A 243,793-nucleotide genomic window follows, 5' to 3' on the forward strand; every position below is an offset into this window, starting at 1 on the left:
TGTTCTCAAACAGAGGAGGGTGTCTCTTGAGAGCATGAGTGGTTCCTAATAGGGGAGAACAGACAAGTATGTCAAGCTCTCAGCATTGTTGCAAGTATCTATGAATCTTGCCCTTCAAGCAGTGAAGCCTGGTGGTTGCTGTGGGCTCCAAGGGGAGGGGGAGGGACGAATAGAATAGATGAAAGAGGGGGTAGTTTGGGGGCAATGGAAGTGTTCTCCATGATATTGCAATGATGCATACAGGCAATGTTCAGTTTCACAAAAAAATTATGAAAATGTATGGGCTAAAATGTAAACCATAATGTAAACTACTGACCATGGTTAGTAGCTATGTTTCAATATTGGTACATCAGTTGTAACAAATGTACCATCCACATGTAAAAAGATCTTTAATAGGGGAAGGGGTAAAGGGGGAGAAGATTGGGTATATGGGAGTCCCCTATATTCTGTACGTGACTTTACTGTGACCTAAAATTTCTTTGAAGATACAATGAGGGAAAAAAAAGTATGACACTGAGGAAGAAATGAAAGATATTGCCACTGTACATACAGGACAACAGTTATTATCATGATGAAAGGCAAAACGTCAAAAAAATTTTTAATATTTTTCATTTTTTAATACCCCATTTTTTTACTTTATTTTAGTGCTTCTAAATTATGTGTTTTATTTCCTATGTTTAAACCTATTGTTACTATCTCATTTTCCTATTAATTGAATTTGGCAATATATTTGGCTTCATTTTTTGAAGAAGTTTTGGATCATAGAGAGGTTCAACTGTGGCAAGGGGGGAGCACTGTTTTGGGGTATCATTGATGGGGGATGAATGGAAGGGAATTCACCTGGGCATGTATATAGGGTATATAGATATGTTTGGATGTTCGTTGGGTATTACCACAGTGGGTAGGGATTTACGTGACCACTGAGGGAGTGCTGTGTTCCTATCCTGGGGAGCTCTGCTGCATTCTCTAATGAAACACAGTGTAGGGGCAATGACCAGTGAAGAAAGATGGTCCATTGATGGGCCCTTGATACTGACAACTATGCTTATGAGCCTTTTGCACTTGATATTTCAAATTGACCTAGTATTGCAGGGTGCCTAGGAGTTACCTTCTAAGAGCCTCCATGTTGCTCAAATGTGGCCACTCTCTAAGCCAAACACAGCATATAAGTGCATTACCTTTCCCCCCAGAGTGGGACATGACTCCCAGGGATAAGCCTTCCTGGCACCAAAGGATTACTAACAAGCACTGGCTGGTGATGCAACTGGATAAAGACCTTGAATAAAAGGGGAAGTGTTAAGGACATGGTAAAGACAAATGAATTTATATGGCTAAGAGACTTCAAAATGAGTTGGGAGGTCATCAGCAGGGTAGCATTTATGCATGTCTCAGCAGGATCTCATATACACCAAAGTAGATACTACCCCAGGTAGTGAGGCTCCTGAGGGCTATAGAGACAACCAGGTGGCTCCAGAGTTTGGTGCCTTGCCAGTGAGTCCTACTTTGGAATTTGTACTTTTGAATGTGACTGAGTTGGACTCAGATGTGACTTCTCTACACCTGCCTCTTCTGTCCCTTTAATTAAACCTATGGTTGGTGCTGGGATTGGTGGGTATATGTCCAGGAGACTTGAATTTCTGGGCTGTTCATGTGCCAGCTGGGCCCTGAGCCTCAGCAGAATTGCAACACCTACTCTCCAGTTCATTGGACTCACCCAGGACAGCTAACAAGGAAGTGAGGATGGGCAGCTACACCAAGAAACCAAGAGAGTCTACAACTACAAGCAGGAGAGCCCCATCCATCAGCCATGTGGGATCGAAGCCCCCTCTCAATTAAGAGGTGGAGTGGACATCGCCATCCCAGAGTCCTCAGGATTGGGGAATAACATAGGACTACAGAGGACTTACTGGTATTCTACGATAGACTTATTGTGACTCTAGCAATGGAAGAAATTATATCATTGATATGGAGAGAGTGGCAACTAGAGTTGCTGAAGGCAAGGAGAGAGAAAAGAGGTATAATGTGGAGGCATTTTTGAGACTTGGAGTTGTCCAGAATGACATTGCAGGGACAGATGTAGGACATTATATATCCTGCCAGCACCTGCCAAATGTACTGGGAGAGAATATAAACTACAATGTAAACTATAATCCATACTGTGTAGCAGTGCTCCAAAATGTGTTCATCAATTGCAATGGATGTACCACACTAATCAAAGAAGTTGTTGATATGGGAAAAGTGGAGGGTGTGGAGAGTGGGGCATATAGGAATCCCTTCTCTTTTTTTTTTTTAAGATTTATTTTATTCATTTCTCTCCCCTTCCCCCCTGTTGTCTGTTCTCTCCGTCCATTTACTGTGTGTTCTTCTGTGTCCGCTTGCATTATCTGGCAGCATTGGGAAACTGTGTCTCTTTTTGTTGTGTCATCTTGCTGCATCAGCTCTCCGTGTATGCAGTGCCACTCCTGGGTGGGCTGTGCTTTTTTCATGTGGGGCGGCTCTCCTTGTGGGGTGCACTCCTTGCGCATAGGGCATCCCTACATGGGGCACCGCTGCATAGCATGGCACCCCTTGCACATGGCAGCACTGTGTGGGGGCCAGCTTACCACATGGGTCAGGAGGCCCTGGGGATCAAACCCTTGACCTTCCATATATGGTAGATGGACAGTCTATCAGTTGAGCCATATCTGCTTCCCCCTATATTTTTTAATGTAACATTTTGTGTGATCTATGTATCTTTTAAAAATAAATAAAAAAATATATTTTTTAATAAACCTTCCAGCAAGAAAAGTCCAGGAACACATGGCTTCACAGATGAAGTTTACCAAACATTCCAAGAATTAACACCAATGCTGCTAAAACTCTTCCAAAAGACTGAAGAGGAGGTAACACTCCCTAATTTATTCTAAAAGGTCAACTTCACACTCATACCAAAGCCAGATAAAGATGCCACAAGAAAAAGAAAACTATATATTAATAAGCCTTATGAATATAGGTGCAAAAATCCTCAACACAATCCTAGCAAACCAAATCCAACAGCACATTAAAAGAATTATACACCATGATCAAATGGGATTTATCCCAGACATGCAAAAGTGGCTTAATGTAAGAAAATCAAGTAATGTAATACACCATCATAATAGAATAAAGGGGGAAAAAAAACCAATTTGATGCAGAAAAGGCTTTTGAAAAAATCCAGCACCTCTTCTTGATTTAAAAAAAAAAAACTTTAAAAATTAAGAATAAAAGGAAATTTCCTCAACATGATAAAGGGCATGTATGAAAAATCCACAGTTAACATCATACTCAATGGTGAAAGATTGAAAGCTTTCCACCTAAGATCAGGACAAGTTAAGGATGGCCACCATCCCTGCCATCATTCAGCGCTCTACTGGAAGTTCTAGCCAGGGCAGTTAGTCAAGAAAAAGTAATAAAAGGCATCCAAGTTGGAAAGGAAGAAGTAAACTTTCCATATTTTCAGATGATATGATCTTATATATAAAAAATCCACAACAAAGCTACTAAAGCTAATAAACAAATTCACTAAAATGATGGGTTACTGTATCAGTCAGCCAAAGGGGTGCTGATGCAAAATACCAGAAATCTGTTGGCTTTTATAAAGGGTATTTATTTGGGGTAGAAGCTTACAGTTACCAGGCCATAAAGCGTAAGTTACTTCCCTCACCAAAGTCTGCTGCCACATGTTGGAGCAAGATGGCTGCTGATGTTCAGCCTTCCTTTTCCTCTTAAGGCTTCGTGGCCCAGCTTCTTCCAATATCAGCTGTAAGCCATCAGGCTCTCTAGGCTTTGACTCTTTCCCTGGGGCTTGCTTCTCTCCAGGCTCAGGCTTGCTTCTCTCTGCAAGGTCAGCTGTAGACTATCAGGTGAACAGCTCACACTCTTGCTGGGGCCTCTGGTGTGTCTGGAGCTGTCTCTATTCTTCTGTGTGCTTACTTCCTGGGTTCCAGCTTAAAACCCCAACCTTCCTTCTCTGCACTGTGCTTTCTCTGTGAGTCCCCTTTTCCCTTGGTGAAAGAAGTTGATGTGGAAAAAGTGGGGCGTGTAGGGAGTCAGGCATACGGGAATCTCCTATATTTTTTAATGTAACATTTTATGTGATCTATGTATCTTTTAAAAATAAATAAAAAGTATATTTTTAAAAAAAGGACTTATATTTAGACTTTGCACCAAAAGAAAAATTAGATAAATGGGACATTATCAAATGTATTAATCAGCCAAAGGGGTGCTGATGCACAATACCAGAAATTGGTTGGCTTTTATAAAGGGTATTTATGTGGGGTAGAAGCTTACGGTTACCAGGCCATAAAGCATAAGTTACTTCCCTCACCAAAGTCTTTTGCTATGTGTTGGAGCAAGATGGCTGCCAATGTCTGCCAAGGTTCAGGCTTCCTAGGTTCTTCTCTTCCTGGGGCATGCTTCTCTTTCCTTACAACCAAGCTCCTCTGTGTGCTTACGTCCCAGGGCTTCAGCTCAAAACTCCAGCATCAAAACTCCAGCATCAAAACTCCAACATCAAAACTCCAACTCTCTTCTTTTTGCCATGTCTTTTATCTAAGGGGTGGGGACTCAATGCCCTACTGACATGGCCCCATCAAAGCACTAATCATAATTTAATTAAATAAATGTGGAACTTTAGACAGACCCGTTTATAAACACAATCCAATATCTATTTTTAGAATTCATAATTCTGTCAAATGGCTACACCAAAATTCAAAACATTTGTGCATCAAAGGACTTTATCATGAAGTGAAAAGACAGCTTACTCAATGGGGGAAAGTATTTGGAAACCACATATCTAATAAGGTTTTAATACCCAGAATATGTAAAGAAATACATAAAGAACTTACAACTCAACAATCAAAAGAGAAACAACCCAATTTAAAATTGGCAAAAGGCTTGAATAGGCATTTCTCCAAAGAAAATATATAAATGGCCAAAAGCATATGAAAGATGCTTAACATTATTAGCCATTAGGGAAATGCTAATTAAAAGCACAATAAGATGCTATTCACACTCACTAAGCAGCTTCTATTAAAACAACAACAAAAAAGAAACAAAAATAAGTGTTGAAGAGGATGTAGAGAAATAGAAACTCTCATTCATTGTTAATGGAAATGTAAATTGGTGAATCGCTATCAGAATGAGATTGGCATTTCCGCAAAAAGTTAAGAATAGAATTACCATATAGCCTGGTAATCAACCTTCTAAGTATATACTCCAAAGAATTTAAAGCAGGGACTTGAATAGATACAGGACATGAATATTCATACCTGCGTTATTCACAGTTGCCAAAAGATGGAAATATATCAAGTATCCATCAATGGATGAATAAATTAACTGAATGTGGAATATATATACAATGGAATATATTCAGCTGTAAAAAGGAATGAAGTTTGGATAGATGTGACAACATGGATGAAACTTATATTGAGTAAAAAAAACCCAGACACAAAAGGACAAATGTCTGATCTCACTGATATGAGGTAATTAGAATAAGCAAATTCATTGAGTCAGAAACTAGAATACAGACTACCAAGGGCCAAGGTGGGGGTAGGGAATGGGGAGTTCATGCTTAATTAGAACAGAATTTCTGTTTGGGGTGATAGAGAAGTTTTGTAAATGGATGGTGTTTTAGTTTGCTAAAAGCTGCTAGGAGCAATATACCAGAAATGGGTTGGCTTTTATAATGGGAATTTATTAGGTTAAAAGCTTACAAGTTCTGAGGCTGTGAAAATGTCCAAATCAAGGCATCATCAGACGTGCTGTCTCACCTAAGGTTGGCTGCTGGCAATCCTGGACTCGTGCCATATGGCAAGATTCACTGGCAGCTCTGCCAAGTCTCTGCCTTCTCTGAGCATGCCTTCTCCCTGAGCGCGCCTTCTCCCTGAGCTCACCTGTGGGTGATCAGGCACATGGCTCATTTCTTCCTTCTCCTCTGGGCCTTGCCTCTTACAGCCTCTCGGGAGCCTCTTTCTACACATCCGTGTCCAGTAAATTCTGGACTCTAGGACCTCTCTCTCAGACTCATGGGGTTTCTTTGTCTCTGCTGATTTTCTGTGTGTCTGCTGCTTTCATTCCTCCATTTATAGAGGACTCCATCAAAACCCACCCTGGGTCAGGCTCACTGAACAATCCAATCACCGTCCCCGCAGTTGAATCTAATCCAATCAATGGGTCCCACACCCACAGGAATGGATTAGCTCCAAAAACATGATCTTCTCTGGGGATCCACAAAAAGCTTCAAACTGTCACGGATGGTGGTGATGGTAGCACAGCATTATGAATGTAATTAACACCACTGAATTATATATTTTTATGTGGTTAAAAGGGTAAATTTTACCAAGCTAACACACTAATGGGAACTCTGCATCTTCTGCATGATTTTCCTGTAAACCTACAAATTAGCTAACCCAAAAAATGTATATATAAAATATTTAACCAGGAAACTTGTGTAAAATTATAAAGTAAATGAAACCTATTTGAAAGGAAAATATTATCAACAGGAACCCTGCAAAAGAAATGGGACCTTATTTTACTGGTTTCCATCCTAGTTTTAATTTACACAGACTAGCAGAATTTGTCATTTTCCAGGGAGCTGGGACAACACAAAACAAAATTTCTTTGTTCCAAAATTCTTCTTCCACCAGATTTCATAATCAAGGTTGATAGCCAGCAATTTTTATATCCTCACATATCATCTTTCATAAATGCCAACCATTCTTAATTTCATGTTTCAACTTCCTTAAAATTGACCCATATCATAACATCATTCTTATTGTGATTGTGTTCAGTCCTGAGCTACAATATAATATAATGTTTAATAGCTAGGGATTTAAATCGTGGCTCTGCCCTTAGCAGTTATACTTTTGGAAGTTATTTCAGTTTTCTGTTCCTCTGTTTCCTTATTTTTAAAGTAACATTATAATAGTACCTATTCATTTTTATTTTTTAGTTTTGGAAGTTCATGAACCAATGTATATAAAGTGTTTAGAATAGTCTCTGGCATATAGAAAGTGCTCACATGTCAAATAGTATTATTACCAATTGTTTTCACCTATTATACATTCTTATCATTCTTACAATGACCCTGTAAAAAGTATATTTTACAGATAATGAAAATACAGTTCATAAAGTTTAAGAGATTTGTCTAAAACCACACAAGTAAAAGGAACAGAGTCAGGATCAAACCCATGTGTCTCTCTAGCTCATTTTACTTTGGCACAATGTTTCCTTTTGTTTTAAAGATCATCCCCTCAATATAAACCATTAATTCCCAATGAATTGTAACAAATGTACCACACTAATGAGGGATGTTGTTGATGTGGGAAAGTGTGGGGGGGGACAGATTAGGGCATATGGGAATTCCTTCTATTTTTTATGTAACATTTATGTAATCTAAAGCTTCTTTAAAAAAAAAAGACTAATTAAAAAAATTCCCAATGAACATTCTCTATAATATAATTGCTAAGCAAGTATACATAGTTCACATATTCTTTGATTTACTTCTAACATTGTCTGCAAATCCTCTCAGTTAGGTTTCTTTTATTAATTTTTTATTTCTTTCTCTCCCCTTCTCCTCCCTTGCCCCCCCCCCCCCCCCCCCATTGTCTGCTCTCTTGTGTCCATTCACTGTGTGCTCTTCTGTGTCCACTTGCATTCTCAGTGGCACCGGGAATTTGTGTCTCTTTTTTGTTGCATCATCTTGCTGCGTCAGCTCTCCATGTGTGCAGTGCCACTCCTGGGCAGGCTGTGCTTTTTGCATGGGGCTGCTCTCCTTACAGGATGCACTCCTTGCACATGGGGCATCCCTACAAGGAGCCATCCCTGCGTGGCACAGCACTCCTTGTGCACGGCAGCACTGTGTGTGGGCCAGTTCACCACTTGGGCCAGGAGGCCCTAGGTTTGAACCCTGAACCTCCTATATGGTAGGTGGAAGCTCTATCAGTTGAGCCATATCAACTTCCTGGTTTCTTTTAAATAGATATATGAGTGCAGTTAAGTGCAGTCTTCTGAAGTTACCTAGAAAGTGATCCCCCATAAAACTTGCTTGCCCCATAGATACTATATCCAGGAGTCATGCAAGCCAGAGTGGGTCCCCTAGCAGTCTTCAGCACACATTTCAGAGGTTTGTCCTGGTAAAAACTTAACTTAGGAATGCAAATGTCAAGTCTGTTCTATTACACAAATCTACCTGGTGTTCTGCCTTCTATGTTGGGGTTTGAGAAGCAAGCATATGTCTTATTGTCATCAAAATGATTTCATCACTTGAATCTAGTGATTCAAAAAAATTGGGTTTCAAGCCAATTAAAATATCTGGCTCCAGGGCAGTATTCTGTCTTTTCTTTCCCCTTACTGTTCCATGCCTTTTCTCCTGTCTTCTACAACCTCAACTTGATCCCTATGAGGCCCAGTGAACACTATATATATACTTCTTCTTCTTCCACCATGGAAAGGAAAGAGGAAAATCTGTACAAAAAGCATAGACATAGGAGAGATTTGGAAGGTGGGGTATAGGAACAATAAAGACTTTGAAATCTATTGGACAAGTCAGAGTTCAAGCGTTAGTCTCACTCTCTTTGAATTTCCATGATTTCCATAACCTTTGTCCAGTAATGCCCAGAGAAGCCTTTTACAAATTTAATTATTCCCATCCATAATCATTTTTAGGAAGATGGCTCTTTTCTCAGGTTCTTCTTCATGTCAACAAAGTGCCCAGTCTTGTTATTGTCGAAAACAACATTCTTGCTTAGAGAAAACTTGCTCTACCCTGAATCTCCACACAAGTTGTATGTCACTGAAACACACCACCAGTGAAATAGACACAAAGTAGATAGTTCATCAAGCTTTTAATCATCTTTCATTTTTCAGTTGAGATTTTGGAATTTTAATCAGAGAAAATAACATCTGAGAGGCATAAGACCATACAAAATTAAATCTTATAAATAAAACAGAGAATTAGAGATAAAGAAATAAGACTTCAAGCTACAGACCTAAGAGAGGCAAAATATGGAGGCTCCTATGGTTTTACCAACATCCAACACACTGGACCTGTTACCACCTTGCTTCTTTTGTGTTTATGATGGGTAGGCACCTAGGATGAAAAAGAGTATCAGCCCCAAGAGAAAAACAAGTGCTCCAGTGGTTGAAGGCAAGACAGTTTGAACAATCTGGGATGTCATTCAGAGCTCTTAATAGTCATTTATACGTGGATACTTCCTCCCTGTAAGGAAAAAGAAAAAAGAAAAAATTATGATATGCAGGAGTTTTGTGTTACAGGCAAACCTTACATGCAGCTTTAGTGCATTTCCTAAAGTCACAAAGGAAAGAACAGAGTTGTGAAAAAGGAGTTCTCTTTTTTATCCCCTAAGAACAGAAGCCCTTAAATAACTTGTAATATTCTCTTTTGCCACTACACAACTCTCTTCATTTGTAAGACAAAATTCTGATTTATTTGTTTGTTAATTCAGCAACTATTTATTGGGAAAATTAGATAAAGGGAAAAAAGGGAAGCAAATGGGATGACATTTCCTATTAACTTTCAAAGAGAGACAGGAAACAGAATCAAATTATAGCCAAGGCCTTAGAACAGCACTCTTGGATCTGTTAGGCTTATAGGGCTGACACTTGTGTAAGAGAAGCTGACATCATCAGGTCAGAGACTCCCACTCCATTCCAGTAGGCTCTGGAAGAAAATCCTCCTAGGCCAAAGGAAAACAGCAAAGTCTGCTCGGAAGCTTGTGAGCCCATGGGGGAGAAGAGAGGATGGTTTTCCTGATGCACCCTGAGAAAAAGACTAAAGAGGCCGTGCATTTCCATTTCAAAGTTCTAAATTATTTTGCATCTCTGGGGCCATGATGATGAGACTCAGGAGTCAAGAGCTAACACACATTCCAAGAGCCTACTATGCGCCAGGAGCCAGAAAGGAGAGACGAGAACACAGTCCTTGCTTGTGAGGGACTCACAGTCTTGTCAGGAAAGGAATAATAATTTCAGCATTACAAATGCTGTTCAAAACTGTCCAATGGCTTCCATTTCTTCCCATGGTAAGAGAAAAAGACAAAGCCCTTCGGAAGACGTTCCACACACCACAGAATTCAGCCTCGTTTCTGATCTCACTCCTACCACTCTCCCACACACTCAATCCAGTCCAATCACTGGCCTCTTTACTGTTTCTCAAATGCTCCAGCCCTTGCCCACCTCAAGGCCTGGGTCCGCCACTTCCTTCAGATCTTTGTTTAAATGTAATCTTCTCAATGAAATGTGCCCTGGCCAGCCTGTTTTTAAATTACTATCGTCCTTAACCCCACTTCCCTCTTTTCTCAGTCTGCCTTCCCGCCTTGTTTAACTCTGTGCACTAATTACCATCTATTCACTTACATATGTATGTTTTAGTTTTTACTGAAGCATAATATACAAAAAGAAAAGTATACATAAATGTCCAGCTCAATTAATTGTCACAAACTGACTTTCACAATATGCAGCACCTGAATTAAGAAACAATATTACCACCACCCCAGGAGTCTCCTCAAGCTCGCTCCCCATCTCTATCCCTTCATTTTCCAAGAGAAACTACTGTCCTAACTTCTAACAGCATTGATTAGTTTTCCTGTTTGGTTTTTTTAATTCATAAAAAAATCATACAGTAGCATACTGTAAGTTTTAGTTATCTGTTTTTTTTACAGCCCATTTCTCCCCACAGCTAACATATAAGATCCATGGGGAAAGGAATTTGTTTTGCTCATTGCTTCCCAATTCCCCAATGCCTGAAAGAGCATCTGGCACATAGTAGGAGCCCAATAAATGTTTGATGAATGGATGAACTACTGAATGAATGGAAATGGGAGTCGAAGAGTTGAGAAGGCCTTAAAGTCTGACCATTATCTTGAAGGATGAGCAAGAGTCCGTAAGGCAGACCAAGAGGAAAAAGGCAATCTAGACAGGGAGAGTTTGCAGAGTTGGCAGTATGAAAGAACAAGCACAACCTAGAAACCACAAAGAACTGAAAAAGCCCAGAGCAAGGCCAAAGCTGTGTGAGATGTGACATTGGAAAAATAGGCAGATGCCAGATCTCAAAAGGCCTTACACCAATAAGTGGAGAAAAGTAAAATATAGGGACCTTTCAGTTGTTTCCTGGACACTTTTTTGGTGTCAAAATTCGAGGGCATATAACACAGGAGTTTCCTCAAAGTAAGCTTATTAAGAATACCTTTTCCTTGTGTTCTCAGAAGAGAGACTAAGGATTGATATAATGTTCAAAGATCTTTAACCACTCCTGAATAAGTGGGAAAGGCCAAATAGTCTGGGGAGTAAGTGACCCCTACTTTCCTTTCCTATGAAGGAAAGGACAACCTCAAAATGGGAAATTTAAATCCATGAGTCAGTCTGATTGATCTTGTTTCACTGGACCTGCAAGGAGCCAAGAACTCTGATTTCCTTACGTGATGGTCATGGCTTTGAGGAGATGGCAGCCCATCCCCACAAGGAGGAACAGTCCAGATACGTATTGGGTATTTTCACCAATCCCAAGGGCTGATGCCTTACACTAGTGGTCTCAAACTAGAACCAGGAATCACCTGGAGGACTTGTTAAAACACAAATTACTAGGCTTACTCCCAGAGTTTTTGATTCAGTAAGTCTTGGGTGAGGCCTGAGAACTTGCATTTCCAACAAACTTTCAGGTGGTGCCCATGCTGCTGGTCTGCAGACCACAGCCTGAGAACCACTGCCTTATGCAATGATAACTTCCTAAATCAAGTAAGGAGGTTCTTGCTGCCCCCATTTTCTTTCCATCATAGTTCTCCACACTCTGAGGTGGTCATTCATTTAATGTTATCTGCCCCACTAAACTGTATGCTCCATGAGGTTAGGAACTATGCCTATCTTGTTTATCTTCATATACAGTGCCAATGCCCGGCACCAAATGGATATGCTACCAGTATCTGTTGAGTTAGTAAGTGAATGACTCTAACTGGCTTTCCAAAAGGCACAGAACAGTTGGAGAAGACCAGCCCCCCCTCTCTTCTAATTATACTGTCATTCTTTTATTTGTTCTTTCAGAGAGGTTTGAATGTACTCTGCTTCACCATCTCTGAGCCTCTATCTCCTCTTATATTTAGGGTCGCCAAATAAACTATAGCACACTGAGTTAAATTTGAATTTCAGAAAAATACTGAATAATTTTTAGTCTATGACCCAATATTCATTGTTTACCTGAAACTTAAATTTAACTGGGTATCCTGTATTTTTATTTGCTAAATCTGGCAACTATTATAGGGGATAATATTTCTTATCTCACAGGTTTTCCATGAAAATTAAATGAGTAAATATATGCAAGCCTTACAATAGCAACTGAAATCAAGGAAGAACTCTACTTACATATTTGGTATTATTTTTATCTTAATCATATAATACACCCACATGCACACACACAATCCTGGCTAGGATTCAATAATCTTCTTTGGTAACCTATTTTCAGTATTGAGAAAACTTTTCATGGTCTTTTGAAATCATTTTTTAATTTAATGTGATTCCATTTTATTTTTTCATCCACAAATCTCAAGAACAACTACTCAGCAACTAATTTATAAAGGTCTTTTAACTACTTAAGGGCAAAATAAAATACTCTCTTAATGTTTTCTTCTCAGGCTAAATTTCCAATTATTTTATCATTTACTAGGATTGTATTTTACTTTTTAATTTTTTAAGTATACCTCTAAATAAAGAAAAGATATCCCCTGTTCATGGACCAAAAGACTTAATATAGTTAAAATGGCAATATTCCTCACAGCAGTAAAAAGATTCAATACAATCCCAACCAAAATCCCTACTTGCTTTTTTCATAAAAACAGGCTGATCATAAAATTCATATGAAAATGTAAGGGACCTAGAGAGCCAAAAAGATTTTGAAAAAGGACAAAGTTGTAAACTCACACTTCCCATTTTCAAAACATATGGTGGAATGAAATGCAAAGTCAGTAACAGAAAGAAATTTGGGAAAGACATAAATACATGGAAATCAAATAACACTCCCTAAATAATCAATAGGTAAGAAAATAAATCTCAAATATAATTAGAAAATACTTAGAGGTGAATGCAATTGAAAAACACTGTACTGAAAGTTATGGAATGCAGCTAAATCAGTACCGAGAGGGAAATGTACAGCTGTAAATGTCTATGTTAAAAAAGATCTCAAAGTAATAGCCCAACTTTCCATCTTAAACTAGAAAAAAGAAAATCAAACTAAACTTAAAGCAAGAGAAAGAAGGAAATAATAAATAAATACTACAGCAGAAACTAATGAAATAGAAAATAGAAAAACAATAGAGAAAAGGCAACAAAACCAAGAGTTAGTTCTTTGAAAAGATCAACAAAATTGACAAACCTATAGCTAGATAGACCAAGAAAAAAAGAGAAGACAAATTGCTAAAGTCAGGAATGAAAGAGGGGACATTACTAATGATCTTACTAAAAAAAAAAAGGGGGGAATACTATGAACAACCATGTGCCAACAAATTAAATAACTCAGATGACATGGAGAAATTCCTTGAAAGACACAAAATACCAAAGTCAATTTAAGAAGAAATAGAAAATCTGAATAAATATATCAAAAGTAAAGAGATTGGGACAATCTGCAAAATGGCAACAGAGTAAGGAGCTCCTAGAGTCAGCTCCTGCTACAGGGCACTTAGTAGTCACCCAGAACTATCCAAAGCACCTGTCTGGGGGGTCCAGGAGACCAGAAGAGCATCCTGCAACATCCTTGAAAGAATGGAAGGAGGAGGCTGCCCATCTGCAGAGAATTGTAAGTAGAGCACTCCACACCATGGAGGCCTGTTCTCATCCTCCGCTGGTGGCACAAGCTGCCTTGGGAGCTTACCATGGCTGGAATTGGAAGTTCTGTTTCCCAAAAATGGGGAGGAAGAGACAGTTGGGCACCAACTTCAGCTATTGATTAGTAAATTTGGCTGGCCAATATAACCCTAAGAACAGCTGAAGTTTGAACCTGTCCAAGTCAGAATGAGGCTGGTAACTGCCATTTTCACTCTGTCCCCAGCACAAGGGAAACCCAGCTTCCTTTCACCCAGATCACCTGCAGTCCTAGCCTAGGCTTCAGCCTCACCTCTGGCAAGAAGGAAGCTGGCGGGACCTGCACCTGCCTCTCTGGTTAACTGCAGGTACATTCAGCTGGCACAGACAGTATAGTCAGAAATCTACAGGGCAAACTGCAGTCATTTTGGACCTGCATGGCATAGATTGCTGCCCACACCTGCAGCTCCATCCCTGCCATAGGCAGGGGTGAAAAGGCATGCCTTCATCAGTCTCTCAGGCAAATACAGTCTAGGCCTGCACAACTTGGATTATGACACAGGGCTGTGGCTCTGTCTCTACCCCCAGAGAACGGGAAAGATGGGAGAAGCTTCATTGTCCTTGGGGCAATGCAGGCAGTTTGAGGCTCCACAGTTTACAACACCAACTACATCTTCAGCTCCTACTACACAACCAGCAAGAGAGAAAGGGCAAGAAAACCCTAAACTAAAGAGAGAAACTGCACCCAGAATAAATATATCTAGTAAGCCACATGCCAAGACACCAATGAGAAACTACAATCCATATCAAGAAACAGGAAGAAATGGCCAGTTAAAAGGAAAAAGATAAGCCTCCAGATGACATAAAGTTGACATAAAGGAGTTGAGACAACTAATCATACATGTTCAAACAAATCTCCTTAATGAATTAATGAGATAGCGAAAGAGATTAAGGATATTAAGATGATATTGGATGAGCACAAAGAATTTGAAAGCATATGTAGAAAAATAGCAGATCTCATAGGAATGAAAGGTGTAAGAAATGAAATTTAAAATACACCAGATGGGAAGTAGCTGTAGCTCAAGCAATTGAACTCCTTTTTTACCATATGGAGGACCCAGGTTCAATCCCCAGGACCTCCTGGTAAAAAAAGAAAGAAAAAAGGTGTCCCAGACCAGCACAGAGAGATGCAGTCCCCTGCACAGCATGGAGAGGTGCAGGCCCCTGAGTGCAGAGAGGCACAGGCCTCCACTCAGAGAACTGATGCACCAAAAAGATGATGATACAACCAGATAGAAAAAAACAGACAAACAATGGAGTTATATAACAGCAGATTTGAGGAGGCAGAAGAAAGAATTGGTGGGCTTGACGACATGGTCTCTGAAAGCGAACATACAAAAGAACAGATGAAGAAAAGAATGGAACTTTTAAGGGAACTAAATGACAGCAAGAGATGTGCAAACATATGTGTCATGGGTGTCCCAGAAGAAGAGAAGGGAAAAGGGACAGAAGGAATATTGAAGAAATAATGGTAAAAAAATTTCCCAACCCTATTGAAGGACATAGACATGTGTCCAAGAAGCACAACATACTCCTATCCAAATAAATCTGAATAGACCAACTCCAAGACACATACTAATCAGAATGTCAAATGCCAAAAACAAAGAGAGAATTCCAAAAGCAGCAAGAGAAAAGCAATACATAACATACAAGGGATACCCAATAAGATTAAGTACCAAGTTCTCATCAGAACCATGGTGGCAAGAAGACAGTGTTATATTTGAGATACTGTGAGAGAAAAACTGCCAGCCAAGAATCTTATATCTGGAAAGATTGTCTTTCAAATATGAAGGCAAGTTTAGAATATTCACAGATAAAGAAAGTGAGAGAGTTTATAACAAAGAGACCAATCTTGCAGGACATACAAAAGGGTGTGCTACAGTCTGAAAAGAAAAGACAGGAGAGAGAGGCTTGGGAGAGAGTCTACAAATGAAGATTATATATGTAAAGGTAACTAGAAGTCTCAAAAGAGTGGTGAAAATAAAATATGACAGATAAAACCCAAAGGTCAAAATGGGTGAAATAAGAACTGCCTTCACAGTAATAACATTGAATGTTAATGGATTAAACTACCCAATCTAAAGACTGGCAGAATGCATAGGAAAATATGAGCCACCTATATGCTGTCTGCATGAGACTCACCTTAGACCCAAGGATACCAATAGATTGAAAGAGAAAGGCTGGAAAAAGATATTCTATGCATGCCGTAACAACAACAACAACAACAACAACAATGCCAGGGTAGTTAGAGTTGAAATAGACTTTAAAAGACACTAGTAATATGCAATCAGAAGAGGCAGTCAGGGAAAAAATTCCATTCACAATATTGACTAAAATAATCAAATATTTAGGAATAAACTTATCCAAGGATGTAAAGCAATTGTATTCAGAAAACTACAATACATTGTTAAAAGAAATCAAAAAAGACCTAAATAATTGGAAGAACATTCCATACCTATGGATTGGAAGACTAAATATCATAAGGATGTCAATTCTACCCAAATTACTATACAGATTCAATGCAATCCCAATAAAAAATTCCACCAGCATTTAAAAATAAATGGAAATCACAATTATCAAATTTATTTGGAAGGGTAAGTGGTCCCAAATAGCCAGAAACATTTTAAAAAGGAAAAGGGAAGTTGGAGGATTCTCACTTCCAGACTTTAAATCATATTACCTAGCCACAGTGGTAAAAACAGCATGGTACTGGCATAAAGACAGACAGTTAGACCAATGGAACCAAACTGATGGTTCAGAAATAGACCCTCACATCTATGGTCAAGTTATTTTTGACAAGCCTGTCACACCCACCCAGCTCAGGCAGCACTATCCATTCAACAAATGGTGCTGGGAGAACTGGATACCCATAGCCAAAAAAAGGAAAGAGAACCCCTATCTCATGCCTTATACAAAAATTAACCCAAAATTGATCCAAGACCTAAATATAAAAGAACATAAAGCTTCTAGAAGAAAATGAAGGAAAACATCTTCAAGACCTGGCAGTAGGTGGTAGATTCTTAAAGGAGGTAAGAGGAGGGCTGAGATGGACTACTGATGCTTAAAGTATGTACAAGTTTTAATTAACTTTACTGAAAAAGTGTGGAAATGTATAGAGTTGATGATCACACATTATAGTGAGTAACAACTGGTTTATAAATGGGAACGTGACTGGAAGGGGTAGTGTAGGGATGTAAATGTCAATTGAAAGAAAGCTAGAGTATAATCTAGGGACTGAACTGAATAACACAATAAACCCAGAGGTGGATGAAATTGTGGTTGATGGTACAGATGCATGAGTGTCCTTTGTGAGGTAGAGCAGATGTACGTCACTATTGCAGGGTGGTGGGAATGTGGAGAAGCATGGGAAAAATACAACTGGAGTGACTGTGGTTAACAGCAATACTGTAATATTCATGCATCTATGTCAAAAATGTACTGTGTTGATAATGGGGAGTATGGAAAAGTATGCCAAATGTATGCTATGGACCATGGTTAATGGTAACAGTTTGATGATATTATCTCACAATCTGTAACAAATGTTCCACCACAGTGTGGTGTGTTGATGGAGGGGTGTTGTTTGGTGTCTGCACATAAGCATGATTGCTTTGTAAGTTCACAACTTCTGTAATAAAAATATATTTTAAAAAATAATAATAGGGTCAGTTGGGGGAAAAATACACCAAATATAAGATATGGACTATAATTAGTAGTAAGATTTTGACAATATTCTTTCATAATTTGTAACAAATGTCTCACAACAATGCAAGGTGTTGGTAGTGAGTTGATGTAGGGGACCCCTGTATGATGTTATGCATGTTTGCTGTGTAAGTTTACAATTTTTACTATACACTTATTGTTTATGTATGTTCATGCATGAATGATATAAAATAATAATAATAATATAATAATAATAGGATGGGTTGGGAAAATACACCAAATGTAAGATACTTCGGTAGCAGTAATATTTTGAGGATGCTCTTTCATCATTTGTCAAAAATGTTTCACAACAGTGCAAGGTATTGGTTATGGGGTGAGGTATGAGAGCCTGTATGATATTATGCATGTTTGTTTTGTAAGTTCACAACTTTTACTATACATATTGTACATGTAAGTTTATGTATGAGTGATATACTTCAATAAATTTTTAAAGAAAAAACAAAGTAAAGAGACTGAATTAGCAATAACATCTTCCCCAAAAGAAAAGCCCAAGCTCAGATGATTTCACTGGTGAATTTGACCAAATATTTCCATATATTTAAAGAAGAATCAACACCAATCCTTCACAAAATCTTTCATAAAACAGAAGAGAAGGGAACATATTTCAATGCATTCTCTGTGGCCACTGTAATCCTGATACCAAAACCAGACAAAGATATCACAAGAAAAGAAAACTACAGACTTCATCTCAAAATAAACAACAAAATCCTCAACAAAATACTACTGTAGCTATTTGATATTGCTTATGAATTGCAAACCTAGGTATTGGATTATGTTTGCGATACGGTCTGTTCTTCTGGGCGTATTAGATTGGATTGGATTCAGAGGTTTTACTTTTACTTGATTAAATAATGATTAAGGCTTTGATTGGGCCATGTCAGTAGGATGTAGAGTCTCCACCCCCTTGGTGGGTGACAACTCACAGAAGACGACATGGCAGAGAAGAAAATTAGTGTTTTGAACCTGGAGCCCAGGAAGTAAGCACGCAGAGAAGCAGATTCATGAGAAAGCTCCGTTAGACGTGGCAGAAGCCCTGGAAAGAGAGACAAGCTATTCACCTGATAGTCTACAGCTGACCTTGTAGACAGACCAGAGCTGCTGAACCCGGAGAAGAATGAGCACCAGAAGAAAGATAAGATTTATCCAAGCCTACAACTGAGATTGAAAGAAGCTGGGACCATGGAGCCTAAAGAGGAAGAGGGAGGCCGAACCCTTACAGGCATCAGCAGCCATCTTGCTCCAACACATGGCAACAGACTTTGGTGAGGGAAGTAACTTACACTTTATGGCCTGGTAACTGTAAGTTTCTACCCCAAATAAATACCTTTTATAAATGTCAACAGATTTCTGGTATTTTGTATCAGCACCCCTTTGGCTGACTAATACAACTACCAAACAAAATCCATACAAAAGGGGATTGTATGCCTCTTCTATTCAACATTGTACTAGAGGTTCTAGCCAGGACAATTAGGCAAGAAAGTCCATATTGGAAAGGAAAAGGTAAAACAATTTCTCTTTATAGGTGACATGATCTTGTGTGTAGAAAATCAAATCCTAGGAGTCCACAAAAGACTAGTAGAACTAATAAATGAATTCAATAGGATTTCAAGATCCTAGATCAATAAACCAAAATCAATTCTATTTCTTTACAGTAGCAATGAACATTCCAAAAATGAAATTAAGAAAACAATTCCATTTATAAAGCATCAGAAAGAATAAAATATTAGGAATAAATTTAACAGAAATTTAAGACATACATTGAGGGAAGCAGATTTGGCTCAACTGATAGAGCATCTGCCTACCACATGGGAAGTCCAGGGTTCAAACCCAGGGCCTCCTGACCCGTGTGATGAGCTGGCCAATGTGCAGTGCTGATGTGCACAAGGAGTGCTGTGCCAAGCAGGGGTGTCCCCCATGTAGAGGAGCCCCACGCATAAGGAGTGCGCCCCATAAGGAGAGCTGCCTCACGCAAAAAAAAATGCAACCTGCCCAGGAGTGGCACTGCACACACGGAGAGCTGACACAGCAAGATGATGCAACAAAACGACACAGATTCCTGGTGCCGCTGACAAGAATACAAGTGGACACAGAAGAACACAAAGCAAATGAACACAGAGAGCAGACAACTGAGGGGGGAAGGGGAGAGAAATATCAATCAATCAATCAATCTTTTTTTTTAAAAAAGATATACAGTGAAAACTCCAAATGTCATTTAAAGAATTTAAAGACCTAAATAAATGGAAAGGCATCCCATGTTCTGGGATCAGAATTTATATTGTCAAGATGGCAATACTCCCAAAATTGATCTATAGATAACACATTTATTATCAAAATCCCAAGTAACTTCTTTGCAGAAGTGGACAACTGGAAATGTCAAAGCAAGAATAGCCAAAATAAAGTTGGAAGAGTCACATTTTGAATTTCAAAACTTACTAGAAAGCTATAGTACTCAAGGGTATGTGGCACTGGCATAAAGAGAGACATACAGATCACTATAATAGAACTGAGAAATAAAAAATAAACCCTTACCCTGTGGTCAGTTGATTTTTAACAAGAACACCACGACAAATAGGGAAAAAAAACAATCTTTTCAACAAATAGTGCTGGGACAACTGAATACACACATGCAAAAGAATGAAGATCTACTCCTGTCTCAAACCACATATAAAAATTAACTCAAGGGAAATGGACTTGGCCCAATGGATAGGGCGTCCACCTACCACATGGGAGGTCTGCGGTTCAAACCCTCCTTGACCCGTGTGGAGTTGGCCCATGTGCAGTGCTGCCACACAGGGGTGTCCCCCACGTGGGGACCCCAAGCACAAAGTGTGTGCCCCGTGTGGAGAGCCACCCAGTGTGAAAGAAAGTACAACCTACCCAAGAATGGCGCTGCACACACAGAGGGCTGACACAAAAAGATGACACAACAAAAAGAAAACAGATTCCCCGTGCTGCTGATAAGGATAGAAGCTGTCACAGAAGAACACACAGCAAATGGACATAGAGAGCAGACAACTTGGGGCGGGGGGAGGAAGGGAAGGAGAGAGAAATAAATAAAAAATAAATCTTAAAAAAAAAAAAATTAACCCAAGAGAGCATGGACCTTAATGTAAGAGCTAAAACCATTTAAAAAATTAGGATAAAACAGGTGTAAATCTTCATGACTTTGGATTAGGCAGTGATTTCTTAGACTTGACACCAGAGGCACAAATGACAAAAGAAAAAACACAAAAATTGGACTTCATTAAAATCAGAAACTTGTCTGCTTCAAAGGAAATTATCAATAAAGTTAAAAGACAATCCACAGAAGAGGAGAAAATATTTGCAAATAATATATCTGATGGGTGATTCATAGTCAGAATATGTAAAGCACACTTACAAATCAATAATTAAAAGATAAATAATACAATTTTAATGGACATAGGATCTGAATAAATATTTCTCCAAAGAAGATACAGAAATGACTGATAAACACATGAACAGATGCTCACCATCATTGGCTATCAGGAAAACACAAATCAAAATTACAGTGAGATACCACTCCACACCTACTAAGATGGTTATAAACAAAAAGACAGATCAGAGCAAGTACTGTGAAGATGTTGACCAGCCAGAAATTACTTATAAATTACTGGTGGTAATGTAAAATGGTGCAGGTACTTTGGAAAACAGTCTGGCAGTTTCTCAAAAGATTAAAAAATAGAGTTACCATATTACCCAGAAATTCCACTCTTAGGTGGAATTAATGCCCAAGAGAAATAAAAACATGTCCACATAAAAACTTGTACATGAATGTTCATAGCAGCATTTTTCATAATAGCCAGAAGTCTATCAAAGAAAGAATCAATGAATAAAATGTGGTATAGACATACACTGGAATATAATTTGACAATAAAAAGGAATGCTTAACCAATACATACTATAACATGACTAAACCTTGAAAACAGTATGCAAGTGAAAGAAGTCAGTCACAAAAGGCCATATATATTAGAAGATTCCATTTATATGAATGGTCCAAAACAGACAAACAGTAGATTAGTGGTTGTCTTGGGTTAGGATAAATGGTAGGAGGAATGGAGAGTGACTGCTATTGGGTACAGAGTTTCATTTTGGAGTGATGAACTTGTTCTAAACTTAGACTGTGGCGATGGTTGCACAACTCTGAATGTACTAAAATAATTAAATTGCACACTTCCAATGGGTGAATTTTATGGCATGTGGATTATATTTCAATTAAAATGTTAGAAAAATATTTTTAAAGTATCATACATATATATCATAAAATGTTGTATGAAACAGACAAGTACAAAGAAGAAAATTAAAATTGCCTATAATCCCTCCATGTAGAGGTAACCAGTAATTATTGTTAATAATTGTGATTTTAGTAATAATTCCTATATTTTTAATCTGTATATATTTAAATAACTTGAGCTCACACTACACATACAAGCTTACATCTTATTTTTTAAATTTAATGTTATGTTATGAGCCTTTCCTCATGTCAGTAAAAATTCAAATAGGTGATTTAACAGTTGTATACTATTCCACTAAATGGCTGTAGCACAATTCACTTAATATTTAAGGGTTTTTTTTCTGAAATTTTCTCTATATGGTGTCACAATGAAGATCCTTTCATGAGAGTCTTTGACAGTGTCTGATTATTTCCATAGATGAGCATCCTTAAAATGGAATAACTAGTTAAAGGATATGTACCTACCAAGGCTTTTGGTTTTTGTTGCCAAATTCCTCTCCAGAAAGGTTGTAGAGAGTTCCTACCTTGCCCCACCAACATGAACATACTTTTTACAAAATATTTTCCAAAGCAGAAGACAATTGTAATCGTCACCACATGTTGAGCATGTTCTACGTGCCAGGCTCTGTGCTGAATGCTTTACATATATTATCCTCTAAGCAACTTTTTTTTTTTTAACTTTTATTTATTTTTTATTTCTCTCATCTTCCCCGCCCCGGTTGTCTGTTCCTCGCAGCAACTTTTAGAACAAAACCTATCGTTGTTAGTTTATAGAGACTGAGACCCAGAGAAGTTAAATAACTTGCCCAAGGTTACACAGCTGGTTACTAGGAGATCCAGGATTGCAATAGTAGCTTAAATATTGTGATTAATTGTCAGGATCATGTAGACTAGACCCAAGAGGTGACCATCCAGCCCTTGGAGGATGTACGACCCTTAATACTTTTTGCATCGTGGCTATACGACCGGACAATTCTCTCTACTCTCTGGACTTCTGTTTCCTCACCCCTACACGAGATGGTTGGTGGAAGATGATAACTAATGTCTCTGCTGGACATTAGGAAGACTAGGTATGGATCTAAATCATGAATGCAGGGAAGAAGGAATTAGCTTAGAGTGCAAGTTTGTTCATCACCGTCACATTCCTCCTTGATGAAGGACAGAGTGGGTTGCACGTGGTAGCACAGATAGTCGAATCTGCCTGAGCCTATGATGCTTTAACTCAGGCTTTTTTTTTTTTTTGGTACTGGCACCAGAGTTTGAAACCCTGACCTCGTATGTGGGAAGCTGGCACTCAACCACTGAGCCACACTGGCTGCAAAGAGTTGTTTTTTTATTGTTGCTTTTCTCTTGTCGCTTGTGTTTTTGTTTTTAGGAGGTACCAGGGACCAAACCTGTGTCCTCCCATCTGGAAGTGGGCACTCTATCACTTGAGCCATGTCTGTTCCCCAAGGACTCAGGCTTTTGTTAGCAGTTAGCCCTGGGTTCGAATCCTAGGTTCTAACACTTAACTGCTCTGTAGCCTTAGATAATTAATTTACCTTACTCAACCTCAGATTCCTCCTCTGCTAAATGGGGTAATATTAGTTTCACCTCATCTGTCACTGTGGGGTTAAATGTGGCTTGTGAAAGTACAGCACATAGTAGGTGTTTAATAGACACATTTTCCTTTTCGTGCACTCTTTTTCAAGTCTCTGAATCCTTTTTCGAGGGCTGCTGGGATGAAGTTTAGAAGTAATAGTGTGGTCACACACGCAAACTTATCCATCAGACTTTCTCTCAAGGACTCTACCAAGGGACTGCAGGGTTCCACAGAATGCATTAGCGGGCCTTTGAGATGGCAACGTTAAGATTCATGAGTGGGAGCAGTGACTTCATTTCTGGTCTCAGTTCTGATCCCACAGGCACTCCCTTCGTCCAGACTTAGATCCATGGCATCAATTCAGTACAGCGTAAGGAACCTACAGTCCACGGACTTCAGATTCAGAAAGACATGAGTTTGGATCTTGACCTTGTGCTTATTTGCTGGGTGCTTAGTCAAATGATTTAACTTCTTGGTTTCCTCATAGATAAAGGTCATAACAATTACCTTGCAGGGTTGAGGTAAGAATTTAAAAACACATTTAAAGGGGCCTGCACACATGGTGAGAGGCTGATAAATGGCAGCTATTACTACTCAGCCTGTCAAACCGTAAAGCTAATGGCCTCAGCCAGGAACAGAAGCCTCATCAACAGTAACAGCCTCATCCGTCAGGGTGAGTCAGTCCCCGAAGCAGGCCTTTTTCCAAACCCAGAGAGACTCCATCTCACCACCTTCTCTTGCCCCAGGCTATAAGCTTAGGTTCCTGATGTTTCTTTAAATCCCAAAGTGCCTAAGATTGCCTCATACATTTGGCACTCCGTAAATATTAATCAATAATGACTTCTTTGTGGTGAAAGACGCCCTACTTTCACTCTTCCTTTTGCATTTCCACTTACTTGGGAACTTGCGAATGACTCTGAAGGGTTGGTGGTTCACATCTGTCTCTGTTATGCTGCAGACATATTTCTCATTTAACTTGACAGGGTATTTCAGGACAGAGAACACTCTGTAGAGGCCGTTCATCTGCTCCTCCAGGACTTCCACGGTACTGTGGTTGCTCAAGTCCCTCTCTGCCCGATCCAGCCAGGTCACATTGGGGGCGAGGTACCAGCCCTTGGAGATGCAAGTGGCCACATGCTCATCATCAATCCTATCAAACTGCACCTGGGGCATTTCAGAGTCTGGTTGGAAAAAATAACAAAACAATTAGTCCTCTTTTAATTTCATCCCCTGGAGGCTCAGGCTAGCAGAAGTCTTGCCCTGGGTTTTTACTTTAACCCTTATGGAGGTAACATATCTTAATGTTCACTGCAGTTAAAATTTTGAGCCAAGCATAGTGAGAGAAAAACAGGATACATATGTGTTTCTGCTCTCTAGCTCTCACCTACCACTGCTGTCTTTATTTTCGGAATCCTCCCCCTCTTTGGGGGTTTCATTCCAGAATCTCCGCTGACGAGAAATGCCCTACTGAGAAGCACAGAAAATAATGAATGATTCTCATCACCACTTTCCTATCTCTTCCAAGTCTTATCCTGGAGGAATTGTGCCATGGCTCCATCCACCTGCATCAAGTCTCTGGTGGGAAGAGAACAGCTCCTTTGAAATTCTGTGAAGGGTGAGGACCCCAAGGGCACTATGGAGAACCACTGATCCAGGCCAATCCTTCATTTTAATAGTGAGAATTAGAAAGTGAGAAGAAAAGCTAAGTGGTTGCCCAGAACCACTCAGAATTAGAATATGGACCTCCTGACTCCCAATCCAGGGCTCTTTCATTAAGCTATACCTTGTATCTCAGAGTTTTCAGGTAGGACTATTATGCTATATCACGTTTTGATTTTTCAGAATTATAATTTGTTTGGAGAGCTTGGGATAAGGCCAGTGTGTGTGCTTGATTGAAGGATATATGCAAGGGCAGATACAGTACCTTTTGTTCAGAGCAATATTTTAGCTAAAATGAACTGACATTCCACACACCTGATTCTCAACGTGGGAATAAAAAGAACTTACAGTTTTTTTGAGTAGAAGAGAAAAAGTAAGAACACCAGAAAAGAACCTTTGAAAACGTACCCTTTTGGAGAGAGACAGAACTTAAAACCGAGTTCATCCAGCGAATCGCCTTACCTTCTACTATTAGCTTAATTGTGCTTTCACCTCTTCCATTTGGTGTGATGGCTGAGCACTTGTAGATAGCTTCATCCTGGAAATCCACATTTCTTAGTAAAAGTGATAAACTCCCCTCAGAAATTTCATCCTGATCCACAGAGACTCTTCCCTCATACAAGGAGTTTTGTTCCTCTAATTGCTCTGTGTTATTGCGAAACTGGTACACCAATTTTGAGAAAACATCAAAAAAATCATAGTGCCTGAAAAAGTTGTAATATTCCTTATCATCCTCTACCTCATATTCCTCTGTGATGTCTTCTCTTTCCCAAGAAAACTCAAGATTTTCTGTGCCTTTTACAAATGTGAAATTGCAGGAGAGGGTAACATCAGTGAAAGGGTGGGCCCGTAACTCTTCTGTAGACACTGAGAATGTCAAAGAAGAAATGAAGTTTGTAAAGCACATTAAAGACTGGCTAACAACGCATTGGGTAGGGTTTAATAACAGAGAAAAAAAATTGTTCTAGCTATTTTAAACAGAAAGGGATTTAATACAGAGAAACTAGGTGTTTACAAAGTCTTTGGAAGGGCTAGGAGAATGAACCCTAAGCAGGGCAAGTGAGACTTAGAATACGTGTGTCCTGTTCTTCCCCACATTACACTAGGCTGGGAACAACACTGCAGAGCTGGTCTGCCAGCAGAGCTGCTGCCTCTGTCACAGCAGGAAGCTGGTAAATCAAGAAGTCATCACTGTAGCTGTTGGCTCCAGAGCTGAACTGCGCTGCTGGATTTACACTGGCAAAAGGGAGGACGGCTCATGTGCTATCAGCTCTCTCTCCGAGTAAATCAGATGCCAATTTAATCCCTGAACAAGTACATCTGATCTGAAGAGCCTAAATCATACCCACAACTGAGACTGCAAGGAAATGTTAGAAATACAGCTTTTTGCTTTCAGCCTAAGCTGTCCCGGTAGGTACATCAGAAAGGCAGAAACAGATGTTCGGGAAGTAAATCTATTCCATCTACTACAAACACTAGCCTAGACATAGTTAGCAACAATAGAGACTGAGAGCTGTGGGGTATGCAGCCACACACTAAGTACTATTTATAGACTCATGATATAGAATAGAATCCTGACATGTGATGGCTAGAAGACAGCTCAGAGATGATCTGGTTCAATATTTTTAAACTATATTCTCCAGAGCCCACCCCAGGGGCTGCCATTGATGGCCAAGTGAAGACCAAATTAATGGGACCTCCACCCACTTCCCACTTTAATCAGAACAGCCCCTCTCTTATTTAGTTTATGTAATGGACTTCCAAATAAGAATTCTTTTGTAAAATGTCTGTGCTACTAAAAAGCAAAACAAAACAAAAAAAAAAAAACAGGAAGCAAAGTTGCTCAGGGTCACACAGTAAGATAGTAGCAGAACTGTGGAAAGAAACCTGACCTCTCAGAGCTAAAAAAAATTTTAAAAACTTAAAAAGTAATTTAGGGCTATAGTTACCAAATTTTGGAAACTAAAAGCTTAATTAAATTCCCAAGGGAAGTAAAACAGAATAATGAGACCTAAGCATTGTGAAAGTAGGCACTCCAATAAGAAGACAATTGTTTTTTCTGCCCAGAGACACTGTGCAGGTAACAAGCAGCAAAAAAAAGGAAGAGTTGGTCAATGTGAGCCTAAGAATGGATACTTTTTGGTATACCAGGATTAGATGAAATAAAAGAAGAAAAAGAAATAGGTGAAGCACCAAAGCAAATCCTAATGGCAAAGGTTAGCAGGCAAGGAAGCTTCCAAGCCATCAGCCCAGCAAAGAGCAGCTGGGGAGCCATCCAGTAAAGAACTCAGCTGAATGATAGATGTAATCTACTCATTCCAGCTATTGGTAGGGTTGGGCATAGGACTGTTCGCTTAGGGCAGAGACCATATCTTAACAATCATTGTGGGAAGTGGGTGTGGCTCAAGTGATTGAGCTTCCGCCTACCACACAGGAGGTCCCAGGTTTGGTTCCCGATGCCTCCTGGAGAAGACAAGCAAGACAGCAAGCTGGCACAATGGGCTGGCACCACGAGCTGACACAACAAGGAGACACGAAGAGGAAACACAGAGAGACAACAAAGCAGGGAGCTGAGGTGGCTTAAGCAATTGCGCCCCTCTCTCCCACATGTGAGGTCCCAGGTTCGGTTCCCAGTGCCTCCTAAAGAGAAAACAAGCAGACACAGACAGCACACAGCGAATGGACACAGAGAGCAGACATCAAGTGCAAACAATGGTGGGGGACGGGGAATAAATAAATTAATTAATTAATTTTTAAAGAACAATCTTTGTTTCACCAGTGCCTAGCACTGGACTTAACAAAGTAATAAAAATGACAGGTAACATTTACAATGAGGTAGACATATTCTAAGAGCTTTCCCTGCCTCATTTCATTTAATCTACATGATAATACCGAAGTAGGTATTATTATTATCCCCAATTTACTACTAAGAAAATCAAGACACAGCAAACTTGAGTAAGTTGCTCTGGGACACAGAGCTAGTGAGTAATAGAGCTATGATTCAACCCCAGGCAGTCTGCCTCCAGAGCCCTCCTTCTGAAACGTGCCCTGTCATCTTTTAACCGTAGGCACTCATTATACATTGAATAAGTGGATCAATAATTAATTGAATGAATGACCGAGTGAATATAGGAGGACAGATGAGCATGGGAAGAAGGAGGCAGGGAGAAATACCTTATATAACCTTTAGAAGGATGGATTTGCATATAAAAAACTAAAGGCTTTCATGCTCAAAATTTCCTTATTTGTCTGATGTAGTTATAATCAAGAAGCAGCATATTATAGTTTAAAAAGATGCCTAGTCCAAAGAATTGTAAATCCACGATCTAGTCACTTAATCTTTCTGAGAAATAGTTTTCTCTGTATCATTAGGCTTAATAACATTTGCCCCAGGGTTGTTTCGAAATACTTTGGGATTCTAGGTGCTGTTTTTATGTGACATGACTCAGTCATTTTCCAGAGGGTCATAAGGAGTGGGCCAGATGGATGGCTCCTTTAGTAAGCTGTGCTCCCCATCCCTCTTCTAAGAATATGCAGCTAGCTTATTCATGAGAAGCCCTCATTCCTAGCTTCTTGGGTTAGACCCAGAAGGTTTTGCTACAGTTGTACACTTTTCAGCCCCAAGAGAAAGGATCTCAGAGTCAGGAACCTAAAAGCTCTAGCCAATGAATCATGAAATATGATCTACTAATGATGTAACTGATAATATTAAAGCCAACTTCTGATGGATGTATCTGCAGCTGGTCTTACTTGCATCTGGACAACTTGTTTATTTCCACCTGAGTTATGTCTAGCCCATTGTGTCTTGTTTTTTAAGATTTATTTTTTATTTACTTTATTTTTCTTTATTTATTGCCCCCTTCTCCCAGGTGGTTCGCTGGTCTGTCTTCTCACTGTTTGCTCACCTTCTCCAGAAGGCACCAGGAGCCAAACCCAGGACTTCCCACATGAGAGGCAAATGCCCAACAGACTGCTCCCCATAGCCCATTGTGTCTTTTTTAAAAAGATTTATTTATTTATTTCTCTCTCCTCCCCTCCCCAGTTGTCTGCTCTCTGTGTCCATTTGCTGTGTATTCTTCTGTGACAGCTTCTATCCTTATCAGCAGCACTTGGAATCTGTGTTTCTTTTTGTTGTGTCAGCTCTCAGTGTGCAGCGCCATTCTTGGGCAGGCTGCACTTTCTTTCACGCTGGGCGGCTCTCCTTACAGGGCGCACTCCTTGCATGTGGGGCTCCCCTACGCAGGGGACACCCTGATTGGCACGGCACTCCTTGCGCGCATCAGCACTGCACATGGGCCAGCTCCACATGGGTCAAGGAGGCCCGGGGTTTGAACCACGGACCTCCCATGTGGTAGGTGGACGCCCTATCCATTGGGCCAAGTCCACTTCCCCCATTGTGTCTTTCACTCCTCAAAGCCTAATCTCTGAGAGGAGAATGAAGTAAAAAGGTAACGGTGGAAAAGCACTTGGAAGACTGTAGAAAGATACCACGTGTAAAGCATCTGCTATGTAGCACTTAGTGCATATAGTCCATAGTGTTAGGTTCTAAATATTGCTATGAAATTTAAGATATTATAACTATTGGGCATACTTTCTCCTTCTCACCCACATACATGCCCATCCCTTTAGTTGGTTGGGTTATTTCTATGTGTGAATTACCCTGCCCTGCGGCTCCCTTCACATATACACACATGCACACACGCACGCATGCACATATGTACACACACAACACTACAATCAAGCATCAAGAGAAAAGAGCCAGTAAATGTGACCTAGGTGGACTTGGCCTTGTGCTTACTCCTGAAGTGATTTCTGGAGCCTCCTGTCAAGCTGCTGTCATATTCAAGAGTCTGGGAGAACTGCTATAGAGATTGCATAGTAGAGTCTCTCGGAGGAGACTCTTTGCAGAGACTGGCAAATATGCTGAGAAATGGCATATGCTCATGGACTATATTTGAGTTTGCTCACTTTCTGGAGTAGTTATATTACGGGTTTTGGATACAGGTTTTGGTTGGCATTTTTTCAGAAACTTTTGCATATCTACTTTTGGTTAATGGAATTACATAAACATTTTAACATGTGTATACTCTTTGTCCCCCAAATTTTTGAAAAGTTAAGTACAAAGAATTACATAAGCCTTGTGTTGACTGCCAATCCAGATTTTTCAGGACAGACCTGATTTCAAATATTACATCATACTATGCAATAAATTGGCACTTGTCAAAGTCATTTAAGGGAGAATGGTCTAGATATTTTGGGAGATTTACACTATAGGTATCAGTAAGTGTAGGCATCCAGATATGGTCTCAAACAGACAAACCCAGTAAGGATGCAGTAGGGGAAAGTCTTTCCTCATTAAAAACAAAGAGAGAAGAAAATAGAATAATGATGCTTTACAATTTATGTCTGTTATATTTTCCCATATGCTCTTCACCATTTCCTGTGAACAAATTCAGAAGATATCTGTTATTCCCATTCAACGAAAGAAATCATTGAGGTTCAGAGATAGTAAGTCATTTGCTTGGTTTATATCTGAATCACTGTTTTCCTCACTAACCCCAAAGCTGCTTCAAAAATACCCACAAAATCTCTTGAATGTGACTCACCTGCACTATGAACAAATAGAAGTATGTTAACGGCCATCAGAATGGAAGACATTCTGTAAGGAACAAAAAGAAAGGCAGAACATTTGCTTCAGCCAAGAAAGAATTTGTCAACACAGCCCCAGCAATCACCTCCAGGCAACACCTACCGGCAGATCACTCAGCAGGAGGCTTCCAACACGTCAGCCCTTCAAAAGGGAAAGCCCACTGTGCTGCGCTCACTGAGGCTAATCCTGCGCAAAGCTTTCTTTGATTTACTCTATGACTCTCGAACTCTCTCTCTATAATATGCAAATCTGTCATTCTAGGTGAGTCACAGTTGAATTCATTTGGAACCAGAGTTAGCCCTGAGGTGATATTTGAGGGGCCAGGCAGGGCTTCCCAAGCAAGGTTTGCTGGCCTCTTTGAAGTAGCTGGAGGGAAGTCTGGTGAAGGAGGCATAACTGGTGCATATACGGGTGCATCTGGGTAGTTATGGAGCAGTGTTTCCCAAAAACAGAAGAAATAACCAGGAAACAGTACTAAAGACTTTGCCCAGGCAAGGCTACACTTTAATGGGAGTGGTGTCAGGGAGCCTAAGACAGCTCTGGGACGGACAGGAGAGAGGGTTCAGGGAACTCTCCACCCCTGAGAAGCTCTGACACAAACACTCATCTGCATTCCAAAGAGGTGCTTGTACTCCAGCCTCCTTTTCTGGTCTCATCTCTCAGTGCTCTCCTACTTCAAGTTCCGCCAGTACCATACCAAATTCACGGTTCTGCCCAAACCCTCTGTGCCTGGTGTGTCCCCATCACCACCTCCCCCAACAGCTGCTTCCTGCTCACTTATCATTCAAAACTTTGTCCAAGTAGCACTTCTTCTGAAAGTCTAATATCCCATATCCAGTTCATCATTCCCTCTTCTGCATCTTGTACATACTTTTATCATTATGTGAACCACATTATATGGCAATTACTTCTTTAAAGGTTCTCTTGCCTCCTACTATTTAAAAGAAGGAAAGGTATATTTTTTACCTCAACTGTTTTCCTCTTTTTTATTATGTAGGAAAAAAATCCACAACCTTCCAGGTCTATGATACATCATGATAACAACCATATACCAAATGCTTGCAAATGCCGAATTTAATCTTAGCAGTAAAGCTTATGAAGTAGGTACTATTATTATCTCTGTTTTGTAGGTGAGGAAAATGAGGCATGGGGAGAATAAATAATTCATCCAGGATCACACAGAGGCAAGACTCTCACCCAGGGTAGCTGAAGCCTGAGCATTTCATTCAAACTCTGCTTCAACAAACCTCTGTAACTTCATCCACACAACGTGGAAACCCCCTCGTCCAGGGCATCCATCAAGAGAAGAGGAGCAGGAAATTCATGGGCTGATGAAGCATATGGCTTGTGGAATATTACAGCAAGCCTCTCTCCCAGAAGCCTATAGACCCTGGAGAATATGGGCTCTGAGGGTCGAATATTAACAGAAGTCTTCAGAAGAACTGGAGGATAAAGGCCTCTCAAGCAGCCCTTGTCAGCAAGTGATTAAATAAAGCACTTCTGGAATCAGCGGGACAAGTGGAAAGATTCTTTGCCAAGTCTATATATATTACATTAACCACTGATTTAGAAAATCTCTCTCCATGGTAGATGTAGTAACAAGTTTTAAAGATGTATTTAAAATTATAAAGGTAATATGCCAGATAGCAGCTATTAGAGCTAGAGCTAGTTAATATAGAGAAAGACTATAATCAAGTGTAATGGGGAAAAACCTGTAGAATATAATATGACTTTCAACTCAATAAAATTTCATTATCTATTTCTGAGATATGAAATTTTTTATAATTATGAAAGACATAAATCCTAGAGGTTTCCTGATCTCCCCACTCCAGTTAGATATAATCTCTGCTTTTCTGTACTTTTGCTGCTTTTTGCACTTACGCAGAGCACTCTCACTCATTTAATAAAGTGCTTGTACTGAATCTATAGTAGCACAGATTCATCGTAAAATAATTTTTTTGAAAAAGTAGAAAAGAATAAAGAAGAATATTCAATCATTTTTAATCCATCACCAAGACAACCACTGTTACTATTTTGGAATATTCCTTTTTACATGTGTACTTTTTAAGAAAACTCAATTTATATATACATTTTGTGTCCAGTTTAATTTCCTCATGACAATATTTTGTGAACATTTCTTCATCACTAAGAAGGTCTTGTAACCTTGTCTTATAATTATCTGTATGCATATCTTATCACCCCTATATATCTAGACTATAAATTCCCTAAGGGCAGAGCAAAGTGCTCATTGTCTTTCACATGTCCATTATGGTGTCCCATATATCATAAGTGTTTATTGAAGTAACTAAATTTAATTTAAGTTTGTAAAATGATGATGGATAACACCCATCCCAGAAAACAGAGAGTATCGATAACTGCAAGCAAGACACTTCCATCCATCTGCCCCTTGGGATCTAAGCCCCCTCTCAATTGGAAGCAGAGTGGGCATCACCATCCCAAAATCCTCAAGGCTGAGGAATAAGCAAACATAAGGGGGAGTGTAACTATGGACCAAAGTAGACTTACCATTATTCTAGTAATGGAAGAACTTGTAACGTTAATATAAAGATAGTGGTCACCAGAGATTCTGAGGGAAGGGAGAGGGAAGAAAAGGTATAACATGGGGCATTTTTGAGGCATTGGAATTGTTCTGCACGCTATTGCAATGATGGATACAGGTCATTATACATTTTATCAAAACCTATAAAAGCATACAGCCCAAAGTGTAAACCATAATGTAAATTATAGACCATGATAGTAGCTATTCTTCAATTGTAGCAAATGTACTACCCTAATGAAAGATGTTGTTAATGGGGGAAAGTGTGAGAGGGGTAGGGCTTGGGGTATACGGGATTTCCCTATATTTTCAATGTAGCATTTATGTAATCTAAAACTTCTTTTAAAATAAAGAAAAAAAATTTAATTTTGTGCAAGTTTCTAACAAAGTTTCAGTATGTAACAGAAAAAAGAAATTCATACAATACTAAAGACAAGCATACACTTTATAAAAATAGAAAGTTCTAGCTATTGCCTCCAGAGCTTATACCCTTTTCACTTCTTCTTTACAGAAAAATCATGAAGAGTCCAGGAACTAGCTCTATGTAGAGACCTAGATAGAGTTGGAATAGATACAATTTGCATTTCAGTCACATTATCAGGTATTCAGCTCTTCAGTTCATAATCATGGCCAACAATTTCTACCAAATAAATAATCCATCTATTGAAAGAGCTTACCTGTACCACAGGTGGTGCCTCTGATCAGCCAGGTGAAAAGCAACTGAGGTGGAGTCAGCATGCTTTGAAGGGACGGTATTGTGACAGTCCCCAGGGAGAAAGCTCCGTGACATTGTTATTACCAAGCTATTGCAGCAAAACCTCAGTGAAGAGCTCTGTGAGACTTAATATTTCTAAGAGCTGTATCTGTTGACTAAAAAAATATGCTTGCAAGGCATTATAGTGGAAGAGAAGAATAATTCCAAGATGTAATTCATGATTCCAATTTGGAACAATTATGCTGCACCCATTTTTTTAAAAGTCACATTTTTTAAAAATAATCAAATGACATGGGAAAATGCTTACCATACAATTTTTGTGAAAAAAAAATCACAATGTAAAACTTAATATATGTATACCCATATGTATGATTAGAACTTAAAAAAAAACATGTCTATTAAAAAAAGGAAAGAAATTCACCAAAATCTTAACAGTAGTTATTTCTGGATGGTGAGATTATGGATGATTTTCATTGTTTTCATTACATATTTCTGAATTTTCTATAGCAACCCTTTATGTTAACATTATAATAAATACTTTATACTGGAAAAATAAATTAATGCTACTTAAAAAGGAGTTTTTAATCCATACAGAGAGAGAGTTTACAATCAGAATGGGTTAGAAGACTTCCAGGAAGATGGCATTGAAGTAGGTAGGCAGGGCTCAACTCTTTCACATAAACAATGGAGGAAGGAAAAAGTCTATATGAGGGAGCTGTTTTGGGGATCTGCAGACCAGGAGAGTGCTGCATATCATCCAGGAGGGAGAGGGAAAGAGACAAAGAGGCCAAATGAAAACCATGAGTTACTCATTCCTGTGGCTGGGGACGGCATATATACCCCATCCTTGAGGCAAATAGTTTCAGTCAAACCCCATATACCCCACCCTTGAGGCAAATAGTTTCAGTCAAACCCCTGACTCACTGCAGCCAACTGAGTGGGAAAGAAGCTTCTACCTGGGAGGAAAAGGGATCTGGCAGAGGGAGGAGAGTGGGTTCTCTTCAGTGAATTTGGCCAGCTGAGTCCCCTTTGAATCTCAATAAAGACCCCAGTCAGCACTGAGGCAGCCTGAGGGAGGGGGAAAGGGAGATTGGACCCTGCAGGCTGTCACACTCAAATGCCCTGGGAGAGGTACTAGGTCAGCTCAGGAGTAGGCAGAGGCAGGTGCCTAACCAGCCCAGGAGAGAAGGAAAACAGGAGATACAGCCTGCAAACTGTTAGCAGCCCAGCTGCCTGAGGGAAAGGGTGCAGGGAGAGCCAGATAAGCTTTCAGAAGCCTACTAACCTGTGGAGTTGGTGTAACTCAGTGTAGGAAAGCCTGCCTCACATATATTAGGTCCCTTGTTTGATTCCCGGTATCTCTTAAGAGAAAGATTTCAGAGAGTGAGCCACCAGGTAGTTAGGCACCCAGCTGACACCTTATGACAGGGAATTTACAGACTAAGATTTTTTGTTTGTTTGTTTAGGTTCTTTGATCTGTTACTTTTTATCTTTTATGTTTCTATATTTTATTTGCTAAAACCAGGTGGAGGGCAGGCTACAGGGTGATTGATCGATGGGCAACAGCACCCTGAGATGGTTCCTAGGGACCTCAGAGGGAAGCCTGTTTTTCCTGAGTTGTTTTTTCATTTGTTGTTTGTTGTTTTTTCTCTTTCTTTGTTTCCTTTTTTTCTCCTTAGTTCTTTATTTTTTTTTTCTTTCATTTCCCCCTCTTCTTCTGCTTTTCTTTTATTCTACCTTTTCTTGTTTGGTCTTCTTATTTTTTTCTTTTCTTTCTCTTTCCCCTCTTCTCATCTTTCAGGTCTTTTACTTTATTCTATTTTTTCTCATTTAGTTTTTTAATTTCCAACCTCTTTATTCTTATTCCTTTGTAGTTTTTTATGATTTTTCACCTTTATTAATTATTTTTTCCTGGCTTTTTTATAGTTCCTTTTCTACCTTTTTTTACTATTCCCATTATACTTTTTCTCTTCTTCTCTCTTTCCTTTTCTATGGTCTTAATATTTTTTCAAGGGAACACAGATCACTACAAGGATATAGAATAAGCAGACCCAAGTGTCAAAAAGGAACCTTAAAACAAAACAAAATAAAACACTAGACTAGAAAAAGAAGCTAACCATCTGAATAACCCCATCAAGATAAACAGATACCTAAACAACAACAAAAAACTGCAATCGATAGTAAGAAACAGGAAGACATGGGCCAATCTAATGAACAAGCAAAAAAACAGTAGATGCAGAATGTGGAACAACTAATCAGAGATGCCTGAACAAATACCATGAATCAACTTAATGAAATGAAGGGATAGATAAAAGACATTATACTGGGGGAACATACTGAAGAAATTGTAAACATACATAAAAAGATAACAGATCTGATGGTGATGAATGGCACAATGCAAGAAATCCAAAATATGCTGGAAGCATAAAACAGCAGATTTGAACAGGCAGAGGAAAAAATTAGTGACTTTGAAGATACTACATCTGAAATCTATCTGTTAGTAGAACAGATAGATTTAAAAAAATAGAAAAATTCAGCATGGACTCAGGAAATTGAATGACAACACAAAATGCACAACTATAAATATTATAGGTATTCCAGAGGGAGAAGAGAAAGGAAAGGGGCAAAAGGAGTGTTGGAGGAAATAATGACTGAAAATTTTCCAACTCTATTGAGGGACATGGATGTACGTGTCCAGGAAGTGCAAAACACTCCAAACAATATAAATCCTAACAGGCCTACCCCAAGACATATGCTTATCAAATTGTCAAATGCTCAAGACAAAGAGAGATTTTTGAAAGCAGCAAGGGAAGCTCAATAAGATTAAGCATTAATTTCTCATCTGAAACCATGGAAATGAGAAGGGAGTGGTATGACATAGTTAAAGTCCTATGAGAAAACAACCAAGAATTCTGTATCCAGCAAATATGGTGTTCAAAAATGAGGGAGAGTTCAAAATATTTACAGATAAACAGTAACAGTTTGTCAACAAGAAACCTGCCCTTCATGAAATATTAAAGGAAGTTCTGCAGGCTGAAAGGAAAAAACAGGAGAGAGAATTTTGTAGGAGAGTGTAAAAAGGAAGATTATTAGTAAGAATAACTAAAAGGATAAAAATAGAAATAAAAATTAAATATGACATATGTAAACCTAAAGGAAATGTGGCTAATGTAAATATTGCATTGACAGTAATAACACTGAATGTTAATGAATTAAGTTTTCCAATTGAAAGACACAGATTGGCAGAATGGATAAGGAAATATTATGCATCTATATCCTGTACAAGAAACTCACTTTAAATCCAGGGATGCAAGAAGGTGGCAAGTGAGTGGTTGGAAAATAATTTTACACGCAAAAAATAACAAAAAAAGGACAGGAGTAGCTATATAATAGTGGCCAAATTAGACTTTAAATATAAAACTATCATAAGAGACAAAGAAGGACACTATATATTAATAAAAGGGATAATCTATCAAGAAGAAAGAACAGTCATAAATATTTATGCACCTAACCAGGGTGCCCCAAAATACCTGAAGCAAACATTGGAAAAACTAAGTGGAGAAATAGATGCCTCTACAATTATAGTGGGGGATTTAATACAATACTATCACCATTAGACAGAACATCTTGACAGAGTCAATAAAAAAACAGAGATTTTGAATAATATGCTAGAGGATCTAGACCTAATAGATAAATACAGAGCATTATATATATATATAATATATATATAATGAAGTGAAATATAAATACAGCAGGACATATGTTCTTCTCAAGCGCACATGAATTGTTCTCCAGGATAGACCACAAGCTAGGTCACAGAACAACTCTAAACGAATTAAGAAAGATTGAAATTATACAAAGTAATTTCTCTGACCACAATGGACTGAAACGGGTAATCAATAAGGGGCAGAGAATCAGAAAAGCCACAAAGATATGGAAGTTAAACAACACACTCTTAGACAATCAGTGGGTCAAGGAGGAAATTGCAAAAGAAATCAATAACTACCTTGAAATGAATGAAAATGAGAACACAACATATCAAAACCTATGGGATATAGTGAACACAGTGCTGAAAGAGGAATTTATAGGCATAAATGCCTATATTAAAAAAGAAAGAGCTAAAATCAACAACCTAACTGTACACCTAGAGGAACTAGAAAAAAACAACAAATTAATCCCAAAGCAAGTAGAAACAAGGAAATAACAAAGGTTAGAGCAGAACTAAATGAAATTGAGAATGAAAAAAAACAACAACACTAGAAAACATTAACAAAACCAAAAGCTGATTCTTTGAGATTAATAAAATTGGCAGCTTCTTAGCTAGATTAACAAATTAAAAAAGAGAGAAGATGCAAACACATAAAATCTGAAGGAAGGGTTATCACTACTGATCCCACAGAAATAGAGAGTATCTTAAGAGGATAGTTTGAAAAAGTGTATGCCAACAAGATGGATAACTTAGATGAAATGGACAAATTTTTAGAAACACATAAGCAGCTAACAATGATGAAAGAAGACATTGATTAACTCAACAGACCAATCAGAAGTAACAAGATTGAATTAGTCACCAAAAACTTTCCAAACAAGAAGAGCCCAGGGCCAGATGTCTTCACAGGTGAATTCTACCAATCATTTTGGAAAGAACTAACACAGTCCAGCTTAAACTCATCCAAAAAATAGGAATAGAGGGAATATTGCCAAACTCATTCTATGATGTCAACATCACCCTAACACTAAAGCCACATAAAGATGCCACAAGAAAGGAAAACTACAGACCAATCTCTTTAATGAAACTGGATGCCAAAATCCTCAACAAAATACCTGCTAATTGTATTCAGCAACACATCAAATGAATAATACACTATGACCAAGTGAGTTTCATACCTGGTATGCAAGGATGGTTCAGCATAAGAAAATCAATGTAATACACTGCATTAAGAGATTGAAAGAAAAAAATCACACGATCATCTCTACTGATGCAGAAAATGTATTTGACAAAATACAGTATCCTTTCTTGATAAAAACACTTCAAAAGATAGGAATAGAAAGAAACTTCCTCAACATGGTATAAGGTATATATGAAAAACCTACAAATAACATCATATTCAATGGTGAAATGCTAAAGGCTTTCCTATTAAGATCTGGAATAAGACAAGAATGCCCACTCATTGCTCTTATTTAACGTTGTGTTAGAAGTACTTGCTCGAGCACTTAGGTGAGAAGAAGATATAAACAGCATCCAAATTGGAAACGAAGAAGTAAAATTTTCACTATTTGTAGATTACTTGATCCTAGACAAAGAAAGCCCTGAGAAATCTGCAACAAAGTTTCTAGAGCTGATAATGAGTTCAGTAAAGTGGCAGGATATAAGATCAATGCACAAAACACCAATAATGAATAATCTGAGGAGGAAATCAAGGGGAAAAATTCCATTTAAATAGCAATTAAAAGAATCAAATATCTAGTAATAAACTTAAATAAAGATGTAGAAGACTTGTACACAGAAAACTACACACAAATGTTACAGGAAATTAAAAAAACCCTAAACAAATGGAAGAATATTCTATGTTAATGGACTGGATGACTAATCATCATTAAGATGTCTGTCCTACTGAAATTGATTTACAGATTTCATGAAATCCCACTAAAAATTACAACAGCATTTTTTACTGAATTGTAAAATTAATTATGAAGTTTATTTGGATGGGCAAGGGGCCCCATATAGCAAAAAACATTGAAAAACAAAATTGGAGGAATCATGCTACCTGACTTTAAAGCATACTACAATGCTACAGTGGTCAAAACTGCATGGTATTGGCACAAGGAAAGACATACTGAAGAATGGAACTGAACTGAGAATTCTGATATAAATCTTCACATATGCAGTTAACTGATATTCAACAAGAGAATGGCCTCTTCAACAAATGGTACTGGGAGAATTGGATATCCATATCCAAAAGAATGAGAAAGTATCACCATCTCATGTGCTATACAAAAATCAAAGACCTAAATGTAAGAGCCAAGACCATAAAGCTCCTCGAAGACAATGCAGGGAAGCATCTATGAAATCTTGTAGTAGGAAATGTTTTCATAAACTTTACACCTGAAGTACAAGCAACAAAGGATAAAATACATTAATGGGACATCCTCAAAATTAAAAACTTTTGTGCTTCAAAGGAGTTTGTCAAGAAAATGAAAAGGCAGCCTACTCAATGGGAGAAAATATTTGGTAACCCTTTATCTGATAAGGGCCTAATACCTAGCATGTATAAAGAAATCCTACATCTCGAAAATAAAAAGACAACCCATTTTAAAAATGGGCAGATGATTTGAATAGACACTTTTCCAAAGAAGAAATGCAAATGGCTAAAAAGCACATGAAAAGATGCCTAACATCACGAGCTATTAGGGAAATGCAAATTAAAACCACAATGAGAAAGTATCTTACACCTACTAGACTAGCGGTTATTTAAAAAACAGAGGACTACAAGTGTTGCAGAGAATGAGGAGGAAGGGAACACTCATTCACTGCTGGTGGGAATGTAGAATGGTGCAGCCATTGTGGAGGACAGTTTGGCAGTCCCTCAGCAAGCTAACTATAGATCTTCCATATGATCCAGTATTCCACTTCTGGGTATATACCCAGAAGAACTGAAAGCAGGGACACAGAAATATGCACACCAATGTTCAGAGTAGCATTATTCACTATTGCCAAAAGTTTGAAGCAACCCTAGTGTCCATCAACAGATGAAATGAATAAGCAAATTGTGGTATACACATACATACTCAGCTGTAAAAAAGAATGCCATATTAACATGTGGGACAATGTGGATGAACCTTGAAGACCTTATGTTTAGCGAAGTAAGCCAATCACTAAAAGGCAAATATTACATGTCCTCACTGATATGACTGAAGCTAATTGAACAGACTTGCAGAGTTAGAGTCTGGAAGATAGGTTATCAGGAGACAGAGAGGGAGCAAAGGGTGGTGAGCTGATGCTCAATATGGGCAAAATCAATGTAAGGTGGAAGGAGTGGTTGGGCAGTGAATGGGAGTGATGGTGCAGTGACATGATTGGGTTCGACGGTTTGCTGGAATGTGAAGGAGAGTAGGGTGGGGGGACTAGGTTGGACTATGCATGGAACTGGGGGGAGGAGAGGAGGGAGGAACAGGTGAACTCCAGGGATTTGTAGGTCTATGGTTAAAACTACAATGGTGGAAATGTTCTTTTGGCAAATATGGCAGGGGAGGGTTACTGGTGCAGGGCATCAGGGGTAGGGGGGTATGTGGGATAGGGTGCACCTAGGGCATGCTTCTGTGGAAAATGAAAGTGTTCATCTTGATATAGTGTGCTATCTCAGTGGGTGGAGACCCACACAATAAACAAGAAAATATTAATTTCCCATGCTGGGATGTCTTGCTATATTCTCAATTAAAGGTGCAAGAATCTAACGAGAATATAGACAGTGCCTGATAAAAGAAAACAGACCAATATGTCAAGCCCTCAATATTATTGCATGTAACTATGAACCTTATTCTTCAAAAATTGAAACTTAGTGGTTACCATAGGTTCCACTAAGGGGAGGAGGAGAGCATTTTTAGGGTATTGGAATGTTCTGTATGATCTTGCAATAATGGATATAGGCCATTTTAAATTTTGTCTAAATCTGTAAAAGTATACGGTGCAAAATGTAATCTATAATGTAAACCATTGACCATGGATAGTAGAAATACTTCGACATTTGTACATCAATTGTAATGAAAGTACCATACACATGTAAAATATTACTAATAAAGAAAAGAGGGAGAGGGGGAGGTAGTTGGGTATAAGGGGATTCCTTGTATTTCTAATGTGACTCTTCTGTAACCTAAAGCTTCTCTGAAGATAAAGCATCTCCGTATGGGGGAATATAAAGAAGAAATTGTCACTGTACATAAAAGACAATAGCTCTTACAGTGATGGAAGACACACAAAAATTTTTATTTTATTTTTTATTTTTGTATTTATTTGTTATTTTTATTATTATTACTACTATTTTTATATGGAGATTTTTTTTGGCTTTGTTTTGGGGGATGTTTTGGATCACAGAAAGTTCACAGCTGTGGCAGGGGAGAATCACTGGAGTGGGATATCAGTGAAGGGGAGACGTGGGGAGGGGTGCACTTGGGGCATGCCTCTATGGCATATGAATATGTTCAAGTGGTCCTGTGGCATTTTTTCAGGTGGGGAGAGACCCACACAATAACTGAAAGAATATTGAATTCCTATTCTGAGAAGTCCTGCTACAGTCTCTAAAAGAGTGGAAAGAATCCACTGAGTTCCTATATGCTGAGCTTGGCCGAGAGAGAGGCCACATTTGAGTAACAAGGAGGCTTTCAAGAGGTAAGTCTTAGGCAATATATAATACTAGGCTAAGATTCAATTTCACAAGAACAGGATTCATGAGCCCAACCATCAACATCAAGGGCCTGGCATAATGGTCTGTCTTCCTTTGCTAGGCACTGCCCATATACTTGGGGGATTCTTGCTCTATTAGAGAATGCAGCAGGACTTCTCAGGATGGAAATTCAATATTCTTCTGGTTATTGGGTCAGTCTCCGCACACTAGGACAATACCCCACGACCACTTCAACATATTCATATACCATAGAGGCATGCCCCAGGGGCACCCATGCCACAGAGTTAGATTCATTTATAATTTCCCTAAACATTGCTTTTCTGACCCTTTTATTTGAACCTATGATTAGTACTATACTCACCAAATATATGTCCCAGACACATCTTTGTTCTGTTCATATGCCAGTTGAGCCCTAAATCTCAGCAGATTTGCAGCACCTACTCTCTAGTTAATTGGACACACCCAGGACAACTAACAAAATAATGATAATGGACAACACCCATCCTAAAGAACAGAGAATATCTATAACTGCAAGCACCATTGTTCCATCCATCTGCCCCATGGGAATCTAAGCTCTCTCTCAATCAGAAACTGAGTGAGCCTCATCATTCCCAAATTCTGAAGACTGAGGAATGAACAAACGTAAGCTGGGAATGCAACTATGGACTAAACTAGCTTTACTATTCTAGAAATGGAAGAACTTATATCATTGATATAAAGGCAGAGGCCACCATAGGTTTTGCAGGGATGAAGAGGAAAGAATAGGTATAACATAGGGCATTTTTGGGACATTGTATCTGTCCTGTGTGACTTTGCAATGACAGATACAGGCCATTATACATTTTGTCAAAACCTATAAAATTGTGTGGTGCAAAGTGTAAACTATCTATATAATGTAAAATATAGATGGTTAGTAATATACTAACCATAGTATACTATGTATAGTTAGTATACTATAGTCAGTATACCAACATAACAGCTACTAAACATAGATGGTTAGTAGCAATATTTCAACATGCATTCATCAATTGTAGCAAATGTACCACACTAATAAAGAATGTTGTTAATATGGGAAAGTGTGGGAGGGGGAGAGAGTATGGCATATGGGAATCCCCTATATTTTTGATGTAACACTCATGTAATCTAAATCTTCTTTAAAAATAAAAAATTTAACAAAAAACAGAAAAAAAGAACAGGTACAGAGAGTGAGAGTATAGGAAGGTGAGAGAAAACAAGATTTCTTCTTTATGCTCTGCCTCTTAGGGATTCAAATGGTTTGCATCTCCTGCCAAAGTGTTTCCATTAAATTTTTTTTTAATTAGAGAAATTTTAGTTTTACATGAAACACATGCAGGAAATACAGAGTTCCCATGAACTCCCTGTGGTGGTTTGGAGCTGTATGTACCCCCAGAAACACATGTTCTTAAACCTCCTATGCATATGAACCCATTGTAAGTATGACTTTTTTATTAACTTACTTCAGTTAAGGTGTGACCCACCTCAATCAGGATAGGTCTTAATTCTATTGCTGAATCCTTTATAAGCAGAATGAAATTCAGACAGACAGAGAGAGACGTAGTGGAAGAAGCCAGAAGCTGAATATCAACAGAACCTGGAAGAGAAAAGAGACCAGAACACCAGTCTTGAAGCAGAAAGCTTTGCATTGATAATTCATTGATTTGGAGCTTCTTTTACCCTCAAAACCTTGGGGGTAATAAACTGCCATTATTTAACCCAACCCATTTCATGGTATTTGCTGAGCGGACCAGAAAGCTGAAACATCCCTGCCCCTTTAAACTCAGTTATTCTCTATCATTAACACTCCGAATTAATGTAATACCTGGTAAAACTGATGAAATAATACTAATTATTCCATTAACTATAGTCCATAGTGTATGTCTTAGTTTGTCACAGGGCTGACAATGCAAAATATCAGAAATGGGTTGACTTTTATAATGGGAATTTTATTTAGGGTAAAAGCTTACAGTTCTGAGGCCATGAAATGTTCAAATCAAGGCATGAACAGAGATGCCTTCTCATCAAAGTCAGCTGCTAGTGATCCTGCGGTCCTGCCACATGGGGAAGCAAGATGGCAGCCAATCTCTGCTGAGGTCCCTGCCTTCCCTTCACGACTCACAGTCTCCCAGAGCCCAGCAGTGGGCAACCAGGCATAGGACTTGTCTCTTCCAGGGCTCCTCTCTCAATCTTGGCTGCTCCCTTTTCTTTCTGAATTCAGCTGTGGGCTATAAGGTATAGGGCTGTCCCTTCAGCCTTGAGCTGCTCCATGGGCCCAGCCTCTTGGAGGCTTTGTGCTTCAGCTTTGGCTGCTAGTGATTCTTGAGTTCTCTCTCACACATTACCAGGTCACAATGGCAACTTCCTTTCTCTGTGTGCTCTTTCTCTCTGTGTTCCATTTATATAAGACCCAGCAAAAGGATGGAGGCCCAACCTGTATCATGCCTCATCGATGTAGTCCATCAAAAGCAATCAAATCAGGAAGCAGCTGTGGCTCAATTAGTTGGGCTCCCATCTACCATATGGGAGGCCCTGGGTTTGTGTCCCGGGACCTCCTTGTGAAGGCAGGGTTGCCTGCACACTGCAGAGAGCTGCCGGCCCACAAGCACTGCCGAACGCCACCAGCCAGCAAGTGCTGTGGAGAGCTGACTCAGTAAGGTGACATAACAAAAAGGGAGATGAGTAAAAACACAGAAGAGCTTGCAGCGAATGGACAGAGAGCAGACAACAAGCAAGCCACAAGGGGGGGATAAATAAAAAAATAAAATACAGACACACAGAAGAGCACACAGCAAATGTACACAGAGAGCAGACAGCAAGCAAGCCGCAAGGAGACAGGGATAAAAAAAAATCTAATCAAGTGAGCTAAAGTGAATCTCATGCAATCAAAGGTTGCCACACCCACAGGAATAGAATACTTTAAAAACATAATTTTTTGAGATTCAAAAAATAACTTCAAACTGGCACAATATACATTAGGGTTAACTGTGTTATATCGTCTTAGGTTTGTTTTGTTTTTTAAATTTTTGTTCTAGTAATAATTACACAACTTAAAATTTTCTTTTAACCACATTCAAGTATATAATTTAGTGGTGCTAATTATATTCACAATGTTGTGCTACCAACACGACCATCCATACAAAAATATTTCCATCCCCACAAACAGAAGCTCTGTACCAATTAAGCATTAACTCCCCTTTCTCTGTAGCCACCCAGCTCCTGGTAATCTATATTCTAGTTTCTGACTATATGATTTGATTATTCTAATAATTTCATATTAGTGAGATAATATTTGTCCTTTTGGCAGAGAAGTCAAATAGCCCAAGTAACCACTAGAAGAACTAAAGCCGATACTTTTTCCTTTTGTATCTGCTATCCAGATACAAGATGTCTTCAAGATTATCCATGTTGCTGCATGTATCAGAACTTCATTCCTTTTTTACACCTGAATAATATTCCACTGTTTATGTATATACCATGGACATTTCATGTGCTTTCATCTTTTGGCAATTGTGAAAGTGCCACTGTGAACATTGGTGTGTATATATATATTTGAATCCCTGCTTTCAAATGCTTCGAATATATACCTAGAAGTGTGATTGCCATTGATGTTAGTGATGGGTTTTTCAAAGGTGCCCTTTATTGTGCTGAGGAAATTTCCTTCTATTCCTAGTTTTCTACGTGACTTTATCCAAAAGGTGTACTGGCTTTTGTCAAATGCATTTTCTGCATCATTTGAGATGATTTTTTTTCCTTCATTCTGTTTATGTGGTATATTACATTACTTGATTTTCTTAGTTGAACCACTCTTGCTTACATCAGATAAATCTCATTTGATCATGGTGTGTAATTCCTTTAATGTTCTGTTGGACTTGATTTGCTAGTATGTTTTAAATTTTCTTTTTTTCATTAGAGAAGTTATAGGTTTACTGTTTGCTTGTATCATGTTGAGGATTTTTGCCTCTATATTCAAAAAGGATATTGGTCTGTACTTTTTTAAAAAAAAGGGTTATTAATTTATTTATTTCCCCCCCTTCCCCTCCTCCCACCCTGCTGTTTTTGCTGTCTGTGTTGTCTCTTCTTCTCATTTTCTCTCCTCTAGGGTTTACCAGGATTTGATCCTGGGGACCTCCAATGGGGAGAGAAGTTCCCTGTCAATTGTACCACCTCAGTTCCTGGTTTCTGCTGCACTTCACCTTTACTCTCCCCATGTCTCTCTTTTGATACATCATCAACTTGCTGCGTGACTCACCTGCATGGGGCACTGGCTCACCAGGGGGGAATTGGGCAGGTACTGGCTTGCCATGCAGGTACACTTTCTCTTCTTCTTTTTCACCAGGAGGCCCCAGGGATTGAACCCAGGACTTCCCATATGGTAGGCAGAAGCTCTATCACTTGAGTCTTATCCACTTCCCAAGTACTTTTCTTTTCTAGTGGTACCTTTTGTATGGGGGTGATGTTGACTTCATAGAAGGACTTTCCACACTTTGAATTTTTTGGAAGAGTTTGAGCAGGATTAACGCTAATTCTTCTTGGAATGTTTGGCAAATTTCACCAGTGAAGTCATCTGGCCCAGAACTTTCTTTTTTAGAAAGTTAAGTGCCTTTGAATTTAAGGTGGGTCTCTTATAAATAGCAAATAGTTGGGTCTTTTTTTTTTTTAATGCATTCTGCTTATCTCTGTCTTTTGATTGGAGCATTTAACCCATTTATATTTGAGGAACTGCTGATAATGCAGGACTTTCTTCTGCCATTTTGCTATTTGGTCTTTGTAAGTCATACACTTCTTTTTTCCCCTCATCTTCCAAAAATGCCTATATTCATATTTATTGGATTTTTTTTTTTTTTTTTTTTTTGGTATAGTACCATTGAGTTCCTTCAAATTCCTTTTAGTATACATTTTTCAGATATTTTCTTTATGGTAACCATGGGGTATAAATTTGACATCTTAAATCTATAACCATGACATTTGACTTGATACTGATTTGATACAGGGTTCTTTAGGGAAACAAAAAGGAGATATCTGTAAATATTATAAGATTGTCTCACCCACTGTGGGGATGCACAAATCCAAAATGGTTGCTGATGCAAAGTACCAGAAATGGTTTGGCTTTTATAAAGGGGATTTATTAGGGATAAAAGCTTACAGTTCCAAGGCTGTGCAAAGCCCAGCTCAAGGCATCATAAGCAGTGCTTTCTCGCCCAAGTCAGCTGCCATGTATTGAAGCAAAATGGCAGGTGATCTCTGCCTGGTCTCTGCTTCCCCGACCAGGCTGTACTGTCTCCCAGAGCTCAGGTGAGACAACCTAGGTATAGGGCTTGTCTCTTACTGGATCTGTTTTCTCAGGCTCAGCTGCTCTGCTTTCTTCCTGATTTCAGCTGCAAGCTATCAGGCAAATGGTTCCTCTCTCTCCAGGGCCTCAGCTGCTTGAGACTCCCCTTTCTGTCACAAGGAAAGATCAAAAATGACAGAGTGTGTCATTTTTCTGGTGTGTCTTTGTTTTTTATCAGACCCAGCAAGAGGGCGGACGCAACCTGAGTCACACCAATTGAAAAAAGGTCTCACGACCACAGGAGTGGACCAGCCCACAAACACAGTCTTTCTCTTTTGGGGATTCATAAAATGATTTCAAACTTCCACAGTCCCTACCCTAAACCATGTTTTCCTGAAGTTTGTATCCAACTGGTGATGTGACAGAGATTTCCTTGGGTGCCAGAAGCTAACAAACAAATAAAAAACAGAAAACAGCCTTTACATTACAGTCTTTGAAATTGACTCTACTTTGCCTGATTGTCTGCTTCAGAGTTTATCCCTCATATCAGAAAGACCAGCCCATGGTGAATGAGAAGTGCAGGGTCCTCTCCTTTTCTGAGCCTGAGTCTTGTCCTGGGCTTGTGCTTCTACGTTGCCTTGGGAATTGCCCCATTTACAGAAATTCAAATGCCCCCTCCACACCCTATAAAATTGACTTTCTCCCACTCCTGGGTGCTGTATTGTATGACAGTGCAGGCAATCCTTTGTCCCAGGCTGCTTTGACTTAATTGTTTCTTACATTGTCCATAAGCTGCTTCTGCTGTCAGGTCAAGTTCTGGGAGGGCAGACAAGTTTACATGTTCAGTCTTTCAGGCTGCCACCTGAGAGACTGGCCCCAACATAGAGGCACCTCAGTATGTGCTACTTGTTCAAAGATTCTTTGGGGGAACTGTGCCCCTAGAGCATCTTACACAGTCATTTTGGTCTTTTCATCAATTCTCCATGCATTTTGGCCCAGGATTTTTTTTTTTTAATGTATCTAATTATGGTGATGATGATGATGGCACTTTTTCTTCTACAAATCCTACAATACACAGCTTACTGCCTGCATCTGAGCTGGGCTGACCTAGTCCTGACATTCAGCACATAGTCCAGGTGAATTATAGATGAGGGCTTGAAGAAACACTTCTGGGAAACAGACTATTAAGGGAGGGCAAATAAAATAAAGACAATATCCTGATGCTTCCTGCTGGGAATCCCTGCAAGAGGTAGCTTTGTCCTGGATCCCTCATCCCACATGACTGTGAAAGAAGCAGTTAGTTCCTCTTTTTGAGTCTTGAGAACCTCTCAGTTCCTCTAATCACTTTTTAGTGCTGAGTGAAGGAAATATCCAACTAGTTGTAAAAGTACATCCACAAATACTGTTGGGTGATGATGTCTTTTTTTTTCCTTAGCTCCCACTGCATATAAAAGACTTTTTACATAATAGGCTCTCAATTAAAAAAAAAAAAAAGCCCTGCAGAATGAAATATAATGGAATGAAACCATTGTGATCAGTTCAGATCTATTCTTTAATCCAGGCTACAGGGCCTGAGGCTTGACCTACATTTGACTGACACCCTAAGGCTGAGAAGGAACATCCTGATGCTACCACAGCATTGAGCAACCATGAAGAATACTTTGTACTCAGATACAAGAATATTTTGAAGGATGCCACATTCCACAGACTCTCCCAAGCCTTCCAGTATTTTCTTGTGGTGTTTACACGTATTAATAAGGAAATGATGTGGGAGGAGTGGGGTGAGGGGGGTGGGGGGGTATATGGGGACCTCATATTTTTTTAATGTAACATTTAAAAAAAGAGAGAGGAAAAATAAATTAAAAAATAAAAGTATACAACTAAAAAGAGTTTGATAAGGCATTCAATTTATATATTTAAGAAGTACTATTAAATTTACCTCTTAGATTAAAGAAGTACTATTAAATTAGTACTATTAAATTTAGTTCTAATGCCATATCAGATTTAATTATATTTCCTGAATGCAATAAAAAATATATTGATCAGAAACAAGTTTACCCACTGTATCAAAGCATTAAACATTGGGGAATTTGAAAAAAAAAAAATAATAAGGAAATGTGATTTAGAACTTCCAATAGGGAAAGAATCAGAACAGATCTCCTCATGTGGTATTCACACTTATTTCTCCATAGTCTAGACCAACTTATTTCAAAATTTACTCTTTCTTCATTACACCATATCATAACAGTAACCTTAGATTATTGGAGAAAGTTATAATTTTAAGTATTTTCTCCCATTATGCACCAAAGCTTGCAATATTTGGCATGCAGCAACCAGCACCAAGAGCCAAAGCTATTCCCTCACCATTTCCCAGACACAGGCTGTAATTTCCTTTTTTTTTTTTTTTTTTTTTTTTACCATTCTTTTTCAAGAAATACCTTTCTTCTTCTTTCCTCCAATTTCTTATGTCTCATCCTATCTTGTTTTAGATTCCCAGGCTGCTCCAGCAAATACCATGAAATGGGTCAGGTTAAACTATGGGAATTTATTAGCTCATAGTTTTGAGGCAGGAAAATGTCCAAATCAAGGCATCATCAAGGCGATGATTTCTCCCCAAAAGACGGGAGTCCTGGGGCTGGCTGCTGGTGATCCTTGGTGCTTGGCTTTTCTGTCACATGGCAACATATGTGGCAGCATCTTCTGGTCTCTCCATTCTTTTCCAGTTTCTGTTGAATTTCAGTTTCTGCCAGTTCCCTGTGGTTTTCTCTCTGTATGAATTTACTTCTTCTTAAAAGGACTCTAGTAATAGGATTAAGACCCATCCTGATTGGGCAGGGTCACACCTTATCTGAACTAGCCTTATCAAAAGGTCCTACTTACTAAGTTCACACCCATAGAAATGGATTAGATTTAAGGACCTGTTTTTCTGTGGTACATGCAACTTCAAACCACCACACACCTCTACCAAAATCTCACCATCTCCAAAATCTTCCCTAACTGTGACAGTATGAAACCGTTTCTTTCCTCTAATATATGACAGTTATCAAATGGTACTCAATATTTTACTTTGCCTCCATTTTTTAAAATAACAGTTTTATTGAGATATAATTCACAAACCATAGAATTCCCCCACTTAAAGTGTAGAATTCAATGGTTTTTCATATAGTCACAGAGTTGTGCAACCATAGAGAACATGTTCATCTCCCTACCACCACCAAAAAAAAGCCTCTCATCCCATTAGTATTGACTTCCAATTTCTCCCCAACTCATCCAACTCTAGGCAACCGCTGGTCCACTTTTTCTCTATATAGACTCATCTATTCTGAACATTTCATGGTAAGACTGACTGCTATTCATATAATATGTGATCCTTTGTTTCTGGCTTCTTTCACTTAGCATAATGTTTTCAAGGTTCATGCACATATTAGAACTTCAAATCCTTTTAATTGCCAAATAATATTCCATTGTATGGAAATACCACATTTTATTTATATTCATTAGTTGATAGACATTTGGATTATTTCCGTATTTTGGTAATTATGAATAATGCTGCTATGAACATTGTGTACAAGTTTTTGTGTGTTCATATGTTTTGTTTCTCAGGTGTATACCTAGGAGGGGACTTACTGGATCATATGGTAACTCTATATCTAACCTTTTAAGGAACTGCCAGACCATTTTTCCAAAGTGCCTGCACCATTTTACATCCTACCAGCAAGGTATGAGGGTTCCAATTTCTCCACATTCTCACGAGCACTCGTTATTGTCTGTCTTTTATTGTAGCCATCCTAGTGGGTGCTAAGTGATAGCTCGTTGTGATTTTTATTTGCATTTTTCTAATAACTAATGATGTTGAGAATCTTTTCATGTGCTTATTGACCACTTGTATATCTTCTTTGGAGAAATGTCTATTCAGATCCTTTACCCATTTTTAAATTGGGTTATTTTTCAGTTTAGGGGTTTCCATTTAATCTCTATTATAATTCTGTAAATTCTTTGAAGACAGTGATTATATTTGGACAAAATTATAAAAGTTGGAGTCATATTCCAGTACGTTGTTATCCAACTGCATCACAACTATGGGACTTGATCAAGTTACTTGATTTTCCCAGGCCTCAGTTTTCTTGTCTATAAAATGAGGATGATACCTAACTCACAGAATGGACGTAATGATTAAATGACAATGACTTCAGTGACTGGAAATTTGAAGACAACCAATTAATATTAGCTATTATTTTTAGTTATATTTACACCTCCACAATGTATAGTTCAGTCTCTTATACAGTATGTTATACAGTAGTTCTCAATTAGTATTTGTGAATGAACAAATTAGAGACTAAAATTATTTTAGTGCATTTATAGTTGTAGTTATAACTAGCTACCTATGAAGAGGTTAAACAACCCAATTATGCAGCATAAGCTAAGCAAATGGGTAAAATTTTAAAAATAGAAAAACACTGGAAATTTCCGAAATAATCACCAAGGAAAATAAGTGAATTCAATGAGAGTAGCCATCAGCATGCTTTTACAGTTCTAACAAATGCTTAGCCAAAGACACCCAGATCCAAAAACACCATGTCATTATTTGAATCTTCAAAATAAAGAGAGTCCAAAACTTTAATACAGAATCCTAGTTTGAGGAAAGATATTTAGGAAGGCATCTTAAACTGTCAATTCTACAGTAATAACAGACAGAAAAAGAAACTGCTAATGTAACCCAAACCGACAGAACTTAGCTGACAAGACTGGCTGCTGACTTACTCTAGGTCCCTGCAAATACAGAGGCTGACTCCTATGATGGTTTGAAAGACAACAGCTTTATTTAACAAAGGGTAGCAAAGTGTTCTTGTTTTGTTTTTTGAGATTTGCACTACATTTTGTATGACGATGGCAGAATTTTAAATCACCACAGACCAAGCTGGATAAGCCAAACTGGGAAGGATTCAGCAGTGGAAATAATTCAAAACCTGCATGACAGGCTAAGCAATTGGCTTTTTAAAAATAAGCAATGAGGAGACTAGGAGTCAAGGGAGGAGAAAAGATGGAATGAAATAATAAAACAGTGCTTTTGAAAGGCTAATCAAAATTGGAAGTAGCTGGAATGAAAGCAGGAGTCAGCTCAGGAGGCATGAGGCCTTGATATAACTTGGATATAGACAGTGTCATAGCCTAAGTCTTGAGTGTCAAAACTCAGGAGAAGACTAACCTCTCAAATCCTAATCCCCAAGACATGGAATGACCGGAAGAGCAAATATCAATTTATGGTAGAAACTGCGACATCTTAAGGAAAGATTGTTCTCAACTTTGTCTTCATCACAATATCGATCTAATAGATGGCAGAGAGATTTAGTCACAACAATACTTACCATTTCTACTACTGCTAATAATAGTTATCACTACTGATTGAGCATTTACTTTGTGCTAAATACTATGCTAAACACTTTACTTAGGTTTAAGCCTTATAACAACCCTATGAAATGGATAATTCATAATATAGATGATGAAATCAAGGTTTAATGAGATTAACAAAATCAAGATTAAATCACAGAAATCTGATTTCCAGAGATAGGATATGAAACCTTTATCTGATAAAAGCCAAAGTCCATGCTTTTAACCACCAACTAGCATGTGTTTTAGTTTGCTAAAGGCTACCAAGGCAGTATACCAGAAATGGGGTGGCTCTTACAACAGAATTTCTTAGGTTGCAAGCTTACAGTTCTGAGACCATGGAAGTTTCCAAATCAAGGCATCATCAGGTGATGCTTTCTCCCCAAGCTGCAACTGTGGGTGAGAAGGCCCATAGTGGCACCTGCCAGTCTCTGCCTTCTCCTCCGGGTTCCATTGCCTTCAGCTTCTGGCTGCTCCTCTGTAGCTTCCTCTCTCCCAGGTTCCTTTGCTTTCAGCTTCTTGCTGTTATGGCTTTCTCTCCCAGCATCTGTGGGTCCCTCTCTCTGAGCTTCTGGATCTTTTCTCTTTGCTCTGACTCTCCATATCCAGGACCTTTTTATAAAGGACGCTGGTAGGAGGATTAAGACCCACTCTGGGTCATGCCTTACTGGAGTAATTCTGATCAAAGGCCCTTAACTGAATTAATTTAATCAGAAGTTCCCACCTACAGTAGGTTCACACCCATGGGAATGGATCAGCTCTAAGGACATCATCTTCTGGGGTCCACCCAGTTTGAAACAGTCACATATGGTTCATGAAAGGATTCTTCATTCAGCTCATTTCTTGATTTTTCTGCAGTTAATAGCTCGATGGGGCCCATTAATTCAGGTTTGCCAAAAATTAGTCATTCATACCTTTCATTCCCTGACTCTTTACTGAGTGTCTACTATGTCTCAGGCATTCTGCCAGGGACAGGGGATGCCACGGTAAACAGACACTGTCCCTGTTCTCAGGAAGGCTAGGTAGGGTAGCTAAGAAAGAGTTGTTAATTTGGTTTCCTTTCCTTTTTCAATGACATTCTTATCAGAATTATCCTGAAATGTCTTCAATTTGACCCAAGTGGCTTAATAGTGAATTTTAAATAAGTAGACAAACATTTCATGTATTTTGTCAATTTTCTCTGATATATATCCCTAGGTAATGCATTACGTTGTCTCCTTTTCCCTTCTAGCTCTCCAGTGCTCTCTGGTATCTCCTTATCTGGCATCTCCTTCTTCTAGCCACAAGACAGAATCCATCACTGCCAGGGCCCACAAGCCACCAAAGGTCTTTAACTTGCAAGAGGGTTTTCAGAACTCTCCAGGGTTGACTGGATGGTTTCAAGAACCACTGTATGGTTGGGGAATGCTGTTTAATTTAGACCCATCTGGCTGCAAGGAGGAGAGATACATCCATGGGGACTCAGACAGAGAAAGGCTTTAGTAAGCAATAAGGGGATTCTCACATTAATCCAGTGCTTAACAGAGTTGGCCTCACTGAAGCTGCATCTAGAGCACCAGTCTGGATTTAAGGCCCAACCTAGACCTCGGCATTTTATGAATCTTTGCGCTTATGTTCCAAAATTGATGAAATTTAGCAGTATTCCACATGTCTGCTTCTTTCTCATCTCTACCAACTGCTAATATCCACTGGGTTCCTTGGATTAAAAGAAAAAGAAAAAAAAAATCTGACTTTGTTTCTCTCTGATTGGGCAGTGACTCACAAGTGATAGGTTGTCATGAGCTTATCCCTGGGTTCACCTTGGTCAGCCATGGTCAGGAGGAAGGGTTATGCGGTACAAGCATGGCACCAAGGCTTGGTCTGGAGTCCACCCTTTCAAAAGCAAAGTAGGGTGGCCTACTCTGTGTATTGTCTGTTTCAGGTACCTCTCTGTGTCTGAGGCCCACAGAACTCCCAACCCCCAAGGTAAGTGTCCTACAGTGCTAACAACCGAAGGTTTTGAAGTTCCATACATGGGCACATGCCATTTGTAATACTATGGGCCATTGCAAGATCATTTATAAAAGAGACTAAACTAGTTTCAATAGAGGCAGTGTGGTATAATGGAAAGACCATGGACTTCAGAGTCACACTGACCTGAGGCTGAATTTCTACTTTGCCTTTCACTCTCTATGTGATAACAAAGAACTTATTGTTGCTGAGCTTGAGTTTGCTCATCTCCAAAATAGGGATAAAAATTCCTTTTCATAAAGTTGCTGTGAGAAGCAAATAAAGTCACATATAACATTCTTGACAAATGTAGGTGCCTGATACATATAAATTTCTCTTCAACTAAAGCATGGTATTCACAAATATTTTCTTTTTTATTCAGTCATTCAATAGACGCAGTGCTTACTATGAACCAGGCACTGTGTTAGGGTCTAACACATAAATGAGACAGGATGTTCCTCTCCTCATAGATCTTACAAGCCAATCTAATTATTAAAAAAAAAAAAAAGTTAACTAAGATATGCCAAACCAATCAATCCTAATTTTCCATAAGAAATCATGCCAGGCAGTGGATGTAGTGGTAGGGGAGAGTATGATATATATAAAAATGAATAAAGATAGCCATTCTGTAAAAACAGAGTCTAGGATAATCGTAAGATAAGCATTCTGCACTGAAATGTATTGTTTCCTTGCCAATAGCTGCAAAAAGCCAGAAATGCAATTTCCAACTTTTATAAGACAGTTTTTCATGTATCTTAACTGCCCAAAGATTTGGTTACATTTATCTCAAATTCAACAACTAAATAGTTCAAAGATCTTTATTAAATTAAAAAATTAAAAAGGTTCTAACTACAGGCGTTTGCAAGTAATTGGCTTTCAAAATTTTCTATTTTACTTCTTTGCCATCATCACTTGTGTTTTTTCTATTTCCTTTCTTCATTCTATATGAAGGAAATTTCAATCCTCATCAAGTATTTCTTCAAAGCTTTCTGTCTAGTAGCTTCATTCTTTAAGATCAAGGCTCTTTCCATCCTTTTCTTCTCTTAATTTCAATGATTTGTAATCTTTTTTTTTTTTTTTAAGATTTTAAAAATTTATTCCTCTCCCCTTCCACCCTGTTGTCTGAACTCTGTGTCTATTAGCTGCGTGTTCTATGTCTGCTTGCATTTTTTGGTCAGATGGCACTGGGAATCTGTGTCTCTTTTTTGTTGTGTCATCTCTCCATGTATGCGTCACCATTCCTGGAAGGGCTACATTTTTGTGCAGAGTGGCGCTCCTTGTGAGGAGCACTCCTTGCGCATGGGGTTCCCCTATGCAGAGGGCACTCCTGCATGGCACAGCACTCCTTATGTTCGACAGCACTGCGCATGGGCCAGGTCACCACACTGGCCAGGAGGCCCTGGGTATCCAATCCTGGATCCCCTACATGGTAGGCGGTCACTCTACCAGTTAAGCCACATCCGCTTCCCTGATTTGTAATCTTTACTCTATATCTGAGTCATAGCCCAGGTTTTTCTCCTCTTCATTTACATCACATACCTGTCACTTTGTTTTTACCACAGACACATACCCATTTTTATTTTTAGCATAAAACTATTATTTTAAATATTTGTGATGTTCATATAAAAGAGCTCCTGTTAGAATGTCATCTTGATCCAAAACAAGGTTTAATGTTAAGGATTCTTCAAAACAGGTGGGTACAGACTTCATCAGCCTTAAAAACATTCCATCCCTGATTTAAACTGACAAAATATATCCTCCCAAGACTATAACTCCACCAACAATTAAATGTTTGCTACAGATAAGAGGAATAAAGTTTCTCAGACAAATGGCAAGAAAAAAAGTTACTTTCCTTCCCTTTTCAGGAAAAAGCAATTTAATGTATTAAAACCAATTAATTATAGGTATCTTTTACCCTTTCTATGCATAAGCTTTATTAAAAATCTAAATATTTTTCTCATTTTTATTTGACTGTACAAAATTATAAAAATTTCAGAAGAGATTGAGAAAATATGTACTCATTAGAAGCACTGCAGTAAAGCCAGAGTTAAGATTTCCCCAGTTAAATTGTAGCTTTAACCTGCATTAAAATAAGGTCAATATCAAAGCTTTTTGAGTTCTTAAACTGATCAATTAATTTGTGCTATCTAATCTCACAGAACCCTCACCCCCATGACTCCCAAATTCATTCCTAGCCATTACAACAGAGGAAAAAAACACAGAACTGCTTCTGTAATAAATGGACGTGATATGCATTTTTTAAAAATCATGCTTTAAAAGTACACAACAATCCTGTAGGGCAAGTGTTATCCGTATTTCACGAATGGGGAAACTGAAAGCAAATTCCTTGTCTACGGAAACTGGCCTATTTAACAGCGGAACCCAATGAGCTAAGTAGTCCAGCTCAACAGGCTGCCTTCAGGCTTTCAAGTCGGTTTTGATTGTTAATCCCCGGACTTTAATTCCTGGGGCTCAATTACTACCGAATTCCTCTGTTTGCACAGAATGTTGCATACCAGGGGCCCCACTTCTGCGCTGGGATCCAAGTGGGGCAATGCACTGTGACGCTCTAACTCTCAAGGCCAGATAACCAAACAGTCCTCGGACTGTTTACCGAAGTTGTTCTGGACCCCGGGTATACGTCAGTCGACTCTACGGATTACAAAACTGAGTTGCCCAAACCCAGCGGGTACAAACGGCAAACTCGCAGGCACTCGGCCACCGCCCTGACCCCGGCGCAGCCCACGTGCCCCTCTCCCCAGCCCCTCCGCGCCGCGCGCCACGTGAGGCGGAGCACGGCCCCGGAGTGGCGCGCGCAGCTCGCCGCCTCCCGTAGCGTGACTCGGCCCCTGCGCGCCCGCTCGCGCCACTTCCGACGCAGCTCTCTTTTCAGGTTCCGGGACACCGCGAAGTTGCAGGCCTGGGGCTCGCGCGCGGTGTTCTTCAGATTCCCGGGCCACGCGCCCTGTGGCGGCCAGGATGGAGGAGGCCGGAGCGGCGGTGGTCACAGCCGGGGATGCCGAACTGAACCTGTCCCGCCTCAGCGTGTCCCCGCAGTCGCTGGAGACGGAGCTGGAGGCACGCGGCGAGGAACGGCGCGGTGCGCGGGAGGCGCTGCTGAGGCTTCTGCTGCCTCACAACCGTCTGGTGTCGCTGCCGCGGGCGCTGGGCAGCGGCTTCCCGCACCTCCAGCTGCTGGACGTGAGCGGCAACGCGCTGACCGCGCTCGGACCCGAGCTGCTAGCGCTGAGTGGCCTGCGCACGCTGCTGGCCAAGAACAACCGGCTCGGCGGGCCCGGCGCTCTGCCCAAGGGCCTGGCCCAGTCGCCGCTCTGCCGTAGCCTCCAGGTGCTCAACCTCAGCGGCAACTGCTTCCAGGAGGTTCCCGCCTCTCTGCTGGAGCTGCGCGCGCTGCAGACCCTCAGCCTGGGTGGTAACCAGCTTCAGAACATCCCGGCGGAGATCGAGAACTTGCGGGGGTGAGGCGGGGCCCGGCCGGGCCCGGGGTGGCGGGTCAGGCTTCGGCGCTGGTCGTTTGTCACTAACTCCTCATCCAGGCGCCCTCTATAACTGTTGGGTAGTGAGTTCTGTCCAGCCAGGTCAGTGAGCGTGACAGTGTTTGATAGGGTGTGTTTGCCCTCTGCAGATTTCTCTCTTTTTTTTTTTTTGGTCTAGGAGAGCGATCCCCGCTGAGTTGTTACTAAAAGGTTTTTCTGCCTGTAGATCAAAGTCCATGCTTTCTAGCATACATACAAGCCCCTTTATCGGACCCTTGCTTTTCACTTCATTCCCAGCTTTCTCTTCCCTGCAGCAATACCTACAATCGTTATTTGTGGAATTTTCTGAGCCATGTACTTTCCCAGCACCTCATAGTCGCTGCCCACGAAGGACACCCATATGTTGAGTGGGTGCGTTTCCTCTACACGTGTGCTATTTGTTCCCTTTGCTGGGAATATTTCCTTCACCTGGCAAATACCGTTCATCTTTAAAAACTATTTTTAGGGTCACCTCTGTGTTTTCTTCCTTTACTGCTCCCAGGACAACAACTAATTTTTGCCTAAACTGTTCTTCCTTATTACCACATTCATCCCACCATTGCATTTACCTTAATGATTACAATTCCTTTTTTCCAGGCCTGCCTGACTAAATTAGTCAATGTATGTTGAGTTAAGTGGAAGGAGGATGTGGAGAAGCAGGATAGTGAAAGTTCCCTAAAGGTGACCTGCAGGTCAGAGTGAGAACTAAAGTGAGAGCAAGTGTATTTTGCAAGGGTGGAAAATGTATTTTCGATCTGTAAAATATTTTCACATCCTTTATTAAATATTCTGAGATAGCAGAATGTTTGGAAAAGATCTCAAAGCCAAGTGTAGTGAAAAGAACATTGGCCTGGAAATAAGAACTCTGTGTCCCAGCCTTAGGCAAATCACTTAACATATCCTAACCACTGTTTTTTAATCTGTAAAATGAGACCTTTAGGCAAGATGTCCCTTCATTTTACTCATTCCACAGATATTTATTGAGTACCTACTGTGGCACTGTTTTAGGTGCTGGGGATAGATTGATGAACATGCTCCCTGCCCTCATAGAGGCAGCATGCTAGGGTCAGGTATTAAACAACTGACTGTAAACCTCATGATTTAATTACAATTGTTATAAGTTCTGTGAAGACATAGAGTGCCTTCAGACAGAGTAACGGGGATCTGAATTAGTCTGATTCTTGAGCAAGTGACGGTTGAATTGACCCTTTGAAGGAAGAGTTAAGTAAACTAGGAGAGGATGATGTGGGGATCAGTCCAGGTAGAAGAAGCAGCATATGTGAAAGCCCAGAGATAAGAGAGAAACTGTTGAAATTATGAAAGAAGGACATATAGTGAGGAAGTGAGCAGGAGGGAAAGTGGCAAATAGGAATTCGGACCAGATTCCAGACCATGTTAAGTCTTATAAACCATGGTAAAGTTGGATTTTAAGTGCCCATCAGAGGATTTTAAGCACATCTGCCCTGTAACTGTACGAATGGAGCATGGAGAGGGCAGAGAGATGAGAGATCTTGGCAGCTGGTAAGAGGAGGACATTGTAGTGGGATGAGAGATGGTAGCTCATGCCGGGGTGATGCCAGTAGAGATGGTGAAAAATAGGATTAGAGAGATTAAGAGGGAAAATGGACAGGCTCTAGATCCTTCTAATTTTGATATATAATTCTGATCTTTTCAATATGTTAATCTAGGGCAAGTATTATTTTTTCATCACAGGAAAAAGGTAGGCAAAAAAAAAAAGAATCCCCATTTATTGAATACTTACAATGCAGTAGGACCTGTTGTAGGGCTCTAAACATGCTTTGTAATTCTTGCAGTGACTCTATGAGATGAAAACATATTCCCTTTTTTCAGAAGAGGAAACTGAGGTTCAGAGAGGTTAATTCACAAGATCACAAAACTAGTAAATGGTAGAACTGGATTTGACCTTTGGGGTCTCTGGTTCCAAATTCTCCACAGTGGCAGAGTAGGACTAGAATCTAATTCATCTGACTTCTGTTCCGTTGCATATTTGCTCAGGATTGGTCAGAGCTCTTTCCCTGGTTGACCAGATTTTTTGGGCCAACTCCTGGGCTCTTAGTTTTTCGGTCACTGTGCCTTTGGGTCAAGAGTGTATGGGATCTGTGATGTATTCTTTATAATTGTTTTCTTTTAATGCTGCTTTTTAAACCAGGGCTAGTAATTTTGGACATTTGGCAACTATTTACCCTCTTTATGAGCAATTTAAAAAATAATGTAGAATGTATAATCTATTCTCTTTCCCCCCAACTCTTCAGCATTCCAGGAAGGAGACTTTGTCTCTAAATAACATATCAAAACTATTGGCTTAATTAGTGTCATTGACTTTTTCAGATTTCACAATATATCTTCATATATGTGTTTTCTGTGCTCTGTTGATCCTTATTACTAGTGGCAAAATCTTTAAAAATAGTTTCTGAAAAATCACTTTTGAAGTATAATAAATAAGTTGATGCAAAAAATCTTAATTTAGTTCTCCTGGGCTAAATGAGGCTATCTGTTTAAACCATAAGGCTGTGGATATAGGTTCTTTTCATCAAAATGTGAGGTTGTTATTCAACAAGTATAACTGTTTGGCTACTATGTGGGCAAACTTGTTTTTATAATGTGGCAAAAGTAGATTTAATTTGTAATTTAGTCTTTCTTCTTCTGAATTCCTACCCCTTATTCCTTTTATTATCTTAGATATTAGTTGAGGAAAAGCATAATAACCACCCAGTGGTTGTTAGTTTATTTCAGTAAATGAAAGCTTCAGAATTGTTTGGCATCCAAGATGCTAGATATTTGGAGAGTAGACTTGTGCACAAGTAGGTTTCATTGGTACCCCTCCCCACAATCTTTTCTTCTCAAGTGTTGACCCTTTTCTGTGTATGACCCCTCTCTCACTTCCTGCTTGAGTTGGTTTTAGAAAATGAATATATGAGGATTGTGACAAAAACAAAGCTAAAACATATGTCCTGGAATATTTTGAAGCTAATCTACAATAGGTTGATATTTTAGGAAAGGTAAATGGCTGGCTTAGATGATAAATAGAATGCAATAAGGTACAAATAAAAACACTGTTCCCCATTTTAGACTCTTATGCTTGCTCTCAATTTCTTCCTTCTAAATTCTTTCTTTTATTGCCTTAGTTTGGAACAAATACCAAGAGATGATCCCTCCATTTTTACTTCTACCTCTGAATATACAATGTCATTTAATAGCTTGTTATATGAGTGATAGCATATGGGGATGTTACTGCAAGAAAACAACTTTCTTTGTTCACATATGAATGGCTTTTATCTTTCTGCCTTTCTCTTTCTGTTTTCTGCTTCTTTGTATAACATCCCTGTCTTATTTTAATTTCATCTCCCTTTAACCAACCATAATGTAGAACTAATGTATATTTTTATTTTATTTTATGTCATTTTTTTTTGGGTGGCGAAGCAAAACATTTTTTCTTTACTGCTGCAGTTAAAGTTGCTTGGGATTAAGGGGGGTTTAGTATATTATTTTCAGCAGGTACTTGGCCCTTGTTAGAGAAAAGACACACCACCACTCTCTTATACTTCAGTATTGTTAAGGGTTGGAGAAATGAGCTACTTTTCAAAAAACAAGTTTAAGTTTGGCCTCTTAATGGGAAACAGAAAAGAACAAAAAAGTTCCTTCTATAAATTTAGTGAATGATTTCCCTTGTCCAACACTGAAAAGAATAGAATTGCTCCAAGCCTGATTAACAGAGGTACAATGTTGACAAATATAGTCTTTTAAACACAACAGTTTTCTTTCAAATTTAACAACAGTTTCCTCTTTTCCTTACAGAAAATTGTATTTGGAAACAGTAGAGTGCATTTTAAAAATTTAATTCCCATAAATCATTGAAAGGTTTCAAGTCCTTAGAAGTTTGAAAATAGAGTTTCAGAGTGAGAGTGTAAAAGTATAATACACTGGTTATGTAATCTGATTACCCATCTGATACCCATCAGTTGCAAAAGTGAATTTATATTATTGTGAAATCATGGGCTTGGTTGTATTCTAGAATGTTGGATCTTTCTCTGCCAACATCACAGTAAATTTTAAGATTTGGCATCCTTTCTGTGGATGTACCTTCCCGCTCACCTCCAAAAGCACAGTAGCCAAAGTGATTCTTTTGAAGTGTTAATTGAATTACATGACTGATTTTGCTTAAAACTTACCATATTGAGAGCAGATGTGGCTCAAGCAGTTGAGCTCCTGCTTCCCTCATGGGAGTCCCCAGGTTTGGTCCCTGGTGCCTCCTACAAACAAACAAAAAAACAACAACAAGCAAATAAACAAAACAACTCAGGAGACGCTGATGTGGCTCGGTGGTTGAGTGCCAGCTTCCACATACAAGGTCCTGAGCTCATTCCCTGGACCCCAGTAACATTTTTTTAAAAACATAACTAGGATAAAATTCAATATCCTTAAGATTGCTGGTGATGGTTTCCTGAAAGGCCAGTTCTCTGTGACCTGGCCTTCTCGGTCTGCCTCTTGGACTATACTCTGCCTTCTCAATCACTTTGATCTATCCACACTGGCTTTATTGCTCTTCCACAACACACCAAGCACGTTTGCATCTTAGAATTTGTACTCATTCAGTCATTTTATTCAGATCTCAGACCAAATGTCATCTAAGAGAAACCTTTCCTGACCGCTGTGTCTAAAATACCACCTCTATCACTATCTTATTGCCTACCTTTTATTATACAGCACCTAAAACTATCTGACATTATATATACCTATTTATTGAATAATTGTCTGAATCTCTCACTAGAATGTAAGCTTCTTCAAGTCAAGGTCTTGGTCTTATTTCCTCTATATTCCTTAGAATGGTACATGGCACATGGCACATAATACATACTTAGTTCATATTTGTTGTTTAGGCACTTTATATTTCCATTTTAAAGAAGAGGAAACTGGAGCACACAGCAAGGTTAAGTAACTTACCAAGTTCTTATAGTGGTAAGTGGTGGAGCTGTTATTAAATGAAATAAATACAAAAATAAAGCTGGTAAGCAGTATTTATAATCAAAGGAAATAGATTTCCAGGCAAAATGGTTAAGAAGGAACAAAGAGAAGCATTTCATATGAACTAAGGAGCAATTCACCAAGAGTTTTAACAGTCCTGAACTTGAATGTCTCTGCAGTATAGTCTCTATATATGAAAGGAGAGACAGAGAGAGCAAAAATTGTTGGAGCAGGGAGTGAGTGGGTGTGGCCTACTTCCCATTTACCAGGTCCTAGGTCCCCCATACCTCTTTAACAAAAAATTTTTTTTAATTTTTGATGGTGCTGTGTGAAGGGGTGGGAAAAGAAAAAATCAGGGTTCTGATTGTTGTAAGAAGGAAAATGCCTTCTGAAAGAAAATAAGGATTACCTGATTGTGGAGAAGAAAAGAATTTATTCTCAATCTTGCAAGAAGGGGCACACAACCAGAAAACATAGCTGGCACCCCAAATAAAGAAAAATGACACAATTTATACCCCTAAGCCTAGCATACAAGCCCTTCCTCTGTTTCTCCATAGATTGTTGAGAGGTTCCAGCCTATCTGAGAAGTCTAACTTTCCCGTGCAAGTTTCCCAGCCATTTTAGCTTTTACCTGCTCCTTTTGCCAAATAAAGTATGGAATTTAGTGCTGAATTGGTATTGACTTGGCTCTTTTTTGTGCATCCTTTTTACTGGCCATAGGACTGGCCTAAGCTGGTTTCCTTTGTTCCTGCTTAACCAGGAAGTGGGAGACTGAGGCAGTAGGCTGCCAGATTACATTAATTAATATTTTCTTCCTTTATATGAAAACTAAATTAATCTCCATGATCACCAGAACAGGAGGTAGAATAATAGAGAGAGGCCATAAAAATTTTGAATTGCACTGCTAACAAGCTTGCTCTTAATAGCTACACATTTCTTTTTACACTTAATGAAACATTAACAAAAATAGACCATGCTCTAAGGCCACAAAGGAAAAAGATTATAGGTAGTATATATTTAACAATAACCAAAAAGAGCTTCACCAAAATAATAAAAAGCCATATAACCCATGAGAAGAATGGGTAAAGGATGGGAGTAGGCAATTCTCTAACAATATATGAATTGCCAGAAACATAAAAATATGCTAAACTTCACTAGTGATTCAGGAACTGAAGGTTGAAAGAATAGTATGATACCATTTTCACACCATCAGTAAAAAAAAGTTAAAGCAAGTGGCAATTACAGGGGAAGAAGTGCTCTTAAATGCTAATTGTAATTTGACCTTATCTGTTAAAATTTAACTTTTCTCCTAAAATTTGCCTCTACCCCAGGCAAATTCTGGAACTCTGATTTAATGAATCTGAATGGGGCCTAGAATTTGTATTTTCCAAAGTATCCCAGGTGATTTTGCTAGAAGCTTGAAAAACAATTTAGTAGGCTTTTTTCTCCCACATTTAAAGATGTTTTGAAAGAATTTTAGTATCTGAATGAGTAGATTTAACAGGAAGACAAAAGTATAACTTAGTGGTGGCGATGATCTGTGTGTGTGTATGTGTGTGTTACACATTTCATTTATATTTGTATATATTGCAAGAGATATTTTGATACTGTTGCCAAAAATCTTTTGGAGGGAACCTTTATACAGAGAGTAGTGTTATCACTTGATAACACTTGACTATGCTGCAGAAATGAATTTCAAGAGCATGTCAGCTGAGTTAGGCCAGTAATTTATTCCGGTAGGGAGGGATAAGAAATGGGAGAAAATAACAGACCATGGGTCCCAGATGAAGGGGAAGGGGCTGAAAAGTGATAAAGAGGGCTGATTTACAGACTACAATTCTCCATTATAGATTATAAATGCACAGGTTTGCTTGCATAGTGATCCAGGGGTGGGGGAGGGGGTGGTAGGCAGCCAGAGTTGGGGTCCAGAGGTGAGAGAAAGCAAATTCAGGCCTTGCACCTGCTTTTTGAAATGTTAATTATTCTACCCCTTTTCTAATGGGAGGGGAGGAGTTCCAGCTGTTTGCTGTTTTGATTGATTACCCCAGCCATTAAGTCCCTGTGAGGGCCCAATGATAAAGTCCTTGGGGAATATCCAGGGCTTCTCCTGGCTTCCAGAGGAAGTCTTTGTTCTGGATGGGAGGGTCTTGGGAGGGTCTTCCAGCAGCCATCTTGGGGGTTATTGATGTCCACGTGGACTCTGCCAGGTTCCACTCCACATCTACATATTGATTCCCTATCTTACTAGCCAGCTTCAGTAGCATTACATTTTGATGTGATACATACTGTGTTGCTAACTTATTGTTGGAAAACGGAATAACTACCTGGAATTTTAATTTTAAGATAGTGGTCAATTTTATGTAATTCATTCAAACAGCTTCCAAAGAAAGCATTTGCTATTATAAGAGCAAAAAAGAAATTTAGAGACTTAAGACATCTTTTTCCATTTTTTAAAAATCAAAAGGTCTTATGGTTTTCCCCATTGCCTAGTGCTGCATCAGATCCAGGCATACCAACATGGAATTCACAGTTCTGGGCTCTCCAGTCTTTTCTCAAGGTTTTTCAACATAAATTCTGTTCTTCCGTTTTTCAGCATAAATTCTGTTCTTCTGTTAGAAGATGTACTCATTGGTGGCCGTAGGATTCTGCCCTTCAAGATGGCCGCCAGTCTCTGCTGAGGTCCCAGCCTTCCCCTTTGGGCCCACCATCTCACCAGCTCCTGGAGCTTAGCTGTGAGCAACCAGGCGTAGAGCTTGTCTCTTTCTGGGCCTCCGCTATGAGTCTTGACTCTTCCATGGCCTAGGCTCCTGGGGGCTTCGTGCTTAAGCAATCCTCTAGTCTTTTCTCACATGGCAGAATCAGAAATGGCGGCTTCCTTTTTCCTTTGTCTGTGTCTGTCTGTGTTTCTGGTTTTTATCAGACCCAGCAAAAGGGTGGAAACTCAACCTGAGTTATGCCTCATTCAAGTAGTGCAATCAAAAGCCCTAAAATCAGTCTTAACAAGTAATCTAATCAAAGGCCCCTGAACTGGTATCACACCCACAGAACTAGATTAGTGTAAAAACATAACGTTTTTGGGGGTGGGGGGGAAGGTGATTCATAAAATAATTTCAAACTGCCCCAACTACGATATTCTCTGTCATTGGTATATCTTGCTTTCTTACCTATAGTAAAAGCTCCTAGAAGGTTGTGTTATTTCTCTAGCACCTGTATAGCACATAGCAAACCCTAAGTAAAAAGTTTGTTGAATGAAAAGACAAAATTTATTCATTTAGTAGATACAATGATGTGTCTTCTCTAACTTTTTATTTACTTGTTTTTTTGTGGGTTTTTTGGGTTTTTTGTTTTGTTTTGTTTTGTTTTTTGCAGTTTAGAGTGTTTATATCTCGGAGGAAATTTCATCAAAGAAATCCCACCAGAATTAGCGAATCTCCCTTCTCTAACTTACTTGGTATTATGTGACAACAAAATCCAAAGTGTGCCTCCTCAGCTTTCACAGTGAGTAGTTTTGGCCATTTTATGTATACACAGAAATTCACACTTAGGAATTGGTGTTCTCAAAGTAAATGATGCCTGGGAATTACAGTTGTAAAGTTTTCCATGAAATAAGATTGCTTATTTTTAATATTACTTTTAAATGCCTTGGTTTATTCCCAGATTATCTGTTCAGACTGTTTTCTGTACTCAAAATACAGCATACATTTTTCCAAGGTTTTATTGTATTTTTAGTGACTTTATATTTATACTATGTACTCTTGTCCTAAATATGCTTTATAATATGAAGGATCTTTATTTCTGTTTCATTTGAAATCTTTGCTTTTTTAGGTATATGAATGATATAGCATGCCCCAAAAAACCCCTCTAAATCCAGCATTTATATAAGCTAGCACATCAGAATGCTTTAATTTAGCTCTTTCTGAGAGTCCATGGGCAAAAAAGTCCATTACATTTACAAATCTATACTCTTTAATTTTATTTCCATTGACCTTAATCTTGGTTGTTAATTCTTATGGAGAAATCAAGCTTGTTATATGAATGAATGTATAAAGATTTCTAAAGAAATACTTAAATTCTTGGTAATTTTTTTGCCGACTGCCATTACTTTTTGTATTGGATTCATTCTAGGTTGCATTCACTTCGTTCCCTTAGTCTTCACAATAATTTGCTGACATATCTGCCTCGAGAGATTCTCAGTCTTATTCATTTGGAAGAGTTGAGTTTGCGAGGAAATCCATTAGTTGTTCGATTTGTTCGAGATTTAACCTATGACCCTCCAACTCTCCTGGAATTGGCTGCACGAACCATTAAAACCCGAAACATTTCCTACACTCCCTATGATCTTCCTGGGAATCTTCTTAGATACTTGGATTTAGCAAGCAATTGCCCAAACCCAAAGTGTGGAGGTAGGTTAATTAAGTGTTTATGTTTCCTACTCATTTAGCAATTTTTAAAATTTGATGATCTGTGTTTTAATTAGCCACCTCTTCTCTCAGAGAAAAACGACTAGTCTCTGTTTCTGTTTACCTCATCCATTCACCCTTTTACAACAAAAGTAAGACATTTCACCTCTGTGGATCATTCCTTCCCTCCTTCCTCCCTCCCTCCCTCCCCCCCCCCTTCCTCCCCTTCCCCTTCCTTTCCTTTCCTCCTCCTCTCTCTTTCTCTCTTTCTCTCTCTCTTCCTTTCCCTCTCCCTTTCCCTCTCCCTTTCCCTCCCTTTCCCCTCCCCTTCCCTTCCCCAAGCAAGACTACCCAGAAAGTCCCATTTTGTTATGGAACTGTCATAAGATAGTAAAGTACAAAATGGCAAAAATATAGTAAAGTGTGAGGGAACAGCACAAAGGAAGCATAAGTAGTCGTAGTTGTCTAAAAAAGAGTCTCTAAAATGTTTGGACACCTTTCGTATTAACTTGAAACACATCTTCTTAGACTTACCTCTTCAAGCTTTTATCTAAAAGCTCAAAGTACTGTTTATCTTAGGAACAAAAGTTTAAAATTTGAGATAGTATATAAAATGAACCATTGGATATGTTTCCCCTCTGAGTCATTATTTAAACTGTAAGTTAAATAAAAGTAGTTGTATATTCTATATGCAATTTGACTTTAAATTACATTTCATTCAATTAATATACTGTGACACTTTGGTGTGTCTTGATGTCCTGGGTTTTCTATGTTTTCCCGCTGCCATTACCGTATTTTTGCCATACTCCAGGAGCCATCAAGAGCAGAAGGAGGGGATCCCATCCTAAAAGAGTGAAGTACTTCACACATTTAAATGGAAAATGGTCCGGAGATTCCCAGTGCACAGAAATTTTTTTCATTATGAGAAATTCTTTTGGTGGATTGATTTGTTCAGTGCAAACTGGATATATATTTAAAATATATATCCCAAGCCCCACCCTATTCTCCATCTTCCATCTCCAAGAGTTCCAGGCAAATTGCTCAAGTTTCCTGTTTTATAGGCCTGTAATAGACTGAGAAATACTGAGCTAAAGAAGGCAGACCATGCAGGAGTGCTGAATTAGGAATCAATAGAGCCCAGTACTAGTGCCAGTCTACCTATCATTATATAATTGTTTGAGGATAAGTGGGATCATTTGTGGGAAAAGGTTGGCTCTTTTGTAGATGTAACGTGGCATTTTGTGTCTTTTAATTTTGGGTTCCCAGTAGGTAAGAACAGGGGTACAAAAGCCATCTCATTTCTGCAAACTTGGTGTGTATAACAACTAGTTCTTGGTTAAGATTATTGTTAAAGGATTTTTTAAAGCCTCTTGACTTACAAGGTGGTACCTTCAGGTGAGTTGAGGGGACGGAGGGTGGGGCACTTCAGGCATCCTATAACCTCCATCAGCCACTTTCACCTAGAGAAAATAAGCTAGGTAAACAGTGTGCCTTCTCTGTCACCCTTTAAGACAAATATGGTCTCCTTTTTGCAGCCAAATTGCCAATCTTAAAACTTTACAAAATTTCAGTAGACATCTACAGAAGCAACTACTACTTTAGCTTAAGACTCACAAAAGAGCAGAATTTATATGACATTTCTTCAGAATGTTGGAAGAAAAGTTGAAAAAGAAACTGATTCTTGGCTTTGTAATGATTACTTTGTATTTTTCTCCTCTCCAGGAGTCTACTTTGACTGCTGTGTCAGACAAATTAAATTTGTGGACTTCTGTGGGAAGTACCGCCTCCCGCTGATGCACTACTTGTGTTCACCAGAATGCTCGTCCCCTTGCAGTTCTGCTTCTCACAGCTCCACATCCCAGAGTGAATCTGACTCAGAAGATGAAGCGAGTGTTGCTGCTCACAGAATGCAGAAAGTTCTTCTTGGCTGAACAGAATGCAGGGTGGTGTGGAACACTAAGACTGAGCAAAGGTTCTTAGAAAAGTTTGATGTTCACTAGAAACTTCATTTTCACCTTGAATGTCCATGAATGTATCAGAGATGATGGTAAAAGATTTTGTATTTCATCTTCTCATTCAGCAGGAATGAATCCAATTCCATGTTTGGAATCTTTGAACCTAACGTCCTCTGAACAGCATTTTCAAATTTGGTTTATTTTGCAAGTTTCCACTCAAGTTTTGCATGACTCACACAGCAGAATGGTACATTCTGCAGAGCAGTGCTGTATAATAAGCCATAAGGAGTATAATGTGGCCGTTGATGAAGAAAGGAAAAACCATGAGAGCTCTATTACCAGAGTTGTTCCTGGGTTTAGTAGGTTGAACATGGTGCCATAAACAGGTTTAGTTAGACCTTCCTTCTTATATTGCCCATATGTCTAGATTATAGAACTATTCAGGTGAATTCACAGATGGTTACATAGGACCTACAACTTCTTGACCCATGAACTTTGGTAAAGTAAGGGATATAATTTTTATGTGGATGTTAAAACTCTTTTCAGTTCTGCCTCTTTGTTCTACATTGTTGTTGTTATCCTTATGTAATCCAGAAATAGCTGTTGGTATAGTGCCTTCATCCTAACAAGGATATAACACTTTATTCAAGAAATACTGCCAGAGCAGCCTATAATCTGACATACTATGCAGAACAATAAAATATGTTTTCACGGAACTAAAAAAAACAACTAGATCTGATGTCTGAACTCCTGGGTTCAGGGTCACTTTAGCTTCATTTTTTAAAAACAGAATTATCCCCTGTAATGATCTGTAAGCAAATCACTTTTACACTTAATAGGGGACCCACAGTTTTGATTATTCATGATAAGATAGAATACTAGTTCAACTGAAAAAGATCTAAAAAAGATGTATCTTTTTATGTCTTGCATTAAATGAGAGGGAAAATGAATTTAAATTTTTTAACAATCAAGTGTGACTCTTGCCTGTGTCATATACTGTACTATAACTCTCCTGCATTTTAAAGAAAAACTAATACAAATAGAAAAGCATTACAAATACTCAAATAAAATTGGGGGCAGTAGCCATTATATTTATATATAATAAAACACAGTTTCCAAACTATTTTAACCATGGGATACTTTTTGAAAAAAATGTATTGATAAAGTAGCAAAAATTCATTACATTTATTTTATTAATGTATAACAGGTATATAGTTTGGCAAATTAATTGCTGTAAGAAATGACCAAATTGTTATTAATGTATTTAATATGCACTAAAAATGCACTAAAACTATAAGTTAATAGCAAGTAAAATACACAACACAGACTAGCAATCACTAGACAGTAATAACGATGGTTGTTAGTAATGCCTGTATAGTAGCTCAGACATACTTTAGTACATCAGGTAATCTGACTTTTGGCATTCATGACTGGGGCACACCATTTCTTAAAAGCAGATTGTTGTATAATGATGTCTATAAATCCTTTAACAATGATGTGTGTTAGTTTATTCCAAATATATAATTTTTATTTTAGAAAAAATAGTGTAGAATAGTTTGGGGTTTATTTGTATGTTAATTCATGAAACATCATGAAAGTTTCATGAACTGCAGTTGTGCAATGCTGCTATGGGGTGGTTCCCTTCACCCTTGTTATATAACATGTAAGATTCTTTTTTCCTTTCAATTCAGAAATTTTCTGACACTGTTTCTATGAAAGTAGTTTGGTATATTGCTTATGCCAACCAAAGTAGTACATGGATGATTCCATCATAAAATGGGAGTAATAAAAAGTAAATCTACTCAGTTTACTTTTCTGTTTGAGCCACAGCAAGCCACAAACTACAAAATTACAAAAAGTAAAGATGACTTGAGTGCCTAATGATAAGCCTAAATGTTTTGGTAGTGGCTGACTAAGATACATAACATATTTTCAAATAGAATATAAATAATGTATTTGTAGTAAAAGCTCAGATTGACAGGACCAAATTTTTCTGGTTTAATGCCTCTGCTTACTTCCTAATTTGGCTACCAACTTGACCTAAGTGATACCTTTGGTCATTGTCTAAGAGTTAAGTCTTTGTAAAATATATGGGTAGGTAAGTAAATGTAGTACTTAATATTGCTACCCCTTTCCAGCTTCCTGGAAAGAAAGTCTATTAATTGAACTTACACAGATGTAGATGGGTCCAACCAGAAACAGTCTCTAGCCTTTGCTGTATAATATAGATTATACCATAGTGTTCTTTCAACAAAATGTGTGTTGCAGTTCTCTATATGTACAATTGAAAATCTGCCATTAGTTTGCCACTGTTTTTGCTGACTTCTAATGAAATTAACATTTTAGCTGTTAGTTTATCATGTTTTAAAACCTTAGCTAACCTTTTCATAATAGCAGCTAATAATTTCTAAGATTTTCCCTGTTTCTTTTCTCTGCCTTCCATCTTTTCCTAACTGATATTCATAGAAATTAAGTAGAGGTAAGATAAAAGGGACCTGATTATCTAGAAACCAGATAATCAGCTTCCAAATCTCATATAGCTAACTGTATTTAAAATGATGTGGTATCTTCAGTTGATAAGCTCATATAGTTGTGTTTAAACTACAATTAATAAACTTTAACTGGCTTCTTTTAGAGATTTATGGAAACCATAAAATCTAATTTTCATAATGAAATAAGTTCTGGAAATAGTTCCACTTGGATGATTTTAGTGATCACTCTGGATAAAACTTCTGTGGACCAAAGCATTAATATTTTTAGAATGAAACTTTCAGTACTAATACTTGAAATTGGAGTGGGTAGTTTGCATCTTTGCTCGTAGAATCCACTTCTCTCAGTGTCACCAAACTGTTGATGAAATAGTCCTAGGATTTTAAGAAATAGGAAGATTAGCTAATAAAATATTTTGCTTCCATGGTGCCAAGGATTTGGCTGGCTGAAGGACAAGCTAGTCAGGGCTCTTAGTGTTGTCTGTGTTTGAGTAGTAGGGGTAGATTTGAGGGTGACTTGTTCATATTTTCTAAATGTGTGCCAGAGGTGTCTCTTGTTCTAAAATTCTTGATATTTGCAACATTAACTCTAACAAATTTAAAAGCAGAGACTTTCGTTGTAAATTGTACCTCAAATTGTAGAAAATTTTGTGTTGCTGTAAATTAAAAGTCGATTCATACTAGTTCATAATAGTAGTGCAGACCAGTTCTACCAGCACTGTAAATGTCAATGTTAAACAAAAGGAAACAAGGCAAAGGCTGCTTGCTGGAGAATTAAATGAAAGAAATCTTTTAAAGGTAACAAAGGGCAAAGACAGAGAAGTCACCAGGCACCCAGGAGATCCCAGAGCCAGGAAAGCCCTCTAAAAGAATAGTGAATTGTTTTCACATTAAGCTATTAAGTAGCACACTAAGACCTTCTGCTATTGGGAGATTGTTCACATCCTTCCATAATGAAAAGTCAGTAAATAATAAGATCTTATAGTAAACTATGTTCTTCCCAAAGGGAGAAAGTCATACCTCATTAATCTGGAATTCATGGTACAGCATGCAGCCTTGGGTTATTGTTTACTTTTTCACTACATAATCACTAAACCAAAATTAGTGCAAAAAAAGTCTAACCTTTTAAAGCATTTTAGCAGTAGCCATTTATATAAAAAGGTAATGGTTTTTATATAAATTTTCACAAGATCTCTTACAGAAAAGCCATCAGTTACTGCATATATGTATGTATATATATGGTTAAGCTACATTTACTTAGAAATACCTAATTTTTACCTAAATGACTCCCTTCTCATCTAAAGTATAGATTTTATTATGTCAGTATAAATATTGCTTCCCAATTAATCCAAAATAGCTTTTAAGTTGTGCTGGGCATTTAGCTACAGTGAAGACCCCCTTATAGATTTTTAGGCACTACCTGTAACATAGTTCTCATCCCTCTGCATAGAAAAGAAGTATTTGACCTTCACTGTGTCTGTATAAAGCACTATGCCTTGTATAGCATTTATCTAATGAATTTAATAGCATCTATTTTTGTATTTTCATTTTAATCATGATCTCTTTAAAGGTAGAAGTGCCCTCAGTTGTGATCATAAAGTATTTGCCTTAAATCCTTCACTTTAGACCCAAAGTGTGGGAAACTGTGTCATTTAATAAGTTGTTTGCATTTGACTTGAGGAAGAAATACTGTGATCTTAAGAGCCTCCTTCCCTTGAAACAGGGCCTAATGTGTAGTTCAGGGTCTCTGACTTGGGAACCCCATTATGCATATTGTCACAGAAGGTCAAAGCCACAAGGATCAGGGTCTCCTGAAATAAAATCAGTGGAAAGGTATATTCTCTTTCATATTTTATAAGAAAATTTATCTGGTACCACTAAGGGATTATAGCAGCTTGTAATCAACTTTATATTTATAGCACAATGTGAAGATACGGCCCAGCGTTATTTTTCCATTGATTTTTTTTTGTAATATTAGGTCAAAAGGAGAATACTTTTTACTATTTTTGCATGTAAATATTTCCATGCTTTTTCTATCCTTAGTCCATCTTTACTAAGAATTGATGTAGAAAAGAATAAATAACACGTAATATTGATTTAGGTGCTATTAAACTTTTACCTAGCATTGGTCAGTCTCAATAATTATAAGGGGACTATATTTAATCTAGTAAACAATAATATCTATTAGTTTAATGACGGTTACTTATATACTGTCATACCAGAAAGCCATGGTGAAGAAACTAACTGCCTTTTTAGAAAATACTTCCTTCCTTTGGCTGTGATTAAATTGGATATGGCTCTTTCATTCTAAATTCCAGTAAGGGAAAGAAACTGGGATAAGGTTGACATTGCTGTCACTCATACTGCAGAAACATTACTAAATTAGTTAATTGTTCTTTGTATACTGATGTTTAGGAGAATCTGTTCACTAACTGAAATGGTTAATACTAATGTTATTGAAAGAGAATATTAACCACAACAATCATGTAGAGACTTGTGTGCCTGCAACTGAAGTTTTTTGTATTTCTGAACCCACTTTTTATTCATGACAAACAAAAATTTTTTAAATGACTAGTATTTTAACTTTTATAAAGTTTGGGACTTCAAGTTATCAACAAAATATATTTCCATTTACTTTGGTAAAATTGCTTTTTATTACATAATTTCTTAATTTTCTGTATATGAAATCTTGTGAATTGGGAATATCCAAATCTAAAGACATACTTAAAAATCAATGGAAATAAATTAATTCAGTGACATTCAATTTTATTTTCAGGGCAAGTATGTTTATTGTGTCAAATTATATATAATCTTGTAATGATAAATGCTCTAAAAAGAATATTTACACTACTTCAATTCTAGTACCTTCATCTTTTTCCCCAGGGCATAGAAAAGAATTAGATCTTTTATTAATTAACCAACCCTCCGTGTGAATTTTGCCTTATGAAATATTGTGCCTTATTTTATTAAAAATGCTTTGTTGGTATCTGGCTCTTTATTCTGGAAAACTAGCAGTATTTTAATTTCAGTTGACAAGCATTTACTTTAAAAAAATCCGTATAATGTTCATACTTGATTATTTGCTATACCATTACTCATCTGTTTATTAAATTTAGTATATGAAGACATACGTTAAGCATATATTAGCATTTATTCTGCACTCAATTCAAGGGATAAAAGATGAGTTAGACTGTATCCCTATCTACTAGAGTTCTTCTGTTTCCACAATCTCAACAGACTTATGGATACATGCTGTAATAAGAAATTGATGAGATTATCTTGCTGATCGTGATTAGTTACTGGCATTAAGTTTGGACTCACATGATCCAGCCCAGGGTTTTATAGTACGAACCAAGCGCACTCTGGGCAGTAGGATATTACAGCACTTTAGCGACCTTAGAATACCTGACCGTATTCCCATTTCCAGAATTGGGGAGAATACTGTGGCTATGTATTGGGCTGAATGGAGTGGGTAGGAAAGGCCAATTCTTTACAAAACATGTAATGTTTCTAATTTGTTGAAATAGAAAAAGCTTGGCACTTTCTTAGTATCTAATGAAGGCTTCTTGGAGAGTGTAGTCCCAGAAATGTGAGAGGAAGAGAAAAAACTAGATGTAATTCTGATCTCTTCCTTTCCTCGGGATAAAACTTCCCTACCCTGCCTATTTGGGGATGTTCTTAGAATTCAAGTGTAAGAAGAAAATTTTCTTCTATAATAGCTTGTCTTTCTCTCTATACATGCTGAGTAGGAAGCCAAAACATTTCAGAGGACATGTCACTCACTTGTTTAAGAAATGAAAAACTTCAAGCCCAGAGAGACTTGTCCAAAGCTCTACACAGCAGGATGTTTCTTTATTTAATATTCTATGACTGGAAATCAGTAGCAGCATTAGTACTGTAACTGGCTACCAGCATGGCTGTGATGCTGTTTGCAATACACTTCATTAGTATATTCAGAATTTAGATCTGGTGGGGGGCCTTAGATAAAAGTAAACATCTGGGTAGCTCTTTCCATAACACATTTGGGGGCCTGTCTTCATTAATTCTCACAGTACTCTGAGGCAGGTAATACCGTATTTGCTGAAGTTTGTTGGTGTGGCTTATTATACCCTTCCCTCTATTTGAAAATTATTTGCAAAACTTAGACCTTAGGGAAACGGACTTTGGCCCAGTGGTTAGGGCGTCCGTCTACCATATGGGAGGTCCGCGGTTCAAACCGCGGGCCTCCTTGACCCGTGTGGAGCTGGCCATGCGCAGTGCTGATGCGCGCAAGGAGTACCGTGCCACACAAGGGTGTCCCCCGCGTGGGGGAGCCCCACGCGCAAGGAGTGCGCCCGTGAGGAAAGCCGCCCAGCGTGAAAAGAAAGAGCAGCCTGCCCAGGAATGGCGCCGCCCACACTTCCCGTGCCGCTGACGGCAACAGAAGCGGGTGCCGCTGACGACAACAGAAGCGGACAAAGAAACAAGACGCAGCAAACAGACACCAAGAACAGACAACCAGGGGAGGGGGGGAAATTAAATAAAAGAAATAAATCTTTAAAAAAAAAAAAAAAAAAAAAAAAACTTGGACCTTAGATAGGGATCTAAATATAAGCTTTTGTCAAATCAAAATTAGCTTCCTTACATTCTTCCCCCTAAATAAAATGTAACCACCCCAAGCCACAGGCTTCTCCTGTGGGGGCTGAGTCTTCCCGCAGATAGCTTACCACAATGGCCAACCAAAAAACCATTTTGGGCAGGCAGATACAAAAGAAGGATAGGTCAATCTCGAACCCCTTAGTGCTACCCAGTAGAGAAATCTGGACCAGACTTCGGCCATCTCACCAAACATTCATCTTTCTCCTAAGGAGAGGCAAATATGCTGAAAAGGTATCTTCTTGGCCAGCTGTTCTTACACCTAGCTGCACATTAAAGTCACGAGGGGAGATTTTAAGATATACAGATGCCTGGACTTCATCCTCAGACCAACCGAAACCTTATCGATTCTGGGCATCTGAAATTGTAGAAGCTCCCCTAACTGGCTCAGTTGCCTAGTTAGGGTAATAATCAGTGCTTTAGTGGAAGTCTCAGTAATCTGAGATCAAGGTCTACCGTTTTTTTTTTTTAGATAGAAATAAGCCTGAAGTGATGAAGTGACTTGCCCAAGTTCTCTTAGAGTAATAGTGACAGAGCTGGGGCTAAAATCCTTTTAATTTCTCCAAACCGAATTTTTAATTGAAGGCTTACTTTGGACCAGGCACCACCGATTGCTGCTTTGTTTCTCTCTGTTAGTCGCTTTTCTTCTGAGCTGAAAGTAGGTTTTGAGGTTGTAAGATGGTATATTCAAGTGGGTTGGCCAACTTTCAACTAAGGCAGAATGTCTGCAAAACCGGGGCGGGGCGGTGAGAGGAAGGCAAACATCGATTTGACCAGAAACATTCATGACAGGATGGCTTCGTCAAATATTTCAGGTACCTATTGGTTATAACCACGCCAAGAAACAGCCTTTCCTTTTGTGATAACACTGTCAAGTCATGACCACAGTTAAAAAAGCATGACCAACACTATAAACAGCAATGATGGATAGGATGAGGTCAGAAAAAGTAAACATCAATCTAGAAAAAAAACACCATAGTTAATCTATGATAGGGAACCGTAAAAAACACAAGTACACATGTTTATAAGCACTGTGCATAATTTCTACCCCTGTTTCTTTTAGATGTTGCTCTGAGGCTCCATGGTTATTTTTGTACTTAAATCTGAAAAATACTTCAGTCTTAAGATCTCTGTAAATAAATGGAAGGTTTAACTGGGAAAAAAAAGTGTTCATGATGCCATAGAAACTCTATGAAAAATAAAATATTCTTAAAATGTTATGTCTGAATTTAAAATGTTAGTTTCAGTGTTTTAAAGCCTGAACTAAAAGATGTGAAATAAGTTTAACTTCTTGGAAATTAAGCATTATGCTCTATCTAGAAAGCTTCTACAATTTTAGTATTTTTCTAAACTCTTGTTAATTGCCTCCCAAGTACTTCTGACTTTAAGAGTCTACAATTATCTGTTCTCAAAAACTCATTTCTATTTTTGTAGCTCTCAAATATGGTAAATTCTTTTATCACTCACTGCACTTTTTTTAGTCATCTCTACCAGGGTCTTTTAAGCTATCCTAAGCCAAAGCACAAGCTGCCAAGGGCAGAGTTAGTGGGGTAATGAGAACTTTAGCCTGGAATCTGCAATAAAAATTCCACCCTTTATATACCTTCCAAGGGTTTGTTGTAGTGGATGACAGATGTCAATGGGCAACTTTGAAACAAATAATTTTAGTTCTTCACTTCTGCTGAGGCCAGCATCTCATAAAAGAAAGGCATGTGTGTAATTGACCAATGGATAAGAATGAATCAGACGATTACTAGATGCTGATGGCTTAGGCGGCGATGCAGCAGGGTAATTATAATTGCATTTTTAAACTTGGCCTGCTACAAAAATTTCTTTCTAGTTTTAAGCAATCATAATAATCAAGGGTTCAGCAGTGAGAGCTTGAGAAGTCAACATCATACCACTTTGATGCAAGAGGACAATTCAACAATCAAGTCAAGGATCTATTTTACTAATAAATACCTCAGAGGAGATTTTATTTTTTTAGTAATTCTGAAATTTAACAATTGTCACTGGAGGCAACATTTCCCAAAGTTCTTATGATTTGTGCTAGCCAAATTAGAATGTAGGCAGCTTTTAAATAATTTATGCTAGCAGAGAGGCACATGACACTAGTAAGAAAAAATGTGTATTGTGTGTGTGAGCATGCATGTGTGCACTTCCAATTATATTGTTTTTGTACCTTTGCCTGACTCCAAAATGTTCCTCCCTTAACTTTCCACAACCCAAAATGCCTCTCACCATTGTAGATGTCAATGCACACAGGTGCCACCCTTCCAACAGTTCCTACCTTATAAGTATTTCTGCAACACCTATTAGGATAGCAAAATGAGAGAGTAACAGGATCACAGCTCTATGCAGTTAAGACATAAGTGCAATAATATGAGAACTGAACATTGGACTGTGAGAAGTTGAAAAAAGAGAATTCTTGACAGTGAAATCTTAGCCTTGACTAAGAATTAACTAGACTAGTGTATATACAGGAGCTGACATATACAGAAGGAGGAAAGAACAATCTTGTTCTTCTTTCCTAGCCACTCCCTAGTCACTCTTGGCTGAATGTTTCATGGAGGTCCCAGTGAGGGAGGTTGGTGATTGATATATGAATCATAATGAAGTTATATATGCATACAATTTGTAAATGCCACATAAATATACATATATGTTAATTATTATAAATTATAATAACTTATCCCATAGAGGAGATTCACTTTTTTACTTATGATATCCTTACAAACTCCCAGGTAATATAAATATAACCTCTTCAGGGTACTATTAAGTAGAAAACTTGAATTGGGTCAAGTTAATATTTTCATTCATTTTCCCGATGCAGTCCTAAACACTTGCTCTCTCGCTCTCTCTCTCTCTCTCACGCACACACACACACACACACACACACACAGGTACCCCTATACAAATATACACATACACACACCCAAAGATTGAAGTTTGATCACTGGGCATAGAGAACAGAATGTACCTGCCATGTTCACCTAACCACATGGCCCAAAAAGGAGTCTGTGTGCAGTTCTGGGCCCGTTAGGATTGATTTTTCCTCCTTTGAGTGATTTGGGGTCAAAGCCATTTTAACTCATAGCCAAAGTAGTTCATCTAATATGAAGCAGATGTCTCTTTTCCCAAATCAAAATTTGGAGGGTATGGTGGTTTGGAACTGTAGTTACCTCAGAAAACCATGTTCTTAAAGTTAATGCATTCCTGCAGGTATAAACCAATTGTAAATAAGACTTTTTGGTGAGGTTATTTCAGGTAAGGTGTAGCTCAGGATGGGCCTTACTCCTCTTACTGGAGTCCTTTACAAACAGAATGAATACAGAGGGAGAAAGCCATGGAAACAAGAAGCTGAAAGCAACAAAACCCAGAAGAGAAGGGAGAGGCTGGCAGATGCCACCATGTGCCTTGCCATGTGACAGAGGAGTCCCAGACTGCTGGCAGCGAGTCTTCAAGAAGAAAGCATCATCCTGATGGTGCCTGGATTTGGACATTTTTATGGCCCCAAAACTGTATGCTTGTAAGCTAATAAATTCCCTTTGTTAAAAGCCAACCCATTTTATGGTATCTGCTTTGAGCAGCTTTGCAGACTAAAATAGAGGAGGATATTTAAACTATTAACACCTGTTTATCACTAATGGACCTATTACAGTGATGAGGTGAATTTCCTATATATGTTCTTTACCTCCCAGCATCTAATCTGTTCTTATGCAACCTTGGGCACCAAGACAAGACCAGCCAACCACTCATATACTAACAGATCCAGAAATACAGGCCCCGTGGGGTGCACACCCTTATAAAATTAGGCAGTTAGGAAGTTGAGAAGGTTATGCTAGGTGCAGGTGCTGATTTAAGAAAATCCTTTGGTGCTAAGAACGAGTCTTCAAAGTACAGCAACATCACTGAAAATTATTGGCACTGTCACCTTGCTCTCCTTTTTCCTCCTCATTTTCTTAATCATCTTCTCTCCTTCCTCTTCTTTCTCTTTCTTCTTGTCCTCCTTCTTCATTCTGATAGGGATGTATAGGTCACAGAATTAGACATGGAGGACATAAAAGGTCATCTTGCATTTTGAGGACTTAATAAGATGTTGAGAACCAGAAAGCTAAGAAGATGGCAACTTGAGTACAACTTGAGTTGCCTTCCCATCCACTACTCCAGGCTTTAGTCAAAAGGTAGTTAAGGCCTTTAGGTGTCTTGAGTAAAAACAAGGCCATGGGCTCTGTATGAGTCCTGGAGGAACTTTGGTGGATCCCCCACCAAAGACTACAAGAGAGGCCATCATCCCCAGGAGTAAGAAAAATTTGGCTTTCACAGACTGTGGAGCCTAAAAGTAAAGGTTGTTTCAGCCCCACCTGAATATGTGGGTTCTCTCTAGCCCCAAAAAGACAAGAAGAAATGGAATGGTGGACAGTTTCCTCCCTTCCTCTGAGAAAAAGAAAATTTTAAAAGACCACAGAGCATGGTGTCTTCCTCTCTGCCTTAGTCGAGGACTTGTGGACTGCTTCCACACAGGAAGGACAAGTTGCCTTATTATAAAAAATCTAATTCATGAGAGAACATTCTTATGTTTGTACTATTAACCGCAGTCATCATCCACAACAAGGTTTACTATGTTGTACAGTCCCATTTTTCATCCTCTTGCTACCTGGCTAGTTTTGGTGCCATAGTTTTCTTGCTATTGCCAGCAGGTGTCAATGGAAGGTTTCTGACAAGTTCACACAGGCACAGAAAAGGGCAATGGTAGCTTTGTCATGACTGAGGCCTGGCTGACCGAAATTGTTAACCATATTCTAACTTCAGAGATACCAAAATGTGAAAATTTATGCATTACATCATCAGTGAAGTATAGAAGTACTGAAACAGAAAACTATAACCTATTAATAATATCACATATGGAATACTAGTACAAATATATAGGTCAGTTATTAGTGATCAGAACCTTGCAGGGTATCAAAAAAGTAATGACCAAATACTAGACCTTCAATTCTGAGGAGACATTGGACATTTAATAGGAAGAGATATTGAGTGAAGATAATCAAACCACAGCAAGAAAAGTGCTGGTGTCACTTTTATAGGAAAATAGTATTTGACCAGGGGCCTGGAGACCTGAGTTATGATGCTAGTTTAGTAATTTACTATCATGTGACCTTAAATCACTCCCTAGGCCTAAGGTTCTCAAGTAAAAGGAGGGTGCCCCAGGTCCTTTTCAGCTTTGATATTTTAGGAGCCCAAGTCTGGGACAGTGCCCCATCCACTGAGAATCCAGCTCAGGTTTTACATAGAACTTGGTGCATGTCCTTGGTTACTCAAGGTAGAGAACCAGTCACACTGCTCAGTAAATCCTCCTACTCTTTAATTTTACACAACAATGTGGAGTCTAATATAACTCAAATGGAAATTTTAAAAATTACTAGGTTCCCCTCCCCAACTTATTCCACACAATATGCATCTCATCACTCCTTTTTGAACCTTCCATAAAAGCCTCAGTCGGCCTCCTACACAATTGTCTTCAGTGAGAGTCACAGGACAAGACACTGAACTTATTTTACAGCCACCTCAGAACTTTCTCATGTACCCAGACATCTCTCTTCCTGCAGCTCCCTCATTCTTCCTTTAATATTTCCTTTATTTAAATTGAACAGGTATTTATTTACTCTGCCTTTTTAAAAATTACAGCATGCCCTTAGGAACAAATTTAATCAGCTCCTAAAGGAGTAAAATGAAAAGTGAAAATCTCTCAGTTCTTTCCAAAGGAAACCACTCTTAAGTTTCTTGTGGATCTCTCCAGGAACATATTTAATGTATACATCAATATATGCATGTATATTTTTAATATATTTACAAGCAGGGCTTTTTGTTTTTAATCATGCTTGTGTCTAAAGTTTATTAAAACAAAAAGACGCAAAGCAATACCAGCAAAGGGAAAAGGAGAATGGGGCAAATAGTCAAGAAGAAACCAAGCGCAAGCTTCCAAGAGTTCTCTCTAAGGGGAATTGCCCAGGATGTACTTAATTCCTCTAGCAATGAGTGTGACATGTGTGAAGTATATACAAGCATTTTCTTCTTTTAAAGATTTATATATATTTTGCTGTCCCTCACTTTCTTCACTTAATAAAATATCTTGGAGCTCTGTCTGTGTCAGCACATATAGATCTATTTCATTCTTTTTGTTGTTTTTTTTTTAATTTAAAAAAATTTATTTATTTATTTCTCTCTCCTCTCCCCCCAACCCCAGTTGTCTGTTCTCTGTGTCTATTTGCTATGTCTTCTTTGTCCGCTTCTGTTGTTGCCAGCGGCACGGGAATCTGTGTTTCTTTCTGTTTCGTTATCTTGTTGAGTCAGCTCTCCATGTGTGCAGCACCATTCCTGGGCAGGCTGCACTTTCTTTCGCACTGGGGGGCTCTCCTTTCGGGGTGCACTCCTTGCGCAGGGGACACCCGTGCGTGGCATGGCACTCCTTGCGCACATCAGCACTGCACATGGGCCAGCTCCACACGGGTCAAAGAGGCCCAGGGCTTGAACCGCGGACTTCTCTTGTGGTAGGCAGCCGCCCTATCCATTGGGCCAAACCCACTTTCCAGCCAATATCCTATTGACGACATTATGTTGTTTCCAGTTTTTTGTTGCTATTGTTTTTTCTTGTTACCTTTGTTATTACAAATAATGCTGCAATAAACATCCATGTAGATATGTTTTGTCATACATTAGCTGCTATGTCCATAGTCTCATTTCCTAACTGTGGAATTACAAGATCAACGAGGATATGCATGTAACTGGTTTGTTCCAAAGACTCTTCTTGGGAGAGGTTTTCTTTTTTTCTGTCACCGCCTTCAACCATGTAATGTTGAGTCTCCTTCTGGGCTCTTAAGGGCATCTTAGCAGATTTCCTAGCTTTCTAGTCTGTTTAGAACTTCATTCTCATATGTGATTCAAAACTCCCCTTTCCTCAGAGTGGGCTGGACTCTGGCTTTAAGCAAGTTGAAGGGGCTCCTTCAGTGATGGGGACAGGCAGGAGGAATGGAAGTGGGGAAAGATTTTCAACATCTCTTTGATGGATGTGTCTGAATCTCTGACTTAGTGGAGGCAGATTGTAGATGGTTTCTCTGTGTAGCAGCCATCAATATTTTGAGTTCTTTAGAGGGTCTTGTGAGACTGCCTCTGTTGCACAAGCCCCGATGTATGCAATTTGGCTCCAGTTCAAGCCTTGTCCATCCCACCTTAGCTTCCACCTCTGGGATCACTTCACAGCTGTTTTTCCCCAAATGGGTGAAATTCTTAGAAAGAGTACTGTCAAGAAAATCAACCCCAGATACTTTCTGTAGAGTCCTCTCAACCCATGTCCTTACAACACCAAATGGTGAAAGGCAGTTTGTTTTGCCCCTTCCCCAAGTCTTTCTTCCCTGGTCAGGTAGGCAGGGAGGAAGATAAACCTGTCTACACATAAACAGACTGCCATTAGGGAAGGAAATATCTATCTTCCTTTCTTGTCAGCATCACTAATCTTTGTAATGATTTCCTTTGAGTCCCCTTTCACTTGGATCAGGGAGGGAAAGCATTCTTCCTCCCTTCCCCAAAGAAGAAGGGAAAAGCACTGCGTGTGGGCCAGCTCCACACAGGTCAAGGAGGCCCAGGATTTGAACTGCAGACCTCCCATGTGGTAGACAGATACCCTAACCACTGGGCCAAGTCCGTTTCCCTAGAGCCATTTAGGTTTATTACTCCAACATCTATTGTCTTGAGATTGGGGACTACCCGAAGGCAGTGGATCTATGAATGCTGGGCTTGGAGCCATAGAGGTGAAACCAATGCCTGTGGAGGCCAATGGTGAATAGTTTTGGGAGAACCTTCAAGGGCAGGGGGAAATCTCCAGGACTTAAGGTCCAGTTACCCCTTCCTTTAACACTACTTCTGGGAAGCAGCCTTGGACCAATGAATAAGGCGTCCGCCTTCCACATGGGAGGTCCTCGGTTCAAATCCCAGGCCTCCTCGACCCTTGTGGAGCTGGCCCACACACAGTGCTGATGTGGGCAAGGATTGCCCTGCCACGCAGGGGTGTCCCCCGCGTAGGGGAGCCCCACGCGTAAGGAGTGCGCCCCATAAGGATAGCCACCCAGCACAAAAGAAGTGCAGCCTGCCCAAGAATGGCACCACACACACAGAGGGCTGACACAACAAGATGACACAACAAAAAGAAACAGATTCCCGGTACCGCTGATAAGGATAGAAGCGATCACAGAAGAACACACAGCAAAATGTACACAGAGAGCAGACAACTGAGGGGAGGGGGGCAGTGGGGAGGTGAGAAGGAGAGAAATAAATAAAAAATAAATCTTTAAAAAAGATTTTTAAAAAAGAGTCTACCTCTGTGAAATAAGAAATTGAGATATTTAGTTTCCATCCATGCCCATCAATGAAGAACCAAACAGCAATCAACTGTTCACCTGGAATGTCCTTCCCCCTCTCTGATTGGAAGACTTGGACCATTGGGCTGTAATAGCAGAGAAGAGAATAGTAGGTTCACCAAGGACCATAGGTTATTCAAATTTGTGTCCCTCTCTGAGAACCTACAGCAGTGCTTCCCTTTGGTAGATTCTGTATGTAAATAAAATAATAAAACAAAGTAAAATATAATATCAAATATAATGTAAAGTAAAATAATAATAATTTAATGAAACTCAGAAAGGTCCATATAAGATGGCCAAAGGGCTTGAGAATCGTCCATCTTGTGAATTAAAAATGAATGCAACATAAACAGTATAGACAGTGGGCAATGGACTGAGAGAACCTATTACTCAATGAAAGTGCAAGCTGAAAATATCAAAGGGTTTAGAGGATACTCAGAATAGATTCTTTCCTAAGGAAAACTAAAAATTTAGGAGATTTATAACTTTCTAAGGTTAGGTGGCAGAGCCAGGCATTCACAAAATATGTGGCTAGTATTTACTCCAGAAGTAGAGACCTCAGCTGAATGGATAATGGAGCTAAGTCTCATCTCCTAAAAAGAGGGGACCCAGTTATATTCAGTCCTGGCTTAGGCTGTCTGAGATTCTCTAGGGCTCACTCGGTCATGTTTAGACACTTTGTCCTACACTCAGATGACAGTTTACAAACCCCTGAAAGAGATCATTTCAGTCCTTGCTATTGGGTCCCTGAAAACTTCCATTTTTACAGGTGCTCTTGCATATACTGTGGCAGGAAGTAGCGCTGGACAAGCTTTTGGAGGGCAATTTGTTATTTCTTATGAAAAACTTTAAACATGTGCGTTAACAATCTAAATACCTAACAAAAAGGATTGTGCAATTAAATTTTGGTGGACCTATAAAATATAATACTAGGCAGATATTAAAAATGAAAATGGATGTTACATTTGTTACAACTGTTGCACAAAGAAATTGCCACTGTACATATAAGACAATACCTATTACAGTGATGAAAAACAAAACATCAAAAATATTTTATAATATTTTTCATTTTTTAAATATCCCAGTCTTTTTTACTTTATTTTAGTTCTTCTAAATTATTATGTATTTTCTTTTTTATGTTTAAACCTATCATTACTAGTTCATTTTCCTATTAATTGAATTTGGCAATATATTTGGTCTCATTTTTTGAAGAAGTTTTGGATCACGGAAGGGTTCAATATGGCAAGGGAGGAGCATTGGTGAGGGGTGTCATTGATGGGGGATGTACGGGAGGGAGTTCGCCTGGGCACACATATAGGGTATATAGATATGTTCGGATGTTCATTGAGTATTGACACAGTGGGTAGAGATACACATGACAACTGAGGAGTGCTGAGTTCCCATTCTGGAGAGCTCTGCTGCATTCTCTAACAAAACAGCAACAATCCCCCAAGTGCAGGGGCAATGACCAGTAAAGAAAGATGGTCCAATGATGGGCCCTTGATACCGATGACTATGCTTACCAGTCTTTTGTGCTTGAAATTTCAACTTGGCCTAGTGTTGCAGGGTGCCTGAGAGTTACCTCCTTAGAACTTCCATGTTGCTCAAAAGTGGCCATTCTCCAAGCGAAAAACAGCATATAAATGTATTACCTTCCCCCAGCATGGGACATGACTCCCAGGGATAAGTCTCTCTGGTACTGAAGGATTACTACCAAGCACCGGTTGGTGATGCCACTGGAAAAAGACCTTGAATAAGGGTGGGGAATGATAAAGACAAATTGTTGAGACTTCGAAGTGAGTCGGAAAGTTATCGGAGGGGTAGTACTTATGCACGTGTCAGTAGGATCTCATAGTAGATACTTTCCCAGGAAGCGGTGCTCCTGGACGGGTATGGAGAACCAGGTCCTATGGTTATGGCAGATGGCTCCGGAGTTTGATGGCTTGCCAGTGGGCTCTACTTTGGAATTTGTACTTCTGAGTGTGACAGAGTTGTACTCAGATGTGACTTCTCCACACATGCCTTTTCTGTCCCTTTTATTGAACCTGTGGTTGGTGCTGGGTTGGTGTATGCCCAGAACACTTGAATCTTTGGGCTGTCCATGTGCCAGCTGGGCCCTGAGCCTCAGCAGAGTTGCAACACCTACTCTCCAGTTCATTGGACTTACCCAGGTCAGCTAATGGGGAGGTGAGGATGAACAACCACCAAACCAAGGAACTGAGAAAGTCTACAACTGCAAGCAGAAGAGTCGCATCCATCAGCCATGTGGGATCAAAGCCCCCTCTCAATTAAGAGGTGGAGTGGATATCCCCATCAGGATTGGGGAATAAAATTGGACTAGAGTAGACTTATTCTGCTATATATAGTTATTGTAGTTCTAGCAATGGAAAAAATTATATCATTGATATGGAGACAGTGGCCATTGGAGTTGCTGAAGGCAGGGAGAGGGAAAAAGAGGTGTAATATGGGGGCATTTTCAGGACTTGGAGTTGTCCTGAATGATATTGCAGGGACAGATGCAGGACATTATATATCCTGTCATAATCCACCGAATGAACTGGGAGAGAGTGTAAACTACAATGTGAACTGTAGTCCATGCTGTGTAGCAATGCTTCAAAATATATTCATCAAATACAATGAATGTACCACACTAATGAAAGAAGTTGATGAGGGAAAAGTGCGGGGTGTGGGGAGCGGGGCATAAGGGACTCTCCTGTATTTTTTAATGTAACATTTTGTGTGATCTATGTATCTTTTAAAAATAAATTTTAGAAATATTAAAATAAAAAATTATAATGGAGGTAAATGAAAATATGATTATTATAGGTGATTCAAAGTAGCATGCACTCTATACTTACATTCAGGTAAAAAGTATGCAGAGTTACCGCCACTTTATCAGTGGTTACCTCTGGCTGATTTTCTTGCCTATCTTTATTTTTTAATGAATGATGACCACATATTACTTCTATAATAAGAAAAAAATAAACATTATTGTTTTTAATGTGTATGCTCCTTAAATGAGCAATTCTATATCTAGGAACTCATCTTAAGGATAAAATTTTAAGCATGTATAAGAAGATTTAGCTACAGTGACTTTTACTGCTAAGTTGTTTATAATAGCTAAAATTTGGAAATAACTATTTCTAGTATTAGGGGATTGGAACAATTCTAATACAATCATAGAATGTAATACTAGACAGTAAAATCAAATATTAATGACCTGGAAAAAGGTTCCTAATATATTAATAGGGTAAAAAATTAAAAAAAAACAGGTTACATAAGAGTGTATTTCCAAACTCTTTGACCCAGTAATTCCACTTCTAGGAAATACTTGTACAAAGAAACAAGTGTAAATATCTTGATTATGTCACTACAGTGAATAATTAGAAGCTACACAAATTTTATCAATTGGAGAATGCTAAAACAAATAGTGGCACATTCATGTCATGGACTACTAAGCAACTATTCAAAAAAGGAATAAATTCTATGAGTTAATAAAAATGCCATAATATATTCTTAAGGGAATATATACATGTGTGGACATTCTAAACTTTACATTTCTATAGTTTTGAATAGTTTTACTACATTAGTTTTACTATTGTTTTTAATAGTTTTACTACAATAAGTTTTATAATCTTAAAAATGATTTTTAAAAATATATGTAATATAATACATATATATGTATGTCTGTCTATATGTATAAGATATATAGAAATGAGTGATTACCTCAAGCTGGTTTTTATTTTACTATTTTTGTGACTCTGCATTCTTTGAGATTTTTTTCTATAAATATATCACTTTTATAAAAAGAAAATTAGAGCTGCTTTAAATTTTCTAAAAGTTTAGTTTTCATGCCTGGATTCCTTAGAAATGCAACTTTTTGTAGGCAGAGGCAACTTACAAGCAAAAAAAGGTATTTGCTTAAGAGGCATTAAGGTCTCAACTTCCATCTCCAAGAAGTGCTGGACCAAGTTAACAGCAAGCTTCTCCACCTCAGCAGACTGGCCGTTTTCACCAGCTGAGTTGGGTTCCTGATAACTACTTTCAGGGAGTCTGGTGCTCTTGTTAAAACTCTCCCTCTGGCTGCATGGGACCACAGTTCATAAAACATTTGGTGACGAAAGTGGGTTGGCGAATGTCATTTTATTAATTTAATTATTCTTAATATAATCTCTACTTCTTTTTCCCACAGGTGCTCCCCTCTGCTCCTTGTTCCTGCCTGCCCTGGGGAACTCACAGTCTGACAAGCCAGGCCTGGGAGGTAGGAGCTCCTCACCAAGATTCATAGTGGCAGCCCTTCTCAGGCCTCTCACCCATCCCAGCAAGCACCAACAAAAGATGTCTCCTGCTTAGTTAAAGACTTGGAAGGGGTTGACAAGTTAAAGTAAGAGTCATTTAGGTGTATGGCTCCAACATGCAAAAAGAACAACAACCTAACAATAATCTGCTAATTACTGGTGACTCAGTCCCTCTGGTTCACACAAGACCAGTATCTATACAGGTAGAGACCAGAAATCTGCCCACTCGCTTTACAAGAAATATTTAATTCGTGTTCCTGAAACAGTTTTCACTTATCGTGCTATTGAAATTCTGGTGGGGCATTTGCCCTTCTGGTGCAGCTAGGATCCTGTTGATTTTACCTCTTCGTATGGATCTCTCACATTGACATCATCTTTTAAGTTTTTTAGGTATACATCTCATGTCTATATGAATATTTACTGTACCTCTTTAAGCTTGTTTCTTCATCAGCAAAATGAAAAGTTTGAGCTAGAAAATCTCTAAGATCTCTGCCAGTTTTGATATTCTTTGATTCTTTACCAAGTAGATTATGGATGAAATGTTTAAGGGAAATTTTTCTTCCTCTCAAGGAATTTAGACTCAATTGGGACCCCTCTTTTCTATGGAGGGTCACTGACACTTAACCACCAGGTTCCACTGCCTCTGAGTGGACCAACAGAAAAGAAACTACCTAATTGAGTTCCAGCCTGCCTTTAGTCACGTCCCATTACTCTCCTACAAGTCCTTTCTGGTTCCATCAAAATGGGCTGTTTTCCTTGAGCATCCTTTACTTTGACTCCATGTTCATGTTATTTACTCTACCTGGAATACCTTCTCCCATCTCTGCCCTTAGAAACCCTACCTTCTTAGGCCAGGTCAAGTGCCCTTTTCTCTACTAAGGTTTTTCTATAAGGTCTTGAGAGCATAAACCAATAGCATATCTCTGCATCCTCAGCATCTGTCACAAATCCTTAAACCAGAAATTGATTCCAAAATATTTGAAGATAATACCACATTTGAATTGCCATTATTTGTGTAAATATCTTATCTCCCCTCCAGAATTACAAATTTCTGAGGGCAGGGATCATGTACATCAATTCTTTGAATTTCCCATAGCTCCCAGCTATAGCTTGCACAAAGAGGACCCTTAGTAACTGGGATATGAGAGTGAAAATCATATCCCTCTTGCCTCTGAATCCTGAAACATGAATCCAGGAATCATACAGTGATCCAAATATCAGATTTTTTATGATAATGCTTAGATTAGAGAACACAACTTGGATCAGAGGTCAAAATGAGTTTCTTACTCCTTCTCCCAAAACTGAAGTTACCCACCCAAACATAGGCATAACAGTTGTACAATCATAGGCCATTCACAGACCAGTGTCTGCTTCAGCTAGTTTACTATACAGAGAAGAGCAAAATGAATTTTAAAATAATCTTTTTTTCCTTTTTTTTTGTCTTTATTTTTTTAATGTTACATTCAAAAAATATGAGGTCTCCATATACTCCCCACCCCCTCACCCCACTCCTTCCCCCATAACAACAACCTCCCCCATCATCATGAGACATTCATTGCACTTGGTGAGTGCACCTCATGAACCTCATGCACCTCATGGTCAATGGTCCACACAGCCCACACTCTCCCACAGTCCACCCAGTGGGCCATAAGAGGACATACAATGTCTGGTAACTGTCCCTGCAGCACCACCCAGGACAGCTGCAACCCCCAAAAATGCCCCCACATCACATCTATTCCTCCTACTCCCTACCCCCAGCAGCCACCATGGCCACTTTCTCCACAGCAATGCCATATTTTCTTCGATTACTAATCACAATAGTTCATGAATAGAATATCAGTAAGTCCACTCTAATCCATACTCTATTCCTTCATCCTGTGGACCTTAGAATGGTTGTGTCCACTCCACATCTATATCAAGAGGGGGCTTAGATTCCACATGGATGCTGGATGCAATTCTCCTGCTTTCAGCTGTAGGCACTCTTGGCTCCCTGGTGTGGTGGTTGACCTTCTTCACCTCCATGTTAGCTGAGTAGGGTAAGTCCAATAAACCAGAGTGCAGGGGTTGCAAGTCAGTTGAGGCCCAGGGCCTGGCTATCACATGGTCAATCCAGAGATTCAGGTCCCCTGGGTATACATTAAACCCCAGCACCAACTACAGTTCCAGTAAATGTAACGGGAGAGGCTTGTGGACAAAGATCACATCTGAGTTCAGCTCCATCACACAGAAGCACAAACTCCAAAGTAGGGCCAACTGACATGGCACTGAACTCCATCTGCCATGACCACACTACCCCCCATAAGAAAATAGCAAATGGCTGGTGAAATGAAGCTTTCTCCCCAACAATTCTGAAAAGGCAGAACTATGTTTTGGACCAAGGAAGAAAACACAAAAAGGAAGAAGTCGGTATACCCTCCATCTAGTAAATATTTGTTGGAAAAATAATAACAAAAGAATGAGTGCCGTTCTGACAGTCACCCATTCTTAGAATGTATTATTTGAAAACTAGCAACAGCCCTCTAGGTATCCAGTGCAACTTGGGGCTAGCCTACGGAAGGTTAGGCAGGTTGCATATCAGGAACCTGAGGTAGATGCTGAGTTTTAGTGCCTGAAGCCTCCACATGGTTGAAGAAAGTGAGGCCTGGAGATTCTTGTAACTTTCAGATAATGTTCAAGGCAAAAATTATGGAACCTCGTTTTCAATTCCAAGTTGGACAAAATGAAGGGGATATTCAAAATGAGAAGCCAAGAGGATGGAGAATAGAAGTCATCTTTTCATGAGAAGGGTTAGCATAGATGACAGAGGAGGGGATAGCTGTGAGACTTAACCTGCTCAGAGTTTACATGTTTGTTCACAGACCATTGATTCAGAGTTCTAAGTGTCAGATAAAAGCATAAGAGACATGTACAGCAAAAACAGTGCTTCTCCTAAAACATCACCCATGTGAGCTTTCTTTCTTATCTACCTAGAGTTCCCCCCTCTCCATTTAAGTAGAATAATTAGTGGTGCAAACAACGAAGGCAGGAATTTTATCTTCAGAAATTTTCTGTTAAAATGTGCATAGAATTAGGGGAGAAATGAACTCAGTGAAGTAATATATCCCCCAGAAAATTCTTCCCTTAAAATCAACTATTTGCTTGGATCTCTGAAGTAAAATACAGACTGGAGAAGGACTCTACAAATGCTGAACCGAAGAAAGAGAAACACCAAAATGAGGTAGGAAATTTTTGTCCCAGACCTGCCAGGTCAGAACCATCCCCTCGCTCCATACTGGGCACCTTGGGAGTCACACGGAGGCAGCATGGCCTGGGTACCTACTGCCATGGAGGCAATCCATACAGCCACTCACAGCAGTGAATTAGAACCCATGCATATCCAAGTCCACAGAGACACAAGTGACTAAGGCATACCACCTATAAACGTGATCTCAGGAAAAAAAGAAAGTGCAGCAGAACTGTTGGCAACAGGGGTTCACACTCAATCCAATCTCTATTTGCTGGCCCACCTAAACATAAAACAGACCTTTCTGGATTGACCCCAACTGGTTCCTCAGGAAAAGGGGAGGGTACCCTAACAGGGCAGAAAATAGAGGGAGAAAATGCTCATGGGGGGAAAAAAAAGTGGGGATGGTAGAGAACTGAACTGCTGTTAAGACAAGACAGGACTTAGAACAGAAATGTGTGTTGAAAAGGAGACAATGAATGAAGGCAAGAATTTAAACAAACCATAGGAGCTGGGGGAAAAAATTCTGCACACACATACAAAATAGAACAGATCAAAATTCCCAGAGGATGAACAGAGGAAAGGAAACTTTCTCCTGGAGGTGAAATAATTGCACATAAAAAGGACAATCTTAAATACCGTACCACATATCTAGGGCAAGAATCAAATGTAGAAGAGATGAGACAATCTGAGCAGTTTAACTTGGGCTCCACTAAAGGCTCAGAATAAGTTGGATCAAGTGTCAAAGAAGAGCCTTAATAGAAAGACAATCAGTAATAAAACCCTAGACAAGATGGAGAAACTGACCTTCAGAGCTAACTTATCAAGAAAATCTGATGCCCAGACATTAGCAAAAAATTACAACCCATATTAAGAAACATGAAGATATGGCTCAGACAAGGGAACAAATTAAAACTTCAGAGGAGACATAGAGTTTGGGACAACTAATCTAAGAAGTTCAAACAAATCTCCTAAATTGATTCAAGGAGATGAAGGAAAATATGGGTAGAAATAAACTAATGGGGGAAATAGAGATAAAAGATATTAAGAGGACAGTATGTGATCATAAAGAATAATTTGAAAGTTTAAAAAGAAGCATAGCAGAAATTATGGGGATGAAAGGCAAAATAATGGAGATTAAAAATGCACGAAGGCATACAACAGCAGAAGCGAACAGGCAGAAGAAAGAATGAGCAAACTAGAAGAGAGGACAATTGAAATCATACAATCAGAAGAACAGATAGAGAAAAGAATAGAAAAATTGAACAGTTTCTCAGGTATTTGAGTGACAGCACAAAGTGTACAAACATATGCATCATGGTTATCCCAGAAAAAGAAGAGAAGGAAAAAGTGGCAGAAAGAATATTTGAAGAAATAATGACCACAAGTTACCCAATTCTTATGAAAGATGTAAACATTCATGCCCAAGAAGCACAACAAGAGATCCTAAATAAGACTGAGTGCCAATTTCTCATCAAATCATGGAGAGAGAAGGCAGTGATGTGATATATTTAAGGTACTGAAAGAGAAAAATTGCCAACTGAAAACTCTTTATCTGGCAAAACTGTCCTTTAAAAATGAGGGAGAGTTTAAGATATTTACAGATAAATAGAAACTGAAAGAATTCATATACAAAAGACCTGCCCTCCAAGAGTTACTAAAGGGAGTTCTGCAGGTTGAAAAGAAAAGACAGGAGAGAGTGGCTTGGAGCAGTATGAAGAGGTAAAGATCTTCTTTAAAGATAACTAAAAGGGAAAAGGGAAAAACTCAGTAGTACTGTATCCTCACTATATAAGAGACAGATTACAATTGAACAAGAAAAAGTCATATTTCCTGATAATGGACCCATAAAACATAAAGAGATAATGTGGCAAAACAATATATATATAGGGGGAATGGAAGAATATGGAGGCAGAGATCATGTATGCTATTGGAGCTAAGTTAGTATCGTTTCAAATTAGTAGGCTATAGGTGTAGGTTGTGTAATAAAAACCCCAGGGTAACCACAAAGAAATATTTTTAAAATATACGGAAATGAGAAAAGGATCCAAAAGATATATTACAGAAGATCAACTATACAGAAAAGGGGGATGCAACAAAGGAAAAGAGATGCAAAAAAGATTTGGTATATAAAAACCAATAGACAATGGCTATAAGTACTGCCTGCATAGTAATAACATTGAATGTTAATGGATTAAACTTAGCAATCAAGACACAGATTGATGGAATAGATTTTTTTAAAAGCACAATACAACTATACATTGTATACAAGAGAATCACCTTAGATCACAAGGCACAAATAGGTTGAAAGTAAAAGGATGTAAAGTATAATCCATGCAAATAATAACCCAAAAGCAGCTGGGGTGGCTATACTAATATTGGACAAAATAGACTTTAAGTCAAAAATCTTTTACCAGAGACAAAGAAGAACACATTAATAAAAGTGTCAATTCAGCAAGAAGAAATAATAATCATAAATATTTATGCATCTAACTGTGGTTTAATATTCAGAATATATAAAGAAATCTTTCAACTCAATAATAAAAAGACTAACAATGCAACTAAAAAAAATATGGGCAAAAGACTTGAATAGATGTTTCCCCAAAGAGGATATATAACTGGCTAAAAAGCAAATGAAAAGATGCTCAGCTTTATTAGCTATTAGGGAAGTGCCGATCAAAACCACTATGCCAATCAAAACCACTAGAATGGCTACTATCAAAAAAATAAAACAGAAAATTTCAAGTGTTGGATAGTATGTGGAGAAATAAGAATACTCATTCATTGCTGGTGGCAATGTAAAATGGTACAACTGCTGTGGAAGACAGTTGGTGATTCCTCAGAAAGCAAAAGGTAGAACTACCATATGACCCAGCAATCCCACTTTCTAGGTATATACTCAAAAGAATTGAAAGCAGGGAGTCAAACATATATCCACACCAATGGTCATAGTCTCATTATTCACAATTGCCAAAAGATGGAAGCAACCCAAGTGTCCATCAACCAATGAACGGATAAACAAAGTGTGGAATATACATACAAGGGAACATTATTCACATTAAAAAGGAATGACGTTCTGATTCATGCAACAAAATGGATGAACCTTGAAGATATCATGTCGAGTAGAATAAGCCAGAAACTAAAGGACAAATATTGTCTGATCTCACTGATGTGAAATAATTAGAATAAATAAACTCATAGAGGCAGAATCTAGGATATCAATTACCAGGGATTGCATTCGAATAGGGAATGGGAAATTAATACTTAAATCATACAGAATTTCTATTGGGGTTGATTGTAAAGTTTTGGTAATAGATGGTGGTGATGATAGCACAACATTGTGAATGTAATTAACAGCACTGAATTAGCTATGAGAATGTAGTTAAAGAGGAAATTTTAGGTCATATATATGTTACTAGGAAAAAAATTAAAAGAAAAATCATAGGACTCTATGACACAATGAACCCTAATGTAAATGATGGACTATAGTGAATAGTACAATTATTAAAATGTTCTTTCATAAATTATAACAAATCTTTTTCACTAATGCAAGGTGTTAATAATAAGGCAGCATATGGAAACTCTTTTATATATTTTATGCATGATATATCTATAAACCGCAACTTCTCTAACAAAAAGTATTATTTGAAAAACTTTGCATGAATGTGTTCTCTAGCTTTCTTTGAGTTGTCTAGTAATCTTCAATTCATAAATCAGTGATATCCTGAGTAATTCCAAGTTTTGAGATACTTCACAAGTTACTGTCAATTAATGGCCCAGAGAAGTGTCGAGACAACTTTTAAAACTCCCTAAAACCTTGTGAACCAAGAGCTCAGTTTATATCCATTCAATTCAGTATTCACTGTTGGAATAAAAATATGATTAAATATAAGCAAATTACTCAATTAAAAGAAACATCAATTATTCTAAACATGGAGACCATTAAGCCATTTCCATTGAAATCAGGCAGAGAGGATTATCTGGCAAGATGGCAGAGTAGCGACTCCAGGATTCAGTCTTTCCACCAAAGCAACTATTAAACAGGCAGGAACTGTCTGAAACAACTATTTGGAAACTCCAGATATCAGAAGAACCCTGTATAGCATCCAGGGATGAGTGGGATGAAGAGGCTGATATATTATGGCAAGGAGCAGTGAATTGCTTTTGCCATATGGCAGCTTTTGGAGCCCACCCCCCACTCTTGCAGCAGGCTGTCATGGGGCCCAGCTTGCTGGAGACAGAAAGAGACATTAAAATCCTCTCTCCTAAAAACAGGGCAGGCATGGCCAATCATGGATAATGGCTTTTGAAAAGTGAATTCAGATTGCAGGGGGCCTGGCTCTGAGGGCAGTCATTGTTTCAGCCCTCCCCAGACAGGGGCAGTGGCAGCCATTGTTTCAACCCACCCAGACGAAGATGAAGGCAACCATTGTTTTAATCTGCCCTGGAAAGTGGTAGGCAGTGGTGGAAACTTCAGGACCTGGCAATTCCTCAAGGCTGTAGGAGACAGCTAAGAGAAGGGTTGCATTTGCTGGGTGGGTCAGGAAAACTCAAATTTGGGGAGACATTGGTGAGGCTTTTGGAAACCTTCCTGATCCCATCCCCAACGCACTTTGGAGCTGGTACATGCTCCCTTTGTGAGTCCATGGCCCTATTTCAAATGGGAAAAATTAGCTTGGGAAAGTCCTTTCCTGTTTGTCTTTCCTCCCAGAATTTGCCTTACAGGCAAAAGCAGCTCAAGACAACTAAAGGAGTATAAGAAACTACAGAGATGAACTGTCTTGGGAAAAGATCTGCCAGCTTCAAACATCTGGGAGTGGGAGGTCTGTTTTGGGAAACATAGGGGACAACCAAAATCCTGTAAACAGAGGTACTCCAAGACAACTAACAAGCAAAAGTCCAGGATCAGACAGAGGTATAGAAAAGAAAGGGGTGGGAGGGGAACCCTGCATAGTGCATTTTTCTTGGGCAGACCTTCCTGACAGGAGGGCTGGAGCTCAAGAAAATCCTTGTTTAGCACTAGTCAGTTACAAAACTAAGAAAGAGACATCTCAGGAAATAAATCCCAGAGTTAACATTTAAAAATATTAAAATGTAAAGTTTGTAACAACAAAATACAAGATAAAGAAATAGGAAATGATGGCCTATCCAAAGGAAGAGGAGAAAAATATGGAAATAATGAAGATGAGAATGTGAACATACATAACAAAGCCTTTAAAAAATGACCTTAAAAGTGTTCAGAAAACAGCAACAATCCCTCAACTGCAATGGCAAAGACCAAAAAAGAAGGAAGGTCCAACAATGAGCCCTTGATACTAATGACTATGCTTGTAAGCCTGTGCACCTGAAATAAGAACAAGGTCTAGAGCTGCAGGGTGCCTAAGAGTTACCTCCTGAGAGCCTCTGTGTTGCTCAAATGTGGCCAGTCTCAAAGCCAAACTCAGCATGTAAATGTGTTGCCTTCCCCCAGCATGGGACATGACTCCCTGGGATGAGCCTCCCTGGTGCCGAGGGATTACTACCAAGTACCAGCTGATGATGTAACTAGAAAATGACCTTGAATAAAAGGGTCAACTCGGACCAGCAGAATATCTCAGTCTACATATAATACCAGGAGTTAAAAATGTTTTTTGACCTGAATAAAAGGGGGAAATGGAAAGGACAAATGAGTTTATATGGCTATGAGTCTCCAAAAAGAGCCAGGAGGTTATCAGAGGGGTTGCCCTTATGCACACCTGAGCAGAGTCCCAGAGACAGATAAAAATAGATGCAACCCCAGGTATGGGTTCTTCTGAGGGCTGCAGAGATCCACAGGTTCTATGGTCATGGCAGATGGAGTTCAGTGCCATGTCAGTTGGCCCTACTTTGGAGTTTGTGCTTCTGTGTGATGGAGCTGGACTCAGATGTGATCTTTGTCCACAAGACTCTTCTGTTACTTTTACCAGAACTGTAGTTGGTGCTGGGGTTTAATGTATACCCAGGGGACCTGAATCTCTGGACTGACCATGTGATAGCCAGGTCCTGAGCCTCAACAGACTTGCAGCTCCTACACTCTGGTTTATTGGACTTACCCCACTCAGCTAACATAAACATGAAGAAGTGCGGTCACCCCTCAGGCTGAAGTGTGGTTTGCTGGCCTGGCGAGGGGCGGCGGCCGCGGTAGGCCTATTCCAAACCGCTGCCCCCATAATAGGGTGGTTGGTCGGACTCACTGCCACTCCTGAAGGGAGCTCAGCATGGGCACAGAGTGCCCTCAGGTCTCCCCTTCTCGGCAGCCATGCTTCCGCGGCCGCCCCTCCTCCCGGATGGTGCCACACGATGCCTTGTGGGGTGGCACCCTTCTTCTTTTTTCTCCCTGCGCAGGCGCAGGGCGGAGAATTCCAGTCTGCCCTTTTTCCCTCCCCCGACAGCAGCAACAGCCAGGCGTGGGCGGGAAAATCCAGTCTGCCCTTTTCCCTTCCCCCGACAGCAGCAACAGCCAGGCGTGGGCGGGAAACTCAAGTCTGCCCTCCACCCCAGCAACAGCAGCCACCAATCCCTAAACCCTGCCCCTTCCCCCAGCAACAGTGACAGCCAATCCCTAACCACCACCCCTCCCCCGTCCAGTACCGCCCACTGACCTTTCACCGGCAACCAATCAGAACAGGGCGTGGCTTCGACCAATCAGCCTTCCCCAGCCCCTATAAAACTGTTGCCTCTCCCTCAATAAAGTGGACTTGCGTGTTTACCTTGTCTCCGCAGTAGTTCTTCTGCCGTGCGCCCTCCAGTCCTGAGAGCCCCCGACAAGGGCCTGGCCTCCCTTGTCCCCAGTTCGTCGCCTGCTTCTCCGGGCGACCCCTTCGTCGCCGGCTTCGCTGGGCAACCCCGTCAGCCAAACCATGCAACCCCTTGTGAGACCGATCCCTCGTCTGCTGCCAGACCGACCCCTCGTCCCAAGCGGGACCGACCCCTCGTCCAGAGCTGGACCGACCCCTGTCCGCAGCCAGACCCCACCTCTACCGACCGAGCAAGCCGTCGCAGTTGGCGCCCAACGTGGGGCAAGGCAACTCCACCACAGCCTCACTCCATAACCTGGCGGCCCCCCCCCTCCTCCCTTCTCACCGTGGGGCTTCTCTCGTGCAACATTGCTGCTACCTGAGCCTTGGCTACCTCATATGATCCACGGCGGTCTAGGAGAATTGCTGGATGGCTTTCTCCTTCCATGTTGGGGGCTTATACTGACCCGCTATGATTAAGAGGAGCCTTGGATTTCTCGGGAGCGCGTGCTTACACATCTGAAGTAACCCTCCCACAGCCCTACGCCCTCCTCTCTTCTCACCCCTATCTTTTCGCTCTGCATTGCTGCTCCTGAACCTTGGTGACCTCATACGATCCACGGCGGTCTGGGAGAATCGCTGGATGGCTTTCTCCTTCCATGTCGGGGGCTTATACCGACCCGCTATGATTAAGAGGAGCCTTGGATTTCTCGGGAGTACACGCTTGCACGTCTGAAGTAACCCTCCCACAGCCCTACGCCCTCCTCTCTTCTCACCCCTACCTTTTCGCTCTGCATTGCTGCTCCTGAACCTTGGCGACCTCATATGATACACAGCGGTCTGGGAGAATCGCTGGATGGCTTTCTCCTTCCATGTCGGGGGCTTATACCGACCCGCTATGATTAAGAGGCACCAATAAAACTCTCAGGAGCGCGTACCTGAGCACCTCCACCCCTGCCTTCACCTCTGCCTCCTCCCCTCCCCACTTGCTCCTCTTTGCCTTGCTCCACTGCTCGTCGTTCCGCCCTCCCCTCGTCGGGGCCTCCTCTTGGCCCGCGACCACCGTCGGAGTCCCATCGGCTCCGACCCCTCGTCTCACCGTGCACCTCGGCTCCCATCGCCACGCTCTCAAGGTAAGGGCCCCTTTTCTTATCGGCTCCAAAAGGCCATTAGCAATGGGTAACATCCTATCTGCAAAGCAAGCCCCACAAGTTCGGACCCTCGCCGGTCTCCTAGACACTCACCGGTGTAAGATCTCTTTGAAACAGCTCCAAGTATATTGGGACCTTCTTCTCCCCTTTAATCCATGGCTTACCACGTGTCAGCTTTGGGACCCGGACACCTATACTCGCCTTATAGATAGGGTCACTTCTGCTGTGGAGCAGGAAGGTAAAAGATTCCCTCCTGGCTTATTACAGGCAACATGAAGTCCAGAAGAAATCTTGAAGGGTATAATCTATGATATGCTATATAAAAAAGGATTTAAAAGCAGCTATACCAAGAAAGTAAGAATTATGAGTCAACTGTAAATAAATTATATATTTCTGTTAATGTGTTGTAATTGTTCTGTGTTTGTCTGTCTGTTCGTTCAGTGTCAACGTATATTGTGATACCTCTGGATGGTAAATATAAATTACTAGAAATCTTTAAAAGAGCTCTATTCAAATGACCAAAAATTAAATAAGTGCTTATATTAATACTTAAGTTTATTATATTAATACATAAGTTTAAATGTTAATAAGATATCTACAATTTAAAAAAATTGTAAGTCTTAATTAACAAAATTAACTGTACGTCTTCATAAAAAGTTGTTCTTGCCTAGATTAAAATGAATAACTTATTTTTCTTCACAGGATAATATAAAGAATGTAAAACTTATATGAATATTAAAAAAGGTTAAAAGTTTGTAAAAATGCTAACTGAAATGTAATAAGTTTTGCAAAAAGACGTATTTTGTCCTAAAGTAGGATGGCTAATTTTCCATAAACTCTTGAAACTTAATTTGCATGCAGCAAGTGTAAAAGGTATTGTGATAACTTTACGTAAGGGAATGTGTTCTGTAAAGATAAAATTTATCTTCAATAGTCTATATGGTTATAAATAATAATAAAAGGTTTAATAAAGCATTGTTTACATTAAGGTATTAAATGGCTAATTCCAAAAGGTCATTCTTAAATATATATATATAAAACTGAATTGATGATAATAATAATAAAAGGTAATTTTATAACAGGAAAGATTAACAGCAACCAAGCTCCCTGCCAACTTGCTTTTAGGAAACGGTTTCTAATATTGCATGCTACTAAGTATTTAAAGAAAAGTTATTCTTAAGGAAACAGAAGATGATTTTGTCTTTGCAGCCATTGTCTATTTAGCAACATCCCTTGCTATCGGCCTAGCCACTGTTGCGCCAGATGATTGGAACCTTAAACAAAGACTCCTCCTCACTGTCATCTTCCTATCTATCGTTACTATATTTACTGCCCTCATTCTCCTTCTTTATAAAGCAGTCTCCTACAAACCACAAATCTTCTGTCTTAAACATACCATTCTCAACCCTATCCTCTAAATGATCTTCTCACTTCCCCCACAGCCTTTAATACTTTATTTCTTCCTCATAACCTTTGCTTTCTTGATAATATTTTCCGCCATCTGTCTAGCCGCTACCGCCCCAGAAGATTGGAACCTCGGCCAACGAATTCTACTCTCCATCGCCTTTCTGTTTATTATCCTCTTTTATGCTTTACTCCTTATCTTCCTCCCATAATGACTTCACCAAGCCTCCTCTTGTCCAAAACCGTCACCCTTCTTTTCCTCACACTCCCCATTGCACTCACCAATCCCAGCCATCAGCCTTTTAATTGGACAGTAAGCCTCTGGCAGGAAAAAGTAATCCTCTCCTACAATGTCTTCGCTGCCAAGGAGAGATTAACTACCTGCAACGCGCTGTCATCCTGGACTTTTAACAACAGATGGATCTTATAGCCACCGAGATCAACAAGAATTGGACATTGGCCACCCTTGCTTGCAACGGCAAGATACCGCCCCCTAAATTGTACATTTATATCCCCATCATACTCACCTCCCTCTTCAGCCCCGCTTCCCTCATTGCTTGCTGCCTCTTGGGCCTTGGCTACTTGCTACTGCTGCCATCCTGGCCTTTATTTGAAAAGAAGGGGGAAATGCGGTCACCCCTCAGGCTGAAGTGTGGTTTGCTGGCCTGGCGAGGGGCGGCGGCCGCGGTAGGCCTATTCCAAACCGCTGCCCCCATAATAGGGTGGTTGGTCGGACTCACCGCCACTCCTGAAGGGAGCTCGGCATGGGCGCAGAGTGCCCTCGGGTCTCCCCTTCTCGGCAGCCATGCTTCCGCGGCCGCCCCTCCTCCCGGATGGCGCCACATGATGCCTTGTGGGGTGGCACCCTTCTTCTTTTTTCTCCCTGCGCAGGCGCAGGGCGGAGAATTCCAGTCTGCCCTTTTCCCCTCCCCCGACAGCAGCAACAGCCAGGCGTGGGCGGGAAAATCCAGTCTGCCCTTTTCCCTTCCCCCGACAGCAGCAACAGCCAGGCGTGGGCGGGAAACTCAAGTCTGCCCTCCACCCCAGCAACAGCAGCCACCAATCCCTAAACCCTGCCCCTTCTTCCAGCAACAGCGACAGCCAATCCCTGACCACCACCCCTCCCCTGTCCAGTACCGCCCACTGACCTTTCACCGGCAACCAATCAGAACAGGGCGTGGCTTCTACCAATCAGCCTTCCCCAGCCCCTATAAAACTGTTGCCTCTCCCTCAATAAAGTGGACTTGCGTGTTTACCTTGTCTCCGCAGTAGTTCTTCTGCCGTGCGCCCTCCAGTCCTGAGAGCCCCCGACAAGAGCCTGGCCTCCCTTGTCCCCAGTTCGTCGCCTGCTTCTCCGGGCGACCCCTTCGTCGCCTGTTTCTCCGGGTGACCCCTTCGTCGCCGGCTTCGCCGGGTGACCCCGTCAGCCAAACCGCGCAACCCCTTGTGAGACCGATCCCTTGTCTGCTGCTGGACCGACCCCTCGTCCCAAGCGGGACCGACCCCTCGTCCAGAGCTGGACCGACCTTTCGTCCGCAGCCAGACCCCACCTCTACCGACCGAGCAAGCCGCCGCAAAGAAGGTCAACCACCACACCAGGGAGCCAAGAGTGCCTACAGCTGAAAGCAGGAGAATTGCATCCAGCATCCATGTGGAATCTAAGCCCCTCTTGATATAGATGTGGAGTGGACACGACCATTTTAGGGTCCACAGGGTGGAGGAATAGAGAATGGATTACAGTGGACTTACTCTTATTCTATTTATGAACTATAGTGATTAGTAATCGAGGAAGATGTGACATTGGTGTGGAGAAAGTGGCCATGGTGGCTGCTGGGGGTAGGGAGTGGGAGGAAGAGATGTGATGTGGGGGTGTTTTTGGGGGTTGGAGTTGTCCTGGATTGTGCTCCAGGGACAGTTACTGGACATTGTATGTCCTCTCATGGCCCACTGGGTGGACTGTGGGAGAGAGAATGTGGGCTATGGTGTGAACCATTGACCATGAGGTGCAGCGGTGCTCAGAGATGTATTCACCAAAAGCAATGAATGTCTCATGATGATGGAGGAGGCTGTTGTTATGGACGGAGGAGTGGGGTGAGGGGAGTGGGGGTATATGGGAACCTCACTTTTTTTAATGTAACATTAAATAAATAAGTAAAGAGAAAAAAAGTGTTCAAAAAGATGAAGGAAAATACAGAATAAGAAAAAAAGAATATCAAGAAAACAATGAATGAACAATATGAGAGAATTTTAGTAAAGAGATAGAAATTTTAAAAATGAATGAAAGAAAACTACTGGAATTGAAGAGCACAATAACTGAAATGAATTATTCTGGGGAGAGTTTTAAGAACAAATTGGAGAAGGTTGTAGAAAGAATCAGTGAACTGGAGTACAAGACATTTGAAATGAATCAGATTGAGGAGTAGAAAGAAAAAGTGAGTATTAAAAGGAAAAATAGCTTTTGGAACACCATCAGACATACCAATTTATGCATTATGGGAATCCCAGGAGATGAAAGAGAGAAAAGAGCAGAAGGAATATTAAAAGAAATAATGATAGAGAATTTCCCAAACTTACCAAAAGTTATGACATGAATATGCACACCCAAGAAACCCAGGAGACACCAAACAGACTTATCATTAAAAAAAAAAAAAAAAATACACCCTGTCATATATTAATCACACAAAGAAAAGGAGAGAGTTTTGAAAACTGCAGGAGAAAAGAGATGTGTTATATTAAAGGGAGTCCCAATTAGACTGAGAGCCAATTTCTCATCAGAAACCATGGAGGCAAGAAGGCAGTGGGTTGAAATACTTAAATTGCTGAAAGAAAAACAACTGCCAGTCAAGAATTTTATATCTGGTGAGACTGTCTTTCAAAATTGAGGGACAGATTAAGACATTCTTAGATAAACAAAAGGTGAAGCAGTTCATCATCAACAGACCTACCCTTTAAGCAATGCTAAAGGGAATTCTTCAGACTGAAAGGAAAGGACACCAGACAGCATTCAAAGCATCATAAAGAAACAAAAGCTATGGGTAGCCAAATGCCAGTATTATTGCAGCATATTTCTTGGTATGTAATTCCACTTCTTACTTCCTATAGGTGCTAAAATACTAACGCATAAAAAGTAATGATAAATCTATGGTTTTGGAATGCAATGTACAAAGATAGAAGTGCTAATAATTACCAAAAAAGGTGGGGGCAGAGGGGTATAGGAAAAGTATATGTGCATGATATTAAAGGTAAAAGTTGGTATCAAGCCAAATATGATTGTTATATATTTGGGATGTTAAATTTTAGCCCCATTGTGTTAGTCAGCCAAAGGGGTACTGATGCAAAATACTAGAAACAGGTTGGTTTCTATAAAAGGTATTCATTTAGGGTAGGAGCTTACAGATACCAGACTAGAAAGTGTAAGTCACCAAAGTCTATTTCTACATGTTGGAGCAAGATGTCTGCTGATGTCTGCCAGGGTTCAGGCTTCCTGGGTTCCTCTCTTCCCAGGTCTTGCTTCTCTCTGGGCTCAGGTCTTCTGTTTTCTCCACAAGGTCAACTGTAGACTATGAGGCTGTCTATGCTTTGTCTCTTTCCACAAGATCAGCTGTAGACTATTAGGCAAATGGTTCTGTTTCTCTCTCCAGGGTTTCTGCTGCATCTAGGGAGCCATCTCTATTCCTCTGTGTTCTTTTCCTGGCTCAGGTCCTCTCTTCCCAGGGCTTGCTTCTCTTTCCTCTATGTGCTTACTTCCCAGGGCTCCAGCTCAAGACCCCAGCATCAAACTCCAAATCAAAACTCCAACACCAAAAGCTTCAAATCTTCGTTTGCCATGTCTTTTATCTGTGAGTCCTGCCCCTTGGTGGGACTCAACACCATACTGACATGGCCCATTCAAAGCCCTAATTGTAATTTAATCATGCCCGGGTACAGACCAGTTTATAAACATAACCTAATGTCTATTTTTGGAATTAAAAACTATATCTAACTTCTATACCCATGGTAACCACAAGGAAAATAAATTTAAAATATATCCAGATAGAAATGAGATCATGCTTAATATACTGTGGCACAAAAAGTAAAAAAATATAAAAATAGGTATTAATGGAAGTGAGAGACAAAGGGTTTAAGACTTACAGAGGCTAAATAGCAAAATGGCAGAAGAAAGTCCTAGATTATCAGTAAGGGCTTTAAATGTAAATGGTTAAATACTCTACTCAAAAGACAAAGATTGGCAGAATGGATAAAAAAGCATAACCCAACTATATGCTGTAGGCAAGAGACTCACCTTAAATTCAAAGATACAAGTAGGCTGAAAGTGAAAGGATGGGAAAAATATACCATGCAAGTAATAACCAAAAGAGAGCTGAGGTAGCTATTCTAAAACAGATAAAATAAACTGTATGTCAAAATTTGTAACAAGGGACAAAGATGGTCATTATATACTGATAAAGAAGACAATTCAACAAGAAGATATAATAAATAAAAATACAAATGCACATAACAGCAGAGCCCCAAAATAAATGAAACAAATACTGACAGACTTAAAGGGAGAAATTGAAAGTTCTACTTTAATAGTAGGAGACTTTAATACATGACTTTCAATAAGGGGTAGAACATCTAGTGAGAAGATCAATAAGGAAACACAAGACTTGAATGGTACTCTAAACCAACTAGACCTAACCGACTCATTTCACCCAACAAACATGGAATACACATTTTTCTCAAGGACTCATGGATTAATGTCAAGGATAGACCATGTTAGGTCACAAGACAAGTCTCAATAAATCTAAAAAATATTGAAATCATATGATATATATATTCTGACCACAATAGCATAAAGCTAGAAATCAATAACAGAGGGAGAAATGGAAAATTCACAAATATATGGAAATTAAGCAACATCCTCTTCAACAGCCAATGGGTTAAAGAGGAAATCAGAGGCAAAACTGAGGCAAATGAAAATGAAAACACAACATGTCAAAGCTTAGGGGATGCATGATGCCAGTGCCAAGAGGTAAATTTATAGCTCTAAATGCTTACATTTAAAAAGAAGAAGACTTCAAGTCAGGGACCCAACCTCAGAACTGGGAAAACAGGGAAAAGAAGAATAAACTATACCAGTGCAAACAGAAGGAAGGAAATAAGATTAGAGTGGAATTAAATGAATCAGGGGAAAACGGACTTGGCCCAGTGGTTAGGGCGTCTGTCTACCACATGGGAGGTCCGCTGTTCAAACCCCGGGCCTCCTTGACCCATGTGGAGCTGGCCCATGTGCAGTGCTGATGCACGCAAGGAGTGCCGCGCCATGCAGGGGTGTCCCCCGCATAGGGGAACCCCACGCGCAGGGAGTGCACCCCGTAAGGAGAGCCGCCCAGCGCGAAAGAAAGTGCAGCCTGCCCAGGAATGGTGCCGCCCACACTTCCCATGCCGCTGACGACAACAGAAGTGGACAAAGAAACAAGACGCAGCAAATAGACACAGAGAACAGACAACGGGGGGGGGGGGGGGTGCGATTAAATCTTAAAAAAAAAAAGAATCAGGGAAAACAAACAATAGAGAGAATGCAAAAAGCCAAAAATTAATTCTTTGAAAAAATCGATAAAATTGGAAAATTTTGAGCAAGTCTGACAAAGAAAAAAAAAGAGTATACAAATAACTAAAATCAGAAATAAAAAGGGGGACATTACTACTGACCCCACTGAAATAAAATGGTCATAAGAGGACACTATAAACAACTGTATGCCAATAAATTAGATAATTAAGATGAAGTGAACAAATTCTTAGAAGCATATAGAGTACATACATTGTCTCAAGAAAAAATACAAAGTCCCAAAAATCAATTCCTAGTGAAGAGATTGAATTCATCATTAAAAACTTCCCAACAAAGAAAAGCCCAGGACCACATGGCTTCACAGGGGAATTCTACCACACACTCCAAAAAGACCTAATTCCATTATGCTCAAACTATTCCAAAAAAAGTTGAAGAAGAGGGAACATTCCCTAATTTATCTATGAGTACATCACCCTCAAACCAAAACCAGATAAAAATAACACAAGGAAAGAAGACTACAGGCTAATATCTTTTATGAATATAGATAAAAGATTCTCAACAAAATACCTAATCCAACATTAAAATAATTACACACCATGAACAAGTGGGGTTTATCCCTGGTATGCAACATTGGTTCAACATAAGAAAATCAGGGAGGTGGAAATGGCTCAGCTGATAGAGCATCCGCCCAACATATGGGAGGTCCAGGGTTCGAACCCAGGGTCTCCTGGACTGTGTGCTGAGCTGGCCCACACACAGCACTGCCACATGCAAGGAGTGCTCTGCCATGCAGGGGTGTCCCCTGCATAGGGGAGCCCCACGCGCAAGGAGTGTGCCCCACATTGAGCCACCCTGCGTGGAAGAAAAGCACAGCCCACCCAGAAGTGGCACCACACACACGGAGAGCTGTCACAGCAAGATGACACAACAAAAAGAGACACAGATTCCTGGTGCCGCCAAGAATGTAAACAGACACAGAAAAACACGCAGTAAATGGACACAAAGAGCAGTCAACAGGAGGGAGCGGAGGGAGAGAAATAAATAAAATAAATCTTTTAAAGAAACATAAGAAAATCAACTAATGTAATTTACCATATTAATACAATGAAGGGAAAAATCATATGATCATCTCAACTAATATAGAAAAGGCATTTGACAAAATCTGGAAGCCCCTTCTTGATAAAACAGAACACCAGGAATAGAAGAAATTTTCCTGAACATGACAAAGGGCATCTATGAAAAGTCAACAACTAATATCCTACTTAATGATGAAAGACTGAAAACTTTCCCTCTAAGATAAGGAGCAAAACAAGGATGACCACTGTCACCACTACTCAACATTGTGCTGGAATTCTTGCTAGAGCAATTAGGCAAGAAATAGTAATAAAAAGGCATCCAGATTGGATAAGATGAATTAAAAATTTCCCTATTTGCAGACTATATGCTCCTATATACAGAAAATCCCGAAAAAATTCACAGCTAAGCAACTAGAGCTAATAAATGAATTCAACAAAGTAGCTGGTATAAGATCAACATCCACAAATCCATTGTGTTTTTATACGCAAGCAATAAACAACTGGAAGAATAAATCAATAAGAGAATTTAATTCACAATAGGAGCTAAAAAAATCAAATATCTAGGAACAAATCTAATCAAGTATGTCAGGACTTGTACACAAATGATACACAGAAAACTACAAAACATTGCTAAAAAAAAATCAAAGAAGACTTAAATTAATGGAAGGATAGTTTGTGTTCATAGATTGGAAGACAGTGTTGTTAAGATGTTAATCCTACCAGAGCAATTTATAGAGTCAATGCAATCTCAATCAAAATTCCAACAACCTTACTTGCAACAATGGAAAAGCAAGCTATCAAATTTATATGGCATGGAGCTGATGTGGCTCAAGCAACTGAACATCTGCCTCTCACACGGGTGGTCCTGGGTTTTGTTCCCAGTGGCTCGTAAAGAAGACAAACAATGAGCAGTTAACAAGCAGACATTGAACAAAAACAATGAGCAGACAACAAGCAAAAACAAATGAGAAGAGAGCAGATGTGGCTCAAGCAGTTGAACGACTCCCTTCCACATGGGAGATCCTGGGTTTGGTTCCCAGTGCCTCCTTTTTTTTTTCTCTCTCTCTCTCTTCATTTATTTTTTTAATGTTACATTAAAAAAATATGAGGTCCCCATATACCCCCACCCCCTTCACCCCACTCCTCCGCCCATAACAACCACCTCCTCCATCATCATGAGACATTCATTGCATTTGGTGAATACATCTCTGAGCACCGCTGCACCTCATGGTCAATGGTCCACACCATAGCCCACACTCTCCCACAGTCCACCCAGTGGGCCATGGGAGGACATACAATGTCTGGTAACTGTCCCCAGAGCATGACCCAGGACAACTCCAACCCCCGAAAACGCTCCCACATCACATCTCTTTGTCCCACTCCCTACCCCCAGCAGCCACCATGGCCACTTTCTCCACACCAATGCCACATTTTCTTCAGTTACTAATCACAATAATTCATGAATAGACTATCAGGGTGGCTGACTTGGCCCAGTGGTTAGGGCTTCTGTCTACCACATGGACGGTCCACGGTTCAAACCCCGGGCCTCCTTGACCCGTGTGGAGCTGGCCCATGTGCAGTGCTGATGTGCGCAAGGAGTGCCCTGCCACGCAGGGGTGTCCCCGCGTAGGGGAGCCCCACGCTCAAGGAGTGCACCCTATAAGGAGAGTTTCCAGTGCAAAAGAAAGTTCAGCCTGCCCAGGAATGGCGCCGCACACACAGAGAAGTGGCACAACAAGATGATGCAACAAAAAAGAAACACAGATTCCCACGCCACTGACCACAACAGAAGCAGACAAAGAAGACGCAGCAAATGGACACAGAGAACAGACAACCGGGGGTAGGAGGGGAGCGGGGGAAAGGGGAAATAAATAAATAAATAAATAAATAAATAAACCTTAAAAAAAAGAGAGAGAATATCAGTAAGTCCACTCTAGTCCATTCTCTATTCCTCCATCCTGTGGACCCTAGAATGGCCGTGTCCACTCCACATCTATATCAAGATGGGGCTTAGATTCCACATGGATGCTGGATTAAAGGAAAAAACAGACAATGAGCAAAAACAAAAGAAAACAAAACCCAATGAGCAAACAGACAAGGGAGCCATCTTGGGGGTAGTGGGGAATGGGAAAAAAAATTTATATGGAAAGGTAAGGGGCCCAAATAGTAATAGCTAAAGTCATCTTTAAAAAGAAGAATGAAATTGAGAGATTCACACTTTCTCATCTTAAAACTTAGTACAGGGAAGTGGACTTGGCCCAATGGATAGGGTGTCCACCTACCACATGGGAAGTCCATGGTTCAAACCCCGGGCCTCCTTGACCTGTGTGGAGCTGGCCCATATGCAGTGCTGATGTGCGCAAGGAGTGCCCTGCCACTCAGGGGTGTCCCCCATGTAGGGGAGCCCCACACGCAAGGAGTGCACCCTGCAAGGAGAGCCGCCCAGCGCAAAAAAAAATGCAGCCTGCCCAAGAATGGTGCCCCACACACGGAGAGCTGACACAAAAAGATGACGCAACAAAAAGAAACACAGATTCCTGGTGCCGCTGATAAGGATAGAAGCGGTCACAGAAGAACACACAGTGAAAGGACATAGAGAGCAGACAACTGGAGCGGGGGGGGGGCGGGGAGAGCAATAAATAAATAAATAAATAAATCTTAAAAAAAAAAAACTTAGTACAAAGCCACAGTATTCAAAACAGTGTTTCCTGTTTGGTTTTTTCAAACAAACCAGGACCTCATACATGGGAAGCAGGTGCTCAACCACTGAGCTCATAAGCTCCCCAATAAGAGTTTGTTTTTCCCTTGATTTGTTTGTTTGTTTTGTTTTTAGGAAGTACAAGGGATCAAACCAGGGACCTTGTACATATGAACAGGTGTTCAACCTCTTGAGCTACATCCTTGCCCCAAAACAGTGTGTTTTTTTTTTTTGGGTGGGGGGGGCAGGTAGGGAACAGCACAATGACAGACAGATACACCATTGTAATCAAAATGAGAGCTCAAAAATCAACATTCACATTTATTGCCAACTGATTTTTGACAAGGGGCAAAAAGCATTCAATCAGGAAAGAATAGGGAAGTGGAAGTGGCTCAACTGATAGAGCTCCCGCCTACCATATATGGAGGGTCCAGGGTTTGATATCCAGGACCTCCTGACCTGTGTGGTGAGCTGGCCTACATGCAGTGCTGTTGTGTGCAAGGAGTGCTGTGCCACGCAGGGGCGCCCCCGCATAAGAATGTCCCACGCGCAAGGAGTGCATCCCGCCAGGAGAGCTGCCCCGGGTGAAAAAAAAGTGCAACCTGCTCAGGAGTGGTGCCGCACACATGGAGACCTGACGCAGCAAGATGACACAACAAAAAGAGACAATTTCCCAGTCCTGCCTGACAATGCAAGTGGATGCAAAAGAACACACAGCAAATGGACACAGAGCAGACAACAGGGGGGAAGAGGAGAGAAATAAATAAAAATAAATATTTTTAAAAAAGCAAAAACAACAACAAAAAAGGAAAGAATAGTTTCTTCAACAAATGGTGCTGGGAAAACTGGATCTCCACTTGAAAAAAAAGGAGGATCCCTACTTCACACCTTATACAAAAATCACCCAAAAGTGGACCAAAGACCTAAATATAAGAGCTAGAACTATCAAACTTCTAGAAGAAAATGTAGGGAAGCATCTTCAAATCCTTGTGTTAGGCATAGGTTTGTTAGATTTTATGCCCAAAAACAAGCAAAAACAACAGAAAAATAAATAAATGGGACCACATCAAAATTAGAAACTTTTGTGCATCAAAGGAGTTTACCATGAAAGTAAAAGGACACCTACAAAATGGAGAAAATATTTGGAAACCACATAGCTGATAAAGGTTTGATTTTCAGAATATATAAAGAAATCCTACAACTCAACAACAAAAGACAAATAATACAATTAAAAATGGGCGAAATAGTTGAATAGATATCTCCTCAAAGAAAATACACAAATGGCCAGAAGACACATGAAAAGATACTCAACATCATCAAGAATTAGGGAAATGCAAATCAAAACCACAATGAGATACCATTTTGCCCCCACTAGAATGACTGCTATTAAGAAAATGGAAACTAACAGTTGTTGAAGAGGATGTGGAGAAATAGGAAATTCATTTATTGCTGGTGGCAATGTAAAATGGTGCAGCCTCTGTGGAAGACAGTTTGGTGATTCCTCAGAATCCTAAGGATAGAACTACCACATGATCTGGCAATCCCACTACTAGGTCCATACCTCAAAGAATTGAAAACAGGGGCTCAAAAGATATTTGCACACAAATGTTCATGGTGGCCTTATTCACAATTGCGAAAAGATGGAGTAACTCAAGTGCCCATGAACTGATGAAAGGCTAAAGAAAATGTGGAATACTATTCAGCTGTAAGAAGGAGTGATGTCTGATGCATGCAACAGTGTGGATGAACCTTGAAGACAACATGTGAGTAAAATAAGCCAGATACAAAAGGACTAACATGAACTCATTATAATGAGCAAACTCATGGAGTTAAAATCTAAAATATAGATGACCAGGAGATAGAATGAGGGTAGAGAATGGGGAGCTAATATTTAATTTGTGCAGAATTTTTAATAAGGTTTATTGTGAATGAAATGAATGGAGGTGATGGTAGCATGTTATCATGAGTGTAATTTACAGCACTAAACTGTGTGTATGATTGTGGCTGAAAGGGGAATCGTATATGTCACTGAAAGGAAAGCTAGAGCATGAAACATAGGACTGTATAACTGGGACAATACTAGTTACAAATATTAGAATAATATTCCATGAACAAGACCAAATGTACATCAATATTACAAGGTGCTAGCAACAGGGTAGTATGTGGGGAAAATACAGCTAATGCAAACTGTGAACTATGGTTAACAGAAATATTGTAATATTCTTTCACCAATTGTAACAAAGGTACTATACTAATGCTAGGTGTCAATAGTAGGAAGGATATGGAATATAGGATTTTTCTTTTTGGAGCAATGGAAATGTTCTAAAATTGATTGTGGTGATGAATGTAAACTCTGTGGTTATACTGACAGCCATTGATTGTATTCTCTGGAATTGTATGATGTGTGAATAAAACTGTTTTTTAAAAAAGATCTCAAACCAATAACCTAATGTCCCACCTTAAGAAATTAGAAAAAGAATAGCAAACTAAATCCAAAGCACATAGGAGGAAGGAAATAATAATGACTAGTGTATAAATTAATAAAATAGAAAAACAATATAAAATATCAATGAAAACAAAAGTTGGTTCTTTGAGAAGATCAATAAATTGATGCCTCTTTAGCCAGAGTGAATAAGAAAATAGGAGAGAAGACTGAAACTACTAAAACCAGGAATGAAAAGAAGATAATATTATTAACTTTACAGAAAGGTATGGAGCTGAAAAGAAGAAAGTTAAATATCATGTTCAAGGACATAAAACAATATCTTTTATATGGAAAGGCACATTGTGTTCTTAGATAAGAAAACTTAAAAATGATAAAATTAATGATTCTAACCAAATTAATATATACATCTTATGCCATTCCAATTAGAATTCCAAAAAATTAGATGAATTTTCTTAAGTTCATACAGAAAAGTAATAGGATAGGAATATCCAAGATTTTGTGAAAAATTTCATAAATTTACCTTACCAAATATTAAACTATTCTAAAAAGCCACTATAAGTAAAATGAATGGCCTATACAAATATAGTCAACTGAGCTTTGATTAAGAAATGATAAAGCAATTCAGTGGATAAAGGACAGTCTTTTCAACACATAATGCTGGAATAACTGGACATCTGTATGTAAAAAGCATGAATATAGACATAGAACTTAAATCTTTCACAAAAATATCTCAAAAAGGATATGCAAAAGCATAAAACTTCTGAAAGGTAACATAGAGGAAAATCTAGATGACCTTGGGTTTGGCAATGATTTCTTAGATACAACCCCCCATAAAACTTATATATTGGCCTTCATTAAAATTGAAAACTTCTGCTCTGTAAAGTATACTATTAAGAGAATAAAAAGATAAATCACAGAATGGGAGAAAATATACGCAAAACACATATCTGATAAAGGTGTTGTATCCAAAATATACAAATAAATCTTAAAACTCAATGAAAAGAGAAAAATCTAAGAAATGGACAAAAGAGCTAAATAGACTCCTCACCAAAGAAAATATACAGATAGCAAATAATTATATGAAAATGTGCTCAGTATCATATATGATTAGGGAATTGCCAATTAAAACAATGATGAGCTACCACTACACATCCATTAGAATAGCTAAAAACCAAAAACACTGAAAACACCAAATGCTAACAAGGATGGAGAATAACAGGAACCCTCATTTGTTGCAAATGGAAATGCAAAATAGTATAGCCACTTTGGAAGAGAGTTTGACAATTCTTAACAATGCTAAACCTACATTTGGCATATGATCCGGCAATTGTGCTCCTACATATTTACCCAAGGGATCTGAAAACATATGTGCACTCAAAACCTGCACATAAATATTTAGAGCAACTTTTTTATAATTGCCAAAAATCAGAAACAATCAAGACATCTTTCAATAGGTGAACAGATAAATTTTGTTATATTCATAGAATAGAATATCAAAGAAATTAGCTATCAAGCCACAAAAAGACATGGAGAAACGTAAATTCCTATTGCTAAGTGAAGGAAGCCAGTCTATAAAGGATATATGATTCTAACTAAATGTCATTCTGGGAAAGGCCAAACTTTGTAGATAGTATAAGGATCTGTGGTTATCATGGATTCAGGAGTAGTAAAGAGTTGAATAGGTGGAGCACAGGGCATTTTAGGGTGATGTGGGTTAATAGTGACTATGGGATTAAGAAATAGGAAGATGCATCATATTCTGGAATAAGTAGTAAAGCACTGAAACAGAAAATTGATTTCCCCAAAGAAGCTTGAAACTGCAAAATCTATTTCAGTTTGTTAAAAAGCAGTATTGATTCTAGTTATGACAGATGTGAAATTAAGTTGATGTTTACCTAAATAAGTTTAGTTTCTCCCTTTTCCCTTCCCCCCTCCCCCCACCTTTCCCCACTATTTTTGCTGTGTGAGTCCATTCACTGTGGGATCTTCTGTATCTATTTCTCTTTTTGTTTTCTCTTCTTGTCTTTCTCCTCTAGGATTCACCAGGATTTGATCCTGTGGAACTCTGATGTGGCAAGAGGTTCCCTGTCAATTGTGCCACCTCAGGTCCTGGTCTCTGCTGTGCTTCAACTTAATGCTCTCCTTTGTCTCTCTTTTGTTGCATAATCATCTTGCTTCGTGACTCACTCGCGTGGGTTCTGGCTGACTGCACGGGCACTGGCTCGCCATGCAGGCACACTTTCTCTTTTATACCAGGAAGCCCCTGGGATCAAACCCAGGTCCTCCCATATGGTAGGCAGAAGTCCTATCACTTGAGCCACACCCACTTTCCCTAAAGAAGTTTTAATTAGTTAAAAAATACCAAAGATAAAAGATAAATAATAGATTAAATAAAAGTACTTGGAACACATGCAACATACAAAAGTTAATATATCTATAATATATATAAATTCTTATACTTTAAAATGAAAAAGATCAGCAACTCAAAAGAAAAATGGGCTAAATAAATGAATAAGTGATTCAGAAAACAGAAAATCCAAAGGAAAAAAAGGAAAATATCTGCAATCTCACTAGTACTCAGTGAAATGTAAGCTAAAGGAAAAATGAACTATTACTATTCACTTATCAGAATGGCTAAAATTATGCAGAACAAATTGTTACAGCTTAGTAGAGGGCAATCTGGCATATATTAACATTTTAAATAGACCATTGCCACTTCTGGGAATCAATCCCTCAGAAATTAAAGCCAGAACATCTGGATACACATATAAGGATGTTTATTGCAACATTTGTAGAAGTAACAGATTTTTTTTTTAATGAGGAAGTTGAATGTCATGATAGGGGAACTTCCAAATAAATGTTGGTACATCTACACTGTAGAACATTATGCAGTCTTTAAAATAAAAGAATGAATTAAAGCTATACTAGTTGAATTGGGAGGATTTTATGACATATTGCTTAATGAGAAAAGCAAGAAGCAGAGAAATATAAGTACTATGACTTCCCAATTTGAAAAACAAATAAGAACCAAAAAAACCTCATATATAAAAAATGATATTAGCATGGAAAATTAAGGAAGGCTATCCATTTATTAACTTGGCTACTTTGAGAGTGGAGAAGACTGGTGAAGGAGAGAGTCAGGAAAGAAAATAAAAGATCAGAAAAGAGGGTTCCAAAAGAAAATACAGCATGCATGAAATGATTACACATGTGCACATATGCATGGATATGTTCATAATGAGATGCATGAAAATAGGATCACCAAAATGTTAAAAGTAGCTATTTCTGAGTGTGAAGATTTATTTTCTTCCTTACATTTAAAAATATATTTTTTAAATTTATTTTTAAAAGATAATTAGATTACATAAAATGTTATATAAAAATATATAAGGGATTCCCATATGCCCCACTCCCCACACTTTCCAACCTTCCCCACATTAACAACTTCTGTTGTTAGTGTGGTACATTCATTGCAATCGATGAATACATTTTGGAACATTACCCACTAATCATGGATTACAGTTTACATTGTAGTTTACACTCTCTCCCACTCAATTCTGTAGGTTATGGCTGAATAGATAATGACTCATATCTGTTGTTGCAATGTCATTCAGGACAATTCCAAGTCCTGAAATTACCTCTTTATTACACCTCTTTGTTCCTCTCCCTGACTTCAGCACCTCCAGTGGCCACTGTCTCCACATCAATGATATAATTTCTTCCATTGCTAGAATCACAATAAGTCTATAGTGGAACACCAGTAAGTTCATTCTAGTCCATATCCTCACAGTTTTATTATTTGAAATTTTACAATAAGCACACAGTTTATATACAGTCAGAAAAAGAATGGTTGTTTATTGTAATTGTGGCCAATTGCTGTGGGTGATGAAGGGAAGTGAGAAACATACTCTGCCTTACAGGCACTGACAGGTAGTGGGTAGATCAGAGGACACATCCTGTTGTAACACACAGCAGACCTTAGTAAGAGCCATAACAGAGGTACAGGGTCCTGGAAGGAGATATTAATTCTGACTGGGAAGATCTGGAAGACTTTCATCAAGGAAAAGGCATTTGAATTGCATCTTGAAACTCAGGAGGAATTCAACAGGTAAAGATGGGGATAAAAAGCAATCCAGGAAAAGGGAAGAGAGTGAGCAAAATAAATGAGCCAATAGGTATATTTTCTAGATAGATACCTCTATCTAGTAGCTAAGAAAATATTAAACTCTCTTCCTAAGGAAGTCCTGCTACTTTCTCAAATAAGATAGCCAAAAGCTCTTGAATATTTAAACCTTGCCTAATAAAAGTAAACAGGCTAATGAGTCAAGCTCTCAATCTTAATGCTTGTGCTTATGAACCTTATTCCTGTAATAATGAAACTAAGCCTAATTATAATTAATGCCTGAGTTGCCTCCTAAAAACCTATTTTTTACTTGTGTGCCTCTCTCTAAGTCACATCCCTGCAAATAAACTCATTACCTCCCCCCTCCCTGCCAAGTGGGACATGATTCCCAGGAATAAGCCTCTCTGGCACTGAGGGATTATTACCAAGTGTTAATTAGCGACACATTTGGAGAAAGACCTAGACCCAAAGGGGGAAATACTATATAAAATAGAGTTTTTACTGCTAAGAGATTTCGAAGTGAGTCAGGAGGTCATTGTGGAAGGAAAGCTTATGCAGATCTAAAGGAGACTTTACAAACTGCCACAGTAAGCAAAGTCTCAAATAAAAGGGCTCTTGAGGGCCCAAGGGATGCACAGACACCATAGGCAAGCCACACAACCTTGTGAAATCACCTCCTCAGCAGGCCCTAACTGGGATTATATGAAAAGCTGTTTCCCCAATATAACATAGTTATACTAACTATAAATCCTTTAATCATGATTCTTATGCTTCTTTTATTTTAACCTATAATTTTCAATTTACCTAAGTATATTTCTCAGAGACTTAAAATCTTCAGATTTTTCCTATGTAGATTGAGTCCTAAAACCCAGCAGGTATGTGCCCAACTCCTACTCTCCAGTTCTTCAGGCCTGCCCTGAACAACTAACAAAACGATGATGATGGACCAGCTCCAGCCCAAAAGCTAGGAGTATCTTCAACTGCAAGTAAAACAATTCCATTCCTCTGCCCCTTAATATCTATATTCCTTCTCAGTCTGAAGCAGAATAGATATTGTCCCAAATCCCTCAATATCAAGTTAATGAACAAAAATAATGGGGCAGTATAACCATTTACTAGAGCAGATTTATTGCTATTATAATTATTATCTTGTGTTAACTGAGTAACTTGTAACATTGATTTTTTTTTTTTTAGTTTTTAATTAAAAAAAAATTTGTAAAAAATGAGCCAATAGGAATCCAGGGTGTAGTCAAAGAATGGCAATTGGCCCAGCCTAGTATAACTGGAACTTTGGCATCTTTTTCATGCCAGGCTGCTAAGACAAAAAAACACACAACGGATTGACTTAAACAACAAGTATTTATTGGCTCATGGTTTTGAGGCTAGAAGTCCAAAATCAAGATATCAGCAAAGCTCACTTCCTCCCCAAAGACTGTAATGTTCTGGTGCCAGCCATCATTGGGGTTCCTTGGCTTTCCGTCACACGATGATGTTCTCTCCTTTCTTCTTTCTTTCATTTCCAGGTTCTCTTTACAAGGCCTCCAGTAATCTGGATTAGGACCCGCTGTCATTCTGTTGGGCCACCTCTTAACTAAAAATAACATCTTCAGGAGGTCCTATTTACAGTAGATTTATGCTCACAGATGTTTGATGAGGTACATAATTCAACCTACCACAATAGGTGTTGAAGAGACAAAAGGATGGAAAGATAAACCAATTCCCAGTTGTGAAAGTGCCTTGCTAAGGCACTTTCCAACAGCAGAGTTGGGGGGGGGGGCAGGGGTGTTATTTGCTTGTTTTGTCATAAGAGTGACATTCTCAGGTCTGAATTGGGGGTGGGCAGAGACAGTAGGCAAGAAAACCAGTTAGGAATCTAGTAAAATGGTTCATCCCAAGGTAATCAAAGTTTAAAGAAACAAGTGAATACAGAGGAGGGGACAGATTCCAGAACCTTTTCTGGGATAAATATGGCAGGCCTAGATGAAAATAAAAATATTTTGTGCCCTGGCACCTGAGGGTTTGGGATTACTACAATCTGAGAAAGAGGTAGAGGGGGGACCAAGTTGGGTGAAGCATGCCACCATCCAAGTTGGGTGAAGCATGCCACCATCTCACAGAATATGAGGGGTGAGGAGAATAGCCCTCTAAGAGTCTGGAGGAATTCGGAGATAAAATAAAAGTCCCACCGAGATCAGAAGCCCCACCTAGAATTACAGAGCTCAGGCCCTCAAGATCTGTGTTTGGAGAAGTGGACGTGGCTCCAGCAGTTGAGCGTCTGCTTCCCTCATGGAAGGGCCAGGATTCCATTCCCGGTGCCTCCTAAAGACAGAAAAAACGAGAGAGAGAAATAAAAATTAACGTTTGCGTGGACTCCTTCCAGTCTGTTCCTGACACTTGCTTGAGAGACCCCCTGAGGCCGTGGGGGCGTGGGGGGCCGTGGCCTGCTGCGTGTGCAGCCGCTGGCCGAAGGCCCGCCCAGGCGCGCCCTAGAGAAGGCGCCCATTGAGGGAGGGTCTTTTAGGAAGGCGGCCGGAGGAGGGGCTGCCAGGGCGTCCCTGCGGCCGAAGAAGTGGAAAGACAAGACGAGTTGGCAGGGCTGGGTGGCGCGTCGGGTCTGTGGTCCACGGGTCCCGGAGACATCCCGGACCTGCCCCGGGCCAACGCGGGGTCCGGGCGCGCCGGGGGCGGGGCGGCGCCGGGGCGGGGCGCCGGGGCGGACGGGCGGGCGGGGCCGGCAGTGCCCCGCGGCCAGAGGCTGGCGCTCCTGCGCCCCGCGCCGCGCTGGCCCCGCAGGGCACCGCGCGCCCGGCGCTGGGAGCACACCTGTCCCGCCGCGCGGCCACCTCCACGCCCGGCTTCCGGCGCGGCGATGGGCGTGGGTCCCTGCCCCTGCCCTGCCCCCGCCGCTCCCCGTCCCTTCGAGCCCCACGAACCCACGAGAGACCTGGGGACCGTGGGCGTCCCCCGCACAGCCGCGGGCGTGACGCTTCTCGGCGGTCGGGGACCCGGTGAGGTGAGCAGAGCGCCCCTGAGGAGCCCCAATTCGGGATTTTGTAGGCCCTCTCTATGGACACTATTATATCCACAAGACGTCAAACACTTAATTATAAGGTTAATGGGGGGAGGGGAGGGCTGTCTCTCCTCGGCAGAATCTGGGCAGTTTCTTGGGAAACAGTAAAGAAACTATCTTAGAAACATAAAAAAAAAAAAAGAGCACGAGATGAATCATGAGGGACTCGACTGGCGATTTCCTGAGAAGAGAGGGGAGAGTACTGGAATTTGGTGTGAAGATGGTTGCTCTGTTTTGTTGAATAAGCTACAGAATCGTTAGTGTTGAAATTGTGAGATCCCGGGACAGTTTTCCACAGCATGTAGACTGCCCAGATTTTCCACACCGAACTTGTTCCCAAATCTGCCTTGCAGGGGCACGTTCACCCTCACGGTGCAGGTTGAGAGGCGGGGTGGGCTCCTCCGTGGGGATTTAGAATTGAAAAGAGAAGGGCCAGCCAAGCTGACCGTTTTATTACACTACGCTCTGTCCAACAGCTTTGCTTCTGGGTAGAGCGAAAGTTTCCTGGGAGCCTCAGCATCCTTGTATCCTTTGGCAAACACCGTTTCCAAGTCTGTTCCATGAGAAATTAGAGGCCGTTTGTTAAAATGCGTGTTCAAATGGTGAATATATCGGTATAAATGCACTACTGCAGAATATGAATCCTAAGTTCTTTAAAATCAAGTTTCCTTGTTAACGTTTCAGAATCCGTGGGGAGAGAAGTCATGGCATGCTCTTACACTCCCCTCTGTTGTTTTTCTAGGTACATGCATGCATGAATAATAGTCAAATTATGCCCTACCTTATAATGAAAGGTCTTTCTTTGTGTGGTCCCTGCGTGAAAGGAAAAGATTTTCAGGTGACGGTTAAAAGCTGGAAAAATTGTTGATGTAGTTGTATTAGGCAGCAAGGCCTGTAAAGAAAAAAAAAAAACGAGTTTTCCTCCACTAATGGCTTGATTCAGCAGAGAGGCATCCCTTCAGGCTGGATAACAGAAAAGCTTATAAAATAACAGTTCTTTGGTTGCTTGCCTGTGGAGCAAATGGGCATGGATATATGCAAGAAAGCATTTGCATAAAGTGTAAGGCAATTTGAGTCTGGGGAATAAAATGCCTAAGCGGGCTTTGCTTGAGTTATGAGTCTCATGGGTGGAGTGGATCTCTGACCCCATTTTGCCAGCCTAATTTTACTTCAGGGCCACCACTGTCTCGGGAGTGCTCCCTCTATTTTCTCTTCCACTTCTAGTGTTTAGCTTTTCCCTGTTCCCCAGTAAAGCCTAGAGTGAGGCCTGCTCCAAGGCAGAGTTACCATAGCCTGGGGTCAGAGACCCTCAGTCTACTGAAGATAGAAATGTGACTCAGGGGATCTCCAGGAGGGTGGGATGACTTCCAAGCGAGAAGGCTCTCAAGAGAGTGGACGAATGAAAATTGAGGAAAAGGGATTCTCTAGAGAGAACAGGCCCTTAGCATTTTCAGTTTCCAGGTGAAGATTTTAGTATTTCCTTTTTTTGTTTGACCATAAGGGCATTTCCAGATAGGTTGAAGGATGATGAGGTGGAAAAGAATTCTCTGCAAAGTGCCCCAAGAACTTGCATTTTGTTCCTCTACCTTATTGGTTTTTGGGGAGTAAATGGGCCAGTGGGAGAGAGGAAAGAAAGTATTGAGGCTCTGACATGCCACAAAGACAATGGTACCTGAACTGACTAGGGCAGAGAAGTTAGATTTGAGAGTTGAAAGGAATGTTCTACATTTAGTTAGAAATGAGAGCCTTTATTCTGCAGAAAGATGTGAGAACCACAATATTCAGCATTTAGTTGTTGATGAATTTTGCCTGATAAAGGATGCAATTACCTACTTCTCTATTTTCTCTCTTTTATTATGAAAAAATTTCAAACATGCACAAAAGTTGCCTACTTCTCTTTTTATAAACCTGTAAATATTTAGAAATCCAGAGTTTGGAATATAGAAGTGTGAGCTGGCCCTGAAAAGAATTTGAGTAAGAAAGTGGTTAGGAAATAGATGTGTGGATGTTAAAATTTTGAGACAGAAGTATGGATCTTATTCTTCTGACTCTTCTGTATCTTATGCAAATCTTTCACTTGCCTTCATTTTCCCATCCTTATATCGTCTGTCATATATAACACTCCTTTGCTTTCCCTCACATTTCAAATAAAGTTCAACTCTACCAGGGTTTTCCAAAGTCCTCCATGATCTGCCCCGGAACATGTCATGTTCTATTACTCTCCCCTCACTTTTCTCTGTCTGGAAAATTCTTCCCTCAGGTCCTTTCCTCAATTCATTCAGTTCTGTGTTCAAATGTGACCTCCTCGATGAGGCTGTCCCTGACTACCTAATCTAAAACAGCCCTTTGTCACTTACTATCCTCAGACCCTGCTTTATCTTTCTTCATGGCATTTATCACTACCTGACATTATATAGTTTATCTGTTTCTTTGTTCATTGTCCATGCTCCCGCACCCACTTGAATGTAAGCTTCATAAGGACAAGGAATTTTTTCCTGTTTTATTCACAGCTATGTTCCTTGCTTAGCATATTGTAAGCAATTAATAAATTATTGTTGAATTACTTAGATAACTAAATGATACAAACAAGGCATTGACTCTCATAAGGGATGTGAAACGCTTGGCAAAATATTAGAAGTCCTTTTAGGTAATTGAGGTTAATCAATATTTTATAGTAAACAGTGATCCTGGAGACAGTGACCTCTTTTATCCTCACAGCCGTTCTAAACTGAATCCTGTGCTAAAAACTGGGCCAGTTTTGCTAAACTCACATTCCAAATAAGATATAGACAATTTCAATCCCAGAAATTTCCCACATCCCCCTTTCTAGTCACTCTCACCACCCAGAAGTAACCTTGTTATGATTTCTTCTATGTTACGTTAGGTCTGCTGATTCCTAGAATTTGATATAAATGGACTATCACAGTGTGGACTCTTGAGTCTGGCTTTTCTTTTGCCCAACATAATGTCTATGAGATTCATTCATATTCTTGAATATGTCACTAGTTCATTTCTTTTTATTCCAAAGCAATATTCTATTGTTTGAATATCTGTGTTTATATCTTATCTTATTGATGGGCATTTGCATTGTTTCTAGTTGGTTTTTTTTTTTTTTTTTTACTATGTTGAATAAAGCTGTGATGAACATTCTTATAGGGTCTACCTGCCTCATTTTGAGCTCAATACTTTATTTCAAAAACTTCCTGTGTGACCAGTGCTGAGAGAAGTGTGGCGAGGTTCTGGAGCTGTGACTGATGAGCAGCCTGCCTGCAGCCCTGCCAGGGTCTCCCTAGACACCAGGAGTGTGTGAAGCTCCTGTTGGGAGCTGACCTACAGCCCATTCTAGACGGAGAGCACTTGGAAAATGAGCACTTAGGCAAAACTATACCTGAAGTGTATTAGATCATTAAAAGAGACTCTGCAGAATGCCTGCTGCCTTTGCTGTTGTATTTCCCTCCTCACCAGCTTTCCCATCCAGTGTGAACTGACTCTAATCAGCCACTGAGCATTATGCTACCAAGGAATTTAAGTATTTATGAGCAAGAGTCTGGTTCAGAACCTGATGAAATATTTATGTGTTTCCATGGAGCATTGGTTTCCATCTAGACTTCTCCAGGCGTTTTTCTGAGACACTTGTCATAATTGTGAGGTGCTCAAACAGAGATAGATGGTGCACCCCTTGTTACTGAATCCCACCTTGCAGAGCAGTCTGTGTACCTAGGCATGGGGGAGAATGAGACACACAGAACAACAGGCATTACTAGTGTCCAGATTAGGAAAAAGACCATATATACTGATGAAAATGGCCTGAGAAAGGAAGGGCCCACTGATATAGTACCCATAAAGGTGTGAATCTGGGGGGAATAGTGCAAAGAACTTGTTAGAGTGAGGAGGGATTGGTTTAAGCCCATGCCTTCTTTCCAAATGGAAGAATGAAGCAACCAGTATGGTGGAAGACACAGTTCCTTTGACACTGTGGAGGACACTGTGGATGACACTGTACAAGGCAGACTATCCTGAGTGCTGTAATCCAGTTACGACAGCCTGCTGTGTGAGTGCAAGGAGGAATGGAGGCTAGCCAGGGTACAGAGATAAGCAAGGGAGAAGTGGCATTTGAGGTGGATTCTGAAGGAAGCATGCCTCTTTGGTTGCTGTGATGTGGAAGTCCATTTCCAGAGAGACAAAATAACTTGAGCAGATATTCAAGTCAGGGTCGAACTGGTGGTGGTTTGAGTAAGATAAGGATGGGGAGTGGGGAGATCAGGGCAGCTTTGCAGTAAGAGATAAACAGAGACCTAAAAGCCAGCTTGTCAAGGGCAAAGGAGTGTGGACTTTGTTTGTTTGTTGTAGGGAACCACATCACTTTTGGCCAGAGATTGGGACAGATTTTGAACAAGTGTGGGGAGGTGCATTCAGCCCAGGCAAAGCCTTGAGGTCAGTTTCTGTCCAAGGCACTTCCAGAACATTCTGCCGTATCCAGTCCAGTCTAGAGCTCTTGTGCAGTGTGCTGTAAGGTAGATAAACAGGAGGAGATCAGATTCATTCAGTATACCCCTGGGGCTCCCTCCCCCCAAGACATATACACTCAGAATACTCTTGTGTCAACTGCACTCATAGGCTGCATACTGCATCCTCCAGTCTCCTTCATGATCACGTTGTCTCAAAGGGGGAAGCTGAGAGGATCCAAGTACTCTTGGATTACCTGAACCTAAATCGACGTTACTAAACCTTGGACATGGGTTGCCGGGCAACAGAGGACTAAGCATTGAGCCTGGCAGACCATCCCTACAGAATCCTGAATGGTCCTCTCCTTTGACCAGGCAGTGACTAGAGAGGCAGCTGGCGTGGGGGGGAGGGGGAACGGAAGGGGGAAGGGGCTGAGGTCACGTAGATTGACAGACACTCCATAGGCTGAACTGCCCCATCGCCCTCCCTGTCCCTTCAGGTTGCAAGTTCCTATTTAAAGGCGCCCCAGGATATTTCTTGTTTAAGCTGTAATGAAAATAGGGAGGTATATCTTAAAGTGGACTATTTAAGAAGATTATCCAATACACCTAAATATTCAGAAGAAAATGGTGTTTATGATCAAGAAGAACTAATTGTGGAAGTGAGACGGCTCTGGGAAAGTCGGTCTTTGGTGTGCAGCTTTGCAAAAGTGTAAGTTAGCTGAAGAGCTCTGGAGGACTGATGGGAAGAAGGGGTTCCTTGGGATGAGGACAGGAAAGAATAAGGGAAGGCCTCACAAAGAAAGTCATGAGAGGACCAGGACCTTGCTGATTGGAATTGCTCCTCTGCTACCTTGGGTCCCATTCTAGAAGGATCTCAGGAACACCCAGGAAGTGTGCTCTGGGCCTTCCCCTTGTGGTCTTCTATGTTGGGATGTCATACTTTCAGTCCACACTGCCAGCTTTCCAGGTGGGGAGACCTTGAGAGAGAAGAGAATGTCTTTATTAGGGAGACAGATGCTAAAGGCCTGAAGGTGTGGTCTGGGCTTGCAGGCAAGGACCCCAACCCCTACCACAGGGCCTCTCTTGCTCTAATCTAAGATATTCCTGATTTTCTGTGTGAGACTGAGTCTCTTAGGACCTCTTTAGCTGTAGTAGTTCCCCTGAAGAAGCAAACAAGGTGCTTACTTAATTGAGTGCCTTTTCTGGAATGAACATTTCAATGATTCTGTGATTGTGCCCTAGCCAGTGATGGCTGCGCTGGTAAACCCAGAACAAATTAAGGGGGGAAAGGGAAAAGGTAATGGCAGATGACAGGAAAGAGAAAAGAGGAGTGACTGGCTGGGGTTGTAGTTACCCAATTATCTGCAAATGAAAACAGGAGGAAAGAAGATCAAGTAGCTACCCAGGGAATCTTACATGCAAATATTGCTGACTTCCAAAGCTGTGAGGAGAATGGAGGAAGGAGACAGGAAAGCTGGTGTCACAGTCAGTCTGAAGAACAGTAACGCAGTGTTGACATATCAAAACACAGAGCCAGACCCCAGCAGTGCAGATCCCTGCAATAATTCTCTGTCCAGCCCCTCATTCATACTTCCACACATTCTCTCATATTCATTTATAATAGATATCTACATGAGACATTCATCTGCACTTGCGAGGCTACACAAATGCAGACCCACTTAAAGGAGTAAGCATAAAAATAAGAAGAAACTATGACAAATATTAATAGTGAAGGGATTATAGATGCCTATTTTTCTCTTTTAAACTACTCTGTATTTTCCAGGATTGCTATAATATGCATAGATTTCTACAATAATCAGGAAACCATTAAGCAAAAATCTATTAAAGAGGTTAAGTAGGGAGATAGAGGAGGAAGCATGTGTGGAGAAGAGAAAGAATATTGAAGAGAAAAAAATGTGTTGGCAAATGAGAGTGAATTATCAAAAAAAGTTCACTTCATGAAGCCAGACTACTATACTGGCGTCTGCATATTTTTCCTTTATTATTGAACATCACATGTCTATTGTTTCCAGAAGATCTGGAAGCTTCTATTAGCATGAAACCAAATTGCAAATACTGAGCCAGGTATCGCATCTCCAAGGCCTTAATGCTGTCCTGTAGGTGACAATTGGAAGAGCCATAAGTGGCTTCCAGTGGTGCTCAGAGACTCTTCTGACACAGGAACACTTCAAATCTGGGCAGAAGCATTTTTCCTATAGAGTTTAATATTTATTCCTTCAGTGGCTGGGCCAGCCTTGTGTATCTCCTGAAACAGGAGCCAACAAATATTGTCAGTAGTTAGAAGAGTGAGATTTTCTCAGACAAATGCCTGTGCTCTTCTCATCCTGGCCTCTGCTGTCTATTCATGGCCCAGCAGGTTTCCTTTGGAAGCTCTGAGGCTGAGGGTTTGGACTGAAAGATGCAGTTTTCACTTCATAAATACCAGCCTTCTTCCAGAGGACTGCTGAGTCTGCTTTAATGGGCTTCTGATGAGTGACACAGGTGAACCCTTTCTCCAGGAGCAGAAGTTGCCACAGGATCATTATAAAGCAAAGCCAGAGAACCACATATCCCACTGAACTTTGGGGTCTGGCATTACTTGTAATCATAGTCTCAGTAGATCCTTTCTTTATTGCATTTTTAAAATTTAAAAGTAATACACACTCATTGTAAGATGTCTAGTAAGACAGCATGTATTAAAAAAATGTTATTTCTTTCTACGTTCTCTCCCCTCCTTTTCCTGAGGTAACCAGTGTTAAATATGCTCAGTGTGAATTCCTTCATTTCTTTTCTATGCTCAAACAAACATATGTAGAATTATTTTCTGTTTCATATATAAATAGGATCATATAATACCAATTACTCTGTTGTTGTTTTTTTACTTTTTATTTACTATATTATGTACATTATTCTAGGTTAATATATGTTGGCCCAATTTGTAATTTTTAAGAGCTACCTAATATTCTTTTGTAGGAAGTTACATGATTTTTCCCATATTTCCCCTATTTGATAGGTATTCAGGGTTTTCCTCCAGATTTTTTCCCACAACAAATTATGCTACATTTGTCCTTATACTTTGTTTTTTATTTCTGTAGGAAAGATTCTGAAAATTGGCAATTCTGGGTCAAAGAAAGTACACAATTTTAATTCTCACTGTGGGGTGCCTCTGCGGCAGTTGTTTCCCTCCCAAATGTCTTTCTCTCCCCTCTTCCCGACCCCTTTCCCCAGGAGGGCCTGCATAGTTAGGGAAAGAGCCCTGCCATGAGAACTTGTCTGTGCCAAGTGTGGATTATATCAGCTCCGTGGAGAGGGGTCAGCTGTATCTTGGTTGCATTGTGTCTGTGTTGCTTTTGGTTGGTCGACTGTTTACAATTCCCCCTGCTCATGTACTCCATGCTGTAGAATTATACACGGTCTTCATCTGTGGCAGGAGCAGCCCGTTCAGTGGGGAGAGAAACTTCCATGGAGAATAGACTCGGTTATAATACTTTCTCACAGCTTTATGTCTGGTAGGTTTTTTAGTGCTCTCTCTTTAATAGTTGGATTGAGAAAGATTATTTGAATCCCATCCCAGTCTTCTCCCTCCATTTTGAGGGACGTGGGGTTTGGGGAGTTTTATGAGTTTACAGTCAATCAACTGTAACTGATTATTTGACATGAAGATAATTAGTTGGGAAGGTAGGGGTCTTGGAATTTAAGGATCAGTGCCAAGCAACAGAAAGGAACATTTTTAAACAAATGATTTTTAACAAATCTGGTATTAGGAATGAGCTTCCCAAAACTGCTTGGCTTTTATTTTGAGTTTTGCTCTTGTTGAGATATAAAACTTCAGCTAGTCTGCCAGACTAGAGAGGAGTGGGATTTCCCACCATACCATGGTTGGGGGCAGATCTCAGAGAAGCATTTAGGGAAACTGATAAGTATAAACAAGCAAGAAGTAAGTGATGTTTTAAAATTCTCAGCTCAAATCCATTATGTGACCTGTGCATCTGTGAGCTAGCAGATTTATGGAAATCTGTGGTCTCTAATCCATATTAGAAACTGCAATTTTATGTGTGTGTTCAGAATGCAAATAGTAGCTAAGCAGAAGGAAAGAAATTATGAAGTCCCGTTGGCAGATATTTTGCTATTGACCTCTGTAACTCATGCTGCAATTTTTACTCACTAACTTTGAAATAGATTTTTGTGTCTTATATTGAAAACTAAAGAAAAAAGGAAAATTCAAAAATTATTACAGGGAGTCAGATGTGGCTCTAGTGATAAGGCCTCCAACTACCATATGGGAGGACCCGGGTTCAATCCCTGGGGCCTCCTGGTGAAAAAGAAGAAGAGAAAGCAGCAAGCCCATGCCTGCATGGTGAGCTGAGTGCCTGCGCAGTGAGCCAAGTACCCACACAGTGAGTCGAGTGCCCACGTTGCAAGCTGAGTGCCCATGTGGGTGCCTGTGTGTCAAGCTGAGTGCCTGTGCGGTGAGCCAAATGCCCATGTGAGTGCCTGAGTGGTAAGCCAGTGCTCACACAGTGAGCCAGTGCCCGTGCAAGTAAGTCGTGCAGCAAGATAATGACACAACAAAAGCGAGACAAAGGGAAGTGTCAAGGTGAAGCTCCGCAGAGACCAGGAACTGAGGTGGTGCAATTGACAGGGAACCTCTTTCCACATCAGAGGTCCCCAGTACCGAATCCTGGTGAATCCTAGAGGAGAAAGATGAGAAGACAAAAAAGAGAAATAGATACAGAAGGTCACACAGTGAACGGACACAGACAGCAAAAACAGCAGTGTGGGGAAGGGGAGGGGAAGGAAAAAAATTGTTTTAAATATTAATTTCTAAGGAGAAATTTTAACTTTACACATGTATAAGTGTAAATAAGCATTACCTTTTGTATTTTTTTTTTCTCCCCTTTCCCCCCCCCCCCCCGTTGTCTGTTCTCTGTGTCCATTTTGCTGCGTGTTCTTCTTTTTGTCTGCTTCTATTGTTGTCAGCAGCACGGGAATCTGTGTTTCTTTTTTTGTTACGTCATCTTGCTGCGTGAGCTCTCCGTGTATGTGGTGCCATTCCTGGGCAGGCTGAATTTTCTTTCGTGCTGGGCGGCTCTCCTTATGGGGCACACTCCCTGCACGTGGGGCTCCCCTGCGTGGGGGACACCCCTACGTGGCACAGCACTCCTTGCGCACATCAGCACTGCACGTGGGCCAGCTCCACACAGGTCAAGGAGGCCCAGGGTTTGAACCGCAGACCTCCCATGTGATAGATGGACGCCCTAACCACTCGGCCAAGTCTGCTTCCCTCTACCTTTTGTATTAATACATACTTTTACATAACTTAATTTTCAAATATGCACTGACTAGTAATAATGATAGCAAAGCCAATCCCTATAATAGCTCATTTATAATTTAAGGATTCTATATTATTAATACCCTAGTCTCATAGATAGTAGTAAAGATAGGTATATCTTATTTTATATTACATAGTTTACACTGTCATTTTTGTCATTACAGTAAAGATTATTTTTAAAATGTTTTGTCTTGTCAGTAAAAAAATGTAAGGTTAAGCATGTTACAAGAGTTTAAGCATCTGCTATTGGTTATAATGGACTATCTCATAGTGGACCGTTGCCTTCATAGGGGACAACTAGAGAAAATGAATATAAAAATTCTACCCGGGGGAAGCATATTTGGCCCAACAGATGGGGCATCCGCCTACCACATGGGAGGTCCAGGATTCAAACCCAGGGCCTCCTGACCTGTGTGGTATGCTGGCTCACGCACAGTGCTGATGCCTGCAAGGAGTGCCATGCCATGCAGGGGTGTCTCCCATGTGGGGGAGCCCCACGCGCAAGGAGTGCACTCCATTAGAAGAGCCACCCAGTGCGAAGAAAGGGCAGCCTGCCCAGGAGTGGCACCACACTCACGGAGAGCTGACGCAGCAAGATGACGCTACAGAGGGAGACATAGATTCCGGGTACCACTGACAAGAGTACAAGCAGACACAGAAGAACACACAGCGAGTGGACATAGAGAGCAGACAAGTGGGGGTGGGGGGTGGGGGGAGGGCAGGGGAAGGGGAGAGAAAGAAATAAAAAAATAAATCTTTAAAAAAAAAAAGTAAAAATTCTACCTGAAGGTATGAAAGAGTTACCAAGGCAGCCAAGACTTGAGGAGCTAAGACCTCAGAAGGAAGAGGAACTCATTGAGTGCCCCATATTCTAGGCTGCTTTTTGGCTGCTTGAGAAATTTTCCATCTATTATGTGGCATGAGAGGAGGCTAATCACCCAAGCAAAAAGTAGTTGCTGAGAGTCAGAGAAGCTGAGCATTCTGCAGTCTGACAAGACTGGGAAGAAAAACAAATAAACAAACAAAGAGAGGCCATGATCATAGAAAGGAAAAGAGCACAGAGAAGTCCATCAGTAGTTTTAGCCAATTTTCCTTCCAAGTCATTCATTGAATTATAAGTAGCACAAACCACAAAGGAAAAAAAATCCATAAAAAGCAGATGCTAAAAGGCTGAGAAGCTAAGCAGAGTAGTTGCAGTCTTCCTGTGCTGGGAAGATAAATATTGAAGTATATGGTTCACCAAGATGGAATGGCTTGAAAAATGCCCTAGCCTTTCAATTGGTACCTCTGAAGGACTATGCATGAGAAGTTAGGGGAAAGGAGAAACAGACCTGGTCTTATAAAAAATTGAAATAGTCCCCAGTCAGCTCAGTCACTGATTGGATTAATGTGATCTGTCTCTATTCTAACATCCTAGTACAAGCTAAAGAACATCTTTGGAGAAGAGAAAAATAGGTTTAAGTGTATATATATATATATAGCAATATCCAGATGATGCAGAGTCTTTGTACTTGTAGTACATAGTTTTTGATATTCAATTAAACAAAACAAAACAAAATTGGCATACCAAGATACAGGACAAAGAGAAAGAAGACAATAGAAACAGAACCACAGATGTGGACTTTAAAGTAACTATTGTTAATATGTTTAATAAAAACATGCCAAGGTTAATAATATCACCAGATAACTGGAATCTATTTTTAAAAATGAATCTATTGGAGACTACAATAACTGAAATTAAGAGTTGAGATTAATATTTAAGACTAATGGTAGATTTAAACATATCTGAAGAGAAGGTTAGTTGGAAGAGAGTTCAATAGGAAATATCAGGGGAGGCAGCTGTGGCTCAATCGACTGGGCTCCCGTCTACCATATGGGAGGCCTTGGGTATGCGTCCTAGGGCTTCCTTGTGAAGCTGGCCCATGCCTGCAGAGAGCTGATAGCCTGTGCCCACGCAGAGCTGGCACAGCAAGATGATGCAACAAAGGGAGACAAGCAGACACAGAAGAATGCACAGCGAATGGACACAGAGAGCAGACAGTACACAAGCCACAGGAGGGGATAAATTAAAAATAAATAAATAAAACTTTAAAAAAACCAGGAAATTTCAAAATGAAGCATGGAGAAAATAAAGGATGAAAAATACAGATAAGAGACATATGGGATACAGTGACAAGGTCCAACACATGTAATTGAAGTGTCTGAGTTGGGTAGAGAAGAGAGAAAATGAAGTAGAATACAGGATAACAGCCAGGAATTTTCCACAACTATGGAGAAATATCAAACTACAGATCCAAGAAGACTGCAAACCCCAAGAAGGACAAATACAGAGCAATACCTAAGCACATCATGATAAGTTTGTTGAAAACAAAAGAAAAGACCTTAAAAGAAGCCAGCATAAGGCTGACAATAAGGCTGACAGTTGACTTCTCAAGAAAAATAATGAAAGTTAGAAGAAAACAAAATGGCATTTCTAAAGTAATACTACTACTACTAATAACTTCTTTTGTCCCTATAGATGGAATGTACAGAATTCTATAATCAGGGAAAATATTCTGGAAAAATGGTGAAAAATTAAGAGACTTTCCCAACAAATAAAACCTGAGCTAAATCATCACTAGCAGACCCATACAAAAAGAAATACTAAAAGGAATTCTTCAGGTTGAATAAAAATGATCCCAATAAGAATTATGGCTATGCAAAAGAGAGTAAAGGACATTGAAAATGATAAATATGTGGGGAAATATAAAGTAATGCTGGCTATGTAAAACAACAGTAAAGCCTTCAACCAGATTAGCCAGATTGATCAGAAAAAAGAGAACAGCCACAATTTGCCAATTTAAGGAATGAGAGATATGACATCACTACAATTTCTGGAGATATTTAAGATGACAACATTATGAACAACTTTATCCCAATAATTTCATCAACTTAAATTAAATCAACAAATTTCTTGATGATATAAACTACCAAATCACACTCATTAAGTATTAGAGAACTTGAAGTCCTAGCTTTATTAGAGAAGTTGAGTTGTAGTTATAAATCTTCCCACAAAGAAAACTCCAGGCACAGATGGAAGAAACTGTGCCATTTATACACAAACTCTCCCAGAAAAGTAAAGATAAGGAAATACTTCCTAACTCATTCTGCAAAGCCAACATATATGCTGATACTCAAACCAGGCAAATATAATTCAAGAAAAGAAAACTACAGAGCATTACATCTCATGAACATAGATTGAAAATTCATAAGCAAAATTTTAGTAAATCAGATCAAGCATTATATAAAAAGTCATACTTCATAACTAAGTGGGGATTATTGTGGGAATTCAAGGTTGGTTTGACATTGAAAAATTAATCAATATACCACATTAACAAACTAAAAAGAAAAACCACATGATTCTCAATAGAATTTTAAAAAGCATTTTAAAAGTGCTACATTCATTCCTGACAAAAAAATATCTCAACAAGCTAGGCATAGCCTGTGTATTAGTCAGCCAAAAGGGGTGCTGATGCAAAATACCAGAAATCTGCTGGACATTATAAAGGATATTTATTTGGGGTAGGAACTTGCAGATACTAGGCCGTGAAGCATTAGTTACTTGCCTCACCAAAGTCTATTTGGAGCAAGATGGCTGTGGACGTCTGCGAGGGTTCAGGTTTCCTGGGTTCCTACATTCCTGGGGCTTGCTTTTCTCTGGGTTCAAGATTCCTTCCTTCCTGGGGCTGGTTTCTCTTTCCTCTGCATGCTGACTTCCTGGGACACCACCTTAAGTCTTCAACATAAATCTCCAACATCAAAACTTCAACTTCAGAAAACCCTCAACTCTGTTCTTCATCATGCCTTTATCTGTCAGTCCCCACCCATCGAGGGGTGGGGACTCAATGCCCTAATCATAACTCAATTATGCCCAGGTACATATCAGATTACAAGCATAAGCCAATATTTCTTTTTGGAATTCATCAATTATATAAAACTGCTACAGACTGATAAAGAATATCTACAAAAAACCTACATGTAATATCATATTTAATAGTAAAGATCAAAATAGTTTCACCCTAAGATCAGGAACAAGAAAAAATGCCACTCTCACCAACATTCTATTCAACAATGTCCTGATGGGGCCCCCCACTGCCCACACAGTGCAGCCCCCCAGGTTAGCGGGGGGCTGCTGGTGGGCGAAGCTGTACCTGGAAGAAGCCATGGTGAGGTCCAGGGGCTGCCTATACCTCTGGATGTATTTGGCCGGGGCCCTGGCATCTTTCCTGGCGGGATTTATGATGGGCTGGTTTATTAAGCCTCTCAAAGAAACAGCCACTTCACCTCGCTATCATGAAAGTATACAGTGGAAACTTAACAGAAATGAAAGCGGAAAACATTAGAGCGTTTCTTCGTTCATTTACAAAGCTCCCTCATCTGGCAGGAGCAGAACAAAATTTACTGCTTGCCAAGAAAATCCAAACCCAATGGAAGGAATCTGGAATAGATTCAGCCAAGCTGGTTCATTATGATGTTCTCCTATCTTATCCTAATGAGACAAATGCTAACTATATGTCAATCGTGGATGAACATGGAATTGAGATTTTCAAAACAACATACCTTGAGCTGCCACCAAATGGATATGAGAATGTTACAAATATTGTACCACCATATAATGCTTTCTCAGCCCAAGGCATACCAGAGGGAGAACTTATATATGTGAACTATGCTCGCACTGAAGACTTTTTCAAACTAGAAAGAGATATGTACATAAACTGCACTGGAAAGATTGCTATCGCTAGATATGGGAAAATTTTCAGAAGAAATTAAGTTAAAAATGCCCTGTTAGCAGGAGCTGTAGGAATCATCTTGTACTCAGACCCGGCTGATTACTTTGCCCCTAGGTACAGCCATATCCCAAAGGATGGAACCTTCCTGGAACTGCTGCCCAGAGAGGGAATGTGTAAAATTTGAATGGTGCAGGGGACCCACTCACCCCAGGCTATCCAGCAAAAGGTAATGGATGAGTCCGTCATGATCCACCCATTTTACAAAAATACCATTCACCCTTGGCGTGGCTATAAAAGTAAGAATCTACAAACACAATTAAAATTAAAACTGTATAGCACTTTGGATTACTACTGCTTGGAATTAAAAAGCCTTTCCTTTGTATTCTTTTACTTATAAATTTTCATGAGGTGGAGTGCAGGAAGGGGATGTTCTGCTGATACTCTCCCTCTACCCTTCAGTAGAGGTTCAGAAACCTCTTTCCTTCAGTTCAAACTAGTACTGCTCCTACTGAATTAGAATTAGAAGTTAGGTTTTCTGAATTATTGCCTAGTGAATTTATGCTTCTCTAGATCACACATTTGTATTTTAGAATGTGAAATTTGATAGGTTTTAATTTGGGAAACTATCTCCACAATCAAGATAATGAACATATCCATCACAGCAAAAATGTTTCCTCTCATCTCTTTGTAATCCCTTCCTGCCAACTCTTTCTGCCCTCTCCCAACAGTTCCCAGGCAACCACTGATTAGATTTTGGTCAGCATAATTATTTTGACATCCATCCATGTTGTCATGTATGTCAATAGTTCATTCCTTTTTTTTTTTTTTTGCTAAGTAATATTCCATTGTGTATTATACCACAATTTGTTCATTCATTTGTTGATGGTTATTTGGGTGTTTTGAGCTTTATACACAAAACTGCTATGAATATTTGTGTATAAATTGTTTTTGAACATATACTTTTATTTCTCTTGGGCAAATAGGAGTGGAATGGCTGGATAATATGATAGGTGTATGTTTAACTCTTCAACAAACTTCCAAATTGGTTTCCAAAGTTGTACCATTTTAGATTCCCACCAGCAGTGTGGGATGATTCCAGTTGCTACATCCCCACCATCACTTAACATAGTCAACCTTTTTAGCTTTATACTCTAGTAGATATATATGGTTATCTTAGTGTAGTTTTTTTTATTTTTTATTTTTAAATTTTTTAATGTAGTTTTAATTTGCATTTTTCTTATGACTAATGATGTTAAGCATAATTTCATATGATTATTTGCCTTCCAAATATCTTCTCTGGTGAAGTGTCTGTTTAGATATTTTGTCCATTTCTTAAAATTAGGTTATTTTCTTATTACTGGGGTTTTTTTCCTTTATTTTTAAAGAAGTTTATATACTGAGTTTTGAGAGTACCTTATATAATTTGGTTTCCAGTCTTCTATCACAGATTTGATTTGTAAATATATTCTTCCATTCTTTTCATTTTTGTGCCCTCTCTTTCAAAGAACAGAAGCTCTTCATTGAGATGAAGCCCAATTTATCCATTTTTTTCTTTAATGGATCCACTTTCCATGTTCTAAGAAATATTTATCTAGGTCACAAAGATTTTCTCCTATGTTTTCTTCTGAAAGTTGTATAGTTTTAGGTCTTATATTTAGGTTCATGATCCACTGTAGATTTATTTTTATCTGAAGGAGACCAGAACAGTCCATGGGCTGTTTGCTTGCAATGGCAGAGTAGACACACACCCCCAGCTAGGCTGGAGGCAAGGGGCTTGGTTAGCTGGTGGAGGGCAGGAAAGTCAATTAATCTCAAATTTGCCTCTTGTCAAGGTGTTTTTTGTTTGTTTGTTTTAAGCTTTTACATAGGCTTGAAACAAAGAGAATTAATCATAGACATGATTTAAAAGAAAAACAGTTAATCATATACCTGATGTCCTTGTGAAGGGTTGTAGAAGCTTTTCTAGTTTTCCTGCTCTGGTTAATGTTTAAGATCCATATTGTACCTTGTGCCTCTAAGTTTCATGTGGTAAGAACAGGGAATGAGTGAAGCATTTCAAGAATAAGCCAGGCATTTTCTTTACAAAGAAAGTGAAGTAAAAGGTCTGGTTAGTATTAAACTCGACAGGGCTATGTGCTTTCTATAGAAAATCTATGCCTATTATAAGGTGCTTGCTAGGTTACAAGTGCAATTTGGTTTTTGTTTGTTAATTTGTTTTTGGTTTGTTTGCTTTCTTGGTCTATTTTTATTCAGAAATTCATGAAAACTAATAACATACTACGATGATGTATTTCTGCATAAAATATTTTTAATCAAGTCAATATTAATTATTGATATTAATATTAATATTAATAAAGCATTCATTCCATCCAACATACAATCAATGATATTTGGCTTAATCACATAGTTGTGCATTCATCATTTCAGTCATATTAGGGCATTTTCATTATTTCAATAATAATAAACAAAATAGACAAACAAAATTCATCACCTCTCCATCTATATGCTTCCCCTGCCATACATAGTTGCTATTTCTGGCTATTCTTGCTTATTTATTTATTTATTTATTTAAAAACAGTTTTATTGAGATCTATTCACATACCATACAATCTACCCAAAGTGTTTAATCAATGACTTTTAGTATAATCATGTGTACATTCATCACCACAAAAATTTTTAGAATAATTTCCTTACTCTAAAAAGAAAAACTCCACTCCCTTTAGCAGTCACCTCTCAATCCCTCTATCCTTTCCAGCCCTACATAACCAATAATCTAATTTCATCTTTATAAATTGATTTATATTTACATGTTGTATAAATGGAACCATATAATATGTAGTACTTTGTGTCTGGTTTCTTTCACTTAGCATAATGATTTTTTGGTCTGATATTAGTATCTTGTAACATTGGCATGCATTTGTTCAGTTTCAAAGAAAAACAGTCTTATATATGTACTATTACCCATATTTGTATTTCACATATGGTTTTAATATGCTGTACAGACCCATGTTACATTTTTTAGCTTTCCTTTTAGTAAGTTACATGACCTTAGCCTTTCTCTTTCAGCCACTATCTTACCCGTGTAATAGTACTGTTAGTTACAAACATTATGTTGGGCTTTCACCTTTTCTGTTCATTTCCAAAGAATAACACACATCTTTTTTACCCATTCTGCACATTCGGCTTTTCCTTCTCTAACCGTATTCTACTTTCTAGTGACCCATATTCAAGTTATTAACTCCATGAGATTACACAATATATTTAGCTCATAATAGCGCAGTCATACAGTATTTGTCCTTATGTGTCTGGCTTGCTTCACTCAACATAATGTCCTCCAGGTTCATCCATCTTATGTTTCACAACTTCATTTCTTCTTACAGCTGCATAATATTCTATTGTGTGTATACACCACAGTTTATCCATTCACTGGTTGATGGACACCTGGGAGTACAATTTGTTTTGTTCATTCTACTGTTCATTCTATGGTTATATGGCAAAAAGTGTGGATCGAAGTTACTTTTATTTTGTTTTTGTTTTTTTAAAGATTTATTTTTATTTTATTTCTCCCTCTCCCCACAATCACCGTGGGGGGGGGGGGGCGGGACACGGACAAGGTGTTGTGTACCTTCTGTGTCCATTCACTGTTCTTTTGTGTCTGCTTGTATTCTCATTAGGCAGCTCTGGGAACCAATCCTGGAACCTTCTGGAGTGGGAGAGAGGTGATTACTCTCTTGCGCCACCTCATCTCCCTGTTCTGCTACATCTTCTTATTTTCTCTCCTCTGTGTCTCTTCTTGTGTCATCTTGCTGTGTCAGCTCTCTGCATTGGCTGGCACTCCTGCACGAGGTGGCTTTCCTACACGGGGCAGTATTCCCATGTCGGACGGCACTCTGCATGGACCAGCTCATCACACGGGCCCGCTTGCCCTCACCCAGAGGCCCTGGGTATCGAACCCTGGACCTCCTACATGGTAGACAGGAGACCAATTGGTTGAGCCACATCCGTTTCCCTGAAGTTAGGTTTTTTGCATATGGTTATTCATAGCACTTCTTATCAAAAAGTATTCTTTGTCAACTAATTTATTTTGCAACGTTGTTAAAAACCAATATACCATATGTATTTGTGTCTACTTCTGAACTCCCTATTCTGTTCCTTTAATCTACCTAATTTATGTCAATACTTCACTGCTTTGATTATAGTAGCTTTATAAAATATTCTTGATGTCAAAGTTGACTTTGCCTATCTATATGCATTTTAGAATCACCTTGTTAATTTCCCCTAAACAGCCTTCTGGGATTTTGATTAGGATTGTGCTAAATCTATAGATCAGTCTGGTGAGAGCTGACATCTTATCAGTATTGAATTTTTTGATCCTTGCAAATGGAACTCTCCTTTTATTTAGGTATTCTTTAATTTCTCTCAGCAGTGTTTTCAAGTTTTCACTTCATTGTTCATTGACCTTATATCCTGCAACTTTGTTAAACTAAATAATTCTAGTAAATTTTTGGAAATTCCCTCAGCTTTTTACATGTCATCTTGGAATAAAGACAGTTTTATTTCTTTGTTTCCAATCTATATGCCTTTTGTTTCTTTTTCTGCAAATGTTTTGCTGGCTAGAACCTCTAGTACAACAGTGAATAGGAATTGTTAGAGCAGACATTTTTGCCTTCTCCCTACTCTGAGGGGGACACTTCCAGTCTTTCTCTGTTAAGTTTGATGTTAGCTGTAGGGTTTTTTGTGTTTTTGTTTTTGTTTTTGTTTTGGTACAGGTTCCACTGAGAAAATATGCTTCTATTTCTAATGTGCTGAGAGTTTGTTTTTTTTTTTAAATCAGGCATGTATTTTAGATTTTGTCAGTTTTTTTCCCCTGCATAACTAAAATGTTTATGTTTTTTTGTTTTGTTTTTAAAATTTTGTTAAATTACACTGCTGTTTGAATGTTAAACCAATCCTGTATCCTGAGATAAACTTCACTTGGTCACAATATATTATCCTTTGATATATTGTTTGGTTGATGCCAATGAGAGTTTTAATTCTTTTCAGTTTTTCTTTGAAGAGAAAATTATATTGTTGTTTGAATAAAGTCTTTATCATTTATTTCCAAGAAAACAAAAAAAAAAAAACAATGTCCTGAGGGCCCAGCCAATGAAATAAGGTAAGAAAAAAAAATAAAATGCTTCCAGTTTGGGAAGGAAGAAGTAAAACTGTTTTTATTAAAATGGTGTAGTTGTTGGCACAGTTTGTCATAACTTTCTTCATCTAGTGCACATGCTTTATTGTGGGTAGTCACAGTATTTGCATTTATGGGAACAATATAAATAATACTTTAATTTTTTTATCACTGACTTCAGCTGAATTGTGACCTGGAATGACGCTCTTCACTTGGAGTAATTGGACTTTGAAGGGGATTCTTTTGTGGTCTGTGATTCCGCCCTTGAACTGTATGTAAAATAGTGCACATTTCATATGCATTTTTCTGAAGACAGTCCAAAACTTTCACATATGAGAATCTCATGACCAAAAAAAAGGTTTAAGAACCATGGCTTCCCTCTTGATATAGGTGTGGAGTGGACCCAACCATTCTAAGGTCCACAGGATGGAGGAATAGAGTATGGATTAGAGTGGACTTACTGATATTCTATTCATAAACTATTGTGATTAGTAATTGAAGAAAATGTGGCATTGATGTGGAGAAAGTGGCTATGGTGGCTGCTGGGGGTAGGGAGTGGGAGGAAGAGATGTGATGTGGGGGCATTTTCGGGACTTGGAGTTGTCCTGGGTGGTGCTGCAGGGACAGTTACCGGACATTGTATGTCCTCCTATGGCCCACTGGGTGGACTGTGGCAGAGTGTGGGCTATGATGTGGACCAATGACCATGAGGTGCAGCGGTGCTCAGATGTATTCACCAAATGCAATGAATGTCTCATGATGATGGAGGAGGTTGTTGTTATGGGGGGAGGAGTGGGGTGAGGGGGGTAGGGGGTATATGAGGACCTCATATTTTTTTTATGTAACATTAAAAAAATAAAGACAAAAAAAAGAACCATGGCTTGATGATTGAAAGGATTGAGTGCTGTTTCAATTATCTAATTTCTCTATGGTACTTCCCTGAAATTTATTTCTATTTTCTTAATTTTTAAGTTCAAATGACTTGATCTATATATGTGAGCCTGAGTCTCATCATAGTAACCTGGAGTAATAAGTTAAGGTTATTTCAAGGGTTTGGGTGGTTCAAGCTCTCCCAAAAGCCCTGTATTTCTTTAAGTTAGATTAGGATTCTCATAGAATGACCCCCAGATCTGCAGCAACAGCAGCAGCACCTGGGAACTCTTTAGAAAGGCAAATTCTCAGCCCCTACCCTAAACCTACTGAATTAGGAACTCTGTAGGTGGGACCAGTGATCATTGTTTTGTTTTTAAAGATTTATTTTTATTTATTTATTTCTCTACACCCTACCCCCACCCCCGCATTGCTTGTGCTCACTGTCTGCTCTCTGTTTGTTGTGTGCTCATCTTTTTTAAGGAGGCACTGGGAACTGAACCTGGGACATCTCATGTGAGAGGGAGGCACCTAATCTCTTGAACCACCTCCACTTCCTGCTTGTTGTGTCTCTCATTGTGTTTTCTTTGTTGTGTCTCTTCAATGCATCATTTTGTGTCTGCTTGCTGCACCAGTCTCTTGCATCAGCTTGCTGTCTTGTTTGTCTTCTTTGGGAGGCACTGGGAACCAAACCTGGGACCTCTGTATGGTAGGTGGGTGCCCAACCACTTGACTCTGATATGTGCTAAAGTTTAATAACCACTGGGTTAGATTATTCTTAGAAAAGCCTATTCTCCACAACTTGCTTCTAGGTCAAGTTAAGGAGAATTTATTAAGGAATTGACTGTGGAATGAACTGTCTAATGTTGATAGCTTATGTTTTTCATCTTTTGATCCTTAAAAAACCCACATGACCCTCACACAAATATTTTGGGTTGCATAGCAAAATTGAATAACAATTTAGCAAAATCCAGTGTCTAGAAGAAACTGGAATTTATAGACATGGCAAGTAAGTTCACACATAAAAATTCTGACCAGGAGACTTTTCAGGGATGAGCTCCAGTAATAGCAAGGACCTTGGTTCTTAGCCTCTGAATGGCAGACCATTCAGTTTCCTGAACAGACTGGACATCAGGAAGGAGGCCTTATTTATCCTCTTCCAGTTGTGCGGCATCCTCACAAATGTCCTTTAATAGAGTGCTCAGTATTACCATGGCTCCGCTTGCAAGATAGATGAATGAACGCCTGAAGCTTGATTTGTCATGATGCCTTACTGTTTCACTGATGAGAAATATCACAGAATATTTCACAGCAGCTCTCATTAAAGGAGGGCAGCCAAGTAGAATTCACTCTTGGTCCTTAATAGTTTTCAAGTGAGAATTTACTGTATATTAGTAAGCACTAATTGTCATCTGTGACAGATTTTTATGGAAATAATGCACATATCATTTATATAATGGTACCTAAGTGCTTTTAGGTAACAACACAATTTTGGAAAGTTGGTGAAAGTTTTTGTATGTTGCCACATTGCTGGGGTTTTTGTGTTTTTTTGAGTTTCCAAACTCCAGCCCCTGGCAGTAGTGTGGAATAATAACAGGACTCTTAGGATCTGTCTATAAGCAATTGTGCCTTACTGCCTAGTTTGTATGGTTGTGCCAGCTTGTACCTGAGAGTGCAGAGAGAGTTACCAAAACACATCAGGGCACCTCGACTGCAGGAGACGGTTCCGTGGTAGTCAGAGGGGATGTCCAGTCCTCCCTCTACCTTCCTAAGTCAACCCTTCTGCTTCCCTGAGTCATAGGAGTATCTAGATCAGGGCTTCTTATCCTTTTTTGTTCCACGGCCTCATTTGCCAGTCAGGTGAAAAATATGGATCCCTTACTAAGTTCACACTATACTGTGTATTATTTAATAAATATACCACACCCTCACCAATATGTCCCCATAAGAATAATGTTTTTTTGAATTTCAATTCAAATTCATGGACCCCTTGTTAAGAACCCCTGATCTAGATGGTCCCAAGTGTTCCTAGAAGTCTAGGACTTACTGTTTAATGCTTTCTAAACATCTCTGTGTTCAATTCAACAAATTTGTATTGATCACCTACTGTGTGCCAGATGCTGTGCTAGGTACTAGAGCAAGACCATGTTGGCTGGTTTCCTCCTGCATCCCTACCTCGTAGCATAGTGACTAGCATATAAAAGTGGATTGATCAATGTTTATTGAATGGACATGATCTCTGTCCTTGGGGATCTATAATTCATTATTCTTACAAAATCTAATTCTAAATACCATATAAAGATCATTGTTCTGCATTGTTCTTCAAGCTAGAACAGACAGTATTTCAGAACTTGAGGTTCTATTAGGAAATAAGATGGATAACTTCAATTATTTGCCCCATGTCTTCTGTATAGATGACCCTTCTATATTGTGGAAAAGAGGCCAATATTGAAGACCTAGTACATTTTAGTTGCTCTTGAAAATATCCTATTCATCATATGACTTAATTATCACCAAAACCTAGAAAGTATAGATAACATTATCCCCATTTCATTGAGGGTGCAGCTGAGAATTAGAGGAGTTAATGACTAATCATAAGGTATCACAGATAGAAAATGAGGGTGCTAAGATTTAAACTCGGCCTAGGTTTTGTCTACTGCTATGCCATTCATTATACTGGAATGGTCCTAGAATATATCAAGTGAAGCCAAACTCCTAAGCACTGTGATGGAGGGGTGCATTGGCCCAGAGGGGCCCTGAGATATGTCCTGTATTTAGTCAACCTACTAGTTATAGTAAACCTACTGTTTTTAACACTGTGTCCTGAATCCTGTGGAGGACCCAATGCAATAGCCAGTTTGGTTCACTGTAATTCTACCAAGCAGCCAGAAAAGTTTAAGCACTATATAGCGAAGAAAGAAATCAAAGTTAATAGAAGAAAAGTTACAAGTAATATGAAAGTGAAAGCTTGGGCACAGTGTTCTAAAATGTTGGGCATATATGTTCTCCAGATAGGGAAATATCACTAACTGTGGGCTGAGAAGTATAGGAAGGAAGAGGCTTTCAAACGTTTGAATGAAGAAAGAGTGGTGGTGTTGTGTTCAAGAATTCATACAAAGTTCAAGAATTCCAAAGTTTTATTTTCTCTGAGATGCACACTGCTTAGGTAAAGAGAGTGAATCTGGTCTACAATCCTTTCCCCCACCCAACCCCATGTCCCACTCTCTGCCAAGGCTGCACACAGTGATTCCATTCTGCTTGTAAAATTCCTTAAGGCAGATGTGTTTGGAGTAGCCATCTCTCCCCATTGCTGCCCTTTCCTCTGGTGAATAGAATTCCTTATATGAACCCTATTCCAGAGTCTTTGGAATGATTATTAAGAAACCATGAAAGTATGTGGGGGAAAAAACACATAATTATCTCAATTGGTGCAGAAAAGGCATTTGACAAAATCCAACATCTTTCGTGATTAAAATAAGAATATAAGGGAGCTTTCTCAACAAAATGAAGGTCATTTATGAAAAACACACAGCTAACATCATACTCAATGGTGAAAGACTGAAAGCTTTCCCCTAAGATCAGGAATAAAACAAGAATGTCAGATTTCACTACTGCTATTCAATATTGTACTGGCATTTCTGGCCAGAGCATTTAACCAAGAAAAAGAAACAAAAGGCATCCAGATTGGAAGGAAAGATGTGACACTATCTCTATTCTCAGATGACACAGTCCTTTATGTAGAAATTTTCAAAGTACCTACAAGAAATCTATTAGAACTAATAAATTCAGTAAAGTCAGAGCACAAGATAAACATGCACACAAACAGTTGTGTTTCTATATATAATTAAAGAAAAAATTCAAAATGGAAATTAAGAAAAGAATTTCATTTACAAGAGCATCTAATACTAGCTAGGAAAATTTTAACCAGGGATGTAAAATCCTTGTATCCTGAATACTACAAAACACTGCTGAAAGAAATTAAAGAAGATCTAAATAAATGGAAGACATCCCATGTTCATGGATCAGAATACTTAATAATATTGTTAAGATGGTTTACTACCCAAAATGATCTACAGATTCAATACAATCCCTAAAAAAATTCTAACATCCTTTTTTGGCAGAAATGGAAAAGCCGAGTTTCACATTCTTCAAAGTGTTCTATTTGTAATGGGTTCACATCCACAGGAATGGGTTAAGATTAAGCACATATTTTTGTTTTTCTGGGGTAAATAATTCAACTACCACACTCCCTCTTTCCAGTTACTCTGCCCCACAAATTCTAGCTGTCTCAGCTTCCCTAAACTCCTGTCTATCTCCTTACCTCAGCAAGACTGCTAGGCTCTGTTTGAGTTTCCTTTCCTCTGCTGTGGCCTAGAGTCTGCCTCCAAGCAGTACACTAGAGTCAGTTTTAGAGTTCAAATCATTTGTTTTCCATTTCTTAGGAATCTCATTCCTAAGATATCTGTTGTCCAAAACCCGAAACAGTTGTTTCATGTTATTTTTCCTGGTTTTAAGTTTTTTATAGTAGAAAGTTAAAGTCTTCATTGGTAGAAGCAGAAATTACATGAACTGCAAAACAACTTTTTAAAAGATAGTAGTTGTATAACTAGTTTGTTTTTTTTTAAAGATCTATTTATTTATTTATTTCTCTTCCCCCCCGCCCCCTGCCCCGGTTGTCTGTTCTCTGTGTCTATTTGCTGTGTCGTCTTCTTTGTCCGCTTCTGTCACTGTCAGCAGCATGGGAATCTGTGTTTCCTTCTGTTGCGTCATCTTGTGTCAGCTCTCCGTGTGGGTGGTGCCATTCTTAGGCAGGCTGCACTTTCTTTCGCCCTGGGGGGCTCTCCTTATGGGGCGCACTCCTTGCGCGTGGGGGACACCCTTGCGTGGCAGGGCACTCCTTGCGCACATCAGCACTGTGCATGGGTCAGCTCCATATGGGTCAAGGAGGCCTGGGGTTTGAACCGCAGACCTGCCATGTGGTAGACGGACGCCCTAACCACTGGGCCAAGTCCGCTTCCCATGACTAGTTTTTAATGGCCAGGAATAACATATAGAAGAATAAGAGAAAGCACCATATCTGTGGAAAAATATGGTGCTGTTAAGAGTCAAGAGCCTATAAAAAGCCATCTTGCACTTGGAAACAGTGTAGCTGATGTAATGTCTGTTTTCCTTATTCTAATAACTGGGAAGAATTCTTCGAACTATGTCACATAAATTGCAAGTCCTACCATGCATGGCCTTGGATCTGCTCCTCTCTGTGGCCTGGATGGTTAGCCCCTGGAGACTTTGTGGGCAGTGGAGAGGAGGAGGAGGGGTTAGGTATTTGATTGCTCTAGGAGAAGCCTGGCAGACCTTTCTCTTATCTAGTGTTTTGTTTTTTTTTTAAGATTTATTTTTTTTATTTGTTTCTCTCCCCTTCCCCCCCACCCCAGTTGTCTGTTCTCTGTGTCCATTTGCTGCGTGTTCTTTTGTCTGCTTCTTTGTCATCTGTGGCGTGGGAATCTGTGTTTCTTTTTGTTGCATCATCTTGTTGTGTCAGCTCTCCGTGTGTGCGGCACCATTCCTGGGCAGGCTGCACTTTCTTTCGTGCTGGGCAGCTCTCCTTATGGGATGCACTCTTGTGCGTGGAGTTCCCCTACACGGGGACACCCCTGTGTGGCAGGGCACTCCTTGCACACATCAGCACTGAGCATGGGCCAGCTCCACATGGGTCAAGGAGGCCCAGGGTTTGAACCATGGACCTCCCATGTGGTAGACGGACGCCCTAACCACTGGGCCAAGTCCACTTCCCTGTATATAGTTTGTGGTCAGATGCCTCACCATTAACCTCTCTGACACACTACTCCCCACTCACCTTCCCAATCACTCAACACTTTATAACCATTCAACTCTTTCCTCTCAATAACTGAATCATTCACTGTCTCACCAGCTCCTCCTGTGGGAATCTGTCAATTTGTACAGCTTTGGAGGTGAATATATACCTTCTGGAAGGAGCCCTGAGTCCTGGTATATAAAGTTCATACGGTCAATATCCATGGACTGAATGAGGTCCCAGAACTCAAAATTCCATGCTAATGAGTTTAGTCTATCCATGGGAACCTTTGGAAATACACTTAGAAATTCATCACAAATCAGAGTTGCTTCCCTCGGGACTTTATGTTTCAAATGGGTGACCCTATCATAAGTCTTTCATAGCTGATTTGGGCTTAGGATTGTCAGTCCTGGAATCTGTAGTGTAGACCAAGGTTCCCTAACCTTGGCACTATTGACATTTGGGGCCAGATAATTCTTGTTTTTTTGTGATGTCCTGTGCATTGTAGGATATATAGCAGCATCCCTGAGCTCCACCTAAGAGTTGTCAGTGGCACCCTCTCCCAGTTGTGACAACCACAAATGACTATACACATTGCAAAATGTCCCCTGGAGTGCAAAATTGCTCCCAGTTGAGAACCACTGGTATAGATGCACAGTTGTGTGCCACACTTGAGTCCTTCCTCTCCCCCCTCCCCCCAAAGTGAAACTCTGGAGCTAAACCTGGAGAAAACCAAGCCATTAAGTGTCTCTTTGTGAGAGGTCAGTCCAAAATGTTTGTCCCATCTAGGATGTATAGTGGGAGGACATTGACCCTGGAATGTAAACTTCTGGATTCCTGTCCAGCCTTTGCAGATTTGGGGCAATGTTCTTCACTTCTCTGGCTCCTAGTGTCCTTATTAGAAAATAAGTAATGGTATTATTTATGTCACACAGCAGTTGTGGTGAGAACTAAATGAGGTTTTATATATATGTATGTGTATGTATATATAAATGGACATGCATGTATATATCTATTTTTGCGTGTATATATACATATACACACAAGTATACAAACTCATGTATATTTCCATTTACTGTAAAGATACATAAACATTACTTAATGATTAAAATGTAAGTGTACTTGTATACCAGTATGATTGAAAGGGCCATATAGGGAAAAAACATCCTATTTCTAATATGTAGTCTTCCCTGCAATTTGTGATAGTGCCTCTATGCTAGAAGGCACAACAGGGGATGCCTAACTAAAAATAAAGTTGTCTTTTACATAATTAAAATCAACTAAATCAGGATGTAAATAGGTTTTTATATTTACTTAAGTTTTTGCATTCGGTAATCTGACCAGGCTGCATAAGAATTTAAATGTCTTGACAGGAGGTAGTTGGCTTTTAGTTCTCTTGGGATCTCATTGTAATGAACCTGGTGAATAATTCAGGATCACAGGAGAGACCAGTGAATGGGCAGCACCTGGTGCTATATTGTTCATGCCTAAGCACACAGAATGCAGAGGTGGCATTCGACACCTGTCACTCTCCTGGCTTAAACATGGGTTCTGTGTTCAGTGGCTGTTGAAATAATAGTAATTGATTTTTTCGTCCTCTTCCAGTTTTTCTTCACTCTCAAAGAAAACTGTGCTAAGCTGTTTCTAAAACACAAAGAAGTGACATCCTTTTTAAAATTTCCATTGGTAAAATTTCAAATCTATTTTCTCTATTAAGGGACAGATTGCTTAAAGAATTAGGCACATTTCTGTCTTTTCTACTGGTGCACTTGAGCCTTTCTGCCTTTCTACCTTTGTTCTGTGAAGTTGAGCCTCTTTTTAGATCACAGTATTTATGTCACAAGCATCTGCTGAGAGAAATAGTGCGAGCCTCCGGCCACTCACTCGCTCTGTGTGCTCTCCTAGAGCTCCCCAGTTTCTCTCCCCATCACCTGCATAGCCTTCTCCCCTTCTATTGGTCTAAAAGCTTAAAAACCAACAAGCAAAGTCCTTAACAAAGGGCTTGGTTATCCTTCTGTTATCCCAGCTACCTGGACATAGACTGTTCCACCACTCTTTGAAAGCAAAAAAAATTGGAGGGACCAAAAGATTAGGTTTGCAGACAACAAGGGGTACCTGAGCCCATCCTCATGCAGGTTCAGTCAGAGCTTAAGCCATGAGTTGTGTGAAAAGATCTTGGGAAGGCAGGGGATTTCCCAGAGCAGGGACAAAAGGAAGATGTGCTTCACAAGTCAAAAACTAGTTTTACCATGCTGGGCCATAAAAAGAACCTGAGGAGAGATCGTGGAGTTTTATACCTATAAATTAATAGATGTGCTTTGTCTTTGTTTTGAAGGTATTGCTTATTCTAGAGGTTTAAAGTCTCTGTAATATATATAATAAAGAATATAACTTTATAATAAAATATAACTGTATAATGAAAATATATAAAATATTTTAAGCATCTGTAATAAACCATTTATATGGTAATAAGAATGCATTTTCATATATGCACATACATATATGCATTCATGTAGATATAAATTTGTTAACAGGTTTAATTGCTTTCCTTTCCTTCTGGGACCAGTGTGACTGCTTGGAGCAGTGACTGCCACCTGGTGGCAAGCCAGAATCATCACTGCGTGTCACCTAACGGTCACTAGGATGCTCAGTCTTGACTCACTTGGTGTGCAATGGCAGCAGAGGACCCGAAGACCCTGGAGAGTGTCGGATGAAGGAGCCTAGTGAAACAACCCTTGGCTTCCACATGAATGGGCTGTTCTTCCTGGATTCTGAGCTAGGAGTCAGCTGCAACATGGGGCACCTGAAGAAGAGTTGCTCTTGTGTTTTCATCAAAGATCTGCATCTCCACCAACGGGTAACCAAGACTGAATAATTGCTCATCAAGAAGGGCATGTGATGACATGGAGCCTGAAATAAACTGCTCTGAATTGTGTGACAGTTTTCCTGGCCAGGAACTGGAACTGGATCGGAGACCCCTTCAGGATCTTTGTAGGACAACAGTTGTAAGTGAGCAGCGGTGTCAGGGTGGTGGCAGTGGTGGTGGTGACAAGGAGGAGGAGGAGGAAGAGGGGTCCTGTTCTTCTAGGACATGCATTTCCCAGCTTTGGTAATGATGGGATAGTTCATGTGTGATCTCTAAGAGATTGTTTATTCCTAATAGTGCCACCTTTTTCTCTTCTCAGACCTCTTCCCACAGCAGTAAGACCATCTCTTCATTGTCTCCTGTGCTCTTGGGTGTGGTTTGGACTTTTCTCAGCTGTGGACTTCTTCTGATGCTCTTCTTTCTTGCCTTCACAATTCGCTGCAGGAAGAACAGGTAAGTAGCCCCAAGCCATTTCTTAACCTCCCATGGTCTGAACTGTGAAACCCTGAAGGCCAATATCATTGCTTTTATTTATTTATTATAAATGCACACCCTTACACACACACACATACATGCACAGATGGTTCTCTCATCTGTCTGCTCATTGTTTGCTCACCTTCTCCAGAAGGCATGGGAACCAAACCCGGGACCTCCCACATGGTAGGCAAGTATGCAACGACCTGAGCCACATCTGCTCCCCGTGGGCTTCAGCATCTGCTGGCTTGTGGCATCTGCTCTTTTAGGCATCTGCTCATTGCAGTGGTGCAGCGTCTGCTTATCTTCTTTAGGGGGCACCAGGACCTGTACCTGGGAACTCCCATGTGGAACGCAGGTGCCCAACTATTTGAGCCACATCTGCTTCCCCTGATATCATTTTGACACCACATTCTGCTAGCATGTATCAGCAGAGCTTGTCTCTAACTATGAATTACTCCTGACCTTGCAGTACAATTCTATAGTTCTTAAATTTTTATTTTTTCATTCTTATAGAAGTTGTGGGTTTTCAGAAAAATCATGCATAAAATACAGTGTTCCTATACATTACCTATTATTAACACCTTATATTGCATTAGTGGTACATTTATTACAATTCACGAAAGAACATTTTAATAATTGTACTATTAACTATAGTCCATCCTTTACAACAGGGGTCACTCTTTGTGTCATACAGTCCTGTTGTGTTTTTTTATTTTTATTCTAGTTATCTATATACAACCTAATATTTTTCCTTTTAACCACGTTCACATATATAATTCAGTGCTATTAATTATATTCACAATGTTGTACTACTGTCACCACCACCCATAACCAAAATTTTACCATCAACCCAAATAGAAACTTAAGCATTAAATCCCTATTCCTTATCCACTATCCTGGCCCCTGGTAACCTATTTTAGTTCCTGACTCTATAAGTTTGCATATTCTAATTATTTCTTATCAATGAAATCAGACAATATTTGTCCTTTTGTGTCTGGCCTCTTTTACTCAACGTGATGTCTTCCAGGGTTCATTCAAGTTGTCACAAGTATCAGGACTTCATTCCTATTTACAGCTGAAAATATTCCTTTGCATTTGTATCCCACATTTGCTTATTCATTCATTGGTTGATGCACACTTGGGTTGCTTCCATCTTTTGGCAGTTGTGAATAATGCTACTTACAAACATCAGTGTGCATATATCTGCTCGAGTCGTGCTTTCAGTTATTTTGGGTATAAAACTAGAAGTGGGATTGCCAAGTCATCTGGTAAATCCATACTTAACTTTCTAAGGAACCACAAACTGTCTTCCCCAATGGCTGCACCATTTTACATTCCTGCTAGCAATGAAGGAGTGTTCCTATTTCTTTACATCCTTTCCAATATTTGTAATTTTCCAGTTTTTAAATAGTAGCCTTTCTAGTGGGTATGAAATGGTATCTTATTGTGGTAATGATGTTGAGCATGTTTTCAAGTTCCTTTTGGCCATTTGTATATCCTCTTTGGAGAAATGTCTATTCAAATCTTTGGCCCACTTTTTACGTTTGTTGTTTGTCTTTTTGTTGTTGAATTGTAAGATTCCTTTATATATTCTGGTTATTAAACCCTTATAGGATATGTGGTGTCCAAACATTTTCTCCCATTGAATAGTCCTTTGCACAAAAAGTTTTCATTTTGATGAGGCCCCATTTATCTCTTTTTTCTTTTATTACTTGTGCTTTGGGTTTAAAGTCTAAGAAACCTTTGGCTATCACAAGAGCCTGAAGATGCTTCCCTATAATTTATTCTAGAAGTTTTATTGTCCCGATTTTTATATTTAGGTCTTGATCCATTTTGAGTTAATTTTTTTGTATGTGAGATAGTGGCCCCCCAGGCATTTTTTTGCATATGGATATCCATTTCTCCCAGAATCATTTGTTAAAGAGACTATTCTTTCCCAATTGAGTGGACTTGGCAGCTTTGTCAAAATCATTGGGCTCTAGGTGTGAGGGAATATTTCTCAACTCTTAATTTGAGTCCCTTGGTCTTTTATCTGTCCTTATGCTAGTACCATGCTGTTTGACCCTTGTAGCTTGTAATAAGTTTCCTTTCCTTTTTTTTTAAGATTAATTTTATTTCTTTCTCCCCGCTTCCCCCCGTTGTCTGCTCTCTGTGTCCATTCGCTGTGTGTTCTTCTATATCCCCCTGCATTCTTTTCACATGGCACTGGGAAACTGTGTCATTTTTTGGCTGCGTCAGCTCTCTGTGTGTGGTGCCACTCCTGGGTGGGCTATGCTTTTTTGCACATGGGGTGGCTCTCCTTGCAGGATGCACTCCTTGCATGTGGGACACCTCTACACGGGGTCACCCCTCCCTTCATCATCACCTTGTTAGTTGTCCTGGGTGGGTCCAATGAACTGAAGAGTAGTGTCGCAACTTTGCTGAGATTCAGGGCTTAACTGGCATATGGACAGCCCAAAATTTAAGTCCCTTGGACATAGACCTATCAAGTATAGTACTAAGTATAGGTTTAAATAGAAGGGGCAGAAGAGCCATCTGTAGGGAAACAACAAATGAGTCCAACTCTGTCACACTGGGGAGCATAAATTCCAAGATAAGATCCACTGGCAGGGCACCAAACTCCTGAGCTGCCTGCCTTGCTTATAGTATCTGGGTGTCTATAGAGCCCTCAAAACCCCCACTATTTGAGGCAATATTTACTGTGGCAGTCAATGAGATCCTGAATAAGTGTAACCTCTAGAATGACCCCCTGACTCTTTTCGAAATTTCTTAGGCATAAAAACTCATTTGTATTTATCCTTTCTGCCTTTCGGTCAAGATCTTTTTACAGGTGCATTGCTAGTTGGTGCTATCCAGTTTTAGTATATGTGCTGCCAAAATGAGCAGTTATTTCTTTTTCTTGCCTAATTGCTCTGGCTAGAACTTCCAGTACAGTGTTGAATAACATTGGTAACAATGGGCATCCTTGTCTTGTTCCTTATCTTAGAGGGAAAGCTTTCAGTTTTTCATCATTGAATATGATGTTACTGATAGGTTTTTAATATATGCCCTTTATCATATTCAGGAATTTTCTTTTATTCTTATTTTCTTCCTAACAAGTGTGTCTGATACTGTCTTATTTATTGATTTTCCTATTTATTGTCTGTATTTCCCACCAGAATGGAAGGTGCGTGAAAACAGGAACCTTGCCTTGTCTGTTGTACTTTCCACTGTTGCTAGTATTTAGAATAGACTCTAAAATAATAGGAGCTTGGTAAACATTTGTTCAATGATTCTGGTAGGAAGGAGATTTAAATCCTTCCTGTGGCTGCTGCCAAGAAAAATGACTAAGAAAATCATGCATTTCAAGATTAGAGAACTATTGAGTACAGTCTATTCAGCTGCAACAAGATTCTGTAGTGCAAATCAATACCTGATTGGTAAATGAGAAATGATGTCATTATAAGATTATAAAATGACATCATTAGTTCATATGTGATTTTCTTCCCCTAGCAAACCAATGTTTTGAACATTCAAGGGAAAGTTTTATCTCAGTTAAAGAAGGAAATCTTTTCTATATACAAGGACCTTTAGAAATACACTAAACATATTAAAGCAGCGCCTTCCCTTAGTGGTGCTGCTGGGTCCCATGGCAAATATATATTCCACATCCTTAGGAATTGCCAGTCTTCCACAGTGACTGTACCATTCTACATTCCCACCAACAGTGAATAAGTGTTTCTATCTCTCTACATGCTCTCCAACACTTGTAGTTTTCTGTCTTTTTAATAGTGATCATTGTAATAGGTATAAAATTATATCTCACTGTAGCTTTAATTTGCATTTCCCTAATCGCTAGTGAGGTTGAACATTTTTTCATGTGTTTTTTCATCATTTGTATGTCTTCTTTGGTCAAGTGTCTATTCAAGTCTTTTGCCCATTTTTTAATCAGGTTGTTTGTCTTTTTATTGTTATGTTGTAGAATCTCTTTATATATCATGGATACTAAACCCTAATCGGATATGTGAATTGCAAATATATTCTTCCGTTGAGTTGGCTGCCTTTTCACTCTATTGACAAAGTCCTTTGAGGTGCAAAAGTATTTAATTTTGAGGCAGTCCAATTTATCTATTTTTTTATTTTGTTGCTCGAGCTTTGTGTGTAAGGTTTAAGAGACCCACACCTAACACAAGATCTTGAAGATGTTTCCCTACCTTATCTTCTTCTTTATTTAAAAAAAATCAATTTTATTGATATCTATTAATAAAGCATACAATTCATCTAAAGTATACAATCAATGATATTTGGTATAATCACATAGTTGTGCATTCATCACTTCAATCATTATTAGAGTATTTTCATTATTTCAATAATAATAATAAAAAATAAGAAAATTCCTCACTTCTCAATCTCTGTTTCCTCTGCTGTACATAGCTGCTATTTCTAGTATTCTTGTACAATTATTTGCTTATTGAGCAGTTTTATTGAGATATATTCACATACCATATGATGTATCCAAAGTGTATTATCAATGCTTATAGTATAATCACAAAGTTGTACATTCATCATCTCAAAAATTTTAGAACAATGTCATTACTCTAAAGAGAAAGACTCCACACCCTTTAGCATTCCTTCCCCAGCCCTACATAACCACTATTCTAATTTCATCTTTATAAATTGATTTATACTTACATTTTATATAAATGGAATCATACAATATGTAGTACTCTGTGTCTGGTCTCCTTCACTTAATGTCTTGGTTTTTTTTTTTTTTTTTTTTTAAAGATTTATTATTTATTTATTTAATTCCCCTCCCCTCCCCCAGTTGTCTGTTTTCTGTGTCTTTTTGCTGCGTCTTGTTTCTTTGTCCGCTTCTGTTGTCGTCAGCGGCACGGGAAGTGTAGGCGGCGCCATTCCTCGGCAGGCTGCTCCCTCCTTCGCGCTGGGCGGCTCTCCTTATGGGTGCACTCCTTGCGCGTGGGGCTCCCCTACGCGGGGGACACCCCTGTGTAGCACAGCACTCCTTGCGCGCATCAGCACTGCACGTGGGCCAGCTCCACACGGGTCAAGGAGGCCCGGGGCTTGAACCGCCGACCTCCCATATGGTAGACGGACACCCTAACCACTGGGCCAAAGTCCGCTTCCTGTCTTGGTTTTTGTTTGTCTGATAATGACATTTTGTGGTATTAACCTACATTTGTTCAGCTTCAAAAAAAATTCATATTTCACATAATATATTAGTTCACAATAGCACAGTCCTACAGAATTTGTCCTTTTGTGTCTGGCTTGCTTCACTCAGCATAATGTCCTCCAGGTTCATTCATATTGCCATGTTTCACAACTTCAGATGAGATTAGGCACATTCAGGGTGGTATGGCCATAGACTGTTTCACAACTGCATTTTTTCTTAACCGCTGCATAATATTCCATCGTGTAATACTCCACAATTTGTTTTTCCATTCATTAGTTAATTGACACCTCGGTTGTTTCCAACTTTTGGCTATCGTGAATAGTGCTGCTATGAACACCGGTGTGCAGATATCTATTCATGTCACTGTTCTCAGATATTCTGGGTATATGCCTAGCAATGCTATTGCCAGGCCCCATGGCAAGTCTATATTCGACTTCCTTAGGAACTGCCAAACAATCCTCCACAGTGGCTATACTATTCTACATTCCCTAAAACAGTGAATTAGCATTCCTATCTCTCCACATCCTCTCCAACCTTTGCAGTTGTCTTTTCAAGTCTTTTGCCCATTTTTAATAGGATAGTTTGTCTTTTTATTGTCAAGTTATATGATCTCTTTATATGTCAATGATATTAAACCTTTATTGGATATGTGATTTGCAGATATTTTCTCCTGTTGAGTTGGCTGCTTTTCACCCTTTTGACAAAGTCCTTTGAGGTGCAAAAGTGTTGAATTTTGAGGAGGTCCTATTTATCTATTTTTTTCTTTCATTGTTCGTGCTTTGGGTATAAGGTTTAAGAAACTACCACCCACCACAAGATCTTGAAGATGTTTTCCTAATTTTCTTCTAGGAATTTTATGGTTGTCACATTTATATTTAGGTCCTTGATCCATTTTGAGTTGATTCTTGTGTAAGGAGTGAGATGTGGAGCCTCTTCATTCTTTTAGTTATGGATAGCCAGTTCTCCCAGCACCATTTGTTGAAGATACTGTTTTGTCCCAGTACAGTGGACTTGGTAGGCATGTCAAAAACCAGTTGGCCATAGAGGTGAGGGTTTATTTCTGGACTCTCAATTCTATTCCATTAACAATGTGTCTGTCTTTATGTCAATACCATGTTGCTTTGACCACTGTAGCCTTGTAATGTTTCAAGATCATGCAGTGAGAGTCCTCCAACTCCACTCTTCTTTTTTTAAGATGATTTGACTATTTGGGTCCCATTTCCTTCCAAATAAATTTAGTAATTGCCTTTACTATTTCTGTAAAGTAGGCTATTGGAATTTTGATTAGTATTGCATTGAATGTATAAATCAATTTGGGTAGGACTGACATCTTCACGATGTTTAGGCTTCCAAACCATGAACACAGAATGTCATTCCATTTGTTTAGGTTTTCTTTGATTTCTTTTGGCAGTGTTTTGCAGTTTTCTGGATAGAGGTCCTTTACATCTTCGGTTAAACTGATTCCTAGACATTTGAGTTTTTCTGTTGCTATCATAAATGGAATTTTTAAAATTTCCTCTTCAAATTGTTCAACACTCGTGTATAGAAACACTACTGATTTTTGTGTGTTGATCTTGTATCCTGCCACTTTCCTGAGCTCATTTATTAGCTCAAAGAGTTTTGTCATAGATATTTCAGAAATTTCTACATGTAGGATCATGTCATCTGTGACTATTGAGCATTTATTTCCTCTTTTCCTACTTGGATGAGTTGTTTTTTGTTTTTTTGTTTTTTTGTTTTTGTTTTCTTATCTAAATGCTCTAGCTAGAACTTCTAGTACAATGTTGAATAACAGCAGTAAAAGTGGGAATCCTTGTCTTCTTCCTGATCTTAAAGGGAAAGCTTTCAACCTTTCCCCATTAAGTACAGTATTGGCTGTGGGTTTTTCATACATGCCCTTTATCTTATTGAAAGTGTTTCCTGCTATTCCTATCTTTCAACATGCTTTTATCAAGAAAGGATGCTGGATTTTGTCAAATGCCATCTCTGCATTGATTGAGATGATCATAGGTTTTTTCCTGTCAATTTGTTAATATGGTGTATTACATTAATTGATTTTCTTGCGTTGAACAACCCTTGCATGTCAGGAATAAAACCCAGTTGACTGTGGTATATAATTCTTCTAATATGGTGTTGGAGTCTATTTGCAAGTGTTTTTTTCTCACATCATACCAAATTTGTTTTATTTTTTTAAAAAATGCTTTAATCAGAAAGTATGATTAAATTCAATATTAATTCAAGCTCTTAAAAACCTTTTAGGAACCAATGTATATGAGGTGCAGAGGTGCCCAAAGATGTACTTACCAAATCCGATGGATGTGTCATGATGATGGGAACGAGTGTTGTTGGGGGGGGAAAGGGGGGGTGGGGGGGTGGGGTTGAATGGGACCTCACATATATATTTTTAATGTAATATTATTACAAAGTCAATAAAAAATAAAAAAATTAAAAAAAAAAAAAAACCTTTTAGGAAAATCAACAGGTTCAAAGAGAAAAGCAACAAGTACTGGCAATTCTTTGGTGGAAAAATAAGTTGCATACTTATACAAGGTACCCTCATGATTATCAAGCCCAACTCTGTATCAGTTTTGTTTTTCAAAAACAGGTTTCAAGATACACCAAAGAAACCATATAGATATGCAGTAGTAGTAAAAAATTTAACAATGAACTTTAAAGGTATAGCAAAAACCAAATATGACAACACACATGAATAATTTATAACATAAGCCTTTTCAATCCCAGAAAACTAATATGGGGAAATCTCACTAAATGATACACACATAAAAACGACAGCTAGTAACAAATAGAAACCTAAATATTTTCCCAGCGACTAACTCACAATACTTACTTGTAATACTATTAGCATGTGGTTTTTCTTCTTTCCCATCCAATTATTCTGTTTAGATAAATCTGGCTATCAAAGAATACATGTATAAATCTGGCCATTTTTTTTTCTTACTCAATTGCTATCATTTCTTTCTGTTTACCACTTGCTTCATTTCCTTTGGTAACATTTTTCCTTTGGTTTGACCAGTTGAACTAAACAGGTTTGGAACCTAAAGTATCAACTCTTGTTGGAATATCATTTCAGTAATGCAATCCTAGAAAAGATAAATTTTAACAATCAAAGTGACCTGCCAAAGTGAAGCATCCATTGACAATGTGACAATGCGCCATGTTACTCGCTAGGTGAATAGCTTCTCTTGGGTCCTATGGCTGAGCAGGATGCTGGAATGCTCCTGGGTGGAGGTACTGAGTGAAAGCTATGTGTGCCAACACCCACCTATTTAAACTTCAATAAATACAAAGTACCATTTTTTTCTCTCTCCCCTCCCCCCCCCCAGTTGTCTGCTCTCTGCATCCACTCGCTGTGTGTTCCTCTGTGACCACCTCTATCCACATCAGCTGCACGGAGAATCTGTGTTTCTTTTTGTTGCATCATCTTGCCACGTCAGCTCTCCGTGTGCGCAGCTCCACTCCTGGGCAGGCGGCACTTCCCTTCGTGCTGGGCGGCTCTCCTTACAGTGTGCACTCCCTGTACATGGGGCTCCCCCACGCAGGGGACACCCTTGAGTGTCACGCCACTCCCTATGCGCATCAGCACCGCGCATGGGTCAGCTCCACATGGGTCAAGGAGGCCCAGGGTTTGAATTGCGGACCTCTCATGTGGTAGGCAGACTCCCCATCCATTGGACCAAGTCTGCTTCCCCAAAGTACCATTTTAAACCACTTCAGAAGCATACAAAAATATTGCATTTCTGTAGGCCTGTTTTGCTACTTGAACTAGATCAGAAGACTGTTCATAAAAGAGAAGAAAAAAAATTGGTAGCTGCTCCAAGCTCTTTAGACTTTAGCACTTCCTGCTCTTTGAGCCTCAGCAGTTTTTTGCAGCAATAATGGTGTTCTTCATGAGCATTGCACTGTTATGGGACTGATGTCCCCAGGGACTGGAGTGATATAACCTGCTTTCTTCCTGACTTTTCCAAAATCCACAACTCCAACCAACTTGGGCTTAGTAGTTATGGGATCTTCAACTCTATTTATACCCACATCAATGGCTACTGCTCCTTCCTTTTTTGTATCTGCTGTGATCAGATTTGGAATGCCTGCAGCAGGCAACACAATATCTGCAAGAATTGTATGTTTCTTCAGCTGTTCTTTGAGAGTATAGCAATGAGATATTGTAACAGTGGCATCACCTCCAGGAAGTTCACGGGCCCCATCTGTGTTTAGTAACATCGCAATGGGCATTCCAACATGCTTTGACCTTCCAGCCTCAATCACTTTCTTCCCTAGGGTTGGAATTCCAGTTCACTTAATTTTTTCCCACACACCCCATGGGGCGGCGGGGGGCATCGAACACTGATCCAAACACACCTGCCCTACATTAATTATATGAAAGCTGTCAACATCCTTGTCTGAAGAGAGACCTTGCAGATCTTTCTTTCATCAATGTGCTCTGGAAGAGGCAGCTAAACAAGGAGGCCATCTACATTGTTATGATTATTTAACTTATTGATCAAGTTCAACAACTCCTCCTCTGAAATTGAAGCAGGCTTCAAAATCATTTCACTGATGAGTCCCACATCCGTGGTCACCCAGGTCTTGTTGAGGAAGTCAGAGTGGCTCGCAGGGTTCTCACCCACCAGAACTACGCTCAGTGCAGCCACTTGTGGCCCAAAGCCACCTACCCTTCCACTTCCTGTCATACTCCTGCATGGTCTGCTGGGCAAGTTTCTTTCCAGAAATGATAACAGCTTCATTTTGAACTTCCAAGGGGTAGAATGGGAGATGGCAGGGGCAGCAGTGCTGCCTTGTCTGGAGTAGCCCAATGGCCAGCCTGGACTCAAGAGAGTAGCAGCCATGCCTGTACTGTGCCTGCATCGGGAGTTGCAAGTATTTTTTGAAATTTTTGCATCTATGTTCATTAGAGAGATTGGTCTATAATTTCCCTGTAGTGATGTTATCTGACTTTGGTATTGGGGTCCTGTTGGCTTCATAAAATGTGTTGAGTAATTTTCTTACCTCTTCAATTTTTTGAAGGGTTTAAACACGATTGGTGTTAATTCTTCTCAAAGTGCTTGGTAGAATTCACCTGGCAAGCCAGATCTGGTCCCGGGCTTTTTTTTTTGGGGGGGGGGGAGGTTTTTGATGACTGATTCAATCTCTTTCAATGTGATTGGTTTGTTGAGTTCCTGTATTTCTTATAGAGTCAGAGTAGGTTATATATATATATATATAGAGAGAGAGAGAGTAGGTTGTATGTTTCTAGGAATTTCTCTATTTTATCTAGATTGTCTAATTTATTGGCATACAGTTTTTCATAATAATTTTTGTTTCTGTTGGGCAAGTCATAATGTCCCCATTTGGATTTCTGATTTTATTTATTTGCATCTTCTCTCTTTTTTTCTTTGTTAGTCTAGCTAAGGGTTTGCCAGTTTTATCGATCTTCTCACAGAACCAGCTTTTGTGGTTTTTTTTCTATTGTTTTGTTGTTGTTCTTCTCAATTTCATTAATTTCTGCTGTAATCTTTACTATTTCTTTCCTTCTGCTTGCTTTGGGATTGGTTTGCTGTTCTTTTTCTACTTCATCCAGATGTTCAGTTACGTCTTTGATTTTAGCTCTTTCTTCTTTTTTAATATAGGCATTTATGGCTCTAAATTTTCCTCTTAGCACTGCCTTTGCTGTATTCCATAAACTTTGATAAGTTGTGCTCTCATTTTCATTCATCTGAAGATATCAATAATTTCTCTTACAATTCTTCCTTCATCTACTGATTGTTTAGGAGTATGTTGTTTACCCTCCATACGTTTGTGAATTTTCCCCATTCCTACCTATTACTGATTTCCAGCTTCGTTCCATTATGATCTGAGAAAGTGCTTTGTATAATTTCAATCTTTTTGTATTTATTGATACCTGCTTTGTGACTCAACATGTAACCTATCCTGGAGAAAATCCATGAGCACTTGAGAAGAGTGTATAACTTGCTGATTTGGGATACAATGTTCTGTATATGTCTGTTAGGTTTAGCTCATTTGCTATTGGGCAAGTTCTCTCTTTCCTTATTGATCTTCTGTCTAGTTGTTCTATCTATTGATGTTAGTGGTGTGTTGAACTCTCCAACTATTATTGTAGAGATGTCTATTTGTCTCCAGTTTTGACAGAGTTTGCCTCATGTATTTTGGGGCACCCTGATTAGGTGCATATATATTTATCACTGTTACTCCTTCCTTGTGTATTGTCCTTTTTATTAACATATAATGGCCTTCTGCATCTCATTACTCTTTTGCATTTAAAGTCTGTTTAGTCCAATATTAGTATAGCTCTCCCTGCTCTTTTTTTGGTTGCTGCTTGCATGGAGTATCTTTTTCTAGTCTTTCAATTTCAGCTGCTTTGTATCCCTGGATCTAAGACAAGTTTCTTATAGACAGCATATTGGTGGTTCCTCTATTTTTATCCATTCTGTCAGGCTATATCGTTTGATTGAGGGGTTTAATCCATTCAGATTCAATGATATTGCTGTAAATTCATTATTTACTTCCACTATTTTATTCTTTAGCTTTCATATGTCATATCTTATTTTCATCTGTCATTTTACCCTTTTGGTCCTTTTCTGATGGTCTTCCCTTCTATACCCTCCTCCAATCCTCTCTCTCCTCTCTTTTCCTTTTAGGCTCTAGGGCTCCCTTTAGAGATTCCTGCACAGCTGGATTCCTTTTTATGAATTCTCTTAGATTTTATTTATTTGTGAATGTTTTCAACTCGCCTTCATATATGAAGGGCAGTTTTGTTGGATAAAGAATTCTTGCTGGCAATTTTTCTTTTTCAGTATCCTAATTATATTATACTACTGTCTTCTTGCCTACATGGTTTCTGGTGAGAAATCTGCACTAAGTCTTCCTGGGTGTCCCTTGTATGTAATGGGATGTATCTCACTTGCTAATTTCAGAATTTTCTCTTTATCTATAGCATTTGACTTTCTGAGTAGTATGTGTCATGGAGTAGGTATATTTTGGATTTATTCTGATTGGGGTATGCTGCACTTCTTGGAGATGTAAATTCATTTCTTTCATGAAAGTTGGGAAATTTACAGCCATCATTTCCTCAAATACTCTTTCTACCCTTTTTTCATTCTCTTCTCTTTCTGGAACTCCCATGACACATATGCTCTTGCAATTTGTGTTAGCATTCAGCTCCCTTAGCCCCTGCTCATTTTTTTTCATTTCTTTCTCTCTCTGTTCTTCTCTCTCTTCAATTTCAGCCATTCTGCCTTCTACATCACTTATTTTTTCTTCTATCAATTCAAGTCTACTGTTATATGCCTCTAATGTGTTTTTAATCTCACTTATTGTGTCTTTATTCTCATAAGCGCTGTTATTTTTTTATTCAGGTTTTCCAATTCTTCTTTGTGCTTGCCCATGACATCTTCTTGATGTCCTTTATCTCTTTGGCCACACTGTCTTTCAACTCACTGATTTCAATATAGGAGATTTGTATGAACCTTGTTGATTAGTTGTCTCAAATCCTGTGTCTCATCGGGGCTTTGCTATTTTCCTTTGCTTGAGCCATAGCTTCCTTTTTCTTAGTATGGCTTGTAATTTTTTGCTGATGTCTAGGCATCTAATTATGATGGTGAGTTTACTCTGAAGCTCTTCTTACATAGGGATTTAGTGGCAGGAGCCTTTGTGTTACTGCTCTTCTTTGGTTCTTGGTTCAACCTGTTCTAGCTTGTTAGAATTGTCTCTGTTTAGCTGCTCAAATATGGATCATGGATCCAGTAATGGAATGCAGACCAGCTTCCAAGGGACTTGGGGAGGGAGGCTGTAAAGGCCTGAAAAAGCATCTTTTATTTATTCACTTCTATTTTTATTGCTTGCAGTTCCTTGGTCTGCCAGCAGCAGTGCTGTTTGGCAGACCTCTCAGTTCAACCCTGGTCAGAATGTGTTCACTGTAACTCTGACCAGAACAATGTGACTGAGGATCCTGCTCTAGAGCTACTCAGCTTCACAAATCAAACTTCCTCAGAAGCTGTTATCCCTTTGCCCACAGCCCTCTCCCTTTTCCTGGATAGGAAATAATTCCACTCCCTCTGCCCTCTCAACCACCATTCCAGTCAGTAGGGAGGCTTGGATCTCTTTAATCCCCTGCAGGCTCCCAGGGCAAGCTATATTGCAGCCCCACCTAGCTTTGAAGGACCTGTGGGACACAGCAGACCAAATTTGTTGGCTAAAAGCAGAATCAGTCTTAGGCTGTGTCCCTCTCTCTCCCCTTTCCTGGGGAAATGGACCCCTGTGACTCCTCTGTCTCTGGCCACCTGCCAGAGGCCAGAGGACTCAAAGCTGTCTGCTCTGAGGGTAGGGGAAAGGGTGCCAGCAACTGCAACTGCAGCTTTTACTCATAGATTTTTCCCATGGAGTCTTTTTCTTCTTTGCCCCTTTCTCTTCTGGGTGGTGTCCAGCCTTCTCCTGGTGTCCTGAGCCCTACAACATCTTTCCAGGAAGTTTCTGCCTGGGCTTTAGCTATTTTTCTGGTAGAGAAGTGAGTCCTACGTCTCTCTAATCCTGAATATTGTTTTATAATCTGTCTTTCACACTTGTCATTGAAAATTGGAATGTGGATGAGAGAGCTGAAGTTACTGAGACAGGATAAGGGTTAAATGCATAGGAATAGTTTCTACACAGTCCCCTAATGCTGTTTTCCACCTTGATAGACCTAACTCAGTATCACCCCCAGAAGAAGTGGTTACCACCTCTGTGATAGATTTTGTTATGTACCCAATTTAGACATACTCTTAATCTTAATTCACATTCCTGTGGATGTGACTTCAGGAAATAGGACTTCTTAAAGATGTTTTCAACTTAAGGGTCAGTCCAACTGAATGAAGGTGGACCTTAATCTGTACTGGAGGCCTTGTAAAGAGAAAGCCACAGGAAGAGCAAAAGCAGGAAGTCAGTGGGAATCCAGAAGAGAAAGGAAAAGATATTGCCATGTGATGGGAAATTCAAGGTATCCAAGGATTTCCACTCTGTACCAGAATGCCACAGTCTTCAGGGAGAAATCATGGCCTTGCTGATGCCTTGATTTTGCACTTAAAGCTTTGGAACCTGAGCCAATAAATTCCCATTGTTTAAGCCGACCCATTGTGCAGTGTTTTGATAACAGCTCTGGCAAACAAATATACCCTCCTTTGTACACCCATTGTTATAGATGCACAAGTTTGTCATTGTCCCATCATCCTCGATGACATTTATTGGATTAGGGGTGGGGAGTCCTTTTCCCTTCCTGAGTAACGAGCTCCTAGAGACTACGACCACGTTTTATTCATCTTTGTTTCTTCATTGTGCCTAGACAGCCCTCTGCGTGTCCTGAATGAACAAATTAAATGGCCTGGAATATAACAGAATATGGTGATGAAGGTCAGTTCTTAAAAGGCAGACACTCCCATTCTTTAACTTATTTTTTACATGATCAAGTCCACATTAAATTTTGACATATATAAGTTGCTGATTTCCAGTATTCACCCCTTTCCATCCTGGTGGTTTCTCCCTCTTGGAGTCCAAGGCATGACATCCAGAGCCCAAGATTTCTAGCCCTCCTGGTTGTTGCCTTTTATTCTAGAACTATTCTTTCAGTCTTGTCATACCATTAAACTTGTTTGTTCTTGTTGTCCTGTTCACCACAGAACTCTGTACTTTTAGAAGGCTTTCTAAGGGTTAGGTTCTTACAAATGTGCCTATTGTGGAAGTTCTTTCACTATTTCAACAAATGTTTACTGAATTGATCAACTGTGTATCAGATACTGTTCTAGGTGCTTAGGTTATATAAAAGAACAGAGCAGCAAAAATCCCTCCCCTCATGGACCTTGCTTTCTTGGAGGGGTGAACAGGCAATATATAAGATACATTGTAAAATATATGGAATGTTAGTGGTAAGTGCACAAGTAAGTTAGTGGTAAGTAAGGAAAGAAAAATAAAACAGGGATAGTGAATGGAGAATGTCAGGGCAGTAGCTGTAGTTGTAGATGGTTTGACCAGGGAAGGCCTCACTGAGAAGGTAATGTTTAGGTATAGACTTGAAAGATATAAGTAACTGATCATTAGGAGAAAAGCATTCAAGACAGAGGGAACAGAAAATGCAAAGGCCCAACATAAGAACATAACCTAGCATTCAGAAAAAAGCAAGGAGCCCAGTGACTTGAGCAGAGAAAATGAGGTTAAGAGCAGGATGAGATGTGGTCAGAGAAGTATTGGGAGCAAGATTATGTAGGGTCTTGTAGGTTGATTTAATGACTTTGGCTTTTGCTCTGAGTGTTATGGGGAGCCATCGTAGGATTTGGAACTGAGGAATAATATGACTTGACTTACATTTAACAGGAAAATTGGCTGTTGTGTTGAGAATAGGCATTTAAAAGGAGTACATATAATACCTCCTTAAATAAAGTTGTGTTTGTGGGGGTGCCTTAATTCAAGAACATAAATGGCTAAAAGAAGAATTTAAGAACTCCTGGAAGAGTTTGAGGGGAGTCACCTTTGTTTCCCTTCTGATCATGCCTGGTAGGCAAGCACCAGCTTCATCTCTTCCTTGGTGGGTTCCCTGGCAGAGCAGTCTGCATATGGATCCTTCCTGTGCTCTGTGTCTTTGTCACAGGAACTTCCCAAAGTTGGCAGTGCACAGAAGAGGCTACCTCAAGGGGAAGTGCCTTTCTCTGTCTGGAGCCAAGAGAAATTTTTAGTTCTGAAAGTAATAAATAATTACTTCCAAGAGCACTCCCTGTGCATACTTGAAAAGGGGTTAGACCAAATAATAAAGATTGGCGCTAAAAAAAAAAAAGTAGGGGCAGTCTGTAATGTATTACTAAATAGAGATTGGAAAGGAAGAAATAATAAAACTTATTATTTGCAGATAATATGATTGCATAGGTAAAGAGAATCCAAAAGAGTATTCATATAAATCATTAGAATTAAGTGAGGAGAAATTCTGGGAACATGGCACTGTTAGTGGCAACATAGGTTTTAGAGGTTCTTAAATCTCCACACAAAGACACACAAAGCAACTAGATAGGAAAAAAAATCTAGACAACATTTACCACAAAACTGGATGATAAGGTATTCCCATGAACTTCAAAATATAACCACTTGGGTGGTTGGGTATAGACCACCAACAGTTAAAAGAACTAAGTAATACTGGAGTCTATTTAGTAGAAGTAAGAGAGAAGTAGTAGCTGTTTGACAAACCTGAGAACAGGGAACCCCAAATAGCCTACAGTTACTCACTGGAAAATATCAGTGGGGCAATTTGAGATCAGCAGCTGAAATCCAATAAGAGGTGAGTGAAAGGGATCCACTTTTGAAAGATCAAAAGGGGCTATAGTAGTATAGTTGCTATGAACTTATTAAATTGACCTTCCAGAGCTCTCTTCCAGGATAAGATCCTATAGAGAAGAGAAACTGCTGGAATAGAATTAAAATAGAGCAGATAAAAACAATACAACAAAAAAGGACAAGATCCAGATAAAAGTGAGGGAGCATATAAGTACCAGGAAATCTTAGAAAGCAGGTCATGATATTTTGTTCATGAAAGAACATTTTTATATTTGTCCTATTAACTTAGTCCCATCATTTTCAACAGGGTTCATTGTGTTGTACACTCCTATGTTTTTTCTTCTAATTTTTATTCTAGTAAAATATACATGAACTAAAACTTCCCCTTTTACCCACATTCATATATATAATTCAGTGCTGTTAATTACATTCACAACCTTAATGCTACCATCACCACCATCCATAACGAAAACTTTACAATCAACCCAAATAGAAACTCTAAACAATTTAATCATTAACTCTCCATTCCCTATCCCCAAACCCAGCCCCTGATAACCTATATTCTAGATTCTGACTCTATGAATTTGGCTTAATTCTAATTATTCCCTATCAGTGAAATAATACAAAACTTGTCCTGTTGTGTCGGCTTATTTCACTCAACATGATATTTTCAAGGTTCAACCACAGTGTCACATGAATCACAACTTCATTTCTTTTTTTTTTTTTTAAAGATTTATTTTTATTTATTTAATTCCCTCCCCTCCCCCAGTTGTCTGTTTTCTGTGTCTTTTTGCTGCGTCTTGTTTCTTTGTCCGCTTCTGTTGTCGTCAGTGGCACGGGAAGTGTGGGAGGCGCCATTCCTCGGCAGGCTGCTCCCTCCTTCACGCTGGGCGGCTCTCCTTATGGGTGCACTCTTTGCGCGTGGGGCTCCCCTACGCGGGGGACACCCCTGTGTGGCACGGCACTCCTTGCGCGCATCTGCGCATGGGCCAGCTGCACACGGGTCATGGAGGCCCGGGGCTTGAACCGTGGGCCTCCCATGTGGTAGACGGACGTCCTAACCACTGGGCCAAAGTCCGTTTCCCTTCATTTCTTTTTATGGCTGAGTAATATTCCATTGTATGTATATACCACATTTTGTTTATCCATTCATTGGTTAAATGGACTCTTGGGTTGCTTTCATCTTTTGGCAATTGAGAATAATGCTGCTACAAACACTGGTATGCAAATATCTGTTTGACTCCCTGCTTTTAATTCTCTGGGGTCGTGTTTGTCAGCCAAAGGGGTGCTGATGCAAAGTACCAAAAATCTGTTGGCTTTTTTTTTTTTTAAGATTTATTTATTTACTTATTTCTCTCCCTTCCCCCCCCACCCCCCACCCCGGTTGTCTGTTCTCTGTGTCTGTTTGCTGTGTCTTTGTCCGCTTCTTTTGGTCAGTGGCATGGGAATCTGTGTTTCTTTTTTTGGTGCGTCATCTTGTATCAGCTCTCCGTGTGTGCGGCACCATTCCTGGGCAGGCTGCACTTTCTTTCGCGCTGGGCGGCTCTCCTTACGGGGTGCACTCCTTGCGCGTGGGGCTCCCCTACGCGGGGGACACCCCTGCGTGGCAGGGCACTCCTTGTGTGCATCAGCACTGCGCATGGGCCAGCTCCACACGGGTCAAGGAGGCCCGGGGTTTGAACCATGGACCTCCCATGTGGTAGATGTACGCCCTAACCACTGGGCCAAGTCCGCCGCCTCTATTGGCTTTTAAAAAGGGTATTTTTGGGGGGGACAAGCTTATAGTTACAAGGCCCTAAAGAGTCCAACTCTAGGTACCATAAGAGGTATTTTCTCACTCAAGTCAGTTGCCATGTGTTAAAGCAAGATGGTGGGCAACCTCTGCAAGAGTTCAGCCTTCCTCTCTCTCAGCTACAGACTAGCATAGGATTTGTTTCTTTCTGGGCTCAGCTGCAAACTATCAGGCAACTGCCTTAACTCTCTTCCCGGGCCCACAGGATCAAAGTCCTGTCTGCCATGTCTATGGAGTTCTCTCTCTCTTCCTGTGTATCTTCTTCAGTGTCTTCTTGAGTGTTTGTTTATATCAGCCCACCAAGGGGGTGGGGACTCAACCCTGAGTCGCACCCTACTGATCTGGTTGAATCAAAAGTCCTAAATTGATTTAATCAAGTAAACTTAAAACTTTTGAGTTTAATACAATCAAAGGATCTCACACCCAGAGGAACAGACCAGTTTACCAACATAATCCTTCTCTTTTTTGGGGTTCATAAATAACATCAGACTGCCTCAGGGGTATATATCTAGTAGCATCATTGCCAGGTCATATAGTAATTCTATATTTTGCTTTCTGAGAAACTGCCAAATTGTCTTCCAGTGTCTGAACCATTTTAGATTCCCACCAGAAATGAATGAGCATTCCTATTTCTCCAGATCCTCTCCAACTCTTGCAATTTTCTGGGTTTTTAAAAAATTAATTAATTTATTTCTCTCCGCATCTCCCCCTGTTGTCTGCTCTCTGTGTCCATTCACTGTGTGTTCTTCTGTGTCCGCTTACATTGTCAGACGGCACCAGGAAACTGTGTCTCTTTTTTGTTGCGTCATCTTGCTGCATCAGCTTTCTGTGTGCATGGTGCCACTTCTGGGCGGGCTGCACTTTTTTCATGCGGGGCGGCTCTCCTTGTGGGGCACACTCCTTGTGCCCCTGTGTAGGGGTGCCCCTGTGTGGCATGGCACTCCTTGTGCACAGCAGCACTGTGCATGGGCTAACTTACTGCATGGGGTCAGGAGACTCTGGGTATCTTACCCTGGACCCACCATATGGTAGGCAGATGCTCTATCAGTTGAGCCACATCTGCTTCCCTGTTTTTTTTCTAATAGTAGCCATTTTAGTGGGTGGCAGATGTTATCTCATTGTGGTTTTGATTTTCATTCCCTAATAGCTACTGATGTTAAGCATAATTTCATATGTTTTTTATCCATTTGCATATCATCTTTGGAGAAATGTCTATTTAAGTCTTTTGCCCATTTTTAAATTGTATTTCTTATGTATTTTGGATATTAAACCTTTATTGGATCTGATGTTTCCAATTATTTTCTCCCATTGAGTAGGTTGTTTTTTCATTTTCATGATAAAGTCCTTTGATGTATAAATGTTTTTAATTTTGAGGAGGTCTCATTTATCTATTTTTTTCTTTTGTTGCTTATACTTTGGGTGTAAAGTCTAAGACACCATTGCCTAATACAACATCCTGAAATTATTCCCTAGGAGTTTTATAATTCTAGTTCTTATATTTATATTTAGGCCTTTGATCCATCTTGAGTTACTTTTTGTATATGGTGTAAGATAGGGTCCCCCTTCTTTCTTTTGTATATGGATATCCAGTTCTCCCAGAACAATTTGTTGAAGAGATCATTCTTTCCCAATTGAGTAGATTTGGCAGTCTTGCAAAAAAATCAATTGGCTATAGATGTGAGAGATTATTTCTGAACTCTTAATTTGATTCCTTTGGTCTATATATCTATTCTTGTGCTAGTACCATGCTGTTTTGACCACTAAAACTTTATAATAAGTTTAAAGTCTGAAAGTGATATTTTAACACTACATTTGTGCAATAGCAAAGTTGACACTATATTAATTCTAGAGGTAAAAACAGAATATGGTGTTTGGTTTTGTGAGATATGAGTACAAGTAAGCATTTTTCTCAATTTTTTTCATTAATAGAGAGATCTTGACTATGTCATTTAAGTAATCTATGTTCATCTGTGTTTCTTTCTGAACAGTAAAGGAACAACTGAGTTAGCAGTTGGACTAGATAAAAGTACCTGAAAAAGGACTTTTCAGGAGTACCTGAAAAAGGACTTTTCAGGAGTAATGTTTCCATAACTTGTTGAGTTGCCTTTAACCATTCTTTCATTTTTATGAATTTGAAATAAAGTTGTTAAAGAAAAGAAAACCGAACTGAGAATTTGAAACTATGTATTGAAAGAACATACTCTGTTGCTGAATACGTCTCATAATGAGTAACACCAAGGCATACTCTAATAAGTGTACTGAGCTGCAAAGGACAAAACAAACGAAAAACCTCATTTTTGTCTTATAGTTTGGAGCCATATGTACCCAAGGAAAACATGTTCTTAAACTTAATTCATTCTTATGGGTGTAAACCCATTGCAAGTAGGACCTTTTGATGAAGCGACTTCAGGTAAGATATGGCTCAGCCCAATTAGAATGGATCTTAATCCTTTACTGAGTTCTTTATAAATGGAATGAATACAGACTAAAAGAAAAAAGAAAGCGTGGAAGCAAGAAGCTGAAATCAGTGAAACCCAGAAGAGAAGGGAGAAACCAGCATATGCTGCCATGTGCCTTGCCATGTGGGAGAGGAACCAAGGATTGTTGGCAGCTGTTCTGTGGGAAGAAAGCATTGCCTTGATGATGCCTTGACTTGGACATTTTCATGGCCTCAAAACTGCAAGCTAATAAATTCCCATTGTTCAAGCTGAACCATTTCATGATATTTGCTTTAAGCAGACTAGTATGCAAGAACTCAGGAAATATTGTTCCCAGGATAACTTTCTAAGGAATCTACTTGACAACAAAATACAGTAAGCCAAAATGACCAGAGTCATACATAGAAGGACTAATGGTAAATATAAATATACAAAATTATCTGTAGAACTAAGACTGAATGAAAGGTTAGAAAGGAGAGAGCAGGAGGTAGATATGACTCAAGTGATTGAGCTCCTGCCTACCACACGGGAGGTCTGGGTTTGGTTTCCCGTGCCTTCTAAAGAAAATGAGCAAGACAGTGAGCTGACTTGATGGACTGGCACAAAAAGATGATGCAATAAGAGACACATGAAGGAAAATATAATGAGAGACACAACAAAGGAGAGAGCAGAGGTGGCTCAAGCAATTAGACCAGCATACAACGAACAGACAGACACAACAAATGCAAACAATGAAGGAGGGGGTGGGGAGAAATAAATAAATCTTGAAAAAAAGAAGAGCATATTACATAATGATTTTAGATGTGACAATATAGTTATAGTTGATTCGTTGAAAAATTGGGGGAGGATGAGGCTAAAATATGCAAAAAGATTTTTAACTGTTTTCAGTACTTATAATTGGGGTTGATACTATTAGCATTTTTATGCTAAGAATGTTATTGTAGGATGAAACAAATAATTTTAGGATATTCTAATTCTATTTGTTTTCCTCTGTATCTTTGAGAATGAGGTTCAGTGTGTTGAAAAAGAAAGAGATGCAGATATAGATTAAGGCTAAGAGATTAAGTAAAAACCTTGCATTTGTGATTTTTGAAGTAGAAGTGTTGGGAGCCAATGTGGCTCAGTGGTTGAGCCGGCTCCCCATATACAAGGTCCCAAGTTCAATCTCAGGCCCCAGTATCTCAAAAAACAAAACAAAACAATCAAAAAAAGTATACTAGTTCTGTTCGCTAACAAATTCAGTATCAGTGAACATTTCCAGTGTCCAGATTATGGTCTTGAAATAACATTTTCCATTAAAAAGAAACTAGAGTGCCTTAGAGAAATGACTGTTACCAGTTTTGGGGCTGGAAAGGTTCAAAATGAGCCCACAACAACTTAACATATAGTTAGCACAGAAGCTATAGAAGACTGCTAAGGCTGTGTCCTTGGCCCAGTGGATAGGGTGTCCGTTTACCACATGGGAGGTCCGCAGTTCAAACCCCAGGCCTCTTTGACCCATGTGGCACTGGCCCATGCCCAGTGCTGATGCGCGCAAGGATTGCCATGTCATGCAGGGGTGTCCCCGGCATGGGGGAGCCCCACACGCAAGCAGTGCGCCCTGTAAGGAAAACCACCCAGCACGAAAGAAAATACAGCGTGCCCAAGAATGGCACTGCACACAAGGAGAGCTGACACAACAAGATGACACAACAAAAAGAAACACAGATTCCTGTGCCGCTGACAACAGAAGCAGACAAAAGAACATGCAGCAAATGGACACAGAGAACAGACAACCAGGGGGGAGGAAGGAGAGAGAAATAAATAAGATAAATCTTAAAAAAAAACAAAACAAAAACCCTTAGTTTCAAAAAAAAAAAGGATTCGGGAGCCAAACTGGAGAAGCTTCCTCTGGCCAAAGATGACAGTATTTGAGCTTCAATAAGAATAAGATTTGCAGTTTATTGATGCACATCAAATATGTTTAAATCCATGATTTCATAATTTAAAAAAACCTAATTGGTCACATTCTGAGAATGATAGGGAATGAACTCATTATCTTGAAAATTAAGGAAATAGAAGGGATCATACCTTTTCTTTATCATCTGTATCACTTACTAACTGAGAAGAAGAGGAGAAACCATCTCCTTATAAAATTATTCCACTTAATAAATGAAACAAATTATAATTCATCACTTTGCAGCCCCTAATGGATTTTAGATCTAGACTTTGAGTATCTATAACTGCTAGTATTAAAGAAGATAAAAACCATATATTAGGTGCCTCTTTAAAAAATACAACACTACTACCTATAGTCTTGCCAAAGAAGCTTGATCAAACCTCTGGATCTAGCTGCCACTTTTCAGAAATACAGATGACAGAGGAATATACCGACTTTGTGCTATAAGTATGCAATCAGCAATATCCAGACTGTGGTAATTCTATAAGTCTTATTCAACAAATAAGTTGCAAGGAAAAGAATGAGATTGAGGGGTATTAAAAGAGATGCAAAGATATATCAATTTTGAAAAAGGGCAAGACCATGTACAGTAGTGTCTGGGATATACACTTAGGTGTTAAAACCATAAAAATGCTCAAAGAAGTTTTAACAGTAAAAATCAATCAGGATAGTGTTTACTTTTAGAAGGAGATAGGGGGCATGATTGGAATGGTGCACATGAAAAGATTTCATGTGTTGGCTGGCAAAATTTTAATTCTTACCCTGAATGATAATGAGATTGTTTGCCTTATAATAATTTACCAAGCTATACATTTCTTTTGAGTAGTTTTCTGTATCTTTGTTTTATTTTACGGTAAAATGATTTTAAAAATTGAGTTCAGCAAAGATGTTGGATATAAGGTCAATATGTAAAACCCAATTTTATCTAACAGTTTTTAAAGAAATACTTTTTAAAAGAAATCATTTATAGAAGTGTGATATTGTGGTATTTTCGGGACTTGGCATTGTCCTGAATCATATTGCAGGGACTGATGCAGGACATTGTATATCCTGCCATAGCCCACTGAATGGACTGGGAGAGAGTTGTAATTTACAACATGAACTATAATCCATGCGGTGTAGCAATGCTCCAAAATGTACTCATCAAATGCAATGAATGTACCACACTAATGAAAGAAGTTGTCGATGTGGAAAGAGTGGGGGGTGTGGTGAGTGGGATATATGGGAACCTCTTATATTTTTTATCATAACATTGTATGTGACTTATGTATCCTTAAAATAATAATAATAATTAATACTTACTTTAAACGAAAAAAAGAGAGAGATCATTTATAACAGCATGGGAATTATACCCAGGTGGTATGGTGGCTTCGTAATGTGTTAATTTGGCTAGGCTGAACTACATTTCCCAGAATTTCCTGTCTTGTAAATTTGGTAAATGAGGGGAAGCAGCAGCCATTTTGTAGCACACATTGTAGTTCATCTGCAGACTCACCTAGTTATTGTGAAGCAGCAGCTGGGCTTGCAATTGCTTTACCTTCCCCTGGATCCTCCATTAGTTATTCCTATGTCAGGTCTTTGTTGTGGGTTTAGCTCCAAAACAACGGGCCCCAGCTTCTGCAAGATAGTCTCATTACTAAGGTCAGAGGTTTCAGTCTGCTGGAACATGGAATTCCAGCTCGTGTTTGTGGACTCCAATCTGCTTGTGATCTTCCCTCCTGAATGGCTACTCAGTAGACTTCAGTCCCCAGTATCACGCACAGAGACAACAGCCTTATGGAGACTGCTAACCAGCTCCCCAAATTGCATAAGCCAATTCTCTGACAAGTCCACATATCTTCTACTGGTTCTGTGTCTCTGACTGGGCCCTGACTGATAACACTAGGAATAGATCTAATGAAAGATATTTCATATCTCTACACAGAAAATTGTAAAATCTTTTTTGAGAAAAAGAAACTCTAAATATTTTAAAGGCTATATGAATATGTTAATAGATTAAAAGACTCAATATTGTAAAGATCTCATTTCTCTCCATATTAAAATGTGGGTCCAATGCAATTGCAGTCAAAATCCCACAATAACTGTTTTTCTTTTTTTGGTGAAACTTGACAATCTGATTCTTAATTTTATATGGAAATTCAAAGTGCCAAAAATAACCTGGCAAAAAAGGACAAGTGAGAGAATTTCCCCTTCTGAATATCAAGATTATTTGTAAAGATAATAACTGAGACATGTTAAAATGCTATTGGAGAAAAAAATAAAGTGAAAGTATGCTATGTTGTTTGCAAATTTTAAAAAATGCTATTGGGGGAGCAGATGTGGCTCAAGCAGTTGAGCACCCACTTCCCACATGGGAGGTCCTGGGTTTGGTCCCAGGTACCTCCAAACAACAAAAACACAAAAAACGAGCAAACAAATGAAAAACCAACTCAGAAGCTGATGTGGCTAGTGGTTGAGCAACAGCTACCCACATACAAGGTCTGGGATTCAATCCCCAGTCCCTGTATCTAAAAAAAAATAAATGGTACTGGGTTAGTTGACCATCCACATGGGAAAAAGTGAAATTTGATAAGGAACTACAAATCAGTAAGAAAAACACAGAAAACCCAATTGTGGAAAAAAAAAGTACAAAGTTAAGAACAAGCATTTCACAAAAGAATATATCTAGAAGGCCAATAAGGAAAATAAAAAGTGCTTAATTCCATTAGTCATCAAGTAAATGCAAATTTAAACTACAATGAGATAACATTGCATACTCACTTGAATGTCTACAATAAAAAATACTGACAGAACCAAGGTGTTCGGAAGGAATGGGAACAACTGGAATTCTCATGGTTGGTTTGGGGGCACCCAATGATACACAATCACTTTGGAAAACTGCTCAGCAGTATCTACTAAGCCTGAAATATTCATACCCTGCTGTGATGGTTAGGCTATTGTGTCAACTCAACCAGGTAATTGTGCCCAGTTTTTGGTCAAGCAAGCACTGGGCTAACTGTCATACAAGGACATTTATGGATTTTGGTCACCATTGATTTTACTGCAGTGGTAAATCATAGATAGCTGGGTATAATTAGATCAATCAGGGAGATTGCCATCAGCAAGAGTGATGCTTAACCCAAGCAGTCGAATGCCTTAAAAGGGGAAGTGATTCCAGCATGGAGAGAGAGCTTCCCAGCTCGTCTTTGGACAGCCAGCATCTCCCAGAACTCGTTAAGAATCTTCGTTGGACTTTCATCGGAGCTCCTGGTTGCAGCCTGCCTGCAGAACCTGGACTTGTGCATCCCCACGGCTGTGTGAGAGACTCTGATAAGTCTCTTACTGTCGATGGATATCCCTTGTTGATTCTGTTTCCCTAGAGAACCCTGACTAATACAGCTTGGTACTAGGAGTGGTTCTTGAGGAACAGAGTCTTAAACATGGTATGTCTGAGGTGGTTCTGGGAGTTTTGCAATTGTCTTTCTACTCTAATTGGACTCAAGGGTACTGACGACTCCCTTTCCAATAATGAAGAGGCTGCTAACAGTCCATGGCATGAGTTGACAATCGAGAGCTGCAAAATAGCATCACTGGATTCTCCTACTTCCATGCTGGTAAGAAGCAAGGGTCTGGGTGAGAGTGTTTTCAACACCTTAGGAGAGTTTTGTGGAGTCAAGTGGTATAATAATGTCGGCTGGCTCCTCCTAGATACTCTGGATACTGTTACCAAAGAAAGAGATGAGTTAATTTAAATTTAAGTTCAAATTTGAAATTTAAACACCGAATGGATGATGCAAAAGTTTCTATGTGTGCTCTGAAAGAAAACCTTGCCCCCTGAAGCCACAGACTTGAAATATCTCAGAACCAACTCATACTCTCATTGTACGAGTAGCAGAGTTACAAAGGAAACTAAAATCTCAACCCCGCAGGGTTTCTGCACTTAAAGTGAAGGCATTGATTGGAAAAGAGTTGAATCCAGAGAATCGGGATGTGGACATTGGAACCCTGAATTCTGCTGAGACTTTACCAGATAAACCTGCCATGGCCTGCCCAGTCCAGGCCACACCTCCTCAACCTTGTATTTTCTAGCCTCCAGGCTGCTGCAGGGAGTCTGAAACAACTTCCAGCCCTGAGGTAGGTACCAGCCAAACTGAAGCCTGCCCTGCCCAGCCTCCGGTCTGCCCCAAGGATTCTGGACCTCCTCCCAGCCCTAAGGCATGTACCAGCCAAACTCCAGCATGTACTGCCAAGCCTCCCGTCTGCCCTGAGGAAACTGCCTTCCAACCACTGCCAGAAAAGATTAATCCTGTCTCACCAGAAGAATGCCCTGAGGTCAGTAGCTTCCAAGGCATTTCTAATCTTTCTCGTTACCCACCCTTACCACCTCTCTTGACAAAATCACAACAAGCCCCCCAAGGTGAAATACAAAGTATGACCCATGAGGAAGTAAGGTATACTCAGAAAGAACTGCATGAGTTTTCCAACTGATATAGACAGAAATCAGGGGAATATCTGTGGAAATGGAATATAAGGGAATGAGATAATGGTGGAAGGAATATAAAGTTGGATTAGGCCCACAAAGAAGAAATTCTGGATTCAACACTGTAACTCAAGAGGTTAGAAAGGGCTGTAACAGTTTGTTTGGGTGACTGAAACATGGGCCAAAACATGGCCTAGCATGTCTAAGGTTGAGATGCGGGATTTGCCCTGGTACACAGTAAAAGAGGAAATTCAGAGGCTTAGGGAGATTAGAATGCTAGAATGGATTTACCATTTGAGAGCTGTCCACCCACCCTAGGAATGTCCGGAGGACACACCTTTAACCAGGGCTGTGAGAAATGAATTTGTAAAACTAACTCCATCTTCCCTGAAGAGCTCTGTGATTGCTCTTCTCTGTAGTCCAGATATTACTGTAGGGAGGGCTGTGATGGAATTAGAATCCTTGAACATTATGGAGATGATTGGATGTTGGTCCGGTAAAAGTCAAGTATCTGCAGTTAATCACCAAAGTCAAGGTGGGCATGGCTACCACATGAAAGGCAGATTCAAAAAAGCACTCAAAATAGTCTGAGTCGTGTAGAGTTATGGCATTGGCTAATACATCATGGGGTACCTAGCAGTGAAACAGACGGGCTGTCTACTAAATTTCTGTGTAAACAGAAGAGTTATGGGTCGAGTGAACAAAACCCCTAACTCAAATTACAGACACGGAGAATTCCCAGACTTGAGACAGTTTACAGACCCAGAACCCCTTGAATGAGGAGGAGGCCAAGTCTCCTTGGGGAAGGATCCTGTTAAACTGCCCAAAATGTATACTCTTAATCTTTCTCCCACCTTTCCCCAAGGAGATCTGCAGCCTATTACCAGAGTAACTGTGCATTGAGAAAAAGAAATGATCAAACATTTTGGAGATTATTAGACACTGGCTCAGAAGTGACATTAATTCCATGTGACCCAAAACGTCACTGTGGTCCACCAGTCAGAGTAGGAGCTTACGGAGGTCAGGTGATTAAGGGGGTTTTAGCTCAGATCCATCTCACAGTTGGTCCAGTGTGTCCCCAGACCCATTCTGTGGTTATTTCCCCAGTTCCAGAATGCATAATTGGAATAGACATATTCAGTACCTGCCAGAACTCCCACATTGGATCTCTGACATGTGGAATGAGGGTTATTATGGTTGGAAAGGTCAAGTGGAAGCCTGTAGAACTGCCCCTACCTAGCAAAGCAGTAAACCAAAAGCAATCTGGATTCCTAGAGGGATTGCAGAAATAAGTGCCACCATCAAAGATTTGAAGGATGCAGGGATGGTGATTCCCACCATATCCCCATTCAATTCTCCTGTTTGGCCTGTACAGAAAACAGATGGATCTTGGAGGATGACAGTAGATTATCATAAACTTAACCAGGTAGTGACTCCATTTGCAGCTGCTGTTCCAGATGTGGTATCATTGCTTGAGCAAATCAACACGTCCTCTTGTATCTGGTATTCAGCTGTTGATTTGGCAAATGCTTTTTTCTCAATTGCTATTAATAAAGACCACCAGAAACAGTTTGCTTTCAGCTGGCAAGGGCAGCAGTATGCCTTCACTGTCTTGCTTCAAGGGTATATCAGCTTTCCAGCCCTATGTCATAATATTGTCCGCAGGGACCTTGATCATCTCTCCCTCCCACAAGACATCACACTCGTCCATTATATTGATGACATCATGTTGATAGGACCTAGTCCTGTTGATAGGACCAAAAACTCTAGACTTATTAGTAAGGCATTTGCATGAGAGAGGATGGGAGATAAATCCAACTAAAATACAAGGTCCTTCCACCTCAGTGAAATTTCTAGGTGTCCAGTGGTGTGGGGCATTTAGAGATATCCCTTCTAAAGTGAAGAATAAGCTGTTGCATGTGGCTCCTCCTATGACCAAAAAAGAGGCACAATGCTTAGTTGGTCTCTTTGGATTTAGGAGATAACACATTCCTTATTTGGGTGTGCTACTCTGGCCCATTTACCAGGCGACCAGAAAAGCTGCTAGTTTTCATTGAGAACCAGAACAAGAGGCTCTTTATCAGGTCCAGGCTGCTGTGCAAGCTGCACTACCACTTGGGCCATATGATCCAGCAGATCCAATGGGGCTGGAAGTTTCAGTAGCAAATAGCAATGCTGTCTAGAGCCTTTGGCAGACCCCTGTAGTAGAATCACAATGCAGATCCTTGGGATTTTGGAGCAAAGCCCTGCCATCCTCTGCAGATAACTACTCCCCTTTTGAGAAACAGCTTTTAGACTGCTACTGGGTCTTAGTAGAGTCTGAACGCTTAACCATGGACCATCAAGTTACCATAAGGCCTGAATTGCCTATCATGAGCTGGGTATTGTCTGACCCCCCAAACCATAAAGTTGGGCGTGCACAGCTGCACCTCATAATAAAGTAGAAGTGGTATATATGAGATATGGCTTGAGCAGGTCCTGAAGGTGCTGTTAAGTTACATGAGGTGGTAGCCCAAATGCACATGGTCACCACCCCTGTCATGTTACCTTCTTTCCCGGCCCACAGCTTTGGCCTCTTGGGGAGTCCCTTATAATCACTTGACTGAGGAAGAGAAAACTCAGGCCTGGTTTACAGATGGTTCTGCATGATATGCAGGTACCACCCGAAACTGAACAGCTGCAGCACTGTAGCCCCTTTCTGGGACATCCCTGAAGGACAGTTGTGAGGGAATCTTCCCAGTGGGCAGAACTTCAAGCAGTGCACCTGGCTGTTCATTTTACTTGGAAAAAGAAATGGCCAGAAGTGCATTTGTACACTGGTTCATGAGCTGTTGCCAATGGTTTGGCTGGATGTTCAGGGACTTGGAAGGAACATGATTGGAAAATTGGGTGACAAGGAGGTCGGGGGAAGAGGTATGTGGATTGACCTTTTTGTGTGGGCAAAAAATATGAAAATTTTTGTGTCCCATGTGAATGCTCACCAGTGGGTAACTTCAGCAGAGGAAGATTTCAATAATCTAGTGGATAAGATAACCCTCTCAGCCTCTTTCCCCAACCACTCCTGTCATTGCCCAGTGGCCTCATGAACAAAGTGGCCATGGAGGTAGGGATGGAAGTTATGCATGGGGTCCGCAACACTGACTTCCCTTTATTATCAAGGCCGACTTGGCTACAGCCACTGCAGAGTGCCCAATCTGCCAGCAGCAGAGACCCACACTCAGCCCCCCATATGGCACCATCCCTTGAGGTGACCAGCCTGTTACCTGATGGCAGGTTGACTACATTGGACCATTTCCACCATGGAAGGGACAGCGATTTGTTTTAAATGGAATAGACATACTCTGGATATGGGTGTGCATTTCATGCATGCAATGCTTCTTCCAAAACTACCATCTGTGGAATTACCAAATGTCTTATCTACTGCCATGGCATTCCACACAGCATTGCTTCTGATCAAGGAACCCATTTCACAGCAAATGATATGGGGGAATGGGCACATGCCCATGGAATTCACTGATCTTACCATGTTCCCCATCATCCTGAAGCAGCAGGATTGATAGAACAGTGGAATAACCTTTTGAAGACTCAATTACAGTGACAACTAGGTGGCAATACCTTGCAGGGCTGGGGCAGTGTTCTTCAGGAGGCTATGTGTGCTTTAAATCCGCATCCGCTCTATGGTACTGTTTCTCCCATAACCAGGATTCATGGATCCAGGAATCAGGGGTGAAAATGGGAGTGACACCACTCAATATTACCCCTAGTGACCCACTAGGAAAATTTTTGCTTCCTGTCCATACAGCCTCAAATTCTGCTTGTCTACATGTTTTAGTCCCAAAAGGAAGAATGCTGTCACTAGGGTACACAACAATAATTCCACTGAACTGGAAGTTGAAACTGCCACCTGGCCACTTTGGGCTCCTCTTACCTCTGAATCAACAGTCAAAGAAGGGAATTACTGTACTGACTGGGGTGATTAATCCTGACTATCAAGGGGAAATAGGACTACATCTACATAATGGGGGTAAAGAAGAGTTTGCCTGGAATACAGGAGAATCTTGAGGGCATCTCCTAGTACTGCCACCGTCCTATGATTAAAGTCAATGGCAAATTGCAACAACCCAATCCAAGCAGGACTAACAAAGGCCCAGAATCTTCAGGAATGAAAGTTTGGGTCACCCCAGCATGCAAAGAACCACAGCCAGTTGTAGTGCTTGCTCAGGTTAATGGAAACATGGAATGGATAGTGGAAGAACGTAGTGATAAATATGAACTTCGACCACATGACCAGTTAAAGAAATGAGGACTATAATGCCATGAATCTTTCTTCCTTGTTTCATTATTATGATGATTGCATATGTACACAAAATGAATTTCTTTGTCTTCTTCCCCAAACTTTCCCCTTATCATATAACAAGTTGTATCCATTTCATGTCATAATATTTGAGGATGTCAAGTTTGAGAGTGAATATTACCCAAGAACTTGCACCCTATTCTGTATGGAATTAATGTGTTTCCGGTTGTATGCAGGGGAGTTGAACATTGTTAGGGGGAAATATATATATATATATATACATGTCTGTTATTGTTTTTACTTAGAGATTAACTCAGTATGGCTTAAGGTAATGTGTATAATTGCCGAGTTGATAAGGGGCACGCTGTGATGCTTAGGTTATTGTGTCAACTCGGCCAGGTAATTGTGCCCAGTTGTTTGGTCAAGCAAGCACTGGGCTAAGTGTAATACAAGGGCATTTATGGACTTTGGTCACCATTGACTTTACTGCAATGGTAAATCAGATAGCTGGGTATAATTACATCAATCAGGGAGTTGCCATCAGCAAGAGTGACCTTAACCCAATCAGTTGAATGCCTTAAAAGGGGAAGTGATTCCAGCATGGAGAGGGAATTTCTCAGCTCGTCTATGGACAGCCAACATCTCCCAGACCTCGTCAAGAATCTTCACTGGACTTTCATTGGAGCTCCTGGTCACAGCTTGCCTGCGGAACCTGAACTTATGCATCCCCACGGCTGTGTGAGAGACTCTGATAAATCTCTTACTATCGACGGATATCCCTTGTTGATTCTGTTTCCCTAGAGAACCCTAACTAATACAGGCACCATTTGATAATAATTTAAAAATTAATTAAGAACTCCTGCTCATTATAAAATTAAAGATTCATGTGCCTTTTGAGCCAGCAAGTCTACTTCTAAATTCTACCCAATAGAAATATAGGCACTTTTATACCAAGAGATGTATAAAGAATATTCACTGTAGCAATTTTCATAATCATTCCAAATGCCACATCAGTAATAGAAGGAAGGGATAGTATATTCATGAATGGAATACTATACTGCAGTGAAAATTAATAGGCTACAGTTAGACACAATATGGATGAATCTTACAACTATCATGTCAAGTAAAAGAATCCAGGCATAAAAGAATATGTAAGATATAACTCCCTGTACATAAATTTCAAAACCAACTAAATTATAACTGAAGTATAGTGTTAGAAGTCAAGATAGTAGTCTACCTTTAGAGAGGAGGAAAAGGATAGTAATTATGAGGCAGGACTTTAAGATGTTTTGACTCCTTTTTGACTTGGGTGATGGTTACCTAGGTGTTTACTTTGTGATAGTTCACTGATATATATTTATAATTTGTTCAGCTAAAAATATACTTCTTAGCCCAATATTTTTTTAAACATTTATTTTATTTATTCCCCCCTCTCCATTTCCCCCATTGTCTTTCTGTGTCCATTTGTTATGTGTTCTTCTCTGTCTGCTTGTATTCTCATTAGGCAGCTCCAGGAACCAATCCTGGGACCTTCTGGAGTGGGGGAGAAGCGATATCTCTCTTGTGTCACCTCAACTCCCTGTTCTGCTACGTCTTCTTCTTTTCTCTCCTCTGTGTCTCTTGTTGCGTCATCTTGCTGCACCAGCTCTGCATCGGCCGGCACTCCTGTGTGAGATGGCTTTCCTACACTGAGTGGCACTCCTGCGCAGGGTGACATTCCTGCGTGGGCCAGCACTCGCATGGGCCATCTCACCCTGGTAGATGAGAGTCCAATTGCTTGAGCCACATCTGTTTCCCAGCACAATATTTTTTTAAGTCAACCTGTCTGATCCATAGTTATAAGACTCATGAGTAGCAAGTGGCAATGTCTTTGGGGAACTGTTGAACATGAGGACAAAGAGTCAACCTCCAAATTCCTTCTTTATGTAACACCACACATATATTCAGCTGGTTCACCACAAAAGCCTTTCATACTTTGCTCAAATTATTGCATCAGGATTTGTTCTAAGTTTCCTGTTCCCTTTGCTTTATATATAGCCAAGCATCCAAATTTCACTCACCTTGGATGCTAACAAGATTAGACAGTAATCTGATATTAATCAGTTTCTGATCCTGGTCTATGCCTTATTCTTTCTCCATCCTACTAATGAGCTTCTTGCTTTTTTTTTTCTTTTTTTTTTTGGTAGGGTAGCAAACATTTTTCAGACATTTTAAATTCTGCCATTATGAATGGTGAAAGATGTATGTCTGTTGTGTGTGTGTTGGGAGGGGGTGGTAATCAGGATGCTAATCTATGCACAGTAACCTTTGTTTCTATCTGACTGAGCAGATGTAAGAAATAATCATTGTCACTCTTGGATACTCCAGCCACAGCTGTCCTCCATTGCCTTTCTGTCTCCAGTAGGTACATTTGTGGTTTTGTTTGCTGAAAAACACACATCTGCAGAGAAGAGCCAACAAATTAGAGAAGCTTATCTGTAAATACAATTTTCTAGAAATAGTTTTTTTCTACACATCTGTACCTTTATATACTCTAACTCTTTAAAAAGAAGGAGAGAGGAAGAGAGAGAGAAATGAATGCAGAACTGTTAATATTATTCATGTGACATCTACATCTGAAGGATTATTTCCCATCCTGAGAAATTTCATATTGGTTCACTGTTATGGCCATCCAGCCTAGGATTAAAAGAACCCATTGTCTTCTAAATATATGTATTTATCTCCCCATCCTTCTTACTTTTACAACTGTTCCCTTAACTCCCAAATATCAGTTCAGTCCCCCAGAACCTGAGCATATTTGTGCTTTAAACACAAGAATATAAGTGGTCAGGTTTAACTATTGCTAAATTCATTTTAGAGCAGACCCCACTAAACTTTTGGACCATAAGTAACATTTTCTGGGCCCCAAGTATCCCTACTTTGTAGATATCCCTCCAGCCCCATCAAATCCAACATATGGCAATATTGAGATCAGCCTGGATGTAAATAGCTACACTTCTTTGGATATTGGGAGTGTATTAGTCAGGGTTCTCTAGAGAAAGAAAATCTACGGGAGATATCTGTAAATAGTATGAGAGTTTTAAAAATTCTTTCACATGAAAGGGATGTGCAAGTGCCAATTCCACAGGCAGGCTGTAAACCAGGGGCTCCAATGAAGGTCCTTGATGAGTTCCCAGGAGACGATGGACATCCAAATTTGAGCTGGAAAAGTCTCTCTGAATGCTGAAATCACTTCGTCTTTTAAGGCATTCAACTGATTGGATAAAACATCACTCATTGCTGATGGCAATTACCTTGGTTGATTGTAGTTGTAATCCTATGCAATCAACTCCCTGATGATTTTTTTTTTTTTAAAGATTTATTTATTTATTTAATTCCCCCCCCTCCCCCGGTTGTCTGTTCTCTGTGTCTATTTGCTGGGTCTTGTTTCTTTGCCGGCTTCTGTCGGGAAGTGTGGGCGGCGCCATTCCTGGGCAGGCTGCACTTTCTTTCGCTCTGGGCGGCTCTCCTTACGGGGTGCACTCCTTGCACGTGGGGCTCCCCTACGCGGGGGACACCCCTGCGTGGCAGGGCACTCCTTGCGCGCATCAGCCATGGGCCAGCTCCACACGGGTCAAGGAGGCCTGGGGTTTGAACCGTGGACCTCCCATGTGGTAGACGGACGCCCTAACCACTGGGCCAAGTCCGTTTTACCTCCCTGATGATTAAAATCCATAAATGCCCTTGTATTATAATTAGCTCAGTGCTTGCTTGACCAAACAACTGGGCACAATTACGAGTTGACAAGTAATACTAACCATCACAAGGAGTAATCCCCAAAATCCAGTATATGTCTCTAGGACCTGGTTTATCTATTTTCATTATTCTCCCCTCTCTTTGCCGAGAAAGGATTACTCCAGGGCAGAGGCTAAAGCAGAGCGGTCAGAGCCATTTTAGAGTTTATTCATTCCTTCCTGGTGGCCAATTGCTTTCTCAGAATCTTAGACCTGACCTTAGATATCAGTGCTTAGCTTGGGCCTCTTGGTACCGCCCTCTGCTCATTGGGACCTCTGCTAACTTTCTGCGGTCCCCCTGCTTGATGGAATCTGTGTCTTGTTCACATCTACTCTTTTATTGACTCTTTCTGTTCCTCTTATGCAGAATGATCTCCTGGTTTTAGATGATCCATCCTTGAATTACCACTACTTGTCCTTACTTTCATGTTCCCAGCATCTAACTTGTAGATCTTAATCTTATCCATTCCACCTACACTTCTAAATTCAAACTCTTCTGGTTTAACCTCTTCAGCCACCATGTGAGCCCCTTTTCTGACAATTTTTCTGACTTTGATAGTGATATCAAGCACCTGGAAACCACAGTTCTATTTTCTGTCTCTATTTCTGTTGCTATTCTGGACATTTCATATAAATAGAATCATATAACACATGGTCTTTTATATCTGACTTCTTTCACTTAGCCTAATAGCATGCTTTTTTCCAGGTTCATTGATGCTGTATCATGAATTAGTACTTCATTCCTTTTTGTAGCTGAATAATATTTCACTATATGAATATATACCACGTTTTATTTATCCATTCCTTAGTTGATGGGCATATGGATTGTTTTCATTTTTAGCTATTATGAATAATTTGCTGCTATGAAATTCATGCACATGCTTTTGCATGGCATCTGTTTTCATTTCTTTTGGGTATATACCTAAGAATGTAATGGAACATATGGCAACTCTGTTTAACTGTTTGAACTGCCAGATTGTTTTCCAAAGCATCTGCACCATTTTCTATTCCCACCAGCAAAGTATAAGAACATCCTTATTAACCCTTGTTACTGTCTGTCTTTTTAAGTTATAATAAATCCCAGAGGGTGTAAATTGTTATCTCATTGTGACTAATGATGCGGAGAAATTTTCTTCTTTTTTTTTTCTTTAGATTTTATTTATTTCTCTCCCCTTCCCTCCCTCCCCCCAGTTGTCTTGCTCTCTGTGTCCATTCGCTGTGTGTTCTCCTGTGACTGCTTCTATCCTTATCAGTGGCACCGGGAATCTGTGTTTCTTTCTGTTGTGTCATCTTGCTGCGTCAGCTCTCCGTGTGTGTGGTGCCATTTTTGGGCAGGCTGCACTTTCTTTCACGCTGGGCGGCTCTCCTTACAGGGCACACTCTTTACGTGTAGGGCTCTCCTACGCGGGGGACACCCTTCATGGCACAGCACTCCTTGCGTGCATCAGCACTGCGCATGGGCCAGCTCCACACGGGTCAAGGAGGCCCAGGGTTTGAATGACAGACCTCCCATGTGGTGGGCAGATGCTCTATCCATTGGGCCAAGTCTGCTTCCCCAGAGCATCTTTCTATATGCTCATTGGCCATTTCTCTTTGGAGAAATATTTATTCAGATCCTTTGACCACTTTTCATTTGGATTGTTCATCTTAGGAATATTCTTAGACCACTGGTTCTCAAACAGAATGACACATTAGAATCTCCTGGGGAGCCTTAAAAAATCTTGATGTCCAGAATTCATGCTATACCAGTTAAATAAGACAATCAGGGGCTGAGATTCAGGTAACACTTTGTTTTTTTAACTCTCTAAGTGAGAACCAGTGCTATCAACTAGATGATGAAGTTAATGATACCAATATAGAAATGTAAATGATTTTGGAAACCCAGAAATTATTCTCAATTAAAAGGGAAGGGGGAGGGGGGGATTGACCTAATTGTTGTTTAAAAAAAAAAAAACCTAATCAAGATATAGAGGTGAGGAGCCTTTTAATAAGGATTTTTGATAGGATGAAGTCCATTTCCTATAACAGGAAAATTCAAACCACCTACATGCTAGAGAAAATGTCCTGGCTGTAGTCTTGCCTGGTGAATAGGAGTTGGTCTTAAGACCAAAACACAGTAGTTGTCAGGACACAATTAAATCCAAACACCAGAGGGGTTAAGAGAAACCTAGAAAATTTATCTCAATTATTCAGTATTCAAAAAAGAAACTATGGCAAAATGTAAGTATTAAGTTGGAGAAAATTAGAAGGTAGCCTTTGAAAGTCATGAAAAGATTAGAGACTATTTTAAGAGACTTTATTTGAAGCCTAGGGAAAGAGTGACTGAGAACAAAAAAATATTCAAGCACTTAAAAATGAAACAGTGGTCATTGTGGAGTTAAAAGGGTATCTCTCAAATAGTATAACAAGCTCAACAAAGCAAAGCAAGCAGACCACAGAGTATGGCAGGTTAGTTATAAAATATTTTTAAAATACTTTGAGAAGCACTTTTGAAAGAGTCCAAAATACATAAAGGGATTTTAAAAATCTATTTAAAAGAAGAGGTTAAAATAGTAGTGGTATCCTTCGGTGCTACTAATAGGGAGTTACTGGGAACTAAAAGACTTTCATTACTAAATTAATTATGTGTCTCTGAATTTATTGAATTTATTGAGAAAGATACCAGGGCGATGATCATGCTCAAATTGCCTCCAATAAATGGATCAGTATAGTTGATCAAGTAGTGTTCTGTGTTTCACATATTTCAAGTCAGGTAGACAGACTAAAGGCTGATTAATGACTGGAAACTGTGTCTTCTTGAGACTTTTGAAGGCTGCAAGAAGAAATCTTTCTCTTGGTCATGCCTCTCCCTGAAGCTATTGTCCCAGCCCTCTCTCCTCTTACCAAAATTCTTCTTAAGAGAACAGTCTTTACTAGCCACTTCCATTCCTCATCTCCAATTCATTCTTCAACCCATGCCCTGCCTCTACTACAACTACCTTACCAACATCATTAAATCAGTTGATCACCTTTTAGACTCTGTTCTGTTTCGCTGGTAAGACATAACACTATTAGCCATCTCCTCTGTTGCTCATTTCTGAAACTTTTAACTTCTACCATAACCAATATTCTGGTTTTACTTCTCTGCTTCTTACCAGCTGCTTCACTGACTCCAGCACTCCACCTACCCATTTAATGATAATATCACTCTGGGCTTCAGTCTTGATTCACTTCTTATATTGCATCCCTCATGGAATCATTTTTTAATTTTTTTTATTTTTAAAGGAGCTTTAGATTACATAAATGTTACATAAAAAATATAAGGAATTCCCATATGCCCCACTCACTCCCCCTCCCACAGTTTCCCACATTAACAACATCTTCGTTAGTGAGGTACATTTGTTAAAATTGATGAACACATATTGAAGCATTGCTACTAACCATGGTACAGTTTATATTATAGTTTACACTCTGTCCTGCACTTTTGTAGGTTATGACAAAACATACAGTGGCCTGTATCCATCACTGCAGTGTCATGCAGGACAACTCCAATGTCCCAAAAATGCCCTCATATTGTACCTATTCTTCCCTCTCCTATCCCTTAGAACCTCTGGTAGCCACTGCCTTTATATCAATGGTAAGAGTCCTTCCATTGCTAGAAAAATAAGTCTATAGTAGAATAATAGTAAGTCTACTTTAGTCCATTGTTTATTCCCCAATCTTGAGGATTTGGGGATAGGGATGCTCACTCTGCTTGTAGTTGAGAGGAAGCTTAGATCCCATGAGGCAAATGGATAGAACTATCTTGCTTGCAGTTGCAGACACTCTCTGTTCCTTGCGGTGGGCATTGTCCATCATCATCTCCTTCTTAGTTGTCCTGGGTGAGTCCAGTGAACTGAAGAGTAGGTATTGCAACTCTGCTGAGATTCAGGGCTCAACTGGCACATGGACAGACCAAAGACTTAAGTCTCTTGGACAATATTTATCCAGTATAGTGCTAATTATACATTCAAATAAAAGGGGCAGAAAATCCATGTGTAGAGAACCTATGAGTGAGTCTAACTCTGTTACACTGGGAACACAAATTCCAAAGTAAGGCCTCCTGACAGCGTGCAGAATTCCTAAGCTGTCTGCCCTGCTTATAATTTCTGGATGTCACTAGAATCCTCAGGAGCCCCACTATTTGAGGCAATATTTACTGTGGCAGTCAATGAGATACTGCTGAGACTTGCATAAGCATAACCTCTGAAATGACCTCCCAGCTCACCTTGAAATCTCTTTGCCATAAAAACTCATTTGTATTTACCATTTTCCCCTTTTGGTGAAGGTCTTTTTCCAAATGCATTGCTAATTGGTGCTTGGTAATAATCCCTCAGTGCCAAGGTGTCTCATCTCTAGGAGTCATGTTCCACACTGGGGGAGGTAGTGCATTTATATGCTGAATTTTGCTTAGAGAGAGGCCACATTTGAGCAGCAAGGAGGATTTCAGGAGGTAAATCTTAGACTGTGTATAATACTAGGTTAGGTTTCAATTTTACAAGAAAAGTTTTATAAGTACAATCATCAATATCAAGGGCCTGGCATAATGGTCTATCTTCCATCACTAGGCACTGCCCTTCCCTCATGCAATCTTAACTTCTCCTGAGGTACATCCCTAGACCTGACTCTCTCTAACCCCATTTTCTAACTTTATGGTTGATATTTCCACATGGAATTTCTGTCAATTCATATTCATTGGCTAAAACCGGACTTATATCTTACCATTAATCTTACTCTTTCTCCATGTATTTCCTATCTCACATAGTACACCACCATCCATCCATTTCTCATTCTGGATTCCTTCATCTCCCTGCACTCTCAGTTAGTCACCAAATCTTAAGTACTTCACCTCTGAAATATCTCTTAAATCTGTCTCCTGTTGTCCATTTCCATCACCCAAGTGAAACTCTAAATTACATATTATCCTGACTATTGACAGGAGGCTCTAATTAGTCTTGACCACTTCTAACTCAACTACTGCCCTCTTGTCAGCATTTTTTTTTTCAGAGACATGGTTTTTAAACACAGACTTCTACTGTCTATATAATTCCTTGGTAACATCTTTTGTAATCTGTCCCTAACCTAAGATTTCAGCTCATTCCCCTTAAAATGATGTCTGCTCTGGTCATACTAGGCAATAGACTTTTATCACCATGCCCTTATTCATGCTTTTCTTTGTGTTATGACTTCTCTCATTTTTCACCTGGCAAATTCCCATTCATCCTTTAAGACAAACTTCTGTCAATTGAAAAGGCGGGCCCTGACCAGCAATATTAGCATCATCTGGGAATTTGTTAGAAATGCAAATTCTTAGGCCCCCACCCTGAACTCTACTGAATCTGAAACTCTGGGAGAATAAGGAACAGCAATCTGTAATTTAACAAGCCCTCCAGGTGATTCTGATGCATGCTAAAATTGCAGAATTACTATTCAAAGCACAGTTCCTTTATCAATGCCTATAACACTTTTCACATACCTATAATATAGTATTTACCCCATTATTTTATAATGGTTACCTATTCACTTATCTACTTGCTCTGCTAAATTATGAATCCTCAAAGTCAAATACAAAGTATTTCTGTCTTAGCACCTTCTACAGTGTCTAGCACATAGTAGGTGCTTGATAAGAATTCAGGGAGTAAAAATTATTCCCTCTCCCTTCTAAGATTCTCTCCAGTTCAACTGCATATAAATACATAGGGCTGAAATCAGGAAACTGACAAATGAGCAAAAAAGATTATCAATAGAGAGATGGAAATTATGAAAAGGAACCAAAGAGAGCTGAGGATGACAGTAAAAGAAATTAAAAATTTCCTAGAGGGATTCAAAGGTAGATTGGAGCTGGCAGAAGAAAGAATCAGTGAACTTGAAGATAAGCCTATTGAAATCATCCAATCTGAGAAGCAGAAGAAAGAATGAAGAAAAGTGAACAGATCCTGAGTAACTTATGGGATACCATCAAGCATTCCAATATACACATTATGGAATCCCAGAAGGAGAAGAAAGAAAGAAAAGAACAGAGAGAAATAATGGCTGAAAACTTCCAAATATAATAATGAAAGACACTAATATACACATCCAAGATATTCAATGCACTCTAAACATGATAAACCCAAATAGACCCACAGCATGACACATCATATTTAAACTACCAAATGTCAAAGATAAGGAGGGTGGTGGACTTATCTTTGGCCCAGTGGTTAGGGAGTCCGTCTTCCACATGGGAGGTCCACGGTTCAAACCCTGGGCCTCCCAGACCCGTGTGGAGCTGGCCCATGCGCAGTGCTGATGCATGCAAGGAGGGCCGTGCCACGCAGGGGTGTCCCTCATGTAGGGGAGCCCCACGTTCAAGGAGTGCGCCCCGTAAGGAGAGCTGCCCAGCGTAAAAGAAAGTACAGCCTGCCCAGGAATGGTGCCACACACACAGAGAGCTGACACAACAAGATGATGTAACAAAAAGAAACAGATTCCTGTGCTGCTGACAACAATAGAAGCAGACAAAGAAGACACAGCAAATAGACACAGAGAAAAGACAACTGGGGTGGGGGGTGGGGGAGGGGAGAGAAATAAATAAATCTTTTTTTTTTTAATGTCAAAGATAAGGAGAGGGCCAGGTCGGCGATGTGCGCTGCTGAGGCTGACCACTGGGCGTGGCTGCTGGTGCTCTGCTTCATGTTTGGGTGCAATGTCCTCAGGATCCTCCTCCCGTCCTTCTTCTCCTTCATGTCCAGGATTGTGCAAAAGGATGCAGAGCAGGAGGCGCCGATGAGAGCAGAGATCTAGGGTATGAAGCAAGAGCTCTGCACCGTTAACATGATGGACACGTTTGCCAGATATGCCAGGCTGGAAATGAAAATCAACAAGATGACTGATAAGCTCAAAACTCATGTGAAAGCATGGATGGCTCAGTTAGCCAAGATAAAGTGGGTTATCAGTGTTATTTTCTATGTATAAAAAGCTGCACTGATGATCTCACTTATTTGAAAGTATTATTCTGTCCCTGTGGCTGTGGTGCCAAGTAAATGGATAACTCCACTTGATTGTCTAGTAGCATTTCCCACTGAAGTAGCAAGTGGCATTGGAATTACTAGTTGGATTTTAGTCTGTAACGAAGTTGTGGCTATTGTGCTTCACCCTTTCAGCCGAAAAGGAAGACCACAAGACTTTTCCCCCCAATGGAAGTGGTGATAGCAGACATCTTTGTCTTGCTCCTCATCTTAGGTGGAAACAACTATAAGACTTTAAAAATGGATTTTCTCTTATTAGGTACAAATCTAATTTATGCTTTTTTTTAAAGAAACAAGTGTTTCTTAAAACACTGGTTAGCCTTTTGGTTTAACATGTTTGCCCTTGTCTGGTTTTTTGTGGGTTTTTTTGTGTGTGTGATTCTCATATAAGTCACAATTTTGTACAGTTGTCATTGATCCAGAAAGGTCAATTTGTGACATGTGTGTACCAACCAACATAATATCAGATTTATGAGAAAATGTGTGTCATTTTGGGGAATCTGCATACTGCTATTCCTGATTTGCATTCTTGGTATATTTTTTGCTCAGATTGCCAGTAGGAATGTCACAATTTTCTAACAACCTCAGTACTTTGAAGATCTAGTTCAATTTCTAATCCAGATTAGAAAGTAACTTAATTTTAATACCGCTACTAGAATTTGAAAATTTGTTTTTTAATATCATGCAGTACTACTAAAACAATTACACTAACTGACATTAATTGTGCTTTTTTTCTTCCTCCATTTAAAATGTCACTTTGGGGAAGCAGACTTGGCCCAATAGATAGGGCGTCTGCCTACCACATGGGAGGTCTGCAGTTCAAACCCTGGGCCTCCTTGACCCGTGTGGAGCTGGCCCATGTGCAGTGCCAATGAGCAAGGAGTGGTGTACCACACAGGGGTGTCCCCTGTGTAGGGGAGCCCCACGCACAAGGAGTGTGCCCTGTAAGGAGAGCCACCCAGTAGAAAAGAAAGAGCAGCCTGCCCAAGAATGGCGCTGCACACATGGAAAGCTGACACAGCAAGATGACACAACAAAAAGAAACAAAGAAACACAGATTCCCCATGCTGCTGATAATAATACAAGTGGTCACAGAAGAACACACAGTGAATGGACACAGAGAGCAGACAACTGGGGGGGGGGGGGAAATAAATAAAAAATAAATCTTTAAAAAATAAAATAAAATGTCATTTTGGTGGCAAGCCTATTCTGTTATAGTATCATTTACTTATTTGAAGCTGTTACTTTTTCTCTGTGTTTTATAAATGCATTCAGAGACCATAATGGATTGTTTTGTATTTAAAGCATTTAAAATGAAGTATATTTTATAATCATTTAAAATATTTATGCTCTGTAGAATGGAATAAAATATAAAAAACACACTAAAAAAAGATAAGGAGAGAATTCTAAAAGCTGTAAGAGAAAAGCAGCATGTGACATACAGGGGAAGCTCACTAAGATTAAATGCTGATTTCTTATTGGAAATTGTGGATGGAGGCAAGGTAGCAGTGGGATGAAATATTTAAAGTGCTGGAAGCAAAAAATTGCCAATGTCTTTTAAAAATGAAGGAGAGGGAAGCAATTGGGCTCCCGTCTACCATATTAGGAGGTCCAGGGTTTGATGCCCATGTGGCAAGCTGGCCCATGCAGAGTGCTGGACTGCACAGAGTACTGGCCTGTGCAGAGTACTGCCCTGCACAGGTGCACTCTCCTGTGTAAGAGTGCTGGCCCGCACAGGGTGCCGGCCCACATGGAGAGCTGGTGCAGCAAGATGATGCAACAAAAAGAGACACAGAGGAGAGATAATAAGAGACACAGCAGATCAGGGACCTGAGGTGGCACAAGAGAATGATCACCTCTCTTCTACTCCGGAAGGCCCCAGGATCGATTCCCAGAGTCGCCTAATGTGAATACAAGCAAACACAGAAAAACACACAGTGAAAGTACACAAGGAGCAGACAATGGAGGGAGGAGGGAGAAATAAAATACAAAAATAAATCTTTAAAAAAAAATGAAGGAGAGATTAAGACATTTCCAGATAAACAAAAGCTGAGGAAATTCATCACCACTAGGCCAACCCTATAAGAGACTCTAAAGAGAGTTCTGCAGATTAATAGGAAAGGACACTAGGCAATGAATCGTATCCATATGAAGAAATCAGGATCTCCAATAAGAGTAATAACACAGGGCAATATAAATGTCAGGAGTTTAGTATTTTTTATTTGTAACTCCACTTTTTACTTCCTAAAAGACAAATGCATAAAATGTAATGATAAGTCAGTGGTTATAGACTCATAAAATGTGAACATGCAATTTGTGACAAGAACTACATAAAGGTGGGGGAAAAGAGGCATATAGGATCATGGTTTGTGTATACTTTGAAGTTAGGTTGGTATCTAAGCAAATGAGAGTGTTACAGCCTTAGAATGTTAAATTTAAGTTCCATGGTAGCTACAAAGAAAATATCAAAGAATATGGAAGCTCATGGAGACAGAAATTAGAGTACAGTTTGCCAGGGATGGGGGAAGAAGGGGTAGGAAAAAAGGAACGTAATGCATGTTGGATGTAGAGCTCCTGTTTGGGGAGATGGGAAAGTTTTAGCAACGTTGTGAACGTGATTAATCTTACTAAATGGTATGCTTGGGAGAAGTTGAGATGGGAAAGTTTATATTGTATATATATTCCCACAATTAAAAAAAAAAAAGAATGACCAACTAAAGAATCAGTGACAACTAAATGCAATACATGATCCTGGATAAGATCTAATCATAGAGGAAAAAAGGCCCCAAAGGACATTTTTGGGACATATGAATAAATTGGAGTATAAATTCTGACTTTATATCAGTGTTAAATTTCTTGAACTTGATACAGATTTGGGTACCAGGAGAGTGGGGTGCTACTATTGCAAATACCAAAAGACTGTGGAACTAGCTTTGGAATTGGGTAGTGGATAGACGAAAAGCCTAGATTGCTTTTAAGAGTCTGTTTGTACAAGTATGGATGCTTAAGGTACTTCTTATGAAGCCTTCGATGGAATGGCAAGTTTGTTTTTGGAAACTGCAAGAAAGGCAATCCTTGTTTTAGTGTGGCAGAGAGCTTGGCCAAATTAAGTTCTGACGTCAGATGGAAGGCAGAACTTGAAAGTGACGAACTTGGATATATAGCTGAGGAGATTTCCAAGCTAAGTGTGGAAGGAGCAGCCTGGTTTCTCTTTGCAACTTATTGTGAAATATGAGAGGAGAGGGGTAAACTGAGAACTGAACACCTGGACATATAAAAACCAGAAATTGATAGTTTGGAAAATTATGAATCTTTACAGATAGTGTGTTCTAAGACTAGGGACAGAAATAGTTCTATCAGGGAACTCTCTGAGCTTCCAGAAAAGGAGTTCCTGGAAAATAGGGCTCCATGTGAGGGTTTAACTGAACATGGAACCAGTCAGCAATTTCCATGGAAGTCAGGACTGGAGATGCAGTTATCCAGGAAGGATTTATGGAAAGTCCTTTTGTCTGATGGTTTGTGTTCCTGTGAACTACATGCAAAGCTGACATGTTTTTTACAAAATCGCTGCCAGCCTGGACTAAAGGGGACAGCAAAGGGACAAATTGAAGAAAGAATGACTTCAAGAGTAGAATCATGGAAGCTGAGGTCTTGACCAAAGAGATTTCCTCAGGCCAAGAGAGCAGGCCTACCCATATGTGTGGAAAGGGCAGGTCTGCCCCTGTGCTTGGAGGGGGCAGTTCATCTGTCCTGACCCTTGGAGGTAGCAGGCCTTCTACCCCATTATTTTGGGAGAATGCTCCAAGATGGTGAGGCCCGTGCTCCATTGTTTGAGGAGAGCCTGGCTGCCACCCCAATGTTGGCAGCAGGTGAGGTCTATGTCCAAACATTTGTGTGGAGCCTGACCACCATCTCAATGCTTGAAGAGGGGAGAGCCTATGCCCTGGGGTTTGCAGAGAGCCTGTTCACCTTACTGATTCTTGGAGAGGGTAAAGCCTTCACCCCAGTGTTCAGGGAGAATATGGCTGCTGCACATGCACTTGGAATGGATGGGGCTGCTGCTCTATCAAGTTCAGAGGACAAAATATCCATCTGGAAATGACTCGCAGACCTTGAAATATAATGGAGTTTGCCCTGCTGGATTTCAGAATTGTTTGGAACCCAAAGCTCCTGTTTTCTTCCAGTCATTCCCGTCTGGAATGGGAATGTCTATCTTATGTCTGCTCCACCATTGAATATTGGAAGCAGAGAACCTGTTTCTAAGTTTTACAGGTCCACAGAGGGGAATTGTGCCTCAGGATGGACCTTACCTATAGCCAGTTCTGATGAGACTTTGCACTTAGCATTGTTGCTGAAATGACATAAGGCTTTTGGGATGTTATAATGGAATGAAAGTAATTTGAAAGTAGAAAGAACATATCTTTTTGGGGTCCAGAGGTTGGAGTGCAGTAGTTTGGACCTGCATATACCCCAGAAAAATATGTTCTTAATTCAGTCCTATGGGGGTGAAACCATTGTAAGTAGGACTTTTTGATGGGTTGCTTCAGTTAAGGTGTGGTCCACCTCAATCAGCATGGGTCTTAATCCTATTACTGGAGTCCTTTATAAGGGGAATGAAATTCAGACAGAGGAGGAGAAGCCTCAGGGAGAAGCCAGAAGCAGAAATATAATGGAACCTGAAAGAGAATGATGAGACCAGGAGAGGTCATCATGTACTTACCAGGTGACAGAGTAGCCAAGGACTAAGGATTGCTGGCAGCCAGCCCTAGAACACCAATCTTCAGGAAGAAAGCATTGCCTTGATTACTTCTTGGTTTGGACTTCCTTTTAGCCTCAAAACTGTAAGCAAATAAATTCCCATTGTTTAAGCTGACCTATTGTATTGTTTTTGCTTGAGCAGCCAAAGAAACGGCACTTCACGTGGTTATGTATGTGAAGAACCTTGTGTCTAAGTTTACTGGGCTGTCAAAATGCAATATGCTGGAAATGGTTTGGCTCTTAAAATGGGGATTTATTTGCTTGCAAGCTTACAGTTCTGAGGCCAGAAAATGTCCAAATCAAGGCGCCATCAGTCTTGCTTGCTTTCTACCCAGAGACTGGCTGCCAGCGATCGTGGATTTCTCTGTCACATGGCAAGGCACATGGGGCATCTGCTAGACTCTTCCTTCTCTTCCAGGGTTCATTGCTTACAGCTTCAGGCTTTGTGACTTTTTCTCCACTTCTGTGTTTTTTTCTTCATATTCATCCAGTTTATAAAGGACACCAGTAAGAGGATTAAGACCCACCATGGGTCAGGCCTTACTGAATTAAGCTAAACAAAGTCTCTTGAAGCAGATGTGGCTCAAACTGTTGGGCACCTACCTACCACATAGGAGGTCCTGGATTTGGGTCCCAGTGCCTCCTAAAGAAGACAAGCAGATGCCGGATCTGCCACAACCCACCACAACGAGCTTGATGCCACACCTGCCACAATGAGCAATGCTGTAACTGCCCAAACAAGCTACATGCTGCAGGCAAGTAGACTCCGCAACCCACAGGGAACAGATGTGGCTCAGGCTGAATCTGAGGTTCTAGATTCAGTTCCTGGTGCCTCCTGGAGAAGATGAGCAGACACAGTGAGCAAAACAATGAGCAGACAGAGAAGGGAACCATAGGGGTGGGGGTAAATTACAAAAAAAAAATGTACTTGACTGAAGTAACCTAATCAGAAGGTCCCACCATATAGGTTTATACCCGCAGGAATGGATTAGCTTTAAGAACATGATCTTCCCGGGTACATACAGTCTCACCTTGTGTGTGTACATACAGTCTACCATACCTTGTTCTTAGCAAATGTGCATGGCAATATAACATGTTCAAGGTACATGATGTATACAACCTACACTAAAGTGTTCAGAAAATGGATTGATAAATAGATAAACAGATGCATAGATAGATGTATTGATAGCTTGATGGATAAATAGAATGATATAGAAATTGTAGAAAAATTTAAAATTGGTAGATCTGGGAGTATCTGGGAGACAGGGTTATGTTGGAGTTTTCTGTATGAGCTTTGTATTCATTTTGTAACTGTCCTGTAAATTTGAAAGTATTTCAAAATAAAAAGTTTAACAAGTGCATATAAAAACTATAATGTAAACTATAATCCATGCAGTGCAGCAGTGCTCCAAAATGTATTCACTAAATGCATGAATGTGCCACAATGATGAAAGAGGTTGTTGATGTGGGAGGAGTGGGGGTGTGTGAGATTTGGAGCATGTGGGAACCTCTTATATTTTTTAATGCAACATTTTTTGTGATCTATGTATCTTTTTTAAAAAAAGAATTTAATTTTTTTAAGTGCATATAAAAACTGATAAAATGCAAATAAGGACTATGGTTTATTTAATGGGATTCTACCATTGTCACTTTCCTGATTTTGGTAATCAACCCTGGTAATATAAGATGTTACCATTGGGGAAAGCTGGGTGAAGGGTACACAGGAACTTTCCATACTGTTTTTGCAACTTCCCATGTCATAAATAATTTCAAAATAAAAAAGTTTTTTGAGAAAAAGAAAGCACAATGATTTCTGGAAGAAGTTAAATTAGAAAGCACTGCTTGACATACTGTTGAAATGGGGTCCAGGAGTTGGAGGGGAGCTCACTGCATGGTGGAAGTGGTAAAAGAGGAAAGAGAAATGGAGATTTCTGCCTTGGAGACCATTTAGCAAAACAGGACTGAGGCCGGTTATTCTCTCTGTAGCTAGATTGGCCATTCCTACTTGCTTGGGAAGGAGCTGAGTACAGTACTGGGGTGGAGAGAGATGTGAAAGCTTCCTCCCCAGAAGTTTCCCACATGGGGAGAGAGGGAGGCAAACCTTTGCTTAATAAGTAGGAAAACAGAGAGAAAGGAGGTAAGGTTTCCTCCTTAACAATGTTCACAAAAGGTTAATTAACAGTGGAAGTTTAAATCTCCTAAGAACTCACTCTCTGGGATCAAAACCCAGCTCCATCATTTACTAGTCATGTGACTTGATCATTTTAACTTTTCTGGCCTGTTTCTTTATTTAAAAACAGGAGTAATGATATTATTTATCTCAGATCTGTGAAAATTAAATTAGTTATGTGTGTATGGTACTTAGCAACCGCCTACCACTTAATAACTATATAATCAATGTTGGCTGCTCTTTTTAATATTATTCCATATATCATTACCCTTATCAAAGAATTAGAAACAATATGTTCAGATAATTCTGAATATAATGTAATTTTTTATTATTTGAAGGTACTTCGGAATACTTCAGACTCATAAGATCAGTACTCTTAATCCCCATATGTGTAAATACAGATCATTTAACTTAAAATTAGTAGTTGTTACTTTTTATTGCATACCTTTTATGTGCTTAGCACTTTAGATATATCTCTAAACTTCACAGCATTCACTTATGTAAATACCGTTTTCCCCATTTTCAGAGGATGATATTGCATCAGAGTAGTTGGACAAATCACCTGCCATACACAGCTAGTAAACTTAGTTTGTCTTACTTCAAAACCCATGGTCTTTTCACTGTATCATTTTATCTCAGTATTAATTCCTGAAAGCTGCTTAAACATGCATACAAAATTTATCCTTCAGTTGTTCCTTTTGACTCAGATTATAGGACAGAACGTACAACTCCTGTCACAGCCTAGGCCACACACGTCCAAGCCACTACTTAGGGTAAGACTCAGAGACACTGTGCGATGATGGAAACCACGATTCTGAAACCAGCTGTAGCCAAGAATTTAGTCTGCATTTCCAGCCAATGGATTAAATGAGGAATCGTAGCAGTAACTTTTGCCAAGGTCCAAGCTCCAAGCTGGCAGTCGGAATCTGAAGGAGCAAGCAAAGCCCAGCAGGAGGCACTCCAACAGCTCAGAAGGTCGCTTTTATCTCTAGGGAACTCCAGGCTGCCTGTCTCCTCTTGATGATACTGCCAGATAAACGGGGCCTTTGAAAAGCCACAGCTGGGGAGATAGGTGAAAACCCTTAGCCCTGTTGGCACTGCAGCAGCAGGGTAGAAGCCAGGGCCAGCCAGAACCTTAGGAAAGGTTTGTAGATTAGCAGGGTGGATGCAGTGCCTAAGCGACCGAGGTAAACTAGAGGGCAAGGGAAAGAACACTGGAAGAAACTGGAAGTAGGACATCGGAGTCAGCTGTCGCAACGTGGTCCTAATCTGGCTGCACAGCCTCATGCATGTCCATTCATCTATAAATTGAGAGGTCAGATCAGACCATTGGTTTTCACGCTACGGTCCTCAGAACCCTAAGACTCAAATCCTGCCCTGGGCAGCCGGAGGGGGTGGGGTGTAGCGTGCTGGGAAGCGAGCGGTCCTGCCTTTCCAGCAGCTTCCCTCTTATCTCTGGTGAGTGCTGGACCTGTTAAGATCCCCTCTAATGCTAATGATTTATCCTGATTAACAGATATTAGGGAAGCTCCCACTAGGTTCAGGGCCCTGCAGAGGTGCCGATGGGGACAAAGCGGAGTAAAACCCAATCTGAGAATCTGGCAGTCCCAAATTCCAGCCTCGCAGGGAATAATTCCAGCAGCTGGAGCTGTTCAAGATTCCTCTTTGTGTCAGATCCCAAGACACAAAGCCCAAAGTTCTCCTGCCCTCAAACCTGAGGAAGAGAAAGAAGCAGAAGAAGGAAAGGAAACACCCTCAGTATGGCAGGTGAAGCTTTATGCCTCCAGGAGATCCATTTACTTGTTGCCTCGGAAATGCTGGTCTAGCGGCAGAATCCCTGTGATTGGTTGTTTCATGTGACTGACTGTGCTTCTGCTTTATGCCCTACTTAAAATCAGGACATCTGCTCTGCCCTTTTGCAGATGCTACAAGTATCCTGCCAGAAATTGCTCAAGGCCCCACTCCTGCAGCTAAGGAGAGAAAGGAAGTTGAAATCACTACCTCATAAATTATAACACATGCCTACAACCTCCCTAGGGTCTGAGGTTCTGTGAGAGAAAATAATTTTTTCATGTTTCTAGTGTTTTTCAATCTAGCATTAACTATATATATAGCATGAGACATGGCAAAAATACATATGGAAACTAACTTTTAAATCAATGTAGAATGTAGTCATAATATGTGTAATTGAAGTGGCACTAGTTTCCTTTCTAGTAGGGATGACTTTAGGACTTTTTTCTTTGTCTCTTTCTTATTACCAACTTATCTTGAACCTATCAGCATACTTTTTCACTACCCTTCCTCAAATTGAGGCATTATAATAAGATAAAAGACATTTGGTTTTATGATACATCTAAATTGCCATATTTCAACTTTTAAGATATTTGCGAGGATGCATTTTTAAAAATGGTCCTTAGGTCTGTGTGTAGTCCAATAGAGCTATGCACTCTGAAATTTGTGCACTGGAAATTTGTATGTAGATTCACAGATGTAATGCCTACAATATACATGCATTCATATACATAGGTTATGTTAAATGGGCAAGTGGATTCTGAGAAAACAGCTGCTAATATAAATTTTAAATTATATTTTATTACAAAAGAGAAATAGAAAGAAAAAAAATTGTCTTTACAGTGAAAAGGTTAGAAACCAGGGAGATGGATGGCATCTTATGGAGCTAAGGGCAGGGATTATGTTGCATTTACCTTTGTCTTTCCAGTTCTGAATACCTTGACAAGTAGATATTAGGAATTGTTGAATTAAAGTGTTATGCATGGAATTCATCTAAAAAATAACTAATAAATCATTAGTGGAAGTGGGTGTGGCTCAAGGGATAGGGGTTCCGCCTACCATATGGGAGGACCCGGGTTTGATCTCTGGGGCCTCCTGGTAAAAAAGAAAAAAGAGAAAAGCATGCCTGCATGGCGAGCCAGCACCTGCACAGCAAGCTGAGTGTCTGCACGAGTGCCCATGGGGTGAACCAGTACCCATGCGGCAAGCTGAGTGCCTGTACGGTGAGCCATTGCCAGCTCAAGTGAGTCACACAGCAAGATGATGACATAACAAAAAAAGAGAGAGAGAGGTCAAGGGGAAAGTCAAAGTGAAGTTGCAGCAGAAACCAGGAACCGAGGTGTGCAGGTGACTGGAAACCGCTCTCCACATCAGAGGTCCCCAGGACTGAATCCTGGTGAATCTTAGAGAAGAAAAAACAAGAAGAAAAGACAGAAAAAGAGAAGTAGTACAGAAGATCACACAGTGAATGGACATACAGCAAAAAGAGCAGGGTGGGACGAGGGGGGAAAATAAGGCATTAGGACACTGCTAAAAGGAGATTTTTAGCAGAATATTTAGCACATTTTCACTCAAAATCTGTTTGTTTAATTGATTAGGATATAAATTCTACTGCAGCTCTGGTGACCAGATCAGCCTGTTGTTCCTGGTTAAGACAGAGAAGCAGAAATGCAAAGTGTGACTAACTTATTAATAAGCCAGTCATAGGGAAAAGAAACTCACCTGAGAAAGGAAGAGCTATAAGGGACCCTAGATTTCAAGGATCCAATGATTCCTGGCCACTTAACTATCCTATAGGCAGAATCTCTTTTCTCTTCCATTTTCCCTTCGGGTTCAGCAGCTGTGAGCCTGTGCTGACTAAATGGTGAGAAGGGAGCTCATTCTCCATGTAAAACAAAGCTAAACATGATTCATGACCACAGGACAACACACGAATTTAGAGAGGCCAGGCCCACCCAGGACAAAAGGCAGTGCTGAGTTGTTCTGGCTGATGACAAAACGTAAGTTAATGACTGCAAAGATGTTAAAAAGAAAGCATTCTCCCTAGCCCAGCAGCAAGCAGCAGATCAGTCCAAGATCAGCAGGTTTTCTGATTCCAGGGAGTGAGTTTAGTACTGTTAACTTCTGATCTAAATGTCAGCTGATTCTGTAGTCTGCATGGTTTTAAAGATTAGGGCTCATCCATCAATTGCTCAAGAAGAGCTGTCATCATATCACTAGGCCTGCATGGGCCTCGACACATGATGACATATTGGACAAAAGCATTGCCTGGGGGAATTATCCAGGAAGAGTTCAGCCAATGGAAAGGAATCTTTCGGGTGGCCTGATTTCATTGGAGACAAGTAAACACATATGTGCGTGTGCATATGTGAATATATACACACCCTGAGATGCTGCACTTTCCTAGAAACAAAGAGAATGGGAGAGGGAAAAGCTTCACAAGCATCCTGATAGAATCCTTTCTCTCATTTATTTTTAGACTCCCTTCAGCACCATTCTTGAAGGGGGATGCAAAGGGGGAGCTCACCCAAATGACAAGGATTTTCAATGAGGCTTTAGGGTGTGGGGATTTGACAAAACTCAGTGTCCGTGAAAATACATGGCACTCAACAGCCCTAAAATATCTCTGGCTCTTTTGTATTCATGAATGCCACACTGTTCCCAGCCATTCCTAGAGGGACCAAGGAGATTCCCTTAAGATGCCTGTAGTTACTTAGAATAGCTGTAGTCCTGTAAGCCTCCAAAGGCACCTCCTAAGGAGTATAGAAAGTTGAAACTGGCTATCCTAAATTTCCTCTCTTGTCCTAACACACGGGCATTGCATCATCTTTTGAGTCTCCCCGACTGCCAGGGATCCCTGGCACTTTAGAGCCTGGCAGCACACTTCTCTAGCCCTTATCCTTCTACCTAATGTAGGAGAGTTTGCCAGGGGAAAATGAGATGAGGAAAGGGGACAAGGAAAGAAAGAAAAGATGAACCTTCCATATCCATTGACAAATTCATTCATTCAACAAATGGTTATGGAACACTTACCAACTTAACCATTTTCCAGAGACTGCTGTGCCAGGGGTTGAGAACCAGAGGAATAAGAAACAACCTGGCTTTTAAGGAATAGAAACTGTGTCTAGTGAGAAAATCATAAAAAGCTGGGACTATAACATGACAACTGAATGTTATCAGGACATAAAGAAAGGTACCAAACCTAGACTGAGGGTGCATCATACAGACAGATACATTATTCCTAGGAATCCAGTGAGATGAGTCTCTTACAAAGAAAATATTAAGAAATATGTGATACAAAGAAAAATAAGACTGGTGCAAAGTAAGCTTAACTGATTGATATTTGGGACCATCAGTTTTGGTGGCAACAATCTTTAAGGTTATATAATTTTCTCCAGCAGCATTCAACAACCTGGATGTAAAAGCAGACAGTGGATTGTAAAGCTGATCCAAATTTTCCTGGACATATGCATCAAAAGGGTTTTTTTTGGAAGGGAATTGGATGTTGGTGAGATTATAGTTCAGATGGTCAACCAAGGATTGCAAACTGAGTAGGAAAAGGAAGAGAGACCAATAGGAAGCTGAAATACTGTGATGATATGAAAGGACCAAGGAACTGGAGATCTGTAACCATCAAAGGGCAAGTGTGTCAGTGGTAAGCACATCAGACAGCTGGCAGGATAGGAGGCTCATTCATTCATTCACCAATTACTTACCACATGTATTCAAAATCACAGCTGCTGTTTTCGTCTTGGAGTACATCATGACCAATTCTAATTGGGAAGAGAAGACAATAAACAATAATGATAATAAGTTATGTAATATGTTAGAAGGTAATAACTACTGTGGTGGGATGGGGGTGGGATGGAGAATAGTGCAGGACAAGGAGGATTCAGAATGCTGGGGGGAGGGTATAATTTTAAGAGAGGCTATCATCATAGCCCTGATCAAGAAGAAAATATTTGAACAAAAACTTGAAGAAAGAGGGAGTAAGCATGTAGATATGTGGGTTAAAATAGTTGAGGCAAAGAGAGCAGCTGCTTTAAATCCCTGAAGTATGTGAGTGCCTGATGTTTTCAAGGAATAACAAGGAGGCCTGTGTGTCTGGCATGGAGTGGCAAGGAGAAGAAAGAGTAGGAAACAGGAGAGAGAGATAATGGGGACCAATGTATAGGCCTTCCAATTCCTGGTAAGGACTTTGGTTTTTCCCTGAGTGAGATGGAGAACCAATGCAGGGTTTTGAGTAGAGAAGTGATATGACCTGATTTACCTTTCATGGATCATTCCAGCTGCTGAAATGAAAATAGACTTTAGAGAGGGTCCAGGAGCCCAGTTAGGAGACTATTGCAATAATCCAAGTGAGAAATGCTGATGACTTTGATCAGGGTGGTGCCAACAGAGGTGGTGAAAAGTAGTTAGATTCTGGATGAATTGGGAGGATGGAGCCAACAGGATTTCATAACAGATTGGATATGGGTGGTGGGCAAGAGCTCAAAATTTTTGGGCCAAGCAGTTGGAAAGAGAGAGTTGCCATTATCTGAACTGGGGAAGAATTTGGAAAGAAATTTCAGAGAAAAGACAATGAGTTAAATTTTAGACAGACTGTGGTCAGAGTGTGGGATAGTAGTGTGTGAAATTTCAGAGATGGAACCATTCTGAATGACAGTAAGACCCAGGATGTGGCTCTGGGGATGGACATTTGAAATGGAATAAAGTAAGGTCATTATAATTAAATTAAAACTCTAGAGTTGAAAGGATAGTTAAATCTTCTAGGACAGTGGGATTTTAATGGTCCAGGCAGGAGAGGAAGGAGCAGGGTCAGGCTGCCCTAACCCATATGATACAGAGTTTGAAGATAATGGTTAGAAGTAACACAAACATTGTTGGATACATGCAGAATCTGAACTGTGTTCAGATTTTTTTCAACCTAGTACATTAGAAATAAGCAAGATAGCAATAAAAGGTCAGATTTGCTGAAACACATCAGAAAACATTACCATAAAGCTGTTTGGAGCTTACCCAGGTAAGAGATTTATAATCCAATTATAACGTGGATCAAAGTAGTGGATTGGAAAAGAAATTCAATAAATTTACACATTTTAAATCTTAACTGCTTTATTAAAATGCTTTTTGGAAAGACATTCATTTATGGTTTTCAATATGTTTAAGTTTAATGATACCATTTATATCAACTTTTGTTGTGTTTAGAAAGCATGGCCCTGTGACATCTTAGGAAAGTTTTCTAAGAATCACAGCAAGTCAAAAGTACCTTCTTATCCCATTCTCATTGGTATGTTACCAAACATAATCCTTTTTTTTTTTTTAAAGATTTATTTACTTATTTCTCTCCCCTTCCCCCACTCCACCAGTTGTCTGTTCTCTGTGTCCATTCGCTGTGTGCTCTTCTGTGACCACTTCTATCCTTATCAGTGGCACCAGGAATCTGTTTCTTTTTGTTGTGTCATCTTGTTGTGTCAGCTCTCCGTGTGTGCGGCGCCATTCTTGGGCAGGCTGCACTTTCTTTTGTGCTGGGCGGCTCTCCTTACGGGGTGCACTCCTTGCACGTGGGGCTCCCCTACACGGGGACACCCCTATGTGGCACGGCACTCCTTGTGCGCATCAGCACTGCGCATGGGCCAGCTCCACACGGGTCAAGGAGGCCCAGGGTTTGAACCGTGGACCTCCCATGTGGTAGGCGGATGTCCTATCCATTGGGCCAAGTCCATTTCTCCAAACATAATCCTTAACCATCATTTGGAAGAAACCATACGTTGGCCAGTCTGTCCTCCATAATTTCAAATGTAATAATCCTCCAAGTTCAGAAACTGATAATGGATAAATATTTTTAAAGCAGCTCATCTGTGAGCTGGTGGATGTCATGTAAGCATCTGAATTCAGTAAGGACTATTGAAATGATAATACAGGTTTAAACAGGTTCTGTAGATATAGACAGATATTATCTCTACATATGAGACACCTGCTGAGAATAGAAAAGTCAAGAAAGCCTCTTGCCTTACATTGTCAGTCAATAAATGAAGAGAGTGAGATTGGTATATAATCCTTTTAAAAAACAAAAAAGCCCCTTATTTCTCACTGCCAGTAACCCAGTCCAGGATTCTGTCTCTTCATAAATGTAATACAACTAATCCAGGTGGTCCTGATATTTATTATTACGTATATAACACAGAAATTATGTGTGCTTGTGGTTGGTTAAAATATTCAGAATATGTAGGCTTCATCTTTTAGTTCAATAGAAAAATATAAGTCACATTGGTGGTTGAATTCCTATCAAAGTGGCAAAGACACCTGCTGAATTGAGGATGATTCACCTTTCAGTGACTTCACAGGTTTTAATTTGGCCAAACAATATCGGTACATCATCTTCCATTCATTTTTTTTCTGAGGTAACTGGTAAAATTGTTCAGGAAAAATATCAAAGTATACCTATATAAGTCTGTTAAAATGTCCATTTAAAAGCTGAACTTGAAAAAAAGAACTGAGATAAGGCTACATGATCATGTGATATACTTCTTGTAAAAAATAATATTAAATCAGGTCCTCCTAACTAAATCAGAAAGGGGAGGAATTCTATATGAGGATTTCATGCATTACTGGATTACTCAGAGGAGACTTGCGTGTACAGTGGTGTTGAAACAAATAGGTCTAAAGAAGAATTAAGAAGGAAACCTACTCATCAGTATTCTAAACAGCACGGAAGTGTGGCTGTGAAACCCTGGGAGTTGCTCCATGAAGAGATCACCATCAGATATTCACGGCTAACGCTCGTGAGAGGCCATGGAGTAGACTGGCCTCCATTGCTGATCATGCAGACACCCACCCAAAACAACAGTGATTGTCCCACTGCTGATTGCCCTGAGTTGTCAGTCCCACATCAGTGGTACCCTCCTTTCTAAATCAGTGTTAGCACTGATCTCTCTAATGTATTATTTTCCTTTAAAAATGCCTGGTGATGTGCTATATACACACAATGAAATATTACTCAGCTGTGAAAAAAGGAATGAAGTTCTGATACATGCTATAACCTGGGTGACTCTTGAAGGCCTCATGTTGAGGGAAATAAACCAGACACAAAAAGATAGATATTGTGTGATCTTGCAACCATTCTGTGAAATGCCTAGAATAAGCAAATTTTGTAGTGATAGATAGTAGATTACAGTTTACCAGGGACTGACATGGAGGGACGAGGAGGGAAAAGTTATTGCTTAATGGGTGCAGAGTTTCTGTCTGAAGTGATGGAAAGGTTGGGGTAATGGATGTTGGTGATGGTAGTACAATATTGTGAATGTAACAGTCCTCCTGAAAGCAGTTAAAATGGGAAATATTGAGTTGTATATATGTTACTACAATAAAAATTTTTTAAAATGCTTTATGAAGCTGCTGGTTAACATTGTTCTTATTTTGGTAGTTGGTAGTCACTACATATTCCCCTTCTTGTGGAGAGAGGCAAGGCAGCAGTTGTACATGACTCTCCATATATCTGTAATTTGAAGACGTAGAGACTGAGGAGGCAAACCTGAATGAATAAGTGGGTAGGTAGGTTGAGGTTAGGTCTTAAATTTGGGTGCAGGATATTCAAACAGTAGAATGTTGTTATTTATGCATGTCGCTCTTTTGCTAAGTGATGGAGGTCGTATTTTAAGCAAATAAATCTGAAGTAAGATACAGGATGTCTTAGAACAGGGGAAATCTGCTGCTACACAGAGCTGAAAGTTACTCCAGAAATCTAAAAATTAATATTTTTGCATCATCTTAGAGTTGCAAAGAGTTTTGGCATTTGTTCCTCACAGTAACCTGTGGGTGGGTATGAAAAATAATATCCTCGTTTTACAGATGAGGAAGTGGCAGTTAGGGAGGTAAGAGGGATAGTGTAAATGACTTCCCAGAGTCACACAGCTGTGAGTGACAGAGCCAGGATTCACACCCGTCACACCCAATTCCAATTCCATTGCTCTTAACATGGCTGTATCTTGGATACACATGGTAAACAGGAATTGGAGAGGAATGGAAAACCTGGAGAGAGAGTTTGAAATAAGAAATGAAAGAGCTTGCAATTGATTGGGGTTAGGTGAAAAAGAAAGGGAAGAAGAAAAAGGTGATTCCTATTAAGCCTGAAAGACAGCTTTTTCCAGATAGCTTACCTTCTCACATCTAAAAGCTCCACATCTAAAAGCTCCAAATGGTCTCTCCTTTGGTTTCTACCACTAGTCATTTATCCACTAAGTTGCATACAGTAGTCCCTTAGCTACCATAAATTTCATGGATAAAATCATTACTCTTCTCTGATACCACCTGTTTTTAGGACGTCTACCAGCTTTTAAAAGACTTGGAGTCCCACAAACAAGAAGTACCTGAATTTACTTCTTTTTGAAAACAAATTAAAATAAGTCCTCTGTTTTTAGTACTGGGCCGGGAAGTGGTTTCTTCCCAGTGACCCTTCACTCTCAGGCTGCACTGGAGATCATGGGATTGAGAAAGCCCTGTCCACTCGCAGTACAAAGGGTCACAGCTGTAAGTGTCCTTTTTTGTGGTTCCCTCTAGGATTGTGAAGATGTCCAGTCCCAATCTGAACATTGTGACTTTACTGGGCAGTTGTCTGACTTACAGTAGTGCTTACCTTTTTGGGATTCAAGACCAAGATGTTTTAGTGGGAAGAACAATGGAAACTCTCATTCAGGTAGGTGAAATTTTTAAATTTTGTTTTAAATATACTCTCATAATGTTAGAGTTTTGATAATTTTTAAATCAGCTGCTCTTGTGAGAGGTGGATACCTTTAAGCTTGGTGTGGGCATCTTCAGAGACACTCTCTGGAATGCTTAGTCAGTGAGATCCACTTTTTATCCTGTTTTAGTTTGCTAAAGACTGCCGAGGTAATATACCATAAATGGTGGCATTTACAAAAGAGACTTACTAATTTATAAGCTTGCAATTCTGAGGCTGTGAAAGTGTCCAAATCAAGGCATCATCAGGCGATCCTTTCTCCCCAAGTTGCAGCTGTGTGTGTTCAGGCACATGGCAATGTCTGCTTGTCTCTTCTCTTTCTTCCAGGCCTTGTTGCCTTCAGCTTCCAGTTTCAGTGGCTTCCTCTCAGCTTCTGTGTTCTGTTGATTTCAGGTTCCCCTGGCCTTATCTCTCAACTTCTGGGGGTTTTTCTCTGTCAGTCTCTCCATAACCATCCTATTTATAAAGGATTCCAGTAAAAAGATTAAGACCCACTCTGGGTCACACCTTACTGGAGTAATCTAATCAAAGGCCCTTAACTAAAGTAATCTAATCAAAAGGCCCCAAATATAATAGGTTCACATCCACAGAAATGGATTAGCTCTGAGGACGTCATCTTTTCTGGGGTCCATAAAAACCTCAAATTACCTCATATCCCATGCCCTCTGTGGAACTGAGACTTTGCAGATTAGAATATGCAGAAAACTGATGAAGGTTCCTCTCATGACTCTTGCTTCTGTCCATTTGCACGTGTAGATACGACTGTCCATGCTGTGTATTGGGACCTCCCTTATATTTGGCCCTATTCTGGGGAAGAGCTGGAGACTCTACAAGGTGTTTACCCAGAGGGTCCCGGACAAGAGAGTGGTGAGTAAACAACAAGTACACCTGCTTAATTGCATATGGCAGATCTACTATTGATTAAAAACTAGAGAATCCTGTGCCAAATTATTAGGACTTGCCCTTTTACAACCACCTGAAGTTCCTTTTCCTACCTCAAATCATGCAATCTGTTTATGTGGTACAGTCCTATGGTTTTAATTTTTTAGTACCAAAATAAAGCACACAGTCCAAATTGCAAATTTTTCACTTGTCCCAATATTGTCCCTTTTTTCTGTATTGGAAGTTTTTTTATTAATTTTATTTATACAACCTAAAATTTCCCCCATTAACCACAAATATATAATTCAGTGGTGTTGATTACATTCACAATGTTGTGCTACCATCACCATCATCCATTACCAAAACATTTCTGTCATTTCAAATAGGAACCCTGTACATTTTAAGCCTTAACTTCCCATTCCCTGTCCTTGTCCCATCCCCTAGTAACCTATATTCTAGATTCTGATTCTGAGTTTGCTTATACTAATTGTTTCCACTCAGTGACATCATACAAAATTTGCCCTTTCATGTCTGGCCTATTTCACTCAACCTGATGTCTTCAAGATTCATCCCTGTTATAGCTAGTATCAGCACTTGTTCCTTTTTACAGCTGTATAATATTCCACTGTGTGTGTGTGTGTGTGGGGGGGTGTATACCACGTTTTATTTATCCATTTATCTGTTGATGGATACTTGGGTTGCTTCCATCTTTTTTTTTTTTAAGATTTTTTTTCTAATTTCTTTCTCCCCTCCCCCCCGAGTTGTTTGCTGTGTGTTCTTCTGTGACTGCTTCTATCCTTATCAGTGGCACCGGGAATCTGTGTTTCTTTTTGTTGCATTATTTTGTTGTGTCAGCTCTCCATGTGTGCAGCACCATTCTTGGGCAGCTCTCCTAATGGGGCACACTCCTTGAGTGTGGGGCTCCCGTATGCGGGGGACACCCTGCATGGCACGGCACTCTTTGCACGCATCAGCACTGTACGTGGGCCAGCTCCACATGGGTCAAGGAGGCCCTGGGTTTGAACCACGGACCTCCCATCTGGTAGGCAGACGCCCTATCCATTGCGCCAAGTCCACTTCCCCCTCTTCATTCTTTTGCACATGAATATCCAGTTTTCCCAACACTATTCGTTAAAGAGACTATTTTTTCCCAGTTGACTGTATTTGGCAGCTTTGCCAAAAATCAGTTGTACAACCCTACTCTCCAGTTCTTTGGGCTTATCCTAGACAATTAACAAAATGATGATAATGGACCAGCCTCACCCCAAACGCAAGAAGTATCTTCAACTGTAAGCAAAACAATTCCGGTCTGCTGTCCCATAATATGTGCGTCCCTTTTCAGCCTGAAGCAGTAAGAGTGGGCATTATCCCAAATCCTTAAGATTTAGGAATGAACAAAAATAGAAGTGGGGTGTAACAATTGACAAAAGCAGATTTATTGTTATTGTAGTTATTATCTTGTGTGAACTGAGTACATTAAAACATTGATATAAAATGTTATTTTTTAATTAAAAAAAAAAAAAAGATGTAACCACCTGGAAAGAAGGGAAAGGGAAAGGAAAAGGAAAGGGAAAGGGAAAGGGAATCAGTGACCATAGATGTAAGGGGCTATTTCTGGCCTTTCAGTTTGATTCCATTCGTCTATTTGTCTGCCACTGTGCCAGTACCATGCTGCTTTGATTACTGTAGCTTGGTAAAAAAATTTTAAGATGGGAAGGGAGTTCTCCAAGTTTGTTCTTCCTTTTCAGGATGCTTTTGGTTATCCTTCCATATAAATTTGATGGTTGGCTTTTCCATTTCTGCAATGAAGGCTATTGGAATTTTAATTGGGATTGCATTGAATCTGTAAATCACTTTGGGTAGAATTGACATCTTAACAATATTTAGTCTCAACCCATGACATGGAATGCCCTTCCATTTATTGTCTTCTTTGATTTCTTTCAGCAATGTTTTGTAGTTTTCTGTGCACAAGTCCTTTATATCCTTAGTTAAGTTATTCCTAGATATTTGATTCTTTTATTTGCTATTTTAAATGCAATTTCTTAATTTCTTCTTCACATTGTTCAGTGCTAGTGTGTAGAAACACTAGTAATTTTTGCATGCTTATCTCAAAGCCTACCACTATGCTGAATTTTTTTATTAGTATTAGTAGCTTTGTTGTAGATTTGGAGATATATTATATATATATACGATCATGTCATCTACAAATAGGGAAAGTTTTACTTCATCCTTTCCAAGATGCCTTTATTTCCTTCTCTTACCTAATTGCTCTGGCTAAAACTTCCAGTAAAAGGTTGAATAACAGTGGTGACAATTGACATCCTTTTCTTATTCCTTAGTTTAGAGGGAAACCTTTCAGTTTTTCACCATTGAGTGATAGGTGAGTGATAGGTTTTTCATATATGCCCTTTATCATATTCAGAAACTTTCCTTTATTCTTAATTTTCTAGGGATTTTATCAAAAAAGAGTGCTGGGTTTTGTCAAATGCCTTTTCTGAGTTATTTGAAATAATCATGTGGTTTATTTTCCTTTATTTTGTTAATGTGGAACATTACACTAGTTGACTTTCTTATGTTGAATCACTCCTGCATACCTGGATGAAATTCCACTTGATTATGGAATATAATTCATTTGGATTTGGTTTGCTGCTATTTTGTTGAGGACTTTTGCATCTATATTTGTAAGGAATATTGATCTGTAATTTTCTTTTTTTGTGCATTATTTTTCTGGCTTTGGTATGAGGGTGATGTGGCCTCATAGAATTTGGTAGGCAGTTTTCCTTCTGCTGCAATTTTTTTGGAAGATTTTGAGCAGGACCAGTGTTAATTCTTCTTGGAATGTTTGATAGAATTCACCTGTGAAGCCATCTGGTCCTGGGCTTTTCTTTTTGGGAGGTTTTTGATGACTGATTAAATCTCTTTACTTGTAATTGATCTATTGAGATCTATTTCTTCTAGAGAAATAGAAAAAAAAATTTGTGTGTTTCTAGGAACTTGTCCATTTCATCTAGGTTGTCTAATTCGTTGATGTATGGTTGTTCATAGTATCCTCTTATGGTCTTTTTCATTTCAGTTGAGTCAGTAGTAATAAACCCTTTCATTTCTGATTTTAATTATTTTCATCTTCTCTCCTTTTCTTCATAAATCAAACTAAAGGTTTGTGGATTTTCTTGACCATTTCAAAGAACCAACTTTTGGTTTTGTTAATTCTCTCGTTTTTTTATTTCCTATTTCATTTATTTCATCTCTAATCTGTCTTATTTCCTTCCTTCTGCTTGCTTTGGATTTAGGTTGCTGTTCTTTTTCTGGTTACTTCAGGTGTGCAGTTAGGTCTCTGATTTGAGCTCTTTCTTCTTTTTTAATGTAAACATTTAGGGCTATAACTTCCCCCCAGTCACTGCCATTGCTGTGTGCTATAAGCTTTTATGTATTTTGTTCTCATTTTCATTCATCTCAAGATATTTCCTGATTTCCCATAAAATTTCTTTGAAAAGGTACCAATTTAACTTCAATAACATACACATTAAATAGCATATACATTCACACTTTATTTTGTTTTTGTCACATATTACATCTTTATATTTTGCATGTCCATTATGAGGAAATATGATTATTTTTATTCAATTATTTTGACTCTTATAGGAAATAAACAGTTGAGTTATATACTAAGGATACAGTACTATTGGGTTTTGCATTTACCCATTTAGTTACCTTTCCTGAGAAAATTCCTTCTTTGTACTGCTCCAATTCACTCTCTCCTGTCTTTACCTTTTAACCTGAACACCCTTTGGCAATTCTTGTAGAGCAGGTCTTTTGGTTTATCTGTTTTTGTTTATCTGTGACTGTCTTAAACTCTCCCACATTTTTGAAGGATAGTTATGCTGGGTAAAGAATTTTGGGCTGGCGGTTTTTCTCTTTCAGTACCTTAAAGTTCCCATCAACTACCTTCTCATCTCCATAGTTTCTGAATGAAAAAATTGGCACTTATTTTTGTTAAGGATCTCTTCTTTGTGACAAATCCCTTTTCTCTTGCTGCCTTCCTCTTTGTCATTGGCACTTGACATTTTGATTAGTATGTGCCTTAGAGTTGGTCTATTCGGATTTATCCTGTTTGGAGTATGTTGCACTTTTTATGGAGGTATGTTTATGTTTCTCCTAAGAGTTGGAAGATTTTTGTTAACATTTAGAGGGATATATTTCCCTCATTGCACTGCCTATGCTGCATCCCATAAGTTTTAGTGTGTTGTGTTTTTATTTTCATTCACCTTAAGATATTTTCTAATTTCTTTTGTTTTTTCTTCTTGATGCATTGGTTGTTTAAGAGTATGTTGTTTAATTTCCACAAACTTGTGAATTTTCCAATCCTCCCTCTGTTACTGATTTCTAACTTTATTCCAGGTGGTCAGAGAAGATACGGTGTGTGATTTCAATATTTTTAAGTGTCTTGAGATTTGTTTTGTGACATAACATATGGACTAACTTGGAAAAATGACCCATTTACATTAGAGAAGAAAGTGTATTCTGCTGTTATTGTGTGCAGTGTTTTGTATGTGTCTGTTACTATATAACTACTTGGTTTATAGTATTGTTCAAGTCTTCTATTTCCTTATCCATCTTCTGTCTAGGTGTTCTATCCATTATTGAAAGTAGTGTATTGAACCCTCCTGCTATTAATGTAGAACCATCTATTTTTCCCTTTAAACATGTCAGTATATACTTCATATATTTTGGGGCTCTGCTCTTAGGTGCATATATTTATAATTGTTAAATCTTCTTGTTGACTGGGCCCCTTTATTGTCCCTTGTTGCTATTTTTTACTGAAAGTCTAATTTTATCTGATATTAACATAGCTATCCCAGTCCTTTTTTGGTTTCTTTGTGCATTGAATGTTTTCCATTCTTTCACTTTCAACCTACTTGTGTCTTTGAATTTAAGGCTAGTATCTTATAAACAGCATAGTGTTGGGTCATGCTTTTTACCCACTCTCTGCTCTCTACCTTTGGCTGGAGAATGTAAAGCATTTACATTTAAGGGAAGCAGATGTGGCTCAAGTGATTGAGCTTCTGCCTACCACATGGGAGGTCCCGTGTTTGGTTCCTGGTGCCTCCTGGAGAAGATGAGTAAGACAGCAAGCTGGTGCAAAGGCATGTGCAGTGAGCTGACACAAGATGATACAACAAGGAGACACAAAGAGGAAAGACAATGAGAGACAAAACAAAGTGGGGAGCTGAAGTGGCACAGGCAATTGGGCACCTCTCTTCCACATGAGAGGTCCCAGATTCAGTTCCCAGTACCTCCTAAAAAGATGACAAGCAGACCCAGAGAGCACACAGCAATCACAAAACAACATAGAGAGGTGGGATAAATAAATAAATAAAAATAATGTTAAAAAAAATAAAGTAACTACAGGTAATGCAGGAATTACTTCTGCCATTTGGCCGTTTGGTCTTTATAAGTCTTAATATCTTTCTGTTCCTCAGTTCTTCTGTTAGTACCTATTTTAATATTTATTTAATTTTTTGTGTCGTGCCATTTTGAATCCTTTCTCTTTTCTTTCTATATTTGTTTTCCTTTATTCTCATGTTGTTACCATTGAGCTTAAATTTAACATTCTAAATTTATAAGTCATGTCTGATTTATGCCACCTTACTTCAATAGCATATATATACATTGTTCCTATACTCCTCCACCTGCCTATTTTTTTGTTGTACTTGCTATAAATTATATATTTGTATGTTTTATGTATAGATCATAGATTTATCATTATTTTTATACATTTGCTTTTTAGTACCTGTAAGAAGTAAAAAGTAGAATTCCAAACCAAAAAATACAATGCAATAGTACTGGCATTTATAATTACCTATATGTTTACCCTTACCGGAGCTCTTTATTTCTTTATTCTGCTTTGATCCACTGTCTAGTGTCTTTTCTTTTTAATCTGAAGAACTCCCTTTAGCATTTCTTATAGGGCAGGTCTAGTGGTGACAAAAGTCTAATTCCCAGGTGCTCGATTGTATTTATGTCTTAAGTCAATAATCCTTGCCCTGGGCTGTTTGTTTTAATTGTTTCTTACACTGCTTTAGCTGTCCACAAGCTGCTTCTGCATGCAGGACAAGTTCTCAGAGGATGAGCCAGAGACCATCCTGGCTGTCTTTCAGGACACCTGATAAATTGGCACCAACATACAGGTACTCCAATATGCACATAAGGATTCATCTGCTCCCTCTGGAGCAGGGTCAGGGACCCACTATGGGAGCACAGGCTGGCTTCACACCATGCCAGAAAAGGGCTGGGGATTGGCACTAACGGTGCTACAGGCTTTCCTACCAGTTTTTTTTTTAAGTTGCATTTCTTTGATTTGGCTCCTGCCAAGTTATTGCAGCCCTTTAAATGTTTTCTGGAGTTTTGAGGAAGATGGCTTTGCCAGTTTTTGCTAGCTGTTCAAAAATTTTTTTTGAGAACAGAACTCTGGAGCATCTTATACAGCCATATTGGTCAAATGGAAGGCTGATTTTTTTTTGACCCATTTTTTAAAAAGAAATGGTCGATAATTCAGGTTATTAATACTACCTTATATAATATCCAAATATTGGAGGATTTTCTAGAGATCTTTCTGTTTGATCTCTAATTTTTTTCAATGATAGTCGGAGAACATTTGACTGGAATTACTTTAAATGTATTGAGATTTGTTTTATGTTCCAGCATATAGTCTGTTTTGGTAAAAGACTTAAAAATAATATGTATTCTGCTATTTTTTGTGGGGTGTGTTCAATAAATATCAATGAGGTCCCAACTGGTTGATTGTGTTGTTCAAATCTTCCTTACCCTTAACTAATTTTCTGCCTGTTTGTTGTATCAGTTATTTAGAGAGAGGTACTGAAATTTTTCACTAAAATTGAGTCTGTGACTTTTTCTTCTTGCAGTTTTGACAATTTTTGCTTCATGAAGCTCTAGTATTAGGTCCATAAACTTTTAGGATGGTTCTGTCCTTTTGAAGAGTTGATACCTTTATTGTTATGAAATTATCATCTTTATCCCTAGTAATATTTTTGTTTACTTAGTCTTATTAATAGACTTCCTTTGATTCCTGTTAACATGGTATATCTTTTTGTATCCTTTTAACTTTCCCTGCATCTTCATATTCAAATAACCAGCATATAATTGGGCCTTGTTTATTTAAACAGTCTGACAACCTTTGCCTTTTAATTGAGTATTTAGACAATTTATCTTTAATTTGATTATTGATATACTTAGGTTTAAATCTCTCATCTTGTTCATTTTTCCCTTTTTGTTCCATTGGCACTTTGTTCCTTGATTTCCCTCATTTTCTGGCTTTTTTTTTTCTTAATTGGATATTATTTCTGATTCTATCTTATCTCCTTTGTTAGATTATTAATTATAACTCTTTATTTTAGTGATTGCCTTAGGGTTTATCATATAATCCTTAACTCATCACAGACTTCCTTCAAGTGATTATGTTTGACTTCATACATAGTATAAGTACATTCCATTTTCTCTTCTTATTTTTGTGCTATTGTTGCCATACATTTTAATTTTACCTATGTTATACATCTCACACAACAGTGCTTTTATTTGTTTAAACAATTATCTCTTAAAGAGATTTAACTAATAAAAATCAATCATGTATTTTCCTATGTAGCAACCATTTCCAGAGCTCTTAATTTCCTGGTATTGATCCATTTTTTTTTCTGGTATCATTTTCCTCTTGCTTGCAGGACTTCCTTTAACATTTTTTTGTAGTGTCCATCTTCTAGTGATGAATTCTTTCACCTTTTGTATCTCTGAAAATGTCTTATTTTGCCTTTGTTTTTAAAAGATGTTTTACTGGATATAGAATTCTAGGTTGATTTTTTTTTTCTTTTGATACTTTGAAGATGTTCCTCCACTGTTTTCTCACTTGACCTTATAGCTGATGAGCAGTCTGATGTCTTCCATCCTTGTCTTTGTACCTCTACATGTGCTGTGTCTTTTTCTCTGGCTGCTTTTAATATTTTCTCTTGATCCCTGGTTTTGAGTAATTTGGTTAAGCAACTGGTTTGTTTTTTTCTCATAAACAGTATGAATATTGTGACTGGTTTTGCATCTGACTCTTCATCAATTGTTCAAAGCCCAGATCCACATTTATGCCCCACCACATACTCTCATCACTTGGGGCTTCATCATAATTCTCATTTTCTCTTTTCCCTAATATTTTTTCCAATTTTAAAATTCTGTAGTGGTACATATATTTTTCTTAATTTTATTTTTATAATCACAAAAGTAACACTTTGTATTAAGTCACAAAATTCATATATGTGTAAAAATGTTAATCCCTCTGCACCCACCCCATCTCTCAATCCTACCCTCTGATGTAACAGTTGTTAATAGTTAGATTTTTTTAAGAGCTTTTTTTTTTAAGATTTATTTTTTATTTATTTCTCTCCCCTTCCCCCCCTCCAGTTGTCTGTTCTCTGTGTCCATTTGCTGCATGTTCTTCTTTGTCCGCTTCTGTTGTTGTCAGCGGCATGGGAATCTGTGTTTCTTTTTGTTATGTCATCTTGTTGTGTCAGCTCTGTGTGTGTGTGTGGTGCCATTCTTGGGCAGGCTGCACTTTCTTTCACGCTGGGCAGCTCTCCTTATGGGACACACTCCTTGCGCGTGGGGCTCACCTACGCAGCGGGGCACCCCTGCATGGCAGGGCACTCCTTGTGCACATCAGCACTGCACGTGGGCCAGCTCCACATGGGTCAGGGAGGCCCGGGGTTTGAACTGTGGACCTCCCATGTGGTAGACAGATGCCCTATCCATTGGACCAAGTCTCCTTCCAATAGTTGGATGTTAAACTATCACACTTACCTATGTGTTCATATTGATATATTTGAAATAATGGTGTGTTTATTTTATAAGATATCTTGAATCCTTTGTAAAACAGTGTAGAATATGAAGATAAAGAAATGAAAATGTGTAATGGGTGATGAAGATGTTGACATAGAAGGCAGTGCAAATATTTGGTGTCTTTTTCATCTTCGCTGACTAGGTATGAAATTCCTTGAGAGGGCTGACCCTGTAGTCTGCAGCTCAGGGTACATGGGATACTTTGGCCTCTTGGTTATATAGCCAGCAAACAATGGGAGAATTATGACTTAAACTCTTTTGCAGATTATCAAAGACCTGCAGCTTCTAGGACTGGTAGCGGCATTGGTGATATCTGATGTGATCCTGCTCATGACATGGGTGCTAACTGATCCCATCCGGTGCCTCCAGATCCTTGGTGTCAGTATGACGGTGAGGGGCCCCACCCCTGGAGGAACATCCTTAACTGAACTGACCTCAGGGTACACAGTAGTCATCCTTCCAGCAGCATTAATCCTCCCAACAGTGCTACCACTCCATGTTCCACCTCCCCAAGTGTCTTTTTTGAAAGGATCCACTGAGATGTCAGCATACTAGGATCTGCCCGTTACCTCTGCTTCCAAATTATCAACAATGAGAATTTATACCTATAGGAATGTTAAGAGAGATATTTCGAGGTGGTCTTTGGAATCAGTTAAATCTGGTACAAATCTCAGCTCTGCCATTTACCAGCCAAGTGACTGCTAAAATAATTTAACCTCTCGGAGTCTCTCTTTCCTCATAGTTTAAACAGAGATAATAATGCTACCTATTTCATAGGGCTGTCGTGAAGATTAAATGAAACATTGCAGATAAAAGACTTAATTGTTCCTGGTTGATAAGCCTCATAAGGAACTGAGGAGTACAGTGAAAACTTGACAGTGCAGATTGAATGTTTAAGGTTTCAACTACATGTGACTAGCAGGTCCCTGTGAAATAATTTGTAACTTTACTGAGGCACTAATTTGAATTATTGAAAGAGCAAAATACCTGACTAAGGTGTAAGCTCTGCTGTCATCCAGCATCTACATGTAAACTCTACTTTATTGTTGCTGCCTCCAACTCATACATAGTCACTCCCATTCAGATTCCAATGGCGCCACCTACATTTTACTGTTTTTTCATATTAAGGGTGAAATCATATGCCATAGAGGGGTTCACACACTGGGATGTTCACAAAGATCTGTTCTGTGTTCTGGTATTTGTGGGTGCCCTCAATTCTGACTTGTTTTCCCTCCTAGGTTGCAGGAAGAGACGTGTCCTGCTCTCTGACCAACACGCACTTCTGTGCTTCCCTGTACTCCGACGTCTGGATTGCTCTCATTTTGGGATGCAAGGTTGGTAACCATGTCTCCTTAGCACACATTATGTCTGTCCACCAAGGAAATGGATGTGAGGAGGGAATTGCAGGAATCAGCCAAGTAATTTCTTCAAGAAATCTTGAACTCTGAGGACACCTCTGTTGATGTATAAATCTCAAAGCCATGACCCTTTCTATTTCTCTACTTTTTATTTGTTTGGGTGGTCACTTCTTCAACTCTTTGAACTCCCTCAGTTACTCCTCCTCAAATCATCTGGACTTCACCCATGATTTCTCCCCATTTCCTAGGCTAGTTTTTTAAAAGAAGACACCAGGAATTGAACAGCTCTTGATCTCCAGTTTCTTGCTAATGGTTAAGAAAATAGACTTCAGAATCTGACAGAACTGAGTTTGAGTTCTGACTCTGCCACTTACTAGCTTATTAACCTTTCTGAGCCTCAGTTCCCTCATACGTAAAATGGAAATGATAACATTCTCTTATATATCTAAATATCAAAAGAGTTCTAAATATCAAAAGAGTTCATGAATGTAGTTTTCAGCCACTTCTTCACAGAGCAAGAGCTCAGTAAATGTTAGATAGTATTAATCTTCTTTTGACCACCTGGCCTGTTTTGAAAAACATACTGCCTCTTCCAGTTCCTTGAGATGTTCCTGTAGGAGAACGTGTCCTCCTCAGCAAGGAAACCCAGCACTTCCCTCTTGGCAATTCACTTTGTGACTCAACTTGATTTATTTCCTCCATTGCCCTTTTAAATTTCCTCCATTTCCAGCTTACTTCAATGTAAAACCTTTCTATAGGAGAAAGAAAAGGGGGGAAAATGCCGACATCAGGAGAGGGACTGAGCAGACCCTCCCCTCAAGGCTCCCCGGTCAGTTGGAAGCTCCTGAGGAGGGCCTCATTCCCACATTAACCTCCAAGACCCACTACCTCAGCCTGTCACCTCCCCCCACACGTACACATGCACAGTTCTCCTCAGTGAAGGCAAGTGGCATACAAGTATCGGCTATGATTCAAACATGAGTCACGGATGAACAGAGGTTTATTCATTCCTTCTTTCCTTTCGGCAAGAATTTTAATGGAATTAAAACATTTTAGTAGAATCAGATCTGAACAGTTCAAAATCATAGACTTAATTTCATTCACCTTTGATTAAATTACTAATTGATCCACCTCTGCCGAATGCCACCTAATGATGTCAGTTATCCAAAAGTCAGGCCCTGCTAGCTTCCTGACCTCTATGTCTTCTAGTTGTTGAAATTCTCAGGGTTGCAACATTTGGCCCTTAGACCCCATTTGGAATACTGGGCATTAGTGGTACCTGGAAGGCATCTCTGCTTACTCCTTCACTTCAGGCACAGCCAGTTCTCCAGAAAAAAATATCATAAGAGTTAGCTCTGGTTGACCTTCTTCAACTCCATGTTAGCTGAGTGGGGTAAGTCCAATAAACCAGAGTGTAGGAGCTGAAGTCTGTTGAGGCTCAGGGCCTGGCTATCATATGGTCAGTCCAGAGGTTCAGATCCCCTGGGCATATATTAAACCCCAGCACCAACTACAGTTCTGGTAAAAGTAACAGGAGAGGCTTGTGATAAAAGATCACATCTGAGTCCAGCTCCATCACACAGAAACACAAACTCCAAAGAAGGGCCAACTGACATGGCACTGAACTCCATCTGCCATGACCATAGAACCTGTGGGTCTCTGTAGCCCATTGACCATGAGGTGCAGTGGTGCTCAGAGATGCATTCACCAAATGCAATGAATGTCTCATGATGAAGGAGGAGATTGTTGCTATGGGGGGAGGAGTGGGGTAAGGGGGGTGGGGGGTATATGGGGACCTCATATTTTTTTAATGTAATATTTAAAAAATAAATAAAGACAAAAAAAGAAAAAGAAAACAACAACAAAAAAGAGTTAGCTCTGCAGGTGATCAAGGTGCATGTTTATCATTGGCACTGGCAGGTGCCCTGCTCATACCTGATACTCACCCTCTCTATCCCCATGGTTCCCACCTCACACCCCATGGCATCTTCATGTTCTGTCTTAAAGACATGGATATTTGTATGCCTGCTTTAAATCTCCCTACCAAACTGAGCTATTCGAAAGCCAGGGCCATGATTTAATCCTCTTTGTAGCCCTGTTTCTTGTCCTATACCTAACACGGCACTTTGCACTTAGATCAGTGAATGTATGTTGTGTTTATGTATTATTGATTTTAAGCACTGATTTTTGTTTAAATGTAGCTCCTTCTGAGAGATACAGCACTTCAAGGTTCAAGGTCCTGTGAGTCATTTTCACCACACTAAAAAAATGAGAGATCAGAGAGCAGGTGTATATTCATAGGAAAGGGGAAAGAATGGGGTCCTGGGTTCCATGAGGTAGAGACTGAGAATGTCACAAAGAAGGTGAAGGGTACAGATGGAACCTACAATGCCTGTATTTACCCCATGAGCTTGCTTAGGTCCTAGCTTGCCTTTTTTCTCTTTTACCACTCTACATCTCCTATAAAGCCCACTGTCACAGAGCCACTGCTAGCCTATATAGATATCCTTTGTGAAAATTAGCAAAAGTCATCTTTCCTAAACAGATGCGATCCTGCAGGTGCAGGGCTTGGCAAGCAGATGGTACCTTTGGACAAATTACCATCCTCTGGGGACTGTCAAGCACATGGCTTGACAAGCAGGCTATAGGTGACTTTTGGCTTCAGTATGCCCCCTTAGCTTCACGCAGTACAAAACCACACAACGAAGGTAATAGCCCCTACCACTAGCAGGATGATATGCCTCTACCCTCCTATCACCTGACAGCTCTTTCTGTAGGGCTACTCCCTCCCTCCATGGTCCTGTCCTATGCCTTGCCCAACAGTCCTGCTAAATGGCTGATTTACTGATCCCCGATACACTAATGCTCAGAGAAGGAGAGTAAAATAACTTTATTAGACACCTATTAGGTGGAAGGGCTTCCCTAGGGGTTTTCTCATGTGCTGTCTTAGTAAATCTTCAGAATAGCCCTTTAAAGTAAGTCTTCTTCCCCATTTTACAGATGAGGAAATTGGTCCCATTTCTACCTCTCTTTGATCCTGAGCCTGTTCCACTTCTCTGAGCCTCTGGTTCCCCTTACCTCCTCCAGGGTCTGCTCCTGCTGTATGGTGCCTACCTGGCTGGCCTGACTGACCACGTCAGCTCTCCTCCTGTGAATCAGTCCTTAACCATCATGGTCGGGGTCAACCTCGTGGTGCTGGCTGCTGGGCTTCTTTTTGTGGTCACCAGATACTTGCACTCCTGGTCCAACCTCGTCTTTGGACTCACATCTGGTGGCATCTTTGTTTGTACAACCACAATCAACTGCTTCATCTTCATTCCCCAGGTATGTTCTAGGGAAAATTTTGTAGGGTCATTCCTCCTAGTTACTCCAGGATGCAGCAGAAACAGGCTCTGAAAAGTAAGAGTTATTCTTCGTTGGGAGATAGAGGAAGGCCCTTTAGGAAGCCCACCCCACACACACCAAAAAAAATGTTCAGGTCTTCATCTCTATTCCTGTAGGTGTGAACCATTTGGAAATAGGACATTTGAAGATGTTATTATTAGTTAAGGTGCATCCCAACTGAATGAGAATGGGCCTTAATCCAATGTGGCTGAAGTCCTTATAAGCAAAGGAAATTGGACACGGAAGTAGATACCAGAAGTCAGTAGAAGCCAGAGGTCAGCAGAAACCAGAGAGGCAGACACAAGGAGAAAGAGAGACCACCATGTGGTGGGAATTGCCAGAATGCTGCAGACTCTGGGAGAAAGCAAGCCTGCCAATACCTTGATGTTGGACTTCTAGTCTCAAAACCATGAGACGATACTTTACTGTTGTTTAAGCCAACCCATTGTGCAGTATTTGTCATAGCAGCCCAGACAAACTAAGACAACTCTAATTATTGGTAATCCACCTATGCATTCCCAACCTCTTTCTTTCTTGCCCACCTCCACTATAAAGGCCAGAAGAACTAAACCTTCTGTCAGCGTGCTTATAGCTAGGGGTGCAGTTTTATCCACTGCAAGTTTTCTGGAAGGCTTCTGAGAAAGCTTTTGCTTTCCTATAAAGGTTAGAGGCATGGCTGGCATCACCCCTTTCTACTTTCTTCCTGCCTTGACAGAATGTTGTGCCACCAGCTGAGCAGCCATCTTGTGATCATGAGGGAAAGGCCAAGAGACTCTATAGTGTCACTCTTCCCATGTAAGGCTGCAAATTCAGGAGGAAAGGACCTATGAAGAATTGCTGAAGTTCACAAGAGGAGAACCACAAATTTGTGAAGATTTGGAGAAACTACCTTCCCCTGCTTCCCTGTTTGATAAATATGCTATAAGTGTTATTTATAATTCAGAAATGTGATTGGAAAATTTTTTGCTGTGTAACACAAAAGTGTATTATTTATAGTTGATTAAATAATGTATCTCTGGCCAGTTCTATTAAGAATTAAGCTCTAGGTTCTTGGTATAATAGAGATTTTTAGAAGACATCTGATTTGTGTTATGAACAAGATTCAAAGTATATTGCCTCTTTTCAACTAAAGCAAACCATCATGAAAAGGGTATAGCCTTAGGCAATAAAATATTGAATAAGAATGAAAAATATATTGTAAAAGTTAAAACCCTGATAAAAGAACTGACTAGGCAATTGAACACTGCAAAATATGACTTAGTGAATTAATTGAGGAAACAGAAAAGAAGATGACAGGTGAAAAATGAAAGACTTAGATAAGAAAATATGGAGGGCAGATATGGGGATATAATTTGAGGCTAATAGGAATCTCTGAAAGAAAGAGCAAACTAATTTGGAGCAGAAATAATCATCAAGGAAATATAGAGGAAAGCCTTCATGATCTAAAGAACAACCTTCATCTGAAAATGGAATCAACAACTTCCAAAATGTGGCACTGCTTATATCTCCTTTCTCCTGCCTCACCTCTCACCACTGTCCACCTTGCATCCTAAGACTTATGTTCTCACTGGTGTTTGAATCCCCTGGTATATAAGTACACGCCTATCTACATATAGACATAAAAATGCAGGACAATGTACATCTTGAAATCCAATTTCCAAGTTGGAAGTAGAAATGGAATTTGTCTTAGTTTGCCAAAGGGCTGCTGATGCAAAGTACCAGAAATGGACTGGCTTTTATAATGGGAAATTTATTAGGATAGAAGCTTACAGTCTAAGGCCATGAAATGTCTAAATCAAGGCACCATCAGAAATGCTTTCTCATTGAAGTCAGCTACTGGTGATCCTAGCATCCTGCCACATGGTGATCAGGCAAGAAGGTGAGTCTATTGGTCTCTCTACTTTCTCCTTGAGCTCATTTCTGGACTAATCAGGAGTCCTTTCTCTCACATGGCCCAATCAAATATGACAGCTTCCTTTCTCTCTGTGTGTCTCCATTTGTATCAGACCCAGCAAAAGCGGGGAGACCCAAGCTGGCTCACCTGTCACTGACATAGTACAATCAAAAGCCATAAATCGACCCTATCAAGTAATCTAATCAAAGGCCCCTTCACTGAATTTAATGCAATCAAAGGGCCCCACACCCACAGGGATAGATTAGTTTAAGGACATAATCTTTCTCTTTGGATCACCAAATTCAAACTGTCACAGAATTATTGTGGTATACAGAAACTGTTCTCTTGACAATGCTGGCTTTTCTCTTTCCTTCTCTCTGCCATGCTCCACCTTTGCCTTCAGGTTGTCTTGAGTGCCCCTTCTCTTAACACTGCTCTTCTCATCCTGTCATTATTTTTCTCCTCTTGAACTGACCATGCTGTGAAACTAAAAATATATTTTATAATTTATTGTATTTTAGGTTTAGGAGTTAATATTTTTTATTTCTTCTTTTCAAAATATAAAATAACTAAGGTTTGTCACTGTTGTTGTTGTTTTTTTAATTTTTGTAACCCTGAATTGATTTTCCCCTCTGGCTCGTTGGCCTTTGGTAGAAGTAAGATTCTCCCTGTGAGACCTGCACTGTGTATTCCCAGGAAAGTAGGACAGCTGAGCATATTTGGGAAAGTGGGATGAGAAGAGCTGCATGGGGAGAAGAGTGACATGAGGTTCCCTCTGGACACTGAGATTTCAAACTGGACCATGACGGGAGTGGCTTGCGAAGGCAAAAATATTGACAGGCAGCTAGGCAGCACTAGAGAGATGGATGAAATGGATAACATGACTAAAGAAACAAGTGGACCAAGTAGCATTCTACACAGGCCTTCAGGAAATGGTGTTTATGCCAAGCACTGAAGTCATTGCCGCCAGCCAGCCAGCCTCTGCTTCTGTGACTCTGAAAGTTCCCTAAGGCAACCCATAGCCCTACACACACCTTCCCTCACCTCCTTCCTCTTCCACCCCTTCTGAGAGGTAGACATGCCCTGAGTTAGGATGTTGTTCTCTCTTCTAAACCCCCAAAGTGTTAATCTACTCTCTGTAAAGGTACTTAGGACCTTTTACTCTGCCTTGCAGTTATCAGTATATGTCTCAGCACTCCTACTAGAGAGTTGAACTTTTTAAAAGGGAAGCTTCCTTCATTTGTATCTGTCCACCCATTGATTAATTGCTGGGAACATGCAATTAAACACATGACCCCTTCCCCCCACTTCTAACTCTAGTGGGGAGCAGATATGAAAGGAATTGTATAATACATTCATTAAGTGCTTTGAGGGAGGCTTGTTACATGGTATGAAGGAAGGGATTCTGTAGCCTGCCTGGGAGACTCAGTGACACCCTCTCAGAAAATGGGGTATTTGGGCTTTGTTTTGATGGAGGAGTTAGAGTTCATTGAGTAGGTGGGGGAAGGCCAGGGAATGGCATTTCAGATGGGGGAAACACCATAAACAGAAGCGTTGAAGTATGAGGGCAGGTATGTTTGGAGCACCACAAGTCTTCAGTATTTTTTCCAGCTTTCAATTTTGAAATAATTTCTAACTTACAGGACAGTTGCAAAAATAAAAATAAGAGAACTCCAACACTGTCCATAGATACCCAGATCGACCAATTTTAACATTTTGCCACCTTTGCCATATCATCTATCTATCTATCTATTTATCTGTCTGTCTGTCTGTCTGTCTTCTTAACATTTGAGAGCAGGTTACACTCATCATAGTCCTTAATCATGTAATACTTCTGGGTATATTTTCAACAAACAAGGATTTTCACTCATGTAATCACCTTAATGTAGTTATCAAGTTCAAGAAATTTAATGTTAATATAAACCTTACTTTCTATATTCCAATTTTTTCTTATGTCCTTTTGAGCATTTTCTCCTCTGTTCTTAGATCCCATCCAGTATCATGTATTGCATTTAATTGTCATTATTTCTTTGGTTTCTCTTTTTTTAATTTTGGGATCATATATACAATGTAAACCTTCCCATCTCAACCCCTGCCAAGTATATCATTCAGTTGGATTAATCACATACATAATGTTGCTGTGTCACAATGTTGCTCACCACCAGCCATTACTATAAGTTTTATTTCACTCCAAACGGAAAATCTATACTCATTTTGCATTAACTCCCACATTGGCCCATCCCCCCACCCCTAGTAACCTGTACTCTGTGAGACTTCCTGTCTCTGTGAGTTTGCATATTCACAATATATTCCTTATGATTACCATGGTGTTTAAACTTAACATCCTAAATCTGTAACAATCTTGTTTGCTTTGATACCAATTTAACTTCAATAGCATACATAATCATGTTCCTATATCCCTCTGTCCCCCCATATTTATGTCATTCTTTTAACAAATTACATACTTACACATTATGAATCCAAAACCATTGATTTTTCATTACAATTTATGCAATCACCATTTAGATAATGTAGGAAGTAAAAAGTGATGTTACAAATCAAAATATAACAGTACGGGCATTTCCATTTACTCGTCATTACCTTTACTGGAGATCTTTATTTCTTCATGTGACTTCAGTCAATATCTAGTGTCCTTTCCTTTCAACTTGCAGAATTCCCTTTAACATTTCTTATAGAGCTGGTCTCCTGGTGATAAAGTCCCTCAGCTTTTGTTTTTTCTGGGAATGTGTTATTCCCTCCCTCATTTTTAAAAATTATTATCCCCCCCCCTTTGCGTCTTGTTTATTGTCTGCTCTCTGTGTCCATTTTACTGTGCATTCTTCTGTGTGTCTGTATTTATTTTATTTATTCCCCCCCCCCCTTGCAGCTTGCTTGTTGTTTCTCTCTGTGTCCATCTGCTGAGCACTCTTCTGTGTTTTTACTTGTCTCCCTTCTTGTTGCTTCACCTTGCTGAGTTGGCTCTCTGCAGTGGTTGCGGGCTGGGTAGCACTCCGCGGTGCTGGCGGGCTAGGCAGCACTCCACAGCATGCGGCAAGCCTGCCTTCACAAGGAGACCCCTGGGCTTCCCATATGGTAGATGGGAGCCCAACTGATTGAGCCACAGCTGCTTCCCCCCCTCCCTCATTTTTGAAAAACAGTTTACCAGATGTAGAATTTTTGGTTGGCACCTGTTTTCTTTCATGACTTTACGTGTTTCATCCCTCTGCCTTCTTGCCTCCATAATTTTCCAATAAGAAATCAGCATTTTATCTTATTGAGGTTCCCATGTATACGATGCTTTTCTTTTCTCTTGCACCTTTCAGAATTCTCTCTTTTTCTTTGGAATTTAGATCGTTTTATTATAACATGGCAATGTGGTGTGGGTCTATTTGGGTTTATCCTATTTGGAGTTCATTGACATTCTTGGATGTATATATTCATGTCTTTTGTTAAATTTGGGAAATTGTCAGTCATTATTTCTTTGAATATTCTCTCTGCCCTTTCCTCTCTTTCTTCTCCTTCTGGGACTCCCACAATACATATATTGGTATGCCTGATGAAGTTCTACAGGTTCCTCAGGCTCAGTTCACATTTCTTCATTGCTTCCTTTGTTCCTCAAATTGGATTTTAATCATCTTATCTTCAAGGTCACTGATTCTTTCTTCTTCCAGCTCCAATCTGCTGTTGAACCCCTCTAGGGAATTTTTAGTTTCTGTTACTCTGGTCTTTGGCTCTGTTTGGTTCCTTTTCATAATTTCCATCTTTCTATTAATATTCTCTTTGTGCTCATCTGTCATTTTCCTGATTTCCCTTAGTTCCTTGTCCATGTTTTCCTTTAGCTCTTTCAGCATACTTAGGAATATTTTTTTAAAGTCTTTGTCTGGACTGTCCCAGGTCTGATCCTTCTTATTTTTTTCTAAAGATTTATTGTTTATTTATTTCTCTCTCCCCCCCCCCCCATTGTCTGCTTTCTGTGTCCATTCACTGTTTGTTCTTCTGTGACTGCTTCTATCCTTATCAGCGGCACCGGGAATCTGTGTTTCTTTTTGTTGTGTCTTCTTGCTGTGTCAGCTCTCCGTGCGTGCGGCGCCATTCTTGAGTAGGCTGCACTTTTCTCATGCTGGGCGGCTCTCCTTACAGGATGCACTCCTTGCGTGTAGGGCTCCCCTACGCGGGGGACCCCCCTGCGTGGCACAGCACTCCTTGCACGCATCAGCCCTGCACATGGGCCAGCTCCACATGGGTCAAAGAGGCCTGGGGTTTGAACCGCATACCTTCCATGTGGTAGGCAGACGTCCTATCCATTGAGCCAAGTCTGCTTCCCTGATCCTTCTTATTGATGGTTTATAATGCTTTAATTTTTTCCTTTGCCTGGGTCATCACTTCCTGTTTCTTTCTATTTTTTGTAATCTATTCTTGAAACCTGGACATTTTGCTACTTTAATGTATCACTGGAATTTAGACCCTGAGATGTCTTTTCTGTAAGCCTGTATCTAGGTAGTCTTATGACAGAGATTTCCTTGAATGCCAGGAGCTAACAAGATGAAGGAGGGAAGTAGATGTGGCTCAAGCAGTTGGGCTCCTGTCTACCATATGGGAGGTCCAGGGTTCAGTTTCTGAGGCCTCCTGGTGAAGGCAAGTTGGCCTGTGCAGCAAGCTGGCCCAAGCAGAGTGCTGGCCCCTGTGGAGAGCTGGCATAGCAAAATGACGCAGCAAAAAGAGACACAGAGGAGAGACAACAAGAGATGCAGCAGACCAGGTAGCTGAGGTAGCACAAGAGATTGAGTACCTCTCTCCCACTCCAGATGGTCCCAGGATCAGTTTCTGGTGCTGCCTAAGAAGAAGACAAGCAAGTGGACACAGAGAGCAGACAGCAAGTGTAAAACAAATGGGGGAAGGATAAAGAAATAAATCTTATTTATTTATTTTTTATAAAATGTTTTGTTTTTTTAAAGAATTTATTTCTCTCCCCTTCCCTGTCCCCCTCCCCCACACACAGTTGTCTGTTCTCTGTATCCATTCGCTGTGTGTTCTTCTGTATCTGCTTGTATTCTCGTCAGCAGCATGGGGAATCTGTGTCTCTTTTTGTTGTGTCATCTTGCTGTGTCAGCGCTCCATGTATGTGGCGCCATTCCAGGCAGGCTGCACTTTTCTCACGCTGGGTGGCTCTCCTTACAGGGCGCACTCCTTGCGCATGGAGCTCCTCTATGTGGGGGACACCCCTGCGTGGCACGGCACTTCTTGCACACATCAGCACTGCGCGTGGGCCAGTTCATCACATGGGTCAGGAGGCCCTGGTTTTGAACCTTTGGACCGCCCATGTGGTAGGTGGATGCTCTATTCGTTGAGCCAAATCTGCTTCCCTAAATCTTTTTTAAAAAGAAGAAGGAGGAGGAGAAAAGATGGGAAAAAAGAAAACACTTTTCTAGTCTTTGCAGATTGATCTGCGGGAGTACTCTCCTTCAGAATTTACCCAGGCAATGAGTTCAGAGAATAGCTCCAGGCCAAAGCATAGGGGCCTCCCTGATCTGTTTAATGCATGCCTCTTGTCTTGGGCATGTGTGTGTGACCCTAGGAATTTCCCTGTTTACACAAATAAGAATGCCCCCTCTACCCTGGAAAAAGCTTTTCATGGTTGTGGGCACTGCACTGTCTGTCCTGCTGCTAGCAACCTGGCAGTACAACTTGATTGCTCTCCCACACTGTTCTGTAGCAGAGTTCAGTGAGCCACTTTCTACATGCAGGGCAAGTTCTAGGACAGCAAGGCCTTTAGGCCACCACCAGGCAGATGGCCAGGCATACATGCCCCAGTATGTGTATAGCTACTCTGTCCCTTCTGGAACTGGTACCATTGACCTGCACTGGTAGTGTCATCTGCTGTGTACTGAGCTGGTGAGGGGCTGGGAGAGCAACCTGGCCATGAAGCCATGAGATCCTACTGCTTTTATTTTTTAGATTTATTTATTTAATTTATATTTTCTCCCTTCCCTTCCCCCTCCCCCTCCCCCCGCCCTGCTGTTCTTGCTGTCTGTGTCCATTTGCTGTGCCATCTTCTGTTCCTCTTTTTGTCTTCTCGTTTCTTTCCTCTAGGATTCACTGGGATTCAATCCTGGGGACCTCTGATGTGGAGAGAGGGTTGCTGTCAGCTTTGCCACCTCAGTTGGTGGCACTCAGCTGTGCTTCACCTTGACTCTCCCCTTCACTTCTCTTTTGTTGTGTCATCATCTTACTTCATGACTCACTTGCACAGGCACTGGTTCATTGTGCAGGCACTCAACTTACCAGGCACTGGCTCACCACATGGGCACTGGCTCACCACACAGGCATACTTTCTCTCTTTCTTTTTCATCAGGAGGCCCTAGGGATCGAACCCGGGTCCTCCTGTATGGTAGGCATAGGCCTTATCATTTGAGCCACATCTGCTTCCCCCTACTGCTTTTAAGTGGCCTTTTTCTTGATTTGGCACTCACCCTGTTACGGCAATCCTTTAACTGTTTTCTGGAGGTTTTAGAAAGATGCTTTTGCCAGCTCTTGCTGGCTGTCAAAGTTTCTTTGGGGGACAGAGCCCTAAAGCATCTCTGCCATCTTGATCAGGGCAGGGCTAGTCTTTGATATTTTTGACCCAGCACAGGTCACAGACTCCTGATACCATAAAGGACTAATGCTGAGTCAACAGAGGACCCGAGAAGACGTGGGTGATAATGGGGAATTGAAATTGATTTTGTAGAATGTAGATTTTAAAATCCTGTTTGAGATTTATCAAATTTGGGTTACACTCAAAAGTCAGAGCTTAGTAAATGTTTGACACTGAGCAAAAAAATTCCAGGTTCCCTGTGAGGCCATAGTGGACACCCCAGCATCATTTCTTTAAACTCAGGTACATCACTGGGGCGCTTAGTTATGGGGATTTCTAAGGGAAAAGGAGAAGCCTCAGTCACTGTGTCTCCTCTGCCTCTCACTTCCCTGGCACTCACCTGTCTGTGAAAGTTCTGCGTTTAGCTCCGTCCTGATTAAACTAAACCAACCTGTGCTTCCACAGATTATTCCTCAAGACCAGTTTCTTCTGAAAAACATCCCCGAGGGCCCCAGTAGTTAATAGTCATTCTTTTCATCACCTGTACGAGGACATGCCAGTGTAGTGTAATGGCCCGTGACAGGTGTGGTTCTGCCGCTAACCAGCTGTATGAGCTTGGGCATATTCCATCCTTTCTCTGAGTTTTTCCCTATCTGTCAAAGGAAAAAGATGGTCAGATCTCAGGTCTAATGTTATATCCTTATTGGCATTTGTGGTTTTCTATCTGTCTGAGCCTTGATTATTGATTTGGTTAGAAATTTGATTATTGACTGGGTTTTCTATGGTAGAATCACACATGGCAAATGAGACATTATTACGAACAGCTGTGTGCAACTAGAACCAGTTTGAAACATACAGTGTTTAGATTGCTGAATCTGTGATAGCTCCTAGACTCTGGCTTTAGACCGTGGGAGCTAGAAGTGTATTTTAACCCTGCTTTTCTTTGACCAACTCAGCAATGGGTAGGTAGGTGGGTCAAGTGAAGTTGTTCCAGGTCATCCATCTGTCATATTCTTCTTCTGGCACTTTTTAAAGTTATTTAACCTTAAAATTCACTATACCTTCTGTCATTACTGTCCATGAGCTATTCAGAGAAGGTCTAGTTTTGAGGAGAGAACTGTTTTTGCACATGTTTTTTCTGTGGCACTGTCATTCTCTGGTGTTTATGAGAAAGAGTGAGAGAATGTGTTTTTGTGTATAATTAAATAAATAACATGTGTTCTTTTATCTACCAGCTGAAGCAATGGAAGGCATTTGAAGAGGAAAACCAAACAACCAGACACATGGCCAAGTATTTCAGCACCCCCAGCAAAGGCTTCCACACCCGGTATGGTGAGGAACAGAGCTGCCACCCAAGAGGAGAGAAAAACTCCATGGAAAGGCTCCTCACAGAAGTAAGCGGCATTCCTGCCCCTTGGATTCTTGATAAGAACTCCAGCTGGGTGCTTCCTCCTGCATCCGTGGCCCCCGATGCGCTCACTTTCTCTTCCTCTCCACTTCCTCCACTTCCACTTCACCTATCAGCCAGCAAAAACGCACCAGTTCCCCAGTCTCCCTCCCGCTGCTGACCCTCACCCACTTCATTCATTCATTATATGAATGTATATCAAGTCACACTGTGTGCCAGGTATTGTGCAAAGCGCTGATGAACAAAACATAGTCCCATCTCTCATGCAGCTAACAGTCTAGTGGAGGAAAAGATATTAATCAAGAACACATAATTAGGAATTGCACTAAGATTTATGAAGGGGGAAGCGATTGTGGCTCAACTGATAGAGCGTCCACCTACCATATGGAGGGTCCAGCATGCGATATACCCAGGGCCTCCTGACCCATGTGGTGAACTGGCCCATGCGCAGTGCTGCCCCGCACAGAGTGCCGTGCCACACAGGGGCGTCCCTGCATAGGGGTGTTCCACGCGCAAGGTGAGCCGCCTCGAGTGATAAAAGCACATCCTGCCCAGGAGTGACGCTGCACACACCGAGAGCTGACACAGCAAGATGACGCAACAACCAAAAAAAAAAGGAACACAGTTTCCCGGTGCCTCATGACAAGAATGCAAGTGCATAGAAGAACACACAGCAAATGGACACAGAGAGCAGACAACAGGGGGAAGGGGAGAGAAATAAATAAAATAAATCTTTAAAAAATAAAAATAAAAAAGAATTAGGAAGGTAAAAATCAATGTCATAAGACAGAATAATGGGTGGGTAGGGCAGGGAAGCCTAATTTAAAGCAGTCAGGAAAAGACCTCTGAGCTGAGAGCTGAATACAAGTTGATCGGGCAAAGAGTGTGGAGAAAAGCATTCCAAGCAGAGGGAACAGTATTGTAAGGGCTCTGAGTTGTGGTGGACCCCACTTCTTTTGTCTGATGCATATTTCTCTTCACAGAGTAGTGCCCCAGTGTCAAGATCTTATGGCCACCCCCTTACTGTCTTTTCCAGGCTTTACCTAGAGATATTAATCATTTCATCAGCCAGAAAGTCAAGAAGTGTCTACAGATTGGGAGATGAACTGAACAAGGGCCTTTGAATGCCCTTATAACACTAAAGGAAAACCAGCTAGCCTCCAGCCCTTCTTTTTGCTGTACTTAAGCCAGAGTTGGTCCTTTTCCCAGACTTGGACAGTACAGTGTGGGCTTGAAGTAAGCACGTGGAAAAGCCTGAGTGCTGCACTGCTTCAGGAGGAAGGCACAGGGCCCAGAGGAATTAGTCAGTATTTTGAAACTAACTAAATTATATTCCATGTTTTTTTCAGTACAGAACCTACCTAAGCAGGTGCTATTTGAGAAATGGTGCTTTTTGTAATGGAACTGCCACTCGAGTATTAATAGCTCCTGTGAGAGGATGGGGTGGTGGGGACCTAAGAAACACAAGAGACTTAGTGCCTAACTGGATGAAGGGATTAAGCCTCTCTGGACACCCATTGTCCGTGCCTCGCTGTCTCCCACACCAGACCCTTGGTTTGGGGCCCTTTTTATCCCTCAGTTTAATACTTCTCCACTTCTTTACTGTTTTTGAAGCATTCAGATCTTTATTTCAAAGCCAGGTTTCTTCTGACCTGGCAAGGGAGTAACGCTGCCTTTGATACTCTCTAAAGTCTTTGGAGAGCATTTTTCCAGCTACACAGAAGGCCCAAGATTCTTGACTAGAACAGCCAGGATGGTTTCCATTCACAACCAGCTAATGCTGAAACAGCCAAGTGAACTGGCTCTTTAGCCTTACGGTAATTTGTGATGTGCTTTTCATACTTCTGCCATCCTAGCCTGTTTCCCCTTGAGTCTGTACAGGAAGAGCCCTAATAGGGTTCAGACGCATGAGCAGTAAAAGCTGGCCTCACACCACACTCTACCCCTGGAACACCTTTCCCAGAAGGCCTGAGAACCAGCAGTCAGTCGAGGACCATGTGGCAGGCCTAGATACGTTCCTTCTGGTGGTATAAATGGATTCCAGGAGCTGCATCCTAAGCTCTCCTCCACCTGTTGAATAAACACAAGTATCTCTCTTGTGTTTATCTCTCTTGTGTTGCCCTGAAGCCAGCTCCTGTTTGCATTTCCCTCCTCCACAGCCCTTCTGCTGCCCTGGTGTTCTTCTCTTGCATTCCCATGTCTGGGCAGTCCATCTTCTCATCCTTCTCTCTCTTGCTCCTATGGCTGGGCATCCCCAGGGCCTGAGGGTGGGCAGCACCCATGAACTGACCTCACAAGCTGTGTGAAGACCTGCAGTGGACCCTTCCCAGAGGCGGAGGAGCCCCTTCTACACGCTGCAGCAGAGGACACTCACATACTTTTCTTCCTTGAACCACACCAACAGGAGGATGACTCCGTTTCTAATGGTCTGTGGACATTTTGCTTTCCAAGATGGGCCAAAGTAATAATGAATAAGCTTATTTAAATACAGCTGCCACAGTAGGTCAGATTTTGTTCTCACGATGGTGGTGCCTGACACCTCGCTTCGAATTAGCAGGCAGCCACGGTGAAAACAGAGTCCTACTTCCTTTTCTGAAAGAAGGGAAATTTACTGTTTAGACCAACATTCCAAAATCTGTCACCAGCCAGCTTCAGATGTATGGTTTGCTGGGAGAAGAGTATTCTCAATTCAGTATTGATACTATTTTCCTATACTGAAAGGAGTTTGAGGATATGGAACAAAAAAGCCAGCACTCAGATTCTCTCCCTGGTGTGATTGTTATCAGCTAGTGGCTTCTGGCTAACTCTGCAGCAGCAGAGGCCTCCTGAGGCCAGCAGGAGATTACGTGGGGTGGGGCGGCTTCCGGACAGGAAGAGTCACTTGTGTGTGGCTATCAGAGTCACCCCCATGATATCCTCGGAGATGCCTGGCACGACCCAGACACCACGAAGGGCGCGAGCGTCTCCCTGTTACTCATCCACTCCGGTCCTGGAGAGCCCTTGAGGCACGTACAACTGCCCGGCAACGCCCAAACCTTGCCACCCTGCAGGTGGGGAGAAGGGAGAACAGGCAGGCAGGTGCTCGGCTGAAAGTGCCTTCTGCCTTATTCACCAGTTGCTCACTGGTCCTAGAGTCTCCCCTGATGATAGAAGAAATAGGCTAAACCAGAGGTGAAACTGGAATACTGTTAAGTGGAAAAATCACCTTCCTTCTTACAAATGGGGAGCAGTGGGTCTGCTTTGGGATTGTTGCCAGACGATTGGACATTTTCATTTAAGCTACAGCTCCCTTAAAGGATCATTTCTGGGCCCCTGTCCTGTGTAAACTTGACAAAATACCCACAGATTCAATCCATGGATGACTTGTATCAGGTATCCTGAAAAAGGGAAACATCCTTTTGTTTCCAGGGCATAATAAATGGATGTTGAAATGCTCTTATCCTTCAGCCTTTTTAAAAGAGGATGGCAACAAAGAGGTAGTGTTTTGGTATTTGGACAGGCACTTCCTGGAACACAGTGCATGCTCTTCACCCTGTGTCATGTGCCCCAAGACCATAAGTTCCCTGTGATGATCCCTGCTCTGCTTCCTTGAACATCAGAAATTTCAGAAGCTGGAGCTACAGTCTTGAGCTCTAGACTCAGCTGCAATACTCTAGAAAGATCTTCAGGGTGCAGTCTTACCCTGTACACCTATCACCGATGCTCCTACTCCTCCTTCATGCCCCAGGATCTTGCCGTTAGAACTGTCACACCCCTGCAGCTCTCATCTGCCAGCCTTCCTGGGCATAACCTGTTTATGCATTAACATCCAGTTGGCAGGCAGGCAGCTCAGTAGCAGAACTGTCTCCTTCATCTTCTGGGCCATTCTAGACTTACTGAATTGAGTTATCAAGGGGGTGAGGCCCAACAGTCATATTTTTTTTCAAGCTTCTCCAATGTACTTCTTTAGGAAATACTGACAGCTGATATTGCCACATTATTGCTTTGGCCTCAGACCCCCAGAGGTCCAACCCGAGAAGTGATCACATCAACCCGAGATTCTCATTGGCTCCTTCTGCCTCCAGTCTTTTCTCGTTGGCCTGGAAATCTCCACCTTCTCCCTGTTCTTCCCATTTTCTAGGCTTTTTAGCAGGAGGCAAAATACTTCATCCCCACTTGTTCAGCCCCTGGAGGTGTGCCTCAAAGCCATCTTCATTTTGCCAAAGGCTGATAAACCCACAGTTGGACCGTCCCAAACACCATTCAGGCTAGTGTCCCACAGACGGACCTGACTCTCTTAGCTCTGGGGAAAGGTGAGGGTACTGCAGCAGCCATCAACGGTTCGGCTGTGCCTCTCCCAACCTCCCTTACCACAGACAATGCCATACTGCCTAGAGGTGCCAGGGGCATATGGAAATCCTAACAGTAAATAATGGCTAACCTTGCTGGGCACCACATGCCAATTATTGTGCCAAGCACTTTACGTGCATCAACTCATTTCACCCTTTGAGGGGTTGGCTCTTCAGAGCCTAATATCACCCAGCTAATATGTGGAGGAACCAGGATTTAAACCAAGGTCTCCTGATGCCACACTTTCTCCACCAGAGGAGATGATGTGAAAACTCTCAGCAGCTCTTTTGTTGATGGTTTTGCCTTTATTTTACAGAAAAATGCTGTGATTGAAAGCCTTCAGGAACAGGTAAATAATGCTAAAGAGAAGCTAGTGAAGCTGATGTCAGCAGAATGCACCTGTGACCCCCCGGGGTCGGCTGCCCCACCTGCCTCCTCCCAGAGCCTGGACATCCAGGCTGCAGCCGCCGCCCACGGCATGGCAGCTCAGGGGCCTGCGGAATGCCTCTCTGACTCTCAGCCTGAAGCCAGCCCCGCTGCCCAGGACTCTCAGAGTACCTCAGTGCCCTCCTCAAGTGTCCATAGCTTCGAGGGACCTGCAAAGTACCCCAGCCCCTCCCCGGCACAGAAGAAGAGGTCCAACTTGAAAAACTTTTCTGATCATTTAAACGCGACCTGTAGCCAGAAGCCACAGAATGGCCAAAGCAGGGGTCCTGAAGGAGGAGACCAGGTACCAATGGCTCCCAGCCAGAGTCTCATACCAGGTGGAGGAGTCTCTGTTCCCCAGAGACAGAGGCAGCTGGAGGACTTAGAGGAGCCCCAAAAGCGGCTGTCAAGGGTCAGTTCAGCAATCAGAGAGAAGCTTCAGGAAGTCCTACAAGATCTGAGCCTGAGCCCTGAGGCTCCCCTCCCTGCTTCCCCTTCCTGTCCCCAGCAGCCCTGGAAGCGCAGTACTACCCGCAGGCCCCAGAAGATGGCCCTCTCCAAGAAGCTTGGCTTAAGCCCATGCATGGTGAGGAGAAGACGAGCAGCTCAGCGGGCTCCCCCACACTTTCTGGGCTCTGTGCCTTCATATGTAGGACGTCGGGCAAACAGGACTGTTTCTGGGGCATATGGTGGGCTGGATGTGCAGAATGGGGGCAGCCCCAGCCCTGACCCCCAAACTGCTGGTTCCAGGGTACCAAGGCCCTTTCCCAGGAAGCCTCTGCTACTCCCAGATTCTCAAGGCAGGCCAGGTACCCTGGAGGACAGCAAACCATGTCAGACAGAGCCCCAGGGGGCTGGAGGAAGTGATACAGCCTGCCCTCATCAGCCTTCTGGTTCTGACCTGGCAGAAAGCCCTGCTCCCCCACGCCTCTACAGAACACCACCAGACCTACCTGGGCAGCCTCCAGCGTCCCCAGGCTGTCCCGCCCTGTCTTCTCCATGCAACTACCTTGACACTGAGTCCAGCAGCTCAGATGAGTTCTTCTGCCGCTGCCACCGGCCCTACTGTGAAATCTGCTTCCAGAGTTCTTCCGACTCTAGTGACAGTGGCACATCAGACAGCGACCCAGAGTCTGCTGCCAGGCTGGCTTCCTGGGAAAAATTGTGGGCCCACCCAAAGCCTATCGTGAACTTCAAAGATGACTTGAAACCTACACTGGTATGAAGAGCAGCAGAACTGGCCTGAACATAGAGATCAGTCCAACACAAGCCATACCAAGGCTTTGAGGGGAGCACCAGTTTATGGCCTTCGGGAGAACAGCCCTCCATTTGACCAGCCCTTACCATGTTTCAACAATACTCACCCATATAACTGGGACCACTTTATAAAAAGAGAGTTTTGCATGTCTTGTTACTACCTCACAGCATTAATGTAAAAGACTCCAGTGGAGTGACTGCAAATGATACTGACTCCTTGGATAAAAAGTGCTGAATGAGCACATGCGGTTTTCTGCCACAGCCAGCCTGCCTTCTACAAAGTTCTAAATATATAGCAGATGGCTGGCTGGCTGGACAATGATGGAGAGATGGGTAGAACATTTCTACTGAGCCAGAGTGTGGAGTATAAACCCTTCCTACTGGCTTTTGGTGCACAGACCTGCCGGGAAGAGACGCCTCCCACATCCTTGGGCCTACCCACTCTTGGAAAGGGGTGGTTTTGTCCCTGGTAAAGGTTCTGTACCCAGCACTGCCACAGATTCCAGATTCCAGCCAGACTCAGCCCAGCGCCACCACTACACCACTATTTCTTATTCATGTCTTTCCGTCATGACACCTTCCCTTCATCCCTGAGACAGTCACGGTACCCTCACACCCACGGGTTCCCCAAATCTCTCTCCTGGGCTCCAACAGTATCTGAGACCCAGATCTTCCTGTCGGGGTAGGGGAGCCCCTGTTGGCGCTTTGGGCGGGTGCCATCGGGATTACATGACAACAAATAAATCCAGAAACCTGGAAACAAAAATAGAAAGAAAGAAATGGAGTGGTAATGGGGGGAGAAGAAAGAAGGAAAGAAAACAGTTTTGAACATATACCGTGTGCTGGCATGGTACTTGGCCATGCCAAAATAAAATTTCGGTAATTCCTTAGTATAACCCTGTGAAGTAGACATTCTCGTTCCCATTTTTACAAATGGGGACTAGGAGGCTTAGAAGAATGAAGCAGCCTCCCCAGTATCGCGTTGCTAGAGAGCGGCCAGTGGAGGGCTTGCGTGCTGCTCACGTGACTCCAAGTTCCGTGGATTCCCCTGAGGTCGCATCTCTTCACCCATTCCCATGGGAGTGGCCGGAAGGGCTTGGCAGTCCTGAGAGAAAATGGGAGGTTGGTGTAAGAAAGGCGACACACGCTCACCTAGGCCGGGACGACAAAACCAGGCTCCTTGCCTTAGGAAGCAGGCCCTTGCCTTCTCACGCTGGCGTGCAGCACAGCTGCATCCCCCACTCCCCAAGGGAGCCCAGAAGTTGGCGAAGGTTGAGTACCAGGAGCTGATCCGCCAACAAAGCCACAGGGAAAGCACTGCTGGGTCCACTTTGCTTGTAGCTGAGCTGGTGGTGGTTTTACAGGCCCTCCCCGCCCCCACTCCCTGTAAGCCTGTGTGTGAGCACCAGTTCCTGCAAAGGAGCTTGGGCCTCATTCGTTGTGATCTGAGGGAGCCATTTGGCTCTAAGTGTCTCTCAAAGATTTATCATGAACTCTCAGGGGCTGCTGACAGCTTGTGGCTCTCTGGACACTGGACCAGGAGACCCTCCTGGTAGTGCAGCTTCTTATATCATCTACTTTTTAAATACGAATTTCATCATTTATTCTGCATGTGAGTGTGTAGTTCCAGCTTGTTCTCTTTGTATACTGACCAAGTGATACCTTAATAAAAGAAAAGAAGTGACTCCCAGTACATGTCTCTTCAGAAATTGTAGTCTCAGGCTGGGGTGGAAGATCCTGGCGAAGACTGAACCACCCAAGTGAGCAGACACACAAAAGCCAGCAGATATGCTCTTGGGTTACCCTGGGTTCCAAGTGTAGCTTCTACCAAACTTCCGTTTATAATAGATTCTTCTGTGGTTCCCTGTGTGGTTTCCTATCCCAGAAAACACCCGTCCCAGTGGACTTAAGTGCACTGGAGACCCATGACAGTTTCCTCCCACCCCAGGTCCTGTGACTGGGCTACCCCTCCTGCATCTTTCTTCTCAAGACGCTGCCAGCAGCCTGCCACTCATTCGTGGATTATGCAGGCTGGAGGCCTGGCAGCCCCTCTAGCAATCACTCTCTCTGCTCCTACGCCCTCCATTTCAGCCAGCCCAATCATTCACACCTCCATGCTTCCTCTGTCTAGAATTTCTTTCCCCACTTTGTGTACCTTTTGAATTACTTACCCTTCAAGACTCAAGTGAAGCATGCTTTCTCTCTTCAGTCTTTCCTGAACACTGCAAGTAAAATTGATCCACAAGTTAAACAGAATGTATTGGGGTCCATGTTTGGGATTCAACTATGTAATGGCTTCTCCTACCCATTTACCTAGAATGACTTTGTAACCATTGCTATATCTTGTTAAAGAGGTGAAGTGTCTATACCACATTCAGTTATTTATTTGAATAAAAAACCATGTGTGAAACCCTGGTACTACCTGCCAGGGTACTCTCTCCAAATCTCTTGTTTACTCTCTGTGCCATCCCCACCCTCCTCACCGGCTCCTTTCCTAGATCTTTCACCCAAGACCAGCAAATCCAGTGATGGAATTTTTACGGGGCTGTGTGCCGTGACTTTTAGCATCCTCCTGAACATTATGCTTTTGAAGAAAGATGAGTAAATTGTGTGAAGGAATCTCGTAGAGGGAAACATGGCCTCTGCTGCGCTCGTCAGGGTTTTGTATGCATCTGTTGTCCTAAG

At 40.2% G+C, this 243,793-nt stretch overlaps 3 protein-coding genes and 2 pseudogenes across 3 annotated transcripts; 3 read left to right on the plus strand and 2 right to left on the minus strand.

The window, feature by feature from the left end:
- Positions 1 to 8,891: 8,891 nt before the first annotated feature.
- LOC139438819 (V-set domain-containing T-cell activation inhibitor 1-like) lies at positions 8,892 to 26,013 on the minus strand. The gene is made up of 3 exons (XM_071214455.1): positions 25,560 to 26,013; positions 24,335 to 24,619; positions 8,892 to 9,238 (listed from the first exon to the last, which is right to left on the minus strand). Exons 1-3 carry the CDS (start codon positions 26,002 to 26,004, stop codon positions 9,207 to 9,209), a joined length of 762 nt encoding a protein of 253 aa, XP_071070556.1. The 5' UTR covers positions 26,005 to 26,013; the 3' UTR covers positions 8,892 to 9,206.
- Positions 26,014 to 57,872: 31,859 nt separating this feature from the next.
- Positions 57,873 to 75,431, plus strand: LRRC58 (leucine rich repeat containing 58). Its single transcript, XM_058295764.2, has 4 exons — positions 57,873 to 58,561; positions 66,971 to 67,099; positions 67,727 to 68,004; positions 69,724 to 75,431. Exons 1-4 carry the CDS (start codon positions 58,062 to 58,064, stop codon positions 69,930 to 69,932), a joined length of 1,116 nt encoding a protein of 371 aa, XP_058151747.1. The 5' UTR covers positions 57,873 to 58,061; the 3' UTR covers positions 69,933 to 75,431.
- A 45,553-nt stretch (positions 75,432 to 120,984) lies between these two features.
- GPR156 (G protein-coupled receptor 156) lies at positions 120,985 to 243,552 on the plus strand. Its single transcript, XM_058295765.1, has 10 exons — positions 120,985 to 121,229; positions 150,254 to 150,692; positions 150,873 to 151,006; positions 210,521 to 210,656; positions 211,458 to 211,568; positions 220,743 to 220,868; positions 221,717 to 221,812; positions 224,924 to 225,160; positions 234,924 to 235,082; positions 239,742 to 243,552. The coding sequence occupies exons 2-10, from the start codon at positions 150,591 to 150,593 to the stop codon at positions 241,074 to 241,076; spliced, it is 2,436 nt and encodes an 811-aa protein (XP_058151748.1). The 5' UTR covers positions 120,985 to 121,229; positions 150,254 to 150,590; the 3' UTR covers positions 241,077 to 243,552.
- On the minus strand, positions 160,001 to 161,084 carry LOC139438783 (bifunctional methylenetetrahydrofolate dehydrogenase/cyclohydrolase, mitochondrial pseudogene; annotated as a pseudogene).
- LOC139438784 (guided entry of tail-anchored proteins factor 1 pseudogene) lies at positions 192,724 to 193,423 on the plus strand (annotated as a pseudogene).
- Positions 243,553 to 243,793: the final 241 nt, after the last annotated feature.

This window comes from Dasypus novemcinctus, chromosome 4 (genome assembly GCF_030445035.2).
Source record: "Dasypus novemcinctus isolate mDasNov1 chromosome 4, mDasNov1.1.hap2, whole genome shotgun sequence".
Taxonomy (NCBI): domain Eukaryota; kingdom Metazoa; phylum Chordata; class Mammalia; order Cingulata; family Dasypodidae; genus Dasypus; species Dasypus novemcinctus.

Bases quoted from the DNA above. Each gene is read 5' to 3' on its own strand.
- LOC139438819 (XM_071214455.1), bottom strand. From the start codon at position 26,004: ATGTGCTTTACAAACTTCATTTCTTCTTTGACATTCTCAGTGTCTACA. The intron at 24,620-25,559 runs GTAAGGCGATTC...TTTTCCAACCAG, and splicing joins AATTAAGCTAATAGTAGAAG to ACTCTGAAATGCCCCAGGTG. The intron at 9,239-24,334 runs GTAAGTGGAAAT...TTTTCCTTACAG, and splicing joins AGTCATTCGCAAGTTCCCAA to GGAGGAAGTATCCACGTATA.
- LRRC58 (XM_058295764.2), top strand. From the start codon at position 58,062: ATGGAGGAGGCCGGAGCGGCGGTGGTCACAGCCGGGGATGCCGAACTG. The intron at 58,562-66,970 runs GTGAGGCGGGGC...TGTTTTTTGCAG, and splicing joins GAGATCGAGAACTTGCGGGG to TTTAGAGTGTTTATATCTCG. The intron at 68,005-69,723 runs GTAGGTTAATTA...TCTCCTCTCCAG, and splicing joins CCCAAACCCAAAGTGTGGAG to GAGTCTACTTTGACTGCTGT.
- GPR156 (XM_058295765.1), top strand. From the start codon at position 150,591: ATGGAGCCTGAAATAAACTGCTCTGAATTGTGTGACAGTTTTCCTGGC. The intron at 220,869-221,716 runs GTGAGGGGCCCC...TTTCCCTCCTAG, and splicing joins TCCTTGGTGTCAGTATGACG to GTTGCAGGAAGAGACGTGTC. The intron at 221,813-224,923 runs GTTGGTAACCAT...TACCTCCTCCAG, and splicing joins CTCTCATTTTGGGATGCAAG to GGTCTGCTCCTGCTGTATGG.